This window comes from Alternaria arbusti (assembly GCF_024043155.1).
Source record: "Alternaria arbusti strain BMP 1465 chromosome Unknown scaffold_24, whole genome shotgun sequence".
Lineage (NCBI taxonomy): Eukaryota > Fungi > Ascomycota > Dothideomycetes > Pleosporales > Pleosporaceae > Alternaria > Alternaria arbusti.
Window position 1 is genome coordinate 1 of NW_026249964.1, and position 270,537 is coordinate 270,537.

Consider the following 270,537-nt stretch of genomic DNA (forward strand, 5'->3'; position numbering starts at 1 on the left):
GGGGGGGGGTGGGTGGGGGGGTGGGGGTTGGAGGTAGAGGGAGAGGAGGACGTGGTAGATTGAGAGGTCGGTGTCTTCGATTGTGCCGCGGGTTGTGAGGGGGGAGTGGGGGCGCGAGGAAGAGGGAGGGGAGGAGGAGGAGGTTGGGGGTGCGGTGTAGACTTGGTTACAGTATCTGTGGTGGTTTGTTAGGTTAGTTTGTTGTTTCTTGAGAGTGGAGTGGTGGAGGGGAAGGGGGAGTGGATAGGAAAGACGTACTCCTCAGCTTTCTGGTAATCCTTCAACTGAAACACGTAGATGGCTAATGCCTGCTTGTGACTCCCCATTTTACTCAGCACAATAGCTCTCGCTTCGTAGTAATCCGGATCTGTACCTCTCGTTAGCAAAACATCCTCAATCCCCCTCCCCTCATCTCAAGATCAAACATACCATTCGCAGGAAGCTGCTGAAACACCCTATACCGATTATACTGCGCATTCCCCTTTTTCAAAAACACCTCCAACCTCTCCTTCCAATCCCTCTTCTCCTCCTCACTCTCAAACTTTCCCTGTCCCTCCCCTTCCCCCTTGTCTCCTTTCAACCTCTCCAACAGCAAATCCACAAGCCTCTGGTGGAAATCCACATTCAGGTCATTCAGCTCCTCGATGATGTGTTCGAGATACCGAACCGCCAGTTTCAAATCAATGTTTTGCAGAAACTCGAGAACGCGGTCGCGAGGCAGGGTTTCGGCGTTTTCGGTGTCGGCGAGGAAGATTTCCATGCCGAGGTTGGGGTCGGTGCGGAGGGGCCATTCTGCGTATTCGAGGATGAGGTCGATGAGTTCGGGAGGTAAAGCCTGTAAATACCCCACCGTCCTTTGCGGTCCTTGCAGTGCAGGTGACACTTCTTCGTCGGCTTCGTTCTTGCCGAATTTCTCGAGTAGTTCTAGGGCCTGGCGATGCAGTTTCTTGCCGTGGAGGAAGTCGATTAGATCGGCGTAGCGACCTGTTTCGTAGAGCTTCTCTTGCACGACGTCTGGTTCGCAGAAGTTGGGGAGCCGGAAGAGGGAGCCGGCTACGCTGGGGTTGGCGATCATGTACGCGCGGAAGAGGGTTGTGTCGACGAGTTGAGCGACTTCGAGCAGTTTTGCTTTCCAATCGACGGGAGATTGGAGTGAGGATTGTTCGATGAAGATGTGGAAGGGTGGCTTTTCGGCTTCGAGTTGGCTGCCGCTAGGTGTGGGGAGGGGTTCTTTGAGGTTACCGTCCGTGTCGATGTAGCGCTTTATCTGGACGCGACATTGCGTGAGGAAAGACTGCAGAGCTCGAACAGAGTCTTTGAACTCTTTCTCCGCGGCCGCTTTGTCGGGCTGGAAGGGGTCGGTTGGCCTCTTCTTTACGCTCGCTGGTTCCATAGTATCGTCTTTGGCAGAGTTGGTGCGAATAGATGCAGCGTCTGAATCGACCTTTTTGTGGCCTCCAACTCCAAACCGGCCCATCATCGACCGCCCGATCGTAGCAACAGGAGCGGGTGTGCTTTCCTCCTGTTCTTTCGTTGGTTTCTCTCCATTTGCTTCTTCCTCATCCGCTACGCTTCCATCACCCTTGACGCTCTCCTCTGGTGCCAGGTTACCAGCGATAGACCTGGGGTACATTGCGATAACGCGCTCGGGCGGGGCCTTTGCGTCGACAAACAGCTCCATCGCCTCGCGATACTTCCTCCGGTCGAACAAGGCCTGCGCCTTCAGTATCTGTATCTCCCGCACCCTCTCCTCCTTGTCAAGAAGCAGAGTATCTTCCAGCATGTTGAGGAGACTGAGCGACTCGTCGTAACGCCCATGAGCGACCAGCTCATCAATCTGTGTCTCGTAGCTCTGCGCTCCCATGCGCCATATCGATCGATCGCTCGCGACGAGGAAACCCTTTCCGGCATGGGCTAAGCTGATATTCGGCTGCGGTACGTGGAGGAAGCTGACATTGGGTAGTGCGATTGTTTGTAGCAGGCTCAGGGTATCCGGATTCCTGACTTCCAGGCTGCCCTTCGAAGGGGGTAGCAGCGTGAGCATATATGGGTACGAATATGCGATGGTCTCGGGAGCGGAGTGCCAGGGTACTTGTCGCTTCTCGAGGACATTCCCGTCCGTATCGATGAACAGGCTGTTGACGTCTTTCGCCAACAGCATCTCGCCCTCTCCAAGTCGTGTCGCGAGCGGCTTCGGCACCCAACTACCCATGCCCATGTATCCCATGCCTGATGACGAAACAGCGCCGAAGCGTGCTCCGCCCTGACTCCCGTTCTCAGCCAACGCGCCTGGCTTGATGATGTCCTGCACCTCCTGCGTCTCGATGTTGACCATCACGAAGCCGGGGTCCATGCCAGCGACTATCTTGGTGCCTGTCGCCCATGTCAGGCTCTTGACGGACGCAATGAGCGAGATCTCCACCGCGTCGCCCGTCAGCTCCATGTCCTGCCATGTCCACAGTATGATCTTCCGCTTCACGGCGACAGCCAGGTGGCTCACGATGGACGGAATGCCAGTCGAGGGGTCCTTGACGATGTTGCTTGCCGCAGCGAACGTAGTCGCACCCCGTGTCTTCTCAAGCTTCTCCTGCAACTGGTACGTCTGAATGTCGTGGATCGAGACATAGTTGTCTGACAGCGAGACAAGGATATTCGCTTCCTTGATAATCGCCAGCTGTTGTATCGGGCGTCGGGAGAACTTCTCCTCTTCGCGTAGAAGGTCGGCGGGTCTGGCTTTCGGCGTGGCAGGCGCTTCGCTTTCGCCGTTCGGGTCGCCGTTCTGCTTGCGGTCGGCGTCTACATCCTCAATCTGGTCGTTTACGCGGTAGATGCGTAGGGCGCCTGTGTTCAAGCCTACGAGCACGCGGTCGCCTGGTTGTGTTAGTAAGCTGGGCAGATGCTGCAGGCTGGCGCTGTACCATATGCGAGGATGGACTCGATCTTCGACTTGTCGCGCTGCTTGAGCTCGACGATGGGTCGGGCGGTGAATGCAGACAGCATTGTGGCTATTGTATCGACTGCGACTTCATTTGGCCATGGTTATGTCGCTATGCGACGGTTACTGCAAGCTCCATGGGTGCCTGGGATGCGCCTTGAGCTCGGCGGTCATCGTCATTGCCGCGGAGCTTTGGCCAGGGTCCAGCCAGCCACGTGCAGCCACATCACTCTCGGACACTTGACTGCTCAACCAACAGATACAAGCAATCACTTTTCGAAGGCCAATGTCGAGATCGGATGCTTTGCATTGATAATCTATCTAATCTACTTAAGATGCTCGCCCGGTTAATAGGCATTTGAGCAAGATACAGAATGAGAGTGGGTGTTGCTGGTTGAGCGAGTGGGAAAACAACTTCAAACATGACTGTGCAGTAACAGGATAAGGGAGGATATTTGAAATTTCTACCGTTGGCCCGTCATGCGGCGGGACCATCTCTCCCTCATTTTTCACACCCACAGACACACCACTCGAGTGGGGTTCCTTCGGGCTATCCAGCAACCACCACCATCCCAGAAAAAGCGCCTGCAATAACAGGTCCCGGGCGCAAGCGCCTCCAGGATCAACTCAAGCGGCGGTTCTAAAGAAAGAACACAGCAGAAACCAACCCTTCATCCAGAGGGACGAGGATGCTTCCACCCGTACAAACAAACACAAAAATGTCGGCTTTCAACGTCAACATGTCTTCCTTATCTCTCCCAACGCGGCCCTCTCAGAAAGCACTGGAAGAAAGGAAAACAGGAGGAAAGCACAACGCTTGTTACCAATCAGCACATCGACCCCTCCTCTTGACCCCCAAACACGCAGCCACAAGCAACGGGTGCAAAGCATACAAAGCCAGAAGTGGGCTGGTGAGCCAAAACAGGAGCCGAAGGGGCGTGGCGAATGAGCGAGTCATATCCACATATTGCCGGTTCGTGTCCAGCAAACACAGCACTACCCCCGTTGCAGCCTCGAACCACAATCATCATGCACACCAAGAGGTCGCCTGTGCAGCGCGCCAAGCGGGCAAGCCACGGCGAGGCGGGGTGCGGCAGCGATGCAGCGTCGAGGTGTGGGAATGAAGGGCAAGGGAAACGGGGATGTAGGAGGGCTGGACAGAGGATCGGGCGTAAGGGACCTCGGGAACAGACATACTCAAGGAGATATACACAAAACCTCATCATTTGATGGAAAGACATCTGCAGACAAACACACAAGACTTCTCGAGTAGCAAGGAGAGTAATGGAAAGTTACAAAAGTAGTTCGTCTGCAGAGCTTCGCTGTCAAACTTTTGGCGATGAGGGGATATCAATCCAACACGCACTCGCAAGAGAGAGCAGTAACACAAGACAAATAAACACAAAGAAAATTACATCGTGGTTTGGGGTATATTGAGAAACAGGCCAAAATGTAAGAATCAAAACACCGGCATGTGCACAGCGGAGAAGCAAGCTTCATCAACGCAGTATGCATGTGCCCGAACCCCTTCCCCAGAGAGCGTGTTATCGCATCATCGTGAAAGGAAGGGGAAAAGAAAACTTCAAACGCAAGGTTCGGTCTGAGCAATTACGGCTCATCGCAGGTCGGTCAGGTTCGTAGGATTGTCTAGTAGCAAGACCAGTCGTTGGCCGGTTGACGCAGAAGGCAAGCCAAAAGGTCAGGTGGTTGGCGACTGGCTTACAGGTATTTTCGACAAAATACGGATCTTAGATGAACGGGTTCTGCTGCTGTTTTTCCTGCGGATAGGGCGACTGGGTGTATTGATGGGGGTCGGAGAACGGACCGGAGCGGTCGTCGGCAGGTGAGGGATCAGCCAGCTGGCCATGGCTGCTTGTTCGTAGATGCCCTGGGCGTGCGGAGTCGGTCACCGCGCGTAACCCAACTCGGCCGACCTTCTCTGTTGCTGGCTCGATGTTGTCGCCAGATTCGAATGTAGAAAAGGGTCGGGGTGCAAGCGTGTAAGGCGCTGCTTTATTCACGTTGTAGTCGTTGGGCACGTATTGCGGCGGCGCGGTGGTGGGGTAATCGGCGCTGGGCTTGGGCTCGCGGTCGAAAGCGGGATCGACGACATAGGGATTACGTCCGAGTTCTGGATCATCACGGCGGAAGAGATGAGTCGAAGCGTAGACAAGGCCGCCAAGGGCAATGAAGAGCCAAATAAGAATCAAGGCGGTGGAGATGAGCGCTTCGGTTTGAATGCCGCTCATCAGCTTGTCAACAACGCGTTCGACGGCTTCGGTGATCTCGTCCTTTGCTTTGCCGTTGGGGTCAGCGAGCAGTTGGTTGGCAGAGTCTGAGTCGCTTTGCTCAGCAAGGGCTCCACTAGATAGCGTGTCGTTTGCAACGCCAGGGAAGTTGACGTGGGCGTGCTCTTGGACCCAAGTGAGGCCACTTTGGAAGCTGGCGATCTTCAGGCCGATCAGGCAGTTGAGAACTTCCTTGATCGGGTCGTAAAGTACGGTGCCACCGAACGTGTCGTTGAGCGTGGTGCTCATCTGATCCACAAAGGCGTTAAGAGTGTCGTTGACTGCCGTCGTACTGGTGTTTACCCAGCCGAAGATGTCGTCGTTGATCGTGTTGTCCAAGTCAGCGACTGCGCCGTTAACGCCGTTAGACCATGACATGGACGCGTTGTTCATCGATTCAAGTACTTTTCCGGCAAAGTCAGCGACTTGATCCGTGAGCTCTGGGGTCTTGTCTTCGATGGCCTTGAGCAAAAGGTATTGGCAAAAGCATGCAAAGAGACCAGCGAGGCCCAGAGAGATCAGGAACATCATGGGAATGGAGGTGGCGTAGGCCCAGGCCCAGCGCATGACAGCTTGTCGACGAGCTGAGCCAAAGCGCCTGCCGAACCACAGGCCGATGCCAGAAGATGTTGGCCGGGACGCGAGATAGACGACGTCCATACCGTCGTGGCCCTCGGCGAAGAGAGCAGCACGTTCTTGCATCTTCCGGTAGCGGCGCATCTCCATCCACGCCATCGGGACGCAAACAAGGATGGCGGCGACGATGAGCACACCGAGCGCTATCTTCCGTGCGTTGTAGGCCAGCTCGATCAGATCGTCGAAGAACTCGTTGATCGAGTTGCCGTCGGAGCAGAAAGTCAGTGCTTCCTTCTGTGGCACGGGAAGAACTGTGCGGTCAAACTCGAAAGTGTCCATGCCGCGGATCAACTTCTTGACCTCTTCGAAAGGCAGGCGAATGATACCATCCGTAAAGTTTTGCACCTGTTCGAAGTTCGGAATGGAGTTGTTAAGCTTCTGGAGACCCTCTGCCATATCAGGAGGCATCTCCAGTGATTTGAGCTTCTTGATCTGGTCGTCCAGGTTGATTTCTGGCTTGTTGAATCCCGGGAGGTTGAAGTTGATCTTGTCCATGATGGAGTTGATGCCGTCGGAAACGGACTTGACGGCGTCGCTCATTTCTTCGGTGACAGACTCGATGGTTTCGTCGAGCTGTTTGTTAATAGCTTCGCCGATTTCCACAGCGGCGTGAAGGCTGCCGCTGACAGCGAGGGTGATAAGGCAGAGGTAGGTACTTGTCATCATGTGAATGACGAAGAGGATGATCTCTTCGACACCAGTGACGCTCATTTCGAGCATTTGCATGAGGCCACTGATTGCCTTCTCAACCCCAGAAGCTGTCATTTCGTTGACGCCCTTGGCCATGTAGTGGGGCATGGAGGCCATGGAGCTGCCGATGTTCTCGACTTGGGTGCAAGCACTGAGGGCTTCCCGACGGGCGGAAACGAGGCTTGCGTCGGTGCTTGCGATGGCGATAAGTAGTCGCACAAGGATTAGGAGCAATAGGATCGTCCAGCGATTGATCCATATCTGTGAGAGCCTAGCTCGAAGGCCGAGGTATGGTTTGAAGTTTGGTGTCTGGTTTATTGTAGGTCGTGGTGCATCTTGCGATGGGTAGTAGTCTCGCATCTCATGACTATCGCCAGCGGACATAGATGGAGGCACAGGTGGAAAGAGTTGCTGTTGGTTCGCGGAGGAAGCCATGGCGAAGATGTATGACTGCGAAACGTGGTCTGGCTGGCGTATTAGACTCTGAGGTTCAGGATCGATGATAAGCAGTAAACAAGTGCGGTCGTGGGAGTAGGCCAGCTAGGTCATGAATGTCTTCCAGAGACAAGGTAGCGACGTAGGAAAAAGTATTAGGCGAAGTATTGCAATGTGAAGACAATAGACAACAATAGGAAAACCCAACGCTCCGTACAATGCAATAGGAAAAGGTGGTAGTGAAGCAGCCAGGTGAAGGAGCCTGGAGTGGGGAAGACCGCTGTGAATATCTACTTCACAGCGACTAGGGTAAAATGACTGGGAATCCACGTACCGCGAGAGAGCGAGGACCAGTAGCAGGCCTCCCCACCAGGTACCAATGATACCTCGAGAAGAGGCCTGCACGACCAGAGAGTTTCAGCAGGGCATACACGATCGTGAGGCTCAAGTTAAAACAGGCAAATCTAGGAAAGGTGGTGGCCCGAATACGCGCCCGCAGAAGTGGAGCAAGCCACTCCCGACCAGTCAGGCCGATTTCTGGGAGAGGGCTCAAAACAAGACGCTAGAACAGATCGAACTGCCAGCGTCTGTTATTTTGGGCCAATTTGTCCTCGAGTGGTTGTCGCAAGTCGAGCCGGGTGTCCTTTGTTCCACGGCTTGCGCTCGTTGGCGTGCGATGTTCCCGCAGACGGTGGAGGAAGGCAGGTGCACGACCTCGTGACATCTGGGGTCGTCGCAGGATGGGGTTGTCGAGCGCAAGGGAACACGACCTCTGAACGTCGGTCGCTGGCAGAGGAGGTGCTCAAGGCGCGGAGAGATGCGCGACGCCGCCATTATGTAGCAACACGTCGCCGCACGGCTGTCCGAAGGCCTGTGGCGCCGTCATGCCTTGATTTCGCGTATCTGCAGCTAGCGAAGACGTCATACCCAGTCTGGTCTTCTGCAGCTGTCAAAGACCCAACTTCACGCACAAGAACTCCATCAACAGCGCCGCCAGATGTTGCGCATTCGATGGCTTCCAAAATAGAACGAGTGTTCAGGTCACGCGCCGTCATGCTTGACCGTGAAGATGCCGTAGCCAGAAATCTGATCAATACGCCAAGTTGCATGCGTGGCTGCGGCGTAGCGCTGGTGTGGAGCCATGCGCCGGTCGCGCCTGCCCGATTGCCTCTGTCCAATCAAGCCACATTCGCTAAGAAGGCTCAAACACGGCCCTGTCGTCCCAACTTCATCTCCTCGAATCCGTTGTCAAACATTCTTCCGTACTGCATCAACGCCAACGACGACTGCTCACGTCCAAGCCCTGGAGATCTTTCTGCATGGCCATGCTGTACATATTGACACGAGTTCTCGCATGCGAAATTTCTTCCCGTACCACACGTCTTTGCAGCTCAATACCGCCAATCCGTAAAGTTCATCACTCCGCCAATGTAGCCAACCGTTCTCTGATGATGCCATGTCCTCTGTCTTTTGTCTCCTTTTCTGGAAGGTTGCTGACATGTTAGCTTGAGTGGAATAACTGAGTCTCTCGATGTGGAACCTGCTCCATGAGATGCATTCCCTTGATGGGTGTCTGTCTAATCACTGCTGAACCGCTAATGTTCATTACTCTTCATAGTCACATGGTACGAAGACTCTGCTCCGAAGTGCGACACGCCTCTGGATGAGATGACGCTGCATAAGTTTTGCTAAGGTTGGCGTTGTCAACAACCTTCATCGGCAGTCGCTTCCTCATGCTAGACACACTTGTCGTATTCCGAGCGCGCTTTCCTTATATCCCCTGCTGACCAAGACATATAACAGCCATTCATCTTTGAGCCTTCGAATCCTCTCCGAATCACCATCTCTTCGTCCGAACCCCTTTCGTCTATTGTTCACCGTCACCGTCTATGGTTATCGTCCGCTTGCCTCTCCTTGATAGCGCTGGTCGCTACACGTCATTCATTTCTGCTTGGTGTTCACCGAAATCTGGAGAGTGGTGAGGTGAACGCGAGCTTCCAGCACGTTCCGCGTCCACCATGAGCCCGGGCGTCGTTTTTGCAACTCGACCGTGCAGGCCGTGCTCAGTGACGAGAGACCTCACCTTACCCCACCGACCGCAAATTACCACTTGTTACCCACTCCGCTTTGCCCACTCGTTCACTAAACTCGCGCCATACTCGTTCCGGAACCTCTCAATTGCCCGCACTTTGCATTGCCCGACGTGACGTAACTTTATTAACCACCCGCAGTATATCAGATCCCTCCGCTTTCGAACCGACCGCATTTGTTACTACTCGCCCGAATCGTCCCTCCTGTTCTCTACTTTGTTATCAGTTTGGAGAGCGCACAGCGAAGAGACCGCAATCGTTTTCCAATATTACCGCTCTCGCGACAGCGTACCGCATCCCCGTCCCCGCTCCGCTCAATACACCGCTGGTCGAGCAGGTGAACACGTACCTGAGCCCGGTGACCGATATCGCAGGCTACCACTGAGAGTACAATAACTTCGATCACGCAGAACGTACGCTCTCATTCTCACCTTCTATCATCGCTAGGCAGGACCTATGGCAGCTAAGACATATATTAGGCAACTTTCAGCGCTACAATAACACAAATCTCTGTGGGCAAACCTCTTCTACCCAAGAACTCACCAAATAACCAACTCAACTTTTCAATTACACTCATCGTAAGCTCGTCCATGTGAGCAATCAGGTCTGCCTCATTCGCTCACTCTGAGGTTCAGAACAAGCGCTCGGGTTCAACAACTTGGCGCCTCACTATCTCCCTAGGTATCTTGTAAACCCCGCACTTGCAAGGCCCAGACTCTCAGGTACGTGACAAACACATTGCATATCGATGCCGCGTTCTCCGAAACTTCGGGGCGGTGTCGACTCAAACTTCGTGTACTGGTCTCCCGCAGATGACCGAAGATTCTGCGCTATCTATCTCATCCCGCGAACCAAGTGTTCGGGCAGCAAACTTGTATCGACCACCATCGCGAAGGCGGTGACGCTGTCTCTTGACCCGAACCAGCGCACGTGTAGTGAATCTTTGCTAATTGAACTTCTTGTATAGTCGGAGTACCTAGATTGATCTAGTCTCTCGTAACCGCTTGGGCTCTTACCATTACCACTCTTGGCTCTATCAGACCTACACATTACAGTCTCAACACATCGCTGCTCTCCACCGCATCCACACACCACCTGCACGCTACAGCCACACGCAAAGTTGAATATCGTCGGCCTTTACCTCTGGGGCTTGAAACATTGCACAGCCTCAGCGCCTATCTTTCTTCCCACACCACCCCATCAGGCATCGTTCAATGTCACCTTCCATGGTCGATCCTATCAAAGTCGTAACTGGGGACTCAGTCGCGACACCCAAGAAGGCTTTTGCACCAGAACTCCAGGACACCAAAGTCATATCTCCAACATCCGACTCTAGCGGTGATACCCTTCATGACGAGAGCTCTGACGTCCGCTCCAGCGGTGATGGTCTTGAGACTCCTAATAGCCCTATCAGCCCAGAGAACCTCAACTTCAACGGTTTGGCCATCAGCGGCGGTGGTGTTGATCTCCGCAAGGACACCGTAGATCGCTACACTAACCCTTATCAGCGCGGACAGAAGCAACACAACGAGCCGAGTGTCTATGGTCCTCCTGGTCGTGGGTTCGGTGGCAACAATCGATTCGGAGCTGGCTACAACGGTCGAGGAGGTGGTGGCGCGGGTAGTTATCGCAACTCGCGTACATGGATGTCCCCCGACGCACAGGTCCAGCAAGAGTTCCTCATGATCCGTAATGCAATGCGCCGACTCTTCAAGAACTCTGACGTCTCAAAGTGGAAGTTGAGCGACTACGTTGCTCACAAAGAGGCCATGCTAGCGTCGCAGGCGAACAAGCTCGCAAACCAGGTCAAGAGCAAGGAAGACGCCCGTTTCATATCCTCCCCTATCTCCTCTGACGTCCAGAAGACACTCACTAGGTGCGGTCTAGAAGGCAACTTTGAAGAGATCGGAAACTACGGCCGCGCTCTAGGTGAGCAAACCATCTGGTGCAACGACTGGGAGAACGGCAAGGACGAGATCGCTCCGTGGCCTTCGATGGCTGAGATGAAGTGGGAGGGTGATGACCGAGCCAAGACAGGTGTTGGTCGCTTCCTTCCTCTTCCCCGCGAGGAGGGTCCTCCGGGTCTCATGTGGAACCAGCTCCCCGCCATCGAGCAGTACCCCATGGACCAAGTTTGCAAGATCCCCACCATGGAAGACGTCTACCTCCCCGTCGACTACCACATCGAGCCAGACCACGAGTACCTCTGGAACAAGGGCCTGGAGAAGGAAATGGACGACTTCTTGGAGTCGTAACAACCTCCTTCCACGCACAAAGCCCCACGCTATGACACTCACGCTTCTACATCATGGTCTGCAGGTCAGCTTTCACCTTTGGAATACTTCCGGTTTCGCATCGATTTGGCGCACGCCCAGCTTCCAACCAATGTGACTATTAGCTACTACAACTGTCACCGAGCTATCTGTGGCCAAGTCGATCTCCTTCCCGCTGAGATGCCGGTTGTTTCTCTTATGTTATGGGCCTTGGCTTCCTTTGGAGTTATTCGCGTCCTTGGAATTCGGAGTTACGACACATAGACGAATCGACACGAATCGACTCATGCACACAGCCGACGATTACGACGACACAGCACAAAGCCTCCACTTCACCCTTCGATACCCTGGCTGTCATGACTTGCGTTGTTGGCTTCTAGTCTAACTGGAAGGCAACTTTGGAACACGCGTCATGAACTCATGTGCACTGCTTGCGTTGAACTTTTTGCATATCAAATTACGACAAAATGGAGTCATTGGGAGGATGCGGCGGAATTGGTATTGGGCATCGGAGCCGGATGCGTTCGGTTTCATTGTGTTGGTGCGTTCTTGCGATAACATATCCTAGTTGCTCTCCTCCAAAAAAAAGTGCTTTACACTTCTGCTTCCTGCCGCTTCATCAAGTGAAGCCGTGATTGACCAACTTGTACCCGACTTCGGCGTCGTTGTGAGATGCCGCGATGAGTTTAATCGCCGCTACCCAATCCTGCCAGCGCTTCCGCCTAGACCTCTTCTTCAGTCCAAATGCTCTTCGCCCCGCTCGCCGTTCGTAACGCTGGCAGACTGCGTGGACTGAAGTGATAAGTACCTGATTATTCCGGTGATGATGATTGCTTCGCGTGCCATTGGCCCTCGTATCCTCGTGGCAGTTTTGAGTGACTTCACATGTCACCGCCTGACCGGAGAAGACTAAAACTCCCCGGACTTCCACGCACTTCGAATCCCAGAATGACTCTTCTCATCCCCGGTGAGCAAGTCCAAAGGCTAGACCCTGAAGCCACGAGCCACGTAGATCGGCTCTATCCAATGGATGTCGACAGTGAGGCTACGTGCCCGATGGTACGGTGATGATGACAACCGCCGTTGACAGCGCGGCGGCTTTGGGGTCGGACATGCTGTCGATGTATGATTTCGATTTCGGGATAAAGCTTATGGTCCAAATCGGCGTCGTAGTTATAACAGTCCGCTTGTGATCCGCGAAAAAGAGGAACCAGAAATCGTATAATCGAAGAACCGGACAATCTCGCCTACTTGATATACGAGCCACCAAGCTTCTTACTCAAGTGACCTCTCCTGCTCTATCCTGTGATACCCCAATCAAGACCGCATCATAGCGCCACAAGCAGTAGATACGCCCGATCGGGTGCCTTACCGCGAGGCGTCCATCATCCACTAACCCAAAGCGGCAGGGTTCACGCTTCCTTGACAACACATCACCGCATTTCACCAGCGTGCAGGAAGTCGTTATCACGGGTCATCATTGAGCCGTGTACAGTACCACCTTAGATCTCGCTTACAAGCTCACAGGTCACGGCTTATACCACGATCGTGACAACCTTGGAAAGGGTCGGTTCGCGAAAATGTATCTTTAGGTCTACACTTTACCAACTCCCCCGTGCCCTTCCCTGCCCTACCTCAGACCCCATCTATACTATCCTATCCTACTCATCCAAATCCTTAGTCATATGCAAAATCCTTATCCCCTCCCCATTCGGACACGTTACCACATCCACCCTCCCACTCCTCACATACCCACACCTCTCATACAACTGCACTCCACTAAGCGTCGCCCCCATTTCCAGCCTCTTGAACCCGTCCGTCTCATCCGGCTTGCCTTCCCGTGCCCTCGCCTCACAATACCGCATCATCATCGTGCCCAGGCCCTTCCGCGCATACTGCGGACTCGTGAAGATTGCTCGTATGCTCGCGCGGTCAACAGCTGGATCGCGTTTTTCTGGCATGCGCAGCGGAGAGGGCGCGGAGTCTCCGCCGTACAGTGTTTTGCGGAAGGACCAGCCGCCGCAGGCGCAGATTGTGAGGGGTGCGTTGAGGGGGTGGAGGATGTAGTATGTTCTGTTTGCGAAATCATCAACTTTACTACCCTTTAATTCCCGCCCTCCTTCCCTTCCACTACCCAGGTTTCTGGATCTGGTCTTTGGCAATGCAATGTGGAGAAGAGGGGTACATATCCCCCCTCCCTCTTCCACAAATGGATAATGCTTGATGACAGTTGATGACGGACGCCTTATTCTCATCCGTTGATTATGATTGGAATTATACGTACTGGTCTTTGATGAGAACGGAATCTGGACCGAAGAGGTAGCCTATTGAGCCGTCCAGTTCGGCGTCTGTGTAGTATCCTTTTCCCAAGCTGCGGAGTGAGGATGCGATCATGGATTGCAGGGAGGGTATGTCGGCGGGGGTTGCGGGGCGGAAGGTGTATTGGTGGGTTGCTTCTTGGGCTCTTGCTGAGGCGACGGGGTCGTGCATTTTGGAGTTTGGAATTATTCTCTTGTTCCTTTCGAGTCCGGATTGAAAGTGGTATGTGCCTTTTGCTGCGTAGATGTATCTTTCTTGGGAGTTGGTACGTTTGGCCCAATCATACGTTATCGTTATCGCGACCTCGGGAGGCTTGGGAGTGGGATGCTTTCCGACGGAAACCATCCCTGTTCCGCAAGGTTGGTTGCTTCGTATCGGTCATTCCGAGGTCGATAGAGTCCATGTTTCTGTCCACGGTTGACACGTACGCATCGTAGAGATGTTTGTTCCTCGCCATCAAGGCGCGTCGCACAAGGTTTGCCGGACGGCGCGCTTTGACCACCGCGCGCCGGTTGATGTCGTTATTCTAACTTTCCGCCTCTGGCACCCACGTGGCACCATCGTCTTCCTCCAACAACCTTCTTACAACAACTCTCGAATGACGCGAACCCCCGGCACCGACCGCAATAGAACTGATAACGAAGATTGTGCAATGTCAAAGTCGACCCGGCTCCAAGCCCAGAGTGAACAACGGCGCCCCGCACTTAGCGAAATGAACAGTCTGGAAAAGCGAACGCGAGCATCGACATGTTCATCACAATCAATGCTGTTTTCCCTCCGAGTCATATTGCCAGAAGCTCAGGGTTGGAGCGACTCAGCGACTCATCGACTCAACGGTTAATACCAGGCGTAAGGTTAAAACGATCGCGCCTTCCTTGCGAGTCATCCAGCGCGGGCAGGTGATGCGGATGAATGGGGGTTGCAGAAAGATCATGGAAGCATCGATCGCAAGATCCAAGATCCTCAACAACGGCAGCACCCTGCAGTGGCTGATGCTGTACCTGCTTCTTTTGCTTCCAAGAGCTGTTCGTTTTTGGCGTTCGCAGGATGAAGCAGGGTATAGAGTCGTGCACCAAGGGTGTTGCGATGGCTAGCACCCTTTGGACACATTGCATCAACATCGCCTGCAGCATCCTGACAGCAGATTGCCGTGGGTGGAGGCGAAGTTCGTTTTACATGCCCAGTCTGCCAGCATCGCATACACCAGAAACATCCATCTATTGGAGTACCTTTGCGAAAAGATTTTCAACGTCACCAGACGTCGCAGTCAAAGGCAAGAAGGCATGGCTTCCATGTGCGGCGCATTCCGCTCACAACGGTCAAGTTGCGATGTTGGCGTTGCCAGCGTTTGGCCATCTTTGGTGCGCTTGCTTTTTGTATCACGTTGGGTGTTGAAACAGCTAAGAGCGTCAGGCGAATTTAAAATAGCACACGGTCCATAACGGGACGCTCCCGTGACGTCGATCAGCCCTATACCAGCAACGGCAGCAAATATGCGAAAGCTTATTTGCGTTTGGAAGCGTTCTTGACAACGAACAGGAACTTTGCTATATGCAAAACCGCATTATCATGCAGAAATACCTCCATCCGCAGACTGCCCAATCGCATCCTATGTCGAGAGTTTTCCTCGCATTGCTTGCGATGAAGTCATTCCGCCTTTTCGAGACAGCCGTTTTCTTGTCAGCTCAACCTCCTACACTGACAGCTCGGAGACGGACGTCACTATGGCCAATGATTCACAGCAGAGTTCACAGCGTACCGAGGCACGGCAGGCACGTTGCGGACACACTAGGAACATCCTCGCGTGGGGCACTGCCCTGTAGCAAGATCAGCCGGGGTGACTAAAAAGTAAAGTCCAAGCGCATGAATGATGATAGTGCTTTTTCGGCAGTCGGATCACCTGAAGGTCCTGAGTGGTTGACCGTACAGGTTGTTCGAGTCGAGGAGGCTCGAAGTGGGACTGGTATTCCTCCGTACCCCATCTCCACCATGACTCTCATGAGAACTCAACCTACTTGGCAGTACTTGGTAGCAGTCGCATGACTGGGGCTTGTTGTCCTTGCAATACACCGATGCAGAGTTGGCCAATCCAGTGTCGAGTCGACGAACACCTTCCTCGGCTGCGATCTTAGTTACCGGTTGTTTCCACTTCATCGATGAGCCCACTGATACCTTGGCGGTGCCTGGCACTATGCCCTGTCTTCTCGACTTGATCGTCGTCATGGGTAGATTGAGCTTGGCCATATGCCTGGCCGAACATCTTGGGATTATAAGAAGGTAGGACGCCGGCTTCAGTTGGAGATCATCATCAGTCAACACTGTCATCAACACTACAGTTCACAGGCCCGGTGCTTACATTCGCTCCTACTTTTTTCGCTTCTTCTCTATCTTCTTGTCAATAGCAGATTCAACTTTCATCCCACTTCCCCCTATCCATCCACCAGTCAACACCATGTACGCCAAATCCGTCCTCATCGCCGCCCTTGCCGGCTTCGCTTCCGCCAGCCCCATCGAAGTCGAGAGCCGCCAGCTCTTTGGTGGTGGAATCGGCGGCACAGGATCCAGCTCGAGCGAGTTCAGCCGCGGCGGCTGCAAAGACGTCCTCTTCGCCTTTGCCCGTGGCTCCACGGAGATCGGCAACATGGGAACAGTCGTCGGACCGCCCACCTCGAACGGCCTCAAGAAAGAATTCGGAGCCGACGCCGTCGCGACCGAGGGAATCCCCTACGCCGCCTCCATCGGCACCAACGTCCTCCCCGGCGGCACCGACACACGCTCCAAGAACATGATGGCCGACACCCTCAACAGCATGGCGCAGAAATGCCCCGACTCCGTCATCGTCGCTTCAGGCTACTCCCAAGGCGCAGCCGTCTGCCACCGCGCCATCGAAGGCCTCGACCCCGCCGTCATGCAGCAAATCGCCGGTGTCGTCACTTACGGCGACACCCAGAAGCTGCAGGACAGGGACCAGATCCCTAACTTCCCCAAGGAGAAGGTCAAGATCATTTGCCAGCCTGGCGATGCTGTTTGCCTCGGTACGCTGAGCGTGCTGCCTGCGCACTTGACATATGGTGTCCGCGCGGATGAGGGCGTGGCTTTCCTTGTGCAGCAGATTAAGGGTGTGCAGGCGAAGATCAAGGCGAGGAACGCGAAGAGGGACGCTGTTGAGGTAGACGCTGAGACGCAGAGGCAGGCTGAAAAGATGGACGCTGAGATGCAGGAGGCGATTAAGCAGGCTGCCCAGGAGATCGAGGCTTAAGAGTTGATGAGGAGATTGACTTGATGGGATTTGGGGCTGGATACATGTGTGGCTGGATCACTTGGGGGATTTTTTATGACCTTCTTTACTTTCTTTTATCTTTTCTTCTTGGATTGTAGTGTTATCTTACGAATTTGATTGGATTGGGCCCAGATATATTGGACATCTTGCGTTTGTGCTGAGTGACGTCTTTGTGCAATTGGCGATAAGAGAGCGCATCATACCTAGGTAGCGATGGGTCATACCAGACCTAAACACATTCTTGGTGACACACCCACATTTGCGTGTATACCCACCTGATTAAATACCATAATGAATATTAGCAATCCGAAGAAACCGGAAGATGGGAAGAAAATGAGTGTGAGTTGACTCTTACGGCTGATCGTCAACTAGACTGTGTCCCAGATAGGTAAGTTACGATAAGGTGTTGATTGTGGCACCGTCGCTTGCCCCGACTGCCCCGAATGCTCCCCGCTGACTGCCCCGCTTTGATAAATCGCCGCAACGACTCAGGCTTCAGCCACCATTCTGACGAGGAGGCGACACAAGCGACAACTCTTGATGCGTGGAAGTTTCATTGCGTCTTTTTCCCTTTCAGAATTCTCTTTACCATGAGTTTGTCAAACTTCCAGCATGAGAAGCTCACGGTACAAAGATGACATCAATACCGAGCGCATATCATACTACGAGCCTAAAGGCACACGAACATACATGTTCAACCCTATCATCCCAAAGACGAGAGAATATATGTGTTAAGGCAACGTCCAGTGTACTATCAAACCAAATTGCTGCCGACAACTGACGCCCCGCCGCCCAGTCGTAGAATTCCATGGTCACGCCGTACGACGCGCATACTAGCCTTGTACACGTGTACAAGATGCAGACAAAGGTACGGGATTAAGGAGTGCCCTGATGCTAGTCGTAACCATAGATTGAGCATATCCTCCGGCCATTCACATCAAGCCCCGTTACACCATCACGCAGTGAGCCAGAAGCGGCCTCCAACGGCGCCGGCAGAAGACGCAAATCGCCAATCACCATGTTACGCAGCATACCAAGAAGAGCCGAAGCGAGACTAGGTAGTCTGCCACCATGGTGGAGTTACGCAGTAGCTCGCAGACGATCATTCGCTGGGAGAGTAGCTGCGAGGACCATTCGAGCACATACACTCTCCTACCTCTACCATATCAAGACGAACTACTACACTACTTACCAACGCGAAATACTTTAAACATCGTCTCTCTGACAATACCAAACACGACACGCCCACCATGCCCTCCCCACCACCCACGCCCGAAGAAGCCCAGCGCCGCCAAACCGAAGCGCGCGCAGCCGTCACCGCATCCCTTGCCAGCGTCGGCGCATCCGTCGACAACGAGATGCGCACGCGCACCGCCGACCTGCACGCCAACTCTGCGGCAATCGCAAAGCAGGAAAAGGAGCTAGCGAAGCAGACGGCGGCGCTGGCGAAACAGACTGCCGAGTGGGATAAACTGCTTCAGGGCGGCACGAAGAAGTTGAATGAGGTGGGGGATATTCAGAACTGGGCGGAGATGATTGAGAGGGATTTGCTGGTGTTGGAGGAGACGGTTAGGTTGGTGGATGGGAAGGGGAGGGAGAGGGAGGAGTCGGCGAGTGGGACGGGGGGTTGGTAGATGATACCAAGACATGGTATGGAACTTGTGGCGACGGTCGTGTTATGATTGATGAAGCGCTGTTGAGTAATATATAACATTGTTATCACGTCTCCGGATTGCATACCCAGGTAGGCGCTGCCTTGCGGTGGTGAGATAGTGACATGTCTGCTATCGGATATTATATGGGACGACGGATGTCAGTGTATTCGATCATCGATAGACCCACGAATGTCCCAACAGGCCCCGCGCAACCGCGAGCGTGATTCTGTCTCGTCACCGTCTGCAGAGAGAGTGACGACAGCGCGTCGCTTTCGTGACGCTCTAAGCTTGGATCAGCGGGCACGGACCACGTCTCCATGATTGCGGAAACTGCTACTTGCGGTGCTCGTAGCTGGAGCTCCAACAACACCTTCACCTCACCCACCACCCGCCTGCCGACACAGAGGCTCCCGCTATTTCACGGCTGGCACCTGCACCCTGCCACAACGCCCCCAGCTAGCTGCCCAAGATCCACGCCTGCACCGTGGAATCTACCAGCAACCCACCACCCACGCCTCTCCGCCGCCAACCCGCCCGCTTATAGCCATCGCAACATTTCGCGGCGACCGCTTTTGTGTGCAGACCCACCGACGACATACATCATCACGACCCCGCTTTTCGCTCCACTAAAGCCGCAGCCACTTTGGGTTTCTGCGCTTCCGGTAAAGGCAATCGCAGCCTGCCTCTAGACATCCTCTCACGCCACGGACACGGCGCCGTGCTATCCGACCGCCTACACGCAACCACTGCTCGCTAGACATCGGCTTCATAGAGCTTGCATGTGAGCAAGCTTCGTCTTCCGAGCGCCCGGCGCAAACATGAAGATCAAGAAACAGGCTACATCGCGACATGAGTCGACTCTGGTAAGCTGCAGCTCCCCGCGCTCCCCGCCCTCGCCACTGCTAACACAGCGCGTAGTCGCCGATGATAGCAGACTTTGTGAAGGCGACCGAGTCAATACCGCTGTTCCAGCTGCCCGCACATCTCGCCTCGTTCCCCAGGCACTGGCCCTTTCCCCGCGGTGACGCATACCACTGGATCCCCGCCCTGAACCGCTTCGACCACATCCTCGAGCTCTTCAACAAGGAATATGGCCTGGTAGACGGTCCCCAGACACAGGCCTTCCAGCGCCGGCTGCTGCTCAAGGGCGATGCCGAGGAAGGAAGCACCAGCTCCGAGCAAACCACGACCGATGCCGTCCTGGATACCCTGCACGTATCCCGGGATGGCGATCGCGAGCTGGTCGAGCAGATCCTCAACTTCACGCGGATGCTCTTGGAGAACTGCGGGAACCGTAGTCTGTATTCCAGCAGTGAGCGCCTGGACAAGCTGCTAAACACGACCTCCACATCCCTCCTCAAGGCCACGCTTCGTCTAGGCCATCGCCTCGCTCAGCGCTATGCTGCTGCACGCATGCGCTTGGCCCCGGCCACCCTGCACCCGTCCCTTCTCTCCAGCCACTACAACATCAACCTCGACAAGGTCCAGAAGCTGGCTAGCCCATTCGCGAAGGGCCCCGCGACAACCGTCCCTGTCTTTGGCACTCCAGCAGGTAAGGGCAAGGACCGCGCTGGCAGCACTGATAAGGTCAGTCCGTCCGACCTAGTCGCTCTGTACTCTCTGTCCGAGTCATCGATGAAGCAGGAGTTCGGAGGCGTCCTCATCTCGTACTATGAGCCCACCCCCTCGTCCGAAGCAGAGAGCGGCAAGCAGGCATCTACAGAGGCACCCGCGCCCACCACGCCGACTCCCGTACGGAGGACGTCCAGCATGGGACCCAACCGAACACCGAGACAGCCCCAGCCTGCACCCGCTACCGATTCGCCGAGCACACCTGCCTTCACTCCCGGACAACCCAGTAATACAACGAACGGGCCCAAGACTTTCCAGCTGTCAGCGGACAAGGTACACAAGACCGACATACACGACCTCATAAAGGAAGGACTCGCAAGTCTACCGGAGACGGTGCACTACGAATTCCTGCACAAGCTCCGCATCGCGAAGATGTTCAACGAGGGACGCACAGGGCGCGACAGTGCAGTTGCCATCCGTCTACTGTCCATTGCGAACATCGGTTACGTACACGTCGAAAAGGAGTTCATGGCCAAGCTGGGTCAGCAAGATGCAGACGAACCACGCCGGTTGCAACTTGCCTACCAACTCTCTGAGCTCGTCCATCCGCCTGGAAACGGCGAGACTGGCATTTCGATGGAGCTGCAGACATATACCATGAGCGCGCTCGAGGCTCTTGCAAAGCACAAGTCTAAAGCGGCTGATGTTTGCACCGCTCTTAGTGTCAACGTCAATCACGGTGTGTTGTTCTACGTTGTGCGCAAGCTGGTCGCTGGCCTTGGCGAGGAAACTGGTAACCCGGATGATATCGAGGAGGACGAGTGGCGCGACGCTTTGTTCTCTCTGCTGAACACTCTGCCGACGTCTCAAACACGCACTGGTGAGCAGATGGTGGCTGCTGGGCTCCTGGAAATTCTTGTCGATGTCCTCAAGCTGCGTACAGCAAAGGCAGAGCGCAACCACCCCAAGATTCTCAACTTCCTTGATACCTTTGTGTACAACCTGCGAGACGCCTTCTCAGCCCTCGTGGCCGCGAAGGGGCTCGAAATCATTGCTGATCTGATGCAATACGAGGTCGACACCTCCAAGAAGCTCGCAGAGGAGGACAAGGGCATGCCCAAGGAGTACAAGACTCAGCTTACTGATTATCAAATTCCGTTCTATCACCAGCAGAGTCTACGCTGGCTTTTCAAGTTCCTCAACCACATGATGTCGCATACAGGCGGAAACTTCGATCGTTTGATGCGAAACTTGCTTGACTCACAACAGCTGCTCAGCAGCTTGCGCACTGTGCTATCAAACGCCAAGACGTTCGGCTCAACTGTTTGGAGCATGGCTGTCACGATCCTTACCAGCTTCATCAACAATGAACCCACTAGCTACCAAGTCATCGCCGAGGCAGGTCTGAGCGATGCGTTCTTGGAGACAGTCGCGGGAGAGCCTGCTTCAGAATCGACGGCTGCAGCCAACAATGACCCCAGTGCTTCAACACCAACGACATACGCTCCTAGGGAGGGCGGAAAGCCACTTGCCGAGGGTATCTTGCCTGTAGCTGAAGCCATCTCGACCCTGCCCCCGGCTTTCGACGGTATCTGCTTGGCTGAAGCTGGTATGAAGCTGTTCCAGTCATCGACCGCCCTCCAGCGATTCTTCGAGATCTTCGAGAGCCCTGCTCACATCAAAGCTCTTGACGCTGATACGGAGATGCCTACCCTGATCGGAAACTCTTTCGATGAGCTAGTGCGCCATCACCCGCCTCTCAAGGCACGCGTTCTTGCCTGTCTAAGCGAGCTGATCGCGCGTGTGGTCCAACTTTGCGCCGACAAGGCCGAGAAGGAAGGTGTAGGAGCCAAGCTTTGGACTGAGGATGCTGCTGGAAAGCTCACCGTGGCAGGCGGCCGCCAAGCGCTTTCTGCATCAGGCTCGCAGCAAAGTACAGCTCAAGCATCAGGGACCACAAGCACTGATGTGGAGATGAAAGATGCTGATGAGACTGCTAATGAACCAGTCGATTACAGTCAAATCACCGAGACTGAGGACAGCACCAAGGGCCCTACCACCGGTCAGTACATCCGCGTACTCTGTCGTTTTCTCTCTGGGTTCTTCTCAAACCACGCCATGTGCGCTGCGTACGTCGAGCTTGATGGTGTAGATTCTATCCTTGACATTTCAAGTCTCGCTTGCTTAGACCCAAAAGCAAGCGAGTATCGCAGCATGTGCGAGCAATTTGGCCATGTCGTCCAGGTACTCGTTGAGCAGAAGCCCCATATTGCTGTGCCTTCTCTGATCAAGCGGACACAAGTGGCATTGGAGCGCCTGCAACCACTCCTCGATCACACCGGCAAGCAAGCCTTCTTCGCACCTTTCACAAGCACTGGCACTTCCCAGAGTCCAGAGCACATGCAGCAAGGTACACAATACGTCAAAGCACTAGTGTCGGCCCATACCCTCGTCGGAGCCATGACCTTGACCTTCCAGAGCCAGATGTACACCACCCGTTCCTCTCATAATGTATCCAGTCAAGTCAATCTTGCGGACATGTACGCACGTCTTGTGGACAGTCTCGGAAAGCTGCATCGAAGCTGTGTTTGGGAAGAGCTTTTGCTCCAGCGCAACATGCCCACAGAATGGGAGAAGGAGACGCGGATCACCAGTTCTGGTTTCGGCAACGATGAAGCCGACAACGTGTTCCGCCTTGGAAACAGTGCGACCGAACCACCTGCCAACGGAGACGCTGCTGCCTCTGGCTCAGCTTCTGAGATCACGGCTCCAAGCCAGAACAGTGCACAATTCAAGAACACGCAAACTCTCCGCAATTTGCTTAGTAGGATACCGATGGAAGTCGCACCGTTCTTCCAGTCGCTTGGCAAACTACTCTTATTCCGCCGCAGTCTTGAGGCTTACCAGAGGCAATGTGCAACGGTCGTGTCAGACCAGCTTGCCCAGGCAGTCATTGACCAGCTCGAGTACGAAGGTCCCAAGGAATCAGAGATCATTGAGGACCGCTATGCGTACTGGATCATCATTCTTACTTCGCTGTCACAGCTTATCGTGGAGGTAAACCTCGATCGATCGCAAGCGTTGACGCTGTTGCTTGTGTCCTTCCGCAACCTCGGTGGATTCGATGTTCTGGCGAACATCCTCAACCAGTTCTACGAATCGGCGCTTGAGATCACCCAGAAGCAGGCAGATGATACTAGTGAGGAGTCAAAGCGAGTGCTCAACCTCTCTCTCGGAGGCATCAAGATCATTCTGGCCTTCTTCTCCCAGATCATCAACTTCAAAGTCATCTCAGAGTCGCCACAGACGTCATCGATGCAAACCCGGCCGGATCGCGATCGGGAGCGGGCTGATCACTTCTTGACTGCTCAGTTTCTTGTTGAGATACGCTACGCCGTTATTGTGCCTGTGGAAAAGATCTGGAATTCTGATCTCATGGATAAGGCTACTACGTCGTTGGTGAAGACATCTGTCAACATACTGAAATCTGTTCTCGAGTGCGAAGGTGAGCATGGAGCTTACAAGAGCATCGACAAGATTCCAAAGCGTAGCAAGCCCATAATCAAGCCTTGGACTGCCCGAAACGGAGACCACTTGCCGCGCTTGAAAGACAAGGGATACGAGGAGAGCCTTGCTGAAGAAGCCTTGTATCGATGCTGCGACAACTTCAACATGGCGGAGGAGTATTGCAAGAACCAAATCCGTCCAAGTGCGTCAAGAAATCCTATACCACAGTATGAGATCCAAGCGCGAGGCCCGCCATCCGCTTCACCAAGTCGAGCTGAAGTGGTGGTTCCCGAGCACCCAGACGACGCTAGCATGACAGGGAGCGAAGTAACGCGGGATGAAGATGGTTCTGAGCACCCGGAGACACAGTCTGTCCATATGGAAGACGCCGACGCTTCGACTGCAGAACCAGATGCGCCTACGTCTACTACACCTGTACCAGGTGATCAGTCAAGTCAAGCATCCGCGCCCCAGGACGCTCTCGCTTATCAGAAGCGGATGGCTAACGGCAATTCGACCCAGCTCGTTGCCATAGACCAGCTAGATGAGCAGCGAGCCAAGCTCCGCCAGAACCTCGTTGATCGATGTCTCGACATGCTCAACTCGCACGATGATGTCACCTTTGAGCTGGCAGATCTCATTATTGCCGCTGTTTCAAAAGCGCCCGACCCACCCGAGATGCGTGCCGAGATCGGTATGATGCTTGTGCAGTCTCTCATGTCGCTGCAGAGTGAAGATGACTTCCGAACCCAGAGCAAGAAGATAGCAGCTTCGGCCCATCTCCTAGCGTTGGTGCTTCAAGAAAAGGATTTTTACGACGTTATCGTTGAACAGCTGAAGGAACACTTCACTACCTTGTTGGGCTTCATCAAAATCTTCCCAGATCAGTCTCCAGAGGATTCATCACCTTGGATTGGTCAGGTCTTGCTTATCGTCGAACGACTACTGGCTGAAGATCAACTTCCGCATCAAGTCCAATGGACTCCGCCGACAGAAGAGTCCCAGGAAGAGACCACAGTCGACGATCTACCGCAACCTATCGTCAGTATCGAGGAGAAGGATCTGCTTTTCAACGCAATCATCGAGATGTTGCCTCGCATCGGCAAAGATGAGTCGCTGGCTCTGTCTGTGACACGAGTACTAGCCATGCTTACTCGTACGCGTAAGATTGCCACGCGTCTTGCGGAGAAGCGCAACGTTCAACGTCTGTTCCTCATGGTAAAGCAGCTTGCTGGTATCACCAATGAGGGCCTTCGAAGCGCTTTCATGATTGTGCTTCGTCACATGATTGAAGATGACGAGATGATTCGACAGATTATGCGTACCGAGATCCAGCAGATGTTTGAGTCGCGCGACCGAAGGCAGACAGACACTACTGGCTACACTCGCCAGATGTACGCGCTAGCCATCCGTGCGCCGGAGATCTTCGTTGAAGTCACCAACGAGAAGCTTCAACTCAAAGGGTTTGATCCTAATCAGCGACCGCAGACTCTTATTCTTAAGAAGACCGGTCCACCTCCGACTGGGCCAACCGAGCCAACAAGTGTCGTTGAGTCTTCAGAGGTTACTGCTGAGGCCGATAAACCCAAGGAGTCTAGCGAAGCGCCTAAGCAGCCGTTCCTTGAGCGAACAAAGACTTCAGATCTCAAGGTGCCTGTAGTTGAGAACCCCGATGGTGTTATCCATTACCTTCTCTGCGAGTTGCTAGCCTACAAGGAGGCTGAAGATAAGCCTGAACCTGCTAAGCCTACCGAGAAGCTCGCAGAGAAGCCCGCAGAGGGTGCAACTGAAGGACAGGCAAGCAAAGAGTCGAGCTCGGACGCCGCCACTGCGACCCCAGCTGCCGCACCTACAGAGTCTGCTAAGCCCGAGAAGCCTGTGTTCAAGGCTGAAGCACACCCAATTTACATCTACCGCTGCTTCATCTTGAAGTGTCTCGCTGAGCTTCTGCAGAGCTACAACCGCACGAAGATTGAGTTCATCAACTTCTCCAGAAAGGCAGACCCTTACACTGTGACACCATCAAAGCCTCGATCCGGTGTCCTGAACTACCTTCTCAACAACGTGGTGCCCATTGGTAGCTTGAGCCATGAAGGCGACCTCGCTTTCAAGAAGAAGCTGGCGACATCAAACTGCGCCATCGACGTCATCGTTTCACTGTGCAACAAAACGGGAGAGTTCGTTCTGCCGAAAACTGACGTACCAGTGTCGCCATACACAGAAACTGAGCCAGACCTGCTTTTCGTACGCAAGTTCGTCCTTGAGCATGCTCTGAAGGCGTTCAAGGATGCCAACGCTTCGGATGAACCACTCGACATGAAGTACTCTCGTCTGTTGAGCATCGCCGACATCTTTAGTAGGATGGTGTCGCAGCGTCCCAATGGAGAGATGCTTACTCAGAACGCCGATCTGACACCCAACCTGAAGCAGATGGCCAAGATTATGTACGAGAAGAACTTTGTCACCATCCTGACAACAGCGATTTCGGACATTGATCTCAACTTCCCAAATGCTAAGCGAGTGGTTAAGTACATTCTCAAGCCTTTGAAGTGGCTTTGCTACGTAGCCATGGATCTGAGCATGCACTATGATACTGGTTCAGCCCCAGACTCCGCCGACGAGTACGAGATCTCGACAGCATCCGACGACGATCTCGTTGATAACACACGCGAAGAGACGCCTGATCTGTTCCGCAACTCGACGCTCGGCATGTTCGAAACTGGTGACTCGGAATCGGACGAAGACTCTGAAGACGATGAGGGCGAGGAAATGATGTACGACGATCCTTATGCGGATGATATGGAGTACGACGAGGCTGATATCGGTGACGACGATGTTGTTTCCGATGACGATGAGGAGATCCTTGGGGAGATGGGTATGGACATTGACGGTATGGGTCCTATCGAAGGTCTCCCCGGCGACATCGATGTCGAGATCGAGGTTGACGACGATGGCAACCAAATGGGCTCCGATTCTGACGACAATTCTGATGATGATTCAGAAGACGATGAGGATGACGACGAAGATGACATGGATGACATGGACGATGGAGGTGATGACGATATGGACGACATGGATGAGGCCATGGATGCTATGGAGGAAGTCACTGGTGATGACGAAAACGCCAGTCTCGCTGAAGATCAAGAAGATGACTGGAGCGATGACCAGGACGACTTCCCAGGTGGTCCCAACGGCGAAGGCAACATGGGCCCTGGCGCGCTCGGCTTTGTCCTTGATCCTCCTCAGCTTCTTGAACAAATGCGTCAACAAGGTGGAGATCTCGAAGACTTCTTAGATGACGAGATGGCGGAAGAAGGTCCGTTACTTCATAGGATAGAACGCTTGTCACGGTCGCTAACCCAACTAGATATGGACGAGGAAGAAGAGGAGTACGATGAAGAAATTCACTACGATCCTGGAATGGAGGATGAAGACGATGCTATGCCCGAGATGGGTTGGGGAGGTAGCTGGGAAGACGCTCAAGCCCCTGCTGTTCGACATACCCACCGCCTCAGCCCATGGATGTTCCCCGCAGGGCCAGGCGATCGCATTCTTGTACCAGCTTACCGTTCGCATCGCCCAGGTGCGGGTCCTCGTGTTACTGACGACGGTATCAACCCCTTGCTTCAGCGAGGTGGTCGCTCTGCTGGACGAGATGGTCTACCGCGCAACGAAGGCCAGAGCGACTGGGTTCATGCTATTGAAGGCCGTGGTCCCCGCGTTTTCAGCCAATCTGACAGCCCAGTCTCGTTCATCAGCAATCTTTTGAATGCTATGAGCTCTACTACTGGCCCGACAATACACCAGCACGGAGGCGCATTGCACCTTTCTTTCGCCAATCCCATGGGTATGCCACCCTTCGATAGCGGGATGCGACGCGATATTGCTCGCATGCGAGAGTCGTACACATCACGCACTGCTCGCGAAGACCCACATTCTGCGGTATCATTCGTCAAGGCGTACACCAGCCAGCGCTGGCAGGAAGAAGCCCGGATCCTATTTGGTCCTGGCGCGATAGAGAAGAGCCAGCGAGTGGTCAACTCCATTCTGAAGGTCATGGTTCCTCCTGCCATGGAAGCGGCGAAGAAGCGACTGGAGGAACGTCAGGCTGAGGTCGCACGCAAACTCAAGGAAGAGCAGGAACAGAAAGAGCAGAAGGAGCGTGAAGAGCGTGAGAAGCGCGAAGCACAAGAGAAGGAGGATCGTGAGCGACAGGAACGTGAAGCTGCTGAGGCTGCGAGCCGAGCTCAAGAGGAACCCGCAGAAAGCGAGCCAAAGACTGAGGCCGAAACTGCACCTGAAGCGCAAGCCATGGAGGGCGTTGAGATCGGAGAGTCCTCGTCAGCGCCCGCTGACGCCTCCGCTGCGGCTGAGCCCGCGCCTGCGGAACCTGCTGCGCCTCCAGCACCGCGAGTCACAACAACGATTAGAGGTCATGAGTATGACATTACGGATTTGGGCATCGACACCGAGTATCTAGACGCTCTTCCCGAGGATCTGCGCGAGGAAGTCTTGATGCAGCAGGTAGCTGAACGTAGAGCCGAACAACGGGCTCAAGCGCGACGACAAGAGCAGCAACAATCGCAAGCCCCGGCACAAGCACAAGCTCCGGCGGCGCCCGAGGAGGCAGGTCCAGCAGGTGAGGCACCTACAGACATCAACCCAGACTTTTTGGCTGCTCTTCCTCCAGAGATCCGAGATGAGTTGCTTGCACAGGAGGCGCAAGAGCGTCGACGCCGAGAGCGGGAAGAGCGCCGCCGTCGCGACCAAAGCAGTGCTGGCGCCGCCCCTCCACAGGCAGAAGATATGGATCCTGCAAGCTTCTTCGCATCGCTGGACCCCAATCTGCGAGCTGCTGTACTTATGGATACCGATGAGAGCATTCTGCGCCAACTTCCACCTGACATGTCTGCGGAAGCTCGAGCAATGGGAGGTGATCGCCGGTTACACCAGTTCAACGACTTCGGCTATAGACGTGATCGCCGCGCGCAGCCAGACGACCCTTCACAGAAGAAGAAGACGCGTCCTTGCGTTCAAATGCTTGACAAGGCAGGCGTTGCCACGCTCCTAAGGCTCATGTTCATCCCACAACAGGGCAGCGCCAAGGGTAGCCTGAGCTCCATCCTTCGCTATGTCTGCGAGAACCGTCAAAACCGCGCCGAGGTCATTAGCATCCTGCTCTCCATTCTTCAAGACGGTAGCGCCGATGTGAATGCAGTTGAAAAGAGCTTTGCTCAGTTGTCTATCCGAGCAAAGCAGCCTCAGCAGCCAGCAGACAAGACTCCGAAGATCTCCCGCAAGAATGGTGCTCTATCGATCAACGCCGATGTCTCTCCACTCATGGTCGTTCAGCAATGTCTCAACACACTTACCCAGCTGACTGAGAAAAACCCTGCCGTATGGCAGTTCTTCCTGACCGAGCACGAGACTGGCGTCGGTTTCAAGAATCGTGCCAACCGCAAGGGCAAGGCGAAGGAAAGCAAGGCGAATAAGTACCCAGTCAATGCGCTCCTCACCTTGCTGGACCGTAAGCTTATCGTTGAGAGTTCTACCATCATGGAGCAATTGACGTCACTGCTCAAGGTCATCACAGCACCACTTCAAGTCCTCAAGAAGGAGAAGGAGAAGGCTGCTGAAGACGCAAAGAAGGAGGCAGAGGCCTCTGCGGAGGGTCAGACTACTGACAATGAGCCTGCTGATACCACAACCACGGAAGCACGCCCAGATGGTCAAGATACGGAGATGACGACTGCTCCCGGGAACGCTGCTCAGCCAGATAGCGCTACTGAGGGTGAGGGCAGTACTTCCAAGCCTGACGAGTCAAAGGCCGAAGAGGACAAGAAGAAGCACCGTACACTCACACCACCCGATGTACCTGAAGCCAACCTTCGACTCGTCGCTAAGATTTTGGCTGCTCGGGAGTGCAACAGCAAGGTCTTCCAGGAGACTTTGTCGGTTATCAGCAACCTCTCGCCCATCCCAGGTGCCAAAGAGATCTTCGGTCAAGAATTGCTTGGTATTGCCAAGGATCTTGCTAGCTCAACACTTCAGGATCTTGCAAGCTTGACGGTTCAAGTTTCAAAGGCAAGTTCGCCTACTGACGTCCAAGGCATCGCTCTTGCCAAGTTCTCCCCAGCAAGCTCCGACCAAACCAAGCTGCTGAGGGCCTTGACGGCGCTCGACTACCTCTTCGACCCGTCGCGCGATAGCAAGGACAAGCCTGAGGCCGCTGCAGAGGCACTTGAGCCCGCTCAGAAGGAAGACATCCTCTTGACCCTATACGAGGATTCTGCTTTCGCGCCACTATGGGAAAAGCTCAGCGAATGTCTCACTGTCATCCGCCAGCGCGGCAACATGCTCAACATTGCTACTACGCTGCTTCCGCTGATTGAGAGTCTGATGGTTGTTTGCAAGAACACCACACTCAAGGACATGCCTCTGTCCAAGATGCTTCCCAAGGAGTTCGCTTTGTCTAGTCCGCCACCTGAGAGCAGGATGGAGAACCTGTTCTTCAACTTCACTGAAGAGCACCGCAAGATTCTCAACGATCTTGTACGCCAGAACCCCAAGTTGATGAGCGGAACTTTCTCCCTACTTGTGAAAAATTCCAAGGTGCTAGAGTTCGACAACAAGCGCAACTACTTCAACCGAAAGCTTCATTCGCGAGGTGGCGACCGACAACAACACCAGCCTCTCCAGCTCTCTGTTCGTCGAGACCAAGTCTTCCTAGACTCTTTCAAGTCGCTGTACTTCAAGTCTGCCGATGAGATGAAGTTCGGCAAGCTCAGCATCCGCTTCCACGGTGAGGAAGGTGTTGACGCTGGTGGTGTTACCCGCGAGTGGTTCCAGTCCATCTCACGACAGATGTTCAACGCCGACTACGCTCTCTTTGTACCTGTCGCTTCCGACCGCACGACATTCCACCCCAATCGCCTTAGTTCGATCAACCCTGAGCATCTGATGTTCTTCAAATTCATTGGTCGCATCATTGGCAAAGCACTTTACGAAGGCCGCGTCCTCGACTGCCATTTCAGCCGAGCGGTCTACAAGCAGATCATGGGCAAGCAGGTCAGTCTCAAGGATATGGAGACGCTTGACCTTGAGTACTACAAGTCCTTGGAATGGATGATTCACAACGAGATCACGGATATTATAACGGAAACCTTCTCAGTTGAGGTCGAAGCCTTTGGAGAGATGCAAACCGTCGACCTCATCGAAAACGGCCGTAACATTCCCGTTACCGAAGATAACAAGCACGAGTACGTCCGCCTCATCACTGAACACCGTCTTGTAGGCGCCGTCCAAGAGCAGCTCGAGAACTTCCTCAAGGGCTTCCACGATATCGTTCCGGCGGAGCTCGTCTCCATCTTTAGCGAACAGGAGCTCGAACTTCTCATTTCCGGTCTGCCTGACATCAATGTGGATGACTGGAAGAACAACACCGAGTACCACAACTACACAGCTGCCTCGCCACAGATCCAGTGGTTCTGGCGCGCTGTCCGAACGTTCGAGAAGGAAGAGCAAGCCAAGCTGCTTCAATTCGTCACTGGTACAAGTAAGGTGCCGCTCAATGGTTTCAAGGAGCTCGAGGGTATGAACGGCTTCTCCAAGTTCAACATCCACCGCGATTACGGCAGCAAGGATCGTCTGCCATCTAGCCATACTTGCTTCAACCGTAAGCTATACCCCCTACCCTTTGTCTCAACCCAATACTAACAAATCTGACAGAACTCGACCTCCCTGAGTACGAGACGTACGAAGATCTTCGCAAGGCCCTTTACACCGCCATGACAGCTGGTGGCGAGTACTTTGGCTTCGCCTAAACTTACCCCGCTCGCTGTCACAAACAACGAACGAACGGCCTCTTTACCTCACGAATATCGCTTTTTCGATGATTACATATTACGATCTTCTTTGCATTGCAGGCGCAGGAAGGGGCGTGTATGTGTGTACCGGGATATGAACTATACCCTTTCAGGTGAGGGGTGAAGGAATGAGCATTTGGTAGATGAGAAGAAGAGTAGTGATTGATGGTTTATGCCCTGGGCTCTTTTTTTCTTCTTTTTCTCTCTCTGTGTACGAATATCAGTTCAAAATTGGAGTGGAGGGAGTTTTTCACGAGTTTATGAGATGGAGATGTGATGATACAGGAATGCCTGGTCCAGCTGGCTGGTTTCGAACAGATGGGAAAGAGGATGATCTGGGAGTGCAGGCCCGGGTTGTCTCTCTAGACCTTGATGGGAGACTGGTTGGGTGGACTGGGTGAGAGGATTAGTGAGGTGTTAGATAGAAGTTATGAGTTTCTTTACTCGATATGCTTGTTCTTGAGTCTGTGAACGGCGTGAAGTTTGATGGATGTTTTGCGTGAGAGTTGCAGTAATAGTGTCGTCATATTCGCCTGGTATACTGAAGCGCATCGCTAGCTAGTGTACGCACTTTCCACGCATGTTCCTTTCAGTTCAAGTGTTGCGCTCATTACGTACCATGTCGAAAGTGCAATGGAGGGGCTTACCTGACCTGGGCAGTCAGGCACGGCTTACCCGATTAGGGCAACTATCGCATCCCACACATTGTGGGGGAAGGAGCACGAACAACATCACCTTCGTTCTTTATAATGTGCTTTCTGGACTAATTTCATCTCAAATATCACATTGACGTTACTACTACTAAGAATTCTACGAACTTGCATCAAACAGTAAGCTCAACCCTCCTCCCAGATGGGATGGAACCGAGGTGGCGGTCTCACAGCATTACTAACGCGCATCGTGAAATCAGTGTCTGGAACCCTCGTCCCCCTCACCGTCATCAAAGGCGCAGGCCATGAATTTATCCCCCTGCCAAAAGGCGACAACGCAACCGTCGCCGACTTCCACACGTAAGCCACCCCCTCTTGTCCCATCATCACCTTTTCCCTCTTTCCCCAGCAATCCAAGCCAGTCTGCAATGATCGCGATCCATCTCGTTCGAGGAGCATCTTTGCGTATAGAACAATTATGTATCGCGGGAATCGAGAGTGGCTCGTCGCTCTGCGTCGTCTCACTTCCTCCAAGGCCACGCTCCATCATCTAAACTCTATTCTAACTCACGCCAGCATCCGTACACAAACCCCCTCCTCACCCGCGCACCTAACATCCGGCTTCTACAAGATCGAAGCCGGGCCTTCGAAACCTGCCTCTTATGACTTTGAGGAGACGAAATATGTTCTGAGTGGTCAGATCGATGTGCTGGATGAGGCAACGGGCATTACGCATCATCTTGTTGCGGGCGATTTTGCATTTTTTCATGTAGGGTCCAAGGTGCAGTTTTCGACCAAGTCGAGCGGGATGGCGTTTTATGCTGTTACAAGGCCGGTTAGGGTGGCGCATCTGGGGTTGGTGGGCAGGGAGGAGAAGAGTAAGTTGTAGGGGGAGGATGGAGATGGGATTGTGGGTTTGAGGGGGGAAGCAAAAGGGAGGGGAGAAAGGTGCCAAACTGTGGTGTTATGAAAGGAAGAGGAAGGGGTTGGTTGGTGTGCAATGACGCGGCGAATGAGCGTTGCGACACAAAGTCGCTGCAACAGAGACGCTTCTTCAGCGACTCTTACGGGTTCGAAATCTACTTGATGCAAAAAGAAGACTTGATGAACGATGCTACGTCGAGGAAAAACATCTCTGAATGTGGTGCGATAGTTGATATCTGTGCGGCGAAGTCTTTCTTTGTGCGACAATACCTAGATACAGCCGCGTACACATGCTGCTGTTTGCAGCGTCGTAATGATAGAACGCCGCCATCTTTGAAGTCAGTAGAATTGCGTCGCAAGACACGAATGAAACCATCGCGTTCCAGGTCAAAGTCCGCGATAGAGGTGATGAGTTGAGTTCTAACCACCAAGATCACCACGAAAAAGAAGAGAGCAAAGCAAAATATCACTCTTGGGATCCCGCCCAGAGTGGATCTATGTACACCACGAGTATTGTATTATGCAAGCTCTGTTTTAGGTAGCCAAGGCCATGGTATGGGATTTCCAGGTGCCCGAGTCAAGGCACACTCCACTGAAGCTTCTCGACCGGGTACACCGCCTGCACATGAAGTTCACGATGCTTGATATGGATTCGTCGGATGGAGACTGGTTTAGCTAATGGCTTTAACTGGTTCTTGCGGTAGCGTATTGGATCGGAGCTCTAGAATGTCGGAGGGAGTCGAATGGTCCGATGTTGGCGCTTTGGTGGTGGATTTAGCGATGTGGTCCACCTCCGACTTTCAGATCAATGCTGAACTGGTTTGGTGCCTGGTCGCAGCTATTGATATCGCCTTCAGCGCTAAACCTGAGGGACAACAGTAACGCTCAAGATGCGACATCAGCGACAACACAGTCGGAGCGATAAGAACTGCTAAGCATCTTCTCTCCCGGATGCTTGAGCAGTGATGTCTGCGCCGCCGGTTCTGCCCGAAGCAGCCCCCAACCCGCCATGCGAGAGCCATGCGAGGACCCCGGGTTCCACCCACCTACCCAACAACACGGGCTGGAGTACCGGGGGAAGACGAGGCTGGAGCGGAACAAGTCGGACGGCGTACTTTAGTAAGGTATGCGCCCTCTGCACTCCCCTCCCGGCTCGTCCCAAACAGGCATGGGCGCCGAAGTAAAGTGTTTTCTCCGATGGTGAGGGGATATGCATGCATGGCCTTCACACCAACCCGCCCCTCTCCCCATGCTCCGATTCCGATGCACGCATGGACTTTCTGATCTTGGGGGGATTGCTATTCGCGCCGTTTCCTGACACATCACGAGGGCGTTCGACGTCATTGCGCGCGTTGTTTGTTGGCGTAGCGCGCAGAGTTTGGTATTGGTTGGGCCGTTCGAGATGCCTGGTACCTAGGTAGTTTGGGAACAGCGAGAACTGGTCGCGAACGTTACGCCAGGCGCCACTGCCGCATGTTCCGCGATGCTTATCTTCATGTCAAACTTGGCACCCTCAAATACCAGCGATAAAGACGTCTCGTTGTGGTATGCCAAAGTTCCTCGAGACGACTACACGCGCGACCTTCCACACCTGTCCGGAGAGTATCTCGGCAGGAATATTGGATCCAACCGCAGAGCCGCATGTGGGGCGCTAGAAGCTTCTTTGCAGCCAAGCTCCACCAAGGCGGTCGGTCCTTTGCTTGTTTATCTCCACCCGTCTATACTCTTCCTGGGCAGCCCATGATAAGTCTGCAACAACCGGCTTTGCGCTGGTGCTTACTACCCCGGCATTGCGATCCGCGCAAGGCAAATTTTTTGCCGCGTTCGTGCCATGGAGACTCCACGCGTACGTCACGTCACGTTGGTGGTGGGATGGAGAGCGCCATGGGGAGGCTTCTCCATGGGCATGGGTCGTCTCCACTGGGGTTTATAAAGGGCGGAGATGCATCCGCTTGGGAGGGGGTTGTGAGATACCAGCCTTTTGCTGCAGCCTTTCTTCCTTTTTCTTCCTCCCTTCCTCACTGTTGATCTCTTGTTGATCACTGCCCATCATGGACGAGAAGGACACCAAGATGGTCGAGGAGACCTCGTCGCCGCAGCACACTCTGCAAACCGAAAAAGCCGACAAGATCCAGGTCGCACCTACACCGGACTACTCCGCACCCAAGGCAAAGACAGAACAACTCGAGGATGCGAGAGGATGGGAATCCGAGAACCTGATCCAGGATCTTGAGAAGGAGTTGGAGCAGGCCAACTACAAGAAGGGCTTCTTCGACATCGAGTTCAAGAACCCCAAGCATTTCACATGGATGATTGTCGCGTTCGCATCCATGGGTGGTCTGCTATCTGGCTTGGACCAGTCGCTCATCTCTGGTGCTAACCTCACACTGCCCGACGACCTCCACCTTACTGCCCAGCAAAACTCGCTCGTCAACTCTGGTATGCCGCTCGGAGCCGTCGCTGGTGCCTTCCTCATCTCGCCCTGCAACGAATACTTTGGTCGCCGCTGGGCTATCATCATCTCGTGTATCCTCTACACCATCGGTGGTGCGCTCGAAGCCGGATCCATGAACTACGGCATGATTGTCGCTGCCCGTGTCATCCTCGGTGCTGGTGTCGGTCTCGAAGGTGGTACCGTACCCGTCTACGTCGCCGAGACTGTCGAGAGCAGACTCCGTGGTAACCTCGTCTCCCTCTACCAGTTCAACATCGCCCTCGGAGAAGTTCTTGGCTACGCCGTCGCTGCCATGTTCATCACTGTACCTGGCAACTGGCGTTACATCCTCGGAAGCTCCCTCGTCTTCTCCACCATCATGGGTGTCGGTATCCTCTTCATGCCCGAATCCCCTCGATACCTTATGCACAAGGGCAAGCCTCTGGAGGCCTTTAAGGTCTGGAAGCGCATTCGCGGCACTGCTACCCATGAGGCTCGCGAGGAGTTCTTCGTCATGAAGGTTAGCACTGAGATGGAAGAGGCCGAGGTCGCTGCTGGACGCACCAACCGCTTCCCATGGATGGACTTCTTCACCAAGCCGCGTGCTCGCCGTGCCATCATCTACGCCAACATCATGATCTTCCTGGGTCAATTTACAGGCATCAACGCCATTATGTACTACATGTCCGTCCTGATGCACCAAGTCGGCTTCGACACCGTCACCGCCAACTACATGTCTCTTGTCGGAGGCGGCTCCCTCCTCCTCGGCACCATCCCCGCCATCTTCCTCATGGAGACCTGCGGTCGTCGCTTCTGGGCCATTGCCATGTTGCCTGGTTTCCTGGTTGGTCTCGTCCTTGTCGGTATCTCATACCACATGGATTCTCTGAGCGCTACTCTCGGCACCTACTTCACCGGTCTCATCCTGTACGAGCTGTTCTTCGGTTCCTACGCCGCACTGACCTGGGTCATTCCCTCCGAGGTCTACCCCACCTACCTCCGTTCCTACGGTATGACCACCTCCACCGGATGGCTCTTCCTGTCCTCCTTCATCGTCACCTACAACTTCACCGGCATGCAGAACACCTTCACCAAGACTGGTCTTGCGCTGGGTTTCTACGGCGGCATCGCCGTGCTGGGCTGGTTCTACCAGATCTTCTTCATGCCTGAGACGAAGGATCTCACGCTTGAGGAGATTGACCAGTTGTTCCAGAAGCCTACACGCCAGCTTGTTGCTGAGAATGCGAAGAGCTCGTGGCAGGTTACAAAGGACTTGTGCCACTTTAGGTTCAAGAAGGTCTTCATTGATAACAACAGGAGGCGCGGACGCGAGGAGTAGGAGATGAAGAGTCTCGATAGGAGGGCTTCAGGTTGCCACGTGCATCTGAAACTGTAGAGGTTCATTACGATGAATGCTCGTCTTATGAGCGTATGATGAACGCCGGAATATTTGGTCGGAAGATATGATAATTACAATATACCCACAATGTACATTTTGATTTAGACATCCATTTCACATTTGCATGGCTTCGTGACTTGAGATCTTTTGTTGCCTTGTCTTGGTAGACGCGTTGCCCATATCCCATTAGCAAGAACTGTGCGCACTGCTCCACGCACGGCCTCTGTCTCTAGTAGAAAATCTGCGAAAGCTAGGCCTCGTATAATCCCATCCGCAGTGCGCTGGGAGATCATCAGCTGTTGTATTCCATCCCCAGCGTAGAATAGCCTTGAAGACCAACACATCATTCATCCTCTATCATCTTCATCAAACTCATTCACGGTGTTGAAGTTGCATCCTAACTCAGACAAATCCAAGACAGTCCCAGCGCCTCCACCATAGCGTAAGACAAAACCCAGACACACTCACTCTACACCGATGACCAGCGCCTCCTACAAAAAACGCTCTTCCGCATGCCTATCGACGATTCTTACGCGTGACTTCCTCGCGCTGATCACATCACGCTCGTTATCAACAACATCACTCATCTCCCGCTCATCACACTCGTACTGAGGGTGACGCAAGAAGACTGATCATTTACATCGCTATTATCTTACTCCATTTATCGCAATTCTCTTTCGTTCCGAAGACCTGCGAGTCGAACAATTCTCTCGGCCTACGATTTCATAACGATCATCATCCATCAAACGACCGATCATGCCATCAGACCACCTCTCCACCACGCTAATACCCGTGGATATCCCAACCACTGTGAACGAAAACGCCTCTTCCGGTACTAACATCCCCGGCGCGCTTCTACTCATCCTTGTCGTCAGTCTGGCAGTCGTTGGGATAAATGTCATCGGACTTATCATCGGAGTGATTGGATGTATGGGCTGGGGTACTGTGAGTGAACATGGCAGTGGAGAAGGTATGTTTTTATTTCTTTTCGTTTCAAACAACTATCTTGGATGATGCTTGGGTATTTGGAGGTGGAGAAGCTGACATGTATCTTTTGTGTTAGGCCAGGTCACCCAGGAGGGTCAGAATGCTATCGATGACTGTATCAGGGATGAAAGGGGTGATGTGGTAGCGTTGGGTATCGCCAAAGTACATGGAGACACTGCATAGTTGGGTGGATGTGAGGGAGCGGACACACATGTTGCGGAACGAAAGCATGGCGCTTCTTGGCCAGAGGAATGATATCGAGCTATCAGAAAAGAGGAAGTCGCAAAAGAGAGAAAGGTATGCAGCAGAAACAACGACCCGTCGCAACAGTTGCTACACAAGCCGAGTAGAAAAACCGTCTCTAGACCTGCTTCCATGCTCTTCCCTGTCATGTGCATATGATCCAAACCAACACCATCCCACGCACTCAAATCTGCACCTTCCTAAACTTCAACGCCTTCGTCGGATCAGGCATACTCTGCGTGCTCACATCAACCATCGGATACCTGACGGTCTCATCGTTCGGCATCTTAACATCATACTCGAGAATCAGCCTGACCAAAATCATCTTGATCTCATTGGCAGCGAAGAAGCGGCCAGGGCAGGCGTGGGCTCCGTAGCCGAAGTTGAGGTTGGTCTCGTTGGTGGTGACGAATTGGTTGCGTGCAATGTCCGCTGCTTTGCCGCTTTGGCGTGCCTTGTAAGCACGGAAACCGTCGAATTCGTCGGCGGAGGGGTAGTTCTTTTCGTCGAGGTAGACGGCTGCTGAGGGGACTTCGATGGTGACGCCGGGTGGGATGTATTGGCCGTTGCTGAGGGTGATGCCTTTGAGGACGCGGCGGTTGAAGGCCGCTGGAGGGGGTGGGGTTAGTTGTGATGTTCTCCAAGAGTGATGCATATCGAGAGGATTTAACTTACTGTAGCCTGTTGGGTAGAAGCGGATGACTTCCTTCATGTAGCTATCGACTTTCTCCATCTGTTGCAGAGCGCGGGAAGTAATGACTCCGTCGTTGTTGGCCATGACATTGCGGATCTCCTCACGGAGAGGATCGATGTACTCTGGCGTGACGGCGAGTGTGTGCATAATGCTGGTGACGGTCATACTTGTGGTGTGAATGGCGGCGAAGATGAGACCGAGTTGAAACCTGGTAATTTCGTCGATCGAGTTTGTACCTTTACCCCTCGTGATCATCCATTGCAGCATGTCGTCTGGCTCTTGCCAATTCGGGTCTTTCGACTTGGCGGTCATCCTCTCTTCTACGATCGGGTGCAGAAAGTCGCTCAGTTGTTGCTCGATCTTGCGAAGCTTGACGATCTCTGGGAGGCGGGGACACAGGAACGGCTTCAGCCATGGGCGGACCTTCTTGCAAGCTGTGACTCCTGCCACCAGATCCATTGTGTAGTTCGTTCCGAGCTTGATGTATTCTGGGTTGCGACATAGTTCTGGTCCGACGAAGATGCGACCGGAGACTTTTGCAATGACATCGACGAGCTCTTTGAAAATGTAAACGTCAGTCCATTCTTCGCATGGGGGCATAGACTCTCGTAAAGCGATGTCGACTTCCGTAGCGATTGTTGGGTTTAATCGAGCTATCATGGTATCAGCTTCACCGGCTCGTGAGCAGCGTTGTTCGTTTCGACCTACGGAGTGCTGGTGTGAGGTCATGCTTGACCGAATGGAGACCGGTCGCTCCCTCAACCTGCAGTTTGGTGTATTTGACTTCCATGAGCTATAGGCGGTTAGCTTTGTTTCGACATCAATTGCTCACGTCTACATACCTGTTTGACGGCGGCAGGGAAGCTGAGAACATCATCTGGGAGTTTCCGCAGCTCTGGAAGCAGACTTGAGGGTATGACGATATTGTCTTCGCCTAAAGAGATATGAGCGATGCACTTTCTTTTTTCTTGGAATACGCAAACATACCCTGCTCTCCTACAATTCTGTACACTGAGTCTTTGAACTAGCAGCGCTGTGAGTAAGAGCATTTCAAAAGACCACGATTAGCTTACTTTGGCGTAACCATCTTCATACATCTTCTTAGCATTGGTGAGATATGCCTGTCGGTGTTTCTCTCCGGTCTCTCCGCCGAGAACCGGCAGGCTTCCCAGCTGGGCCTTTCGTTTAAGTTTGGGGACGTATGCGCAGACTGCGAAAAAGAGGGTTGCGATAGCCACAGTCTGCAGCGTGTGCGTCAGTTGCGCCATAGTTTGGCTGTCCATCATCGTAGATTCCTGTGTAGGAGGCACCGCGGAGGTGTTGATGTTTTCGAATTTGGCGGCCATCTTCGAGGTAAGCAGTAGGGTTGCCCTTAGGTTCGATATATCACCTGCGGGTGCTGCGTGTTGGTGTCGGAAAGGTGGACGGTGAGTGGCGGGTGGAGTCGCGACGTGGTCGTCCTTCTACATATACCGAGAATGTTTCCCCTGGTCTAGAAAAGCCAGGATCATTGGTGCGCTTCGCTCTATACGGTTGATACGGTGTATACACAGAGCGGATCCTTGGTTCCGGCGGTCGCGCTGTTAGCGATGGAGCCGTCTACTGACCGCTAGGGTCTGACGGGCAAAGCGCTCGACGATCCCCAGGCCAAGCCTGACCGTTTGTGTCTCGGGGTCACGTATTGAGTTCAGCCCTCAGCACTCCCTTTGATTTCGACGTCAGATCACTGGGCCAAGGGAACAAACCGGACATTCTTAGCGAGTGCCTCATATGTTCTTTGTCGAGGTTGCTGAATATACCTCAGCGTCACCAATCTTTATCTTTGACGGTGAGAGACGATCCAATCGACGGCCTTGCAGTACGGGGAGTACGCCCGAAGTGCTTCACCAAGCAGCCTAGACTGACGCGTATGTGCGGCTCGGAAGGATCATTACCCTGCGCGGGCGTTGGTGAGCACGGTCGGTGAGGGGCATCAGCAGAACCCTGGCAACGGACCGCACGCGCCATCCATTCCGACGATTAAAGAGCAATCGTCCTTCGTGTCGGTGCATGCAGTGCACGATGGATATGTTTGTGTAACCAGGTCGTTAAAGAGAGGTAGGTGCAAGAAGGAGCTGCTGGACCCTTGCTGCGGCTGACGCCTCTTCTGTCTTCCGTTCATCTAACCGAGATCTCTACTCTACGCGAGGCTGCTGCACCAGCACGGGAATGTACCCGAATTCGAATCCTTCGCTGGCCATTCTCCATCATTACGATCCTTGCTGATTCATCCAATGTGAAGTCGATGGATACGACATACGACTGCCTGCGCAGCTACCCAACTTTGCGCCAGTCAGAACCTGCAGCAAGGACTCCACAAGCAAGGAGGAATGGCTGCCCACACCGGATCACGATGTTCCGACATGTCGCTGCACCACCTTCCTTTCTCTTGGTCCCTCTTGGTCCTCCAACAAACGCATCGTAAGCACTTTATCATGGAGGACCCATGGACAAACCACATAACCGATGCGAAAGACGCCTCGTCGCTTACCCTAGTACATGGACATGTCCACGCGTCCAACCAGGCAACGAAGAAGTAAGCGCCGTTAAGACAGGCCGATATGTCGCGCAGCAAGCCAAACTCCAAGCACATGGCCAGCCACACTCACTACGTAGTACATACTACAAGGAAATGCCCACTGGCATATCTTCAACAGCACTGTGGCACTTGGCGATTGTAGGACAGTTCTCGTCTCGACAAACTTTAGCCCACCGTATCGCGCGTATTCCGGCGTCCAATCAGAGCGTAGAAGAGCTCTACCACCCTCCCATGCAAAATGTGTATCCAAACTTTCGCTTTCGCGTTCGCCCTCGTTGCTGAGGTTGGCCGTTGCCCTAGGCGGACCGATTTCCCCGCCTCTTCGCCGTCATCAATTCGGCATGTAGATCGCCCGGTGCTAGCACACCGGTGTACTCACGTGATCTTCACATCTGCGCAAAAATAACCTGCTCTTGGTAAGCTGTCTATAGAATTATTAGTACAGCAAGCATTTTCAGAGGCGTACCATCAGGTGCAGTAACGATTAGTGGCGCTCTTGGCATCATCAACAATAGAGTGCGCCTTAACCTCAAACTAGGGCCTGGTCTTGGCTCGGGCTGGTTATTGAGATTGCACTTTGGTATACGGTATGTTTGCGATGGCTTTGATGTTGACTGGGCATTAAGAAAATCACTTGCGCAGCACCAAAGCTAATGTGCCAAGAGTCTCACGGCTTATCACTGCGCCTGATTATAAGACGGCGTATGGAGGTGTGGATTTCCTGCACATTCCGGCTTCAAAATGATCGTAGTATGACAGTGTAGTGGCAGTCCTGATATTCCGTTATACGCGAACAGAAGACGTCCGAGTATTATGACCAAACCATCACAGCGACCTAATGAGACCAAGACGTTGCAAAAGAAGGTTCGTAAGTGAAAAACGATAAGGACAGTAAAGTGCAGAGACAGAGGTAGATTTGTTCACGATGACTATACTCGCATTCACGGACCTCCTCTCCCGAGAACCGAAGTCAGAGAGAAGAGCACCTGGGCATAGAAGAAAGCTTGCGAATAGAGATGGAGATTACGAGAAGAATAGCCGATACGAAAGATATAGGTTAGTGGAGTAGAACGAAACGTGTTAAGCTGCCGCTGATCTAACCTAAACCCTGACATATTCTATTGATCCGAAGAGGGTGGAGATGCAGTTCAGTACGTTGCAAGGTGCGAGGACGAAGCACGAATGATGCCAACGGATAGCACCCCCCATGCGAGATGTGAACTACTAACCTTTTCCAACATATGCGGCGTACAGACTTCTATTATTGAGACAACAGATGATCGGTTGCACAAGCTAACGTATACTCCTGTGCGAAGTAAACTTCTTAGCGTGGCCATGGCTCTCCAACGGGAGATGAAGGATGTCCCCGCTACCAGGCTGAAATTTGACATGATAACCTCTTGATGCCATGCATCAAAATTTCCAAGTCCGCCTCTAGGCTAGACTACTCAATTCACGCCTCGACCTACAGCGTCTCAGCACAAATCATCGGCCCCTCCACCTCGTTCCTCTTCTCCTTCCCACAAAGCTCCTCCACAATCGTAAGCGCAAAGAGCATCGCAGTCCCCGGGCCCCGACTCGTAATAACCTTGCCATCAACTACGACCCTCTGCACAGGTGCACGGATGAAGTCAGCACATACCTCACAGGCATTTCCACTCATGCAATCAGAAACTTACATCCTCACTATACACCCAGCGTGCCTGTACTTCTTCCTTCACACTAGGATGGCTCGTAACTATCTTCTTGCCCTCATCCATAGTCTTTTCTGTAGCAATATCCTCCGCAGCAACGAGCGCCGTCGTCGCTGCACAGATTGCTGCTACCCATTTTCTCTCTCTTCGAAAGCTAGATATCAGTGCGAGGACTTCGGCGCTAGAACAAAACGTCTTCGCGCCAGGTGCGCCGCCAGGGAGGATGAGGACATCGTAGTCCCGATGCGCCGTCTGGTTCGGTAGATCGTCGAGTTTTTGGTAGTCGGGTAGGATTCGGATATTGCGTGACATACTTTACAAAAATGGATAATTTAGTTACTTTGAGTCTTTTGGGGTAGTTGGGTTGGGTCTGGATTTGGATACGAGTGAGGGATGTTCTTACTGTGCATAGCTTTCATTTTTAAGCACTACACCGACGGACTTGACTTCAAAGCCCGCACGGGTTAGGACTGCGATAAGTATGTCATCGTCAGTATATCTCCATCAACAACTTTAGTGGATCTCTTATTCATGGCTGTGAAAGTGGTGTTAAGCCATTGCTTCTACTGAGCCCAGTGCGCAGCCATTGCTTCCACGCCTATGCGATGTCCTCTTTCCAAGCTTCTTTGCGGGATCTCCCGATTGGAAGTGAATTTTCCAGGCTCGCACATGTGTTTCAACAGTTCTTGAGTTTGGAAAGAAAGATCTCGCTGAACATACCGTCATAAGGCGTCACGAATTCGATCTCTTCTGATCCATCGGCGACTAAGATTAGAGCTTTCGGCATCGTGATTCGTGAGGTGGAGTACTTTTTTGTGCTGATCTCCTTGTGGGAGCGTAGGGAGATGGTTGTTGGTAAAGAGACAATGTCGGATATGCTTCGCGCCTTAGCTAAGCGTGACGTATGCGGAGCATCGGGGAGGGGCTCGGAAACACGTTCCGAATGTTTCCTATAATCATGTCTCGCAATGGCATATTAGGCAGACTGCTTTCAGGAGTGATGATGCATATGCGGCGAGTTCATCTCACAAGTTACGACATCACGAACCAACACCCACACACATAAGCAGGTCGTCAAAGGTATAGCATTCGCTGCCTCTCCTCCACGTTACGGTACGCCCAAAGCAATCGGTCGTCAAGGATATCACAAAAAAGCCGCACAGGACATCGTGTAAGGTTCTCCCGTCTCCTATGTACACACCTTTGCTCATAGGATTCCACCTAGATTCTCCATCCCGTGTTTAAGGTGAAAAAGAGAAGGCGCTAAAACAAGATTCGAGTCGAACTCAGCAGCATCGTTCAAAGACACCAAAATGTGTGCAGAAGATGCGTAAATTTCACCACCCTTCTTCTATGCATTCGCGTGGAACCCCCGGGATATCTCTCTCTTCTCTCTCTTTCTCTCATAAGCTCATGCAATGTGACAAGAAACCACCTCGTACCTATAAGACAGGATGTCTTATAAGAGTAAGCAGTCCGAACGTCTTCGTCAAGATATTAGAGCGGTTGTTGCAACTTGATGGAGCGCCTGCCTCCTCCATCTTGCTGGCTAGCCAGTTGGGAAAACAAAAGCAAACAGGGTATGTCACAAAAAACCGGGAAGAAAAGCAGCCAGACCGCGTCTATCGTTGCAAGGGTGTAAATCGCATCGCGGAAAGTTTGGAGGTATCAAAGGCGAGGTAAAGACGTGTGAGTGAACAAGCAAATAGGCCCCTAGCATGACCATGCTCGCGGAACTCCGAAACACCGAGTACATCGTGTGAAAGCAAACGCAGACATAGGTTCGTAATATGCCCCAAAGGGCTCCTCCAGATCGGTGTTTGGAACTGGTAGTGGATAATGTGGAATGCGCGAGAATTTGCTGAGATCACAAGCTCATAGTCAACCATTCCTGTAGTTCGGTCGTTAGTATTTTTCGTTAGATCTTTGAGCAAATGTTACTTACCCATTCAGCAGGACCAGATGATTGCAAGCCTTGGCCCATAGCACCCATCGGAAGTGCGCCCAGACTCTGGCCTGGGAAAGGACTGGGACTAGCGATGGCAGTGTCTTTTCTGCGCAATGGCGCTCTACCACTCGTATCGTCCGCATCGCCCATTTCGAGCTCCTGTGATTCCGCTTTGCTCGAGCCGCGAACACGCTTCGGCGCAGGAGCGACAGTGCGAGTCTGTGCCAAGTTTACGGAGCTGTTGGACTTAGGCGGACCAGGCGCGATTGGAACCACACCGCTCGGTTTTGAGGATGTCGGTGTGGTAGATGAGGACATGGTACCGGAGGCGCCTCCACCCGAGCCAGTAGATTTTGGAGACTCAGACTCGGCCGCCTTGTGGGACGTGGGAGTCGTCACCGGGGTGTGCGCGATTGAGTTCTTTCGCGACGACTTCTTTGACGATCGCGTAGATGTCGTGCCTACAGGTGCGTTGCCGCTCCCGCGGTTGCGCTTCTTGATTACATCGGTCTTGAGCGACAAGGGCCGAACAACTCCGTGCAGCTTTAAGAACAAGCCACATGCATTGCAAAGTGGGTGTCCCTCCGGGTTGCGTCTCCACAAAGGCGTCGTCTGGGTAAAGCAGTTGGTGCAGGTTGTGGGGGCACCGCCGTCACCCTGCTTCGATCCACCAGGACTTTGAGGCCGTGATGGGGCTGCAGAATTAAAGCCAGACTCTGGCGGTGAATTGGGTGACGAGACTAGACCATGCATGCCCTGGTGCAGCATTCCAGCAGCGTTGGGTGTTGAGCTAGTGCGGGGTATTTTCTGGCGTCGTGGATCGCTCCCTCGATTGCGTATGTCGCTTACAGAGGCAGCCGAGCCATGCGTCCGCCCAAGACTGCCCCCAGGACTCCAGTGATCTTGCGGTGAGTGCACCATTTCGGTGCCGCCAATTGTGACCGTCTTGCGTGGGGGTCCTGCCGGGTACCGCGCTTGCATCGGGTTGAATTGATTCGAGAGATTTGTCTCCCACTGGTAGCCAGCATTGAAGTCAAGTGACCCATCCTCCATCTGCGAGTAGTCCTGTGGCATGGTACGGTCAGCGAACGCGCTTCCTTCGTCGTCCTCGGCGTCAGAATCTGCGCCGAAGGTGAACATATTCTCCTGACGTCCCATCTGCATCTCGTGCTGCTGTCGTAGCGGCAGATGGTTGTGGAGTACTTGAGACGGATCTACGTGACTCGACTGGCCAAACGACGACGCTGAGGAGAATGGTAGCGAGCCGCTAGTGCTAGTGACTGGACTGAAGACAGAGTCGGGACCGCCGGCTCCAGGATTAAAGATGAACTGCGGTTGCATGGAGGTCGACAGGTTGGAGGGACGGTGGGGTCCATACGAAGCGCCGCCGTGCGAGTTGCGGATGTCCATGCCACTCCGGTCAAAGTACATCTGGTTGTCCTCGGGTATGGGCTGTGGAGTGGAGACGGTAGAGGGGAAGGCAGAGCTGGGCGGGGAGTAGTAGTCGGTGGAGTTGAGGGAGGAGGCCATGGACTGCTGGTTGAACATGTTGGAGTTGAAGGCGTTGTGGCTCATGAGGGGCGAGCCGACAGGAGAGAAGCCCGAGAAGTTCTGCTGGTAGGGGCCGGCGGAATGTATGACGGGGTCGTCGTGCATGGAGAAGGTGTCTATGCTGAAGGGGGCCTGGGCCTGTGAGGCTGGGAAGGTGGGGGGCTGCATGGAGTGGTCGAGCGAGTACTGGTGCAGGTCGTGCTCGGCCTGGGCGTCGGTGGGTATCATGATACTGTTGACGGGAGGGACCAGAGGAGAGGCTTCAGCGCGCCGCTTGGGAGGCTGATAAGAGGTTAGTGAGGAAATGGCAGGGCGAGAGATAAGGAACTCACTCGTCGCTCGTCGATGCTGGTCTTGCGGACGTGTCGCGGAACGTAGCCAAATTCATCCTCTCTGTGGATAGTAGGAGGCACCGAGGGCGCGGAGGCGCGGGCGAGGGAGAGGTTGTGGTCGTTGGCTAGATGCGGCTTTCTTATCGGTATCGCTGGGGCTGTTGCATTAAATGGAGCCGCATCCTCATTCGACAATTCGGGCGACAGGCCTGCAGGACTGCCGACGGACGACGGAAATATAAAATCGTCCAGGTTCATGGCGTCGTGGGGCGAGTTCTGCTGTACCTGCGCTTGCTGGTCCTGCGACTTGCGCAGCTGCTGGGCGATGCCGCTGGGAGCGGATCTTGGCGGCGGTCTTGCGCCTGCTGTTGAGGGCGGCGGCGGCATCATTTCAGCGTGGTGCGCATCGGGAGCGGGCCTGCGCGCGAGGAATCACAGTTAGCCAGCTGGTATTGGGGAGTCAAGTGGTAGCGACGCAAAAGCAAGTGCGGCATATGCGTACCCTTTATTGCGATCCATCTCGGCGCGGCGCATGTTCATGGCCATCATCCGCCAGGTCAAGTTCTCCATGCGCTCAGCATTGGGGAGCTGCGTCTTTGCCCGCGAGTAGAGCTTCCAGATTTGCGTGCCCAGCGGATCGTTCTTCTGCAGTTGCTCTGGCGATTCCACGCTGGGGGCGCCCGCATCGTTGCCGAAAGCTGGGAAGATGGCATCCTGGAGCATGCCCCTCTTGGAGCTCGTGTCATGGGCCGACTGTACCTCCATTTGGCCCTCTGGTCTGTCAAAGTCCATGGGTTTTCAGACGGGGTGGTGCCCTCTTTGGTGGGCGGCGGATATTGCGAGTGTGCCTCTCACGGGAAAGCGATGATGTAGCTGCGTCGGCGCGTGCTCTGAATCGGATGGGCGCACCCCACGTTAGCTGCGGACCTCAGCTGCAACCAAGCCGAAGTAGGCCCTGCACTGTCTGGAGGCACTGGGCAGACTGCGAGAAATAATACTAGGTTGGAGAGGCCCAGCGTAAAAGAGGGATTGTCTGTTGCTTGATGCGTGCTGAGTGCTGGCCTCGCACAGCGACAACGGCCTGTCACGAGTAGATATTGGACTGTGGCTGCTGTCCTCCACGGGGAACAAGGCTCGAAATGTTCGCGCTCCCGGGACCAGTGAGCGGCGCAATAATTGAATTGCAGCGATGCGGGCTCCAGCGTACGACGGGCAGCCGGTGGCACTGGGTGGGTCGTGAGTCGTGACGCTGGGCCTTGGTGAGCAGAATGAGATGCCTGTGTGGAGCGTTCGGCACCCACGCTCAGACTACGCTGCCCCCACCATTCACTCTCTTCACTCTCGGACGCCAATCACACGTGCAGCCTGCACCCTAGCTGCTAGGGTCCTGTTTGGGGCGTTCCCTACCCTCGCAGCGCGGCACGCCCTCTCCACACTGTCGTCAAGTGCGCGACTCAGAAAAGCAATGCTGCGCGCACACGACACCCAGACCTGACGCGTTTGCGGCGTGAAGCCTCCGGGCCCGCAGCCACTGCAACCTCAGATGTGCGATGACCCACGGCGGTTGAGCTCATGGCCCGCGAGGTGTGTGTGGGCTGAACGGGAGAATGCTTGCCTGCCGCTTAGCATGCACGCCCTTGCTCCTATCGAGACCGCCTGAACCGTGCTGCGAGGATTCTTGGGAACCCCGGACAGAGTCTCGGAGCTCAGGATTACGAGCGGCCAATTTGTCGGCGTCTGCTGCTGTCGTGCAGACCAGCGACGCCAGTCAACACCAGAGCCCTACCAGAAGAACCTTAGGCCCTCGGTGTCTCGTTTCGAGAACAATTAGAGAAAGCACGATTCACGATGCCATCTGCACTGCGCTGATCCCGGGACGTCACTTCCTTCAGACCTCGCCAATGTTCCCTCTTGACATGTTCTACTGCACGACTACGGCCCACCAACACCAGCCGGCAAAAGCTTACGCGAAGAGACATCTGCAGCCCGCCTCGATTGGCTCCTGTGCATTGCCTACCCGCTCCTGTCGACGTCTACGCTGCGCTACGCTGTAGTCTCCATCGAGACTGCACTGCTCGACCCAGGGCAAGTGTGCCTTGCCTCGCCTGCCTCACCGTCACCGCGAGCTTGTCAGCCGACTGCATGCAATAGCAGTATTGTGTCTTGTGACCAGCGCCGAACAAGAGGGCTTTCACCGCGTGTATAGATCCATAGCACTCCCATCGTTTACCCGACGGTGGAGCATGTCATCCGAATGGTGCCGAACGCGACTGCATCTCGGCACTTCCTTTCCTAGATTTCCCGATAGCCTCACAAATCTCAGGGTCTTTGTTTACCAGGCCCACACAACGATCCACCGCACATAGCGCGGAGCACGTGATTGCAAGTGAACTGCGCTTTCAGTCGCTCATCCGACAACGCCTGCCGGTACCAAAACACACACGCCATTGCAAGTTTGTGGCGCACTCAACAACCGTAACACTGCAGCTGACGCCATTGGGCCGCGGCTGCTGCTCCCTCACAGGGCATTGGCACAACCAAACTCTGCTTCTTCACAACTATATACTTTCAATCTCTTGCCTGGGGGGCCTGACTGACCTGCGGTTCCGCAGTCAAGATCCGGACGGGTGGGAGATACATTACCAGGACAATGCGAGATCCAACGGTGACGCGGACGGTGGAGACAACTGAACTGTAAAGTCGAGAACATGCAGCTTGTCCTGTAGTCGCTGTCGCAGTGGCGGACGTACCTCTCCTTCTAGAACTATGCACCTATTGCAATTCAAGATCTCGAATTCATGTTAAGGCCGCATCGGGCAGGGAAGACTCGACGGCTCCTTCAATACACTATGACTGACAACGGACCACGTTACATTCCCAACGATCTCGAGACACGCTGAGCGGTACCTGTGGATCGGACGCCGTTGCTGTCGCTCTCTCGCACTCGGTCCCCTCCTTTCCCAACCGGATGACAATTTTAGCCGCGAGCTGTCCCTAATATCAGCTTACAGGGAGCTGGCTATTGGTGGACTCGTTTCATGCAGCATATTGCTTTTCCAGGTCGAACTGCGTACCCACCGGGTTACCCACCAAAGTAAAGGGTCCAGGGCGATGTTGATCTTTCCACTCGACTCCCTCCGACATCTGCAATGGCATTACTTCGGCCGTCGATTTCATCTAGCACCAGCCGCGAACACCCAATGTTTGATGTTGCGCGTCCGCTAACCTGGATACAATCGCCGGACCCCTGTTGTCCGACCGCCGTGGTGGAGTTTCACATGTCAAAGGGTCGGAAACCAGAAAAAGGTACGAATACACATAGGACGCGCAACAGCGTAAACAACTAATCCTGCATCTCACTCCTACGTGAATCCTACAGGAACAACCCGCCCGCTAGCAGTTACTCATCAATGACAAAACCATGCATAGGCAGGGTATGCCAGATATTGATCGCACGCAGCGACCCCACGCTCATTGCCCCAGAGAGTAAGCGGCCTCGCTGCTGTATCCCCTGTCTCATGCAAGCCTCCCAATCCACTTGCATCTGACTTGCATGCATGCAATCAGCCAGGATGTGGAGCCTAGACGCTTTGCTAAACCCGACAGAATCCGCTCTAACCTCGCTTGTCGCCGCATTGCCGACTTGGGCACGCTACAGACGCAGATGTCGTTCAACACACTTGCAATTTTACCATGCTATTCTGCTTTCTGCGGTCTTGCACTGGCTGTAATCCTGATTTTTCTTCTGGCCCGACCAAGCGAAGCGACCATCCGATCCCGCTCTATTTCATTTCCTTTGTGCTTCTCCAGGACTACCGCGGAAATATCCGTTGCGAGCACGCAATGTCCGGACGGCTGTATGGCGTGCTGGCAAGTTGTATACCAAAATCCACAACTGACGCGGAACTACCCAACCGCCCGACCCGATGAAGAAATGGTATTACACAGCCCCCCCTCGTCTTAACAAGACGGATGCACGTCTTTGTTGGTCGAGTTGAAACATTGGCTGTCTGCTGAGTGGGCAAGGTCGCATGCGCTCCTGATACGAAAACGCGGGATGCCCGTGGGGGTCCGTGTACGTGATTCATTTAGACGTTGTATATTGGCAAAATGATTCGGGGGAAATTTCCCTTTGGACGATGACGATGGGCCCCCTCGCCTGTCCGTCTTCTCCTCATCGACCACACGTCGGTCGGTCGTTTGGACGGACGGGCGATCTCCACAGTTGGGCTTGCAACGGTTGGCCATCGTACTGGGGGCCGATCGTGGGTTAAGACGAGGGCGGACGGGAAAGGGTCCTGCTCGTGTGCTTGCTGCTGGGGCGCTGACGTGGAGGCTCGCGTGCTCTTGTTCCGTTTCTAGTGCTTGTTCCGGTTGATCAGGCCAGGCCAGCCTTGGTCGGGCGCTGCGATGTCACTCGAGCGTATTGTAGCGATCAACGCTTTGCCGATGTTGCGAAAATACAATGACGTCTGACGGCGCTACTCGCCGTCTTGGGCGCTGCTCGGCGGGCATGGGTAGCGGGGGTATTGCGTTGCGTGGCTCGGCGGGCGGCGTGAAATGTGCGAATAGCTTCATGCTGTGGTGAAATCGTGAGGCTGTCTCGCAACGAGGTCGAACCGATCGTGATACCCCGGGGACTACCATGGACCTCCTCACCGTCTTTCCATCTCCATCGTCATCCACTGTCGTCCATCATCTATCCATCCCAGGTAGGTAAAGTCGCATCAATCCAAAGTATCTTGTCTTGGCATTCCGGAAGAGGCAGTCGAACGGCGGAGCGGAATCGAGTCCAGCAGCAAGAGTAAGCACCATCGAATCCAACACACAAAGACGACACCCGTGTGCTTATAACCCAAGCACACGCACGCTCAGACCCAGCGAAAAACCTTACGCACGCATAGATAGGCCGGTGAGACCATCGCTCGTTATCATTGCGCGATTGATAACGCCACGCTTAGTGGTCCATGATTGACCTGCCAACCCCCCCTCCGAGGCTCACAGGGGCCATTGAGCCTCACAAAGTCTGAAACCATGTCCACGATAGGAAGGCCAGCCACAGTTCCCCGGACTTCATTGGCTTGTGGGTTGCCGTTTGAGGGCGCAGCGAGGAGATAGTAGAGATAGTGATAGTACTATCTCCCGGTAAGGACCCTTATCTGATGCAAGGTACGCGGACGTGCATGTATGTCTGTTGCGGGTATGCGGTCGAGCGTTGGTATCATTGGATGACTGGGAACGGAACGCGGCGAACGGGAGATGTGGTGCTGCGTGGCTGGAAGTTCGGTAGCTTGGAGGTTATCGTCTGGAGATGTTGGGGAACTGGGGGAGGGAGAACATCTGTGCGCGGTTTTGATAGTAGGACAATGACTAGGGGGTTGGCTCGCCGTCGGCGAATGTCTTGTTCCATTCTGCGAAGTGATTGGAACGACGGATGGGCATAACATGTTGGAATGACGAATGTAGAGGGTAGGGTGAGATGGGTGTGGGTATGGATATCGACAGAGCGCGTAACTGAGTACATTGCTGGATATCTACAACGGGTGCACAACCGTGCATCATGACACGACGAGTCGCGTGGACATGAGCAACATTTGTTTCTCTTGCAGTGAACCCTATCTTCCAGCGAGTATAGGTACTTCAGCTGTGATACGCTCCCGAGATCTGACCCAGTCCATCTCTTGTTGGCTGGCAAGAATGCCGCGTGTCTCCAAAGGAGAGATGGGGGTACCTGTCCTCCCTATCTCCTGCACAATATCCGTCTCGTCTATCGTCGTAGATACAACTCCGCGGCGCGTTATCGTCGATGCGTATCGTGGTACTTCTGGTGGGATGTTGCATAATCTCTCTCCTCTCAGCCCGCAGCCTCACTTATCGCCCTCCTTGCCTTCCTTATCACCCCCTCCCCCCTTGACCGTCTCTTCACCCAGAACTTTACTCGCTGCCATAAACCTACAACATATCTCATTAGTACGCCGTCCTGTTACAGAATCCCAGGCCCGACCCAACACCTTCCAGCCACCCTGCTGTTCCGCGGGATAACTCACATAGCACCAGCGTACCCACCCAGACCACGCATGTCCTGCGCCTGGCCGGCTGTCATACGCATCAAGCTTTCCAGATCCGACATATTCGCCGTCAACTGCGCGAGTTGCGCTTGTAGGTGCGAGAGTTGGCGCGGCTTCTGCGAGGGGACGGTGCTGAGGCGTGAACCGCCGGCGGGAGTGTGGGAGCGGGGAGCGTTTGACATTGCGATTGTCTGATCGTGTTCTTTTGCGAGAGCGGCGGCTCGACGTCAGGTAGGGTCGAGAGGTTTAGAAGGAGTGTGTTTGTTTGTGTTGTGTTGGAATGCGTGTGGGGGAGGGCGTGTCGCACGGCATCGGCTTTGTTGGTGGGACTCCCGCGGCGAAAAGGCCTTGGCGGTTGATTGAATATCCACCGAGGGTCGTCGCACTTTTGCTCCAGAGCAACCTTTTTGTTCATCGCAACATGACTGTGTACCGCCATTGACACGTCATCGTTACCAAGTCACTATTTCTCTGGGTCTATAGAAACATGGCGACCCTTCAGACGGTTCGTCGGTGGATTATGACAGCTGCCGTCGCTTCGATTACGATTACGGGTACTATCTACGGTGCGGGATTGAAGGGGCAGCAGGAAGTTAAACAGGTACGTTCCGTCATCCTTCATACATTGCAGCCCTCCTCCCGACAGCTCTTTCTCTCAATGCGCACACTGAGCATTCTTTCGCTTCAATCATTTCATCCATCATCACCCACTAACCCCACTCCTCATAGAAAACACGATACATGATCGAAGCCACGCCCGAAGAACGCATTGCACAGCTCGAGACTACGCGCGCCGAGTTAATGCTCAAGAAGAACGAGATGGAGAGGAAGATGGCTATCTTTGCTGAGCGCAGGAAGGAGAAAGAGGCGCGCGAGAATGGGAAATGAGAGGTTGGAAAAGATGGCGCCGGACAACTATGATGAGGGGATGGGATACTTGAATATGGGAGAAAGAGTGGGTAGGCTGGCATACGCGAGAGGCGAGCGTTGGGAAATAAGAGACGGGAGTACGAAGGCGCGCTGATGAGGGTATCGGCTCTTTTGGCACGCACGAACTACTCGCGACGAAGGAGGTCTGTGGGCGACAAACTCTGCCCACTGCCGGCATACATCCTTCGAAAAACGTACCACTATTCCTTCCACCTTCTCACGCACCGCCGATCCAAACGTTCACACATCCTCGAAACGAAGAGCCGACACCCTCGACACCCATCTCGATCACCACGCCCACCCCACATACAAGCACCAGCAATTTGAAAATCCACCAAGCAGCGAGCATCGACTACAACCCATGTTCGCTATTACCCACACGCTTTGTCATCCCCTCCGCGGAACACATCGCCACGTCGATCTCTGTCGATCCTGCCACACCCTCTGCCGTCGCTTTCGGGGTTCCCACCTCGCCTCGCCTCGGTTCGCCCTGCCCGCCGCTCTCGATTCGAATGGCCCTGCAGATTTTGTATCCGCTAGAGTATATTGCTGAGGGTCCAGTGGGTGGTCGCATGAGGCTGCCTTGATGGTCCGCTGTCATGGAGGTGGTGTGCGACATCACTGGCGCAGGGACGATCTTTACGCGGCCTTGCAGACGAGCTGTGTGGTGACGGCATGGGTTATGTTGTGCGGAGATGGGCTGCTACGGGCGGAGGTGGCAGTTATTCAGAACAACAACCCTGCGGACAGATGAACATAGAAACAGCGTCCACCTCCGCCTGTAGTAACCCATGACTCGTTGTCTCCAGTGTGTCGCGCTCCTCCCCAAGCAATCACGTCGATGTACCGAAGGATATAATACTCGGAGTCAGCTTTCTACTAGCAGGTTTTAGTTTTGGAGATGGCTTGAGTTGATTCGAAGGTTCAGTATCTCAAGGAGCTGTAAGATGGAATTTCAGTACTTGGTCTTGTGAAGGATGGGGTAGAAATGGCTGTTCCGAGCAGATCTTGAGATGATGGGAAAGGCACACTTCCCTTTTACAGGCGGACTACAAGGGATCTTTTGGGATCCAGCAGATCCCTTGTAGTCCACCTGTAAAAGAAAGGTACTGATGCCTGCGTACGTTACTGTTGTTTCTGTACTTCTTACATGCCACTCCTGCTGTTCAAGATCATTGCTTCTCTATTCCCTCTATGCGCAATCATGCCTCCTCAATTGTCTGCGGCAGCAACTTCCTTCCAAAGACACAAAGTGTCATAATTCGGCGCTCGAGCATACGCAGTTTCTTACCACAAGAATCTGCCATCCGCTCGACCACGTTGATTCTTTCTTTCATCAGCCACTCACACATGCCAATTCGTTCAACAACAATCAACAACGCTTCTTCGATTTCAATTTCTGTCAACTGTATGTACTCTTCTGGTGCCTGTCACCCTTATGTACGACCCTCTTCATGGCCTCCATTCCGTATTCAACAGCATCCTCCCATCAAAGCGTGAAGAACTCAAGATACCCCTCCATCTCTCCACCAATATGTATCACATGCTTCCCTACATTCTCATTCGCCATCTCCGCCGCCCCAGGAAGATCCCTCAACCCCATTTCCCGCCCGCTAATCTTCAGCACCATCATCTCCCCAGCCTCAAACACCATACCCGTCGGCCAAAGCTGGACACGCAACCTAACCACCTCCCCCGGCGCAACTTTGTCCTTGCGCTCCATCGACAGCGTTTCCCACGTCTTGCTCCGCAGCGCGTCTGCGACATGGCGTTTAGACGCGCGCAACATGCCGCTGGGACCGAGGTACCGCCAGACCCTATTTTGCGTCATTTTTTCTGCGACTTCAGAGGGTGTGTTGGCCGGAATGGGAATGTTCAGGTGAGAAAGCATGGTGCCCGATGCAGAGGCTTTGAAGATGTGGGCGCGGATGTCTAGGTCGTTGTGATCCTGTGCTGCGATGGAGAGGACGACGGTGGAAGGGCCGGTGAGGATGGTTTTGCTCGGGAAGGTGTATGTGAAAGTTAGTTCGGAGGGGGAGTCGGCTTGGTACTCGATTGTGGTTGTTGAGAGGGGCGCGGTTGGGGTGAGGGTGCCGGTGGGATGGAGATGCAGTTTCTGGACTGTGGCTGTGGGGAGGTGCCATGGTAGGTCTGGGTATTCTTGGTCCAACAAAGCTGGTTTGGTGAAGTTCAAAAAGGCCATGCGAACGGGTGCGGTCTGTGGCCAATCGTTGCGGAGGTCTTTGAGGTGAAAGTCGAAGAATCGGGCGAGGTCTGCGGTGCGGCTTGGACTGTAGAGGTCGTACCATTCTTGAGTTGCGTGGAGGACGAGCCTGAATGCGGAGTTGTCAATAACTGCAAAACGTGTGGACGAGAGCAAGATGGGGGTATACGCACCATTTATCTGGATGCTGCATCTCCTCGAAAGCTCGTAGGGCGCCGATGGTATGGAGCGTCGATGAATAGCTGGCTCCGATATAAGCAGGCACCTTGATCCTTGCCATATCCACACGCTTATCGTCAAGATATCCCTTGGGCACAGGATTCATATGGGCCATTGCAGCGTAATCCTCCACCATGTTCTTCCCCGCCAACATAGTAGCAACCCATTCGTTGAACCCCGTGTTCGGAATACCTCCACGTAGCGACTGCTCGCGCAGAGGATCCGATAAGCCCTCCAGAGGCGCAATACATACCAAATGCGGTGGCTGCTCAGCCGCGATAAACCACTGGGATATTGCGAGCCAGGAGTTGCCTGATAGGGCTAGTTTGCCAGAGCACCAGGGGAGCTTCGCGAGCTCTTCGATGGCGTCGTGGCCATCGCGGCCTTCGGTGCTGCCCCAGAAGTGGATGTTGCCAGAGGAGTTGTTCACGCCTCTTGGGTCTACCATGACGATGGCGTAGCCACGGGGTACCCATTCTGCAGGGTCGAGACTGGAGTTGTGGTTAGTGAGGGATTTCGCCTTCTGCTTTCATGCTATCTTGGTTCTAGGCTTACCCTTCGAAGCCTTCGTAGCCTGATAGTTGAGTCTCTGGTATACCAGCTCGAAGTGGCATGCCATGAATGTTTAGCATTCCCGTTCCAGTCTTGCCATATGGGCCCCACATGACGATTGCAGGAACCTTCTCGTCGGTCTTGGGACGGAATACGTCGGCATAGATCACCGTTCCATCTCTAAGCGTAACGGCTTGGTCTTGGTCGAAGATAGTTGTTGTTGCAAACGGGCGGAATGTTGGTTGCTTTCTGTGACCCGGTGGAAGTTCGGTCGTCCTTTGGTTCAGCGGAGGGATGTTTTGCTTGACAGCGTCGAGAAATTTGACGTCGACTGAGCCGATTTTGATTGAAGTCATAGTAACGAAGAGACGAAGTCAAGAGATTAAGAGGCGATAGAAGTTTTTGAGAAGGAATTGATTCGATCGTATACCAACAGTGGAACATCCTGCGCAATGGCACTATTTATGCCCGCTTTTCGAAGCATACTTATCAACTCCACATTCCGGTTTGCATTACCGCATCTACCGTTGCGAGCACCCGACTTTAAGGTGTGGTAGGCTTGTGGTCAGGAACATAGATGGTGGAGAGCTAAGAGGAGGATGATGTACTTTCGGGATGTATGTTTGTCCGGGTCCGTTGTTCGATCATCGTACAACAACACTGGGCATGCTCGGCCGAAAGACTTGGCACATACTCCCCAACCATGTTTGATGTTCAACGCGTCGACACTAACAGGGTCGGAAAGATACAATTGCTAGCTCCCGGCAACCTCCTGGGTCAATACCTGCATTGCCTACGTACGTGCCGTGGCGCGCGGTAATGCGCGGCATGCGCGGGTACCGACCGCGGTGACTAGAACCGTGAGTACAAGACGAGATATTTCCATGTTTATTTCACTGTATTAGTCCGTCCATCTCAATTCCAACCTTGCCCTCGCTGCTCGAACCCGCGAAATAGAAGTCACCAACCCACCAACAAACCATGACTACAACATCCAGCAAGGCGCTGTACGTCGACGAAGACGGACAAATCCAGATTCGAAACAATATCAAACACGAAGAAACTGCGGCCAACGAGATAGTGGTAGAAGTGAGATACTCAGGTGTCAACCCGGCAGACGCCAAACACTCACAGCTTGGCATCCGTTCGACAGTCAGTGGTTACGACTTCTGCGGCACTGTTGTATCAACACCTACCGGATCGCGCTTCAAGAAGGGAACCACCGTGGCTGGCTATACACCCTCGGGCATTGGCCGACCCCTGAAGTACGGCGTACACCAACGCCGTGTTGCGTGCCCAGAAGACATGGTATTCGAAGTGCCGTCCAATCTCCCGGAGAGCCACGCCGCAGCGCTGACAGTAGTGGCAATGACGGCTGCAGACGCGGTATTCAATCTGTTCCAGTTCCCTTTGCCTACCGCTCCAGTGGTCTGCACACAACCAGTCCTGGTTTGGGGTGCTTCTTCTAGCGTCGGCTTCAGCGCCGTCCAGTTCCTGCGTGCCAGTGGGTGCAAGAACATATTGGTGACTGCTTCGCCGGCCCGGCATGAGCTACTGAAGAAGATCGGGGCAACGCTTGTTTTCGATTACGCTTCGCCGACGGTTGTGTTTGATATTGCCGCTGCGGTGGAGGCTCTTGGTGAGGGCCCGATCGCTCATGCCCTGGACGCGGTCGGTGCTTCGTCTTCAGCGGACCTGGTCGTACGAAGTGTGAATAATCCTTCCGCGACTTTGGTTTCTGTGACCAAATTCGATGGGGGGTTCCGCATGCCCGTTGCGTACACGAAAGACAGCTGGCGCATCCAGCCACCTGGTGTTCCGCATATAATCGAGACTCCTGCCAGACCGGAAGACCATTGGCATGCCTGGAAAGCATTGCAATGGGCCGTGGAGAACTACGGCGACCGCTTCGAGCTCCCAAATGTAGAAGTTTTTCAAGGCACTGCTGAAGACGCGTTGCAGCAGGTTGTCAAAGTTGGTGGATTTGGAAGAGGGTTTGGAAAACTAGTCATCCAACAGCCCCTGCTGTGAGTCGAGTTGTTGGTTTTGTGGAGGTGGTAATGAACTTAACAAGATACTGCTGGCGATAGTATGAGAAAAGAACATGGGTAATCGTGTTGATACCATACTTGTTAGCAGTACGTAGAGAAGCAGAGTCAAGTAGCACTCGCGTCTACTCCTCTACTACTTACGGTTTCTCGAACTAACTGCATTCTGCTCTATCTGGGACCGATGCAGTTGAAGTCTCTCCTGAAGCAAACATGGATGCTGTGCGAGGGAGCCTTCAGCAGACAACGGATCAATTAGCAGCATCGCATGATCATCGCGTTACATATAGACCTCCATTATCCTCTCCTCGGATGACCGGAGCTATGCGTCTATCGCAGGAAGCATTGCCCTTTTCGAGAAGCCCTTGCTTGCAACGCACCCAGAATGTCGGGTCCACCTTCTCAAGGACAACCCCACCATATGCACGATCATGCGTACAGTATCGGGCGCGTCACCTCGATTGGCGACGTGCTTTCGTCCCCTTACCGATGAGAAACGTGTGATGATGCGTTTGGGCGTCTCATGCACTACCAGTCGGCTTTGAGCGAGCCAATGGAGGGCTATGGGTTTTGTGGGAGATGCCGTTGAGGGAGGGCAATTCCCGGTGCAGACATCGCTTTTTTCTTGGGAAACGAATTGGTCGCCTTAGCCATTTGAACGTGTGTTCTGGTATCGCTGATAGAGTTTAGGGTGGATCATATTTGCTAACCAGCGACGTGGTAGCACATAACGGTGTGATAGACGTACAAGAGAGCGAAAGAGGAAGGCATGCATTGGGTGTGAGCATGTAAGTCCTTCGCGCCCGAAGTTTAGGTCCAACGTCGGTGTATTCGCTGACTCGTCACTGATTAGGATCGTTCGATGCAGTCAATTTCAGACACCGGCATTCAGGCGCGAGCCAGTCTTGTGTAAGTAACTGTCAACAAGTATTTTCCTCACACGTGGACAGAGTGACCTTGGTTACGCCGCACTGCTATCGCGGTAATCGCAGAGGGCGGTCGCCGAGGAAGTTTGAGTACCGGTAAGGATGCGCATTGTTCAAGGGATGTGAGCGTGGTTAGGTCTGACACCTCACCTCAAGCCACATTGTGCACGACAGCTATAACGTAGCATCAGTATAGCTCTACAACGAATTTGTAAAGGTTGAGGCGTCCAGGTGGAGTAATACAATCTACTCAATCATACATTCAACCATCCTTCTCCGTGCCGCACCTTCTCGAAGGCGCATCTGCGACCCGCCATCTAGGTTCAGCCGTGTGATGGGGCGCTCCTTGAATCCGCAACACGGTTTGGACATTGGATCATCACAACAAGCGCCAAACTGTAGTGCGTTACGGGCCGCAATCCAGCGGTGTGGGCGTTCAGAGAGCAGCATCGACTCGTGGGGACGGCAAAAGAGAGGAAGGAAGGTAGTACCAACAGCTATGTTGATTTGCCGTCTTCGCTTCAAGCGGCTAGCGCGAACCACATCGTGACAGCCCGTCGGTCGCCTCGTTATCTCCCACGCACCATCCCACTCGCAATTACCCATCGCACACCAGTCCAGCAAGCAACAAAGCATTCAGAAGATGGCATATCGGTAATGGTGAACAGGAAAAAGCAACAGTGAACCGCATAGTTGGTGTAGTTTTAGGCATCCACAAACACGCGCGAACCAATGCACCGGGACATCGGTCACGCCCGCGTCCTTCAGCCGCACGGACATGCACTGTGGCCCTCCCTTCTTCGACGTATGCCGTCATCGAAGCAAAGCCTTTCTCGTAAAACCGCTGTGTAAGAGAAGGGATATGTAACGCCGCGCGGTAAGGGTGGGAAATGCGAGATGGGGGTTAGAGAGCGGCCTGTGCAACGTCGAGCTGCGTTCCAGTGCCTTTGCTTTTTTCCTCGTCTCGATTCAAACGGCATGTCAAAATGATGGTGTCCACGTCGGATTCATGTCAAGGGGTGGCTTTAGCCACTTGTTCCTGCTCTTCTTTTTCTTCTCTTCTCTCCTCCCTTCTCGTCGCCGCACCTGTCCCTAAGTGCGTCTCTCCTACCACCCACACATTTTCTTCTTCTCCCTCTTCTTTGCCAAGTGCCCTCATCGAAGCCGTTACGCTAGCTCAGCCTTGAGGATTGCATCATCGAAATCGAGTAGCATTATCCAGGCTCAGGGTTGCTCTTGGTGAGGCTACAAAGGCCGTAGGTGGAGGCAACTGGCAATACTGGATCCGACTGAACCCCGTCAGTTGGGATGTTGCGGCAAGATTGTTAAGAGGTGGTGTCGAGATTGTTCACGATCAGAGCAGAAGAGTATACAAGAAGAGCTCATCGCAGATCCAAAGCGTATCACAATAAAATCCCGAGCTTCGCATCTACCTTCCCTAGAGCCCTAGCGCGATCAACCTCCGAAACGAATATATCACATCGACTCATCTCGTTCCGGTCCTCAATACGCCCATTCCACGACTCGTCTACGCTCGATACGACCCCATCCAACGCCTCCCGAACATGTGCTACATCGTCTACACCATACACGTGTGCAACCACTGGATACCCCAACCCCAACCCAACAACGGCCCCATACTACGCATATGCGAAGAAGCCGAGAAGCTACGACTTGGCCACCCTTGCCCGGAAACACAACGAGAGCACAAAGTCATGAACCGAAGTCAAGGCATGTGTACAGGCTGCATGTGGAAGAAAGTCAGCAAGTAAGCCATCCTCCAGATCGCCCAACGTTGTCAAGGAAAGAAAAAGCGGGGACGATATGTGGGGGTTCTCAGACGAAAGAGCCGCGGCAGAATCAAATAGCAGGAATGTGGAGATGGGATAAGGGAAAAGGAAAAGGAAAAGAACAGGATTACGGGGTGGAGAAGGGCCGATAATCTGCCTCTTCTTTGCTCGTTTAGCCTTCATAGGCGGAGACGACCGTCAACCGTCGACCGCTTCACTCTGGCTTTCCAAGGTTCTGTGTCGCGGGTCGGCGTGGGCGGTCATGATGACAGGCACATGCCGAGAATAAGGCCGCGTGTGAACGCCCACCTTCCCAACCGGAACTGCCATTGCGAGGCTGAGAGAGCAGCGACACGTGCGGCTTAGCTCTGGCGGTGCATGCACGATACGGCCCGGGTCTCGGTCCGACCAAGGTGTCAGATTTGCCGTTTGTCTGGGGGATTCGCTGGGTGAGCTTGAGGGTTCTTGAGGCGCTGCGGAGTTGACGGAATACAAATATACCCGGGAGGTCTTTTGTCTTTTACGTCGGTGTTTGGGGTAGAAGGGTGCAACTATCGATAGTAACGTATTTCTAGTCCATGATATGATAGACCATTGCGATAGCAAGAGTTCAATGTCTCCATCTCCAAATCCGCCTTACGCGCAAATCAATGCTTGAAGTACGTATCCATGCATGCTACTCAGTTTAGCCTTGGGTAACGGGTCAACTATTGCCGTCATAGCCATGTGCTTTCCAAGGGAGCCAAGCGAGGCAAAGCCTTTCAAGCATTGGCCGTTCTTGTTGCTAAAATTGGAGTCTACTCCAATTGACTTTGGCGTCGTTGGAGTCGCCGCGTGTTATCGGGGCTGTTCGCTAAGGCTGGTCATGTCAGACAACGGGAAGCATGCGGAAGTAACCGGCGGCTTGTTGCGGTTCGGCACAATTTCTCCAGTATGATATGGGGATCTGATCGGTTTTCCTGTGGTATAATAGGTACCCGCGATATGCGACCTGGTGTCTATGCTGCAAAGCTGCGAGGGGCTTGGAACGGGGAGGTTGTTACGCTTTCATGTATGAATCGAAGGCCATGCATCATATATCCTACGCTCGCATTACCTACCGTCTGATACCATTGCATATGGTTCCTGATCGCCCAGGATCCTTCCGTTTATAGCTCGGAGAGGAATCGTCCGTGTTGGAAGTGGCAACGTTCATCCAGATAACGGGGTCTTCTCATCATACCAAAATAGTGACTTGAAACCATCGTAGACAACCGGAGACGTGGAATCGTCGGTATCCCCGAACGCGACGGTTTATACTTTCGACCATTCCCAAGGTAGCAGCGTTCCCGCCGAGCACATGATCTCGCACTCATTTTTGAGATAGTCCCCAAGAAACCGTACCAGAAGCGCGATATCGACCAACCGATCGTAAAACATTCTATAGCATTATAGATGTGAAACTTCAACACATAGTGTAACGATTGGACTATCCCCTAGCCTTTACCACCAGTTTCTTTTACCCAGGCGCTCGTAACACCTGCTCATCGCGTGGCACTGGACTAAGCGACGTTGTCGACATTTCTAAGACCGCTGTGGTTGCAGAACAAGCATAATGTATGCCAGGCAGACCAAAGACGCGAACAGATGAGAAACGGGAGAGATAGCTCTGTCCCAAGCCATCGTCGGTCCTGAACGTGTATAGTGATCCTCCCCCTCTGACGCTTAATGAGGTGACAAAGCATGAGACACCAGATAATGTCATGATTTCGGTTGGGTTGCTACATATGTAGCATGATATTCTAGCAAGTCACACATGAGATATTGTATACTTATACCATATGCTTTAGCGAGACCTTTTGAACAAGGAAGATCTACAAACTACAAGTGACGAGGTTCTAGTAATTCGTTGTGATGATGGCGTTAAGTGCAAAGAAGGCCAGGACGCGTAATCTGTGCTACGGTCACATATCGGGCTTTCAGCCCAACCCTACAGGCAAGAGACGGAAGGCGTCTGTGTTCGGTTACTCAGCTTGTAGAACGAGAAGACACTACTCCATATAGGAGAGAGCAAGAGGCGCCTCTTCGTGCGTATTATGCTTGATAATGTTGCGACTTGTCGAAGCCGCGCGACAAAAGCATGATCGCGCACAAATTACCACGTGGCTTAGCATCTCGGAGATATGTCCATGAACTTACCATGCGACACAATGTGTGTTCCTGGCTAGTGGTTGCGGAGTTGAGTCTATCAGATTGGGAGGGAAAAGGAAATCTGATCCGACAAGGAGGCACCCATGAAGCTTGACTCGTCAGAATACGAACGGAACCATGGACAGTCATGCCGATGCACTGTTGAACTTCGGAGTCTCATCCGGTAAATCGTGCGACATATCCATGTGATAGCAAGATAGAATGCAGGATGAGAGTGACGCGAGGCGTGGAGCTTCGCATCCAGACAGTCTATACTCTGCCTGCGGGATCGGTTCGGCACCAAAGTGACGATAGCCGTAGCGAGCAGCGCCGCATCAGCCACCACACCCTTGCGTGCGTTATTGCTTTTCTTGATAAAGACGGCCTGCAGCCCGCATGATTGCTCATGCAGCCCGTTTCGACCTCGGGAATGTCATCCCGGAAGGAGAATGGATGTGGTCCCACCTTTCAGGGTTGCACCGAGAGGCCGCCCGGTCCCACACAACCCTGAGGCGAACATCTTCATGGAACATGACAAGCTCATGGCGTACACGAACCAAAGTTTTTTTCGCAACCAAACATACGAGCCACGGGTTGGAAAGCGTGGCAATTTTCGGTGGTGGAGACTCCCATGCCTGCGAGCGGGGAATATTGCGGGCCTGAGGGGATGCAGAGGTAACACAACGCATCATGCGCTTTCCCGTTTTCTTTGAGCCCTTCTCTGGGCGTGCAGCTTCCTGTTGCTTCGACAATCGAGGGATCAAGTGGGGGGATAAAGTGGGTATCGGAAAATGCTTGACCTTCCCTCCGCTAGCCAGGCGACTAAGGGTGTTGTCGGACAGAACAGCGAGGTTGCACAACCTGTCAGCTAACGGCTCTCACCAACCACTCATCTGTGTCGCCGATCGCCTGCATTAGCTATATGCAGGCTCACCCGGAAAGCAGTGTAGGGATGAAGATCGCAGCATTTCACGGATAGAGCCATGTTCCAGATGTTGTACTCTCCAGGGAGGAACGGTTTGCCAGTCATGTCACAGCGCTGAACGGCGCGCAGCATGCAGGTGGGTGGAAGCATCAAGGCGCCGTGAAACGTTCGGATGCGCGATAGTAGTAGGTAGGGGTGGGCGTGGATTACCACTGGTACGGACGAGGTGTATTGGCTAAATACATGGCCTGCCTTGCTCGCCAATGCGGGGAGACGGTTTATTGATAGATGGTCATGGTCCTCGTGTTGGCGGCTTATGGCAGGATATGTTTGCTTGCGACGCAGTTCAGCAGGGGCTAGCGACGTAGGATAATAGAGTTTCCTCAGGCAAAGACGAAACCGAACAGGTCCTTCTGAGCTTGCACAACTGCAAGTACGCAAGTTAAAAACCTAACATTAATGCAGGCGTGCAGGTTGTCTGATAAGGCAAGCAATGTTCTCTTGCTTCCTGCTGCAGTTGGAGGCGTCCGGTCTTCCCTTGACCGGGGTGGAGTCGACAGAAACAAATACCGGGTGCCGCTCGTCAGGCAGTTAGATGATGAACGAAGCAAAATCCCCGGGCCACAGCCGCCAGCTGGAGTGCCAAGACGAGGCTCAATCCTTCGCCGTCCCACAAAACGTTTCAAGAAAACAATCGCACTCTCTAAAGGTCGTGTCCCTGATGACAGGATGGGGAGCAGATATGTATCTATCAAAGATCGACAAACTCTCGGCTTCTCGGGTCACGATGTGAGCGGACGGGCACGATGCAGATCTGAGCCTCGCCATGACAGACACGGACGCGAAGAACGTTTTGCTGGTGCGTTTCGCATGCGCCTCGCCGTTACCGCACAAGTCTGCCGCGTTCAGACAGAACGTACTGCAGACAAGATTTGGAAAATCGAGAAGTGACAGTAGCTCAAAGTGGCAGCGAAATGTTAATTGTTTGGTGAGGGAGCTAGATGGACCTTCCGCATTGGTAAGACCGCAGTCCCTTTAAAAACAGCCTCGCTTACCGGCACGGCTTTGATGACGCGCGCAGGCCAGCCCTGGATCCACAAGCTGGAGTTTCACGTGGGTGCGGTTCTTGAGCCCAGATGCTAAGAGAGGGGCTTTTGCTAGCGGCGGCCCGATGTCCTTTTCTCGGTCACGCTGCTCCGTGGACACCAGCGACGGAAACGGTATCGACAGATGTGCTACGGGTGCGGTGGGCTGCAGCACGCCAAGAAAGTTGGACGCAATCATGGCTCGAGTGAAGGGCGGCAGATGCCAGCGGCTTGGTCCTGCACCGAGGCGACGCAATCCCGGTTGCATGCTCATGCGCCAACAAGTGATCGACTCTTGTCAGATTCAGGCTGCGGCAGGGGGTGGATTGGGTGACACGAGCCTTTTTGCCGAGGACGCGGGAGCGGAGGACAACTGCGTCACATTGCGATGCATGCCGAGAGCCGCTAAGCAGACGACGGAGGCTTCTCTGTTCTCATGTGGAGGCTGGCTGATCGCCCGCCCCCGGCCTTTGGACGGTACTGCGTGTGGGTGCGCACCATCTGTGTCAGCACCGTCGTAGGCCTTGGTGCCCCTTTTGCAGGCCCTATATCAGCCCATTCCTGGCGGTTCCGAAATGACAACCATGCCGTTTTACCTAGTAGGCGCGCCAGCTGAAGACGCCGTAGGGCGACGATGGGGGTCTGGGTGGCTGGCATGGTAATCTGGCGACGCCTCCCAGAAAGCCCCGCTGCGCGAACAGGCAGTCTCGGGAAAAGAAATGCACCATCCATCAGCGTGGGTGTCGCGCTGCGTTGGGTGCCTTGGAGAGAGTTTATTTTGCAGGGAGAAAGTTGAGGCTGGAACATGCTCGAACCACGATCCACATGTGTTCGCAACGTCCAACGGCCCCTGCGACCATGTCTCATTAACTCGTTCAGGCAGAGGGTGTGGCGTTCTGCGCTGGCAGTGTATCATCATGGCAGTAGAAAATCGGCGAACCCAGATTGATGTGTCCTCTAGATGCGGCGCATATAGCGTAATGGCGGTAGCGTGTCAATCCATCGGCTCCGCTGTTGGGTGAACCTGGGACGAACCGTACCAGATCCGACGGAACGATCTGAAACAAACCATTCGATCTGCCAGAATTAAATCGCCTGGCTCAGCGTGATTAAGCAGTCTGGCTCGTCTGTCACCTGGCACCAATGTGATGTAGTAGTACAGTAAGGCGCCGGCGGTGGTTGCATGGGTCGCGGCGGATAGTCAGCGCGTCGATGCTAGGCACGTAATTTACGGCCCACTGGCTGGCACAAAGTGGGTCTTGGGCTAGCCGTGCACGCTAAACCATGCATCCCTGCAACATCTGGTCCCCTTACCCACGTCTGATGGAAGGGACGTTGGAGCGCCCCTTCCATCTGTTGGTCTGCGGCTTCCTCATCTGTTTTCTCTTCCGCGAGGCTGCATCCTACACCAGTCCTTCCTTCTCAACACACGTCGTGGCGAAGACCACCACATTGATTGTTGCTCTCTGACAGCTCTGCCCTCCAAGTCGGGGTCCACACCGTCCGTGTTCCTCTGCGCGCTGCTGTCGTTCTCCGCGCCAACCTCCACGCCTCGACTCGCACCCGTCAGTACGCTTGCGAGACGCGCTCCCACGCCCGACTGTACGTAGCCATCCTCCATCACCACCATCAAGCAGCATCTCCTGACTCATCCAGATCGACAGCCCGGCGACCCTTCAGTTGCTCCAGTCTGGTCTTCCCCTCCATCAGACTACTCCGTCACTGTCGCAGCTTCAGTAGCGCAGACGTCGCATTGTAGCCAGATCGGTCGCAAGCAGCCTTCATGGCACAACACCAGCAACCCTCGCCCACTACGGGCATGCCTCCGCATCATGTAGGGCAGCATCATCCCGCGCACGCGCAGGTGAATGGACACCCGCCGCACGCGACCCAGCCCAAGACACCGTCGCAGTACTTGGGGCAATTGACCGAGGCTGTATGGACTCAGATGGGTAAGCCAGTATCCAGTGTGCGCAGGGCCGGCACAGACTAACACCCAACAGGCTCTCTCTCTGAGCAAATGCAAGACTTGGAAGGCGCCATGCAATGCTACGAACAGGCCTTGAAGTTCAACCAGTGGTCTGTGCCAGCTATGCAAGGTATCGCGTGCATTCTCCGCACCAAAGATGCCTTTCCAGCAGCTGTCGAATACTTGCGCACGATTCTCAAAGTCGACCAAGCCAATGGCGACGTTTGGGGCAGCCTCGGTAAGAAATTTGCGCGCATCTTTCGCGAATCATCTCACTAACAAAACCAGGTCACTGCTACTTGATGATGGATGACTTGCAGCAGGCGTACTCTGCCTACCAGCAGGCGCTGTACCATCTGTCTGACCCAAAGGAGCCCAAGCTCTGGTATGGCATCGGAATACTATATGATCGCTACGGATCGCTTGAGCACGCCGAAGAGGCCTTCTCGCAGGTAATGCGCATGGAGCCTACGTTCGAAAAGGCAAACGAGATCTACTTCCGCCTTGGCATAATCTACAAGCAGCAGCAGAAGTTCAACCAAAGTCTAGACGTAAGCATACTTGAATCTCACCCCACGAACGCTTCTAACAGTTGACAGTGCTTCAAATACATCGTCACCAATCCTCCTCGCCCACTTACTGAAGAGGATATCTGGTTCCAGATTGGACATGTGTACGAACAGCAGAAAGAGGTTTGTCTCACCAAGCTTCGTAAGCTTTCACCGCTGACATGACGATTAGTTCGAAGCAGCCAAGGGCGCCTATCGCCGGGTTCTCGAGCGTGATGCCAACCACGCCAAGGTCTTACAGCAGCTGGGCTGGCTACACCACCAGCAGAGCACCAATTACGCTAGCCAGGAGCAGGCCATTGAGTACCTGGAGAAGTCTGTTGCTTCCGGTAAGCATTGCATCCCCGTGTGATTATGCGCGTGTATCTAATCCATTGCTCTAGATCAAACGGACGCGCAGAGTTGGTACTTGCTGGGACGCTGCTACATGTCACAGCAGAAGTACCCCAAGGCGTACGAGGCTTATCAGCAAGCTGTGTACCGTGACGGCAGGAACCCGACCTTCTGGTGCAGCATTGGTGTACTGTACTACCAGATCAACCAGTACCGCGACGCGCTAGATGCATACTCCCGTGCCATCCGCCTCAACCCCAACATCTCAGAAGTCTGGTACGACCTCGGCACACTGGTAAGTAGTTGATCGTCCCTGGACTGAAGGCTCTTCACTAACAATGGCACAGTACGAGTCCTGCAACAACCAGACAGCGGATGCACTAGACGCATACCAGCGCGCGGCCGACCTCGACCCATCTAACGTACACATCAAGGCTCGCCTGCAGCTTCTGCAGAATGGACAGACGTCTGCTGGCGCCCCGAACCAGGGCAATGCTCCTATACCTCAAGACGTGCACCCTCAAGCCTACCAGCCTGCCTCTGTACATGGACCTACCGCTCCGCAATGGGGCGCACCTCAGCCCCAGCAGCCTCCGCAAGGTCCTGCTCCTCCAGCCCTAGCGCCCGGATGGGATCGCCCTCTGGCACAGATCCGCGACCCTGGCCTTCCACCACAGCAGCTGAACCCATATGAGCAGCGCGAGGGCATTCGACCGCCTACACAGCATGCTCCCCAGAGGCCCGTAAGCCCCCGACAGGAAGCTCCCAGGTCATACGCAGAGCCTCCTCGTCCTCCCACAAACGGACCGGGTCCTCAAGGGCCAGCTGGTCCCCCACCTCCCGGACCACCCGGGCCAATGCGCCGTGGCATGTCTCCATCGCCGAAGACACACCATGCTGCTCCCAGCCCCTACCACCCTCAGCCACCGCAGCTGACACCGCAGGCGGCTCATGCGCAGCCACAACCACCTCTGCCCCTACATCAGCAACAGCAGCCACCTCAGCCTAACCGTATCTCCAACCCGAACTACGGCCCTCACGCTGGTAGTGTGCCTCCTCCACCCCCGCCCCCACCTACAGGTCTCGGTGGCCCACCATCTCAGGCCTCTAGCCAGAGCGGCGTACCTCCATACGGTGTTCGCCCTGCCAGCCCACCTCCGGAAGTGCGCCCGATCGTTGAGAACCGAGCGGGATCTCCACGCAACGGATACCAGGGACCGTACCAGCACCATGCTGATCCTTCTGCAACCGGTGGTATTGCTAGCGGAGCTCCTCCACCAGCTTCTGCCCAGACGGCTGCTGAGCAAGCAGCCCGCGAGCGTGACGACCGGCCGCCGACTGCTCCACCGAAACGACACCGCGAGTGGGAGGAGAATGACCACGCGAATGCAAAGCCTCCCATGAACGACGAGAAGCGTCAGAAGATGGAAGAGCCTCACAGCCGCCGTCCAACTCCCCCGCACCGCATGTCTTCTCCTCAGGTGCCGCGCCAGAGCCCTCAGGAGGGTCCCGATCCCCGGCGCTTCAACGATGGCTACCACCCGTCCGAGGCTGCTCACCACCCGCCGTCGCTCCCACCCATGGCAGCTGCGCGACCATTATCTCGCATGTCAGAGACACCAAAGCAGGAGCGCATCGAGCGACCTGAGCACCACGAGCCGGCTGCCCGCCAGATGGATGTGGATGAGAACTACGACGATGAGGGCGATGACGCGAAACCTACCGCGCCCAAATCTGAGCGCAGTAGCCCTCGCAATGCGCCCACCAACGGCGTTCCTTCTCATGCTCCCACGCCAGCCGAGCAAAAGTCTTAGGATGATTTCGAGGTACTCTTCGGGCAGCACTAGAATTCTGACAGGGTTTTACTTTCTTGTTTTTGCAATTAGTTACATGAGAATTGGGGAGTTGGGGATGTCTAGTTGGAGGGCAAAACATGGAAGAGACGTGGTAACGTACTTCCGCATGGCGATGATACCCTGCGCGCCTTACATAGTCCCCGCGCTTTTCGAGTGTTGTATGTATTTCTTAATCACCCACGAGAATGAAAATGCGATTATCACTATATACCCTGTTGCTTTGGTGTGCACTATGACTTCATCGTATCATTCAAGTGACTACTGTTCATTGGTAGCGCAGGTGGTGTCATTACTCGCTGCAACTTGCAGTGATCAAGGTCGGCGCAAATGGTGGGGTTGCTCACCTGCTCGTGGAAACGCCCGCAGTTAGCTGCTGTTGCGTCATCGCAGCGCGCTGCATCGCGAAATCATGGAAAGGCTTCTCCAACATCTTCCTCGCTATACTGTACATCCTAATTACGCGGAGCTCTCGTCTATTTCATACATCCCCAAACGACTGACGCGCCATAACGACCAACCATCCTCCTGTTTCGCTGTCCAAAATCACCAATCCACACGTCGCACCTTCCACTCCATCGTCTCCGTCTCACGTCCTGTTCTACCCATACGTGCTTGTTGCGTCGAAACCGTTCGCCTGACCGCCCTTTGTAACATGTCTTCCGACGCCGACTACGCCGCTTTTCTCGACAAAGCAAATCAGGACACTGGCTCTGCGGAGACCAAGGACGCGTCGCAGAAGAAGAGCTATGGCACCAAGAGCGTGAACACGGCCGTACCCAAAGCGCTAGAACAAGTAGAAGAGTACTATGTCAGCGACTCAGATGAGCCGTTTGAACCGGTTGCGTTAGAGTTTGATGGCGACAGCGTGTCTGCTGGTAGGATTCCCCTCATTTACGCGCACAGCGACGACAAGCCTCACGAAGTATAACATGCGCTAACATACACACAGACGACCTGAAGAAGCTCATCGGGAGCGACTCGGTAGAAGAGGTCAAAGGCACCGGCTTCGAGAGCCAATACAAAAAGATCATCGACGCGGTGAAGGCAGCCGGTAACGGGACCGTCAACGTATACCGGGTGGAGCTGTCGGGCACCAGGGCAGAGTACTACGTGGTGGGCGTGGACAAGGCGGAAGGCAGGATCGTGGGTCTCAAGGCTCTTGCCGTAGAGTCGTAAGCAGCAATGCACCGGGAAATGAAGACATGAACATGATCACGATGCGCTGCGCCGGATTATACACATGCCGATCTACATCGAACACGTTCCTTCCTGCGATGATGGGGCTCGGGTGCCCATGGCGCGAATAACGCCGTTTGAAACACGTCGCGCTCGCTGGGTTATGGTTGACAGTCAACGGGTCTCACTGACAAGATGGTGGAGCGTGCAGGTTCATGATGCGACGTCAGAAATTCGATTAGTAGATGTAATCTGCTGGTAGATCTGCGCTACGTGCATCTCTACATACTGTACGGTTGTCATAGCTTTGGGCTTCAGTGTGGACTTGTTTTCTCCAACCTCCCCTTCAATTATCGTACATGTTTGGATAAGAAAACATGTATGCATGGTCGCATGATGCCTGTGCGTGTATGCACGCGGCAATGGTGAAGCCCAGACGACACGCATGAGTCGCGCGGCGGGCTTCGAACCGCCAGTATGGCAAGAGACGTCCAGCAGGCTCGTTGCTCGACTTCAGCTTGCACGACATATAGATAGTTCAGCCTCGTGTACGTCAAGACCGCAGCCTTGCAATACGGTATCGATATATAGTTTGATTGGCTGTTTAAACACACTAGTTCGCCCAATCCGGCTATGCCTCGGCCGGACGTTGCAAAGTTCCAGAACCGGGCGGTCAGCTGCGCCTCCGAGCTTCATTTCGGGTGTACCCTAGGGAGCGCTTGGCCCCGGGCAATGGGATCCAGCAGTCTCAACCAGATTGGAAGCCGACCGATACGTGTCGGGAAGCCTAGGACGACGGCAAGCTGAACAGACCGGCGTGGAGCGGGTTGATTGAGATGCAGACGACGATAGGGAACGGTAGAGACGAAACGGATGGGTTAGAGCATTGGCCATTGCATGTCTCGGGGATCCGAAAAGAAGGTGAGGGACGTGGGAAGGATCAAAAAGGATGGTGTCAGATCGCCACGCTATCTTCGGCAGCGATACGGTGGGCGACCTGGTCAACACGAGATAAGATCGTGAAGTTACATGTACGTTTCTCAACGGTCGTGAGCACGAGGCACGTTCTTGTAACTGGTACCTTGGTACAAGTGCGGTAGCAAACGCCGCTTGCGAGGATGGGGGATTGCGGTTATTATATGTGGTGCCGACGCGTAATGGTAGAGGCGATGATCTTAGGCTATCGATTGCGCGTGCAAAGACGCGGATGCGCGTTTGGATTCTTGGAATGCCATGTTGAGGCGCGGGATATGCAGAGCTAGCGGTTGCGATGCAGCGTGCAGGCGGTTTCTATAGAGACAATCGTGTGTACCGTGGAGAGGCTGCATGTGAGGGGTGTTGAGGGGAATGACGGCTTGGTTGAAGGCGTCAAAGTTTGGGTGACAGGCAGACAGACAGACAGCAGCACGACGGGCTTCACGCATGACATGGCAATTTGGGTACTTTTTGACAGGCTCCACCATAGGAGAGGCAGTGGAAAAGTGTTGAAACGGGCTTGGTAAATTTAGCAAGGCTCTCCCGCTGGTGTGCGTAAGCGGGCCTTTGAATCTTCGCCGCATGCAAGCGCCGTGGCAGCGACGATTGGCCGCTCCTTGGTCGAGCTTCGAGATCTTCGCCCTCCCTGAAGTCCGTGTGGGCCCGACTCAGGAACAAAGCCCTAACCTCTCCCACCACCCACCGCTGCTTGCCACTCTCTGACCACGGCGCCGTCGCTTGTTGTGTTCCTGTCACTATCCCACAACATATCAGTGCCTCTCTTTGTTGCATTATTTCCCGCATCATTACCATCGCCATTCTAATCTGCACCTTCCAGCCCAGTGCGTCCTGCGTCATCCGTCATTCGCGCCTGCTGCCGTTGACCAGCGCCTGCCCTGCCAAGTCCCTTATCCTGGGCGCCCCCGTTTGGGCCAGGAGCCATCGATTCACCTCCCCTTGAACCTCGACCTCCCCCATTTTCCCTCACGCCGCCCTCCTTCCTGCTCCTCGACGCCCAGCAGCGATACCGAGCAGCATCGCATCACGAGTGGAGGATATCCGGCTTCCCACGTGCTTTACCTGACACCACTAGCTGCAGCATAGCCCCTGTTAGGAATTTGCCCACCCGCGTGCCATAGGTTACCGCAACACTCGTTTTCCACCTGCATACCGCCTACGCCGATTCATCCTCTTCACTTCGCTCTGCTATCCGAGTAGCAGCTAGCCAGGAATTATCGCCAACCCTCACCGCATACGCTCCCTCGCACCATGATGCCGCAATCGCCGAGGGGAGACGGGCCGCCCCATCTCCGCCTCAACTCGGGCTCCCACGAGCCCAGGACCGACGACAACTCGATGCCTGCTGTGCGCCCCAACACGGCACGAACCAACTCTGCGCGCTCGTTAACCCAGCCAATCCGTCCTGGCACAGCCCCAAGTCAAGGCATCCGATCGCCCGGCGCGCCCGATGTATACAGCAATGCGTCCATCGCAGAGTCCGCTGAGATGTTGCTCCCGCCGCAGAAGATCCGCACGCAGCGCTCCTACCGAGACGAATCGCCCATGCAATCGCCCTCTGGCTTTTCCTCGCGGCGGACAAGTTGGAGCTCAGACATGACGGGAGGGCCTTTCGCTTCGCCTTTCGACGACTCGAGAGCGCCGTCGCGAGCTGGCAGCGAAGAAGATCTCAACACCCAGACTGTCTCTGAGAAGTTCAACATTCACCCATCGGCTGGATTGTTGCTCTTCCCGGAAGACGTGGAGAAGGACGACTACCTGCACAATCCCGACCCGAACGAGAAGGACAAGAGAGACTGCGATGTCTTCACGCGGAGAGGTATAGTCAATCTGGGTGGATTGGCCATTCTCGCGCTCGGTCTTCTCATGCTTTTCATCGGTTACCCCGTTCTGTACGTATTTGCGATTCCGACGATTTTCGACTTCACTAACGCATCGCAGCACCTTCGTCGAGGATCTCACGGCACCAGAACGAGGCCCATGCACAGACAATCCTCTGTGCATAGAAGGCAAGCAAAACGAGCCGCTTTTGAACAACCTACGAAAGGGCCTCATTGATCCCGATACGCCCAAGGAGGCCATGACGCGCACATCGTACAACGGCGAGGAGCAAGTCTTGGTCTTTTCAGACGAGTTCAACACCCCCGGTCGCACGTTCTACGATGGCGATGACCCATTCTTCCAAGCTGTCGACATCTGGTACGGTGCTACTATGGATTTGGAGGTAAGTTTCGAAATAGCCATCTTCAAATTGCAGCGCTGACATGTTCCAGTGGTACGACCCAGATCAAGCCTACACCGAAGACGGCGTTCTCGTCCTGAAATTCACCAAAGAGAAGAGCCACGGCCTCGATTACCGTTCTGGTATGATCCAGTCGTGGAACAAGCTCTGCTACAAGGGTGGACACTTGGAGGCCAGCATTTCGCTGCCTGGTCGTGGTAACACGAGTGGTTTCTGGCCCGGTTTCTGGACTATGGGCAACTTGGCTCGCCCCGGTTACCTCGCCTCGACTGAGGGTCTTTGGCCATACAGTTACCACGACAAGTGCGACATTGGTATCACGCCAAACCAGAGTTCATACGACGGTCTCAGCTACTTGCCTGGTATGAAGCTACCCGCTTGCACCTGCGACGGCCAAGACCATCCCAGCCCCGGCAAATCCCGCAGTGCTCCGGAAATCGATGCTTTGGAAGGTTCAGTTCATTTCCTCGGTCCTGGAGAGTCCAACGCCATTGGTGTCGTGTCTCAGTCCTTCCAAGCAGCACCGTTCGACACATGGTACATGCCTGACTACGGTAAATTCTCTCACTTCCGTTTGATCGGATTCAACTAATGTTTGGCAGAATACATGGAACTCTATGATACCTCGATTACCACGATGAACGCTTACAAGGGTGGTCCCTTCCAGCAAGCTATCTCTGGGTTGACCAACTTGAACAACGACTGGTACAACGGCAAGCAGTATCAGACATACTCATTCGAGTACAAGACCGGCGACGAAGGTTTCATCACCTGGTATGTCGGAGAGGACAAGACCTGGACCATGTCCGCACCAGCGACGCGTGCCAACGGTAACATTGGAACGCGAGTCATCCCGGAAGAGCCAATGTCCATCATTGCCAACTTCGGAATGTCGAACAGTTTCGCAGCCATCAACATTGAGGACATCGAGGCGCATGACCTCCCGGCCAAGATGCGGATAGACTACATTCGCATCTACCAGCCAAAGGACAACCAGATCATGACTTGCGATCCCGAGGGCTACCCTACTACCGACTACATCAGGAACCACCCTGAGCCTTATGCGAACCCTAACATCACTGACTGGTAAGTCCATACATCACATCTGTTATGATAGTACTAACATGAACCAGGAAATCCAGCAAGTACGACTGGCCCAAGAACTCCTTCATGGATGGTTGCAAGGCAGAAGTAGAGACCTAGTGACCTGCAACTTCCCAGAGACTGCTGGCTTTCGGTCTCTGTTGTCATCACTTCCCTTGTGTCGACTACCTTACGTGGCCATGGCAGTACGACGAATACCCCTCAAGATTGGAGTTCCCTCGCAAAAAAGCACGTTAATCATAGATCATCGTTTCCTCTTTTCGACCTTTTCGAAGGCCACATTAGCATTTGCATGGAGCCGGGGGCGTTTACGACATTTCGAATCTCACATGCCTTCGCCTTCGCCTTACTCGGGGACCCAAGATGTTATCTGGCCTGCGTGCGACTGTCCGGTTTCCTGGAATTAGGGGCCACTACTTCAACGCACCGCCGTCGCGCCGATACACAAGCCGCCTGTCGCTCGCTTCGACTGCGCCCGTCCAGTTGTCCATTGAACGATCCCCTTTCAGCAGCGGCTTCGTCTGCAAAGAATCTTTTCCAACCTTCTCACATATGAACGGCGCGCGCAACTCTGTATATCACGGCATCTGTTCTTCCATGCTTCGCCTGTACAAAGCATACTTGCAACATCAAGACTTTTCAAGACCGCCTTTCTGTTTCCCGTCTTCTTCCCTCATCTTCTTTCCAGGGTCTTGGTCAAAGTGGAGTTGCTGGGCGGCGCCTTACAGCTTCCAATCACCCCAACTTCTTCTTCTTCTTCTTTCGATCATCTGAATTGTTGTCTTGTAATGCATCGCTTGGCTTCTATTTCTGCTGCTTCATCTTTTCTTTGATATTGTTGGACATTTTGGGAGCAAATATGGCAAAGGGACTACTGGGGATGGAATGATGAATGAGGAAATCTGGTCTTTTTTATATTGATATATCCGGGCGTTTTTAATGTTTAGCAGAGGGAGAGGACGTAGATGTGGGAGGAGGGTTTGAGGTGGCGGTGGCGGTGGTGGAAGAAGCTGCTGCTGTTGTTGGTAGAAGGGTGGCATATGAATGGTGTAGGAGATGAGAGAGGAGGAGGAGTAGACAGGAGATAACATACCCTCTGATGTGTATACTGAGAGTTTATTCAATCAAGTTCAACAAACAACACTTCTTCTCTTGCATGTGTGAGGCTTGTGGACGTGTGTGGTACGACATGATAATGCTGTTGAATAAGGGATACACGGGTGTCTGGCTTGAGAGGTGGCAGTGCAGTTCTTCAAGTTCTTCCAATGTATCCTCATCAAGAATCGATGTCACGCAGTCTAGTCCTCACACGTCACAACATAGCCAGCATTGACAACATGTCAAGATCGAAATCCCATTGATCCTTTCTCACAACGCCTACCATTCACCCAAGCATCCCACCCAAACACACCGGTATACCTAAATACTAATAAAGAAACTCTTCTCTCCCTCCTTCGGCTCCACCCAAGCACGCTTCAAAATCGGATCCGCACAACTAATCCTTATCCGCTCGACCGTCGCAGGCGACGTAAGCGACAAAAGCGATGTTTCGCCAAATTGTGTGCGCGCAGCTTTCAACGCGTCGCGAATGGCGAAGAAGACAGCGCTGCCCATGAAGAGGGGGGGTTCGCCTAGTGGTATCAAGTCAGTAAACAGTGACGGTATAAAGGAAGACGGGTGGGTAAGGAAAGAAACAGGAAAAACCCGGGAAAAGACTTACCAACACCCCTACTCCTCTGAATAGTCCTCAGATTCTCCCAGTTAACATCCTTAAGCAACGTGACGTTCATAACTTGAGGCACATCCCTAAACCCAGGAATCTTATAATTCCCCGGCCCCTTCGTCGCCACACCCCCCGTCCCCCTCAACCACAGTGACTCCTCCGTAGTAAAAAGGCCCTGACCCTGCACAAACGCGCCTTCAATCTGGCCGTAGTCGATCGCCGGATTGATACTCCTTCCAACATCCATTTTGATATCAGCGCGACGAGTCGTCCAGTCACCGGTGAGGGTGTCGATTTCGACCTCGGCGGCGGCAACGCCCTGTGTGAAGTAGAAGAACATCTGGCCCGTGTTTGCGCCCCAGACGTAGCCTATATCGGGGGTTTTGTAGAAGCCCTGAGCGGAGAGGTTGACGCGGGAGAAGTAGGCGGCGTGGGCGAGGTCTTTCATGGTGGCGTCTTTGCCTAGTTTTTCGCGGAAGGGGGCGAGGCGGGCGTTTAGTTCCACGCAGGCGTTGTGGATGGCGTAGCCGTTTAGGTCGGAGGAGGCGGAGGCGGCGGTCGAGGAACTGTTTGCGACGGTGTTGGTCGCGGTTTCGCTGATGAAGACGGAGTCAAGGGGGACGCCTAGGGTTTCCGCCGCGATTTGCGTCATCTTGGTGTGTAGGCCTTGGCCCATTTCTGTGCCGCCGTGCGCGACGAGGATGCTGCCGTCGTGGTAGATGTGGACGAGGGCGCCGGCTTGGTTGAGGAAGAGGGCGGTGAAGGAGATGCCGAACTTGGTGGGGATGATGGAGAGACCGCGTTTGTTCCACTTGTGTGTTTTGTTGAACTCTTCGATTTCGGCGCGGCGGTGGGCGTAGGCGGATTCTTCTTGGACTTGCTTGTACATGAGCGGGACGTACCAGTCTTTGATTTCTTGGTTGAAGTGCGTGACCATGTTTGTGGAGGGCGAGTAAAAGTTGATTTCTCGTAGCTTCTCCACGGGGATGTTGAGGTGGTCGGCGACTTCTTCCATGTAGGTCTCGGCGATGAACATGCCCTGTGGTCCGCCGAAGCCTCGGAATGCGGTGTTAGAGACGGTGTTTGTCTTCGCGACACGTCCGCGGACATGGATGTTGGGTATCGAGTAGCAGTTGTCGATGTGGGAGAGCGACCGTTCCACGACTGCACCAGAGAGATCCTGACTCCAGCCACCATTGCAGAAGACGTCTGCATCAAGGGCTTGCAGCTTACCGTCCTTGTTGACGGCAACCTTCCAGCGAGCGAGGAAGGGATGCCGTTGTCCAGACGTCATGATATCTTCGTCTCGGTTCAACATGCAGCGTACAGGTCGACGAACCTTGTTCGCTGCGCAGGCCACGATACCAGCGAGCTGGACTGAACGAGTCTCCTTACCGCCAAAGCCACCACCCATGCGCTTCACACGGGTAACAATCTTGTTGGCAGCAACACCGACAACCTTGGACACATATGCTTGCGTCTCCGCTGGGTTCTGTGTGCTGCTGAAGATCTCCATCTCGCCATCCTCAGGCTTGGGGACAGCGACACATGCTTGAGTCTCAAGGTAGAAGTGCTCTTGACCACCCATGCGCACTACACCAGTGAAGACGTGATCAGCCTCGGCAAACGCCTTCTCGGTATCTCCCTTCTGGATGTGACGGAAGTGGTTGAAGTAGCTATCCTTCTCAATAGCCTCTTCAATTGTGAAGATAGCTGGAAGCTCTTCATACTCGATCTTGACAGCACGTGCGGCCTGCTCTGCATGTTTCGCTGTGTCAGCCAAGATCATACCAATTGGCTGACCAGCAGTGAAGACTTCGTCGAGAGCGAAGAATGTCTCATCGCAGGACGGCGCACCCCACCAGTTGGCTTCTGGAGATGCAAGATCCTTGTGGTCGACGTACGTAACAACACCAGGAAGTTCCAGTGCGGGTTCGGCATCGACGGATAGTAGCTTGGCGTGTGCCTTTGTTGAAAGTACCAAGCAGCCATACAACTCGTTTCTTTGCAGGGGAATGTCGTCAGTGTACTGCGCCTCTCCAGTGCACTGCTTCATAGCCGCGACATGGTTCTTCGACTGCCCGACTTCATTCTGGATGTAAGCCTCAGCAGCCTTGTCGTCCTTCTTGCCCGAGCTAATATCTCTTTCAATCTCGCCGATTGCATGTGTGTCGACTTCAGCTTCCTCAGCGTGCAGCTCAGCCAGGATCTCATGGTAGAACTTGTAGAAGAAGCCGAGCGCGAGAGACTTCCTGTATGTCGCCATACCACCTGGGACACCAAACCGCAGATCGAAGTCTTCTTCGAGCTTGTCCATGACGCCCTCCAGTGTTGGAAGATCAGAGAACTTCTTCCCTTGGAGGAAGTCCATTGCTTTGCGCGCGTGAATTGTCGTAGGTGCCATGCCACCGTAAACCAGATCCACACTCTCGACTGTGTGCTGATCGTCCAGTGATATCCTCAAAGCGGCATTCACAATAGCAATGTCGTCATCTTTCCTCTTTGCCTGCTTGTACGCGCGGATGTACTCGCCCTTCTCTTTCGCAACCGGGATCTTCAACCCTGCGATGATGGCATCCGGAGGAAGTGCAGTCTGCCTATATCCCTTGAAGAAAGTGGACATGGGAATTTCCGTCGTCTCCTTGAGGCTCTTTGCTATGAGCGTCGCATTCGTCGCAACAAACACCGGATTCAGATCGGAGATAGGACTCGCTGTTGCAAGGTTACCAGCGGGTGTACCCACATTCCTAATCTGTCGTCCAGCGAAATACCGTATTTGCTTGAGAATGGTAGCAAATGGCTGGCCCCGCACCGGTCCGTAATGCTCGAGAGCGTCTTTGCAAATCTCCTCCAGATCCGTGAGAACAACGTTTCCGCCGATTTCGAGATGATCGTCGTGGAGCTTGAACTGTCGTAGTTCCGCAATGTCGCCGACAAAGACTGAAGCGTTGTAGTTCATGCCCTTGAACTTGATCTCGATTTGTGTTTCAGTCGAGCCACCGATAAGCTTTGCGGAGGGATAAACGTCCTTAATCTCCAGTAACTGTTGCAGAGTCGTTGGTCGGAACCACCTCTTCTTCTTGTTACCGAATGCCAATGGCTTGAACTCGTGTTTCCGTAGCTGTGGGGGAAAGATCAACTCTGTGTCTGGCTTGTACTCGATGAACCCAGGTGGTGCGAATCGCTTAATCGGTTGGTCGTCATCAATGTTCTTGCCGCAACCTCCGCCATTCGCACCGTCCTTGTCCATACAGCATCCGCCTCCACCATTGGCCTTTGCTTTCGCGCAGCCCGATTTCACGCTGAAGCTCTGCGCCGCGTCTAATATCGGCCTGTATCCTGTACACCGACAGAGGTTACCATCAAAGGCTTCCTCAACTTCGAGCTCGCTAGGTCCAACGTTGTTGCGGAGGAGAGCATATAATGACATGACGATGCCCGGTGTACAGAAACCGCATTGACTGCCATTGCCCTTTGCTATCCTCTCCTGTGCAGGATGTGGCCGCTTTACGTTGCCAATTCCTTCCACTGTTATGACGTGTTTGCCGTCTACGCTGACGAGGGGTGCGAGGCATGCGTTTACGGAGGCGTGATAGATCTTGTTCGTTGTGGGATTGAATTGCGATATAACCTAGCAATTTGTCAGTCTCTCGCCCTTGATTCCTGGACCAATGTCTCCGATAGTCCCAGAACCAGAGTGCACTGTCTTTTAGTTTTGGACCCATTATCCTCCACCACAACCACGAGTCAAAGTAAAGTAGCAAACATACCACAGTACAAGCACCACACCCACCCTCCGCACACCCCAACTTCGTCCCCGTCAACCCAATCCCCCTCAAGTACTCCAACAGCGTAACTTCAGGATCCGCACTATCCAACACCACCTTGGTGCCATTCAGGTAAAACCGGAGCGTATCATCGTAATCGGCCGTAACTTCGTTCAGCGACTTGGTCGCGTCGCTTGACACGGCTGGTTGTGGGGATATGAGACCAGGCGCCATGTTTGCCACCCGCGGTGCTGTTGGTAATCAAAGAAGAAAGAGAGACGTAGAAGACAGAAACACAGGCGAGAGGAATGGGGAAAAGAGAAAGGGAAGGCAAGAATGTCACGAAAGGTATCACAAGCTTGATCCTCTAGCTGTTCAGGGTCCTGTCCGTCGGGCTTGTGGGGAATAAGCAAACTAGATATGACAAGCGTGTGTACCGCGGCGGCAGGAGGGATTGCAGCCGCGTAGAGCAGTCATTACATGAGTTAGTTGAGTTAGTTAGTGGTGTGAACGAATCAGCATCGACGTGTTTGTCCCTTATCTTCGTACGCGGTCTAGGGTGAGTAGCTTGCAGAGGCTCCGCGTGCAGGAGCTCGCCGATGGCCGTAGTTCGCGTTCTTGCCCCTCCATAGCCCCACCCCACGCCGCACGTGAGCTGTCAGGTCGCTTCCCGCCTACTGCCTAGGATGGCGAGGTCCGCTGTTGTCGGAAAGGAAGGAGGGTGCCGATAGATACAAGGGAGACAGTTTTTACTGAGTTGAATTGAGGTGTAGTGTGATGCATGGACCTGGGTAAGTCCTACGGTGACATATGTCAGTGCGAAAGACACAGGAGACCTCTGTAGTAAGCTTTAGAATTTGGAGATACAGCGCGTATGAACCAAGTTCCCAGTGCACCTGGCTGCGCTGTACCGTTGTGAGTATCACGAGTGCACATCATACAGAGTATCACGATAGAAGAAACATGCATGAAGGAATTAATTTTGTGTGTTGAGTCACAGCATCTAAAAGCCATGATTCGGAAAAGCTACTATACAAACGATGATCTCCGAGTGCAACGTCCATTAACGCGACTATTTAACCCCAAACGTCACTGCAAACCAAGGCAGATGCAGGTCCAGATTTGTGTGTTGCGCGAAAATACAGGCATGAAGAACAAAGTGACGCTTTTTGGTGGTAAAAAAGTCTTCAAGAGGAAGATTCGAAGACCAACGTCGATCGATGACGGAGGTCTATACCAATTGCACGCCCGTGATAGACATGCAAACAAAGACATGGGAGTCGGGCCTGGCAGACCAGAACATGCCTTGCTGATCAAGATGTAGCAGGGGTAAATGAGAACAAACAGCTGTCGACTTGTTGCGCGGACGTGAGGGTTTGCAGAAAGATCATCCTTGAAGAGAGCATAGTCGAAGCGATGATCAGCTCACACAATGCAGGCGACAGCGATGACAAGAGTGAAGCCGTGAAAACAAGCCAAAGGCTATGATGTCGGTGACAGCCCAGGCTGAAGAGGAGGCTCTTTTGACGGATGAGCACTCAGCGCATAGTAATGCATGCAACAAGGCGAGGCCGGCTACGCGCAAGTCAAGAAAAAGATTTCGAAGATAGTCCAGGTCATCGGGTGGATATCATGCCAGGCGCAGCAAAGTTCCAAGCAATTGGATCATGCAAACAGGGCAGCATTCGGCGAAGTTCAGCAAAATGTGCATCGGTCACGGCAACTAAGCGACGCTTATGCGCCGGGAGGTCCTTGGGCTCCTTGACCGCCCTGTTGTTGCTGGGCGATGGACGCATACCACATTGCAAGGTAGTTTTGGTAGCCGCCATAGACAGCGTATGGGTCAGCAGAAGCAGCACCATTTGCATCGGGTGCAGCTGCTTGAGGAGGCTGCGCGGCCGCGGCGGGTTGTCCATATGAAGGTGTCTGCTGGTGTGAGTATCCATTGTCGTTATTTCCGTTGTCACGTCGTCGTGAGTTGTTCTTCTCTCGCTGCGTCGTATTAGCATCCGTGCAGATCTGTCACACAGCAAACAAACTTACCACTTGGTCGACCTTTTCCCAGATAGCTCGCTTAGCATCATCAATGGCTTGACGGGTTCCGACAAGACCAATCTCGCGCTCAATGTCGGCACCGGAAGCTTGCGATACGTTGATCTTGCAACCGGTCTCTGATTGCATGGACTTGATAGTTTCACCACCTATGAATCGTTAATACGACAAACACAACATATTCAGAGCGATATTACCTTTGCCAATGATCATGCCAACAGCATCAGAGGGAACATGAATACTATCATTGATCTTGCCAGCTCCAGCACCTCCAGCAGCACCTCCACCGTAGGGATCAAAGTTATCACGCCTGGTGAATGCTTGCTGCGGCGGCGCGGCGGCACCGCCACCTTCCATTTGCTTAGTGTCACTGTCGACAATCTCCATGATGAGCTCCTTGGCATGTGCGGCAGCAGTGGGACTTCCGATGAGGTTCACAGGTCGCAAACCATTCACGCTCTTGTTTTCACCGACAATGTTGACGTGGCAGCCACTGCGCTCTTGCAGATCACGGATAGTCTCACCGCCACGGCCGATGATGAGACCAACAGTACGATCAGGCACCATGATTTGCGACGACTGTTCACCCTCACGAAGAGCGGGCTGTTGTTGGCCAACCATCTTAGCGGCGGGTCGGGCATTGCGGCCAGTCTCACGAGCAGGATTGCCGCCATTTTCTTCGATGATGCGGTTGATCTCGCGTTTAGCACTGATACGAGCACCCGGGCTACCGGTTATACGACACTCGCGCTGAGGTCCAGCCTCGGGGCCGTTGATGAATTGAATGCGTGTTTGAGATTCTTGTTCAATGCGGCGGAGACTCTCACCTTGACGTCCAATGACAAGGCCAACCAACGAAGAGTCAATGAGAATCACCTCAGAGTTGTCATTAGCAGGGGGCGAACGTGCTTGCCCGTACTGCTGCGAAGGAGAGAAGGTGTCACGCCTAGGAGGAGAGCGATCACGTTCACGTCCATAGCCACCTCGGCGCTCATCACGACGCTCATCGCGGTATGGGTTGTAGCTTTCACGCACGGGTTCTCGGCGCGCTGGAGACCGCGAGCGCGACCGAGAACGTCGGTAGGGCTGGCGTCCGCTTAGTCGCGGGTCTTCTTGATAAGCTGGAGCTGTGTAAGTTTGCGCTGGGACACCATAACCAGACCAAGACTCAGGTATACCTGGACGCGCTTCGTGTGCAAGGCCCTTCTGAGCCGCAAAGCCACGCGCCTTGGCCAGCGCATCCTGGATGCTGACTGAGCCGGAGCTTACGGGCTTGATAGCGCTGAGATCAAGACTTCCAGAGTGTGTGGGAGGAGGGAAGTTGTATCCGGGCATGGCGGGCGGGGTGGCAGTTGGCATTGCGCCTGGGAAGCCTGGGGGAAGGCCTTGGGGAGGGGCATGTTGCGCCTGGGGAGGCTGCTGGGGCGTCTGCGATGGGGTAGTCGAGGGACGTCCAGCAGCTACAAGGGCAGTCAGTACAAACGTCGCGAGTGTGGTGAAAGTGTGAGCGACCTACCGAGCGCCGCCAGGATGGCGTTGAGATCGGGGGGAGCGGCCATCGGAAATGCGCGCGACCAGGTGGTTAGTTTCAAAGATGAATTGGGACAGCCGTGTTGATGAGCGACAAGAAAGTGAGCAGGGCGCCGTTGAGTCGAGTGCGCAGGTGGTGTGTGTCGTGTGCAGAGATCTTTGTCGCGGCGAAGAAGGAAAGAGGAGTCGGGCGCAGCTTTCGTACGCACAGGCCACTAGCGTGGTATTAGCCGAGCCGTGGCTGGTTCCAAGGTTCTCTCTCTCACTAGAAGAACGTGTTGCCTTTATGGCACAGAATGCTTCTTGACTTCCAAGGTTCACGAGTCAGAGTACACGTGCTTTGCGATTCTGATATAAATTACGTCAATATTGGCTATGATGTGACACGCGCCCGCAACCTGATCGCGCCCAAGGAAAATGACGATGAAGAACAACAAAAAGATCTAGTACAGTCCCAAGTGCGCGCGCTGATATACAAAATGAAGACGGGTATAACATCTATGACACCATCCACCAGGCGCCGACGACAATGGAAACCAACACGAGGATAGTCAGGATGCTAGCACCGGCCTTGTCGCCAGTGGTCACGACATCAAACTTGATGGGATCATCACTCTTATCGTCGTTGCCAGCATCGGGGTTGCTCTTGGAGATACCACCCTTCTCGGCAGTCGCAGGACCGCTGGTAGACGGGTAGAGCAGCGCCTGTACGACTTCCATGGCCGCCATCTGCTCACCAACACCGAAGCTGCCGTCGTTCACTCCATTTGTGGTCCACTTGAGCCCACAGGAAGTCTGTTGATCACCTCCGTTGCACTGCTTCGCCGCGGCCTGAGCGGATGCCTGGAGGTAAGGGTCAATCTGTTCGCGGGTCCAAGGTGCGACACTGGCTGTGTATGCCATGGAACGTGCAAGATAGGCCTTGAAGGAACGCTGGTCTACGTCACACTTGCCGTTGTTCTCGCAGGCGACTTCAGACATGACCTTGTCCTTGAAGAAAACGTCGATACCGTCAATGACACCCTGGACACGCGTCTTCCACTTTTCGTCCTGTGACACGTTCCACATGGCAGCAGCACCGGCCATGTGAATGCCAGCATTGTACGTCCACTGGATATGGTTGATGGTTGAGCAATTCTGCGTGTCGTCCGTTCCATCGTAGTAGTGGTAGTCCGGGCTCATAAGTCCTACCGAAAGTTCCCACTCCCAAGCCTTCTCAGCCCAGTCAGCGTAGGTTTGGTTACCGAGGTATTTGTAAAGTCGCGAGGCGATGTTGAAGAAACAACCGTTCGAAATGGTGTTCTTGTAGTTGTAACCTTGGTTGAAGCTGAAGATCTGCCACCTCAAACCACCACCGCAAGTCGACAAGTCCCAACGCTTGTATTGGGTGTTGAAGACGGCTTGTGCAAGCGACAGCCAAGAAGGCTTGCCATCGGGAAGATCAGGAAACTTGTTCTCTGCAGCCGTCATGGCGGCCATGCCCCAGAAAGCTTGGTCATCGTTTCCGAGCGTCTTGGTCTGGTTATCAGGCATGTAGTTGGCGTTCACTCCGATCTGGGCTTCTAGAGCCTGGGTGGTGATTTTGTTATACTGGTCATCACCGGTGTAGTACCAGTAGTCAACGAAGGCATTGAACATGGCGCCACATTCCCACCAGTAGTATGGATCTGGGAGATTGCCTGGTGTGTCGCCTGGGTTGTCACCGGTGTAGTACTTGCGCAAGTTCGCGGAGAGTGACTTGGCGGTCTGCTTGATGGAGTCTGTACATGTCAGTACGTATGCTTGCTGGCGTCGGACTTGAGGAAGTCGCACCTGGGGAGCTAATATCCAGGTCGACCGCGCCCACACTTGCGAACAGCAGGTTCGAGGCGCCAAGGGCGCCGAGGGCAGAGGTGAGCTTCATGTTGGGTCGGGTCTAGTCGGCAGTTGCAGCCAGGGTCCAGCGCCAGGCTTGGAGACACACTGCGCAGTGTCGCGAAAGGAGTAGTGTTAAAATGATCAAGCTTTCAGGCCAGCAGGCGGCTTGGCTCTGACGTGGGGTATCGTAGAGAGTGTCGGGTTGATTGACGGGTGGTATGAAAGGAGCGACGGGGATCAGGGGCGCGTACGGCACGGCGGTTGACACGGGATTAGAGGTGTCTATCGATTAGGAAGCGGTGCAGCGAGTGTGTTCGAAGAGAAGGGAACGGGAAACAGGAAGCTGGCGGTGGAGCAAGCGTTGCGCGAACTCCTGAGCGGCGAATGGGTAGCAGACACCGAGACTCAAGACATTGGACACGCGTCTTGGCGGCGATCAGACCCACTTGCCAGGTACGAACGGCGCCTGGCCTGCGTGAGGCCTGGGGATGCCTCTCGCCCTGATAGGCTAGGGACGCAGGCACACTCTATTGACGACAATGCACGATGCTTCTGCTGCATAATGTGTCTCGTTGACGAAGACGCCTGTCGCTTCTGTTTGCTGCGCAGAGACGCGGCGATGCGGGCGTCTGGCTGGGCGGCGACGACAGTGATGACGAAGCGCCAACTACACACTACGTTTAGTGTAATTGTCTTGTCAAAATCCGGTCCGTCTTTGTTCTCGTCGCAGGTCGTATTGCCGTGTTGCCACGCCGCAGCTGCGGACGGAAGTCTGGTAAGCAGTAAGATTGGCCTCGTAACAGCGAGGCTGAGATGACGGACCCGTCTTTACTTTCAAAGGCCATCGTCGACGGGCTGAGGACAGGCGGAATTTATCTTGTGAAGTTTTCGAGCGTGTAGACGGACCGATGACGGATCGTGCAGCACCTGTTGCCTCATAGGCAAAGTGTCGTAATGGCGAGGCTGGTGTTCATCACGTGCAGTGGCGCAGGCTGGGCAGCCCAGATCCAGATGGGGGCCGGAAGCAGGCACGGCAGCGATCGCATCAACTTGAATAGAATACCGTCATAACCGTTGGAAGATCAAATCCGCTGTTGACTCGACTGTGCACACTGCGCAGACATATTGGCATTCACAGATTAAAATTCCGTGTTGTTGCGCCAGGTTTCACGCAAACATCAGCCTCACTGCTCAAACGGAGCTGACACATTGCGCTCGTTCGCCATCCGGGCTGAGCGGACTCTTGGTCTTCCTCTGGGCAACCACACCACCATCTCCATCCTCCAGACACCACCTCACCACCCACACCTATCCATCACCACCACCTCTTGAAGCCTACGCAAGTCGCACGCTACCCGGAATTTCCAGCACACTCCATCTCCAACCATGTCGAGCCGCGAAGAGCCCCCGTATGATCCCTACATCCCCAGCGGCGGCGCCGGTGGCCAGCAGGGCGGACAGGGCCAGAATGGCAACCACCGCACAGCTGCGCTCCAAGCGGTATGTTGTCCTTTTTCTTCTACGTAAGGGTTCGAGCGCTGTATCGTTTGTCGCATCCTCGCAAGGCACCTATGGTCGAGCCGCAGTGGCCGGCAGAGAGCTTGCGTCAGCGATGCGATAATGACTACACTGCTTCACACCCTCGTTACAACTTTCCACTCGCTTTGCGCACATGTGCGAACATACATGCATGCGCAGAGGAGCGGTTCAAAGAAGCTTAAATCATGTGTGAGCTCGTGCTGACTCGTATGCCAGGAAATCGACAGCACCGTTGGTATCATGCGGGACAACATCAACAAGGTCTCAGAGCGAGGAGCCCGTCTAGACTCGCTACAGGACAAGACCGATAACCTCGCCGTGTCCGCCCAGGGCTTCCGAAGGGGCGCCAACCGTGTGCGCAAGCAGATGTGGTGGAAGGACATGAAGATGCGCATGTGCCTCATTGTGGGCATCATCATCCTGCTCATCGTCATTATCGTTCCTTCTGGTAAGCCGTCCCTCGTAGATAACTATTAGCTTCCTATGGCTAACACACACACAGTCGTTGCCACGCAAAAGAACTAAACCACACCCACGAGATACCACGAACCAGTACATTAATAATAGCGCGGATGGGGGAGGTTGCACAGCCATTGGGGGACGGAGGAGAATGGCTACGAGTTGCACTACGATCAACGACAGCGGTCTCACTGTAGGATGTGTGTCACGGCGAACACGGAGCGATGGATCAGATCTGTTTCTTGTCTTTCTTTGCATTCAGACGGTCGTGCTGTGCTGCACTCACGGATAAGCTCCTTTGCATGGAACGAATTCCGCCACCGCTACGAATATCCAACGAGAGCCCAGTTCCCCAGCATGGTCGTCAGACGAGCAAATGGAGTTTTATGCATTGTGAGTTGCTGTCTTGCATGTCTATAGTCAATTTACATCTTATGCCTTGATTGTGTACTGCTGCGTGAAAGAATGTAGGAGTGAATAGGGAGGTGGTTCATAATTTGAGAACAACCTGAAAGAGCTGCCACTTAAGCACCGTCCTTTTGACAATGGGTACAAACAGGGACTAGACTGATCACGCAGTATACTCGGTAAAGAGTGTTCCAACAACACTCTGTACAACGAGCACCGTCATCATATCCTATTCTTGAGCGGGGTGACTGCGGCAACCGCCGTACCACCCGACTAGATACGCCATTAGCTCATGGGGCTGGGGACATTCTCGATGAACACCAGCAATATATCCCAGATACATCAGATCTTTCCAGGAATAGTTGGATAGATTAAGGTCTGTGGCACTCGCCTGCTGACATTTAAACTCGGCCTTGAGTAAACCATTGATCTTGTATCAGGCCAACCACACACACACGGCTATGTCGGTAGGCGATCTCCTTGCTATAGGCCGACTGAGCTCCGATCCGGCATTTCCATGCCGAGTTCACCGTCACGCTGCTTTGCGACGTCCTTGTTCAAGAGCAATATGCGTAAGGCGCTCTACACTATAATTCTCGAGGTTGAACTCATGTACGCCACTATGCGCCGCGTGAAAACAAACGCACTCCCTTAAACAATATTTAAAGCCCGTCAGATGGTATTTGAGCAGTTCACTCTCACGTCCTTGTGTCATCTTCCCGTACCTTTGGCTACTCTTCCAACTCCTCGCCTCCCCACGCGTGAAGCACATCTCCGTCTTTCTGATTTAGACGTAGACTTCGCAGGAACAACCAGTCTCGTGCACACATCAAGATAACGCAAATCGACTTACCTCCAATGGCGAACTGTACAAGCGGTCTCAGCCTTGCACGAGAAGGCCAATCGAATTGCGACAACGTCCAGGGAACCTGTGCATACGCTCTCTGCTCCGATCCCTTTAACTCGGCACAATGTTACGGTCTAGACACTCGTCTCGGTCTACAAACCAACTACCCGTCTTACTCCTACAACTGCTACACCAACTGTCCTGTGGCATGGGATCCTGAATATCCTCTTGCGCAGGGAAACACTGCATTGTAAGCTCTGCCATTCGACTACATACCCTGATCAAATCAAAAGCCACCTGAGCAGCATCCATTCGCCAGCCTTCCTAGTTCGAAATCGCATTAACACGACGAACAGTTGTTGCGACGACCCTGGAATGGTGGTCGTGTGTCGACCCAACTGTACCTGTACCGATGTCGACGACGTCGCTCCATCATCGCCACCGCTTTCGTCACTAGCGCCTTCTACGTCACCAGCGAGCTCCTCGGTGGCCGACTCGACCACGACATCTACAACCGATGTCCCGACGACTGGAACAGATATAGCCTTGCCTTCTAGTACTGGTCCGTCTGCGGGCTCCAGAGCAGGCGTAAGTGTAGGTGTGGTTCTGGGAGTAGCGGCGCTTTTGGGGTTGGGTCTTGCGTAGACGATGCAGATGCGCGGTTGATATGTCCCAGGGTTTGCCAATAGGAGGAAATGAGGTGAATGTAATACTCATGGCATGTGGGTGTGTAGTCAAGGAATGTAAGTAGGGTCAGAGGATGTTTTTGCAGCGATGGGTAGTTATGAGCTGGACGGTAGACAGGTACATGCGGGGGCTGCAGGTGGCCACTAAAGTAGATGCGATGACGATTATTTGCTATTTCATCCGTTTTCGCCCCATTTGAACATTCATGAGATTGTCGAAAAACATTCTCTAAATGTTTCCGGATGTCACCTGAGTAGGTATGATTTGGTCACTGTTCCGGTAGTGGCTGCAGTTTCTGGATTCGGAGTGAGGATTGTGTGCATCCATTGGGGTGTAAGACGTCAATTGGAATTAGAGATACCTGAGCAGGTTTGCTGTTATCCGGGACTATAATGTCACTCCATGTGGTTGACATTTGAACGCAACGCGACCTTACCCGTTCGGGACTAGACTTTCAGATCTCTAGTGTCACTACCACAATCTTTTGTACTTCGCATGATACAATGGATTCAAGTAACAGATAATGGTTCTAGTATACGTTAGAAATAGGGCGCCTAATCTTTCCCGTGAGCCTAGTGCTAGGTCCTCACAAGTTAGTAGTGTCCACAATGCTGTGGGTTGGGCGGCGCAGGATGGGCAAGCTGGGAAAGGGCCTTTTGTCTTGTCGAGAAAATTTGCCTCAACAGCAGCTCGAAGCGCGCAGGCATGCAGGAATGATGCCTGAAAAGTCTGATCTGCGGCTGCCGTTCTCCATGCGTGCAAAGTTAGGTAGCTGTCTCCGGCGGCGCTAGGAAAGTTCCCTTGTGGTCTGGGGAAGCAGCGATAACGGCGCAGCGAAATTTGTTGCTTCCGCGTCATATCTCGAGACCCGTTTGGTCCCTCACGGCTCCACAGTCTAGTCACCGCAGCAATTCGCGTTGGATTAAGTCGCCCAGGGCCCGAGCAGCGACTGCGACTGCTTCTGCTTCTTGGGAGCGACACTCACCATGCAGAGCTTTGTACGAGCCGGCCGTGTGGCTGCCCGATCCTCCTCCCGCGTCCTCGCCCGCCAGACGCCGCGAGCCCTCCCGCGAGCCCTCGTCGCTAGCACGACCCCGAGCCGCCTGTACACGACGTCCAAGGATGGCCGCAACTCGTCCATCTACGCCGCCTTCCTCAACCTGCTGGCCAGCTCCAGCTCCCGCCGCGAAGTCGACCAGTACCTCGGCCAGTTCCGCTCCGTCTCGCCGCACCAGTTCGCCGTCGTCAAGGTCGGAGGCGCCATCCTCACCGACCACCTTGAGGAGCTATGCTTTGCCCTCCAGCAGCTTCACGCCATCGGCCTGTACCCCATCATCGTCCATGGCGCCGGCCCGCAGATGAACCAGCTGCTGCTCGACTCGGGTGTCGAGCCCGACTTCATTGACGGCATACGCGTGACGGACAAGAAGACGCTGGGCATTGCGCGCAAGCTGTTCCTCGAGGCAAACATGGACCTGGTCATGACGCTGAAGAGGGATTGGGGCGTGCCCGCGCGGCCCATCACCGCGGGTGCTCTGCAGGCCGACTACCTTGACAAGGAGAAGTGGAAGTACGTCGGAAACATCACCACCGTCAACAAGAGGCAGATCATGGATGCGCTGGAGAACAAGGAGCTGCCCATCCTGTGCTCCATGGGCGAGACGCTCGACGGCCAGATCCTCAACATCAACGCCGACGTAGCTGCCGCAGCTCTGGCGCGCGAGTTCCAGCCCCTCAAGGTCATCTACCTCTCTGAGAAGGGAGGACTCTTCAACGCCGAGTCTAAGCTCATCCCCCACATCAACCTGGAGGGCGAGTACGACACCTACATGAAGCAATCGTGGGTTAGATACGGCACGAAGCTTAAGATAGTGGAGGCCAAGAAGCTCCTGGACGGTCTCCCGCGCACGTCGAGTGTAGCCATCACCCACCCCTCGAACCTCGGCAAGGAGCTGTTCACCCACACCGGAAGCGGCACTCTTATCCGCAACGGCGGCAGTGTGAAGGAGACCAGCAAGTTCGAGGATTTGGATGTCCCTGCTCTGCAAGAGGCTATCACCAAGAGCAAAGCCGCAGACGCTGCCGACGCTGTCAACAGATATATCCAGAATCTCAAGTCGCGGCCATTCGAGGTCTTCCATGATGATTCCATGGGCGTCGTTGCCGTCGTTTACCCACCGACTGCCGACGGTGAGTTCGCACAGCTTTCGCACTTCAGCATGACCAAGGATGCCTTCCTGAACAACCTGAACGACTTGGTCTTCCAGCGCATGAAGCAAAAGTACCCTAAGATGTACTGGATTGTAGACTACCAGTCGCAAAACTACGTCAAATGGCACCTGGAGAAGACGGATGGCTTCCTCCGCCGCGAGAAGGAAGTCTTCTGCTGGTGGGGTGCGGCTGAGTCTTCCGAGATCTTCTCGCTCCTCGAGAACTACCAGAAGCAAGGTCGCAGCATGCTCAAGGACAGCTTAGATGCTCAGTTCCGACGGGCGGCCGACTTTGTTGCCAGTTTGAAGCAGGGCCAGCAGACGCGGGGCTACGCGACCATTGCTGGCCAATCTGCAAGGCCTCAACTTAGACAGAACAGGACTCTTCCTGCGTTGTCCCGAGGCTTCGCTACCACTGCATCGCGCTCAATGGATACCACTAACCCCAACCCACCATACGGTATCAAGCACAAGCACAGGGACTACCCTGCCAAGGTTGCACTGATTGGTGCGCGAGGCTACACAGGGCAAGCTCTTATCGAGCTGCTTAACAAGCACCCCAACATGGACCTGCGTCATGTATCATCACGTGAGCTCAACGGCAAGAAGCTTGAAGGCTACTCCAAGCGACAGATCACTTACGAGAACCTGTCACCCGAGGATGTGAAGAAGATGGCCGAGAACGGTGAGGTCGACTGCTGGGTCATGGCCCTGCCCAACGGCGTGTGCAAGCCCTTCGTCGATGCCATCAACGAGAGCGGCAAGGAAACTCTCATTGTCGATCTGAGTGCCGACTACCGTTTCGACGAGAGCTGGACATACGGCCTACCAGAGACCGTTGACCGCGCCAAGATCTCCGACGCTACACGCATCGCCAACCCTGGATGCTACGCCACAGCTGCTCAACTCGGCATTGCGCCTCTGCTTGAGTTTATCGGCGGTCAGCCAACCGTCTTCGGTGTCTCTGGCTACTCGGGAGCCGGCACCAAGCCCAGCCCCAAGAACGACGTCAAGAACCTCGAAAACAACCTCATCCCCTACAGCTTGACAGACCACATCCACGAGAAGGAAATCTCACGACAGCTAGGCACTGAGGTTGCTTTCATCCCCCACGTTGCAGTCTGGTTCCAGGGTATCCACGTAAGTCCCCTCTTTCCTCTCACCTCAACAATCCTGATCGCGTTACTAACAACACCCCACCAGCACACCATCTCCATTCCCCTCAACCGCACAATGACATCCCGCGACATCCGCAACCTCTATCAGGACCGCTACGCCGGCGAGAAGCTCGTCAAGATTGTCGGCGAGTCCCCGCTTGTCAAGAACATCTCTGGCAAGCACGGCGTCGAAATCGGTGGATTTGCCGTCCACAGCTCGGGCAAGCGCGTCGTCGTCAATGCTACGATTGATAACTTGCTCAAGGGTGCTGCGACGCAGTGCTTGCAGAACATGAATTTGGCGCTCGGTTACGGTGAATATGATGGTATTCCGTACTAGGCGTATGGACGTCTTGCACAATGGGAGTGGGCGGATGGGTGTTGGTGGGTTGGATTGGAGGATTGACGGATTGGTGGATTTGGGGCATTGGTAGGAATGAGGAACAGCATCATGGTTTCTTAACATGGAAAATAAGGAACTATTGGCGCATTTCGTACGTGTGTGTATACGCTAGACAGGACTTCTTTTTAAGAGAGTTGAGAACTTGTAGATATATCCAATTGCAGAGCGTGTGTTCAAAAGTGGGCTTTTTTTCTTCTTGACTTTGTCTGTTCGCCTGCAAGTTTGGGTACTGGACATCCCAGTCTTTCGTCAACTAAACGCAATCTCACCTTGAGAAAGACGCATTGTTTGGCCGCCTACGGGGTCGTATGTAAGGTGTAGGGTAAGTCGTCATGTTCATGTTTGGTCTCGAGGAAAGGAGTTCATCATGGTTTTGCATGGGAGACTTTGGGGGGAAAGCCTTGGCACACGCCCTACCACTTACTCTCAGGCAGTCTCATCACAGCGATATCATTCAAATGTCACGATAAGAGATAACTCTAAGATACGAGTCAAAAGGTGTTGAGGATGCTCTTGTATTACTAGGAGACCTGTTCAGAAGGATATATCATCCACATATGTTCGGGGCTGGAAGCAGATGGGCCAGCGACGACAAGGTCCACATGCAGGCACCGCCAAACTCTCATGCATCCAACGAATACCGCCTCCCCACTGGTCTCTTAGACTCGAACGCCCCTCACCTACATTGTTGGACGCTCATATTGACTTCGACACTAGACACACCTCCACCCCAATCCGGAAGTGTGCAAAAGTGCACCAAGGCCATACAGGTCGTGCGAATCCCTGTCTGTTCTCACAAATCGAGTCTCTCCAAACAACTTGCGAGCAGGGGGGACGATTGCTCTAGAAGAGCAAGCAAGCGAGGGGGCGTAGTGGTGGAAGCCAGAGCCCGGGGGGTGTCAGGCGGGAGAAGGCTTGGCGGCCCGCACTGTATATACTCGCACCGCCCACTACCCACCTCCGGCCCTCTTCCTGCCTCTTCCTCCCCACTACCCCTCTCCGCATAACCATCCCATAACATCTCTTCTTGGTCGAGGAAGCAACTTGGAGGACTTGAGAAGGCTTTGCACATTGCTTTGAACTCTCTTCTCGCTTTTCCCACAACACTGGCTGCATCGAGGCATCACCATGCCGTCGTCGCCGTCGCCAGCACAACAGTCCGCTCGCCAGGCACCAGCCATGCCAGGTCAGAAGCAAGAAGGGAACGAGTATCGTCAGACGACATACCACAATGGACGCAATATCCAGATCGAGGAATCTCGTCGTCGCTCCTGGGCACTCCGCAAGATCGACTCTCCAGTCCAGGCATATACCGACTTCGTCTTGTACCCCATTGAGAACGAGCATACATATCTTCAAAGCCGTCTTCAGCAGGTCGAGCAATCTCACCCCGCACCGAGAGGTTTGGCCGTAGGACCCGGTGAGAGACACGTGACACACGTGACTTCTGCCAAGCACACGTCGAAAGGAGGATCGAAGCCAGTGGTCCTTCATGGCTCGGCAAAGTCGAGCCAGAACTTGCCGTTAGAGTCGAAGGGGGCTTTACACTCCTCAACGGAGCTAACGCCTCCTCCCACACCTAGGCTAGGCCGGTTGCCGACGCCTGATCTTGATGAACTGGACGAGGAGGCACGCTTTTGCGATTGTGGCGGAGAATCGTATGTTACTAAGCGTTGTGCTGGATGTGGCTTGGAGGTCAATTACTGGTCGACATGATCTCCTACTTGACGAGGTTTTCCGGTCTCTCCTTTTCGTGATGGTCGCCTTGGGTCTGGTATCACGGTTCTTTGCTTTAACCCTTTCTCTTATCTCTGAAGCTGATTTGTGTGTGCCGACGAAGGCCCACATGCGGCGAGCGAGCACTGCTAGTTCTCCATGCTTACGCAGCCGTAGTTACTTTCTCGACGTCCTTTCTTACGACTGCGGTGGCGTTTGGCGTTTGGTTTCCTTTGGCAAGGAATGTTGACATTATCCGACTCTTCGCCACACTCCATGCGTAGCAATGACAATGCTACCCCAAACTGATTGCTCCTGACCTAAACGTCTAAAATAGCCTAGGACGAGAAGATCATTCCTGCGGCCGTTCGCTCTCTACGACAAAGTATTTGCCAGACTTGCGTTCTGCCGAGCCCAGAACATCCCAATCCTCCACATCTCTCGCATCCACAGGCGTAGGATCTCGTTGTAGCCGCTTGTGATGCTGTCCTATAACCTTCTCTTTATCCAAAGCATCCCTCAGCGTCTCCAACGTGATTGTCTGCTCTTGTTCTGCAGCCATCGTTTCGTCCCGTATAGCCCGCAACGGCTTCACACCTATTGTATCCACTTCCTGGATCTTGCCCACAAAGTGTAATTGCGCTGCTAGTGTGTCTAGCATCTTCTGTTCTTGTTCGGGCGTTTCGGGTGGCGGAAGGGCTGATAGGCGGAGGAGATGGTGTAGTTGCTGGGAAGTGAACTGGGGGGCGTCGGGAGCGCGCGTCTTTGGTGGTAGTAGAGACTCGACGGACCAGGTGGGCTTTGCTAGAAGCTCTTCGAGTTCGTCGGGATGGATGCCTATCTTCTTCGGTGCCGGCTTTTCCTCATTCCACAGATCCTCGTATCTTCGTACATGTGATGGCATGTATGAGCGTATTTGCAGGTATTGTAAAGGCTTGCAAAACGTCGTGAACGCAAACGCGCGACGTGCCGCCATGATGGATGTGATGCGCGAGGCGGGGTAGAACGTTTGTCGGGGCGGAACAAGATTTTCGTTGTAGACCGTGTGATACTTCAGCGCATCGATATAACGGCGATCTTGCTCTTCTATCGCGAGACCCGAGCGACGCTGCTGTGAATGTAAAGTCGTGAAGCTCGAGGCGGTTGCAAACACTAGTGCGGATGCAGTAACGCCGCCGCCGAGGTCACAGCCCTCGCATGGACCAACGTGGGTCGTCATCGCATTGAGACAGCAAGTGCAGCCACCTGTCTCGACCAAAGTTTCAACATAACGTCTGCCTGCGCAGTCACATACTCTATTCATCCCCTCTCCACGTCGTATACCACCAACTCTAGAAAATTCAGCGAATATGGCCGGCGATCCACGAGCGCTGCTGCGACAGGTGGGGCCTACACTCACGACCCAGCCACACAGCAGATAACTGATATCGAGGTGGACAGGCAGAAACTTCATTGCAGAAGGCAGGCGGTGGCTTCAGTTTCTTCAGTAATAAGGCAGACAAGTGTATGGTACAGACAGCGGCATATGTGCTCTTTTTGGCTGACGCACGTGATAGATGAGGCAGCCGCAGAGCAGTTTATCGCTGCAGCAAATGCGTTCCGCATGCAGAAAATGGGTATGGGCAGATGCATCTTGCAACACAACGTGATGTTGAAGGTTAACGAACTCCAGGCAAGGAGGCAGGCGAGGCTTTCGAAAAGGCAGCATCAGTACAACGTCAGCACCTGAACGAACCTGATGACGAAGCAAACACGCTCACAGACGCCTTCAGTATGCTTCTACTCTCACGTTGGATTCAGTTTCAACTAACGCGACATCAGAGGCCTACCGCAAAGATGACCCAGAAGCCGCAGCGAGGTGTTTAGACAAAGCCATTGCGCATTACTGCGCCAAAGGCAACTTCCGCCGCGCAGCCACTCACAAGCAGAACCTTGCCGAGCTCTACGAAGTCGAGCTTGGTGACAACGCCCGAGCCGGAGCCGCCTACGAGGAAGCGGCTGGCTGGTACGAGAGCGTAAGTACTGTATCATAATATACTCTGGACTACATGCTAACCTATCTCTAGGACAACGCCGAAGTAATTCACCCAACACCCAACTTTTTGGCAAAAACTAACCAACCCTCACAGGCACTCGCCAATAAGCTTTGGCTCAAGACTGCTGATCTCGTCGCCCTAGAAGGCAAAGACTACTACAAAGCCATCGAGCTTTACGAGAAGGTCGCAAAGACCTCGATCTCCAACAACCTCATGCGCTGGTCTGTCAAGGAATACCTTCTCAAAGCTGGTATCTGCCAGCTATGCACAGGCGACCAGGTTGGCGTCAACACTGCGCTTGACAGGTACAGGGAGCTAGATCCAAGCTTCCAGCAGCAGAGGGAGCACGCGCTACTTGTTGATCTGGCAGGTGCGGTGCAGGAAGGCGACCAGGAGATGTTTGCCGATAAGGTATGTTTTCCCAAGAATTACGCTTTCCAAGAATGCGTTTATTGACGCGTGATAGCTGTTCCAATTCGACCAGCTGAGCAAGCTCGACAAGTGGAAGACTACGCTTCTGTTGCGGGTCAAGAACACGATTGAAGAGGGAGGCGAGGACTTCTCGTAGAAGCCGATTATTAGGAAGGGTTTCTGCTCTACACTGCGCTCTAATTTGCTTTTGTGTTCGGTATAGACATTGTGTCTTTGGATCCTACAATAGAATGAGATCTCACAACATCACCGTATGCAGCATAATGATGGCGATGTCTGTATCAATTCGTTCATTTCCTATTCAAAATTTACACGTGCTAGTGTGAAGTACCCGCTCCGCTGGGAAACAAGGCTATTATACATGGAATATGTCGTAAAGATCGTTGCGCTGCAAGAACATACAAACTCAATACTCCTATGAAGCCATCGCTTACAACTCCATGTTCTCAACAAGAGGCTGAAGGCGCTCCTTGAGGTCCTCGACGGTGAGCTCCTCACCCTTCCAGAAGACCTGCTCGCCACCAGCGGTCTTGGGTGGGATCAAGACGTTGGAGACGACCTGAATCACGCCATCGCTAGCAACGCCGTCGTGGACAGTGACGCGCGAAAAGCCGTTGATTCTAATCTCAACAAAAGGTCCGTAGCGGCCAACGTCCACAGCAAGGTTCTTGCCGCAAAGAGCAGTGGGCATGTCGTAGTGGTAGCCTCCCGGACGCTCCTGAACAGAGTCTTTGTCATCCTTCTTACGTCCATCGTAGAACGCATCGGAGTAAAGCGTCTCATCAACAACGATGTGGTACTTTAGCAGAGCCTTGAGGTACTTCTCGCCGTACTTTGAGAACAAGAAAGCATTGGCGCGCGCACCAAGTTTCTGGAACGCAAAGTTGTTGGGGGCGAAGAAAGTACCGCCGTTGTGCTCGTACTCTGTGCTGTTCATCTTGTCGAACAGACCGGTCTTTCCTAGACCCAGCTCGAGCGTGCTGAACTCGCCGGGGAGCAGGTCGATGATGGAGGCGACGTTGGGGGGAGGCACGAGGATGGAGTCGACGCCGTGGACGACGCCGTTGGTGCCGAAGATGTTGACGGCTACGAGGCGGCTGTAGAAGTTGATCGCGGGGCCCTTGAGTGTAACGCGGACGGTCAGGCGCTGCGAGTGGCCTAGAAGCTTGCTGGGTGCGTAGAGAGTTGGGATGGTGTAGGTCTTGAGTACGCGGCCAGCAGGGTACAAGTCGTCGGTGACGTGGTACAGGAGGATGTCCTTCAGAACCTCCTTGGAAGGCTTGTGGTGGTGCTCAGGGATCTTCTCAAAAGCCTCGTCTGTGGGGGCGAAAACGGTGTAGTTTGCCTTGGTGCTGTTGAGTGCCTCGACGATGTCGTCAAACTCGTTGATCCACTTTGCGAGCTTTGTAGTGTATTTGCTCTCGTTGATGAGCTCGTAGACTGTGCGGTTTGGCTTCTGGTCGTGCGGAGGGTGGTGAGGCTTGCCGTGATGTGGCGGCCCATCGTGGCCGTGATGAGGGTCTTCAAAGTCAACGACACTGTCGTCGAATTGGTTTCCCTCTAACCACGACTCAACGTCGGCGCCAGCATGATGGATCTTGCTGTAAACATCCTTGGCACCGTCCTTGACCTTTCTGAACGCATCGTCAAGCACGCTCTGGGCGTTGTCGAAAACATTGTGAGCGCCATCGACAAGCTGCTTTCCAGACTTCTCGATGTTGATGTTGGAGAAGACTTCCGGTTCGGTAATGACAAATGCAGTCGCCAGAGGCAAGACTGGTACAACGCGTGAGAACCGCATGGTGACCTAGTGAGTGATGGGGAATCGGGGGATGGGGAAAAGTTGGTAGACGAACACAGGTAAGATGTAGCTAGGCAGCGAAGCTAAAGAGTAAGCCGAGTCGATTACAACACCACTGCGTGGCGACGTTATTGGGGGGCGGAGCGTCGGTAAGTGACCCGCTTGTTTGGGTGTCGGACTACAAGGCGGACGAATTCAACGAACCAGAATTGTGCCGGAGGGGATAGAAGAAGATGCTGCTGCAATGCTTGGACAATTTTGCTTTCGTATTCACTCGTATACCTAGGTACAAACACCCAGCCTCGAGGTATACGTCTGACACACTGTCGAGGCCGCGAGGCTGCGTGCTGTACGTACCAAGCTGTCAAGGACGCGTCAGTCGATCTTCCCCGCGTTTCCACGGCGGAGGCGGATGTGCTGGATGGCGACGACGTGACTACGTCATGATCACCGATCCATCTCACCACCCGAAACTTTGAGTGTTTCGTAGCCTTCAACCGGGTAAGTCTGCGATCTGAGATCCAGTCTTTGGGATGCTCTAGCGGATGTGTATACACTTCCGCTGGGAATCTCCAACATTCAATCCGCATGGGATGCTTGGGGTGTCTGGCTCATCACGTGATGACGCGCTTTCGGCGAAACAATGTACCGGAGGGGTTTCGTCATCGACCCATCAATAGCACAAACACATCAGGGCTACTTGCTTCCGGCTAATGCTACAACGCAGGTTCGTCACCATGCGTTATTTTCGCTCTGCGCTTTCTCTGCAAGGTACGAGGCTAGATCAGCCAGTACCAGAAGCCTACGCGTATGCTGTTACTTTGTTTGCCGGTTCTCCGGTTGAGCACATAGCCAACACCCGCAGTGGGCCGCGAAAATGCATCCTTCATTGGCTGCCATGTCTTCAACGGGGCCTTTTCACTACCAGAAACAAGCTTTTTACCAAGCAAATGTCAAGCTTTTCAGACTGGGGTCTGCCTGGGCTGCATGTTCGAGTTTTTGCTGCATTGCTGGTGTGTCTGCGAGCGACAACGGACGTAATGTGTCGTCATGCGCATGTACGCTGTCTACGTGTACCAGCAAACACTCGTATAAGACTGAAGTTCTCTGCCCGATACATGCAAAACTTAAACCAAATCCAATCTGTACTAACATAAACGCCCTCTTCGAACATCGATCACCATGGCCGGACTCGCTAGGCACGTTGACACCGATGAGCTCCTCGAGACTCTGAAGGACCACCCCATGCACAAGGCTGGAGGCCACAAAGCCTCGAGTCGGGCGACATCACACATTACGCCATACTCAAGTCGCTACGCCGCTGGCACCGAATTGTCGAAATTCAAGATTCCTCAAGATGGTGCTCCGGCGGACGTCGTTCACCAGTTGCTCAAGGACGAGCTCGATCTGGATGGGCGTCCAAGTTTGAACTTGGCGTCTTTCGTCGGAACCTACATGGAGAAGGAGGCCGAGCAGCTCATGATTGAGAACCTGTCGAAGAACATGTCAGACGCTGACGAGTACCCCGCAATGATGGATATGCACGCACGGTGTGTTTCCATCATTGCTAATATGTGGGGAGCACAGAAGGGCGAGAAGGCCATTGGATCAGCGACTACTGGTTCGAGTGAGGCTATTCATTTGGGTGGACTTGCAATGAAGCGTCGCTGGCAAGAGAAGAGAAGGGCAGAGGGCAAAGATACTTCGAACCCCAACATCATCATGGGCGCAAATGCACAAGTCGCGCTGGAGAAGTTTGCAAGGTACTTTGAGGTTGAGTCACGTATCCTGCCCGTAAGCGAGGAATCGTCTTACCGTTTAGATCCAAAGCTGGTGAAAGAAAACATTGACGAGAACACTATCGGTGTGTTTGTCATTCTTGGTTCCACATATACCGGACATTACGAGCCTGTCGAAGAAATCTCCGATATCCTGGACGCTTTTGAGAAGGAGACTGGTAACGACATTCCCATCCATGTGGATGCAGCATCCGGTGGCTTCATTGCCCCCTTCACCCACGCAAAGGCTGGCAAGAAGTGGAACTTCGAGCTGCCGCGAGTCAAATCCATCAACACCAGTGGACACAAGTTCGGTCTTGTCTATGCCGGTGTTGGTTGGATCATTTGGCGAGACGAGAGCTACCTTCCCAAGCACCTGATCTTTGAGCTCCACTACTTGGGTGGAACAGAAGAGTCATACACTCTGAACTTCTCCCGTCCAGGAGCCCAGATCATCGCGCAGTACTACAACTTGATCCATCTGGGATTCTCTGGCTACCGCGCCATTATGGAAAACATGTTGGCCAACGCACGGCTACTGAGCAGGGCGCTCGAGCACACGGGCTGGTACCGATGCGTCAGCGACATCCACCGCAAGAAGGGCGACTTCAAGTACGAGAAGGGCAAGAAGCAATTCGACGAAGGCGACACAAGTGCAGACTACAACGCCGGTCTCCCCGTCGTAGCCTTCACGCTCACCGACGAATTCCACAAAGACTTTCCCCACGTCAAGCAGGAAGCAGTCAGCAACTTGCTCCGCGCCAAGCAGTACATCATCCCCAACTACCCCCTCCCGCCCGGTGAAGACAAGACCGAGATCCTGCGAGTAGTCGTCAGAGAAAGTCTGTCACTTGACATGATCGATAGACTCGTTACGGATATCTGTGGGGTCACCGAGATGCTGATGAAGACGGATGCGGTTGATCTTGCAGCATTCCAGCCTGGCGCCAGCCCCAGTATCGAGAAGACGCATGCTAATAAGGGATTGAGGAAGGAGCATAAGCACAAGGCGCAGAGGCCGAGCTCGGACGGTGTGTATCGGACTGTTTGTTAGATGGATCTCGCGATCGGAGATGTGGCGGACGCGGGCTATGCGGGTGGGGGGGGAGATGGAACGATGATCAGGCCATGGTGGGAGGGAGGCTTGGGAGGCGTTTGTGGCTGTTGGAGCGGATCAGTCGAATGTCTATGGTGGAGTAATGAATACGCATTGATGAAACTGTCAGACACGATTAGCCATATTTGATGTAATGAGCATGTTCTCGTCACTCTGGTGTCGTTTGCTGGAATGTTGTCTTCTCTAACTAGATCAATTGGCAAACATGATGTTGGTTCAAGCAGTCTGTCTCTCAATAGCGTTGACGTAGGCTTATAATCATATGCCGTAAACAAAGGCATCCTGTTTGAATATATATTACTGAATAATGATAGCAAGATAGACTGTGGCTGACCCAAGTGATCAGGCTTGTTCTCAAGTTATTGAACAAGTGCTAACTGCGCATGTTCTGTGTAAGCCTATCGCGACTGGGAGTCATACGAGCAGTGTTTGTGTTGGTTCAACTTGGACTTGAACTTTCTGATGCCTGTTGTTCCCGCAGTGGCGCAGTTCCTCTTGCGTACGTGGGGGAACGATGTTTCCCCGTCGTCAATCACTATGTGGCACTGCTACGGCTGTCGCAACTATTGGTGCCCGCAATGATGAACGCTTTACCTTGTGCCTTGTATGAGGCATTTTTACTAGGCATGCGTCGATTGCCTTGGTGTAGGTTTGATTTCCAGTGTGGTGTAAGACCTTGTTTAGATTAATAGGCAGGATGGTGGAGTTACAACATGTTCGGGGCCCGGTTGCCTGCAGTTTACAGTTTTGGGATACGATAACCTTGGAAAGAAGGAGTGGTTCACAGTCGCGCTAGGCCTAATTCGGAGCCATGGGGTGAAGGAGTGGAGTTGTGAAGCGTTGAACTGGCCGTTCTCGTAGCTTTAACCATGTATCTTCATTAAGATGGTTTACCTGGGCGTTTCATGGCAAATCATGTTGGCTTTGGAAGACTGGTTCTCTAGAGACTTGGCGCGCTTGTGCATTCCAAGGTTCCTACGGCTCACCCAGCTATCGCCGTTCTCCTACGAGATGGCGCGGACATGACTCAACCACGATCACCAGCAAGACTGTCCCCTTCCATCGACGCACACGTCTGTGATACCCTGCTCAGTCGACCACTCTATCCGAAACTCGCACCTATTGGACCACGAATGCAACGGCGGCATACACATGCTGCAGGCTCATCACTACCAGCACTTGGTGATGGGGTGCATAAGACAGTGTAGAGGGCAAGCGAGGTGGCACTGCATTAAACAGTCTTTGACCATGGTCTGCGAGTCGGCGAGACATCGGACAGCCTGGGAGCGGAGCATGCCAGGTGTCATGTCATACCTCGAGCCGGGTCGCAGCCACGTGCCCTTGCGGTACCTGGCACACGATTTCCGCTCCGAATCGACGAATATCGAGATCAAGCTGCACGATCAACGCTGCTAAGATGAACGATTAGCGGTCCCTGCGCGGCTGCTTTGGGCACCGAACCGTCTAGAACTCAGGTGGTCCCTAACCAGTCGCGGCATGGCGCATGTAATGCACGTCTCGCGATCGCTCCGTACTTCCATGACAGCACGACCATCGCCAGCTTTACGCTCCCTACGAACGCTCGGCCCGTCCCCAAGTCGCTCGTTTTGCGTCCCTGCAGCGGCCATAGCGAATTGTGGCGGCGCGCTAGGCCGTCCCTCACGTCATAATCCTGGTTGGCGATGCTGCAGCAAGCATCACCAATCTTGAACCGGATCTCCTCAGTTTCGACCATCTGTACCCCTTCCGGTGGAGAATACCTGATATGGCTGACAGATGACATTTAGGGCACCTTTTAGTGTCCAGCGGCCTCGTGCCCTAGAAATTTCGGTGAGAGCCCCATTGTCGCCTTCATAGGGTCATGACGTCCCACAGGCCCTGAAGCTTCTCTTTCGCCTGCGGCACCGCAATGCTCCCGACTCTCCACTACCAGGTCTTCTATGAATCGTGACCTTGATGTTACGACGTAGTTGCTCCTGGCCGCCGTGCAACACCTGCGATTTATTTGTTTGTTCCGATTGTTGCACTCGCAATTTTAGTGCTGCCGACGACGAGCCTCCGATTATGTCCAGCCGCATTCCTCGCATCTTGCTCTATGTACTCAGTCGCGACGTCCGCCTTTCAGACAATCCTGCCTTCCATGCCGCTTCCCTCCACGCCGCGCGCCCAACTTCTGCGAGAAACTCTCCAAATGGTGACAGACGGCACCGCGATGACTCGTTGACCTCGGAACACGGCGGCGCAAACTTTACGCACCTCTTACCCGTATACGTTTTTCCCGCCAACCAAATCGAAGTGTCCGGCTTCCTCTCCTCCCCAACCGACAAAAGTCCGTATCCTGAGGCGCGCAGTGAGGTGGCCAAGGTATGGCGGACAGGACCTCATCGCGTGCAATTCATAGCGGATGGTGTGTGGGACCTCAAAGAAAAGATCGCGGGGCTGAATTGCGGCTCTGGATTGGAGATGCGCGTGGGCAGAACGCCTGAGGTGGTTTCCGACATACTCGACTGGTATGCCAAAGGCGAACACGAGGGCAAGATTAGCGGCATCTGGATGACCGCCGATGACAACACAGAAGAGAAGAAGGAGGTGGACAGCGTAAAGAAACTCGCAGAAGAGCATGGAGTAGATTTCAAGGCCTGGGCCGACGAGAAGTACTACATAGACGAGTAAGTTTTACCTGAAGCGTTTATCTGAGTCTGGGAGAGTATGCTAATGCGCAACAGTCGCGATTTACCCTACGACAAGATCTCCGACCTACCAAATGTATATACCTCATTCCGGAAAGGACTCGAACCACTGCGCGACCGACCCCGCCAAACTCTGCCCACGCCGTCTCAACTTCCACCGCTACCGCCGAGCATACCACCCCAAAAACAACCATTTACCATACCTTCGTCTTTGGAAAAGCTGAAGAGAGTGTTGATGTCTCCACTTGAGCACGACAAAACATATACCCTGACCTGGCCACCACAATGGCCCACCGATGCTCAGTCAGCGCATCCTTTCTTGGGAGGAGAAACTGCTGGCTTGAATCGCATAAACCATCTCATCAGCTCTGGGGCTATGAGCTCGTACAAGGAGACAAGAAACGGCATGCTTGGTCTCGATTTCAGCACTAAGCTTTCAGCCTACCTTGCTCAAGGTCACATCACCGCCAGGCAGGTCCATTGGGCGATGCTCGGTTTTGAGGAAGGGCGAGGCCCTGGCGAAAAGATAGCTGGCTACGGAAAGGGTGAGAATGCCGGAACAGCAGCTGTACGTTTCGAGCTGTTATGGAGAGACTACATGCGACTTTGCATGAGAAAGTTTGGACATAAGATGTTCAGTCTATACGGCATCCAAGATCGCGGCACCAAAGGCAACAAGGGAGAGTCACAAACAAAGAAGTGGAAACGACTAGACAAGTCTGGTGGTGCAGGTGACGATCCAGCCAAGACGCTTGAATCTTTCCAACGGTTCCGTTCTGGACGCACTGGAGTCGGTCTCATCGACGCGTCAAACCGCGAACTCTTCGTCACCGGGTACACGTCGAACCGCGCGCGGCAAAACGTCGCCTCTTTCCTGTCATCACACCTGAACATAGATTGGAGAGTCGGAGCCGAGTGGTACGAATGCTTCCTCGTGGACTACGATCCCGCTAGTAACTGGGGCAACTGGCAATACGTCGCCGGCGTCGGTAATGATCCACGGCAAGGCCGGGTCTTCAATCCCGTCAAACAAGCACTCGACTATGACAAACACGGCGAATACATAAAAGCATGGGTACCAGAACTACGGGGTATCAAGCTCACACGAACGGTCGGTCCTGGAAAGGAAGAAATAGACCAGCAACGGTTGATGGGTCTTTACCAAGCATGGAAGCTCAGCGACTGGGAGAAACAGAACCTGGGTCTGAAGGGCGTTGACTGGGTCGAACAGCCGCTCACTAGGATACAATTCCAAGTTGGTCGTGGACGTGGTGGTGGTGGCCAAGATGGAAGGTCGAAACGAGGCGGTGGAGGCGGAGGCGGAGGCATGCCTTGGCGGGGGAGAGGAGGAGGTCGTGGTCAGGGTCCCGATCGCAACTCTCGACGTAGAGACGATGATGGTCCTACCATTGTGAGCAGTGAGCGAGCTTGAGTATTGCGCTTTGCTCAGGCCTGTCGATTCTCCCCGTTTCTGTATGATACTTCGCGTGTGCTCTTGCTTAAAGCCTCGCGTGATTCGAATGCATTTTCAGTACTTTTTCATTTCATCATTGTTTGTGAAGTTTCGATGTCTCTTCGTCGCAAGACAGTTGCGTCATCGTTTGTCCTGCTAGCATCACGTCTCGCAATGGATCGCGACTCTTGTCGTCACCAAAGATAACGGTATGTCACGAGAACCTATATGCTAAGAGTCTCACGCATGAATGCGACACATGGTGCTGGTCTGCTATGAGGCGCAAACACCATCATCCGTCATTCCATCTGCCCAGACAGATACAATTACTTGTCGTCAATAATCTACCACCAAGGTAACTAGCGACCGTTGTTGTTCAATAATCCAACGCCACCATGTTCACAACTCAACCCATGTTGAAACCAATCACCCTATCCATCCACTGAGCATCAAGTCGTACACATCCATCACACTGAAAACTACCTCGTATCCTTCTAATCTCTCGTTCCTACCGCGTGCACACCAAATCTCCCCTTCCCCAAAAGCCCCCAAACCGGTGAGGCCCAACCCCACTCCAGCAATTACACTACATTACCCGTCCGGGGCCATGATGACGCGCATGCCCGGCCCAACGCCACAGCAGATCATTGAAATGAGAAAAAAAGGACGCTTAGTAGCGCTATGAACCACCCGTCTGTTCCAGCCGAACGCATGAGTTATTTCCCAACCAGTAACAACTGGCCACTGACGTGCCATACCTAGGTATGGCACGTTCAACCAGTTACAAGCCATACATTCAGAATCAGAGTTGTAAATTCAACGCCAATATCATCCGCGATTTCCCCCCTCGACATTCGATAGGTGAGCGGCGTCGAGCCCCGTTGGCCAATGTTTGCGATACTCGCACGTAGTCCACCGTCTGTCTACGAGAGGGTGTGGTGGTAGGTAGGTAGGTAGGTAGGTAGTTCGCCGACTTGTGATATTCGAGTGCAGGTGGTGACGTGTGGGGACGGGATTGGGCTGGGAATAGACGCAAGAGTAGGTAGGGAGCTGTAGTGAGCTGTAACGAGGGCTTATGTGCGTAACGCAATTTGCGGGCATAGATGTTCAGAGGCTTGACTAGTTTGTCGAAGTAGGTTGTGGTGATAAGGTTCCAGGGCTGGAGTGTGCGCACGAGTGCACATTCTTAGTTACACGGGCATGTATTTCTGTCTAAGGGGTGTCTCTTCCTACGGCCCCTGCTACTGCTATTGTGTCCGCTTCAAACCGAACTACACTGAATTCTGAGTATATACCTAGGTAGTCGGTCTTTCTTCTTCAAAGTCATAGCTCCAACCCATGGCGTTATGCTTGCCCCATGATTACGTGCCCGCATGCACCTTCAAGCCGAAAATATACTGTGACTACATACATCTTGTACAAGAAACCTTCCGACGGCTTGATCAGCCCACTGGCCTGGTGTAGTGTCTTTCCAGATCGAAATTCTAGCGGACGAGCCGCGTCCAGCAGGTCTTACGTCCGGCATTCTCAGTACAGTTGACGCTCGAGCCTGTTGCCAGTCGTGTCCCGTCGTGTGTGTGGAAGCCACAGGTGTTCTAAGAGTCATGTTGAAAGAATTTCTAATGACGACACTCCATGCTCGGATCGTGTGCCGTCGCATCGTCATTCCCCAATTCTGCACTGACCTGGTCAGAAGCGCTGCACACATAGTCATTGATGACATCTTGATTGATTCAACAGACGCGTAGTGTCAGAAGACGGCTTACGCGTTCTTCGATCCAGCTAGCAATCTGACCTCCATCACGCTGTAACGAATTCCAACGTTTTGACTGACTGGCAAGACTTTATTAGATTTTCGTCGGCAAGCTTCCAAGACTTTTGCCATGTGTCTTGGGTGATCTGACCTGATGTATGTGAGGAACCCGACACTTGGCCCAGCGTCACCAAGCGTCGAGGGTGACACGCGCACCTTGTGAGAGTGCAAGACTACCACGTAGTCATAGATAACTCAGTTCTCCTACCTGGCGTGTCAGCGTCTATTCGGATCTATTAACTATGTGGTTACCATGTTTAGAAGAAGCGCAGGCTCATCACTAGAACTCATCTGCGTCTTTTCAGGGGATGTCGGGAATGCAAATATGTTTGCGTGGGCTCAAGTCGCAGGAAAGATACAAGGAAGTGTGGAATAACGGTCAAACATACGACAGCACAAAATCACTGAAGTAATCCTCGATAGCAAAATACCGCCTAAGCAGTCTTCTCTCCATTCCACCTACACATCCTCTCTCTCTGAGATAAATAATCATACAAAACCCCTTCCACCCCACAATCCTCAAACGAGAAAGGAGACGACAAAATGCAAAAAACGCCACTGGGTCGAGAACATTACCTCGACACCCCCCAGTTCCCATGCCATGGTATAACGAAAGGAACCCAAACACCATAACCCTTTCGTCCCGAATCCCAAAGTAGGGAAAAATTGGCCCAAACGCCTGATCCTATGCATCCATGCATGTTTCTGCTTCGTCAGTTGATACACGTACACCCGTTCTTTACACTCCGACTCCCAGCCCTATCTTTATTCCGGCATCCGCTCCCCGTCCAAATTTTCATCTGTATCTCCCTCCGCATCTCTATCCGTCCCCCCATCCACATCCACATCTTCATCCGTATCCCCCTCGGCGTCTTTAGAGGAATTCTACTCCGCGGGTGGACTAGCCACACGCTGCTCTTCCTCTTCCTCTTCTCCCTCGGAACACTACTCTCCGGGACTCGCCACACTACCCCCCGGCTCCACACTCGCACTCGCCCTACTCCTCTCCTTCGCACCGCCACCCAGACTGAGCTTGATCTTCTTCTTCTTGGGTGAATCGCCGCCGACATCATCGACATCTCTGTCACGCTTGCCTTCCCCTCTTTCACTACTCTCACTATGTTTCCGATCACCTATATCCGGTCTTCCTGTTTTTAACTTGACTTTCAACGTGCCGTTACTGCCACCACTCCCATTAGACGGTTTATCGCGGTCCGCTTTCTTAATGTACGAGCTCTTCTTCTTCATCTTGCGGCGCTCGGGGGTATCGTCGGCGTCGAAGTCGTCTGCGTCGTCGGTGGCGGCGAGGCGTTTGACGGGGGAAATGCCCTTTGATTTACTGCTTGTTTTGGTCTTCTCGGAGGGGTCTTGGGAGCCAGGCGCAGGCGTGCCCATGCGGCTTCCGAGCGGCGTGTTGCCGACGCCTGAGCCTGTGCCGTTTTGACCAGTGAGTTTAGCCATGGCGTTGCGCGAGGACTGGCGGCCGCTGATGCCGAGGCACTTTTCGAGGTGTTGGGCGAATCGCGTTATGAGTAAGCTGCGCTTGCAGTTGGGGCAGGTGTGCCAGGGGATGTACGAGGCGGGCTTGCCGCCGGTGTTGAGTTTGATTTCCTTGGTGTCGCCGCCGGCCATGTCGGTGTCTTGGGAGCCGGGGGTGCCCACGCTCTCCTTTTCGGCGTTCTTCTGCTGCTGCTTGATGAGCTCGCGTTCCTTCTTGCTCTTAGCCATGTCGGTGGGGAACGGGTTGCCGTAGACGTCGTGGCCAGATCGCTGGACCCACGGATACAGCATGCAGTACTCCTTGGTCAGGTCTGGGTTCTGCATGCCCTTGCCCATGATGGGGTGCATCAGCCGGGGCAGCTTGCAGTGCGGACATATGATCTCGGGCGTCGTCTTGAGCGGGTTGCCCTTGAGGAAGACGCGTCCGTTCTCGTACTTGGCGGCGGATGTCTCAGCGATGGGTATCGACGTGGCGCCCGTCGTGTTTTGCTTCTGCGACTGGGGCTCGAGGTTGGCGAGGGCGATGGATTCGGCCTGGGTAGCCGCCGACTGCATGCGGAGCAGCTTCTCAGAGCGGTGGCACGACAGGGCCGTGGTGAAGACGATGTTGCTCAGCAAGTCGTCGAGGATGTTGGTAGTCTGCGACACGATTATTAGTAGCCGAGGAGGCGGTTTGCGGCGGACAGGCGTACCAATTCTGCCAGCGCGTCCGAGGGCAGGCCGACGGCAGCGTCGATGCCCTCGGCCTGGTCGTCTGCCGGGCGGTCCTCAGACATGACGCAGCTGGGCGTGGTGGACGGGAGTGTTCAGGGCGTGGAGAAATGGTTGCTGAGACGTTAGCGGCCACGACGGGAGATATCGCGCATCCCTGCTCCGGCTCCGATTTAGCGCATGCAGCCAGAGTTGGCCTACCCCACACACCCACCCACACACCGAGAACTGCGTGTTCGCCCAAGAATCTGCGGTGGAGCTGCACGTCTCCACTGATGCATAAGTGTGACTACAAGCAATGGGTATCATTCAGAGCATCTATCCACGCCTATCTTGGCTACCTAGACTACCTCCCATCTCGCCAGCCTGCCGATGGTACTTCCCGCCTGTCGCACAATGCACACGCGATCCGCTTTTGGCACGCCCGAGTCAGACCCAGGGGCGACCACCTTGTGCATTACCAGATTCGCAACCGCAGTCGGCATGCCCTCTGCGAGGTTGTAGTTGCCCGTTGTGACGAAGCCGATTAGATCCACTTCGTCAGGCACTAGAGGGTAATTCTCCTCGCCAGCGCTCGGTGGGCCGTTGTCTAGGAGACTCCTTGCAAGATCCCTGCGCTGGATATGGTCTGGCTGCTTAACGACACCTCGACTCTGTTGCTTCGTCGACGTACGCTTCGTGCCGGGTTGTGGCAGCTGGGCTAGCCATTGCCCACGGAGTTGTGGGTCGCTAGGCAGACGGTAGATGCGAGCGCAGTCTGTAGGGGTGCCTCGTTGGACCATCGTGATCTTGACCGTGAATACATCTGATGGCAACAACGAGCCGCTCGACGAAGCCGTGCCGTCAACCATACCAGCTGCTTGTCTGAACGAGAGCTGTCTGACAGGAGTTCGAGATTCTTGACATGAAGACACATCTGCAATCAATCTCTGCCAGTCGCAAGACCACGGATCTCCAATCTCGCCCTTCCTACCCTTACCAAGATCAATAGTCGACCATTCAATCCTCTTCCCCTTCGGACGCTTCGTCCACTCGTGCTTCCTCACTTCACGCTCACGCTCTTCCCAGACCCAACCAGCCTCTGTACCAGGATGGTCGTACGGGAAGTGTGGCTTCGAGCGCTCAAAGTCAACCTGACGTCTCTCTTTCAAGCCGCCGAATCTGGGGTTGCCGCCTGTGGAAACCGGGTAGCGCATAATCTGTCGCCATACAGGCATCACGCATTTCCAGGGGAGGAGGATAGTCCAGGACTTGCTTTCTCGTGACACAAATACAAGTGTCGGAATGCGTGGGTCTGTGGATCGGGCCTCAGGGTCCTCGCCAAGTGTGCATGCACCCTTCCGGCGATTGATTGACTTTTGAGATGGCATGGTTCGCTGTGCGGCTAGCCGGCTGTTGGTGTCGAAGATTGAGGCTGCAGTGAGGGTATTGTCGATTGGCCAAGTTGCGAGAGTTTCAGTCAAGGCGGTCAGCGACTGCTGATTGTGTGCTACCGGCGAAGTGCGAGGAGGATCGCGAAGTCGGGGATCTGAAATATCAAACGACAACAGCGCACCGGCTGGTAACGATGCAGCGTCCGTCACAGAGGCCAAAGTCGGCCATAGTGACTGGGGAGTATCAGAGCCAGCCTCAGGAGAAGCCACCGGGGCAAGAACAGAGCAGAGAGCCTCCGCAGCAGCCGGGCCTACAATCTCGATAGACCCAATTTCGAAGCGGAGATCTCGCACGGTAACAGCTGGCTTCTGCACTTTAGCCGTGCGAACAACTTCCTCCCAGAGCTGCAAGAAAGCGCCCGGATGCACCCGAATGAGAGCCTGCGTCTTTTCGCCATCGGCATGCGGTGTACACCAGATCACAGTCACCCGAGCGATCTTCACCAACGGCTTCGCTTCTCTTTCGTATATCCAGCCTTCCCAGGTCCTAGTGCCGTTCCGCCACTTCTTAGCCCTGCCTCTGTTCTGCCATGGATCATCTGTGTCCTCTGCAGAGAAGTGCAGACCCTTGAGTAGCCCCGCTATACTGGCTTCAGGACCCTCCAGGCTGAGGGTTGACATGTAGCTCATATCCCACGCGACAGCTCCCCGCTGGGTTGCAGCTCTGTGTGTGAGACGGTATGCCTTGACCGCTGGCTGCAACGGTATCGCAAACCGCCAGAGAGGCTCTTTCGGATCCGTCATTTTTGCGCGCTTGGTATGCCACAGATGCGTAGGAAGCCATGTCTTGTCTCGCTGGCGTCTGCGGAATCGCGATGGAGGGGTAGCGGGCGTGGCCAGGGGTGGGAACTTGCGCTTCAGCTTCGGTGGTGAGGGCTTCGTGACTTGCTTCGGCGCATCCTCCATCTTCGCGTCTCCATCGTCGTCTTTTCCACTGCCGTCCTTCCTCTTCTTCGCCTTCTGCCTACTCTGCTCCCTCCCCTCCTTCCTCAAAAACTTCTTCTTGCCTTTCCCAACACCGCTCCCACTAGTACCTCCGGCAATGGGCGTGTTGTCTTCTTTAGCTTCCTGCCGCGCCCTGACCCGCAATCTCTTTGGCACGCGCTGCGGATTGTGACTTGCGGTCCTCCTCCTCAACTCCCGTGGCACATCTTGAAAAGCCCGTCGCGAGAGCCCTTTCTTGGCCGCCTTCATGGCGCCCTCGAGCGACCTGATCTCATTCTCGTGCGACTTGAGAAAGTTCTTGACGTTGATCTCGCCATTGGGGTACGCGTTGCTAGTCGAAACCGCGGGGATGACGTACTGGGGTCGTTGCTGGAATCTGGTGCGTTTAACAGGATTACCGGGGCCCGTGTTGGCAGGCTGCTTTCTCTTCCTCGAGCTATCGGCCATGGTGGGACGTCTATCAGCTTATGCTATGCTATCTCAAGCTCACTGGGCCAACGGTCGCGGCGACTGAAATCTTAGCGAGATCTCCACACCAACGGGCCTACTAGCGCGGAGTCATTCGTCACGTCCGCACGTGTTACGCCGAAGCACTGACAGCCTACCAGTGCCGCGCTGGACCCTTTGGCATTGGTCTGCTGCATTCTGTTTCATCGCGCCGACCCCCCTAGCCCGTTGTTTGATTAATTACTCCATTCACAACATCTTCATTTCGCGATTCGGCCTAGAGCTCCACTTGCTGTGCCCCCCTGTGATTGCACCTATCCCCTGCATTGTGCGCAGCCACCATGCTGCCCTGTCCATGTGGTCTAGGACATGTCCTGATCATTCAATGTTTTCCCACACTGCGTCTTCACACAACAACAGCATTTCTACTTTGAACAGCGCCCACCCAACTCCACATAGCACATCCTCTATCATTACCACACGACGCACCCACCCACCTTGCTATTGCTAGTACATAATGACCACCCACACATACACCACAATGTCTCCGACTCCCAGCTTTCAACCTCCTTCCGAGCAAATGTGCAAGATAAATTTCAGCCCACTGCGATCGCCCTCTCCGCGCAAACGCTTCAACAACCACGGGCGCAACCAGTCTGAAGCTATCCAACGCCCGCGGCCCATCAGTGTAGCAGACAACTCCGTCATGGCGCAGCACGCAAAAAGGGCCTCGATATACGTCTCAAACGGATGCTATACTCTCAAAAGCCCAGCCATGTCCTCACCGACGAACGACCCCTCCGAGGTCGTCGATCACTACGCTATCCTCGAACTCACACCCAAGGCCTCCACCGACGAGATTAGAGCTGCGTACCGCCGTCTGCGTTCTGTGTACTTTGCCAACGACGCGAAGAAATACCGTGCGCTACAGACTGGCTTCGACTGCCTCATGGACCCGAATACTCGCGAGCTTTACGACGCAAGTTACCAGCCAGCTGCGGCAGCGCCGGATTCGCTGTCTAGTATTGGTGAGGTGTTGGACCAGGGAAAGCACTGGCGCAAGGATAGCGCTCATGGCGACGACGCGAATGCTGCTATTCCCGAGGAAGAGGAAGAGGAGGAGCAGGACCTACGGACTGACGATCCGAATTGGGCTCTCAAGCGGTTTCAATGTGAGGGTCATGAGATTATACTGGGCACTGAGCCGTATCAGTCCTGGATCCCTCTGCCCACATGCTCGCTGCGGGCATGTAGAGGACCGAAGTATCTCGGCAATTTCGCAGTGAACGCATATCCGTCCGCGAACTAGCCTCTTTCTCCTCGTTCGATACCCCAAATCTAACCACACAGCCTTATCTACTCGGCTCGATAACGCCTGAGTTCTTCACGATTGTTTATAGCAGAGCAGGTCTTGCATGCATTTAGCGGTCTGGCCTTGCGGCGCAACTGGGCGGTCACTTTGTTCCTCTTGGTCCCTTTGGTCCCTTTGTCACCTTAGCGTTATTTTTGCACACCAGCGGCGATTCACCATCATCCCCTTATCTGTACAGGATAGAAAGTCCCAACTTTACTGCAAATTGGCTACACTCACTACATATCTCGTATATCGAGCACACTCTGAATGATAATGTATGACACTAGGAGACTTGGTTCGATCGGCGTGCATATGCATGTGATGAAGTTTATATGGCGAGTCTGAAACATCAGGTCCGCATACGTCGTACGACGGTGTCTACGGTATGCAGGAGATATGCAGGACCAGATAGACGACGGGAAGACTAATGGTGTCACGCGAAGGGGGTCATGACATCACGAGGTAGCGGTGCAGTGGGGTGGCAAAGTAGATAGACCAGAGTCGCATTGCTGATATCGGTCGCTATGATACAGGGCTCTAAGTTGCAAATGCCACTCTGATCCGATCCTGTCCTGCTCTAAGAAACTGTCGCATGCTGGGTGTCGCCGCGAGCTTTCTACTGGTCGAGCTTTACGGGGAAGTTGCCAGCCTCTATATCATGTGTTAGCTATAGCTCTTCAAAGTCCGTTGCGCATTCGACCAATGCGTCTAAAGTGGGTTACTCACCACGCTGGTCGTCCCATCGCGATGTCCAGCCGCTGGGGCACAGGGACTTGTAGGCCAACATGAACTATATCCATCAGTATACATGCCCATCTTCAATGCGACGTTTCCGGAGTGCGCACCTGGCGGCAGGGAGCAAAGTCCTCGCCCTTGGCGATGATGCACTTGTGGTAGTCGACGTAGTTTTGCCAGCAGTGCTTGGTCTGGTTCTGGTTGGGGAAGCGGGCATCGAAGCCTATATGCGCCGAAGCATGTTAGCACCCAATACGGCCCATCTCAAGCTCCAGGCGTCATTTTGGCAGGCGGTGCAGAGCGCAGTGCAAGTCCGGGGAAGGCGTACCAGCTGTGCGGCGGCAGATTAGCGATTGAAGCTCGACATGCGGAGGTGCGGGAAAAGCTCACCAGTGACAAACTTGAAGGGCTTGGTTACGAGCTCGTCGCCGTTCTCGCCGTTCTCGTTGTCAGACATGATTGCGATGGGGGATTGGGCGTGGTTCGGGCGTGGGCGTGGCGGCAATGGCAGGCGGGCGTGTGCAGTCGAAGTGGTGACGGAAGTGAAGTTGTGAGGTTGCGATGGTTCGACCCGAAACGCATTGTCCACACACAATTCGCTCGGCGTTTTCCGGGCGACAGGGCCCGCGAGCTCTCTCAGCATCTGCGTGCCTCACTGTGACGAAAGCCCGCGAAGACGACCTTCGATCCCCCACGACAACGTCTACGAACAATCCTCCACCCCAATTGCGAAGTCAGCAATACCGCCACCATGTTCAAAGCCACCCGCGCCCTCTCCATGCAGCCAACTCGTATGTTGGCCATGCAGCCGACACGCATGGCGGCCATGCAACCTACGCGCATGATGGCCATGCGCCAGAGCCCCCAGCTCTTCATGAGGCAGACAATGGGCCTGCGCAACCCCGTCCCCGTATGCCTTACCGAACTCTATCCTCTGGGAACTTGATGCTGACTATACTGCAGAAGGAGGAGCACGGCGGTAAGCCAATCACAGCGTCCACTTTATGCCATCCCACATGAATTGACGATTGACCATATAGCCCACACCGTATCCCAGCGCATCCGCCAGCTCAAGAACATCCCCACTGAGATCTGGCCTCTGAGTACGTCTGCCCCCTCCCCAGTAACTACCCTCCCCCTTAGCTAACCCAAACTCTAGTCGTCGTCCTCGCGTAAGCCCCTCCATTGCGCCGCATATACCCTCACATACACCTTCATAACACGTAGTCTAATACATCTACAGCATCGCCGTCGGCATGGCCTTCTTCTCCATCACCCGGAAACTCTGGGTCGACAAGACGCTCCGTCTCAAGCGACAGGGCAAGCAGGACTAGATGTCCAGTTGGTGAGGAATAGGACACAGGAGAGATGGAATCGGCGGGCTTGGAAGGGCTCCAGCAGCCATTGTGTATAGGTACAGCATACGGGATAGAGTCCGAGTCACGTTCGATAATCAAGCATGAGATCCCTTTGTGTTGTGTCGTGGGTTTGAATTTGAATCTGATAAACACGAGACATCTTGAATCGTGCCTTTGATATTGCAGCTGACATGGCGATGTACGAGGCAGAGCACCAGTGATTTATGTCGCGCTTCTTGAATTATAATGGTGATATGCGGCTCGTAACCTGATATGCACGAGACAGCACTTGGTATCAAATGTTTCCCAAACGCCTGCAAACGCCGTGCTATGAGACCAAAGAACCAAAGAGATTACACTGGCTTCGGTCCAGCCTCGTCAAGACCCTCCAGGCCCTGCATAGGGTCCATGGGCCCGTTCGCCTCCTCTTGAATCTGCTCACTTGCTTTGCGATCCTCCTCACTCACGGCATGCTTGGCCAACCAGCCCTCCTGCGTTTTGTCAGCATACCAGACGTGTAATTTTTCAGATTAAAAGAAACGTACCTGCTCCCAGATGGCGGTCTTGCTGCCTAGACCTTCATTCGCGTCTTTCTGTGGCTTGGCTGCTGCTACCTTGATGACAGAACCGTACAGCTCGCTCCGGTCCATGTTGTCGATGGCGTCGGTCGCGTCGGTCGCAGTCTCAAACTCAACATAGCCGAACCCCCGATGTTGATCGCCCTGGCTCTGGTTCTCCGGTTTGGGCAAGTTGACTTCGACAATGTCGCCAAAAGGCAGGAAGGCGTGGAAAAGCGTCTGCTGGGTGACTGCCTGGTCGAGGCCGCCGACGAACACGGTGGCCTTTAGTCGTGACGTGTCTGATAAATTCGACATGGTTGCCTGTGGATTGCGATTTGCGACTTGGGTGGTAGGATGGTCGTGTTCTCTTGATTGCGCGCTGAAATTCGATATCACGTGGTTAGCGGGACCCACCTTGGCTGGCGCCCGCCATGGACCAGGGAAGGACAGGTGGATGGTCCTGGTGAAGCACGTCGTTGCCTCAACTCCCAGTCCGCGCTCAAGACACATTGCGGACTCTCGTTGACACCACATAACCCTCTCGTCGCCCTCTACAAAACTCGCTCCCTCGTCCATCATTTTGTTCGTGCCGTATTCCCCAATTCGCTAATCTGACACCGAGGCGCCATCACCGCCCAACACCGTCATGGTCCGCCTACGAGAAATCCCCCGGACCGCCTGTTTCGCCTGGTCGCCAGGCCCGACGCAGCCCCTGATTGCTACCGGAACCAAGGCTGGGGCTGTAGATGCCGACTTTTCAAATGAAACACAACTAGAGCTCTGGGAGCTCAAGTTGGACGACAGCGAGCAGGGTGTCGAACTCAAGCCCGTTGCTACTGTGAGCGTAGAGTCGAGGTACTAGAGGATATTTCTAATCCATTGGGACCAAAGAACTAAACGTCATGCCAGGTTCAACGACATTGCGTGGAGTCAACCCAGCGAACAGTACCCGCGGGGCATAATAGCGGGCGCACTCGACAGCGGGGCACTCGTGCTATGGGACGCAGAGAAGCTGCAGGCAGGCGAAGGGTCAGAGCGCATGGACAGCTGCATGCAACCACAGAGTGCTGACGTTATGCAGCGACGATGCGGAAATTGACCAGATCGACAAGCACACCGGCCCCATCCAGGCGATACAGTTCAACCCCTTCCGATCCAACATCCTCGCCTCGGCCGGTGCCAAGGGCGAACTCTACGTCCACGACCTCGCCGACGACTCCAAGTCCTTCCGCCTCGGCAAGGCTGGAGCGAACCCCGACGAATACACTACACTGGACTGGAACAAGAAGGTTGCGCATATCCTGGCAACCGGCAGCAGCGGCGGCTTTGTCACCGTCTGGGACGTCAAGCTCAAGAAGGAGAACCTCACATTAAACCACTATGGACGGAAAACAGTCAGCGCGGTTTCCTGGGACCCCAATGTGCCCACGAGACTCGTTACCGCTATCCCGACCGACCAGAACCCGCTCGTGCTGGTATGGGACCTCCGCAACACCAATGCGCCAGAGAAGACGCTGCAGGCACACGACCAGGGCGTGCTGTCGCTTTCGTGGTGTGTTCAAGACAGCGACCTTTTGTTGTCTTGCGGCAAGGACAACAGGACGATTGCGTGGAACCCGCACACCGGCGAGCAACTGGGCGAGTTCCCAGTCGTGACAAACTGGACCTTCCAGACCAGATTCAACCCTTCGAACCCGAACCTCCTCGCGACCGCATCCTTCGACGGCAAGATCGCAGTTCAAACACTACAAAACACTGGGGCTGGCGCGGACCAGAACAAGGCCGCGACGGAGGCGCCTGCAGGCGAGGACTTCTTCGCTCAGACTCACGCAGAACCTCAGGGCGCATCTTTCTCTCTGAAGACACCCCCGAAGTGGCTGAAGAGGAGAGCAGGTGTGGCTTTTGGCTTTGGTGGAAAGCTGGTGCGATTCGGCATCGTCGATAACAAATCCAAGATTTCTATCTCCACATTTGCTGTAGACTCGGACGTCAGCGCGGCAAGCGAAGAGTTCGACAAGGCTCTAGATAAGGGCGACATTACCGCAATCTGCGAGTCGAAGATTGCCAAGGCAGCCAATGAGGAAGAGAAGGCCGACTGGACCGTAATTGAGACTCTCACGTCGGAGAACCCGCGAAGCAAGCTTGTCGAGTACCTGGGCTTCTCCGACAAGGATGAAGAGCCAGAAGAAGAGAAGAAGGAGGAGAAGACAAACGGCGATGCGGATGAGGGGTCCTCGTTCTTCGACAATGCGACAGACGAGGGCAACTTCCTGTCCGATCTCGCGGCTTCCAAGGGCGCGAAGACTAACAACCCCTTCCAGATCTACACTGGTTCCGAGTCGGAAGCTGACACCAAGATCACCCGCAACCTCATGCTTGGTGACTTCAACGCGGCGTTGGACGTGTGCCTAAAGGAGAACCGACTGTCAGATGCTTTCATGATTGCCATCTGCGGTGGAGAGAAGTGCATCGCCAAGGCACAGGCTGCATACTTCAAGAGACAGTCCGACGCACCCAACTACCTGCGCTTGCTTGCGTCAGTGGTCGGAAAGAATCTATGGGACTTCGTGTACAATGCCGACCTCAAGGACTGGAAGGAAGTCATGGCCACCATCTGCACATTTGCCGACCAGGCTGACTTCCCCGACCTTTGCGAGGCCCTCGGAGACCGTCTCGAAGAAGCCATCTCTGGAGAGGAAGGAACGTACCGAAAAGATGCGTCTTTCTGTTACTTGGCTGGTTCCAAGCTTGAGAAGGTCGTTGTCAACTGGGCACAGGAGCTTCAGGAGAGTGAGAAGGCAGGCATTGAGCAGACCGACGGCGACAACAGTTTCTCTATCCACGCACGATCACTACAGGAGTTCATTGAGAAGGTCACTGTATTCCGAAAGGTCACCAACTTCAAGGATGCCGAACAGCAAAAGGAGGACGACTGGAAACTCGAGCCTTTGTACGCAAAGTACGTTGAATACGCTGACATCGCATCTGCCCACGGTCAGCTCGCAATTGCGGAGAAGTATCTGGATCTCCTGCCTCAAAAGTACCCAGCTGCAGATGTTGCCAGGAACCGGGTCAAGCAAGCCACAAGGAAGGTTGCAGCTCAGCCAGCGGCAGCACAAAAGCAAGCCCAATCAACCACTGCTGGTCGTCGTCAAGTTGTGGTCCCGTCGTATGGACAGCCTGCACAAGCAACACCGGCACCGCCCCAGCAGACGCCCTACGCTCCGGTCAACCCTATGCAAACGCAACCAAGAGCGTCACCTTATGCCCCAGTCAACCCCCTATCCTCGCAAGCCCAGCCCACTGGACCGTCAACATTCACACCAGCAGCAGCACCCGGCAACTCGTACACACCGGTCGGTTACCAGCCATCTCAGCCTCAGGGCTATGGTTACAACGCAGCGCCCCAACAAGGAATCGCACCTCCGCCACGCAACTTCTCAAACTCGCCATCAATCGTGCCAGCAGCCAACAGGGGCAGCATTCCTGCCTGGAACGACACACCAGACTTCGGTCCCCCCAAGCCAGCTTCGCGTCGCGGCACTCCTATGAACACTGTAGCTTCTCCGTTCCCGAACCAACAGCAGCCCCTCGCAGGCCCACCTCAAGGTCCATTCTCCCCAGGAGCAAGGTCGACACCTCCACCTCCTCCAAAGGGTCCTCCTCAAGGTCCTCCCCGGATGACTTCTCCTCCGTCTGGACCCCCAACTGGTGCTCCGAACCCATACGCACCAGCGCCAGCGTCAAACAACTATGCCGCTCCGCCTGCTGGCTTCGCACCTCCACAGCAGGCACCAGTACAGCGTGGAGCATCGCCATACCAACCACCGACTGCTGCCGCTCCGCCATCGAACCGCTACGCTCCTGCTCCAGGTTCACAACCATCGGCCCCCCTTGGACCAATGGGCGGAATGCCACCGCCACGAAACATTGCGCCTCCTCCTGGCCAGTTCACACCCGTAGGATCAGCATATGCACCGTCGCCTGTGCAGCAAATGCCACCTGCTGCTGCAGCACCGCCACCAAGGGGCCCACCCCAAGGACCTCCGCGAGCAGGACCTCCTCCAGGCGGACCTCAGGGCGGACCACCAAGGCCAGATTCCCGACCTGGCACTGGACAATCGCAACCGGCAGTGCAAGCAGCGCCCAAGTACCGTAAGTGCACCCCAAACCACACAAGAATCATCTCAATCTAACCCTGCAACCAGCTCCCGGCGACCGATCCCACATCCCTGACGCCTCGCGCCCCATCTACGAGATCCTCGACGCAGACCTCCAACGCGTGAAAGCCAAGGCACCAGCTCAATACAAACAGCACGTTGCCGACACGGAGAAGCGCCTCAATATCCTATTTGACCATCTCAACAACGAGGACCTGCTCAAGCCTGATACTATCCAGCAGATGAATGAATTGGCGGCCCAGATTCAGGCTAAGCAGTATGATGCTGCGGTTGCGATTTTCTCGGATCTCATGACGAATAAGACGGATGAGGGGAGTAATTGGATGGTAAGTGAAATGAGATTTGTACTCTGTGATTTGATGAGGATGTAGTGCTAATTTTTGGTTGTGTAGGTTGGTGTCAAGCGGTTGATTCAATTTAGCAAGTCGACTGCTTAGGGAGCTAGTGCTGCGAAGGCTACTGCGACTGCGACTGCGGCTGCGCTGGCCGGTGGGACTGATGATGGGTATGTCTACGTGGAAAAGGTGTATAAGTAAAGGGGTTGGAAGGCAGGTAGATGGAGATTAGCTGGGATAGAGATAGTTTTGAAGAGATGTCTTTAGCGCTATGCATTGCTTAGAGAATGAAGACAGCTGCATGATTTGTGTGCGTGGGTGTGTGATGGTGATGATGTGTGGTTTTGTACTACTGTGTGTTGTGTGTCTTGTGTAGAGGCATGAAGGTGGATGTGCCTTGTTTGCCCATGCGGTGGATACTTCTCTGTACGTCGCGTCCCGTGTATTTTGTCCTTTCTACAGGAACGACGACCACATGCTTTCAAAAGTTACAACGAGAACACCAAAGCCGGATCAACACTCTAAGAAGTGTACGCTATCAATTTCAAATTACGTGCCGGAGTGAACAAGACATACATAACCAACCACTTGTGCAATTGTAAAGCTTGGTACACAGCGGAAATATGCGAAATCTTGAACCAAAATATGTGGGCTCGTTCTTAAAACACGATGGGAGTAGGGTGTGAGTGTAGCAACACCCTCGTTCACCGGTCAACCTACCCTATCTACCTCTCACAACAGCGACTGCACAAATAACCACCCACACGCCCAAACGTATCATCCAGGCCCGAGCTAGACACCACACTGCAAACCACATAAACACCACACAAGAAAACTTTGCAAGTGCGTCCCAACACAAAACCCTACGACTTACCTTATTTCTCCACAGTCGACCGAGTACCTACATATCGTACTCTATCTACAACGCCTGCGACAACGATAATGGTGTTCAAAGGATTCATCTGGCTGTGGATAGCAGTATGCGTCCTGTTCTTCATGCACATGATGTTGCTGATGTGGATTAATGGAAAGGGAATGCCGGGGTGGTTGAGGGGGTAAAGGGATAAAGGGGAGGGAGTGGAAGGGGTTGGTGAAAGGTAGACGGGGAGGGGTGAGGAGCTGTGGTGAAGTGGTAGAGGGGTGAGGGTAAGAGTCAGGATGAAGATAAGGAAGCCCGAGAGGGGTAGGAGGTAGACGGGAAGGTAGAGAGCGGAGTGGAGAGAATAGAAATTCGTGTAGGTACCGTGGGAGGTGCTGTAGTGCTGAGTTTGGAGAGCAGGCGATGGGGATGGGGATTCGAAGGATGCTCTGATGTTTTGGGTGTTGCTGTGTCTTGGTTTGTCGTGTGGGAGTAGGAGGCTGAAGAGGTCTGACAAGCAAGTAGTGTTTAGTGTTACGATGGAGGTGTGAACTTGGTATTGTGATTTGAAGAAATTAAAAGGTCGTTGAAGATGGCCTGGTTGTTCATGCAATGGTTTGGTTTGGTGGTGCATATGGAGTCACTCTACTGTTAGGTTGACATGCATGGTATTATCACCTAGTTTTATATATGTACGAGGATGCAGAACAAATAGTGATCAAGACCAGGTGGGAATATTTCAGAGTCGGCTGTGCTGCTCCGTTCCTTGAGATAATCTGGCAGTATCGTAACGAGGTGATCGGTTTCTCGCGCTTTTCGTGAAAAGTCACTGCTACCAAGCTGGTGCTTTCAGATACTATCGTGAAAGATTCATATAAATGGGCTGATGACGATCGTACCCCTTAGATCGCGATATATTCAAGCCATCAGTGGACCGTGTGTTTCAGTGGATCTTTGCACAAATGACGATTGTGCAGATACATTATGCATACCTAGGTAGAATGCCATCTCGTTGCAAGCATGGCTAAACATCACAATCGCGATGGCCTGTTGAAGTGTAAGTTACGTAGCGATAGCCTTCTTGATGAGTTCGACCAATGCAATTGTGCTCGTGATGGGATTGTAGAATGCGAAAGGTGGGATCTGGCATGAGATCGGGCGGGTTCGCTAATCGTAGCCGATCGGGTCTGAGCCGATCTCAGACAACACCAGCGTCATACTATCAAACCTCAATGTAATGACGTAGTCGCGAGCTCGACGCGTTAGCCACCCAACATGGCAATAGAAGCACGGTTCGCGGGTTTCAGCCTCCTTTCAATAAACTTGCTGTTCCCTCTGCAGCGGCATCACCTGAGTCCGGACACATGCTACGTTCCCTTCACAGCATCTGCTCTCGTGTCGCATTCCATCCACCACTCCGAGCGAAGGCAACTTTTCAGAGATCGCGCGTGATTTCCTATCTTCCAACCATGCCCCCTAAGCGGAAGAGATCTGCTGTAGCAGCTACGGTGCCTACGACCGAAGAGGCGCCCCCAATGGACCGATCACAGATGCGCCGAACAGACGTGCCTTTGCCGTCAAACGTCGCGAAGCCTCCTCGTCGCCAAACGACGCGTGGGGGAAAGGCTGAAAAGACCGACCCTAATCTCAACCCTGACATCCTCGATGGAGTCACTGCATTACGCGCATCGCCTGACGGACACGAAAGCGCCGCGCATGATGCTGTGCTGGAATCTGCCGTCAGCAACGGTACTGCGAATGAGGCGAATACTGCATCAGGTGCGCCTGCGAAGAAGAAGGCGCCCTCAGCACCTGCCACAAACGGCGATGCGCCCGTAGCGAATGGCGCCGCCCCTGCAGCGAATGCTGCAAAGAACAAGCGAAAGAAGGCCGGCGCCCAGCAAATCAAAGTGGAAGAGGAAGACACCAACAACAATGCCGTGAATGGCGTAGCTGGAAATGTCACTGCACCTGCAGCCAGCACTGGGGTAGCGGCAGATCCCGACGATGTCGATAACCTCGAGGCTGAGGACGAGGACGAGGCAGAGGTCAAGGAAGCCCTGTCGAGACCCCCACCGGTCAACTCTGAATACCTTCCTCTTCCGTGGAAAGGACGACTTGGCTATGTATGTGTCCTGCAGGTACCTTTTAATCTAAACTAACGAATGTGCATACAGGCCTGTCTCAATACGTACCTCCGCAGTGCTACCCCTCCCGTCTTCAGCTCCAGAACCTGCCGCATCGCGAGCATCATCGAACATCGCCATCCCCTGAAGGACCCCTCCCAGCCCGAACATGCCACTAAGAATCGCCCCGATAAGGAACAACCAGCGGATGTCGCGCGGGGCATGAAATACGTTGAAGAGATTGGCCTCGCTAATGCGCGGGATATCATCAAGATGGTGCGCTGGAACGACAGGTACGGCATCAAGTTCATGCGCTTGAGTAGCGAGATATTCCCGTTTGCAAGCCACGACGAGTATGGCTACAAGCTTGAGCCTTTCGCTGCCGAGACGTTGCGTGAAGCAGGCAAAGTGATCGGTGAGCTGGGTCATCGAGTGACTACTCATCCGGGCCAGTTCACACAATTGGGCTCTCCGCGAAAACAGGTCATTGACAACGCAATGCGTGATCTGGAGTATCATGCTGAGATGCTTTCTCTTCTGAAGCTTCCAGAGCAGCAAGATCGGGATGCTGTCATGATCCTGCATCTCGGTGGAGCATATGGCGACAAGCCAGCGGCTATTGAGAGGTTCAAGGAGAACTACGCAAGGCTTCCTCAAGGAGTCAAGAACCGTCTGGTGCTTGAGAACGACGACGTTGTATGGAACATGCATGAGTTGTTGCCTCTATGTGAAGAGCTTAACATCCCATTCGTGCTTGATTATCACCATCACAACATTCTCTTCGACGATACTCAGATCCGTGAAGGTACCAAGGATGTCATGGATTACTATCCCCGTATTCTTGCAACATGGGAGAAGAAAGGGATCACGCCCAAGATGCATTACTCTGAGCAAACACCTCCTGCGATTACTCGCACGAAGCGGAGAAAGCATTCACCCCGCGTCATGACATTCCCTCCCTGCCCTGACACGATGGACTTGATGATCGAGGCAAAGGACAAGGAGCAGGCTGTATTTGAGCTCATGCGAACTTTCAAGCTCCCAGGCTTCGAAACTTTCAGCGACATTCTGCCACATACGCGCCAGGATGAGAACAAGCCTTGGAAGCCGAAGCCCAAGAAGGCTGTCAAGAAGAGCAAAAAGAAGAAGACCGACGAGCTTGATGAGCTGGATGCGAAGATTGAAGAGGAAGAGCCAGAGGACGTACCACCACCCATTGTACCTGACGAGGAAGTAGGCATGGGAGGACCAGAGGGAAGAGTGTACTGGCCCCCAGGAATGGAGGACTGGCTCAGACCCCCAAAACGGATCATCAAGAAGAAAGAAGACGGCGCCGCTACGCCAGCGAAGAAGAAGCGCAAGACCGCCGCTGACGCGGCCTCCATAGCAAGTGAAGCCGCTCCACTCGAGGATGTCAAGACGCCCATCAAGACACCAGCCAAGAAGGCCGCACCAGCTAAGCGAGCAGCAGCTTCATCGACTAAGAAGAAGGCAGCAGCAAAGTCCGTGCCAACACCTTCGGCGTCAGACGAAGAGGATGATCAACTTAGCTCACCCCCGCTTAGCGAAGGGACCGAGGACGAGGCTCCTGCTGTGCAGAAGCGAAATGCACGACCTGCCGCAACACGGAAGAAGTCTGGCAGGGCCACGGCCCAAGTAAGCTACAAGGAAGAAGCGGATGAAATGAGCATGTAGACAAGTGTGTACAACCAATCTCATCGGTAGCCCCAAGGCAGCTAGTAATGTCAATCCAATGTATGAATACGCGAAATTCGGTCCTTCAAACACGAAATAGCGACATCCAAAGCATAATTCACATCATCTCGGTTGTACGAGGGTGTGTCAAGTGTGCTTGTGCTAGAGGAAACAAACCTCCGAAGCCTGCTAGATCCTTCCCTTCCCGCTTCAGGCCGTTGTCCCGCGCCCCTTCCTTCCCGGCCTTGTCCCCCTCTTTCGTTCTCCGAAACCACTTGTCGTTGCTCTGGCCTACTTTGCTCTAACTCAGTTCTCAATGCGCACTTCCCCACATTATTGACGTAGGAGCCAATGGGTATATCTCGTGTTTCTCGCGCTTACCTATCTATTCACCTTCCCAACCTAGCTGGAGTGGCCGGAACGCATGTACTGTACATACGAACATGTGTTCGTTGGGGGGGAAGACACGAACGCATAAACATGCACTATGTGGACCTTGACATTCGCTAGAGGTGGCAGAGGGGGAAAAAGGAAAGGGAAGCAGATAGGTGCACAGCCCAGCCAGCCACCTCCACGTCGTGATACCCCTCTCACCACACCACACATAGCCCATTCCAATAGGGAAGATAGTAAACATGTTGTGTAGCAGCGGCTCAGGTGTTCTCGAAGCGGTTATCGAAGCACGGCCCGTTGCTGTGCCGCACTAACCGACGGTTGCCGAGGCATTCCGCATATCTTCTTAGCACCTTCCATTGCATATCCCACGGCCGGATGGGGGTTAAACGGCGCATCTGAAGCGAGCAAACATGTCAGCACTTGTTGTTTTGCGGGAGAGAGACAGACCAGGCAGAGAGAGAGAGGGTGTGGTAGGGGAAGCAGGCACAATCACAGCACAGTGCATGAGATGCGTCGATAGCTTAATCGATAGCTTCACATGCATGGTGTCATGCATGGATGTGTTGTGAAGAGGATCACTGGTTCTAGGCTAGCTGTTGCTGCTGGCGTGGAGAGGGGAGCTGCAGATTGATGCAGGACCACGTCGGAGGACATGGACTGGAAAAGGGTAAGAGGGAAAGCTGTTAGTGCGAACTCTAGAGGATAGTCTGGATAGTTACTTTGAGGGGTATGGTGGTGGGGGGGTTGATCGTGGTGTGTCTTGGTTTCAGGTACGAGTCGCGTATTGGAAACCTTGGAAGTGTGGGATGGGTCATTCATGCGTTGTAGTTGAGAGAAAGAAAGGGTCTACCAAGACCGTTATCTGTGGATATTTCGAGAAGCCGTTGAGATGTATGGGTTCTTTGATCCGACGTGTGTATCCATTTCCCTCCTTCGCTCCACTACGATAAAGTTCCAACGTACGATCTCTGGTCTGTTGAATTCCCACCAATGGTACTGCGCAACTGGGTCGGTCGATTTACAAACTGATTTCCCCTAGAGCGTCGCTTGGTTTGTCAACACCAGATGCCAGCTGGGATCTAGAAGGACCCCCCTTCTAGTGTCCGTCGATCAACGATGAACAGCCATGACTCGAATCTAGGCCGTGTCTATTGTCTCTCTCTTGCCCTGCTGCCAATCAACCCCCAGTCACCTGGTTGCTATCCGCAATCGGTTAACTTCCCGCGGCTACATATCTGCAGGTCTATCTGCACAGCCTTGCACAGGTTGAGGTCCATGCCCGTACCATGTCCATGGACTCTTGAATCGAACATTCGGTGCGCTAGTGGATTTATTTTTGCATTGACGATGTGATATATCATGGGTCGAGTGATAGTTACGAGGGGCCGGTAGCCTATCCCAAGTCGTGGCTGAGCGTGGGCAGGGGAGTTGGATATTTTACTCGGCTGCCGTGCGGAATAGCATTGCGCCGGTGGCCCGTCTTGAGGCCGTACCGCCGTGGCTGGAATGGAGGACCATGTGGAGAAGCTGTTTCTGGATGTTTGGTCAGCAGTAGGCGGTGTGGCGTGCTTGTTTGTTGAATTGCAGTGAGCGAATGATGTTTTTGGCGGTTAAGGCGCCGCAAGCAAAGACGATTGTTTCCCGAGGAAGAACGTCTGAACGGTTCGTGTCAGTAGATCATAGCCGTTGTAGAACAACCGAGCCGTCTGAACAAACTCGCGTCGAGACATGATCTTCGGCACTACACACTGTGTATCCGCGGCTTCTAAATTCGCATTGCCATCTTCAACTTATTGCCTTATCACCAACGAACTTGAAAACATGTCGTATATGACGCGGTGTCGTTGCGCTCAGACCTACAGGATCCACATGCGATAAGAACACGAAGACAGTGCTGGACATGGAGAAAATGGAGAAAGGCCGAGCTTGTGAATATCTACGCGAGGGGCCTGAGCTCAGAGAGAAAAAAATCATCAAGCGCCTCGGTGTCCGTGCAAGATACGCACAGAGGAGTTCAGAGGATCCTTTCGGCATCCTGATGCACGGTTGCAGTGGAGAGTGCATAGGCTATGCGGTCCGGCAGTCTTGAATCTCGATGACAGGTGCTATGATGTAGGAGGCTGACAGAATGTGGTTGTACAGGACGATGATGAAGAATACCAAGACGATCATCATAAGAGATTCGACGACAATTAAGAGCAGGAATCGTTGCGATGTACTGACAATCGTGGTTTTCGTGCTCTGGAAAGACGGCATTACACCTTGAGACAGGTCTGTGCTCGTTGGCGTATCTACCATGACGTTATGGCCGTTGGACGACGGTAGAGGTTCACGATGGTCATTTTGCCCAGGAGCCGGTACGCAGCTATCGCCATTAGGGTCTGTGAGGCTTCATTCTCCGAGTGACGTGCGTGTCCGTGGGGTTGGGCGGGCGTCAGACCCGATGAACAATCATGGTGAAGGCGAGATGGGCGTGACAGTCGGAAGCTCCGGCTTTCACGACGCGCAACAGCACATGTTTTGTTCTTGTAGCTTTTTGGACTCTGCTTTACAGACATGTTTCAAGATGAACGTTATTACCAAGAAACTACTGCACCACCGATGTAACCAGAATACAGAAGGCGTACGTGTTGCTCAAGTCGGCAGCGAAACGGAAGTCGCGGCTTAAGAAACCACGTCAAGAGCCTCTATCGCGCCTTCACGATATCTGCTTTTTCCCTCAGCCACAACGTCACCATTCCAAACCTCTCAGACCAATCACTCTCGTCCGGCTCTCCATGGCTAACTCAGCAATCGCACGCGACGCACACACATCCACTACACATCTCACCAGCCGTTTCGGCCCTTTGGTGATCGAGTGCAGTGGCCCGCCCCGCGATCACCACCATCGTGCGCCTCACGCCCGCTACCCTTCGCACGCAGCCCAACGCAAGGCCAACCGCACCCCCATCACGGAGCCTCCAGCACCGTATCCAGTGGAGACAAACAGCAGACAAAGCGCTTCTCTCCGCAAACTACCGGCTATGCTACTCCGCAAAAACTAGTTGTGGTTGTTACGTACAAAGATTGTTTCCCCAGATTTATCACATGCAAGACATAACCGTCGAGCGTCTGTCAGACAAACTCAAGCTCTAAGCCGCGCGCCCAGCGCAACCGTCTTTGTAGATAATAGCCGATGGCCGCATTAGGCATTACGCCCGGCTTGAGTAAGGGGGGGAACTTGCAACTTGTAGTGCAAGTGCAAGCGCCCGAGAGGCGTTCTTTTCGTGGAGGTGTGACGAGACGAGCGGTTCCTGCGTATCCAACATAGTCACCACACCAAACCAACGCAACGCGTCTGGCGTCGTGCTTGCGCGTCATCTCGTCTTGGTAGTTTCTTAAACCCGTGCGCTGGTTGCTGCGATACTTGGGTGCTAACAATAGGCATGGCTATTGCGACAATAGCGACAGGCTGTCGGTAATTCCGAACGAGATTGTTAAGGTTACCTATATCCCAGGGAAGGGAACTGATAGACCACGTTAATAGAGACCGACTATCCCCGAAATGCGACGGCGGAGTGAAGATCTCGAGTCACGTTCTGCTGCGCAATTGGGTCCCATAGCGTCGGGAAACTTGTTACTTCGAAATCCGCGAGTAGTTCCTAGCGCTGCTGATGATGGGGCTGGCTTTCATGCTACAGTACCCTTTTGCTCGTCTTGGCTTGTTCGGCTCAGCTTACTTGCTGCCTCTTCATCATCGTACTATAATAGTCAAGTACCTGTCCGAGGAGCGAAAGATGGAGATGCACGCACGGAGATTGGAGGGGGTAGCGCAGGTAATGCGACACCAAAGAGTCGCTGGGGAATATCGAGGGGTAACGTTAGTACGGAGAGAGGGGCAGTAGTGAGAAAGCGTGGGGTAATGGGAAAGCGGTTGAATTCGTAGTATCGAAATGCCCCGTTACGGGCTGCGCATGAATTACATGTCCGAAAGTATACAGTTTCGAGGCGTCCAACAACGGGCTTCTCTCCGCCTTCGTGTCGTTGTACTTCCCCCCTCTCGGATAGCAACTGCGGCTTTCTGAAATTGGACTATACTCTGGTCCCCGCAATGAGAGAAGCAATGCGCCGACGTCGTTTCTGTGTTGCGATGCACGGGGATGACGTGTGTGACATGAAGGCGCATGGATAGACGTGTTTGCTGGTATGATGTGGTTTGAAGAAAGGAAATAATATGGTGTATGTACGTACATGAGCTGAGCCATAATCCCACGCTGTACCTGGCAGAAAATCACTGCAGATCGCCGTTCGGATGTCCATCGCAGCACAGTAGACAGGGCAAGCTGAGCCGGAGCGAGCGAGCCTACCATCCACACTCGGGTACGTACCATCACCAGCTCGCGCATCGGCATCGCCATGCTACATGTCATTCCGCCTCTCTAAAAGCCATGATTCTTTCTTCTCCATCCAAAGAGGCCAGTCGTAATGTTTCGTTGCCGTCAACCCGGCATCTCCGAAACCTCGATTCCTTTTGCCCCGTGCCGCCGCACTGCCACTGCTGCCAACGCTGTCTGCCGTTCCGGTTCGTCAGCACTCTAATCCGCCATAACCGCCTCTTGCGCGCCACGGCCGTTCGCCATCGCCGTGAAACCTTGAACCCGACTGTGAACCCTGACCCTGCGCAAATGTCCTGTTGCGCAAGGTAGCGCTGTCTTGTAATTATGGTGTCAGTGTGTCAGTTGCTACCACCGTTGCAGCTTGCGGGTTAAGGCATCAGCTGGTGCAGACATGTGAGCAGCGCACATCCTTTTGAGTAATCATGTTATTGTTGTTGTTTGACTGGTCGCTGTAGTACACCCTACCAAACTTTCTTCAATGACGATGTAGATCGTTTTTTGGGGGGTGACATGTGGTTTGATTTTGCTTTCCGACGCCCGTCTCACACCCGTCTCCTGTCAGATGCTTGTTGTGCATGTGGACGGCGCCCGGCAATCTACGCAGGGTTGAAAGGACCGACATGTCCAAAGTCAGCAAGTTGTACGATTTGCTGACCGGCGCCGAACCGGTGAGCCTCGTCCGAATGATGGCCTGAGGACATCTTTTTTTCCTTTCGTTTTTTTCGTGTAACCGCACTTGTAATCCGTTGTAGTGGTAGAACTCCGGCTCGTGCAGCCTTGCATGGGATAAGCGTTGGGATGCATGTGCGAGACCGAGAGTACGATGTCTGTGCAGAGCCCGATCTGGCTGAGGTTGCGCAATCTTGTAAAGATAGGAAAATCGGATGAAAGCCTTCCAAGGTTCCAAGGTTGGTAGGAAGAATCACGTGTCTATTGTTAGCCATGGAGGGAAGGAGCGAGTGGACGTGGGGGTTTTGAGCAGAAGAACGCTTTTCATTTCATTTACTGCGTGCTGTTGTTCACAAAACTTCACATCGTTGCAGGGTATGCCGCATAAAACTATCGCTACAAAAATATACAGAAAATGATGCCGCGACCGAAACCTTGTTTCCCAGGGTCGCTTTTCCCAACCGACCCAATCATGCCAGAATCCCATGAAATGTCGTAAAACCTGTTCATGCACGTTTTTCCTCGTTGGTAATGAGCTCCGTATGTGTGTATGTGCTCAACCTCGTATGTATGTGTGTGTTTGTGTGTAGCTTGTGTCCAGCAAAAGCGTCGTAATCAAAGCACAATGTACTCCCCGTCCACGCGATCCATGGCTCTCCTCCACCGGAACGGATGCTGCATGTTGCTGAAAGGTCCGTTCTGCCTCGGTACATGCACATCGCCGTCTGACCATTCGTCATCTTCGCGCCATACACGTTCAAGCACTTCTAGACCGCTCAGGTTGTTGAAGAACCCACTCTCGCGTTGGATCTCTACACACCGTTGTCGTACCACAGCGCGGTGCTCCGGGTCAACGCACTCCGTGCCGATAATGAACAATGGCCAGAGTAGGAATTTGTTGACACAGCTGGTGATGCCGATCTGGGATATGTGGTAAAGACCCTGTGATACGAGATTCTGGAAATTCAGAGTCGAGGCGGGGAGAGTCGGTTGTGCTAGGCGTTCGGTGTAGAGAAGCGCTGCATAGCGGAAACTCTCGCTGATGTGGAGAAGCGCAGCCTGTTCTGGCGACATGGCAAGCATGGAAGACGTTGCCTCACAAGATGTGGAGTGCATGTCGCCAGGTGACGGGAACTCCCATTCTTGGAGCCGAATGCGCAGATCGTTCCACTCGCTCCAGAACTCAGAGCGGGGATCATCGCGTGCAGATGTGAAGGGGTCGACGTGCTCGGCAATTGGCGTTCCCCAGCCATTACCATCCATATTATCGAAGCTGAAAGAGTAAAAGTCTTTGACTTTCTTGGGGCGGGGAGAGGATGTAGGCGTGTCATCGTTGTCGCGTACCGGTCGGTTCTGACTAAGCAGGTTCAGTCGTCCAAGTCGTGCAATGAGTTTAAACAGCCTGCCTTCGCAGCCAGAATGGTGTTCCATTGCGCCCAAATTGGCACTCAGGTTCATCATGTCGAGCGAATCGCCGCGCACTTCGATTTCTCGGTCATTGACTGCAGCAGTCATAACGTCGAACCAAGTGAAGAAAGTCTCGATCCAGCCAACGAACTCGGACCGAATCGTCCTGTCGCGAAGACTAAGCAGTTTCTGCACGCCAGCAAGCTGGGTCTTGAACTTGGTAAATCCGGAATCGCAGACATGGAAGAGACAAAGAATCAGAAGCGTGGCGAGTACGGAGTCGTCCTGCGAACCATCGTAGTCGACAAGCTTCTTGTTGAGGAGGGCAATAGAATTGGCCTTGTAGTGCTTCTCTTCGTCGGTTGCCTCGCCATGCATCTCGCGTAGCTCTCGTGTCGTCATTTGCGAGTAGGCATGATCTGGTATGAGGCGTGTGTCATGCAGTACACTCAACCGCCGTCCCTCAATACCTCCGCGCATGCGCATGTTGTTGGTAGCGAGAGCACCGATGGCATTCTGCAACTCTTCGTTGCGCATGGCCAGATGTATGATGTGCATCCGGTAAGGGTTCGTATGGCTATCAAAAGCCACCAGCACCGGGCATATAAATTTGTCGTAGTAGTCCAGAAGGGATAGCATCCGCGGGGAAAGGGGCGAAGCGATGGTAAGGCTCTGAGGAATAGAAGTGGTGAGCGACAGTACGTCTTGAGACAGGGGGCCAGAGCCATAGGAAGACATACCCTCCGACGGGAGAAAGGAGAAACCGGGCTGGAATCCGTTGAAACTCGAGCTCATCTCCCCCTCAACAAAAACATCCTGAAACACAACAGGACCCATAGGTTGCGAAGCTGCGCTCACTTCGGGATAGTCGTGTATACTCTGATCTGAGCTTACGCTGGAGCTCATGTCGTCACCAGTGGGTAATGAGCGAGGCGCCTCATGGATGAAGTAGTGGTCCAAAGAGCCCATGGGCGCCTGGTCAAATGGCTGATAGCGTGGTATCGACGGGTCTGCAAACGGAAACTCATCGACGGGTGTGTTTGGGAACTCGCTCGGTGAGGGGAAGTCGCTATCGCTGTATGTGCCCAGAGATGCCGAAGATGCCGACATGCCGTTATCCTCGAAAGGCACATGGAGAGTGGTTTGCAGTCTTTGGAGAGGACCCCTGTGAGGCTGGTGATGTCTGAACTTGGTGGCTTGGGGATGTAGGAATTCGAAGTGCTCCCCATGATGTTGCATGGGATAGCCCATAGGAGTAGACGGAGTGGGTATTGGGATTGGGCTGGTCGGACTGAAGTACTGGTATTCCTGGGGCGCAGAGAACATGGGACTTGTAGGACTCCTTGGTGAATGTGCACCAAAGTCGATGCTGGCACGGTTGTTGAAGTTGTGCTGATGTTGGTGGTCACTGGTGGTGGAGGTAGTGCTGGTGGAAGCTATCGAGTTCATCCGTTGGGCTTTTGGCTCCTGTGTGGCAGTTGAAGGAGGCGACTTTGCAATAGGCAAAGACATGCCTCGAAGCTTTCCACGGCTGGCTACTCCCACGCCCCAAGTTAGAGTGGTACGGTATCCGGAGCATTCTTTCCCAATGTCGACGCACGGCCCACAGTATGGGCGGCGTCGATCACACTTGACTTGACGTTTCTTGCAAGCAAAGCAGTCGTCCGTGGCTCCAGTGGCAGGAGCTCTTCTTCTTCGTTTCCTGGGGGCAGCAGCGGCGGTGTTGGTGTTGGTGGCGGTGTTGTCGACTTTCTGGACCTCAGCAGGCTGAGTGGTGTTGGGAGAGACGGCCATGATGGGTGTAATAAAAGAGGAAGTGCTATTGCAGTACTCTACAACGTTGCATCTGCAGGATGTGGATCGTGTATAGTAGGTGTATGAACAGAATAGACAAGAAGACGAGGGGTAATACTCAATGGAGCATAGAAGGTCGGCGTCACGGTGGGTAAGTATTATTTTGGCTCGACGGGTCTGGGTAAAGGAAGCTTGGTCCCCGTCAGATAAGGTCAGGGCCCTAGCTTGCAGGGCTCTGGTTCTGCCAAGATGAAGGATGCAAAATGCCGCGGCATACTCGACGCTAGGATATTAAGAGAAGAGGTGGTCATCTTGAGAGATGTGCATGAAGGATGTGGCCCGCAGCGAGTAGGCCAGGTGCCCGCATGTTCTCGCAGCGGCAGCGAGGCTTTGGCTGTGGCAACCCCTACCACACCCCACACGGTGACGGCGAATTGCAGGGCAGGGCGAGGTAGCGTCGGGTTACATCGTGGAAAAATGGTGGCACCCCGGCAGCAGAGCAGGGTGGATGGCGACAGAGGCCTGCTGCAGGACGGAGAGGGCTGGACGCCACCAAGACTCCACGAATGAGAGGCTGCAGCGCACACGATCTGCTACCGGCCGCTAAGTTCGGAGCAGCTACGAGGCCACAGCCACTGAGAGAGCTTGTGTCGAGGGCTCCGGGGTGAAGGCGTCCAGGGCGTCTTCGGCTCGCGAGATGCTGCACAGCTGCAGGCGGCCAGCGCTGGCTGCTGCTGATAGCGTCAGGGCCAGCATGGGCAACGTGAGCGCCCGGGCGAATGACCGCACGCAAATGGTCACGGAGCCGACCGAGGCGATCAAGGTGCCGTCGCGAAGACGCATCGAAGCTGTGTAGAAGGGCGCCAGGACAGCCTGGCATGGCCGCGCTGAGGTTTGCCAGTGGGAGCAGGCAGCGACAAGCCGCCCGCTGTGAAGCCTCTGCCAAGGCCAGCCCTGGACGAGTACGTAAGGTTAAAGAAACGGTCGCTCATTAGACAGGACGACAGAGGCCAACCCCGCAGCCGACACTGATCTGCCGCAAGGCATAATACAGTAAGGATTGGGATGCGCGAGGGCTGCGCGAAAGGCTGCGTGATGCAATTTGCGCACCTCTGCACGCGAAGGGCACGTCTGACGGCGCGGATATTGCGATGACATCGAGGACTGAAGACACGGCGGGCCCAGGCGTGAATGATGCAAAGCTGCACGCAATGGCCGGGGTGCCTGGCTGTACCGGACGACTGCCAGCACTGCGCAGCTGTCGTTGCTGCTGTCGCCTGCTCCGCATGCCTCTTGGCAGAACCGTTCTTGTGGGACCCGCTGTGATAACAGCCATGCGGGCCTGATGAGCGCGCGATATGACCATGGCCATCCGACTGCCACCCCCACGGCTGCTGCGACCAGTCCATCGCACTCCCCAAACACCTCATGAGCTCATGAGGTCGCCCTCCGCCCTCCGCCCTCCCTCATCGCATCTCCCAACAGCCTCACCCGTCCGGACTAGGCAGTCCATGATGCCGTGGCTGCGGCCGCCGCACAGGTGCCGAACTCCAGCTAGTCCAGCCGTCACCCACCTTATTCGTGTGCGTGCAATCCGTCGTCGAATGGCGTCTTCACCGATTCACACACGCTAGCCTCATCATACCATTGTGCACGTGAGCGCCAAGTCAGACATGCATCGGAGACATGCGCTACTTTGGTATGCTGGCTGCGCTCCACCACTCAACGATTTGTCTCAGGTAACAAGCAGCTTCAACCTCCCGTCAGCAGATGGCTTTTGTGTTGCTAGACAAGGTTTCATTCTCAGACAGGTCGCTAGCCGTCCGTACCTGGGGAAGCAGTTCACCGTCCATGCGCCTGCGCAAATGTGCACACGCGGGGTAGTATGGGGATACGAGCCAGACCTCGTTTGCCCACTTGGTACGTCTCTCACGAATTCGTCGTGTCAGTCTGCCCTCCTTTGTCCGCAGAAGACCCGCGTATGGTCTCCTGATTCCAGGCCTTGCTATCGCACCGAACAGGACGGAGAGCCTCACGGATGCCGGCAAGAGGCTTAGCTTCTGCCAGGCTAGACAAAATGATAGGACAGTTGCGGCTTCTCACATTCACTCTCAAGCTCCGGGCAATGTCCGACAATCATCCCACTATGATGCATCAAACGTTCAATGCCTGAGGGTCGGAGTTTGCCCGACACGTACGAGTAGAGCAGCTACGCCATGCTGTGGGACATGTCTCGAAGCGAGCGGGCCATGGCTACTCTTTCAAATCCTCATCTCCGCCCTAGCCAATTCTTCCGGCGCCAGGTAGAGTTGTACAAGATCTCCAGGGCTCGCTTCCGGGACCCTCAAATCTACGATGCCCGGCCCGACAGCAGACGTTTCAAAGACTCTGGCCAGGCCGAGGCAGTCTGTATGGAGAAATGCTTCCGTGTTTACATCTTGAAGATCGTCATTTCGCCGGCACTTGGTAGGGAACGACAGAAACGAAGGCGCCCGCAAGCGCTGGATCTTGAACAACCGGCGGCTGCGGTTAGAACAGCGACTAGGGCTCCTCGGACCTCTATTTATGGTCTCCACTTGAACCCTGCGCTAGCAACCAGCACCGTCGATAGGACCCGCTGGGTCTTGGGTATTAGCGTCGATATCGTCTGAACGCATCCGGCTCTTGCACACGCGGACACTGCGCTTTCAAGCGACGCAGAAGAGCGGTCTGATGGTTGCGGTTCGACACAATACTGCGTGCAGATCCGCTAGATACATATCTAGCACGTGAATTGACTATTGGCTGTGGTGGAGAGCGCTTGACAGAGTTTCGGCTCACTAGCTGGAAGCGCCCTAGCTTGCACAGGTAATTTCGACTTCCCACGACGCCATGGAGCTCTCGTGGAGACGAACCTGTGGCCGTCGATGGCGCAATTCAAGTGCACAATCGGAAGTGGGGAGCGAAGGGAGAACTTCCCGAGTATCCCGCCTGCTCGAGAGTCGCGGTCTTTGAGAGACGTTGATGTCAGAGACCGATATCTGGAAGCTTCGTGGTGCAGCGGATGCAGTTAGAGCGTGCCAAGATTTCAGTGAAAGCAGATGTCGTACAGTAACTCCATCTTGCTGGGAGTCGGATGCGATCTGAGATGCCAAGTACTACAACTCGCTTCACGATGCATGAGATGCAATGCTCCACGTTCACGATGCTCGCGTGTGAAATGTCGAAGCTTCTTCCTGGGCAAGGCTGGAGCTCCAAGCTCGGCTCAGCGGTCCATGCATAACCTGATCCCCGCAAACATCAACCCCACAAACCGTCTGACAGCTATGCACGTCATGTCCTACCTCTGAATGCAACCCTGAGTCGCATACTACATCCACGCAGACTATCGCCATGACCTCAAAGTTCTTCTGCCTCCGTTCAGCGCGTCTCGCTGCGCGTTACCCGTGCCCGCGACGAACATTTGCTTCAGCCGCCTCTAGCCGCGCAGACCACGTTCGCATTGTGGAAGTCGGGCCACGCGATGGGTTGCAGAATGAGAAGCAGACGATACCGCTGGCGACCAAGATAGAGCTGATTGAGAGGCTGGCCAAGACTGGTCTGACCACCATTGAGGCAGGCTCCTTCGTCTCGCCCAAATGGGTACCACAGGTAAGCCACGGTTGTTGAAGCTGAGGACATGCGCTGACCACCAAGACAGATGGCCAATTCGGCTGAGATCCTCGAACACGTCCTCTCTCGAACGCCCCAATCACCGCATCCGATCACGTACCAATGGCTCCTTCCGAACGTCAAGGGCTTCGACAACTTCCTCTCCATGTGGCAGTCCAAGTCGCAGTCAGGACAAGACGCATACCCAACACCTCCACCATCCCCAGGCACGGACAACGGACCAGCCCTAAACACCTCCTCCTCAGACCCCAACGCCATGCCCTCCGCCTCCTCCGGCGCTGAAGCCATGAACGCGAGCCGCGACGCCCAAGCCCCCATCCACGAACTCTCCATCTTCACCGCCGCGACCGAATCCTTCACACAAAAGAACACAAACTGCTCCATCGCCGAGTCGCTACAACGCTTTGAGCCCATCATGTCAAAGGCAAAGGAGATGGACCTCAAAGTGCGGGCCTACATTTCCGTCGCCCTCGGCTGTCCTTATGAAGGCCCGGATGTCAACCCACACAAGGTCGCAGAGCTAGCAGTGAGCTTACTAGAAATGGGCGCAGACGAGATATCAGTCGCAGACACCACGGGCATGGGCACCGCACCGAAGACCCTCGAGCTACTCAAGACGTTGAACGCCGCTGGTGTGAACAAGGATGACCTAGCACTCCACTTCCACGACACATATGGTCAAGCGCTTGTCAACTCCGTCGTTGCTCTCGAACACGGTATTCGTACGTTTGACGCGGCGGTGGGTGGGCTGGGTGGTTGTCCGTTCAGTCCTGGTGCGACGGGGAATGTTGCGACGGAGGACTTGGTGCATTGCTTCCATAGCTTGGGCGCGAAGACGGGGGTTGATCTCGAGGGGCTGGCCGAGGTGGGCGAGTGGATATCGAAGGAGTTGGGTCGGGGCAATGATAGTAGGGCGGGCAAGGCGACGTTGTCGAGGTTGAGAAAGGCGAGGGCGTAAAGGGATTGGAATGAGAGTTTTGTGTTCAAGTCGGACTCTTGATTGAGGATGCCTGATTATCTTGATGCAGACTCATGATAGTGGGCCTGCACAATGATTCCGAGTACGCTTGTTCGATTCGCCGGAGACTTCGAATCGAACAAGCCTACTCGGAATGACTGTGGGGTCTCACTATCGTGAGTCTGCATCTGCTTTCTGCCTTTCCGTTCGAAGCGGAGAACAGTCTCAAAGTGTCAAGACCAAGTTAATGGATCAACGTTTCAAATTGACAGCCTGCAGATTTAAATGTTGAGGATAAATCATGCTAGATTAGATTTAGTAGTAGTTGCTGCTGTATGGACTTGTCCGAGATAGCGATGGTATCGAGATGTGTCCACCTAGGATTCTAGTGCCAGTGACAGGCCGTACAATGTGCTCCTCGGTCGTCCCTTCCTCATATACGCCGCGCTACTGATGGTGCAATTCGGACAGTAGGGCTGTGAAGATGAAGGTGAGTCGGTTCACACTAAACAAAAGTTCGTACGCGATATTCCCAATTCACAGGTACAGAAGACTGGAGCCTATTTTCTTGACTATAGTGCGCTGTGTTGCGAGAAATCTAGTGGTCATCAAACGCTCATTCCTCACTTGCACTGCGCTAGTAACGAGGCAACTGTGCCCCAGGGCTATTTATTCGCGACCACACTTGCCCACCTAACCCGTCACTCATAGACCTGCTTTCCAACTCCAATACGACTACGCCTACTCGCTATCACTTTATTACACTCAATACCTTTCAAGGCTACACTACCTTTGACCTCTCTCGCTGGTACGTACAGTTCTGCGCTCACGCAGGCGTCGCACCTTCCTCTACTTCTCGTACTAACTGAACGGTAGCAGTAGTCATGGCGACCAACCTTCCCAGTCTACCGATAGAGCTCCTTCTCAGTATCATATGCTGTGCGGAGACTCGCTCTAGCCGTCGCAAGCTATGCGAAGCCCTTCGTCTAACATGCAAACAGCTCGATAGCAAGATCATGCGGTACTTTGGTAACAACTACTACAAGCGAATCAAACTACCGTTCAGCGAGACAGGACTCAACCGATTGCTGCGCATCTCAAGGGGACCACTAGCTCACCATATCGAGTCTGTGACTATCAAATGTGGTACCGTCCATCCATTCCAGGACGTATGCATACAGAAGGACCCAAATTCACTATTGGACGAGAACATTAGCAAATGGCTAAAGGATGGTGATTGTGCATAAATCCTCGCGTCTGCTTTGTCTAAGCTACCGAATCTAAGTGGGTTTCACATCAGGGAGACTGGCTACAATTTCAGGGTCTATGAACGGGAGCAACTCGAGCTACTATGGAATTACTGGGCTACAACATTGAGAACTCTGCTAGCAACAGCAATTCCTACTATCCAGTCTCTCGAGGAGTTATCCATATGCGCCAACAGCACTATCATGGCAGCTGCTCCCTCTCACCTGGGAGACATCATCACCTTCACGAATCAACTTGGAAAGCTTCGAATGCTTCAGATAGACATGGTACTCGGCACTGGCAAAGGTATGTCCAAGATTGGAGCTCATACAGCCGCTCAGCACTGAATGGTTACAGATAATGATGCTGGAGATATTTGCAATCTTTGCAGCCTGGTCCGAGCCGCCGGAGGATTGGATGATCTACACATCGGATTTGGAGGTACAAGTCACTGCGACAAATTCTTCGAATCCATGAATCAGTCCTTGAACCTACCCGCGCTGCGTCGGCTATCCTTGTCTAATCTGAAAACGACACAGACTCAGCTCGAAGACTGTTTACGCCCTATTAAAGATACTTTGAGGATCCTGTGCTTGGAGGAGGTATGGACCTACAAGGCCACCTGGCCTGTCGGGATCGTACATTTTATTAGGGGAGAACTAAATCTGGAAGAGGTCACCTTACGAAAACTCAGCTTCGGCGACTTAGGCCTCCACTTGAGGAGGTTCCACCAACTTCGTCCAAGTATCGTGCAACATGGCTATGGCTATGATCCACAACTGGAGGATGAAGGGTGGGCATATGTTGATTGGGAAAACCGTTGTTCAGCTGAGGTTATCCTCAAGTATAAAGAGGGTGATGACATCAAGTATTGGCTCAGAATGATTGAAGAAGACTACAGGTTGAAAGGAAAATGGGATTTTGACGTTGGAAGACGGAGGATTGTGGGTACTACTGATACTAGTAAGTATTGAACTTCATGGTTATTCTAGCCTGTATCATACATGGAGCAGTCCAAGCGGCCGGCAAACGATAGGATTCAAGCATATGGCTCAAATGCCAGGTTATCAAACGATCAGTGCATCTCCTATAACAAAGCGTTTTACGATCAATCGCTTGCAAGACCCAGCTCAGGAAGACCGACCCGATTACAAATCCCTTTCGGCCTGACACGGCACACGTCCCTAAGATGAACCAAGAACGTCTCTCTAGTAAAAACTTCTCGCTTTATCGTCGTGCCCAAGCAGCACAAGCAGTAGAACTTCTTCTCCGCCGCCAACGGCAAGGTGTCAATCGCCGGAGCCCAGACAGAGCACATACCCATGACCGTCCTCTTCGGTACAACATCCACAGCTGTGCGGCGATAGCCAGTCTGAAACTGCGCCTTCATTTCGCGAAGGAAGACGCAACGCTTGAGCCAATATTTACTATATCGCTCACGGCCAGTGTCGCGCGGGATTTGTGCCCGATGGGGATACATCTCATCGACGTAATCCCAATCGTACATGTTCTCCTCTGCCTTGATCCAGAATCTGTTCAACCCGTTCGTCAACGTGGCGGGTAAAACCCGGAAATGGGGCACCAGGCTCAGGTTCTCATAGCCTGTGTTGCTGAGGTAGCGGGTACGGACTACGGCCTTTTTACTCGCGGGCCGCCGGTGGCTTTTTTCTAGACAGGAAAGGCAGAGGCGCGTGCATGTGGGTAGGTAGACTATTTCTGCTAACCTTCCACAACACTTGTCCCCACTCTTTTTAAACGAGCAGCGTCGGTTCTGGAGCGTGCGAAACAACATCCTCGGTGTAATATGCGCTGTATTCCGTATCGCGATCATTCCCTTCACAGTATTTGGCGCCCATTTCAACGCGTACCGTAGAGGCGATTCGGTGTCGACGAGGTGCATGGCGAAGCGGCAGCAGCGTCGGAAACGCATCGTGTCTCTGATGGTAAGATCTTCGATGATCTTGAGGAGGATTTCTGTGGGGAAAATTTCAAGAGACCCGCAGACACGGTTTTTGGGTAATGGGTCTCTGAGAGCGGAGATTGGTGACATGCGGTCTATGAGGCCGTCGAGGATGAGACGTGGTTTTTTGGGCTCGAGAATGTAAGTGAGGGTTTCGATGGGTATGTCTTGGAGAGATGACATCGTGGCTGCTGGCACTGCGCAAGCGCTACTATGATGGGCCGCGAGTTCTTTTCTTTCGGAAGAGGCTAAGAGGGTTGTAGAAAGAGATTACGGCGCAGGTTGCTCGTACGTGTTGTCGTGTGCGATTGGGGTGAAGTGTACAGCGTGTGGGACGATGGAAGATAATCTGAACAGTTCTATGACCAACAGAATATATACTCGGCTCTAATTCACACTGTCACCGTGTGCTTGTGATGGCAAAACTATACCGTGGTTACCATCCACTTCATCCCGTGGTACGGCCATGACACCTTAACAACGAGCCACACATGACTTCTGCAACCAATACCACACGTAATACAAGATACTCGTTGGCTACATAAGCCGTATGTATCGAGAAGGAGGAATGGCTTTATGTCGTATACTGGTTTCGTAGTTCTGAGCTCCACTGGCTGGTAACAAATCCAAGTCCAGATATGAGATTGAGCATGGTCGGTGTGCAACAAACTGCGACGCAGATCCTAGCTACACCTGAGGTGAAGATGGTCTTAGAAACGGTTCGACTATCGAGACTTGACAGTGTGTGTGTGCAGCAAAATGTGAGAGAATAGGAAGATGAAGATAATAATCGTCGGCTTTAGTTCGAGAACCAATATGGTACGTGAGGGAAAAAATGTTCAGGATACTCCAACATGATTAGTAAGACCCTGTTCCTTCCGATGCGCCGTTGTATTCGTCCCAGATGGTTTGATGTCGACCATGAAGATTATCTCGGCGCTTTCTATGCTTGACTTGTCTTCACCCGATTCCCCACCTTATAAGTAGACCAGTATCAAGAGAACGAGCTATTACGTCTCTAGACCCTGTTCCTAAAGACTCCTGCGCATTGTCATCGCACCCCGCCACTCTTAACACTGTCTCTTTACGAAGAGCCGCAAATCTTGTATCAGGCCAGCAAACGACAAGAAAGTTATGTTGAATATACACGCCGCTGCTAAGGCGAGCAAGGGACGGATATGGTTTCAGGGTATAAGAAAATATGTATCAAGGTCCTCTCCATTGTCAGACTGATGTTGTCGTGTGAGACCAGCGACGTGTAGTTAGCAGAGAAACTTAGTATGAAGCAGGGACATGTTCCGGCCCATGCGTGCTTGAACTCATGTGAAATATTAAGCTGGTATCAATAACGGGGACGTTCATGATATTTCCAAGCACCAATTTCATTGCATACCATTGCGACTCTTGCAACCACTCCACCCAATTCATCTCGCTCTGGTGTCTTCGAGGACAGCGCTCGATCGTCATCACAGCCACGGCACCGCCGACGATCATCGGTAGCAGCCACGACGTCACGCACTGCCACCAATGCCTGATCGCCGGCTAAGGTAATTTCGTGGGGAAGGTAGCGTGCGGCTGCGGAGGGTCCTCCGCATCATAGCAGATAGGGGAAAAGCAACTGCCGCAGCTAAAACGATCACGATCAGGCTGAGTTCAGGTTTTGCTAGTCTGGTTACACAGCACCGCGAGCATTAGACACATAACGGCGCTGCGTACCACTACCGGATCAGACGGATCCGAGATCAACGAACCACGACGGCTTATGCGAACGCGAAAGAAAAAGAAAAGAAGAGCGTGCGTGATGCGGGAACGCTGGGCGTGTGGGCGATGGAACGGTGGAACACATTTGTGTTTCTTTCATGTGACAGTTGAAACATTGGAATATCGAAACTTGAAATGGACATGACTTCGAGGAGGGTCTGGAACGTGTGCAGGGAGTTACCCGCCCATGTGCATTGTGCCTGTCAGACTGTGGCTTGCCTCGCATCCAGTCGCAGCCACGTCGACGAATTCATCCAAAGAACCCTGGAAAACCACCAACACTCTCATCTGCCAAGTTTGCGCTTGAGATCATCTTGCTTGTGGCAGCATCATAGCAAGCTCCGAATTTGAGTTTCTTTCGTCGGCGAAACCCTCGGTCGGGGCGCAGTCCAGGACGCTGTTTGGTCGATTCAGGGCACAAGTTTGATGAGATAGGTCGGTGAAAAAAATGACGTGTGGTCGATGGCAGAGTAAAAGCAGGGTTCAAAAAGCGGGCTAGTGGGTAGCGTGGCTGACGCACGGGGCGGGATCGACAGCGAACTTTGACGGAACAAGGCAGGCACGACGACGCCAATGCTGCATCATGGAAAGCGAGTTGCAAGGCTGCGTCATCGCCCAGGGCAGTATCGAAACGGGCAGAGACACATAAATCCTTTTCGCTCCCCCTGTGGCTGGCGAGTATTCACAGTCTAACATCACAACAACATACACCTTGAGCATCGCCCTTCTCGTCACCTCTCCGATCCTAGCACCTCTCTCATCTACCTCGACTCTTAATTGCGACAATGGGTTTCGGCGGTGCTGCTTTGAAGCTGGGCTCTACAGCGCTGTATGCGCTTGAGTTCTGCTGTGCCGCGATTATCCTCGGTATCTACAGTTACTTCCTGTCTGTAGAAGCGGACCGCGATGTCAACATCCCCGTCTGGCAACAGGCCGTTACCGGTCTCGCTGGTGCGACTGTGCTATACACCATCTTCGCAGTCCTGTTGACTTGCTTCCTTGGCGGAAAGGTAAGACAGCCCCTTGGCGATATAAATACCAATACATACTAATGCCATCTCCAGAAAATCTTTGCTTTCCTCGGCATACTCCTCGACATCCTCTGCTGCGGTGCCATGATCGCCGTCGCCGTCCTGACCCGCGATGGCGCATCCAAGTGCTCCGGCCGCGTGCAGACACCCCTCGGTGACGGACCCGCCAACTCCAAGGAAGGCTTCGGTTCCAACGGCCGCGGCGACCAGATCACCTACTCCGCCTCGCTCGGCACGATCTGCAAGCTCAACACCGCCTGCTTCGCCGTCGCCATCATCGGCGCCTTCCTCTTCCTGCTCAGCGCCCTCGTCCAGGTCTTCCTCATGAAGCACCACAAGAAGGAGAAGGCGTTCGGTCCCGGCCCCAGCAACGGCTACACCAAGGGCTCCGGCATGAAGTTCTGGCAGCGCCGCAAGGCTAACCGCACCACTGGCCACCACGACCCTGAAGTCGGTACCGTCCCTGCTACTACCGCTGGTGGCCTCGCTGTCCCTGCTGGCACTCACGACTACCGCCCCAGCCACGACACCGCTTACACCGGCTCCACAGTTGCTGCCCCCCACACTGGTTTCGCGACTGACAAGCCCGTGACCGGTGGATACCACACTGCTCCTCACGTTGCTCCTACTGCCAACTACGCCAATAACGGTAACACCGCTACCTACGGCTCAGCCACCAACTACTAAGCCATTACACCCTATCCTCATGAGAAGATGAGATTGGCGATGCTCTAGATTGAGTAAGGTCTATGCTTATAAGCATGACCACTTTTCCTTACTACTTGTACTCTATTACGACGTTTACGCATTATACCACACACGGAGAGGAGGGAGTTGAATACTCGAGATGAGATGAGCTCGTATGATTTGGATACGAAACTTAATACCTAATGTCAATATCGAAGAAATATATATGATCTAAAACACTACTGTACCTCGTTGATGCTGCCGGTGTCGTGTCCTTGGCACATATCCTCGTTGTCGACGAAACAGTTGAGCACGACCAGCGATAAAGTACATGGCGAACTATCCGAACGAACATAAATGCACAATACTGTGTCGCCGGCATTCACAGATGTAAACAAGCTTTACACGTAGTTGTAAACCAGCGGTGAACTGGGACAACACGCATGATCGACATGTAGCCGCCGAGAGTATTGAATAGACCACTAGTTCGGGCCCTCACGAACCTTATGCATTGCGCCCCGCTCAGGGAATGCTTGTCGACAATTCCCTACCAACCGACCCCACTCGACACAATAAGCATTGACGAGTTGTAATAACTCAATCACAGGTACCGCGTGAGGCTCGCAGACAAGGCTCGCAAACGAATAGCAAAAAGATGGTTCAAGTGGCAAAAACATACAGCCTCCTTTTTGCCATCCAATGCAAAAAAAGTCCAAAAACATACAACAGCGGGGATTCCCCGGTGGTCACCCACCCGAGTACTAATCCGCCGGTATCTTGCTTGTATATGGCTGAGCGGACGGGAAGCCTAATTCTCAAGATCCTGTGGTCGTATGTGGAAGACATGCTCGTCGTGGGAGTAAATATTGACGGTGGACGACGAGCGAAAGACTGTTCGTCTAATGCTTCCCGGCAGCTAAGCTTGTATAAAGCTGATCGCACTGCGTTATTAGTAACAAAGGTTTTAATAGCTCTTAGCTTGCAACATCGTTTAGCATGTACATAGAAGTTGTTGCCTTTTATTAATTGCATAAGGCATGCTTGTCGACTATCTTCCGCTAGTTAACCCTACTTAACAAGACGAGCAACAGTAATATAAAAGAACAAGTAACATGCTACACTCTACAATTTGTTTACCCGAGCCCCCAAAGTCTTCTTAGGTCTGCTGCTCTACCAGAGGTTGTCCAGCCAATCTCCTGCTCTATCTTGGATAGGTGTCTCAACAGCGCGAGCTTCTCTGCCGCATACTTCACATCGTTTGCAATGTCGCTCTCATTCAGTCGTGGTGGGACACCTTGCTGCTTAGTCGAGCTATAGCCGAATACCTGCCCAGCAATGTAAAGAGGCTGTAAGTGATTGCCCCAGTTGGCATGCGATGGATTCGCTAAGCTGATCCCACAGAGCTCTTTGGCATGCCAGATTGGATTATACCTCTCTGTCTCAGCGTGCATCTCGTCCTGATGTACATCTCCCGTCCGTAGCAACAGAATGGACCCGGCATGGTAGAAAGTGTTGCCGCAAACCGACGAGTTGCTGGTATATAGAACAGTCGGAAATGGGTTCCCTTGATGTGCCTCTGTTCTGATGAGAGAAAGAACTTGCCTCGGACGATGAATTCGCCAATCTTGTAGTTCACGCCACAATGCGTTAATAGTAGACGGGCTGTCAGATAAGTGTCCTTGTTGTTTCCGGCTCATTGCAATGAGATTTATTATCTTCGCAAAGATAAGTATAGCAAGATTGCAGTAAGCGTCAATTGATGCAGTGGCCGCAATTGACAGCACATTGCTGTCATCGACCCAATCATCGGTTGGTATCAGGGTCTCCTCTTCGAGAACAAAGGCTGCCCATACATCTGAGAACGATTCAGCAAGAGTACGTGATGCGATGTAACCATAATGTACCTATACGTGCGAAAGCCCAGAAACAGGCATTTACGAGTCCTGGACTAGAGCCGTTCCAACCTTTAGACTTCAAGTTCCAGACACAGCCCTGTAGAAGAAGTCAACATCGGCAATCCACCAATCTTACCTGGCAAACGAACCTTAAGATGGCGTCTCCACTCGCCAACATCAGAAGCCATCATTTCGTAGACACTTAGTAGGATACAAGTGGCTAATGTAGCTTCACCACACTGAGATGGTTCATAGTGGAGCAATGACTGCACAGCATGCTGATAAAGGCTTAACGTACTCTGACGCTGACTGTGACGTAGGGCGTCAAGCTGTCGGGATGCCAGAGCCATGGCTGCGGCTGCGAACGGTTTGTTCTCCATCAATTTATGAACATACGATCCTGTAAAGTGCCTGCCTGAGTCTGTGGCCTCGCACCACGTCCCCGTTTCTTGCAGATACACACGAACGAGCCGAGCTTGTTCCGCCTTCGACACAGGAAGCTCAGCCTCAATCTCTGATGGCGCAATACAGCTGACGGATCGATCAAGTATAATTGAGGAGGCTGACGTGCTCACTGACGAAGCATGCCCGGACAGAGAGGGAAAGGTGCTTTGGAGCAAACGACCAGTATCTTCAAGACCCTGACTTTGAGCCGTCGCGGCAGGATTGGCCGCGACGTTGCGGTCCAACACAACCGAACTTGACGAGGTGAGCTCCAAGTCGGCGTACTCTGCAACGGAAGCTTCTAGATGATAATCAGAAGTGCTCGCGTCCAAGTGACTTTCTGACCGAGCTGCGGCCGCGCTCGAGCTCCCAGGATCTAGGGATGTGGCAGCGTAGAAATCTTGGTACTCGCGCACGATTTGATCCGTGTTATCCACGATCTGAACACTGTGAGCACGCACACTTGACGAAGACCTATGAAAGCTGTCGACCCTAGCTTACAGTCGTTACGGATTGCCCGCCAGATTGGCCTCGTTCCCCTTCAACGGCAAGCAAAGCAGCGCTATCCTCGCTGGACAATTGTAGCGCCCTGGACGGATGGAACGACGCTTTCAGACCCCAGCGGCACTCATCACCGCGAGCTTGACAACTCCGGCATCGTGGCTGAGCTCCATCGCCTAGGAAAGATGAACCAAAAATCACGCACGAGAACTGGGATAGAACGCACACTTCCGCCTTCTGCGCCGGCAGCATAGGCTTCAGCTTGCAACATTAGCATTATGAAGGCAATGATGACGTAGTTTCGATCTTACCAGCCCAATCGAGACCTTGTTCGACTGGCTTGCGCAACGATCTCTGGGTCACCTGCCATTAAGGCAATATGTCAGAAACTACGTATTGATGTATCATGTAGGACGGGGAGTGGAAGCACTAATGCGCTGAGGTGATCGTAGAGAAGGTGGGTAAGCCCTGGAGCGCTTCCACTTGCCCTGACGCCAGGGTCTCAACGATACCAAGCACTTTACCGAGGTTGGGCCGTGTCAGAAGCAAGCCGAAGCACCCGATAATCCGGAATAGGAAAGCACGCACGAAAATGATCGCACATCGCCTCCCCTAAGCGCTATCTAGCCAGACACAGGCCAAACCCAGCATGTAGTTTGAGAAGAAAAAAACGTGCAGTCTAATCTCCATCCGACTAATGATCAAAGACCTGGCGCTTGCGGTTACACCTGTATGAATGGCCCTAGTGCATACAAGGAACCATCTGCTCGGCGGTGTAGTTTGGTATGTAGATACATAACGTTATCAACATTGGGTTCAATATACTTGTTGCCGCTAGAAAGCTATAAAGGCGCTCAGGTACGATCACCAAGCTGGGTATCGAACTTGCTTCCTCACACCTTTTACCCCCCAACTTTTACACAGCGGCCAGCCTATTCGCTATGACCACACAACGAGTTTTTCGACTGCCCCAGCGCACTTCCATCCAAGACCTTCAGGTTAGCGAAGAGGACGTGCCGGAACCCTCCGCTCAAGAAGTCTTGATCCGAATCAAGAATGTAGCTCTCAACTTCCGCGACTTTGCTGTTTCCACCGGAAAGTACCCTTTCCCAGTGAAAGACAATGTGGTGCCTTGCTCTGATCTTTCTGGAGAGGTTGTACGTGTGGGCAGCCACGTGGAGGACTTCGCCGAGGGAGACAAGGTGATTGCATCCTTTGACTTGAAGACCTTGTACGGTGCTATGCCGGATTGGCACCATAGCTTGGGTGGTTGTTACGATGGAGTTCTTCGAGAATTTATTACATTGCCTAGCTCGGCACTCGTCAGGGTACCTTCAACTACTAAGCTCAGCTTCGCTCAGCTCTCGGCTCTGGTCTGCACAGGAACCACCGCGTGGAATGCGCTTTACGGCAACGTTCCGTTGAAGCCTGGCCAGACAGTGCTCTTTCTCGGTAAGAGTTCTTTTTAGTTAATCATAAGAGCTACCGCTGATTACATTTGTAGGCACTGGTGGTGTTTCGATCACTGGGCTTATCTTGGCTAGGGCTGCAGGCGCTGTCACGATCATCACTTCTTCGTCAGACGACAAGCTCGCGCACGTTCAAAAAACGTACGGTGCCGACTATACCATCAATTACAAATCGACTCCTGCTTGGTCCCAGGAGGTGCTCAAGATCACCAATGGCCACGGTGCAGATTTCATTCTCGAGAACGGCGGAGCTGGAACGATCGGTCAAAGCATTGATGCAGTGGCTTACGGCGGAAACATTGCTGTGATAGGGTTCCTTGCCTCCTGTCCCCAGGAGAAGATGCCTGACGTGGCAGCGCTTGCCCTATCGAAGGGTGCAATCGTCCGCGGCATCATGGTTGGATCTAAGCAACAGTTGGAAGATGTCACACGCTTCGTGACTTCCAAGAACCTCAATGTGCCCGTAGAGAAGGTGTTTGGCTTTGGGAGGGATGAGGTCGTTTCTGCCTTTGAGTATTTGGTATCAGGTCAACACATCGGCAAGGTGTGCATTGCTGTAAACTAAGGTAGCTACCCTTGAGGCGACAGTCCAGCAGCAATCTGTTTCCCTCTGGCCTCGTCTAGAAGATTCGCTATGTCCTTGTCAACCAGGTCGAATTCTCTTTCAACGAGACCCTTGCGCTCCTCTGACCTCGGCTCAAAGACAGCAACAAATGGTTTTGGGCCGGACACAAACCCAGTTGTAAACATTTCTTCTGACACGTTGATCCTCGCGCCATCTTTAGAGCGTATGTTGAACGCCCAAAGCAGCCTTGCCATCGCTATTGCTAGCGAGTTGCGTGCGATGAATCGTCCAGGGCAAACTCTGCGGCCGTATCCAAAGTTGGCAGGCTGCGTCTTTTCGATCCAGCGTTCAGGCCGGAACACTTCTGGTGAGTCAAATGTGCTAGCGTTCTGGCGCATGGCGGCGAACACAGGAACCACAACCGAGCCCTTGGGTATCAGATAACCTTTGTAGAAGTCCTCCTGAGTCGTGGCATGCGGAATCCCAGCTGGCACAATGTGTCGCCATCGAAAGTTTTCCTCTACCACAGCCTGGAGATAGGGCAGCTTGCTCAGATCTTCGAAGCCAGGAAGACGGTTAGTACCGACGACTTCGTCGAGCTCTTTCTGCGCGGTGGCAATCCAATCTGGGTAGGCTACGCATGCCAAAATGAAAATCTGCAATTGGACTTGTGTAGTTTCGACGCCAGCATCACACAGGATACCAAGGTCCCATGCTATCTCTGTCGGAGCGAGATCTGTTGCCTCCTTTGACTTGTTGAATTCCTTGGCCCAGTTCCATCCCTTGCGCTTAAGTGCGTCTTGCATGTTGGCCATGTGGAGATTTTCCCACATCTGGTACCACGCCTCAGCCGTTTTCTTCCATGGCGTCAATGGTGCTGGGAGGCGGTTGAGAGACGGGAAGAGATCGACTATCCACGCGCCCACCTGACCGGCAATAGTAAAGTTCTTAAGACACTCGTGACTGGTCTGAAGTTGCCATTCGTCGCCGGTGATGATGCGCATACCGAAGGTGATGGAATATACGATGCTCGCCGCAAAACGCTCAAACTCCTTGGGGAAGTCGTTTGATTGAAGAAGGTTCTTCAAGAGCTGTTTGCTCTCTAGGTCCTGGATTGCCGTGTAACAGGCTGACGCACGCGGGCTGAGCACAGGAGCTTCTAGTCGTTGGTGCAAGAGAAAGTCACTATCGAATGGCTTGAACATTATGTGCTTGCTCTTGCACGTCAACTCTTGTGCCATGACCTTGGAATATATCAGGTCGCTATTACAGCTGTCGGCAGAACGGACTCGTGACTTACCATGCGTGGCCGACTACTGTAGATCATTGCCTTCTTGTCGAGCAGATCTTTGGCCACCTCGTGGTCTCCAATCAATATCACATTCGTGCCGCCGAAATTGAGGTACACAAGAGGACCATACTGTTCCACCCATCTCTGGTATGTAACCCAGACTGCTTCTTTGGGAGCCTGGTGTAAGTTGCCGAGAATGGGCAAACGAGGCGGTCCCGGAGGTAAATTCGAGTCTTGTCGTTTACGGAGCCAGAGGTACAATATTGCCAACAGACTGACAACGAATAGAACTGTTGGTGATAGTGTGGCCATTGTGACTAGGTTGGAGTGGTTTGTGACCAGAAATTCGAGGCATGAGGGAAGACGCTGTTTATCCGAAGATGCGATACAAGGCGATGACGGGGCATGTTTCGAGCTTTCGGTGCCTCATCTCATGCGAGGCTTCGATATCTACCTACCTAGGTAGGTAGGTACGTCCCGCTCCCTGAAATTGAGTGGGGCGGACCACGGCCCGTCCCATGTCACAGCCAATGACAGTGCGTGGGGGCTACTGGGTTGATACGAGCGTACCCAGGTAGCGTTGTGTAGGATTGCGGCACAGCTTGAGCCATCAAATCATGAACGCTCATGAGACGCTTCTGCAGGAATTTCGGCAAGTAGGAAAGTGTGCCGCGCCAGAAGCCATACGGCACAAGCTTGGCATACCTGAACGAGCGATAGCACGCTCGAATGACCCATACTTGGGACCCAATATGTCCAGGAGCAGTATGAGAACGATGCTCTGCCCTGTGAAGTGTCTTTTGAGTGCCGTTGCGATGCATTCGAGGTTTGTCGCTGCTCCTTTCCGCAGACATGAATGATTATCGAAAAGTCCTCAATGTTGTTGGGTGGACGCTGGTCTCATTTTCATCCATCTTCGTCTTAGCGCGATCATATACACGCGCACGAATCGTGACGACGACTCTGGGCTGGGACGACTGGTGTATGATTGCGGGCCTGGTGAGTTCGACTTTAGACCTCAGTCCTACATTCGATTGCCATTGACTTACTCGAACATCAGATCTTCGCTGTAGTGTGTACATCGCTCGTAACAGCCGGCACTGCGCACGGCCTTGGACAACATGTATGGGACATCAGTGATCCAGAAGATCAGGCTGTGGCTACCATGTACGTGCTGTTGGCGCCTTGCTTCTCCATCGTCAGCGCTTTCTTCACGAAAGCCTCCATCATCATCGCACTAATGAGAGTAAGTACACAGTACTATGCAATGGACGTGACTCTCAGCTTACCAGCCTAGATCCGAGGACACACAGCGCGTCTATCGCACAAGTGTGTCGCGTACGCCCCTCTGGTCGTCCTACTGATCGGCTCCACACTCTCATGCTCTGTCATGATTTTCTTTTGTTCGCCCGTACAGAAGTCCTGGAAACCGCAGATTGAGGGCACATGCTTGAGCCCCGCAATGCTGGATGTTGTCGGAAAGTCGGTCTCAGGTATGTTGGAAGAATGCCAATGTCTCTGCCAGGTGCTGAAGCCTCAGTGTATAACGCGATGATGGACGTCTTTTGCGCCATCATGCCGTACTTTATCATAAGGACTTTGAACATTCCTCGAAAGGACAAGCGAAATCTTGTAATACTGATGGGTGGTAGCATTCTGTAAGGTCACCTCGCCGCACTGTTGGTGCAATTACTGACGTTGGCAGTGGCACATTCGCAACCATCATGAAGATCGTAGCAATGGGCAGCATCTCCAATGTCGCGGACATGACACACTCTTGGTCAGAGATAACGATCTGGTATCTGTGAGTGTAGTGTTATCGAACACAAGAGACCTTGACTCACTCAAGCAGGACTGAGAACAACGTCCTCATGATCGCTGGATGTTTCCCTGCCCTGCGGCCGTTCTGGCGTGTTGCGATTGGCAAATACAGCTCGTACCTCTCGTCGAACGCATCACGCAAAAATCCTCCACGAGGCGAAAACGGACAATCGACCGAAGACAAAGAGCTGCAAGTGTACACGGTGGGATCGCAGCCCAAACTAGGGAAGAAACCCAATTTGTATTCGACAACGATCCGCGTCAGTAGTGAAGAAAGGTTATGTCCCAGATTAGACGGAAGTTCTGTGGAGACCATTGAGAGGATCCTGCACAACCATGGAGACGAGCGCTTCGAGCACCAGGCTTGCATTGCTAGCACTCGGACAGGTGGAATATCGCCCAGCGATTGCACGAAAATAACAGTTACCAGTGAGGTAGAGATCAAGTGAAAAGCGTGTCCAATCGTTCCATGCCAAAGTCCTGTGTTCGTGGCATGCCAGTAGCACCCAGCACTGCGAGTTTTGACGGATCGCGGGTAAACCCAATTCTCAAGATCCTATGGTTGTATGTGGAAGATAAGCTCGTTGTGAAAGGATATATTGACGGTGGACGGTGGGCGAAAGACCAAATCGCTTCCCAACATCAAGGCAACTCCTGCCCCGCCCTCCCGTCCATCTCATATCTCGGCCTCTCTTGTTCCAACTCAGTACGCCCATCGGGTGGTGCTTCGTGCGTGTAATCCTGCATATCCTTCCGAGCAGCATGGGCCTGATGCATGGTTGTGTCCATGGCCGGTTTCTGCAGTGCTCTTCTCTTCTTGCGCTCGCGAAAGAAGAGCCAAGCGAGCAACGCAATGATGATTATAGCAGCAGTTGCGCCGACGCCGATGCCTGCTCCTACGCCCGCCGATATACCACCGCTCGACGATACATCGGATTGATCTGTGGTATTGGTTGCTGTTGGAGACGGCGCGCTGGTGGGTGTAGAGGCCGCTGCACTACCGTCCGAGGACGCGGGTGTACTTTGTGAATTGGTTGAGGTTGTCGCCTCTGATGCTGCGACGCCTTGTGAAGCAGTGGCCGTACCCAAGCTGGCTAGTATACCTGAGCTATCGACCTTCCACCACATTGGCGTCTTTGTCGCGTCTGAATCCTTGTCTTGTGCGTCGCTTACTTTGCCTGCAGAGTTAGGGGTACGAAGTCAGTATGTGTCTCACATGCACTTCGTAGAGGCAAGACTTACCTGTCAGCGGGTTGACATAGCGCAGTTGAGATAGCCCGTCTGTGCAACAGCGATCATTCCCATAACACACGACGTTCTCTCCGCATGATATTAGTCCTATCCCCTGCCAATCTTGTTCTAGAAAGTCCTCTTAATAGTGTTCTGTATGAAGACTTAGACTGTATGGACTCACCGGGAAACAAGTCACTACAGCCCGTCCAGTTCTTGTCGGCGCAATATTGCCGGCCAATGTTTCCTGATCTTGTACACAGCAAGTTGCTGCCGCAACTTTCGCTCCATAAGCAACAATTGTTCGTGCCTTTGCCACATGAGACTAATTCATCGCTAGTCGGATTGTTAGATTGGAAAGTCTCGCCTATGAGAAGCGCACGTTAGCAATAGACAGAAGGGCCTATGATGGCAAAACTCTTTTGGTTCCGGAAGTACGGATGCATACGCACCATCGCGTGAGTAGCAATCGGCCCAAACGCCTACTGCCAAAGTGAAGAATATCACCCGCTGTAGAAGGCACACACGCATCGCAACGTATAAGGAAGTTAGACGACGAGGACGGCAAGGAGAAGGACGACGAAGAAAGGCGAACGGACTCGTCAGGTAGTTAATTAAATGAGACACACCGATGTAGGCAAGCCGTGCTACAGCCCTACGCAGGGCGTAATTGTAAGATTCGGAATAGCGCTTAGGTTTGACCCCCAGATCCATTTACTTACCCAAGATGATTCGTCTAATTTGGGATTCAGCCGTGCTGATCTGTGCCAACAATAAGACGATGCTGTGCCGGAAATAAAGGTTCATCTGAGTGTAGCGCCCCAAGGCCTAAGAAGCTCGGGTGAGATGAAGTCCCGGGTGCGCAATGAGAAGTGCGCTGTTGTGGCGCGTCAGAAGGGCAGATGACTGCAGATTAGCCAATTGTTGGTCCTGATCGTACGAGCCGCCCAATAGAGTAAGACAAGTAAAAGAAATGGTACCGATGGAAATCTGACGCGAGAACATACGTGATCATCCATGCGCAGCTTTAAAGAAGGCTTGTCTTTCCAACAACGTTCGTGGCCAACACTGTATAAGGCTACAGGAGACGTACGGAACTCTCGAAAGACGTGATTCAGATGCCGGAATGTATACATCACCGCACCCGATACAAGACTGAGCATCAGCAGGGGTGGCCAAGATTCGTGTCGCATTTGCGTTTTGCTGCATGTACACTACTAAATCTTAACACGCATATAGGTTCTCAAATGTTTTATACTTCAACCTTGGATATTTGTATAATGCGACACGAGTAGTGGCTACCACTGTTGGTATTCCAAGGCGAGTGGTAGTGGGGATGTATTATGCGAAAGGGCTTCGCATCTGTGAAGGAATAACACAAGTAGAGAATTTGCCATGCGGTTACAGTCCCAACAGAAGGCCAAGTCGGTATTTTAGATGCTTCCGAATTGTTCTGTATCAGTTGTGCGACATGTAAGACACACAAGGAGAGAAGGAGCTATGGACCAGTGGGAGCCAGTCAGCGTGTGGCTGAATAATCCGACAAACGTCATATTTCGTTTGGCCCGAGTTCCCGAACTTTCATTCACGAGCCTACATACCTCGCCATTGCGACCACACCACCCTACCCACCACACATACGATCCACACCTATACAAAAGATGGCCTCAAGCACAATCCCACGTTCTGCCATGCGCAGCCTATCCCGTGCGACACCGTCTCTACGCTCCGCAACACCGCGCATCGCCACGAGATGTCTGCACCAGCAATCATCGCCCATCACAGCCTCGAGACTGCAACATAGACCAACAGCACAGCCATGGAGCCAAAGAGTAGCAGCTCCATCAGCGACAGTCGCGCGACGAACCATGTTCATCCAAACCGAGCCCACACCCAACGCCGATGTACGCACTCCCTCCAACCCCAACCCCACCCCATACTAACTCCCTCAGGCCCTAAAGTTCAACCCCAACCAGCGCGTCCTCCCCGAAACAATCTCCTCACCCTTCCTCGAGTACCTGAACCCACGCTCCACACTCGCGCCACCGCACCCCTCCCCGCTCGCCGCGCAACTCCTCAACATCGACGGCGTAACCAGCGTCTTCTTCGGCGCGGATTACATCACCGTAACCAAAGACACATCCACGCCCTGGTCGCACGTGAAGCCCGAAGTCTTCGCCCTCATCAACGAATACATGACGTCCGGCCAACCCATCGTCAACACCGTCGCCTCCAAGCCCGGCGAGCAAGGCCAAGGCGGCCAAGAAGCTGATTCATTGGCCTACGACGAGAACGACGACGAAGTCATCGGCATGATCAAAGAGCTCCTCGACACGCGCGTGCGCCCCGCGATCCAGGAAGACGGCGGCGACATTGAGTTCCGCGGCTTCAACGACGGACAGGTTATGCTCAAGTTGAGGGGCGCGTGCCGGACCTGCGATTCTAGTACTGTGACGCTCAAGAACGGGATTGAGAGCATGTTGATGCATTATATTGAGGAGGTCAAGGGGGTTCAGCAGGTGCTGGACCAGGAGGAGGAGATTGCGTTGCAGGAGTTTGCCAAGTTCGAAGAGAAGCTTCGCCAGCAGAAGGGGCCAGAGGCGACGAAGGGGACTGTGGGGAAGGGAAGTCTTGATTATGTGGAGTAGGATGGGGAAGGAGGTTGTTGAGAGAGGACTGGACATTGACCATGTGATACCAATGCATTCATTCTGCTGTTGTTCGGCGTCTGCGATGGGACGTGTAGTGTGAAGTTGCAGCCAAGTTTAGACTTTTGCAAACGGTGCGGTATATCCATCGGTACATGTAATGTATCACTTATTCAAGTATCATGATATCATATCATAGGATTCAGTATATAAGAGTAGCGTTTCGCAAGTAAACAAAGCATACTACAGAAAAAACAACAAAAGAGAAACAGTAATCATGCAATGCCAACCGATCAACGTTAAATGGGTATCCAGAACGTACCAATGCTGTTGCGTCAAAGGAGGAAACCAGAGAACGAAAAGGACAACGCCACTCATATGCTCAAAACATGGCTTCAAGTCTTTCCACAACCGTTCGTAATCCAAATGCAACCACCTCCTCTTTCACATGCAAAACCCCCGCTTCATCCTTCATCATTCATGTGCTCCGACAACGGCCGTAAATCATTGTAAATCTCAATGTAACATCCAAGTGCGTGATTCCAAGATCGTCGTTATAATCGTCAAATGCAGTGTCGGTCGCAGGTAAAATTGTCGTCGTCCACATCTCTCATCAAATCATTCTTCCAAGAGCAAATTCGAAACCGCATCCAGCGCCTCGCCCATGGAGCCCCAAAAGCTACGTCGGGGAGGCGATCGGATGATAGTGATAACCTTCCGCTTGGGCGATGACGGCTCTTCGGTAATGAGAGTGTCGACGGTATCGCGTAGTAGTTTGGAGTATTCTTCGTGAATCTCTCGGGATAGATCTTCTTCCTCGACGAGCGTCATACAGCTGTCTAGCATCCCGAACTCTTTCGCTGTGTCGTTGTTATCGTGAACCTCATCATCTTCTTGTAGCGCCTCGCTCTTGGTGCCAAAATCTGACCAGATGGATTTTGTAAGATCGTCATGATGGTAGCTCTTGTCCAGCTCCTCGCGCATGGATTGGCGGACGGACCTCATCTGCTTGCGCAAATCGTTGATGATGTCGGTTTGAATGCGGTTCAGTGTTTTGAACTCATCCATGCGCGTCTTGAGGTCGTAGATGTACTTTTGCACGCCCGCGATGTAGTTGCCTACTTGCGAAACATAAGCTTCGTGGTGCAACGTTTTGGCTTCAAGTTGTTGTTGCTCACCCTCTGCTTGTGTGATGATGGCGAGTTCCTGACTGGAATCGGAGGAGGGCTTGTCGTCGTGTGTCGCTTCGCTTTGGGCTCCGCTGGGCGAGGAGAGGTGCGCGGTCATGGCTTCGAATTGTCCGACGATGTACTCCATTTGCTCTTCGTCGGGATGGTGTGTTTGGATGAGGTTTTCGAAGTGCGCGATGCAGGATGAGAGCGCATTCTGTACGGGCGATGAGGATGTCTCCGAGTCGTCGTCCCATGGTGTCGGTGAGGCGGGGAGTTCGGTGTTGTTTCGACGCAGTATGCGCGAGCTATCAGGAGTGTAGGGATAGCGCGGTTCGTCTTGACTTCGCGGATGCGATGCATCGTCATAGTATGGCCGCGTCGGCGTGTATGGCGCTGGTTCGGTAAGTCTTGAGCTGGGCTTCGGTCGCGGTCCTGTCGCAGGTGTGTTCAACCCGAAGCTATCTGTGACCCAAGCAGGCTGGTCAGGCACCCGATTGGCCTCTTTCAGCCAGCGTTGCTCGGTCGCGATAGGATATCGTGGAGGAGAGGTGCCGTAGATGTTGAAGTAGTCTGCCTTGTCTTCGAGTTCCGGAGGGGTCCATGGCCGGTCTAGGGTGCGAGGAATGTCCATTGCGCTTTCGTGGCCGCGCGATGGCCACATCCTCCTCTTGGCTTCCAAAACAATGCGCGTGCAGTCCAAAGGCTCTCAAGGGTAGGAATACAGCTCCAACAGCGATGCGCTCTGGTGTTGAAGAGAGCGGACACCTGCGTAAGCGCGGGAGACGGGAGAAGGCTGGTCACCGCCTGTGACGTGCGTGCATCGCCGAGGCCTGCGGAGATCTAGTGCGCCAAGGAATCTGCTATCGATAACATTTTGTGGCCCCTCCGATTGGCCCGAGAATCATCAATTCTGGCTTCAATACACATTACGAGGACTGTTTTTCACACGTTCTTCTGTTTTCACCGCTTATCAGACGCTTTATAGACACATCTTCCACTCTCTACAAAGATGGCGTCACAGGTATGTCCATGACTCCACACACGGCTGGCTACAGAACTGAGCGCATGACCACTTAGCTAGGCGTTCAGCCATCGCTTGACACCATTCGAGAGGTATTGGCTGCAGCAGTCAAGTCGCCCAACCCACCGAACCTCGTGCCCGTTTTCTCCTCGATACCCGCCGAGTTCTTGACCCCGTCAAGCATATACCTAAAGATATCCGCAAAGTGAGTGTGACTCATTTGATGCGAAGTGGACTGGAGGGGTCGGGTCGCGTGGAAGAAATGCTGTCAGAAACGACTGTCACACTCGAGAGGGGCTGGATCGATTGCGCACATGCTAATCTTGGGGGTCAGATCCAAGTCAAGACTATCCTTCCTATTCGAGAGTGCTGCGACAACCGAAACCATTGGACGGTATAGCTTCATTGGCGCAGGTCGGTACTTGAACAAACTTCCGGCATACACAGCTGACAAGCTTCAGACCCTCGCAAAGTCATCAAGACCGGCCCGGGCCATGGCGAAGAAACCGATCCACTACCCCTCCTCGAGAAGGAACTCGCGAAGAGCCGCGTCGCGACCGTACCCTCGATACAACTACCTCCTATGACCGGCGGCGCGGTGGGATATGTTGGCTACGATTGCGTCAAATACTTCGAGCCCAAGACACGGCGAGATGACATGAAGGATGTGCTGGGTGTACCAGAGAGCTTCTTCATGCTCTTCGATACCCTGGTGGCTCTGGACCATTTCGCGCAGGTCGTAAAGGTCATAACGTACGTCAAGGTCCCAGACAGCATGGACGACCTAGAACAGGCGTACGAGGAAGCGAAGTGTACACTAAAGAGGTATATGACGATACTCAAGGACAAGGACATCCCGCTACCGGAACAAGGGCCTATACAGCTAGGCCACCAGTACACATCGAACATTGGCCAGGAGGGGTACGAGAACCACGTCAAGACATTGAAGAAGCACATTGGTGTTGGCGACATCATCCAGGCAGTACCTTCGCAACGGTTTGCAAGACCGACTTCATTGCACCCCTTCAACGTGTACCGGAACCTCCGCAACGTCAACCCCTCACCGTACCTCTTCTTCGTCGACTGTGACGATTTTCAGATAGTGGGGGCAAGTCCCGAGCTGCTGGTAAAAGAGGAGCAGGGTCGCATCATCACGCACCCCATTGCCGGCACAGTGAAGCGGGGCAAGACACTGCAAGAAGATGCAGCACTCGCAGACGAATTGTCCAACTCGCTCAAGGACCGGGCCGAACATGTGGGTTGCCTGACATCAAGGTGCATGCAGCGACGTTGGAAGCTTACATTGTGCTGTACAGGTTATGTTGGTCGACTTGGCTCGCAATGACGTCAATCGCGTGTGCGACCCACTTTCGACACGAGTTGACAAGCTAATGGTTGTCCAAAAGGTGAGCAGCGTTCCGTCCGAACCGTGATTACCGTGGATCATGCGATGAGCTACCGTGCGATGATATCAAGCGAGCGCTATGATATCAAACTGAGGGCTATGCTAACTGCAATCAAAACCAGTTTTCCCACGTGCAGCATCTGGTCTCGGAGGTGTCGGGGGTGCTGCGACCTGGCAAGACACGATTCGACGCGTTCCGCTCCATCTTCCCAGCTGGTAGGTAGCGCGTTGAAAAAAGTTGGAAGTGTCGCTAACCGGGTACAGGCACGGTGAGCGGTGCGCCCAAGGTGCGTGCTATGGAGCTCATTGCTGAGCTGGAGCGGGAAAAACGCGGTGTATATGCTGGCGCGGTGGGATACTTTGGCTACGGCAGTATTGATGGCGACAGGGAGATTGAAGGTGCCATGGACGTGAGTAGTCTTGCCTTGTTCCAGGTTGACAGGAGGCTGATTTTTGCAGACATGCATTGCGCTAAGAACCATGCTTGTCAAAGATGGCATCGCGTATCTTCAAGCAGGGGTAAGTTTAACGAATTCCCTGCTTTAGCTGCAAGACACGAGGCTAATGATTGGCTGCAGGGCGGCATAGTTTTCGACTCGGACCCCTACGATGAGTGGATGGAGACGATCAATAAGTTGGGTGAGCTTAATTATTCCTTTTGTCGTCTCCCCCGAGTCAAACGCACAGAGCTGACCGCTGTTTGGTAGGCGCGAACACGCACTGCATCACATCAGCTGAAGAGAAGCATCTGGCCGAGCAGCAGGAGGCGGGCGAAGGGGACAGAGACGGGTCGGCGCCGAAGCTGGAGGGCGATGCAGAGGCGCGGATTACTCTTGCGGCTTGATGCTGCGGCTTGATAGACTGCGACATGCGCCACAGGTGGTATTTGCCGTAGGGTGGGTGGGTGATTGGCAGCTGTTGGCCCGGTGAAGAGCGATTTATGGGCCTGGATCTCATCCAGCCCCCCTGCACTCGTGGGGAAGCGAGATTCGTGGGTTCTTGGTAGCTTTGTGAAACGGAAATGAAAGGGCGGGTAAGCACCAAGCGGCAGCCGCTATCTCGACGTCACGACGACTGGTAGTGCTTGAATGCACACAAGATTTGATTAATTTGGTAGCCCGTCACACCAGCGCGAAGGCAGATTGTGCGCAGCGGCGGTCGAGTTCGGGCAGGATGCTGTGTGAAAGCGTGACTGTGGAGCTGGAAGGCATGACGAAGGTGACGGAGCGGATACCACAGTCGAGCGAGTCGCGACGAGAAAGCTGGTTCGACATGTGAGTTGTACATGCAGCTTCGGATATCGGCCCTGGGGTGTGGTTGGCGTGGCTACATCATAAGGTAGGAGCGCTGGACGCATTGGCCAATGGGCGCGCAGGGGACCGGTCGTGCATTCCGAGTTTCCCTGCTCTGGCGGCGATCGTGGAGTCTCTGTGCCTGGGCTTGGCTGCTGCTCCCTGCTCGCGCTAGTTCCGCTACTGACGCGCCAACCCGTCACCCAGCCCGTTGCAGCCTCCTGTTTGCGCGCAACTTCACTAACCAGCCACGGCCCAGCCCCGACTGTTTGTGTTATTACGATATAAACCCACTCGAGCTGCCCCCTCTTCCAATTCCTCATCCAGCATCCTCAACCTCAAGCACCTCTCAACTCACCTTGACTCACCCTCACTTCGATACCTAGTATCCTACTTCAATATCCTCTTCACCAAAAAACTCTCTCCCCCACCCACAGTCAAGATGAGGTCTTACGCCGTTCTCGCTGCCACCTTCGCCGGTGCTGCTCTTGCCCAGGACATGCCCATGCCCAGCGGTGACTGCGCCGTAAGTGTTCCCGCTGCCACTGACTATCCCGACCAATGCTAACAGTCGCTTAGAACCTGTGCATCAACAACATGGCCACCATTGCCCAAACCGAGTTCCAGTGCGAGAGCTCCGACATCAGCTGCTTCTGCACCCAGTCCAACTGGGCTTACGGTATCCGCGACTGCACCCGCCAGGCCTGCGACGCCGACCAGTCTGCTTCCGCCGTTCAGTGGGCCTACGCTCGCTGCGCTGGTGTCGCTGCCACTGGCTCTGGTACCCCCGCTGCTCTTCCCATCTTGACCTCAGCCGTCGCTAGTGCCACCGCTGTCCAGTCTGATGGCTCAGCTGTCACCTCCGTCATCACTTCCGTCGTCAGCGAGGCTTCCAGCGCTGCCTCCAGCGCCGCCTCTGGCCTCGAGAGCGTCACCTCTTCCATCGCCTCTGAGGTTAGCTCTGCTATCAGCTCTGCTAGCGGTGCTCTCGCTTCCGCCAGCTCAAGCATTGCCTCCGAGCTTGCTTCCATCACCGAGTCCGCCGGCAGCGCTGCTTCGTCCGCTACCGACTCCGCTGGCTCTGCCCTTTCCTCTGCCACCGACGCTGCTGGCTCCGCTGCCTCCTCCGTCGCTGATGGCGCCGCCGCCAAGGCCACTGGCATGCCCATGCTCGCTGGTGCCGGTATTGCCGCATGGCTCCTGCTCTAAGCGTCTCACCTTCACGTCTGAACCAAGGTCCTCGCTCGATGGAGTAATGTGTATAATGACTGGTAGCATCGGGTCGGTAATGCGAGGCGGGCTTTGGATACGTGGATGCATGGCGCAGCTTTCTTTTATTTCCTAACGAACACTCACGCGAAGGCATAATGATAATGACGGATTCATTGTGCCTGGGCGGTCTTTTATGACTGCGATTGATACCCCGACATGGGAAATGGATGGGCCATTAGCATTGGCTCCTGTAGATAGTAACTCAATGATAATTTCTCACGACATTACTTTTTCCATCTTGACTGTGTTGACACTTACTGATTTTTGTCCTCTTTGCCCTCGTGTCACCGCCCTCGGGACAACTGTGTAACGAACTGTGTCCTGCAGTGAAGCGCTCGCCATGAACACGTTGCCCAAACCCACATCGCGTTGAGCTACACAGCTCGCGCCAAGCATACGTGGCACACTGTCACAGCAGCAATTGGCGCAAGTCACGCAATGACCACACTGGCAAGTAAACAAGTCGACAAGTAAGTCAATCGCGCAACTCAAGACATGTAGTCAAAGACATGAAGTCAACTTAACCTCCAGCCTTACCCTCCACTTTTATCCTTTTCCGCCCCAGCAGATCGCCAGCATCAGCCTCAGCCCTGTGGGGGCGCGTTTCTTCTCCCACGCTCCGCGATGCTCCGCGGCCCCATATATGAGGGTTTGTGCGTCTGTCGTGCTTACCATCCCCATTATTCCAGCAGCTACTTCTTTTTCTGGGGAAGTGCTGACGCGTATGTACCGGCCGGGTGCAGATCGTGTGTATCAGATTGCGGGTGATCAGGAGGGTGTTGTGGGGACTACGGGTAAGGCAGGGACCATGTGTTTACGAGACTGTTGCAGAACGTTGCGGAACGGTGTCAGTGCATAGGCGGGCGGGTGTGGATGCGGGGACTGGACTGGGTTGAGGTCCGCGGAAGATGGTGGTGACGATGGTGGTGGGATGGGTAGGCTGGTGGGAGGGATGGTGGGAGGGATGGCCGAGGGATGGTGCGTGGGTGGCTGGCTGGGCTTGGGCGGTGGGAGGGGCCGCGGGCTTCCGGTGAGCACGTACTCAGCATTGCGCACGAACATGGGATGGAATTATTGCAACCTTAATGTGTAGTTGGTGTTCTAGGATCAGTATCTTTATGTAACTTTGGTTTGGCGCGATGGATAGCTGCGTTGGTCGGAGCTTCGTCGTTGCCTGGATACTTGGTTCCTGCCTTATGAGCAATACGCTCAATAGTTCCGGCCTAGAACTGTCTGCTTTGGTTCTACCCTCATGATGCAGCATGCTCTACTATACTCACTTATTTCGATCATGTCGCAGCTCTTGATCTAGGCGTTGCGAATGCGCCATACCCAAGGTTTTGTTCATTGGCGATTCATTTGTTCAAGAGCCTCTGTGTTGGTAGCAGTGTACCTTAACGACGAACATCAGGGAGCGTTAAGAGGACAAACTCTGTTAATTTGTTAGCACAAATAGTAAGATGTCTTAAGACAGGTTTATTACTGCGCAGCGAAAGCGTAGTACGAGGGACATTACCCTCTCGCTAGACTTGGCCACCTACGTTGGGGAATGAAAGAGACGAAGCGTTCATGGGTACAAACATTCCATCACCCGACTATACCCCACTAACAAGCATTGCTTCGGGACACGAATCTCAACTACTTCTACTCCCAATCTAAGGCCTGTTCTGTGCGGACCGCACAGCAACTCACTACTAGAGATACAATCATGTCGACCGAAACCGAGAAGAATGACGCAAAGACGGAGTCGCTACTAGACGCGTCAACGCCAACGCCTGTGGACGCCGTCATTTCTGAGCCCGAGAAAGATGCAACTGCCGATGTGCACCTTGTTGAGAAGAAGCTAGAAGGGCTCGCAGTCGGATTAGTTACTACTAAAATCCAAGCAACAGGGTCCACAGGTGATGATTCGGAATCTGCACAGGAACAGAAGCCTTCGATCTCGCATGTTAACGAAGACTCCACGACAGGCACTCAGCTCGGAAGCGGTGATCTCAAACCAGACTCTACGCAGGACTCGCAAAGCGAGTACCTCTTTCGACCACCCCAAACAATATTCAGCTCATTCCGTAGCACACACCGATCCCATTCCTACGAGCAGATGGTGTCCCGCCAACCCTCCAGACGCAAGTTCGAGAATAAGGACGATGTTCGCGATATTCACGATCGTAGCTACCGAAACATCCTAGATCCCCGGGGAGGTACACCAGAGCGCCTCCTGACTATCACTGCCCAACAACTATATGGTTCCAATCCACCAAGTTTGGAAGAACTTCGTGTTAGCGATTATGCTCTTGGCCTCATTAGACCCTTATCGTTAGGTGGTACACCAAAGCAGTCATCGACGGCCGATACTCCACGTCCTATCAACGATGACGAGCCAGTCGATGGAAAGCCAGCACCGCCTACAGATTGCGGCTGATTCGGTAGTAAATTGCCTGCTGCTTCCTCACCTAATCCATGGGGAAAGCCAGCAGCTTCGTCACAGTCTAGCTTGCCCAAAATTGCGAAGGAGTTAGCTGGTGAACTGACGGTTGAGCCAACCAGCTCGACGAGTGTCTTTGGCAATACATTCATTCCATCGCCAGCGACGAGCAAAAATGCAGACTTGGGAACACGTTCAGGCATAGGCGAGGTCTGGCAGAGACAGTGCAATCTTTGCCCCACTGTTCGTAACTTCCATTCTGCCGACGATCGTCTGGCTGCAAGTGACCTATGCGAAGGGTGTGAGACAAAGAGGAAAACTTCATGTTAGCTCTGCAGCAACAGTGACCCGCAAGATGAAGTAAATCTTAGGTAGATTTCTGAGGAGTAGAATTGGCGGGTCTGGTAGCACAGTGAGAACGATGGTGTATGGTGGGGGTCTCGCGGCTTCAAGCGACACGTTGTTAAGAGAATGAGTATTGAACCGATTTGATGAGACCAAAAAAAGAACTGAATTGCATCGCGGGCCTGTTCGGCACTCCGCGTCATCTATATACCCAAACGCCATGGAACAAAGGAAACTCGTTAACCCAGCAGACCAACCGCTGGTCTACCACTTCAGCTTCTTGTCCTTGCCGATGAACTCATCAATGATATCCAAGTAGTACTCCTTGAGGTCCTCGACCTTAGGCACCTCATCGCTCTTGCTGTAGAGGTCATACGGGTTGAACGCCTTAACAGCATCCAGCATGCGCTCATCCTTGCCGTTCATCATCCACTTGTACGCACCACCCGTGTGCCATGGATAGAAAGAGTGATACCTGATCATCGCAAGACCCTCATCAGGGATACTGCTCTGCTCCTTCATGATATGGTAGAGGTACTCGTCGTGGCCCCAGCTCAACATGACATTATCCATGCCGCAGCCAGGCGTGTAGATGCCGTGCTCGGTGCTGTAGATGTCGTCCTCGTAGTCTGGGTTGTTCTTGAAGGTGTCCGGGTAGATGATCTTGGGGGAGTAGGCGCAGCCGACGGGGAATGTGTCGCCGACTACGTCCCATTGGCCCTGCGCGTCGAAGAAGAAGAGGAGCTTGCCGAGGTCGTGGATCAGGCCCACGAGCTGGAACCAGCGTGGCTTGCCGTCGCGGCGGATGGCTTCGGCGGATTGGAGGAGGTGCTCGATTTGCGAGAGCGAGGTGTCGGGGTCGGATTCGTCGATGAGCGTGTTGAGCTTCTCCATTGCTTCCCAGATGGTCATCTCGGCGCGTGTCTTGCTGTGGAAGGCGTTGCGCGCTTTGAGGTTGTAGGCGACGGTTTGCTTCTCGTGTTGCTCGCGGTAGAAGTTCTTGACGCGGTCGCATGCTTCTTCGTATTGGCGGAATTGGGTCTTGTCCTTCTCGGCATCGAACTCAGATTGCTCGTAGATGTCCTTTTCCTTTTGGGTTGCGGTGCCGTTCTTGACCTTCATGGCGGCCTTGAGCACGTTGACGTCGTCGATGGCGTCGGAAGTCGCCTCGAGGGCAAGACCATCGCGGTGGTCGTTGAAGTTCTCGGCCACGTTGGGCGTCTCGAAGATGGCGCCTGGTGCCATGGTGTGAAAGGGTGGTTGGTGAAGATGAGGGGTATCTTAGAAGTATACAAAATGCGACAAAGCTCTAGGCTATGGAGTGATGTTTGAAGATGTAGATGAAATATGGTATGATTGATGTGTATTCGAGACAAGATGAGAGGAGTACTTATCCTTTCCGTACCTCGATACGACGCAGCATGGTATTGCCAGAACTAGCAAACATCATCACTTCCGAAGTAAGCCCAGCCTGAATATCTGGAGTCAGATTTCTCATCGTCTCCATCTTTGAGATCCACTCGTGGAGGTCACTCCGCACTACGTAGGGCCGTCGTAGGCTCGAACAAAGATAAGTCTGCACCATGAGGCAATTCTCCCCGTTTCGGGAATCTGCCGTTGAGCAATCGGAGCGAGATCTGGGGTTCTGGAAAGGCGGCTAAGGGTCCAGTTTGGCATTCCGCCCGTAGTGGTTGGTTAGTTGCGTTAGATCTGCCGTGGTTCGGTGGGCATGCATCGTGCGCGTCTCTATGGGGTTGAAGGGTGCAACTTTCGCCGCTCGTGTCTCGGAACGGCAATTCTCGCCGCCCCAACAGCCGATGGGTTTTTCACCTCGTCGTGAACACTCGGAAGGCTGCAGTAGCCCGGAAAACGTGCTGCACTATGACGCTCCAGCTGGCTCCAAATCCAGCCCCTCCAAGCACGTGACGCTCGGTGCCACCTTCCCCGACAAACCCCACGAACACGTTGGCTTTCCTGGGCGTCGTCTCCTGCGAAAATTTCGCGTGAGGCTGAAGCGCGTCGAGCGCGTATCAGAAGCCTCCCCGGACCGAAGCTACGCCGGCGGGGGACGCATGGCGGGGCAGCATCGGTCCTCGGAATGAATTATAGAGTCAATCACGATTGACGTATGTCCTGAGCCATGCCAGAAGCGTAACATTCAGCCACAATATGGAAGCTTCCAAGCAATGCGAGCAAGCCTGCCCCTGGCCTGGCCAGCAACACCCCACTGCTACTAATACCCAAGTAAAGCCGGAGTCGCGATGAATCCCGCCCTCTCCAAGTTTATGCTCAAGAGTACACCCAAGAGTATCCTCAACCCACAGCCCGAAATGAATACCGCTATCCCTCTCAACACTGGCGCGACCATCCCCGCCCTGGGTTTGGGAACGTGGCAGTCTGCGCCTGGCGAGGTGAAGAAGGCTGTTGTCCATGCCATCGAAAGCGGTTACAGGCACATTGACTGCGCCTTCTGCTACCAAAACGAGGATGAAGTCGGCGAGGCGCTTCAGGATGTTATCTCGCGCGGAATCGTGAAGAGAGAGGACTTGTTCATTACCAGCAAGCTCTGGTGCACATTTCACACTCGCGCTGAGGAGGGTCTGCAAAAGAGCTTGGACATGCTCAAGACACCTTATGTAGATCTCTACCTTATGCACTGGCCTGTTCCCATGAACCCCAAGGGTAAGTCTAATGTCTTCAGACAAGACGAAAATAAGACTAACAAATGCGCAGGCAATCACCCCCTCTTCCCCAAGCACGAGGACGGCTCGCGAGACATCGACACCTCCATCACCCACCAAGACACATGGAAGAACCTCGAGAAGCTGATCCAATCACACCCTGACAAGGTCAAGGCCATCGGTGTCGCCAACTACTCCGTCAAGTACATGGAGAAGCTCCTGAAAATCGCTACCATCGTCCCCGCCGTCAACCAGATCGAGAACCACCCACTATGCCCACAACAAGAAGTCGTCGACTTCTGCAAGGAGAAGGGCATCCACATCACAGCCTACAGTCCGCTCGGAAGCACAGGCTCACCACTCTTCAAGGACGAGGGCGTCAACGAAGTCGCAAAGAAGCACAGCGTCGGCCCTGCCGTTGTACTATTGAGCTACCACCGTAAGTCTCACCCACCCAATTCCTCACACCCACATTACTAACGCATCACAAAGTCGCCCGCAACTCCTCCGTCCTCGCAAAATCCGTAACCCCATCCCGCATCGACGAGAACAAGAAGCTCATCTCCCTTGACGACGAGGATATGCAGAAGTTGGAGAAGATTCACAAGGAGAAGGGTATTACCCGCTATGTATACCCGCCATTTGGTGTCAACGCTGGGTTCCCGGATAAGCCCGAGGGCATGGATCTCAGCGGACCTTGACTGTTTGGGGAAAGCAAGTTGTAGGTTGTGCATGTAGGATAGGAACAAAAATCTATACCCAACAAGACATTGGAATTCGCTGAAGATGTCTCACTCAAACTCAGTGCTTCAGAGAAATAGGGAATCACAATGCCTTGAGACGGTTCGTGTGATGAGATGAGAAGTCAAGTCAACAAATCCCTTGATCCAAGACTAAGTTTTTTGTCCATGCAAGTTACTCAAGAAAACATGCCATTAAAACCTGTCCATCCATCCACTCCCACCAACCTATCTACGAACCTACCTACCCATCCATCCCCCGTCAACAGTAAGCACCTCCCCACTAACATACGCACTCGCCGCGCTCCCCAAAAACACCACCGCGCCCTTGAAATCCTCAGGGCTCCCCCACCTCCCCGCCGGAATGCGACTCAGAATACTCTCCGCCCTCTTCTCATCCTTAATCAACGCCTCATTCATATCCGTCGCAATATACCCCGGCGCAATCGCATTAACACTAACCCCTTTACCCGCCCACTCATTCGACAGCGCCTTGGTAAGCTGTCCCACACCCCCTTTACTCGCCGCATACGCCGGCACCGTAATCCCGCCTTGGAAGGTTAGGAGGGATGCAACGTTTATGATGCTTCCGCGGCGACCGAGGGGCAGGTCTGCGGGCTGAGATAGCATGTGTGCGCCGACGTCGCGGCAGAGTTGGAAGACGGAGGTCAGGTTTACTTGCAGGACGGCGTCCCAGTCTTCGTCGGGGAATTGGTGCGCGGGGTGTCGCTTTTGGATGCCGCCGCAGTTTAGCAGAATGTGGATTCTGTGGCCGTCGGCTAGGATGGTGGGGATCAGGGCGGTGATGGAGGACTTGGAGGAGAGGTCGGCTGTGTAGATTGTGGCTTTGCGGCCGAGGGATTCGATCTTTTGTTTTGTGGTTTGGTTGCTGGTGTCGCGCTGGGGGGAGGGTTGTTAGTGGGTGGAGGGGATGAGGAGAGAGGGGAGAGGGCGTACTTGGACGAGGAGGATGTCTGCTCCTGCTTCTGCGAGGGCGAGGGCCATGGATTGGCCAATGCCTCGCGTTCCGCCTGTTACGAGGGCGGTTTGGCCCTCGAGCGAGAAAAGCTGCTGTACGGATGCCATGTTGTGGACTTGGTAAGTGTGGTTCGGAATGCTGTTGGAGAGGAATCAGAGCTGAGGTAAGGAGCAAAAGGTTATTTGATAGTCTAAAAAGACAAGCAACTCGAGCAACCAACTTCAGAAATCTAGCAAGAGGCAACCAAGAAGTTTGAAAGCCTGCGGCAGAAGTCGACGGCTTTTCCTTGCAGCGCGATGTTGGGGCAGCTCGGAACTGCCTCGGAAAGCCAACCCCACCACCCCAAACGAGGCGTCGGCATCTGATGTCCCGCCATTTCAAACGCCGAAGGTGGAATTTGTCTCCATCTGTTGCTGTACTATGAGGCAAGGCGCGCCGAGTGTCTGGCGCGTGATAGCTTCCGATGCTTTGCGAGCTGAACTGATGCTCCAGCAACCTTCTCCCTCACTTCACAGCTTCAACCTTACATTGCCGTTAAGCTGAACGTTACTATAACACGCGTGTTAAGCTTCACTTGTACATTCATACTTCCGAGTGCACTACGAACCACGACAACATGTCCTCAGAGAGCAAACCAGACGTTGCGCAGGGCGCGAGAAACATCCGCGCCTCAGTACTTCACGGAGCAAAAGATCTGAGAATCGTATGGCCAACATAGAAGTCCCCCAGGCCTGCAGACACTAACATAAAGCCAGGAAAACCGCACTCTCTTCCCACCGTCCCCAACAGAGCTTCAAATCAGCGTCCGCAGTACCGGTCTCTGCGGTTCAGATCTTCACTACTACCGCCACTACCGCAATGGCGACATCATCGTGCGAGAGCCCATGTCGCTGGGCCACGAATCGGCTGGTGTGGTTGTAGACGTAGGTTCAGAGGTGTCGGGTTTCAAAGTCGGAGATAAGGTCGCGCTGGAAGTTGGACAGCCGTGCGAGAACTGTGAGAGGTGTAAAGAGGGGCGGTATAACATCTGCAAAGGCATGAAGTTCCGGAGTAGTGCAAAGGCGTTTCCGCATGCTCAGGGTACGCTACAAGATCGGATCAACCACCCGGCTGCTTGGTGTCACAAGTGAGTCTCGATTACAACGTGGTTGTTAATAGTGCTAACGATGAACAGGCTACCAGAGGATATGTCACTGGATCTAGGAGCCCTCCTCGAGCCTCTCAGCGTCGCCATCCAAGCATCGAAACGCGCACAACTAGCACCAGGTTCAACCGTGTTAGTTTTTGGAGCCGGAGCTGTAGGCCTACTTGTGGCAGCCATGGCAAAGATATCAGGTGCTGGCACCGTGGTGATAGCAGACATTGACGCTGGGCGAGTGCAATTCGCCGTCGACAATAAGTTTGCGCACCACAGCTACACAGTGCCTATGAAGCGTGGAAGCACAATAGAAGAGCAGCTGGATATCGCGAAGGAAGTAGCTGCCGAGGTCGGAAAGCTGTCCAAGGAGAGTGGTGGTGAGATTGGCGAGGTAGATGCCGTATTCGAGTGCACCGGCGTACCGTCATGTGTTCAAGCATCGATATATGTAAGTTCGCCCGGCGTAGTTGAGTCGACAGAATACTAACAGCTCCAGGCAACACGACCCGGCGGCAAGGTTTTGCTCATCGGCATGGGCACGCCCATTCAAACACTACCAATCTCCGCAGCTGCACTTCGTGAGGTCGATATCCTTGGTGTGTTCAGATATGCGAACACGTACCCCACTGGTATCGAAGTAGTGTCAAAGACAGGCGATGACTACCCTGCCTTTGCCAAGCTGGTAACACACACCTACAAGGGCTTGGGGTCGGCAGTCGAGGCATTCGAGATGGCCGGAAAGACCAAAGACGATAGCGGCAAGCTGGTCATCAAGGTTGTGCTTGAGACTGGTGAGGAAGAGAAGTCGAATCTTTGAAGTAGTCAGTAAAAGTTGGTGTTCATATGTGTAGAACGATGTAGCAATAGAGCGATGCAGTTGCGATCTCGATCTTGTTCGACGGACAACAGAAATCCGGTCCTATCTTTCCCTCTCAGCACTCATTTTGGTGTTGGTAAACAAGTGACGTATGCGGGGAAGCACGGCGGTATTCCAGCCTCAAGCATGTGAACTGTCGCTAACCCTCTCCTTCTTTCACCCACGCACCACGGCCCCAGCCTTCCCCATCATCGCCATCCGTCTCCACAACGCGAAATCTTCGCATCACAACCCCAGAATTAGTGAACGACCTCCCATCGCAAACCGGCCTTTTTGCGCGGAGTAATTTCGCCCTACCCGATCGAAAGAGGAGATTTTCCCCATTCGCTCAACTCGGCCTTTTGTGCCTGGACGCGACGCGACTCCGCGCGTTCCCCACACTTTCCACTTTCCGTCAACTCAAGATGCATTTCTCCACAGCGCTTTCGCGTTCCGCATCTGCCATCGACGTAATGCCCGTGCCGATGATCCGGTCCAGACATGGCATGTGCGGCTCAGCGTAGAGAAGTTCGCCGCATAACCTGGGCCTTGTACCGGGGGGAAAGAATGACGGGTGGCTTCAAGATGCAGTGATGGATATTGATTTACGCGGATGGTAGGCAGGACGAAACTCGGCGACTGGATATGGAGGAGCAGCTGCTTTTGCGTGTTTGAGCCTAGTTTGGACCCTGAGAGGAGCTTTGACCAAGGTAGGATTCTGGGGGATTGAAAGTCGGTGTATTCCCGTAGGTGCTCAGTCGAGCATATATCTCCTCGCTCTTACTGTCTAGCTCCTCCGAATCTTATCCCTCTCAAGCAACTCCCTTCCACCCTCACACGTCCACCACAATGGCACCCGCGATCCGCAGACTCCGTATTGCCGTCGCAGGCCTCGGCCGCATGGGCGCTCGCCATGCCAACCACTTCCTCCACCGCACGCCCAAGGCTGAACTCGTAGCCGCATTCACACCCGCTGAGAACGAAATTGCTTGGGCGAAGGAGAATCTCGAGCCATGGGGCGTCAAGATCTACACCGACTACGACGAGATGTTGAAGCACGAGGGTCTCGAGGCTGTCTGTGTAGCTACCGTCACCACAGTACACGCCGAGCAGACAATCAAGGCGATTGAAGCCGGAAAGCACGTGTTGTGTGAAAAGCCGCTCAGCACAAAGTTGGACGTGGTATGTATCTTGTCCATCCTGTGTCCTGAGGGTCTATAACTAATCGTACTATCTAGGTCCACCAAGTCCTCGACACCGCAAAGCGCAACCCGCACGTCAAAGTCATGTGTGGTTTCTCCCGCCGCTTCGACTCCTCCTACCTCAACGCCTACAACATGACTCTCAACGGCGACATCGGACGACCCACGATCCTGCGCTCACAAACCTGCGACAAGTAAGCAACGACTCAATTTCCCCCAAACACACGCACAACACGCTCTAACCCGTCCACCCCCACAGATACGACCCCTCGGGTTTCTTCGTCGCCTACGCCGAGTTCTCGGGCGGCATATTCGTCGACTGCAACATCCACGACATCGACCTCGCCCTATGGTACTTCTCCGCCGAAACACGCGGCCGCACCCTCCCCGTCGTAAAATCCGTCATGGCCGTCGGCGTCACCGCCCTCGAACCCGACCTAGCCAAACACGGCGACGTCGACAACGGCGTCGGCGTCGTAGAATTCCACAGCGGGCAAATCGCCTACTTCTACAGCTCGCGCATGAACGCCCCTGGCCAGCACGACATGACTGAGATCATCGGCACAAAGGGCAAGTTGGCTGTGAATTCAAACCCTATGACGGGTTTGCTGGAGAGCCATATGAGCAATGGGATTAATAGGGAGATACCGCAGAATTATTATGAGCGGTTTGAACAGGCGTTTGTGGAGGAGGCGCGGCAGTTTACGGATGCGGTGCTTGAGGGGGGTGAGGTGCCGGTTGATTTGCAGAGTAGCATGGAGGCGGTTAAGATTGGGGTTGCGTTGCAGGATAGTTTGAGGAGTGGGAGGAAGATCTTTTTCGATGAGAAGGGGGAGAGGGTGGAGGAGGCGAGGGCGAAGTTGTAGGTGGGGCTGTTGGGTTGCTGAGAGTCTTGGGCAAGGAGATGGATGTAATATCGGATCACAAGTATGATCGTTAGATCGTACAATAGAGTACTGGTGCATGGCCTGTCACCATGTCACAGCATAAAAGACGCAAGCAATGAAATATGTGCAAGACAGTGGTCAGGTGGGTACAATGTCTTCTGGTATTGCTGTGGCTTTTGCTTCGATCAGAACCCTTCTCAAGAGTCATATCATACGATGTCATTTCTATCTACCATCCATCCTTTCATCCATGAACATCAATCATACCGTGTCGTTACATGAAAGCGTACGCCCAACCCAACCCAATACCCAGAATCCAGTCCACCTCTTGAGTCCACCAGCACCTATCGCACAGGCACATTCTCAACATTCTCAAAAGCGAAGCTCGGGTAACCCGGCTCAGCAGTAGCAGCCTGCGGTGGAAGTTCCGACCGAGTCTCGCCCTTGCTACCATCTTCCCTGATCACAGTACCATCCTTGCCACCTTCACCAACGGTGACGATCTCCACATCAACGCACTTCTGAACAGTCTGTTTCAATCCAGGCACCATAGCGCGCAGCGTGTCCAGCTCATCGAACGCGAGTTCGCGGTTGAGGACGACATCCTTGGGCTCGCCGTTATCGAGACGGCGCTTGAGACCGTTGATGAAGGGCATGGCTTTCTTGGACTCGGACTTGTCGATGGATTTGCTGATGGCTTTGATGTCGAGGGTGTCGGCGTCGCGGACCATGCCGATGTACTTTTTCTGCCAAGCGGGCCATTCCTTCGCAGCGAAGATGATGATCTTCTTTTCCTTCTTGGGGTCGAAAGTAGCTGCTTTGCCCTTGGATAGCTTCTTGATGGCGTTGCCCTCTGCTGATGTAATGTTCGTCTGTGTTTGGCGGACGAACTCTCGGGCGGCTGTGAGCGACGCGTTGGGCTCGGGGACCTGGGGCCACAGGGCTTTCTGGACGGTTTCCTTGTTCTTGAGTACCTCGAGCCAGATGTATTCTGACCAGTGAGGTGCGATGGGGGTAAGGAGGAGGGCTTGGAGTTCGACGAATTTCTTGACGAGGTCTTGGTGCATGCCGATGCCTGCTGCCTTGGTAGCCTCACGGTAGAAGTCGCGCGCGCTGGTGAAGTCGTAGAATCCCGACTTGAGGGCGAGCTTGTAGAATGTGTTGGAGTAGTGTCCGAAAGCCTCGTGGATTAAAACGTTCATTTCGTTATCGAACATCTTGTCGAAAAGAAGATGCTCGCTGCCGCTCTGTCGCTGGATGACGTCTGGGTTCTTGACCGATCCAGACGTCCTCTTCTCCATGTAGGCGGCCGCATCGGGAACGTAGATAGCCTCGTTCATCAGGTCCTCGCACCATTTGCGGAGCTCAAACAACTTCAGGATGTTGGCGTTCGCGACCGTCTCTTCAAAGTTGGCGTCTGTGATCTCGTCTCCTGCGTCGGCAAGGGCAATACGTGTGGCGTCGGCACCAAACTTCTCGACAGCACCAGCGATGGTCAGGAAGTTACCGGTAGACTTGCTCATCTTGTCGCCGTTCAGTAGCAAGTGACCGTTGACACGGAAGCTGCGCGGCCAGTTCTCCTTCGGGAAGATGGCGGTATGTACGTAGAGGTTGAATGTCAGATGGTTCTGGATTAGATCCTTACCACTGGTGCGCATGTCGAGCGGGTACCAGTAGTCGAAGTGTCGTCGCATAGTTTGTAGGGTCTTTGTGGGGATCTCGGATTGTGGGACATCAGAGCGGTCGCGCAGAGCAAATACGTAATCCCAAGCTTCGTCGGTGAGCTGATCGGGCTTGACGCCGAGGGGACCGGGCTCCTTTCCGAACATGTCCTTGTGTAGAAGATGGGCAAAAGAGTAGTAGGCCTGGTAGATTGTGCTGTCGGACAAACTCTCAACCATCACACTTGGATCCCAGGGTACCTTGGTGCCGAGACCATAGGAGCGAGCACACGCCCAGATGCTGAGCCAGTCGACAACTCGGAGGAATTGGTTCTTCGCCTCAGGGTAGTAGAGGTTTAGTTCGCCCTCGATGTGTGAGCGGACCTTCTCGGCCCATTCGCCGTCTCCACCATTCGCTGCAGTGCCGTAGTTCATGTACCATTGGTCGAGAAGAGCTGCAACACAGTCGTCACCACTTCGGCTCATGACCTTGCCGTCAGGTTCAGCGTACGGGAAGGCGTGACCGGCCTCGATGAGCTGCTTGCGAACGAGCGGCTTCGCTTCTTCGACCGTCTTTCCACTGAAGTCGCCGTGTACCATCTTGCCCTTGTAGAATCCCTCCTTGTAAGCCTTCTCTTTAGCATCGGCAAGCTTTGCGGAGTCCTTGGGTGACTGGATCTTCATCTCCTCTACCAGGCGTTTCGCTGTGAGGTTACCGTAAGAGGGGGTTTCGATGATAGGCAAGAGATCGTCGAACTTGACCCATTCCTTCTGGATACCGTAGTACTCGGCTTTCTTGGCAAGATCAAATGAGGTAATGTAGTCATCTGGTGAGTCTGATGGAACACATGTGACGACAGCCGTACCCTTGGTGTCCTTGACGGTCTCCATAGGAAGGATGTAAACATCCTTGTGAACAGAGAGAGGAGCGTTGACGACAGTGCCGACAACATCCTTACCGGGGAAGGTAGCAACGATGGAGTACTCGCCCCACTTGGCAGTGGTGCCTTGGTATGCCATGTTCCTTGCAGCTCTCTCGCTGAGGACGTAGTATTCGGTGTCGGTTATCTTGACTAGGGAGTAGTTGATCGCAGGTCCTACGAAACATGAGGTCTGGCCGTACATGGTTTCTGGGCGGAGCGTGGCTGGAACGAAGAAGCAAGAAGCGCCTTCGGGTACGGCACCAGCATGAGCCTTTGCGGAATCTGCCCACTTCACAACCTTCATCTTCAGTGCGGTGTATTCCTGGACGGTGACACCTTCTCCCGACTGTCTGTCGTGGTCCATGCATGCTTGGCCATCCTTCGGGCTGTAGACAGTGTAACGCTTTGCGAAGATGATCTTTCCCAAGGCTTTCAGCTTGCGCATCTGCCAAGCAACGAAGTTGTCGTAGTACGGGTTCGCATCGGTGGTGACGAACTGACGTCTCCAGTCTATCCTGGCTCCGAATGCTGTGAGGTCCTTCTTGGCTAGTGGAGGGAAGAACTCGATCCAGTGGTAAGGATCAGAGAACTTGTGGATCTCCTCAAGGGGAATGCCCTGGGCGAGCATAATTTGGAACTGGTACTTTGTCTTGACGGTCTTGGCGTTGGCCTTGCCTTTCGTAGCCTTGAACTTGGTGATGTCGGTCTTAGTCTCGGCTTGTGTTGGCGCTGGCGGCTCTGGTACTGAAGTCTCGACGACATCTTCGACGGGGCAGCGTTCGAAGTTCTGTCCGAACATCTCGACCTCTCGGACCAACTTGTCTGCGCACGCCTTGATTGGCATACCAGTCACATGGTAACCTAATGGGAAGAGAGCGCGAGCACCGGTCATCCTTCTGAAACCAGCGGTGAACTCGACCTTACTAGCGGTGAAACCATGTCCAGCGTGAAGGGTGCCGTTCATGTATGGGTATGCAAAGCAACCGAACCATTTAGGGTACTTCTCGTGAAGTTCATCCGGTGTGGTGGTGTCAAAGGGTTCATCTTCGAGAGATGGGGCGTCGGGGTTGAAGACTCCCTGCTCTTCCCATGACTTCTGGTACTTTTTCTCCTCGGCGATCAATGTGTCGCGCTTTTCGGTGTTCTCAATCTTGAGTGTCTTTGACTCAGCCTCTTGCGGCTTGAGCTGCTCTAATGTTGCGGCGACAGCGCTCTTTGGCGCGTCGCTGAGTTTTGTGGCCTCCGCCATCACGACAATTCCAGAAAAGTGAAGAAGGGTCGTAAAAAGAAGTTGTAAAGAGCGCGAGAACAAAAGTGTGGTGTTGTGGAGGGGTGGTGGGAGGATGGTGGCCAGTGCGTGCGGACGGGGTTAGTCACACTTTTTTTCGGTTCGCGCGAATTGTGGGGCGGTCTAGTCGGTGCCTTAACTGTACAGAACGTCAGTCGAGTATCCTCAGGAACAACACCGCGAATCCACAAGTCAATCGAACACCCCTGTCGCCGTCGTCGAACCGACAAAGCCAGCGATCATGCTGCGCCTCATCAACCGCCTCCTCGGCCGCCACGAGAACACACTCCCACCGTTCGACTTCGCGCGCAACAAGTACCCAGCCAAGAAGAAATGGCCGCCGAACCTGCGCGCCCTGACGGAGAAGCAGCAGTTCCGGTTCGAGCGCAAGTTCAAGCGACGCATCAAGGCGAAGTCGATACGGCCAGAATGGAACAAGTGGACCAAGGTGGTGCAGTGGAGCATGATCAGTTTCATCGTCGTCTACGGCGTCTTGTTCCACGACTTCCGCAAAGACCCGATGAATCCAAGGCCGGGTGAGCAGCCGTTTGAGGGATTGAGGAAGAGGATGTGGGGGATGTTTGGGGGGTTCTACACACATACGAGCGAGGAGGCTAGGTCTCCCATAGCGGCGGGAGAAAGTCCAGAACGGAGAGGTAGTCGCGACTAGCCGCTGCGCTGTAGTGAAGAAGGTTAGCATATGGAATTGAAGAAGAAGAATTGATACAATGGCTTGACCTGCGAAGGATCTATCAAGCGAAGTGTGGAAAGGGAGATGGGGCAAGTGACTTGGGATCTCTTGGAACAAGATAAATCACCTACCTCCAGACGGGTGGATACTTGGGGGCATATCTCATCCCCCTCGGTGGCCGTGGTAAGACCGCCGGTCTCGGTCCGCGCGACTTGCCAAAGTTAGTCAGTTTGCTAAACGGTCTTCAGTAACAAAGGACACTTACGTCCCACACCCTGTGGTGTTCGGCCCAGAGGGGCTTGACGAAGCACCAGCGCTGGCGGCCGTCCACCTTATCACATGTTCTGATTACGGACTCCGAGAAGTCCAAATAAACGTGGGCGGTGGCCCAGTGCCGGTGCACGCCCGTGGTGCCGAACACAAACCTCAGCTCCACGGTGAAATGAGGCTCCGACTCCTGGTGCCAGCCTTCTCTGACGTACACCTGGGTTCCCGTCGCCCCTGTTGGGAGAAGGGCCTCATTCCACCGTCCGAAGGCGAACTGGTCGACGACGGAGGTTCGGTCCCAACGATTGGCCAGATCGTTGTGGATCCCCACCTGGACCTTGGGGTCGATGCTGGGATGGAAAACAATTCCATTGGCGAACTCCCTGTACCATCAATCAGTATGTATACTTCAGGCTCATACTTGACATTAGATGCAGTAATTGCTCTCATGTCTGAGATCTCCTGGCTCCAATTTTGAATCAAGCCCAATCTTCTGTCGGGTGGATATCTGCCTCTGGATGTAGTGTCGCTGGTTTGAGAGATAGACCTGTGTCATGCAGTATGATTCAGGAGTCGACTTTGAAATCCTTCCGATCTAGCTTCAGCAAGCAACAACCTATTCATCAGTCTCAAGCTCTTTAGGTTGTAGAGCAGAACTTACTGTTTCTTCTTCCTCCATCCACTTCAAAGCATCTCAGAACTGTTCAGCTCCAAATCCATCTCTTTCTTGCTCTGTGTAGCTGTCTATCTCCCCAGTTCTGCACCACTGCTTCACCAGGTCCCATGTCAAGCTCATTCCGTCCAACCATATACTTACCTTCCATTACCCCCTTCCTCCAAAACACGCACGCACGCAAAAAACGCCCAAAGACAAAACAGCAAAAGACCAAAGAAAGACACATCACATACCTCTGCCAATCCGCCCTCCCCCACGCTGCAGGCAGCGTGGCCGCGTCCAGAAAACGCGGGCCGGGCGCAGACACCGGTGGTGGTGGCAGCGGCGGCGGGCCCCCTGGGAGGACGAGCGGGAGGACGAACGGGTTGGCCCCAGGGTTCGCCATGGTGGCAGCGGCGACAGTAGCAACGCCCACAAGTGAGCGAGGAGACGACGGGAGGCAGGGAGCAGGCAAAGCAAGAGCGAGGAGACGACAGCGGCAGCAACAGCGGCACGGAAATGGTGGTGGGTGGGCGCGGAGGAGACGTTGCTGGCTGTTGTTGAAGGAGAGGAGAGGAAAGTCACGCTGGGGGCAGATATCATATCATAACATGGTAAGGCAAATTTTTCACGGTGACGGTGAAAATCATAACAAGAGCGTTTGCAAGACGCGCGCGTTTCCATGGTGAAGGGAGATGGGATGGTGCGGGGGAGGAGCGGAAAGTCGAAGTGAGCGTGGAAAAGACGGTGCAATTTGGACGTGCAAAGCGCGAAGTGCAGTATAGATGTATGCTCGTCACCTCGCTGAGGAGGGGCATGCTGGATAGTATGAGGGGCTTTGTAGACGCCTGGCTAGGGCATGGTGCTCAGTATGACAGAGCTCCGTATTGTTGTAAGCTTCTGGATCCGGTCTGGTGATGTTGTAAACAAAGTGTGAACGGAATGTAGTACTCAATGACCATCATGTTGAGAAGTGACCTGCAAGGTGTATACAACATATATGAAACGATATGAACGAAGTATATCCGTCGTCGTATCAACGAGCAGCGCGAACATACCTACTTCGTTTCTCAAATATACATCACATCACCTGAACCGACAAGTACACCAGATTAAAGATTCGACAAATTCATATATACTCAATGCAGTATCTCTACCCACATTCCGCTCAGTGAACATGGCCATAGAAGCAGTCCATCCACCATCCCAAACACATACACATGCTAAACTATCTTGCTTACACATCGATCAGGTTGTCGTCCTGCTGGCCCTCGCCCGAGTTGTCCTTGGTATCCTTGCTGCTCTTCTTCTTGTCACCGTCGTCACCGCCCCGACTCCTCTGGTAGTATTGGTCGAGCACCTTGGCTGGGATACGGTTGAGGAGTTCCTTGGGGTAGATACGGAGCAGCGACCATGCGAGGTCGAGAGATTCGTGGATGGAGCGCGACTCGTAGGCACCCTGGGCGATGAAGGAGCGCTCGAACTTCTCGAGGAACTCAAGCGATAGCTTGTCTTCTGAGGACAGGGCCTCCTCTCCGACGACGGCCTTCATGGCGGCGGCGTCACGACCAATGGCGTACTTGGCGTAGAGCTGGTTGGAGACATCACCGTGGTCCTTCCGTGTGCGGCCCTCACCGATGGCAGACTTCATGAGACGGGAGAGGGATGGCAGGACGTTGATCGGAGGGTAGATACCCTTGTTGTCGAGCTGACGGTCAATGAAGATCTGGCCCTCGGTAATGTAACCGGTCAAATCGGGGATGGGATGTGTGATATCTGGCGCAATTAGCTTAGCACCGAGTAACAGCAATCGCAGTACATACCGTCGTTAGGCATAGTCAGGATAGGAATCTGAGTGATAGATCCGTTACGGCCCTCAACACGTCCAGCACGCTCATAGATAGTCGACAAATCCGTGTACATGTAACCGGGGTAACCACGACGACCGGGCACTTCTTCTCGGGCAGCGGAGACCTCACGTAGCGCATCGCAGTAGGATGACAAGTCGGTAAGAATGACCAGGACGTGCTTCTCGAGCTGGTAGGCGTAGTATTCGGCGGTTGTAAGGGCAAGACGGGGAGTAATGATACGCTCGATGCTACGCCGGGTTAGCTAGGATAGTAGGAGGGCATGCATGTTCACTTACGTAGGGTCGTTCGCCAAGTTGAGGAACAGAGTGACACGCTCCATACTGCCGTTCTCCTCGAAGTCGCGCGTGAAGAAGCGACTGGTCTCCAAGTTGACACCCATAGCACCGAAGACAATAGAGAAGTTGTCGTCGTGGTCGTCGTGTACACCCTTGGAAGGCTTTCCGACAAGACCAGCCTGTCTGCAAATCTGCGCGGCGATTTCGTTGTGGGGTAGACCAGAGGAGGAGAAGATGGGAATCTTCTGTCCACGGGCGATCGAGTTCATCGTGTCGATGGCGGAGATACCGGTGGAGATCATTTCTTCGGGGTAGACCTACACACTGTCAGTCGCATGAATGAGAGGTATCAAAATAGGTACGTACTCGCGAGTATGGGTTGATGGGGCTACCGTTGATATCAAGGTAGTCCTCGGCGAGCACCTTGGGGCCCTTGTCGATAGGCTTTCCTGAACCATCGAAGATACGGCCCAACATGTCCTCGGACACACCGAGCTTCAAGCTGTGTCCGGTGAACTCGACTTTGGTCTACGACTGTTAGATATAGTCCTCTTGTAGGGGACTGGGTGTAGGTACCTTCTTAACATCGATACCAGATGTGCCTTCGAAGACCTGTGTCGCAATTAGATCGAGTTGCCGGGAGTGTTGAGCATGTCGCAATTTACCTGGACGACGGCGCGGTTGCCTGCAGCTTGTGTCAGTGTTTCGGCGCACTATCAGGGTCGGAGTAGCTTACCTCGAGCTTCAAGGACCTGACCAGAGCGCTCGGTGCCATCGGGCAGAGTCAAGGACACAATCTCGTTGTATCGCGGGAACTTGACCTATCCACCACATGTATAAGCTTCGTCTCACTCCGTCTCATGGGTCCAAGCTACGCACATTGTCGAGAATGACCAATGGACCGTTGACGCCTCCAATAGTGTTGTATCGTATCCTAGGCGTCACCGAGATCATGCGGGGGTCGACTACTTCAGGCATCGTGGCGGTAGTGGGCGGTTCGGAGAGGTGTAGTATTTCTCGGCGTTAGATCGAGGGCCGCGGTCGGTCTGTAGCCTCGGAGATCGTTGGGTGACGAAGTTAGAGGTCGGCCGTCCAGGTGGGTTGGGGAAGCTCTGACCAGGATGCTTTAGCGTCTATGCGACAGATGACGCTGGCTGGAGGCTCGGCCTTGGCGCCTCACCATCGCGACAGACGGCCTCGATTTCGCATGAATTGAACATGACTTGCAGTCTGGGCTTGTTTCCATACTGCACGACGGACAAGTCTTCATGTCAAATCAAGTACCAAGAAGACAGAATCCCGGGGTTAGGCGGAGTTCAGCAGCTATGAACAGAGTGCAAGAGATTCACGGAAGAACATGGAAATGTAATTTTCGCAACTCATGGTATTCATTTGCTACATATCGTGTCACACTATCTAGACCCAGACATGCTACCATTTCCAGCAGGGTCGCCGACCAAGGATCTTTCGGGGTGCCTACTATCACAGCGGAAAGGACAACATGTATCTGTTTGAACTTGTCAGTATTTGCAAAGCGAAAATCTCAGCAATGACAGGACAGAGTATGTGAGGGGTCAGACATCCAAGGAAGGTATTCGCGCTCATTGTCCATCGGTCTTAGGTTCGATTGATGGCTAGCGTGGAAACTGCGAATGTGGAAATGTTTCATCATCCCCAAAGGGAGGAAGAGTGTGAGGAAAAGAGCGACTGACCTCTGATAATACTAGACACGCCATGTAGATGGTGTTAGCTGTCCATCAACGCGCGTACATGTGCATGCCCATGACGATGCGCAGCAAGACTGTTTGAGTCTGCATTACGCGCACGTGTAGCAGTGCAGTCCTCACAGGACTAGTATAGTGTTGCGAGGATCTCGATCTGTTGCGAGTGCGCACGGGGCGGCAAGGTGCAAAATTGTGCGCGGCGATGAGAGTAAGCGAGTATTACTGTACTGAGCGATGTTAGCAGTCTGACGTGCAAAAATTGCTAAAACGGTCGCGATAGTGATGGAGGTCAGACGACAGTACTGGCAAGTAGCAGGCGCCCGGCGAAGGGCACCCGAACAGCGCTGTTTTCTTCAAGGTCGAATCGGTAAGGAAAAGAAGTTGCTGAAGGTATAATCTTTCCACAAAAGCAAAGAAAAAAGGAGTCGACTTACGTTATAGGGAGGGCTGGCTTCGGGCCTTCACGAAATGGCATGAAGCGGTCCGAAGCCAGTGGTTGTTTGCAGTCTTCAAGACATGCAGAGTGAGGTGGTTGTCGAGAGAAAACCAGAGACGCGGTCGAAGAAAAGTAGAGCGCCGAGCTAGCGCGCCGCCAAGATTTCACTCATCACGTGCACGCCCGAACGGGCAAGGGCATTATTTGGAATCGTCATCCGGCCAGCAAGCATCAGCAAGGCAGGTCAGCGTGGTCGCAAGAGACTGCAGAGAGCGCCCGCCCGAGTGCAGCATAATTCATCAACCGTCGAGCGCGTTGTCCTTGTGCTGCGCAGTGCATATTGAGCGTGAGTTGGAGTCGGGATAGATTGGGCAGCCCAGCCACGCAGCTTTTCGCGCGATACCGAAACGGCCCCCTAACCTGCGCTGATCTTCGGAGAGGGCCATGCGCCCATCACCTCTCACCACACGAGAACTCCACCACTGACGCCCGCGTCCCTGGCACCGTCCCTGGCCCTGGATCTATACTCGCACCGGACCCATCGTCGCATAGCACGGCGTCTCTAGACACGTTCGCCGCACTGCCTCTGCTGCCCCCCAGACGGCCCATCTCCCGTTCCCACTCCACCGCTCTGCTGGCGGGACGGATGCGACACGATATCACCCGACACGACACCGCGCCAGACGTGGCTGCACACCTCACCACCCCCTCGCCGCTCCTGTGAGTATCGCGCTGCACTTTGCGCGACGTCCTCCGTGACCCTCGCCCTTTTTCCTGTAACCGGCAAGTGCCGCCTGCCGGCCTCATCGCGCCCATCGCGACTTCTGCGCGGGCACTTCCTCAGCCTCCCATATCGGCCACACCGGACCGCACTTCGACTTTCCATCGCGACCACCCAGCACTCTTCAGTTCTCATTGGCATCGACGCGAATTTCCGCGCACGCATGACTTGGACGCTGTAGCATTGCTCCGCCTGTCTCGTCGCCGACTCGGTCGTTCTTCGCATCACGCGGACCCGTCTTCTAATCTCGACACCTGTCGCATCCCTTCTACCTGATCCATTCCCGCGTCCGCGAGGCCACAGCCCGCACTGAAGAGCCGGCAAGATGATGACAACGAGCTATCCGCACAATGGGGGCATGCAACCCCAGGGCATGCAGCACGCGCACCCAGGCATGGGCGGCCCAGGCCCACACCCAGGACAGCCTGGAATGCAGCCCGGCATGCAGCACGTTTCCGGTCCCAATGGCCCCGTCAGTCAGGCAGGGCCCATGATGGGCATGCAGCCGGGCATGGGTGCCAATGCGCATGCCCTCTCCCACCTACAGCCGCAGCAGCACATGTTCCAGCAGCAACAGCAGCACCAGATGAGTGAGTACCGCCGCTCCGTACCATGGCAGAGCATTGGCTAACAGAATCGATAGTGAACCCTGCAATGATGCAACAGCAGAGAACTGCCCAACAGGCCTTCATGCACCGTCAGCAACAACAGGCTATGCTTGCCCACCAGCAGGGCGGCATGGGAATGGGGTTCCAGAACCCCATGGCAAACTTGAACCAGGCACAAGCACAGCAGCTACAAGCAATGAGAAATGGACAAATGGGGCAAGGACCGTTCGTCAATCTTCCTCCCCACTTGCTCCAGCAACAGCAGCAGATGGGCCAGCAACCCGGAGGCCCGCAGCACCAGGCTGCCATGGCCCAAGCAGCCCATCAACAAGCTCAACAGCATCAGCAAATGCAGGCGCAGCAACAAGCGATTGCGATGCAACATGCGCAGTCTCAGTCGAGCAACCACAGCCAGGCAGGGAATCAGGGACCGCCGCCGACCACCCAGCCCCAGCAAGGGCCTCTTCGCCCTCCATCCGCGATAGGGAGTCACCAGGGACAATCTTCGCCGGCTCCTCAACCTACACCCCAACAGCAACCACAACCACCGCCCCCGTCACAGCAACAACAACAGCAACAGGCACACCAACAGCAGCAGCAACAACAGGCTCAACAACAACAACAACAACAACAGCAGCAGCAGGCGCAACAGCAGGCTCAACAACAAGCACAGCAACAGGCACAGCAGCAGGCGCAACAACAGGCACAACAACAGCAGCAACAGCAACAGTCATCCCAGCCACCACAATCAGGTCCAGTGCCACAACAGCAGACGCCAGCTCCGTCTCAGCCGCCAAATCTACCTCAACAAGCGAACCAGCAGGCCCAGAACCAAGGTCAGGTACAACGGAATCCGGCACTGGTACAGCAGGCACAGGCACAGGCGCAAGCGAACGCTGCCCAAAATCAAGCCCGTCAAATGGCCATGATGCAGCAGAAACAAGCACAGAGCGTATCTTCGGGCCAAGGGACGCTTAAGCTGCTGAACTTTGTGGAGCAAATAGGGAACTTCAATGCCTCGAACAACAACATTGAGTGGTGGCAGGCCTTCGTCGATAGGTTCTTCGCCGAGTCTGGGTCTTTCGTCCACGTCGTCTGCTCCTCAAGTACCGAGAGAACGAAGCAGTTCGAGATCGTGTACGCTGCTTTGCCGCGGTACTTCTACACCCTCTTCAACACCGACGTCACCAACTTGCAAATAACTCTAGACGGGGCGGCCGAGAAGACCTCAAATGGTGAGCTCAAAGTGACTTGCGAGCGAGCGAAGTTCATATACACATACAAGAACTCCTGTCAGGTTGTCTACCAAGGCAAGTTGACTGCATTCTGGTCTGGTTCAGATAAGATGGAGTGGTTGGTATTTGAGGGAGCGAGCCATGAGCAATTCATACCGCTCAATGCGCTGAAGCAAATGTTCGTCCAACCATCACCGAACCAACTGAACCCCAACCAATCGCCACGCATGAAGAACAAGAAGCAAGCACAACAGCAACGAACCATGCCAGAACCACCAGAGGCGTATCTGCCTATCAACAAGTTGATCAGCGCTAGCACCACAGACTATGGTTTGCCGCACGGCTTGCAAAGCTATCTCGAGGTAAGAATCTTCTCCACGTTTCCCTCCTCGGCATTGACACTGACATCAGTTTCTAGATTTACGAGCCAATGAACCACATGACAAGCTTAATGGTGCACTACCTCGAAAATCCCCATATGAAGCCAAGCGAAGCGTTAGAGTCATGGAACAATAACATGTCGAGTAGCCAGGGTGCTCTACAAGGCCCGCAACACCCGAACCAGGGTCCACAGCAAGGACAAGGCATGCCACCCAACATGCAACCTGGGCCTCGACCAGGGCCTGGCCAACCCGGTCAGATGTTCATGTCGCCCGCAATGCAGAACTCCCTGCTTCCCAACGGATCAATGGGCGGTTCACCTCACTTCCAGCACACACCGTCGCCCAACTCGCAGCCCATGATGAAACAACAGAGCACAAGCTCGCACACCATGAGCTCGAACACGTCTCCCAACATGATGAACAACAAGCGGCGGCGGAGTACAGCCAAAATGGAAAACGACGACGGTGGCGGAGAGATGAACGGCGCGCCAAAGGTCAAGCAAAGTCCAAGAGTCGGGGGTAACAAGAGGATGAAGGCAGGCCAATAGCCTCCATCGCTTGTTCACCTGCCTTCCCTCCTTGCCGGTGCCTCTATGCGATGCTCGTTCCGCTTTCTCGCATCTCTATCTCTTGTATAGCGCGGCGTTTGATCTCTCTCACACTCTCAGTCTCGATTCTCATATCGTGCTCTTGTCTTTCACAAGTCTTTCTCCCTTGGCGTTAGATCTCCACACTATTACCCCATTTCAACTCGGGTGGATCTTTCCTGCTTTGCTTTGCTTTTGCTTTGCTTCTGAGACTTTTGCTGGCGTCTGGGGGGCGTAATCTTTGCTGTTGTTGTTGCTACTGCTTGGTTATCACATTGTGTCTCCTGTTTCCATTTTACCTACCCCTCTGTAGGTTACATAATTCGTTCTTGTACATTATCGACGATGAGGTGGAAGTAAGGGCTGTATAGAACGCAGCTTCAAGAAGGGAAGAAAGAAGTGGTCTTGTTAGGGGCCCTTTTTTGGTGGCTTTTTTTTTGGTCTTTGTTTGGAAAGATGGGGGCCTAGTCAGATGATTTATACGGCCCCGTTCAGTGCATAGGCGAGATATGTTGATGTTGAGATTCATTTTTATACGGAATTCAAGACGTTATGACTTCAACTTGCTGTTTGTTATGCTGTGATGCCTATGGGCATTGAGATTATTATCCAGAGTATGCATTCTCGAAAAGACGGCATTCACTACTAATTCCTCGCGTCGCTCATCTCAAGGCAGTGGTTTTACAATCGTCTCCTCATCCACAGCAATATCCCCCATCTCCCTAGCAAAAGCCCTCACCCTCGCCAACCTACCCACCACAGCTTTAATCAACGGCCATCTATCACATCCAAGCACAAACACCCCCCACAACTGCGCCTGCAACACCTGCGGCACAAGACACACATCCGCCATCGTCACCTCATCACCTACGCTATACCTCCCCCCACACGTCACCAGCATAGCCTCATAAGCATCAAACCCCTCATTCAATTTCAACCTGATAAACGTATTCCGTCCCTCCTCCGTCGCCTTCGCAACCTCACACAACCTCACCCCATTCCCCCGATTCGCAAAAGGAAACATATCCTGCGTCACCACTGCAACCAACTCTCTCACTCGCGCTCTGTCCTCTCTGTTGCCTACCAGCGGCATCAACGGACATATCCCCGGAAACATCTCGTCTAGATACTCGAGAATCGCTGTAGACTGTGTAAGTACGAAACGTTGCTTGGTCGAATGTCCTGGTGTGGTGATTTCGTGGATTAGAGTTGGTACGGCGCCGCTGGGGTTTATGGCGAGGTACTGTTTTGTGCCAATGGAGGTGCGTGTGTATTTTTCTACGTCGTGATAGAGTGTGTTGGGTACTTGTTTTAGGGAGAGGGCGATACGGACTCGGCGGGCGCAGGAGGAGCCCTGTCGATTGTAGAGGTGGTATGTTGATGTTGTGGGTGTGGAGGATTGGCGGCGGGATTCTGGCATTGTGGGAGTTGGGAAGATTGACAGACGCGTGATGTTTTTGTTGTTGGTTCAGATGAGTAGCGTCTTGATATAGGACACTATAATGGGAAAGACGATGTGGGTCTTGGAAGCGGTAGGAGTGAACGAGAGGCCAAGGCGCTAGGTGCTGATGGGTTAGCGCAAGCTCCTACCGCTACTTTACTGCACCTACTCTCATCGCGTCGCTCTTAGTCGTACCTTCAAGTTACACCAAATAAGTACGCCAAACGCCATGCTACCACCAATTGATCCCGCGGTGCTGCAGCGCAATCCCAACTTTGAGATCTTATACAAGGACCTTTGCACGAGGAAGCTTAATCCTAATGGCTCGTCAAGAGACACGAAAAAGCAGCGTGTGCATGATGAGATACGAAGGGTAAGACCTTGTTTCCTTCCTCTGTTCCGAAGATGGTCCAAATATTTACCATGTCCCTGATCTCGTACTTTCGTTCCCTGTTGCTGGAATCTGTTCATTTGTTTGTTTATAATCATTCTATCATGTCTCTGTTTGTCAGCAGGATTTCCCATTTATTTCTCCTTGAAGCCCTCCAATCTACGCATTGGACTGAGTATTCATACTGAAATCGCATGCTAATCTTGCTCTAGACCCTAGCCACCGCTCTCACAACCCTGCACACAACGCAAATACTCACAACATCCCTCTCAACCCTGCCATCCAAAGCCACCGACCTCCCACCAGACTTGCACGCAGTTACAGAAACAGTAACCGCCCAACTCAACGGCCAAGTTCCAGCATCGGATCTCGACATTCTGTCTGAAGACATCGAGTTTTTCCACTCAAACATCGCTCCTGTCGCCTCGGCAATCTCAACCCAACTCACCACCATAGCCGACTACCTCTGCCGCATCGCCTCTCCCGTCTCCCCACCACCAATCTCATCTCTCCATAGCACATCTCTCACCCTCCAAACCTCCGCTTTTGACACCCTTCCCTCCGAACTACAAACCGCACAAACCCATCTAACAACAACCCTAACAACCCTACTCTCAACCCACTCCACCCTCCTCTCAACCAGCATAAAAATCCTCGAACAAACCCAACAAGGCGCCCTAGCCCGACACACCAAATCCTCCGCCGATCTCCTCCACACAAAAGCCATTTTACTCGGTCTGCAAGCTAAAACGCACTCGTTGCTGCACCCTCCGCCACCGGAATTCGTGGAAGCGCTGAAAGAGTTTAGGAAGGGACTGGGAGGCGGGAAGAGGGCGCTTTGGGATCGCGAGGCGTTGGCGAGACGGGAACTGGAGTTGTATGGGAAGACGGGGGAGAAGGGGATGAGGGATTTGGCGAGGAGGAAGGAGGGGTTGGGGAAGGAGATGGAGAGAGTTGAGGCGGAGATTGGGAAGTTGGAACGAGAGGGGTGATGGTGGAGGAAGTGGGTATGTCGATGATGTTGTAGGTTTTAAAAGGGTATTGGCTTGAAAGCTGCGGTCGTGGGCTTTTGGTAGCGTCTATATCTTCTTCTAATACTCATCATAACGCCGTCAAACGCCAGCTCTTACACACGCTACGCTTTTCTCTCCAGAAACGCCATACACCAATCCCCCACATCATTTCCCTGTCCCACTTCCCATCCCACGATCAAAAGATTTCCTTCTCGCAAACAACCTCATACCGCTCATCCACCACCTCTCCCTGTCCTTCCGCACCCCCACTCCAAATCTTCTTCGCGCCCATCTTGCAGATACAGACTCTATCCACCCTGACACCCTCCGCCCAGACAAAACCCTTGTACTTCTCAATCAGATTGCGGGCGTCAAAGCGCATCCAACTCTTGCCATCAGGACCATGACCTTCACCGATCGGACGGGATGACTCTGCTGTTGAAGCTTCAGCAGCATTACCATCTACCGAGCCTGCTGTCGACGCGCCGTCTTCTTCATTTCCATCATGACCATTAGCGTCTGTGTTCCCAGTCCGACCATCCACCCCATTCCCATGATGATGATGAGGCGAAACCTTCTGTTCAACAAGCCTCAACCCATCTTTCAACATCCCACTCTTACTCCTCCCCCTCCCCCCTCTCCCCTTCGGCTTCGCATAAATCGTATTCAGAACCGTAGCATGCAACCTCAACGGCCTGGTATCCTCAACCAACAGCCCCATCTCCGTGAACCTCTCTCGCAGCGCCTCAGCAAAAGGATACAACCGCTGCGACACATCCCTCGGTTCCGCATACAGGATACTCGTTTTATGCGGCGCTTGCATAGGAACCAAGGATTCTAGGTTAACAGTCAAAGCGTCCGTGTCGGGCATGGCAGCGGCATTGAGGTTCTCGGCTATCTCGCCGCTTTCGGCGGCGGCTTCTGCGACGCGGAGGTGGGTTATGTCGCGTAGGAGGGTGTGCAGGTCGAGGTCTAAAAGGTATTCTTGCGCTGAGGATAGTTGCTGCGGGGAGAGACTCATTACGCCGAGGGTGAGGTGCAGGGTGCCGACTAGTCGGACGGCTTTCGTGGGGACGGGCCCATCTTTTGATAGCTCTTCTTTGAAGTTTTCGAGTCTTTGCTGGAGTTGTGGGCGGCTTGAGTCGGTGACTAGGGGGAGACAGAGGAAGTGGGTGAGTTGTGGTTTCTTTGCGCCGCCTTTGCCTGGTTTCTTGCTGTCTTTCTGGTCTTTTTGTACTGATGGTGATGGGATGTCTCGAGATGCAAAGCCCTGTAATGTCGTCCTGATCTCGGTGTTGTCGCGCAGCTTCTCGCCATCTAGGAAATCGTTGTATTCGCCTTTCGACTTCTTTTTGCCCATGATTGGTGATGTGGTGTGAAATCCGACAGAGGAAATTTGATCTGAATGAACGTATTGGGCTTTCCTAGCTGCTCTGTTCTTTGCTAGGCAACGAGTGGAGTGCGTAATAGCAGTAGTAACAGTAGTGCGTCGGCTGATTGGTCCAGGCGCAGCTCGATGCAAGACCGCCGCAAAGAGCATGAGAAAACAAGGAAGGCGCGAGAAGCGCAAGGAGCGTCTAAATGAAGGGTTCACGGCAAAGAAAGAGCGATTCTAGGCGCGCCGAACCAAACGCCACATGATCCCACGGCAGCACCGGCAAGACTACCACGGCGGAACCGAGAAAAGGGCCTGACGATGGAACCACTCATGGTGTTGACTTTTCATGGGGCGCGGTCTTGAGCCTAACAAAGCGTGCTTTCCAACCTATCAGACGCAACACCAAGTTCGGCAACGCCATGTGCGAAGAGTGACGTAGGTCCCGAAGGTGGGGTGGGTGACATGCGCCGCCGCTGGGCACACGTTCGGCCCTTCACCCGTAGGGCTGAGGAACGTTCCATGTCACAGAGTATATAGTTCAGAGAGGGGTTAGCATGGTATTAGTTCCAATGGATGATACTTGTCTAAAGTATTTACAGCTGCATTGCGATCATGTGAAGTGTTACTCTGCGCTTGAGCAACAACACATTCATCATGACGACAGGGAGAGTTAACATTCATTCGTAATCTATGCAAGTGCGATGGAACCAAATAGACAAATTGAGGGCAAGCTATGTAGAGTACTGGAATTTCCTCGCTGACCCGATGACGGCATGTACACAAAAAGCGCTCCTAGGAACGTGAGATGGTGGAATGTCGCGCAGGAGAAAGTTCGTCAAGGATGAGGACGTGTCGCGGTAGAGCGGAGAGCCCGGAGTCGCAATAGTCGCTCCGTGAAGCGTACGGTCCTAGACTTGGCTACTACCGATACCGACTCCTCCAGCTGAGCGTGGCGAGTGCGAGACTGGTGTGCTCGCGCCGTAGCTCTGGCTGATGCGGGCTCTATTTCTTTGCCGCAGTAGGAGAGGGCGCGGCTTCTTCTTCCGCCTCCTCCTCGTCGCCCTCGTCCTGGTAGAACTTCTTGAGGATTTCCTTGACGTCGGTGAACTCCGTCTTTGCCTGCTTGATGATCTTGGCCAGGTTCTCCTGCGCCTTCTCCTCTGTTATGTCCTTGGTGCCCGCGTCGTCCTTGAGCTGGCCGTAGTGTTGGATTTTCTCGCACGAGTCTTTGACTTTGGTGAGGCCGAGCGTGGCGGACGAGCCCTTGAGGAAGTGGCCTAGCTCACTAAGCTCCTTGAGGTACTTGCCCTCCTTCTTCTCGCTGGATGGCGTTAGTCGTCGCGCGCATATCGCAGGGCGCGCATGGGGCACTCACAGCTCCTTGTCCATCTTCTTGAAGGTCTGGTCGGCCTGGCCAAAGAAGTCGTAGACGATGCTTTTGCTGAACTCGCGCTCGACCTCGTCCTCGTCCATCTCGAGAATCTGCTCAAAGGTGGCTGGGTCGATCTGGTCCTCGGCGCCAGGGATCGACATGATGTCGCCGTTCTGTGGGGGGAGGTTTAGGTTAGGAGGTTGAGCTATAGATAGGCGCGTGTTGCGACAGTGTTGTAGGGACAGCAGGCGGATGACACGTGCGGAGAATTGCAGACATGGAGGGGCCAGGCAGGAGCAGGCAGGCAGGACATGGAGGGGCAGCACGAACCTTGTCGTCGGTAACCGACATGCTGAACAGGACGCAACAGCAAATCCGATTTACGGGAAGCGCTCTTCAACCTCGCGGGATGCTGTCGACACCTTCGTGTACTGGCGTCGCAGCGCTTCAATGCTCGTGGCGCGACGGTGACGGATATTTTTTCGCGCCTCAGTAGTGGGCCGTGCGGCTGTCCGATTCACTGGCTGCGGCTCGATGGGGCTTAGTGGATGACGAAAGGGTCGGCCCGTTGTTGCTGTGAGCGCCGTTGTTAGAGCTGCTGTCTTCTGCAGAGAGCAATGTCTCGGGACGCAGGGCAGAGTGGGAGATGTGAGTGTGACTGCTACGCTGCCTACCGAACTACTACGTACAGAAGCCCTCTTAGTCTAGTCAACCCCTCTGCTCGTTTAGTCGCTATAGTCTCGACGGAAGCGGCTGCCGAGGGAAGCGACAAAGCTATCCTGTTCGCGGTAGATTGGGACGACACGTCGAGTCGGTGAGATAAGAAGAAAGCAATTTGTGGCACTGGTGGTCACGGGCACGCTGCTCATATACAGCCGCGAGGGTTCTAGAAGTGAGATTGGCGATGTTTGCATCACCATAAAAGAGGGGGGCCACGGAATCATAGGCACAGAAATAAGGCCTCGCTATATGTGGGTGGATACCTCGACGTCAATCGGCAGCCTTCACTCGCCGTGGATCGCCTGTCACAGAGCCAACTCTGCCCTCTTCCAGCGGCTGACTGGCGACCATGCCCCCCATCGCCCTCATCGGCTGGCCGGCCAAAAGTAAGGTAACGCGCCCGGGTCGTGTGTGGAGTCTGCCCTCTGACCTGGCAGCTTGCCCGCACCGTGGTATCTTCTGCGGCTGATGGGGCTAGTTGCGACCCTCGCTCGCACCGCTTTGTCCCGTCGGCAGAGCAGACCATGGAGTGCGCAAAGACTGGAAAATGAGTGCGGTTGACAGGGCGCCAAGAAGGCCTGGAAGCGTTCGAAAGTCTGCCATTTCCCGCTGTTGGAAGGGGGCAGGGCGGGGTGCCAGCGTACGAATATAAAGAAAGACGAGGGTTGGTTTTCGTCGTGAGAACAACGACGTCACTCCGCCAGCCATCGTCATCGTGCATGCTCACCCGGACCCTGAAAACTCATTTGCTGGGTTGGGCTAGCAGCATGTACCGCGCACAAGTACCTCGACAGGTCGCCGTTGGATTCCATGCTTTGCGCGCTCTCAACGGCCGTGTAGAGGTCCTATTAAGACAATTCCAACCTCTGCCAGCACATGCGTCTTGGAAACGAATAAACGCCATAGGCCCGGGCACCCACTCCACAGACAGGCATGCACCTTGGACCCTGACCTCTTTTCTCGCAGAAACCTGCAATGCACCTGAATCATGCTCGTTCGTCCGGCCTCCTCCGAGCTGCAAAGCTTCGATACTTTCCTGTTGCTGGAGCAGGGGCTACGGATGACGGAAGCAATAGTGCGTAGAGGCGTCTGGGATCAGCGTTCGTGATGCAGACGTGCAGGACAAGGAACCTGCGGATCGCAGCTGCAGGGTCACTGAGTGGAGTGGTTAGCGTGACGGTTTCATCGGTACGGTCACTTGCTGAACGATGCGGTGTGCGGTACCGGCGCAACTTGTCGAACCGTGAAGCACACAAAACTTGGCTTCGTTGTTTTCGGAGACCTTGGCGCGACACAAACCGAAGCAGCTCCGGCTGTAGGGCTTGAACACCCTTTTGGTATTCCGCATATGCAAGTGAGTAAAACCGGACAGGTAGGCGTGCGTTTGTCATTCGCGATCACGATGTCCCAGCGCACGGGAACTAGCGTCATTGCACAGTGCTGTGCGAGTTATCAGCGATACTATGCTAGGTAATGATCTGTATATTACCGATGAACTCGCAAACGACAGGACCAACCACTCGTGGGGTGTGGGGATAAAGTGGGTGAAGTCTGAGTGGGAACAAAACTTCGGTGAAGGATTGGAGGATCGACGAAATTAAACGAATCAGGTACTTCGATCCGAGAACACAAAAGACGGCATGAGGAGGTTGCAAGATCGTGAGCCGTTTCATTCCTTGTATGCTTTTTCATTGTATAATCTAGCCGCCGATGCTGTCTGCACGGTACAATGCTGCGCCATGTTATGTCACAAGGTTTGCTGAATCACGAAAGGAAGTAGAACACTGTCATGACGATCCTAACCCTTGACCTTGTAGATGGCCTCGGCCAGGCGGCCGACGTTCTCGCTGGTGATACCCGCGACCGAGATACGGCCGTCCTTGGTAGCATAGACTGAGTGCTGTCATGGCGGTTAGCGCTGCGGATGTCAAGATGGTTGCAAAACATAAACTTACCTCCTTCGCTAGCTTGTCCATCTGCTCGGCTGTCAGACCAGTGTAAGCAAACATGCCAATCTGGGAGGTGATGTGGCTCCAGTCGTGCTTGCTGCCGAGCTTCTCGAGGTTCTCCTTGAGGAGGGCACGCATGGTGATGATGCGGTCAGCCATGCCCTTGACCTCACCGAGCCATTGCTTGTTGAGGGAAGCGTCGTTCAGAATCTCAGAGGCAATGCGTGCACCGTGAACTGGAGGGTTAGAGTACAATGGGCGGACGAGAATCTTGATCTGAGAGTCAACGCGCTTCTTCTCGTCGGCAGACTCGCAGACGATGGAGAAGGCACCAACACGCTCGCCGTAGAGACCCATGTTCTTGGCGAAAGACTGAGCCAGGCAGGGGCGGAGGCCCTCCTTGATGAAGTGGCGGAGAGCGAAGGCATCCTTGGTGGTGTCACCACTGGCAAAGCCCTGGTAGGCCATGTCGAAGAAGGGGTAGTGGTCGCCAGCCTTGACAGCCTCAGCGATCTGAACCCACTGCTCCTCGGTAGGGTCTACACCAGTAGGGTTGTGGGCACAGGCGTGGAGCAGGACGATGCTGTTCTTGGGCATGGCCTTGATGTCGGCCACCATGCCGTCAAAGTCGAGGCCAATGGTGTCCTTGTTGTAGTAGCGGTACTTCTCGACCTTGAGGCCGGAGTCTTTGAAGACAGCGTTGTGGTTGGCCCATGACGGCGTGGGAATGTAAATGGCCTTCGCGCCGGGGTAGTGACGCTCGAGGAAGGCACCACCAATGCGGAGGGCACCGGTACCGGAGATGGTCTGGGTGACGGCGATGCAGTCGTCGTTGAGGGGCGTAGAGTCGGCGCCGTATGCGAGCCTGAGGGCAGCCTTGGTGAAGTTGGGGACACCGGTGATGCCGGCGTATTCCTTGTCGAGCGATGACTTGACAATCTTCTCCTCTGCTTCCCTTACGGATGGCAGGACGTAGGGCTTGCCCTTGTCGTCACGGTAGGCACCAACACCTGTCGATAGCTGTCAGTCGCGCCTTCCATGTCGGATTGAAGAGCGTATACTAACCCAAGTTGATCTTCTTGGGGTTGCTGTCGGCCTTGAAGGCTTCGGTGATACCTAGAATGGCCTTGGGCGGGGCGGTGAGCTACGGTATGGCCTATCTTATCAGGAGCTGTACTTACATCCTGGGAGGCAGTTAGCTCTGGTGAAACACGACTGGGGCCCAATTGCTTTTGCCACTTACTGGAGGACCCTGCGGTACCTGCGACCAAGCGGAGACGGCTCGGACGCTGGTTTTGAGGGACAGCTGCTTAGTCGCCGCCTGGCGCAGCGCCGTTCTTGATGACGCGAGCATGGTTGAGTTGTGTGCGGGGTGGAAGGGAAGCTGAGGGCAGCGTAGAGGGAGAGAAGAGGGTGATAGAGCTTCCCGTAGACTATTGTAGTGGGTGGTCTGAGCAAAATACCCCAGAAAAGCAATAAACTCCCCGTCGCCCGTTTCGCGGGAGAGCTTCGATGACTCGGGGCAGCCACGATCGCCTCCGATTCGCTTAGCCGAGCCACCCCTGCTAACTCCGGCGGTCTTCACTAATTTTCATGGCAAACTGGCGCGTCGCGTGGGTGAATTGACTCGGTTTGACATTCAGTAAGACTTCTCGTACACTATGCGACCCGCTCTAAGGCAAGCCAGGACGCTGCTGAACCATGAAGCCTCGGTCCCTCTCTTCCTCTGTCCCGCACTGGTCAGAGCGCCCACAGCCTCTCATCGCCGTCGAACGCCGCAGCAAGAACCTCTAAAGAAGTATTCGACTTTTGTAACGCCTCAGGATCAAATCAATGCCACCGCCCTTCCTACCGATACCAGAGACGCTCCTCCCAGTAAATCCTCACCAGACACATCCTCAACCCAGAGGTCACTGCCACGGGCATGTCCAGGATGCGGTGCGCCGTCCCAGATATACAACAAGAGGGAGGCTGGGTACTACGACGTAGACCGCAACTCGATACGGGAATACCTTGACGGTATCCAAAAGGCAAAAGAGGCGACTGTCGAGGACGACATATATGCCAAGGCGCTCAAGAATGTGAATCCTGAGCTGCTCGGAGAATTAGGGCTTCAGGACGAAAGCATCGAAGCACAGCCAGAGGACGAAACGCCGTCCACGCCCGTATGCGACCGATGCCACAACCTCATCCACCACCGCAAAGGATCGCCTATACACCACCCGACCGTCGAATCCATACAGCAAACCATCGCAGAGTCGCCCCACCGCCGCAATCACATCTACCACGTCGTCGATGCCGCCGACTTTCCGCTCTCCATAGTCCCAAACCTCCAATCGTCCCTGCGGATACCCAAACTTCGGACTCAGAACCGACGCGCAAAACACAAGGGATGGGTCGCCAATGATCGCATTGCAGAGGTCAGCTTCATCATCACGAGGGCTGACCTGCTTGCGCCAAAGAAAGAGCAGGTGGATGTTCTGATGCCATACGTCCGAGATGTGCTTCGAGATGCGCTCGGGAGACAGAACGCGAACGCGCGACTGGGCAACGTGCGGCTTGTGAGCGCAAAGCGGGGATGGTGGACCAAACAAGTCAAAGAAGACATCTGGGAGCGCGGAGGTGCAGGCTGGATGGTCGGAAAGGTCAACGTAGGGAAGTCGAACCTCTTCGAGGCTGTCTTTCCGAAAGGGCGAGGAGCAGATTATCAAGATGTGCGCAAGATCCGGAGCGCAGCCGAGCGTGAAGCAATGCTCAGCAGCGCAAAGTCGCTGGAAGAGCTCACCCGTGTACAAGCACTGCTCGCCGAAGAGGACGCCGAGACGGAACGACTGAAGAACAAACCTAAGCAACATCTCCATAAGCCTCCCGCAGAACTTGAGGAAGAAGCTGAAGAGGAGGATTTCGACGATCCTGATGCACTCCTGCCACCACCGCAGCCATACACACCATACCCCGTCCTCCCAATCGCCTCCTCACTCCCCGGAACCACCGCTTCTCCAATCCGCATCCCCTTTGGCAACAACAGAGGCGAACTCATCGATCTCCCCGGCCTCGCCCGCACAACACCCGGTCTAGAAACCTTTGTTCAGCCCGCCGCCCACGACGACCTCGTAATGAAGAACCGCATAAACTCCGAACGCTACACCCTCAAGCCCGGGCAATCCCTCATCCTCGGCGGCGGACTAATCCGCATCACACCCGCAACCCCCGACCTAGTCTTCCTCGTCCACCCCTTCGTCCCCATCCACCCGCACGTAACGCGGACCGAAAAAGCCATAGACTACCAAGCGCAAACCTCAGACCGCCAACTCCAAGTCGCCCCCATACTCGCTCCCCACGTAGGTCCCAAGATGAACTCAGCCGGTAAATTCCAGCTCAAATGGGACGCGACCAAGAAACTCGCCGGCCCCGTCACCTCCCCCGTGGCAGGCAAGATGAAGCCCGAAAACCTGCCCTTCCGCGTCTGGAGCACGGATATCCTCATTGAGGGTGTGGGCTGGATAGAAGTCAGTGCACAGACCCGACGACCTCAAGGCTGGAAGCCATCTGGCCTCGAGAAGAAAGACCCCAATCAAGCGAAATTCGACCGCATCACGCGCCTCAAGGAGGAGGAGGAGCGTAAAAGCAGAAAGTTCGCTGCACTTGCCCGCGCGGAAGGAGAAGGACGCGATGCAGAGGAAGTTCTAGAAGAAGAGTTTTACGAAGACGATATGAGGGATAAGATGGCAGAATGGGAGGAGGATTATCCGGAGGTGGAAGTGTTTAGCCCGCTGGGCAAGTTTGTCGGACAGAGGAGGCCGATGTGTGCGAGTACGGTTAGTGGGCCGAAGTATGTGGCTACTAGGGATAGGAAGGTTAGGCCAAGGAGGAGTATGGTTAGTGTTAAGAAGCAGCGGAAGCCGAAGGGTGGAGAGTAAGGGTTTGGAAGGGAGGATGTGTAGACTAGTTGTGTATATTAGGGATATGAAGCATGATCACGAAGCTAAACGTTTATGTTAATGATATTCGTCTACACCGTACATGAACTCCGTAATGCGTCGATTCAATCACGTTAACTTTCTCGTCTCCAGGACAATTGCGTCTTCCATACGCCTATTACGCCGATATCTTTCTTTCACACATATCCAATACACATACTCTAACGCTCTACTCAAAAGCTTCCTACGTTGCGCAACTGCCCTCAAGGTGACACCGGCGATTGCTTTTCTAGTTCTTGCCCTGCTCGAGTATAGCCCAGAACTGTTCTTGTTCCTTTGCGCAATCGCGTCCGTCTTTATCGCAGCCGGGGAAGTTGGCAACGAGATCGCCTTCTGTAAACTGTCCGTCTTTGGGGCTTGCGGGGCCGGTCGCGTAGGCGTTGAGGAGGTTCTGGGGGACCATGGCTAGTTTGGCGAGGATGGTGCCGTGCCATCTGAAGATTCAAAAATTAGCAAACAGTGCCTTGTGTCAGGAGCCCTTCCAGACTTTGCAAGATGTTCAGGAGAAGGAAGAAAGGGAAACTCACTGAACAATATGTTCCAACGCATGACTCTCCGCCTTCTGGAAGTTATAACTCCTGTATATCGGATCGAACCAAGCATCCAGGAAGAACTTGGCCCACTCCCCGTTCCTAACCACAAAACTGCTCGGCGCCAATCCATCTTTATCCTGTGTAACGACGAAATCTATTCTGTCGCCCTTGAGGTTGCTGAAGGTTTTGATGACGCTGTCGGGCGGTACGACGGGGGCGTTGGTGATCATGTGGGTTTCGAGCTTGGCGGGTGTGAGCAGGTGGGTGTGGATGGGGAGTGCGGTGTTCATGATGAGCGCCGTGGCGTCGAGGTACCAGAAGAATGTTGAGGTAGGGTAGAGCGTCATGGCGTGGCGGGTGCCGGGGACGCGCGACCAGGTCGCGGGGGAGTTGCCGATGGGGTATTGGTCTGCGGTGGGGAAGAAGGTGAGGTAGCCTGGGAAGGGGGGTTAGTATGGCTCTTTACTCTGATATCGCCATCGGTGGGAAGAGGGAGTTCAGACGTACCATGTTTCTTGGCGTATTCTTCCCTGTTGCTCTTGATCTTTTGTATCCAGACTGGATCGGCCTTGGGATCTATTGTTGTAATCACCACCACGGGCGGTCCGCTCCCTATCGACGGTTTGGGTATGTTCGCGGCTGTCCAACCCCCAACTTTAGAGGCTGTCCTCCTGCTAGTTCCTCCACTACCACTCAGCATCCATATCAGGACAAAGAAGCCCAGTACACCGCCGACTATCAACCGTCCTGCCCTGCTGCGAAGGAGGTTCTTAAGCGCAGGTGGAATCGCAATTCCTCCGCTCTGGTTGCGGGCGGCATAGGGCGGTGGTCGCGACGTTTTCCTCGGGGGCATGGCGAAATGCATGATGTGTCGTAAGCGTCCGTGGTCTCGGGAAGATCACTCGCAATTGCGGTTTGGTTCGGGATTGGTGAAAGCGGAGTGAGCGATGGGCCACCTGGAGATCGTGAAGTCGGGAATTGGGCGTGGAAATTCGTTACGAGAACATTGCGGGTTATGCGAAAGAGGTGAACGGCCGCTGTGCAGAAGACGGGCACGGCTGGGGCTGGGGGATGCTGTGCGGTCGCGGAAAGGGTCGAATTAATCTAGACACGCGACGACATGGGATGCGATGCGATGGGCCTTGGCAGGAGGGACCTTGCCTTAGCGGCCGCAGGGCAGGGGCAGCGGGCTGAGGAGAGAGGAGTCACGTTTCCTGAGTACCGGCGTGTCTTTTGGCATTCGACATGGATTTGCATATAAGTCGTTGATGCTCTCGTCTCGAATGGATTACTGCTTCACACGCTTGCACGTGGTGCAACTCTTCCACGTTGCGTTATCTCCTTTTCGAGCGGGCTATCGTCAACTTCAATGATAGCACACCATGGGCTTTGCCAAGCCCGCAATCATCCCAGAATAGAGGCGATACGGACTTAGCACATGCCTTTGCTGAGCACAATCAGTCAGATACGGGTTCCAAAGGCTGCCGATATTTGGCCTTTCCGCGAAGACGTTCGTATTCGCCGACTTTCACCTTCAAGGAGCGCATAGTGGATGCACTACGCAGAAGAAACATCGCATGAGTTTTCCAGTTTGAATTACGGTAGTTCCGGTTCCAGATGGTGAGATGCAAGATAACGCGAAGGATACAACGTCTTCAAAGATCGCTCGCCAAGACTCGCGAGGTTCTACGTCAAGATCTTCAACATGGGAAACTCCAGCAAAAAGACAGATTCACAGCTAAAGCGGAAGCTCGGTACAATCGCCAAGCGCTTTCCTTATCCACATGCGATGTGACGACTGCTTGCTAATACAACACGCTCATAGCTTTGCAGCTACTTCTGCGTTACCCGCTATGACGTCGCCTGTCTGTCACAGTAAAGGGACGGATCCCTTAAGAAAACTGCGATGGATCGCCATCTTACTGGCATCAATTCACTTCCAACTCACGAGTAATTTCTCAAATCACATTACATCCTAGCTTCTCTAATAAATCGCAAACCGCAATCATGGTCGAAAAGGTTATGCAACTGAGGTGCGAGTGCAACCAGTACCCGTGGGGAAAGCAGGGCTCAAAGTCGCTGGCGGCGACTTTGTGCGAGAAGACTCCAGGCACAGAATTCAAGATTGACGAGAACACAAGTTACGCTGAGATGTAAGTTTATACACTACATCGTTGATTGCAGTCTAACATGTTCAGGTGGATGGGCACATATCCCGAATTACCTTCATATGTCCTAGAGACTGGCGAGGACCTTCAGAAAGTGCTCGACAGACACCCTGATGAGCTTGTGGGAAAGACCACTGCTGAGAAGTTCAACCACACCAAGCTGCCATATCTGCCCAAGGTCCTGTCGATAGCGAAGGCCCTACCTCTGCAATTGCACCCAGTATGTTCGTTTCTACATCGATCTGTTCCACAACTAACACAGTGTCAGAACAAAGACTTGGCTTCCAAGCTACACGCAAAGAACCCGGATCAGTTCACCGACCCCAACCACAAGCCAGAGATCGCGTTGGCTCTCGGCGACTTCGAGGCTTTCTGCGGCTTCAAGCAACTGAAAGACATCGAGCGTTTGATGCAGCTACCGCCACTCCAAGCCTTCCTTCCAGAGGTCAAGAAGCCTGAGTTCGACGACCAAACTCTGAAGCACGTTGTCAAGGAAATGCTGTTGGCGTCTGAGGATGCTGTACGCAAAACCAACGACGCACTCATGAAGATTCCAAAGGAGCAATTCGGCGAACACAGCTACATCCCAGACATGATTCCTCGTTTGGCTGAGCAGTATGACAAGGCAGACAACGGAACCCTTGTTGCTCTCATCACCATGAACTACCTCCAGCTCAAGGCTGGCGACAGCATCTACATCCCCGCCGACGGCATCCACGCGTATCTCTCCGGTGATATTATCGAGTGCATGGCCCGATCGAACAACGTCTTGAACACTGGTTTCTGCCCACGCGCCGACCGCGACAACATCGACATGTTCTGCTCAAGTTTGACTTTCACACCACATGACGCCAAGGAGGCGATCCTACCAGCAAAGTCTTTCGATGGAAGCAAGAACGGCAAGACGCAGCTGTACGCACCACCTCTAAGCGAATTCAGCATGCTAGCCACAACCATGGGCGATGGCGATTCCGAGACGATCCGGTCGCTCGGTGGACCAAGTGTTATGATCGTGACCGAAGGCGAGGGCACCATGAAGGGCAACGGCAAGGAATACAAGCTAAGGGCCGGCTACATCTTCTTTGTCGCTCCAGGCGTAGAGCTAGAGTTCAAGGCCACGAAGCCGCTCAAGGCGTTTACCGCATTTGTAGAGTAGATCGACACATGTACGTACCTGACAATGAGGCTCAACCCCGCGGAGGTGGCTAGCGGCCGATTGGGCGGACTAGAGCTTCCCCGCACCTTTCACGTGCGCGTGCCATCAGCACTACGCATGTACTTTGGCTGTGTAGTTGTATAGCCAGAAAGCTTATAAGTCGAGAGCGGAACATACTCGGATCCGCACGCGCGTGTACTGGTGATCTCCACATGTATCCTTGTTCCCCCGCACTTGATGGCAGGTACCCCTCTGTAGCTGGGGATAGCTATAAAACCCCGCAATGGAGCTCATGCTTGCTCGTAGGATCATATTCGTTCCTCTTTGGCTGCTTCTTGATCAATTGAGTTGACATTTGACGTTGTTGAGCTTGCGAATCGCGTTCAGCGGCCTGAAGTTTGCCAACATCATCGCCAACTTGAATCGCAGCACTCGTTCAGCTACTATAGCCAGGTAAGCAGCAAAAGCAAAAGCAATGCTATCCGAAGATTCCACAACTTAATGTCGCTAAGTCTGTTCAATAACACTAACATCAAACCAAGCCCTTCCAACCCCCCAAATCCAACCATGGCAACCACCGCTCCAATCCCAGCCGAAAAGCGCGACTCAATGGAAGCAACCGCCAACACGCTCGCCACCAAAATGAAAGCGGCTTCCCTCGCCGAGACACCCCGAAAGCGGCCTCTCGGTCTAACCGACCTCCCCGCATCAGTCCGCAACAACATTTACAAGCACTGTCTCGACACCGAACTCGTAAACCACGGCGCACCCAACGTGTCCTACACGCACACCATCTCCAAAGACGAAGGCATCTTGACCTTCTCCGCGTCACGCAACCCGTTCCCCGTGAACACAGCGCTGTTCCTTGTCAACAAGGAGATAAGCAAAGATTCGCTGTCGTATTTCTATGAGAAGAATCTCTGGGTCAGATTCGATGTTTATACAAGCGACGCCCGGCACGCGAAGACGTTGCTCGAGGATTCTGGGCTCCTCTTCTCAACGGCGAAGAGCGAGGTCGTAGAGAAGAGCACGCGCCACGCCCTCGAAATCGTCCTCGTGGAGAAGAACAGCGCGCAGAAACGCGCTTCCGCCATGTTCCCAGCTCAATACCTCCCCCGGCTTATCAACTTCCTTGACCAAGCAAGCCGCGCAACGAAGACATGGGCTCAAGGACGTAGTCTCTTCCTCAATGTAGTAAACACGTATGGATTCCCCGTGTCAAAACTACAAGGAGACCTGCTCGAGCTGTTCCGTCTGATGAGCGGCTTTGGCAAGGTGGAAGTTGATGGCCAGAATCTGCTTCCGCGGTACGCGGAGGGTCTGCAGAACAATATGATGGGCGAGAAGTTTACGGCAGAAAGTTATATGGCCAGTGTACATGAACTGGCTGATCTGGCGGATGAAGCGAGAGAGAAGGAAGAGTATACGCTTGCGAATGAGTATGCTCAAGCTACTATCATCGCGCTGACGTACGGCTACCTGACGCATGCCGAAACACTTCATTCCCAAGAGGAGGACTTCAACAAGTCCATGCAGCGGCTACGCTGGAAGACAGAGTTGGGACTCGGTATCAGTCTTTCCATTCCGCTTCGGGGCCTCACATCAACGAAGCACTGGTTGCGAACTTCAAACCCAACAGACGAGATCAGAAAAGCAGCGAAAGACCTACTCCAAGCCGAGAAATCAGTTTCTCAAGCCCTTAGTCTGGCATGCGACGCTCCCTCCCCTACCTCAAATCCTTGGTTCCATTCCATCCCCGTGGAGCTCATTCCACCCAACAAACCCTCTTTCTTCACGGACCGCGAGAGGGCGCAGACGTGGTATGTGCTTGGTACTGTGCATATGGCTTTGGGCGAGTATATCTTTGCTTGCGGCGACATGGAGAGGGCGTTGGAGTTGTGGGGTAAGGATAGCGGGATCGATGAGGAGGGCGGGTTGAGGACGAAGATGGAAGAGTCGTTTGAGAAGGCGCGGAAGGGGATTGATGGTGATGCGGAGAGTATGTGGGTTGGTGATGTGAGACCGGGGACTGGGTTGAAGACGGCGGCGAAGTTGGCTAGGGGGTTGTGAGATGTGGGATTGTTGGAGGTGAGGTCTCTGTATCAGTGGATAGCATGTTTCGTAGTGCAATTTCTAGGAGTTTGCACTACGAGACATGCTATCCACTGATACAGAGACCTCAAGCACTCATGTGTATGCTTTGAAGTCGTTGCATGCATTTAGTGTTTGAACGCCATGAAGAGCAACAGATACACGACAACGAATGCTTGTGTTGTCTTTCGAATCCATAGCCATCTCCAGGCACAAATTTGCATCAAGCTCATGCTAGCCTTCTTCCAGTGAGCACGCTGGTGGCGCTAGAACTTTTTCGTGCCCATCACAAGTAAGAGGATAGACTGAGATACTTAGGTAGCCACAGTCCTCGCTTGTATGCGGAGTTCCCGCTTGTTCTGCGCTGGCGCCCTTGGTGTTTGAAGGCCCTTTTTAAGCCTTGTATACAAGCGACGTGGTGGAAATTCCATCGCATTTATGCAGCCATTGTATAGCTTGTTACCTTTTGGCATTGACGTGAAAAAAAAGCATGCCATACGACCTAATCAAACAGAGAATGCCGTTGCGAGGATGTGATGTTGACGTGAGTTATGTTCGGCACCCATTAGTACCGTGTTGCGCATCTCCAGACTTCACCAGCCTTGCGTCTATCGTCGTCTTGTGGCTTGCTACTGCCGTCCCAAGGTCATGGTACCGAGTGCTTTTCCCGTGATCGTCCTTGGGCGCATGCGGCGGTGACCGGCGTGAGATGAGGCCACCATGGCAAACAGCAGTTAGACTTAACAACGCACATTCTTTTCCGGTGTTTCCATCGATGGCCTAGATGTCGCTTTGTCAGTTAGTGTGCATTTGTCGTGGGGAAGCCTGGGCCCAGCGAGGTTGTAGGCTCGGACCTTTTCTTTTAGTTCAGGCACGAGCCGCCTTGAGGCGCCAGCAAGCCACCAATAAAGGTAGCGATCCTCGCTTACCTCGAAGTGTACACTTTCACCAGGGGAAAGAACTTAGTTTCACCTCCCTTGTGCTGCATCGGGTTGAACAACGAAGAGGTAGTGCCCAAGTGAGGAAGGCTTCGGCAAGACTCTCGCAGCGCACGTGGTGAAATGCCGCCGCTAACATCGCTCACGCCCGAGTCCCCAGACAATCCTCCCGAGATCTCGGATTGATCGAGTGACATCTCGTCTCCCACGAGACTGCTGGACTCCGCATTCATTCTAGTCATCGCAAGCCCAAGTACTCGTCTTACCGGATTGGGGACCTCTTTTCAGCTCTGCACTTCGAGGCCATGTCCAGCTATCGTTGGTTTGCGCTTGGCATCCTCGCCTATGTACACACTCCTACCATCACGCGAGTCTAGTCCCTTGTCCAATCTGCACATTCGAACGGGCTGAGAGAATCTGGGGACGAGGCTCGTCGAACTCAGCTCACCATGATACTTCGAGACCAACGCCACAGATCTATCGCATTGGCAGCTCCGCTGGAGTGTGCTGTGAACCTCCAACATGAATAGCTATAAAGATTGTTTGTACCCAGGTACAGAGGTACTCATCAGCAGCAATCGCCGACATCCTTTCCTCAGCCTTCTACTCCTCCCCTTCTTTCGACATGCGTTCGGTTCACGCTTTCGCGGCTTTGGCCATGACAGGCTGCGCAGCAGCCCTGCCTCAATCAATCCCTCTCGGTGAAGTCGCTGAGATACCCGCCGCGCCAATCACTGAGACTCCGCTTGGTGAGGGTGCTGGTACCAAGGTCGTGCCCTACTCTCCAGATGCTGTGGTTGCCGACACCTTTGCCTCAGTCCTCGCGGATCCTGCCTCTGCCGACAAGTCACTGAAGCGAAGAGGTTGGGACTGCTCAGAACAGCCTCTTGGAAAAGGACCAGTCCCAAGCCCCGACTCTCCGGAAGCTTTCCTAGCTATGGAGGAGATCTCAAAGGCTGCTACTGATGCCTCTACACCGGCTGGCTATGTCAGCAAGTTCAAGAACTTGAAGGGCAGCAACAACGCCGTGGCATATCTTGGGTACAAGACCTTGGATACCTACGACACCCAAGCCTGTGCCGACTCTTGCACTGAGAAGGAAGGATGCTCCGCGTTCAACATCTGTAAGTGTTACCTATCTACTCCCCTGAGTAATAGCTTTTACTCATATTGTCTACAGTCTACGAAAGGGACCCTTCTGTAGTTCCTGCCGATTCATGCTCCAACCCTGCTAGCACTACAGTCATCAAGTGTGTACTGTGGGGAAGCCCTGTTACCGCCGAAACAGCTGTCAACAGCGGACAGTGGCGCGCAGACTTTCACGTAGTCATTGCTGGATCAAACGGTATGTCCATGAATGCTTAACATGGTTGAACCGCAAATTTCCTAACAAATCCCAGGCTATGACAGCGAGCATGTGGTATCTGTAGACGGCTACAGCGGCGAGTCTCTTGGAAACGTTGCCATCAACGCTCCCAACGACTGCAACGGTGACGATACTGTAAGCACTTCATAACCACCTCGTTCACATACAGCCGCTGACTCTTATCCAGTACATGGGCTACAAACTCTTCAACGATGGCCAGCCCTTCGAACCCGCCCGCTGCGCCGCAGCATGCGAAGCCGAAACCAAGTGGAACGTCGAGCACCTCAACAGCCGCATGCTGTGCAAGTTCTTCAACACCTACGTCCTGATGAAGAACGGCGAGCCCCAAGGCCAATACTGCTCTATGTACACCCAGAAATGGGCGAAGAGCGTGGCTGTCAACGATGGCCAGTACCATGGAGACGACCACTACACCATTGCTTCCAGCTACTCCTACTCCAACACCGCCGACCCTGGAAAGCCTAAGCTTCCTTGCGATGTCGCCGCCGCCAAGTCCGCTATCATTGCTTCGTCGCTACAGCCATTCTGCTCTACGTTCCTTGGATACACGACGCAGGTTTCGACTGTGATCGCCACGGAGTTTACCACTGTTCCTGCTACTACTGTTGTCAACACGATTACGCCCGTCACTACAACTACAACGACAGTCACTCAGGCTCCAAGGAAGCGCGATGTTGCTGGTCCCGACACACCTGCTGGTCTCGCTGAGTTTGCTCCCAGTGCTGTCTCCGCAGCCTGCAGTCTGCAAGCTACCCCCATCACAGCAACCGCTACGACTTCTACTACTACTGTCGCGACGGTCAGCACTGGCACTGCATCAACAACCACCACTCTCCCTGTCCGTACTACCATCGTCACATCGGTGGTTGCAGCAGCGCCGACATGCACTGCCGGCGCCAACCTCATCAAAAACGGTGGCTTCGAACGTGGTCTGACGTCTTGGTCAACGGATGTGTGGGGTAACCGGAATGCGCCGCCAACTTGGGGAACATCTATTGGTGGCTCCAGCGGCGGTTCCAGCGACGGTCACTCTTTTGAGGTCCGAGTTAACAAAGTAGAACCCCGCTTAGGCACCGGCATGATCCTGAGCCAGCCAGTCACCGGTCTGATTGTAGGTGTCACATATACCTTCTCCTACAAATACCTCGTCACAGACTCGCCATCTAGCTACATATTATGCTGGTTGGACTCGGAGAATACGAAGACGAAGACTATGACGAATGACGGGCGTGTCAACTCTTGGCTTACAGGACCCAACGGTAACGCACAGACGTTTGTGGCGACGAAAACATCGGGGGTCTTCCTTTGTTTATTCACTGCCGAAAATCCCCAGGTTTTCCGCATTGATGAGGTATTCCTAGGGTGCTAGAGAGACAGGACAGCTTTGGTACAGTTCTTACTCAACTTCAAAATGTAAATTCGTTGAACAACTCCTTTAAGGCTCTTCTTTGGTGTGGACACTGTGATGAATGTTCATAGTCCATATATGTGAGCCCAGCGCTGAACGAGCTCACTGTGCTAATACCGTTACATACACGACTACTGCAGCTTGAACAAGATAACCTTGAGAAGCGATTTCCCGCTCTGGAGCGAAGCCTGCAGTATCAAACGATCGACAAGCTGCAACAACGGAGACGATCTCTGGTAATGATGACGATGTTCATGATGGGGCAAATGGAGACATATATTGTGACTCCATGGCGCTAACGATGACAGAGCATTCATAGTCGGTGGTATGAGAAACAAAGGGTGGAATTCAATATGGATCTATCTATGTAGATGCAAGTTGTGAATTGGTCAAACTTTTGCGCAGTATCTGCAGTACCATTCTTGATACAAAGAACGGACGGGGAGGAACATGTAAGATGATAAATGATACAGGGAAGTGAGCGAATATTATAAAGTGTTAAGAGAGGCTGGATCAAATTTGGATCAGGCTTAAAGAGCCCGGAGAAACTCATGGATAGCGGCCGTGATGATTTGTTGGCCGTTTCGTCGTCAATGTATGTCTATGTTCGAATGCCGCGCCTCTGATGTTGGAAAAAGTGTGTGTCGTACAAGACGCTGTTGCTAGCGAGCGCGTAACGCGTATCACGTGATTACGCATACGCCGATTCAGTCCCCGCTTGTTCATGTGTCCATGGCTGGGGTCGCTCCACCATCATACCTGGATATGGCCGGGGAGATTGCTCTGGCGTTGGCAGCATCGGCCCGGTAGGGATCGGTGGGCGAGGAGGTGACTTGGCAAAGAACTGCTCGAGCGTCTCGCCTCTCTCCAGAGCCTGGACCTGGCCTTGTCGGAACTCTTCCAGTACGGCTGACTCTACAGGTTTCGGGTCAAAATACGTGTATGTTCTTGTACCTTTGGCACCTGGGAGGCCAGGCGCCTTGTACTCCGCAACGCCGTCCTCGTATTTCTCATACGTGGAAACCAGGCGCTTGCCGCCACCTCCGGGAAGGTCGATGACGAATGACGGCATCATGAAGCCGGAAAGAGTTCCTCGGAGTTCCTTGTCGAGGTCGATGATTTTGCTGAGGGGTGTCCGGAGATCTTCGATGCCCTGCACCATATCACATTGATAGACGTAGTACGGTTGTATGTTGATATTTGAGAGCTTCTTGATGAGGTCTGACAGCGGTCCGAAATCGTCGTTGACGCCTTTCAAGAGGACAGACTGGTTGCGCACGATAACACCATGCTTGAAAAGCTTGTTCGCAGCAAGCTCTGTTATCCACGTGATCTCGTTGGCGTGGTTGATGTGGGTATGAAGGCAGACTTGCTTGCCCATGCTGAAAGTTGCGCAGTTGTATTAGCCTCATTACATATAGGTGGTAGATGAATGACTTACTCTCGACCTTTGTTAGATACTTCAATCAAGCTGTCGACCCATGGATCACTATCGTCAAGTATGCGACCAGGAGCTACAGCCAGCCCCTTCGAAGCGAACCGGACCCGTTTGATGTGCGCAATGTTGAGTAGTCTCTCGCCAATCTCTTTGATATGATCGGGCTGCAAAAAGTAGGCGTCACCGCCGGATACAACAATGTCTTCGAGCGACTCATCATTGGCGATATGGTCGAAGATGACTTCCCATCGCTTGCGGCTGGGCTTTTGTGGTTTCTTCGATACGGTATCGGTGTTTCCTCCGACTGCGTAGGACCGCGTACAGAAGCGACAGTAGACGGGACAGATTGATGTGGCCAGGAACAAAGCTCTTCCAGGGTATCGGTGGACTAACCCAGGGACGGGACTGTCTGCTTCTTCGTGCAAGGAGTCCAGCTCCATGTTCTTGTGATCGGGGATGATGCCGCTTCTAAGTGGGAGAAATTGTCGCCGGATAGGATCATCCACGGCGTTTTGCCAATCAACAAGCGAGAGTACGTGTGGTGTTAGGCGGATGGCCATGGGTGCCAGCTTGATAGCAGCGATCTGTATCATTGTCAGCATCAACATGTGTATAGTGTGGTGCGAGCTGATGAGTTACGCACAGCATCCTCGATGAAATCGTTCTTCGTACGAATCTTCCGGAGTTGATCATGCTGCGAGCGCAGTAGTTTGTCGGGCAAAGCTGTCTTGAGGAACTGATACAACTTGTGCTTATCGGAGACGGTGTTGCGAAGCTAAGGAAGTCAGTTTTGTATCTAATCGTGTCTTGTGGGGACTCAAAGAGATTCGTATCGACGTACCTGCCATCTATAAGATATGAATTCCTCATTAGAGACGTCCTTCCATGGTTGGATATGATCCCAGTAGGGCTTCTGACCGGCCAAGGTCGATTGAGTTCTGCGGTGCGATAGTAGACGTGCTGCCTGAGTGAAGCCCGACTGGAAAGGTTGCCTCCCAGTCATGGTGCTTGAAACAAACATGCTTGGATACATGTCGGTAGGTGAATGTCACAAGAAAGAGGGATGTGGGAAGAAGGGCTGGGACGAGACCAAAGCTAGAAATAATTTTTCAAGAGTAGGGACGTGTTTATCGAGTGCGTCACACCCGTTACACAACCCGGTGGAAGGAGCTGTCGCTCGCCTCGTCGTCTAGGTAGGAGCGATATAGATGCTGTGCTACGACAGCAGCAAGAGCAACCGCTAAAGTGGGTCTTTTGCAATCTCGAAGAATTGGGCAGGCACGCTCGACTACCGCCAAGTTCAATTCGTTATCGGATGCAGGAGATCCCTAGGATGTGTTTGAGCATGGAGTTTGCTGAGGGCCATCCTTCATGACCTATTCGGGTGCAGCGCTACAGCGATTTAACGAATTCGGTGACATGTGGGTAAGGAGCAGTAATTGGCCATGGTCCGCATGGTGTGTATAGGGGTTATAGTGACGGAAACGCCCAGTGGAGAAAACATAGCACGGCGCCAGCTCCAGAAAAATGGTGAAATGGCGCTGGCAGGGCATTCGTATCACAATATCGCTTGATACAGATTTCCCATGCGGCGGCCATCATGGGTCCCAGGATCAATCTGATAACTTTGAGTAATAGCTGGCAGGAGGCGAGGATGCGTATCGAAAAGGGGCTTACAAAGCACAGTAGTCCATCCTGTACTGGCTGGAATTGGGGATCGACATGCAAGAAAACCGCAGGTCTACAAGGATCGCTCCCATATCTCCTCCCATGGGCTCGATCCTCGGGCCAAGCCAGAGGCCCGGAAGCTGCAAGCGGCATGCATGTTAGTGGTACAGCAGGCGAATACTGCATTAGCTTTCCTCGTATGTTGAGTGGACATAGAACTTGCATCCGCGGAATCCTTTGGGCTGCCATGTTCGTAAAAGAGTCGTAAGCTCAAGCGACTCCACCAGAGGCAGGAGTGCTGGCCAGCCTAATCGGTCAAAGATGACCGGCAAATGGACATCGCACGGCCCGTACCGCGCGTGTGACGGGCGATATTGACCCAGACTGTCGGGATGGCAAACCTCGCAATAGTGTTGCGATCGAGTGAGAGGTTAGCACACGTCAGGAGTGGCAAGGAGACGCTCGGCATGTCGCCGTTCAGGTGAAGAGGTGCAGATAGTGCCAGCGCTAGCGGGGAGATTCCGACGTTCCGTCGCGCCTTCCGCTAGTTTCGCGCCAAGCCATGACCTCAGCCCCTCCAAACAATAGTGAGGGCTGCGATCACGATTGATAACTACCGCGACAGCTCAACTCTCTACATCACCCCACCGCTGCCATGGCTGATTCTCCCGCTTCCGCGACTAGCGCGCTGCCCGGCGAGTCGCCCGCCCAGACCAAGGCCAGACTGCGCAGAGAGCGGCTGGCTGCCAAATCCGGCGCCTCACGTCTCCAGCAGATTACTGCTCTCCAGGGCGGCCCACCAAAGCCGCTCAGCGAACTCGAGAAAGACGTGCCAGGTAACGGCTCCTCCCTTTCGAATACATTAGCCTCACATAGTCCCCCCTAGCTTCGTCCTACAACAGCGTGAATGCACGGCTAATAGCATTCTAGTCAAACCCGCCTCTACCCCGTCCCAGTTTACACCCGCTGGGTCTGGCACGGCTACTCCAGATCCAGATGAAGTGGATATTTCGCAACACCACTACGCGCCGGCATCGCAGCCTCGTCTCCCCTCGCCATTCGCTTTCGAGGGTGGCCAGTCCGGCCCATTCGGCCCAGGCCCAGGCACGGATGCATCGCAGGATCCCATGATGGCCATGCTCCAGCAGATGATGGGCGCAGGCGCTGGCGGTATGCCTGGCATGCCCGGTGCCCCAGGTCAAGCTGGCGCACCACCAGGCGGCATGCCACCCGATCTCGCCAGTATGTTCTCGGCCATGCAGGGCGGTGCCGGTGCCTCTGAGCCGCTGCCAGAGCAATCCTCGGCGTGGATCTGGCGCTTAGTACACTCTGTCTTCTCGTTTGGCCTCGCCGTCTACATTGTCCTGCAAACACCATTTACTGGATCCAAGATGTCACGCGATAATGTGCTGGACGATGACTGGGTCAGCCAATCGACCCCAGCGCAGAACTTTGCGCACTTCTTCTATCTCTTCGCGACTTTCGAGGTGGTCTTGCAGTCCTCGCGCTATTTCATCGAAAAGGGCCAATTACAGGGAAGCGGCATTCTCAGCACGGTCGCTGGTATCCTACCAGCACCGTATTCGGGCTATGTGAGGACTGTGGGCAGGTACAGCGTCATCTACAAAACAGTTGTGAGCGACGCTATGGTGATAGTATTCGTCTTAGGCGCCACGAGCTGGTGGAGAGGTGCCGCTGCTGCATGAAGCGCTGCAATTTCTGGCATAAGTAGAATAATGGTATGACAGGCATCCTTGTACCCGCTTCCTCTTTGATGCAGAGCTCCACTCAGTATTACCTAGGTGTGCTGTAACTCTCAAACAGCCAGTTAATATCTCGGCTCGATACCACAGTCTGGGATAGACAAATGTCGCACCCATCTCAGTGTCCACGTGTGGGCAGGTTTTACGCGCACTATATCTCTGTACTTGCTCACCTCGGGCGACATCGCAACCTCATCGACCACCGCCACTATTGCTTCCGCCTAGTGTATGCACGTCATACCTTGTTACACGCTCCACGAACCACTAATGCATCACACTTCTCCCCATACATGGTAAACAGTCACACTGCGCAAGCTCTATGCACATCATTCCTCTGCGCTGCACGGAAGCTATGATTATTTTGATATCACGAGACCTGTAGATCTTTCCCAGGCGCGCGGAATTCCATCAATCATGCGCACATGGCAGCTAGCATTTGTTGGGCAGCCAGGGCCCGTCCCGCGGCTGGCAGCAGGAGTCCCTGGCCAACACGCGTCGCTCAACAGCAAGACGCACTCGACATTTTCGTTTGTTCTCGCCTCCGGTGAATAGCGCACCCGTACACGCGTTACAGTTAAACCGCCATAGCCGTCCTGCATACGTTTCACCGCCATGTTCGGCGAAAATTCCCGAATCTTGCAAATTGCCTTTGTGCATCATGCAAATTCGTCTCGAATTCCCATCACCGCACGCTCCTGACCGGATGCGAGCTTCACGACCGTTGCTCCAGAGGTCTCGGGTATGCATACGAGTCATGTTCGAGAAGTGGCGTCACCTTGCCCTTTCAGTTGATTCCACTGCGTTGGTCGACAGGGTCGCACGCAGCGCCATACCCAAGGCCCCTTTACAGCAACTTGAGGTGCCCAGTAACCTGATCTATGACGCCCTTGGGTGCAGGACCGATACCCAGTACTGTCGCACTTCCACTCGCGATTTGTGTCCGTCCCGCATCGTGGATAATGTGTGCCACCAATCCTAGGCTCAGTGCCTGCGCCTGCAACAACTCTAACTCTTCTTCGCTCTTGACTTGTAATGCCACCTTGGCTTGCCCCATTCGTTCCCAGCGCTTGAGTAGTGTTGATTCCGGTGCGTGTCGGAGGAAGTGCTTGTAGCAGGCTAATGTCGCGTGTCCGCATTGTGCGCCAATCTTGCCTGTTGTATGGTTAGATATTTTGCAGATGATGGAAATGTGTCAAGAATCGCAATACCTTTTGTCATGCCGAGATCTGTTCGTACTACCAAGACCATCTTGCACTCCTCGTTGTGACCTGGGAACTCGGCAGGCGCACTGTCGTCGTCTTCATCGCTCGACTCGTCTTCTGAATCTTCTGAGTCTTCTGCCTTTTCTTTCTTCTCAGATTTCTTTGGTTGAGAGATTGGGCTGCCTCCGAGAAAACCAAGTGACTTTGCTTGCCCGATCATGTAGCCTGTTACACCAGCGAGGATGGCGCATGCGGCTGCTATGTTTGCAGTAGAGGGTTGTTGGGGAGTGTCTGCCATGTGTGCGGTCGGACGTAGTATACAATATATGAAGAACAGTAATTTTACAACAGAAGAATCTCGGGAAGTAGTGTTTTATGAGAGAGAATTTGGGCGATTGGCAGAGTCATGAAGTTCCATGGCACTCCCGCCCGCAATTGTAGAGCTAGACGTCAGGCTGAGGGTCCGTGCTGGCAACATCTCGAATTTGCGGACTACCGAGCACGTCGCCCACTCCATCACGACGGCACCACCGCTGTCTCGGCCCTCTCTCACAATGCACGCCCGAGGTCAATTAATATCCGGACGCACCGCAGCCCAAGGATTGGCCCTTCGCCCGGCGCAGTCAACCTGCCGAACGTACGCGACGACGGCGCCCACTCCCGCAGTGAAGAACCCACTACAGCGACGACGCGGCGGTGATCTCGGCTCCCATCTGCCTATAAACATCATCCCGAAAGATGCATACATTCCCCCATACCCCTATGGCGCCCATCAGCTGTTCAAGCAGGCCAACAAGGGTCTCTATGGCGACCAGATGATACGCTTCGGCAACAATGTCTCCAAAGACACCGAAACGAAGACACGGCGCAACTGGAAGCCCAATGTGCTCTCCAAAAGCCTATACTCGGTCGCACTGAAGAAGAGGATAAAGCTGCGCATCACCGCCAAGGTTCTCAAGACGATGGATCGTGAGGGTGGGCTGGACGAATACCTGCTCAAGGACAATGTGGCACGCATCAAAGAGCTCGGACCTATGGGATGGGCGCTACGATGGACACTGATGCAGAAGCCGGAAGTCATCGATCGGTTACGGGCAGAAGCTGCGGCTCTTGGCATAGACCAGGCCACAATCGACAAGCAATGGCCTACACCCCAAATGATCGCCGAGAACAAAGCTGCCCACGGTACGCTCTCCCAAAACATGCCCGCCGGCGCACTCGAGAGCCTAGAGTTCATGGAGACAGAGGACCAACAAATGTGGTCCGGAGATGAAGTCAAAGACATTGCCGACCCAAAGAAAAAAGGCCCAAGAGCGTACAAAGTGCGAGCCGATGCCGCCGTCGAGTACACCAAAGCAGTCAAGGCCGCACAGCGTTACGTATCCCGCGACGCCGTCGACAGCATAGAAGAGGGCCTCAAACTAGCCTTTATCCGAGCCAAAGAGCGCGAAGCAGTGAGACTCAAGAAGAACCAGATATTGAACGAAGCAGGCATCACACAGCAAGACCTAGACGAAACTAGGTCGAAGTTCAATCTCCCAGACATCAGCGACGAAGTCGCCCGGAGAATCACCTTCAACCAGCGGAGACGCAAGGAAATCGACGAAGCCGGCGGCATCGAAGCCTGGAGCAAGACCAAAAGCGCTGCACACGATGCGAAGGTAGCAGAAGCAGGTGGCATCGAAGCGTACAACGCCAACAAGAAAGCCTATAACGCTGCCCTCATCGCGGAAGCGGAGACCGCGTCTACCAACGAGAACATGGATCCCGAACGAAGGGAATACCTCGAGATGGCGCTGCTGAAGGCGGATCTCGCTATTAAGCATAGGCTTGCTGGTGGTAAGGAGGATTACGTCGAGTCGATTTTGGAGCTGTATAGCAATGGAGGTCTCCGCGCGATTGGTGGTGCTGGTGGTCTGAGTGAGATTTATCAGGCTGCGGAACGGGAGAGGAGCCAGGGAGGTGATGCTTGGGGTGCGCTTGTTAATGAGAGTAGGAAGGGTGATGAGAGTCGGCCGCGCTCATGATCATGATGATGATGATGGGGTTGGATGGGTAGGATGTTGACATGTACAAATATGTTTGTATACCATGGACTTTTCCAAACAGCATCTGCATAGCACGTCTTCACTGGTCCTCTCATTCATATCTTGCGCTTCCTTGTACTCGGTGTGAGTAATTCTGATTGAGCGCTACTGTTGCTGATGAACGTGCTGATTCTAGGGTCTAGGCACAACGAGGTCGAGTAATACTAAACAGGACCGTTATTGAGCGCTCCCATCTCTGTGGTCAGTCACGCTGTTCTGTACTTGTTTCAGTATCTCACCTTGCCGAGTACTGACATTTCTAGCGGTCAATCTGCACTCGATCTCGATGCACCAATCACTAGAGGGCACATCAAGGTTTGTTGTGATCGGCAGTCCGATTGCTCTGGCAAGGCTGAAGTTGTCGAGGTGATTCCTTCCGGTGAGTTATTGGTGCGCTTAGGGATTGCAGGAATGCAGATGCGAGGCTGTGCAGGGGGCTTATCCTTTTATTTCGATTTCAACTCGAGCTTGCATGGCAATTGTAACATCTTCCATCCCGCTGACGCTCGATTGCAACGCGTCGCTTCCTGTTCCTGACCTTGATCACGCTTTCGGGGCGGTAAGCGTAACACCCCTGCACATCGCTCGTTGTGAACTGACGGGTCACTAGCGGAGATCATCTCCAACCTCACAATGGTTTTTAGTGATCTCGGAGGGCGACATGATATCCTGCATGATAACAACCCTTCCGCCCCTGTCGAACACAACGCTGATGATCGCGACAAACCCTATGATCCCTTGGGGGATGCTCGACCGTCAATCATCTCTACCATATCCTACAGGCACGCAGCGTCCGGTATTGATGACTCGTCTGGCTTTTCAGACGATGATATGAGAATCATGCTCGTCGGCCAGGTTAACTTGTTCCAGAAGAAAGAGATTGAGGCAATGCTTTCGCCGTCTCCATCTAGTCGCGATGACAAGCCGACTCACATCCCGCGCTTCGTGGTGTTCAGATTACCCTACTTTGAGTCTGAGCCATGCGAAAAGCAGAAAGAATGTTCATTCAGCCCGTCTGTTCAGTACATCTCAACTTCGGATCCACATACTCTGGCATCTGAGGTTCCATTAAGAATCTTGTTACCAGAGGGTGTATTATCATGTCCGTCATGTCTCATCTGCTGCACAGTCCTTAGCGCATGTTTGACGCCGATTGACCTGCTTTATCAGCTACTTGAACAAGGCTGGTGTTCGACAACATTGGAGCCTTCCTTTCGCCCGCCGTTCCCGTTGTCACGAGTGCAGGTTGAAGATGTTCGAATAGCATATGAGCGTGCTACTACATCTGACCTCGATACCCGACCAGTGACGAGATGCGAGTCACTACTGGACGGTCAGCGCAGCGGTTTGATTCCACTTTCGGTGCATAATACAACGACGGGTATAACGCTAAGGGCAAAGCCGGGATTGGGCGCGAGCTCTGCTCATGAGAGCATTGAAATAAGTCGATCAGCGAAACCCAAACTCAGCTCTACAGGAAGCCTAGCGACGAGCGGTAGTTTAGCGTCATTTGCTACCGCAAAATCGACTCAGGATGAGCCTGCTTCTAAGTCACTAAACGGATACAATCCAGTCAACCCGTTGGAAACTGTTCGCGAGAACGACCGACCCGCTCCTGAACTCTCCGCACCGCTTATGAAGCTACACTTCGACTATTACGCAAGTCTCCATCAGCAAAAGATAATTCAGCCTTTCGACAAAGAGCTCAACTGGTCGGGAAAGGGTCAGCATGTCACATTCACAGACAACGATACTATTCCACTTTCCTCGATATCGCATCTGGGAGCATCTATGTCAGCAACCGTTGACAAGGTCATCTGTCGTCGGATAGCACTTGCACGAAAGACGATGAGATGCAGCCGAGGATTGAAAATGGTGGATGCTCTTCGCGAGGTCTATCATTTACAAAACCTCCGGCACTTCCACATCATCCAGCTAGTGGGCACATACCTCCAGGGTCGCAACTTCTCGATTTTAATGTACCCAGCCGCAGACATGCATCTTGGCCGATTCATGGAAGATACACTGGATATGGGCGTGCGGGGTTCATATTCTCACCGCCACTTCCTTTTTTCAACACTGGGCTGCCTTACCTCTGCCGTGGCCTTCATTCACCAGCATACGACGAAACACATGGACATCAAACCTCAGAACATTCTCATCAGGAATTCACGCCCCGGACTCTCTCGTCCTGATTGGCGTGTCTGGCGTGTCTACATTGCCGACTTTGGACTCTCACGATCCTTTGCTGCTCAGGATCACAGCCAGACTGACGGCCCCACATCACGAACCCCTAAATACTGTGCACCTGAAGTTTATAACTCGGAAGAAAGAGGTCGATCTGCAGACATATTTTCGCTTGGCTGTGTCTTCATGGAGATTAGCTGCGCCATCGCCGAAATACACCCCCAGGACTTTGCTATTGTACGACGTGGTCCTGGCATTGACGAATCGTTCCACGCGAATATAGACAGGGTAGTCGTATGGGCTCATGATTTTTTGTACGCCGGATTATGTTCTTGGCTGAGTTATCTCCGAGATGGTCATCTGTATTCCAAGGCGCTTGTTGAATTGCTGATAAACATGGTGAGACGAGACCCTGGGGAAAGGCCTACAGCGACAGAGGTCTACAACAAGATTGTCAGCTTTCCTCGATTACTAATTCCACTCAACTCCTGCTGCTCTCTACCTCCAGAGCCGTATGAATATTGGGATTCTTCATAGAGGTCTTTCGGGGAACCAGAAACGATTCCGAGTGTCTGTAAAATCCATCAGAGGGAGAACGGTCGCTGCACAAAGTGGATTGAAGAGAAATATGTACTGGTTTCAAACATCAACATGAGCGAAATAATAAATGGAGACAGCGATAAACGGTCGTTGTCAATGAACATATATGCTTCGTTCTCTTTCAGCAGCGACAAACTTCATGACATTGAGCAGTACTACAACGCTGTCAAAAAACGCATATCAAAACAGCAGACGCCATCAATGCTTCAACATAAACTCCATGCTCAACACCAGCAACACCAAGCAAACGCACACAAACGACGCTTGGAAACAAATCATCCAGATGATAATACAGTACCAACCCGCAACTACATAACCGAGCAGTTCTCCTCTTGCTGCTTCTGATTCGTCCGACTAAGACGTTCACGCTTCATCTGCACTTTACTTCCACCACGCTTGAGCTCCTCAAGACGTTCTTGAGCTTTGGGGAATTTGTATGCTGCGACGATATTAGCAATCCATTCTTTGCAATATGAGACATCTGGAACATACCTGCAGCCCGTCCATACCACCGTTTCGCCTCGTCCAAACTGCGAGGGCAGCCTATACCCACTTCAGTGAAGTAGCCCATGGCGAACAGCGCCTTTGGCAGTGGCGGTTCCGCGCACGCTGCTTTCCGTGCCCAGAGGTAAGCTTCGGTGTCGCTTTGTTCGAGTATGCCCGAGGTACCTGTTAGGTACCAGCCTGAGAGTGCGAGTTCACTCTGGTGTTCCTCCTGGGCAGCGGCTTTGGTGTACCAAGCGATACTGGTACGTGCGTCGATTGGGCAGCCCAGGAGCCCATACTCATAAGCTTGACCAAGACGGAATTGGGAGAATTTGTAGCCGAGATCAGCGGCTTGGTGGAAGAGCTGTAGCGCGTAGGCTTCGTCGCGTATGACGCGTTCGTTGCCGGCTTGCGCTTCGTAGATGAGGGCCAATTCGTGGAGTGCGTGCGGGTTGTCGCGATCGGCTAGACTAGCGGCTCGTTTGAGCATGTTGATAGCTTCACCAAAGTTCTTCTGTTGGCCTAGGAGTCCCTTGAGGAGTATCATGCCCATTTTGTACATGGCAGGGGGGTCGCCCAACGCGGCAGCACGTCGATACCACTGGACGGCTTTGAGAGGATCCTTCTTGGTGCCACCACCTTCTTCATGACCCATCTCGCAGCAGACAGCTGTACGGTATGCACTTGCGGCATGGCCTCCTTTGGCGGCTGATTGATAGAGTGTGAATGCCTCCTTGGTGTCCACTTGCAAGCCAAGCCCTCCTGATCCGTAACAATCGGCGAGATAGAACATGGCATCCGGTGAGCCATTGTTGACTAGCTTTTTGATGATCTTGTGGGCTTCGAGGATGAACTTCTCTCGGTTCTTGTTCTTCGTCCTGGAGTCGGCAGTGCCTCCTTCATCGGCAAGTACGCTCGATGCTTCTACAAGCTTCTTCGATAGTTTCAGGCCCGTAGGAATGTCATTGGGGTTTTGCTTCCACGTGTTGCGTAGTCTGTTTAGCTCGTCGTAAGTGACTGGATGAGGTGCCGCGCCTGTTCCACTGTGACGCTGTGTAGAAGATTGTTGGCTTTCAATACTGGGGCGTCCAGGCTCGCTGTTGTATTGTCTGACAGGCGGCGGTCTTGCGTTCTGGGGCACCTGGGGCTGGTTTGCTTGTGGTTGCTGCCGCGGTGGCTGCTGCATGAGACCTTGTCGTACAGGCATGGGGTGCGCTGGCAAGGCGTCTGGATTCGACGGTGGCTGAGTAGTGCCAGGTCTTCTGCCCATAGGATCGCTTGGGTTTCGTCCCGGTGCAGGTGCAGCTGTTCCTGGTCGTTGAATAGGGTGTCCGGGTGCGGGCGATCCGAAGTTCCTGTTCATGCTTGGAGGCGGCTCAGAGTAAGTAGTCTCATCCGAGTATACCCTTTGGGGGCCTGGAGGGGGCCCTCCATATCGTGGGTCAAAATTGGGCGGCTGTCCACGCATCGGACCTTGGTTGGGTGGTGCACCTTGCATGCCATCACCCGTCATTCCCCTCTGAGGAGGCCCTCGTCCTCGGACACCGTTGGGTAGACCATTCGGGGGCGCAAAGCCAGTGTTTGCCCGTGACGGACCTGGCATCGGGGGAGCATCTGCCGCCATTTCATGCACGCCATTTGCGTACTGCCCGTTGAGGTCTGGCTGTGATCGACTTCGCTGCATCTGGCCCTGAGGATTGCCGGATCCTGGGTTCGTGGGCGCAGGCGGTGGGGCATAGCGGGTATCGTTAGATGGAGTCAAGTGGTTGTCGATTGAATCACCTCTGCGATGCTTGTTGTTGGTCTCTGGGATGGCGTCGAAGTTGGGCATGTCCATCGCAGCGTCGCCCTGCCCATAGTAGTCATCGTAGAAGTCGTCCAGTGCCGGTTCGCCACCCTGAGCCTGTTGCTGCTGAATTGGCGCTTGACGCTGGTCTTGCTGGCGGTATTGCGTTGGTGGCTGCTGTTGCGGCGCCTGGGGCATAGGAGGCCTATGTCCCTGCTGCATTGGTGGCCCGTTTTGCCTCGTCCCACCCGCAGTTGAAGGCCTGGGAGGAATGTGATCTGGCGATGCAGGGCCATAGTAGCCGGAAACAGCACCAGGCTCAGCGAACTCTTGCTGACCGTTATATCCACCCTGATTTCCATTTGGTAGTGTCTGGGGCATTGTCACCGATCGCTGTGTGTTCGGACCGAAAGCTCGCGACATGGGATCAGATGTGCGATGTGGTTGCTGTCCTCGACTGGGATCGGCGTTCATGGGGGGTGGTCGCTGTCCGGGCGGCATGCGATTAGGGGCATTGCGTTGACCCTGGCCTTCGAAATGTCCCGAGTCCTGCCGCGGGTTGGGTATTGACCTCTGCTGTGGTGGGCCGCGGTTTTGTGGTGGCATAGGCTGTCCTCGCCCAGATGGGCCTGTAGGCTTCGGCTGTCCTCCACCGTCCTTGATGGTCATCTGTGCCATGCCCTTTTCGAGGGGCTTCGAGCCAGCTTGCGGTGGCTTTTGCGAAGGAAAGGTCGGGAACGGGTTGTCGTAGGCAAGAGTCTTGGGTGATGTTGGGTTGAAGAGGGAGCGGTCCAGGCCTGTCAGTGGTGATTAGTGGACTGTATTATGATGAAGTTCGGCAATGCTAATTCTTGTCGTTATGAGTGAATCGGGATGTCGCGACATACCTGGTGGCCTCTGGACACCTCGTCCATTTTGTGTGTTGATGGGTGGCGCATTCCCCTGACCTGTCGGTCGGCTTCGGGGATCCTGTTGTTGTGGTGGTGGTCGTTGTCGCGGCGGCTCATTGTAGGCCTGTTGCTGAGGACGCTGACTCTGAGGAGGCGGTCTCCGTCCTGGGTTTTGCGGGGGCGACTGCTGGTAGTGCTGGTCGCTGTATGCCTCCTCCTGATAGTACTGGTCTTGCGGCGGCTGTCTGCGCCGCTGATCCGGCTGGGCTGACCTCGAGTGCCCATTCACGTCCTGATAGCCGCCGTGCTGCTGCGCGTTGTCCCATCCTCCTTGCTGGTCATAGTGTCCGTTATTCCATTGCTCGTGGCCGCCCTGGTCATAGCCGTAATCGTAGTCGTAGTATTGTTGCTGGTCATATTGATTTTCGTAATTCTGGTATTGCTGCTGCTGCCTCTGTTGCGGCCTGCCTTGCTCGTAGTACTGCGGCTGCTGTTGCGGCTGCGCGTAGTGATCGTAGTGTTGTTGGTGCGCCATGCTTGCGGCGTTATCGGAGAAGCCTGACCCGAGGCTGTCTATCACGAGGCTAGCGAGCGTTGGTGATGTCCGACCGGCGGGGCTGCAGCTCTTAAGGTATCTCGGGTGCAATCGCGATCGCGAGCCTGGGCTCGTTCGGCCTGTTTGTAGCGGATGCTGGTCGTCGACGTGCGATCGCGATGACGGTGTTGGCAGTTGGCCGTGTTCCGGGCAATGTCGTACCTGACAGGGGTGGCACAAACTCAAAGAGGTGTCATATGCCCACTCAGCACAGGGACGACCTTTCAAAGGCGGGATGACGATGGAGTGAAGGTGGAAAGTCTATAGTCGAACTCTCAATTGTACATGTTCTGGAAATCGACGCCAATTGGGGGCGGCCGCTGCCTCCTCAAACACGGGGTGACCTCCAATTAGTTCGATTACGTTTCAACCCAGGTCTGTCGCCCACACGCCGCTGGTGCAACACAGGAAATGAATAAGCAAAAGTCCCGCTTTGGCGTCCTTCGCCTTGAAACGCGGACAAGGGACCTTGGAGTAGACGAATCGTTGTCGGTGGATTGATTCGCACGCGAGTAGATTAAATGAAGCCTTTGAATTTGCCCTGAGTAACACCGCCAGCTAAAGTGACTGGAGAAATATGGAGACGATCAGTATCAGCCCTGCGCAGAACAGCCCGAATGAGCTGATGTCAAGCAGTCCCTATACGAACCAAGTCGCAGAGCCGCTGGAGATCATACACATCATGCAGTCGAGGAACGGCCTACCAATGAGCGCAGGGTCGACGGTGATCGCTGGGCCTTAGGCTCGGGTAAGCGTTCGCCGCCTGCAAGCAGTTGGGTCCCGACGATGCAGCTCCGGTGGCGTCGGGCGGCGGTGCACGACACACGTGATTGAGAGTGGCGCAGCAGGCTAGCTTTGTTAGACAATCAATCCGGCAGTTGGGTGGATCGTCGACTTCACCACTTTAGCTGCACGAGTCTCCACCCCAACACAATACCCTGGGATATACGCTGCCAACGAAGCAGAAGATCTAGAGAGTAGACTTCCCGATATTCAGACCGTCACCATAGACACACCATGCCATCTACCGCGGCTTACATCAAAGCCATCGCAGGGTACGTCAGATACATGGCCGCTGCATGGCCATAAACTGATAACAAGATAGAGGCGGAATCCTGTGCATCGGCGGCCCTGCACTCGTCATGTGGGTTACACCTACTGAGGAAGAAATCTTCAAGGTATGTCTACTTTGCCACGTGCATGTGCCCAACAGCTGCTCATGATCCATGCAGAGGTATAGCCCAGAACTGCAGAAGAAGGCTCTTGCCGGAAGGGAGCAGAGACAGAAGGACTTTGACGCCTTTGTTGGCCAATTGAAGGAGGCTTCGCGTTCAGACAAGCCGAGTAAGTGTTCCTTCTGCAGTCATCTTCGAGACTGCGCTAACGAAATTAGTCTGGGCTGCGCAGAAGGAAATGGATGCGAAGAGGTCTGAGACGGAACAACAGATTCGCAGGGAGGAGCGCGACGCATATGCTGCCGAGGGACGGAGAAGACAAGCAGAGATCAGGGCTAGCACGCAGTAGCAGTAGCAGGCTCATGCTACATGACTTCTTTTTCGCTGTTGTATATTTACATGTATCACGAATCTACGCTTCCAACAAGGTCAGGGGTTTCCTGGAAATCGAGGTATTCTGCAAGACCTATGACGTACGGTTCATATCCAATGTCAGGCATAGTCGAGTCCGTGGATGTCTGAAATGAGGCGAGGCCTCTGCTCAGGTGACATCCGCCCGGGATCGATCTCGTGACAGCGTCTAGGTTTCGCGAAGTTCCGCGAACCTAGACGCGCGAACCAGCCCCAAACCTTCATCTCGCCCCACCACGACCGTTGCAGCAGGATCCAATGCCCAACGATGCGCAAGCCCCCGTGAAGCTCTCGTTGCCTCTCGTAAGCCCAATCTAGAACATCTGTAGATACGACACTAATGACATCATAGGAGTTCCAACAGGACATCTTCAACGAACTGCGCGAGGAAGATGAGCTCGTCCTCCTTGCGCGCGGCCTTGGCCTTCTGCGCATAGTCACGAACCTCCTCCACTCCTACGATGCCGCCGGGAACAACCTTATACTGCTCGTGGGTGCCGACGATCGCGAGAATGTCTGGATCGGCGAGGCCTTGGCTGAGCACGCAGCCGTCAGCAACGCGCCCAAGTGTCGCGGCCTGAGCCTGGTCAATACCGATCTGATGAGCGTTGGGACACGTGAGAAGATGTATGCCCAAGGCGGGATCTTCAGCATCACGTCGCGCATCCTCATTGTGGACTTTCTGTCTGGGCTACTCAATCCGGAAACGGTGACGGGTGTGGTGGTGCTGCATGCTGAACGGGTCGTTGCGACATCTTTGGAAGCCTTCATCTTGAGGATATACCGGCAGAAGAACAAGGCAGGCTTCTTAAAGGCGTTCTCAGATACGCCAGAGCCCTTCACGACTGGCTTCGCTCCGCTCACGAACATGATGAAGAACCTGTTCCTGACGAAACCGGCGTTATACCCAAGATTCCACGTCGCAGTCGCGAACTCGCTCGAAGGACGCAAGAAAGCGGAAGTCATTGAGCTGGAAGTGCCAATGACGGAAGCTATGCAAGATATACAGAACGCGGTACTGGCCTGTGTTGAGGCCAGTATCAGCGAGCTCAAGAAAGCGAACCCAGGCGTGGAGATGGAGGATTGGAATGTGGACAGTGCCCTACACAAGAATTTTGATCAAATCATCAGACGTCAACTAGACCCCGTCTGGCATCGCACAACGTTCAAGACGCGACAGGTCGTCCGAGATCTGTCCCTGCTTCGCACTATTCTGCATGCCCTTCTTACCTATGATGCGGTGAACTTCAACAAGTACCTCGATACTGTGCTTGCAGCCTCGCAACCACCGCCAGGGTCAACAAAGCAGAATCAGTCTCCATGGTTGTTCCTAGACGCGGCCGATACCATCTTTACCACTGCCAAGCGAAGAGTATACACGGGCAAGGTATCTAATGTGGAATTAGCAAACGCCTCGAATGCTGTGCCAGAGTCTCTGCAGCCTGTCCTAGAGGAATTTCCCAAGTGGACGCAGCTTGCAGAAATTCTGCAAGAGATAGAGCAAGATGCCTACTTCAACCCAACACCGCAAGACTCGTCCAACGGCTCTATACTCATCATGTGCGGCGACCAAGGTACAGCATCACAGCTAAGAGAGTATCTGCAGACCATGTACGTCAAGCCAGAGGGCGTTGCAGACGAGGACGAAGACGAGTACGAGCCATCAGCGAACTTCATGATGCGACGCAAGCTACGGAGCTATCTCACATGGAAACGCGACTTCAGCAAGGTCAGCGCTGCGTTGTTCTCAGAGAATCAGAAAGCCATCAACACCAGCACAGACAAGAATGTTCAGAGCGGTATGCGCCAGACTTCTGGTAAACCTCCGCCTAACAAGCGGCGCCGCATAAGAGGAGGCGGAAACGCAGCAGCAGGACCATCGCGGTCTGATACAGGAGCTGTTCGGACAGCAGGAGACCGCGACGCCCACATTGCAAGTCTAATGGCCGAACTGGAACCCACCGAGATCGAAGCCGCGCAAAAGCCTGGCGACGTAGGATTCGACCCGCTTGACAACATGGAAAGCTTCTACGAGCTCTTCGATATGAACTCCCTGATAATCGTACACCCCTACTCTGGAGACTTGGACGAACACATCCTCGACGAGACAAAGCCGCGATACGTCATCATGTACGAGCCCGACGCAGCGTTCATCCGGCGGATAGAAGTATACCGATCATCCCATACAGACCGAACAGTAAAAGTCTTCTTCATGTACTACGGCGGCAGCGTAGAAGAACAACGATACCTCTCCGCCGTCCGCCGCGAAAAAGACGCCTTCACACGACTAATCAAAGAGCGCGCAAACATGGCCCTAACCATGAACTCCACCGCCAACCTCGCGCCCGAAGAATCCTTCCTCCGTACAATCAACACACGTATCGCCGGCGGCGGCCGCCTAGCCGCCACCACCGAACCCCCCCGTGTCGTCGTCGACGTACGAGAATTCCGGTCCTCACTCCCCTCGCTCCTCCACGGCCGGTCCATCGTAATAGTCCCCTGCATGCTCACCGTCGGCGACTACGTCCTCACGCCCCAAATCTGCATCGAGCGAAAATCCATCCGCGACCTAATCCAATCCTTCGCCAACGGCCGCCTCTTCAACCAAGTCGAATCCATGATGGAACACTACAAACACCCCATGCTGCTCATCGAGTTCGACCAAAACAAGTCGTTCACCCTAGAGCCCTTCACCGACTACTCAGCCGGTAGCAGCAGTTCCTCCTCCTCCGCCAACGGACCCGCCACAACACCAGACCTCCAATCCAAACTCGTTATGCTTACCCTCGCTTTCCCTCGCTTGAGAATCATTTGGAGTAGCAGTCCGTATCAGACGGCTGAGATCTTCGCAGAGCTCAAGAAACAGCAGGATGAGCCTGATCCGATGAAAGCCGTGCAGTTGGGGCTTGATCCGAATCAGAGTGGGGATGAGATGCGCAGCTTTAATCAGACGAGTCAGGATATGTTGAGGGCGCTGCCGGGGGTGAATGAGAATGTGGTTACGACGTTGATGCTTAAGAGTGAGAGTGTGTTTGAGGTGGCGAATATGTCCGAGAGGGAGATTTGTTGGTTGGTCGGGACGGATGTGGGGAGGAGGGTGCATAGGTTTTTTAATCGCAGTGTGTATGAGGAGGTGCAGTGGCAGGGTTTTAGTTAGAGGGTCAGGATGTTAGATGGTAGAGCAAGGGTACATGGAAAGTGTAGTTTGGACGAAGATTATGCGTGTATCATTTCTCTATCCCATCATGCTTTCACAAAAATTCCAAAAGCACGTAACATAAAAACATGCCTCATAACCCCATGATCATCCATACGGAACCATGTATCCCTCAACATGCCTCAAACCATCCGCCCGCTCGCAAGAAGCAGCATTTGAGCAGCCCGGCCCCCGCCACAGCAAAGCAGCAGCCGCAAAGCAGGAGCCGAGACAGCATGGCGGATCTGCGCACCTCCCCCTCAAATGTCGTCAATATCAATCTCCTTCTTGCCAGTGCCGTCAGCCTCGTCCGAATCGCTGTCGTCGCGGTCCTCGTCGAACTCGAAACCGATGCCCTCGTCGCCCTGGTCGCCGTATGTGTCGGTCTCGTTGATCTTTGCGTTTTCGGGGAGTTCGCCGTAGGCTTTTAATGAGCGGGCTTCGTCGGCTGTACATGTGTTAGTATCATGCCCAACAAGCCTTGGTTTGTTTCAGTGACAGTGTAGACTCACCAGAGTACTTCATAATAACATCACCCTTCTCGTCCTGGTAGTCTCGCAGCGACAGCAGGATAATGTCGCCCTGGTTGATCCAGACCTTCTTCCTCAGCTTGCCGCGGATATGGGCGAGACGGCGGGCGCCGTCGAAGCACTGGGCTTCCAGACGACCGTTTCCGAGCATCTTGACGACTTGGGCGTATTCTTGGCCTTCCTCTTTGAAGACGAGTTCGCGCTTTTCGTTGTCGTTCTCGTTCTTACCCCTACGTCGGTTTTTACCTCCCTGATAGATATGTTAGCAGGTGCATCGTGGCATGTGAGAGGAAGCGCCGCATCGCCCAGACATGGAAAGCGCCGTGAGGTTTGGGCGTCAGGCGCTGGAGGAAGTGGCGGGGCAGCCCCTCCAAAAGAGCGCTGGACATACCTTTCCCTTGTTCTTCGGCATGGTGGGCGGTAGTCGAAGTTGGTGTGGGTGTGGGTGGAGTTGTGTTTGGTGTTGGTGGCAGAAGCGTCGGCGGGCGCAAGTCTTTATGTAGTGGCGGCTCGACGGTTGTTTGCACTGTGGATTCCGACTCACTGTGGGAGCCTTCGACACTGCGCGCTAAGGCCGCTTACAGCCAAGCGCCCCGTCGCTCACCCGGCCGAAAATCAATCCATCCGTGGTCCTTACGCCTTTTCACCCCCACTCGCTGTCCCTTCACCCTACGTCACCGTGCATACACACGAGAGGCATGGGACAGCCATGTCAAAGAATGCCGTCTATTCGCTCCTCGCCAGACAGCAGCCGCGCACGTTCAAAGTCAGCTATGCCACCGACTACAAGCACTTCATCCTCAACCACGTCGCGTCCGATCCCCAGCACCCCCTCTGCGAGACGCAGCGCCGCAGACAGAGAGAGAAGAAGAAGGAGGGACTGTGGTGGCATGCGACCACCCCCGCCGACCTGAACAAGTCCAGCTGTGTAAGAACATGGGCTAGACGGCGTCTGCGCAATGCTATCAAAGAAGAGCTCCAAGCCCGCGGATACGACGAGAATGGCAAATTTGTCTATCCTGAGGTCCGGAAGAGCCAGCCAGGTCTTTTGAATACGCTGCGCGCGGGCAACACACTGGATTTGCAGGGCAGCTTGAGGTTCCATGTCGAGCCGCCTCTGGTCCCGGCAAAGTATGTAGATGTACGCGCAGAGGCTGGTGCTGTCATAGAGGCTTTGATCAATGCTCAGAGAGGCACGGTTGGCGGATTTGCTCCAGCGAAGCCGATGAAGACGCGTCCATCGTGGAATCCACCTGCTGCTGCGCAAGAGCGTCCGCGTCAGATCTTCAAACGCGTGGCGACGCGCACGGGGTGATTGTGGCTTCACAGGCTGAATGAACTCGTAGAGACCTGCTGAGCTGCATTGTCGCAGAAGACGAAGGGTCTATTACGCTGCCGCCGGCCAGCGATGCCCTGACGTATGTAGTAATACATTAATCACCGAGCTTGACAAAGATTCGCAACACCATCGAAGGTGATGGATCCAAATGAAGAGTAAATAAACGTTCACTCAGAAGCACTGCGCGCAGACACAACGACTCCTTACACGCGCCCCTGATCAGCCTCATGTCATCATGTCATCATCTCGCTTCTTACCCACCCGTGGACCTGTTGTCACAGCTTCGGTACAAACCTCCGCACCAGACCTGCGATCCACATGCTCGCTTCCTCTAATTGGTAAAGGAGCTTTCTCGGCCCCAGCCGTGGTTCTTACCTCCAGCGCCATGGTTGGGTGGAGGGAACCACCGCTTTTCTACTGTCATCTACAGGTCTGCCTTGTGTTTACTAAGTAAGGTAATCGTTTTGGAATGCTAGGTCTGGTCGTTCCGAGACGGGTATGTGAAAGTTGATGCTGTAGATTGTTGCGGAATTTGCACCGGGCCAATGGGAGTTTGATGTTATAGGTGTAGTTCTTGTGAAGGTGTTGTTGTGTTGGAATGGTGGTTTGGATGAAGCGTAATTAGCATTTTTCCCTTGGATGTAGTGCATCAAGACTGTCGCCGATAATAGGATGACTAGACAGCACGAAGTATAACCAGCCAAGAAAAGTCACATTGGAGCATTACACGTTAGGAAATTCAGATTCAGATTTCACCAAGTCCTGTGCAGTACCAGTTGACACGTCCTGACCAATAAGCCGACTTCGGAACTAAATCCGGGCTAAGGTCCGCTCGGAACGGATTGGACGGTCGACTCGCTGACCCACCATCAATGACAGCACATCCGTCGTACATCTACTTAGGCAAGTCTTAAATACGACACAACATCGTTGCATATCTGCATCCAACATTGGCCTGAGCTAAGCATCGATAGTCAAGTTCAAAGACATTCGTCGAACCTGTAATCACCCGCATCTCAACGTTCACGAAGAGTCACCACCATCACAAGCGGCTCATCATGGCATCAGAAGACGAATTCCAGCTCTTCACATCCCTCAGATACGATCCGTTACTGCTCCAGTCAGAGGAAAACTCAAGAGCCATCTTGAACTTCGTCACGCCATCACCTTTCTACATGCTCGCATACCACCGAGACCGGATGGTGGAAGCCGCACAGCACTTTGACTTTTTCGAAGTCGAGAAAAGACTGAAAGACGGGAAGGCTTTACATGAGGAACTGTTGAAGCGAGTGCAAGACGAGATCAAGAAAACAGGAAAAGATGAAGCAATGAAGGTACGACCTGCATTAGACCATCCCTACACATTACTAAGAACAACCCAGCTACGCCTCTTATTCGACAAAGCCGCCAATCTAACTGTCGAATTCACCCCAATACCAGCTGTCCCCCTATCAACCCTCTATCCCCCATCTCTAGACCCACCAAACCCATCCCCACCCCACCATCCCACCAACACCAACACCACCACCACCACAGAACCATTCACGCCCTCCCCCCTAACAGGCGGCGCCCTCCATCTCGGCCCCACAGACACCCTCCCAGCCGGCGATACATCCCAGCCCCCTCCACCCCCCGAATGGAAAATAGCCCTCGACACCGCCCCCACCCCCTCCTCCCCCTTCACCCTCCTCAAAACCACAAAGCGCGAAATGTACGACCAAAGCCGCGAACGCGCCTTACCCCCTAACCCCGCAGGCCCCGCCTACCGCGAAGTCATGCTCTACAACGAAGTCCGCGAGTTAACCGAAGGCACACTAACCTCGCTGTACCTTTTCCGCGGCGGGAGGTGGGTGACGCCGCCTGTGGGTGTGCCGTCGGGGGAATTTTCGAGCAAGACGTTGAAGGATGATGGGGTGGATGAGGGGGAGTTGAGGAAGCCTTTCGCGGGGAGGTGGGGGCATAGTACTAGGAGTGCGAAGGTGGGGGCAGGGGGGCAGAGGGGAACGAGTAGGCGGTGGGCGCTTGGGAGTGGGTTTTGTATGGAGGAGCCTGTGGGGATTGAGACTGTAAGTGTGGGGGAGGGGGTGTGGGTTAGTAATGGGGTTAGGGGGTTTGGGTTTGGGAGGGTTGTTGGGTAGGATGGTGGATTGGGAGCTATGGATTTTGGGGTTGGATCTGAGTAGTGTGCTCGCAAGGGTTTTGGTTTGTGCACTTTGGGACTTGGATGTTTTGTAGCGGTGGGAGTGGTTAGAATGATGTGGGGTTGGTAGGAAAGACGTGGGAGTAGTTAGAAAGATGTGGAAGTAGTCAGAAAGGTGTGAAAGTGGTTAGAAAAACGTAGGAGTGGTTAAAAGATGTGGGAGTGGTTGGAAAGGTATGGGGTTAGTTGCTATGTATGTTGCGCTTTGGGTATAGCCCCTTTACTGTGTTACAATACTGCGTTAACTATACCGCGTTGTGGGCTCTGCTTAGGCATCGACTCCAGTCTCTCCTCAAGAGTATGGTGCGCTTTGCTCTCTCACAGTTTGGCGTCGTCTTCACTGCTCATGCCATCCTCGCCACCTTCAGCCACGTCCTGGGTATCTTCTGCTAAGCTTGGGGTTAGTCGGAGCCGGAGGGTTTGCCTTGGTCGGCTCTGCTCTGGCATGATACGAGACTGTTGAGGGCAGTTCTCGACGAAGACAATAGCCCGTGATACCAAGACAGATCCTTCCCAACCCTGATACTTGCCCGGTTCTTCAGCGAAGAAGTCTCTGTCTTCCAGCAAAGCATCTTTGTACTTCTCCGCCTTGAAGGAAGGGTCGTCACAGTCCGGTAGCTTTGGTTCCGGCACGCACGTATAAAGCGCGGGACAGACGCAGATTTTGACTCGATAGTCAGCTGGATTGTCCTTGGGGCCCGGTCCGTTTCCGTCCTCGATTTGAACTTCCATGGTGTCCTTGTCGTAAGGTGCGCCAGGTGGTGGGAAGGCGAGTTTGTGGTGATGGTTTGACACAAGAAGCTCCAACTTCATCTCCATGGTGGACTGCAGCCAATCATCGAGCTTTGGGCGCATTTCCGTAGTATCGAGCCAAGGAATGAAGCTGCGGCATTCTTTGATGAAGATTGACATCTGGCTTTTCGCCTTCGTCGGTATTTGTTGCTTGCGAAAGTACTCATTGCCGATCTTATCTAGGGTAGCCATGGTGTCTAGTTGTCGTACACATTTGAGTCCATCTGTAGTCGTTAGTTGATGAACGTATTAGTTGTGGGGGTGTTACTGACTGAGTGACGCAATCGACTGCCACATTTCGTGCAACTTCTCCGACTTCAGCCCTCTGGTATGGAACGCTGTATTGAAACACCATCGTAGAGCATGATTCATGAAACAGGCGATCTGGATGTTGACATCAGTAGGCATGGCCGTGGTTTTAGTGAAGCACTCAGCGAGCGTCAGGTTCCCCGTTTGTGCCACGGAGAGTCCAGTAACAGCACGCATGGCAGCCTCAAGCTTGACGGGTACCCGGTCTTCAGCGCGGAGTGATCTTGCCATGTCGTATGGCCGGCAATCAGATGCCAAACGAGCGACATTCTGACACCAGTCAGCATGGAGAGAGCCAGCATCGTATTCGATCGGGTAGCCTTGAGATCTGGAAACCAGCTGAGGGCCTCTTAGGGTGTTGAGAAGGCATTGTAGCTGTCCGATATGCTCTGCCTTGGCTTCAAGAAGTTGCTCTAAGCATCGTATAGCATCTTTATGACGCGTGTTAATCGTCAGCTTCTCGGAAACGAGTGTTGCCCGCTCCAGTTCGAGATCACTGGCCGCTTGGCGCAGTGCAGCATGGCTGGGAGTCGTGAGCTTCCCGATGTGGCGGCGCAGTTCTTCGTTTTCTTTGCGTAGGGTATTGTTACCGGCCTGTTCTAGCCGTGACTGGCCGACAGTATCTTCGAGCCTCTTCTCAAGATAGGCGATGATTGGTGTGTGTGTTGGGTTGATGGAATTTGAGGCCGTTGTTGTTGCTGCGACGCGTCGAGGGCTACGAGGTGCGTCGGCAGCGTTGGGGGACTCGGCTGGGGAAATGGTGCGATTAGCGCCGGCATTCGTTGGGCTCGCCTGGACTTCAGTCAGCATCTACGTCTTCCGACAGCACGATAGTTACCATACACATGACGGTGTTATTGCTCCTCGATCAACAACTTCATCGACGGGCATGCTTCCTGGTATCTTGGCGTCATTCGGTGAGCCACCCGCGGATCTTGCGGAACTCCTCGCCACCAGAGCGTCCTGAGCCATCGACCTGTCGTCGGCCTGTACCTCTTCACTTGTAGTTCCTCCCACCCGCTCCTCTTCCTCCACTATCTTCCATGGACTTGTCTTTGTACCCCGTTCGCGACCCGCGGGTGTCTTTGGAAGCCTTTTCCTTGCGCGGGTCTCGAAATAGTGTGAGGCAGCGCGCTTCTTCGCTCTCGTTGTACGCGCCGACTTCGATGCTGTTAGCATTTATTCGAGACTGCGACTGCTCACTTGTATGTGAAAACTTACATTTGCCGCTTCTATCAGACTCGCCTCGCGCATGTTCGGTCGAACTATCGCAGCACCAGTCTCACTGGCTGCTGCAGGACTGGGCCCTAAGAGACTCTGGGCCGTCTGTGCTGCAATCTCCCTCTCGAAGGCTGGGGAGAGATTCATGCATGAGATTCCGTGCTCTTCAAATTGTTTGACGCGACCATACTGTTGCAAACGCCATCTGATGGCCTCTCTGGTACGGCCTCTGCCCACACGCTTGAACATCGTGGTCGTATTCGCTAGGAGGCCGAGATTGTGCTGGAAGCAGTACTGCACACATGCGAATAGCAAGGCATCATCCTGAAAGGTCCAGCGGTGGCGCACCATGGGAGTTCCGCTGGTGAAAAGGGACGCACGCCGAGTCGAGCGTCCAGAAGCTGGTTGACGATTGGGGATATCAGAACAAATTGTGTTATATCAGAAGCACAAGGAGAAGAGAGGTGTGTTTTGCTGCCCATCGTAAGTTTGTTGACTAACAACACGCGTGTCTTAGAGTGTTTGTTCCCATGCCACACCGGAATACCGCCAGAGCTCCGTGCATATTGGCCGCTCCTATCTGACGTATACGTGAGACAGACCATGCGCCTAGGCGCTGCACGTAGCCGTGGTAATATTAGCGAACGATAAGCGTAGCTGCGTTCCTGCTTCGCTCCTTTTGTTCCTGATTCCACCTGTCGTTTTCTCGGAAATTGGCGAGATAATGCCCCCCAACACTTCAGATTCCTCCGATCTCGATCGTCTCTTCCTGATCATTGATTGGGGGACCACTTACGGAAAGATGGGCCGCATCCATGTCCCCGCCGGACAGGACGTCAATTCGATCAGCAAAGATAATATCGATTATCTCCACGGATATGACGAAGACATTTGTCCCAACGACAAACACAACGATTTTGTACCCACGCATATATACTATGGTGTGGACGGCGACAATTCCTGGGGCTGGAGCGTGTCCCGACTACTGAGCACGTTTCATGAGGAAATCCATCAAAATGGTGATCGCCTTGTGCGTCTCTCCAAACTGATGCTGGACGACGCCGACGCGACTTTAGACGTTCGCAACGACCTCGAAAAACAACTCAATGGCCTTATAAGAGATGGGTACATCCGCGAACAAGACGATGTCATGAAGGACTACTTTACAGAGTGGTTCACGTTCGCAAAGGAGCAATCCTTCGATATGGGGATTGCGTGCCCCGGATTTGTTATCTCCGTCCCTAGTGACTGGGGCGTAATATCCTGTCATCGATATTATACGGCGATTGTCAAAGCGATAGTGGAGGTGTGGAACCTACAAGTACCACCCAGCATCACAACAGTATCAGAGCCTGAGGCAGCCGCTTCTTATTGTCTTTCCTTAAAGGGCACTGAGGTCGGAGTACGTCAGAACACCTTCTTATCACCGCGCTAAGCTAATCTCGCTGTAGATTGGATCCTGTGTTTCCGTCATCGATGCTGGAGGTGGCACTATCGAGATGATCACACTCAAGAAGACACGCAATGATCCAGTACGCTGGGAATAAATTTGTCCGATGAGCAGTAAGCTTGGTAGGCATCTCAGTCATAGCCCCACGATCACCAAACCGATCTAGGTGACTCTCATGGAGGTGATTCGCTGAACCGAGTTCTCCGAGACATTGTCACAAAGAAGCTGGCATCAGAATCATATCTTGGTGAACAATACGCGGACATAACAGTTCCTAGTATTGTTGCGGGTGTCGTGCAAAAGTACGAGTCCGACATCAAACGCTCATCTAGTGATCCAACGACTAAGCCGCCATCCGGGTTCGTCATCCAGGGTCTCAAATCGGATCCGGCAAGAGGGCTTTTTCCTCATACCCTCAAACTCACATCGTAAGTATATGGTCTTTGTTGAACTCGCTGAAGTACTGATAGAGCAAAGAGATGAATGGATTCGAGTGTACAAACCTGCTCATGACGGTCTGATCAAGATCATTGACGAACAACATTCCCTCGTTGTAGCCAAGGGAGAGCGCATCGATTCTGTCGTCTGGGTCGGACAATTCTCCGACAGCAAGTCGTTCCGAGCCAGAGGAAAGCGATATATGGCCACCTGGGAACATGTCCCAGAGCATACCGACGAAAAGGAATACTCGTAAGCAAACCATCCTTGAGTACACTTCAGAAGCAAGTAGACTAAATTCTACAAGAACCTACGCAGTCACCGGTGGTGCAGGGCTCAAAGCCCTCAAAGTAAAGATGTTCCCCCCAAATCGATTCCTGCGCGCCAGCTTCGCTATCGAGCGACACGTTCCTAAAGAATGGACCCATCGAAGCGTCCGTTTCTTTAAAGAACACCCCCAGCTTCGGCATTTACGTAAAGCCCACGGCGAACTGGGTAACGATGGCAAACTCTACATATTCAACTATCTCGAATACTTCGCGCAGAAGGGAGATAAGTTTCCACCAGGCCGGCAATACTTCTTCACGTCTACTCACTCATTCCATCTCTCAAAGCGGTGGATAGCTGAGGAGCAAATTTGGTACACCCCCCAAGGACCAAAGAAATCATGGTATCGCTCCGATGACGAAGAAAACAAGGACGCAAGAGTGCTGGGGACAATCCACTACGATATGAGTGCACTCAAGCAGAGCGTCGGCGAAGAATTTCGGGTTGGCTCAAAAGGTGACGACTTCTACGAGATCACCCTGCGTGTCATGGTCGAAATGCGGGCGGACTACCCTCACACACTCAATGTAAAGGCTAGATGGGCGCCGGAGCTGTCTGGGGTATCGCGGCAGGATACCGACGCGGATGATGACGCCGACGTCGACAAAGACTCCCGAGAAATGCTTGATGGCGACAATGCCATGGTATTCGAAGGCGAGTACATCAACGTCTCAGCGGCGTTCAATGTCTCGGCCGTATGATTCAGCTGGTGCCTCTATACTATCGTGGCGAAGGCTATCGCGACTCTTTGTACTCTCAAACTTAATGCAACATTATTTCGTATCTAGAACAGTGTGTTGATCATTCGTGTTGCAGTACATCCGGATCTCACCATATCATTAAAAATTTCTATGATTTCTTCAAACAGGCCTAGAGCCTACATCAACGTCAGGTTAACCGCTTTGCATGTTTTTGTGTTGATGTAGGCTGTAGACCTATTTGCCTTTTGCGTTGTGTGCCGATCCTGAAGCTGTGATTTGAACTCCCTCAACTTTGGTTCGTCAGTGCAAAACCCGGATATCGCCAACCATGAGTCAGATGCAAAGCCCGTAAGCAAAGAACCATGGTATGAATGCGGAAGACATTCTTTTGGAATATAAGCGCATCTTGCACATTCTAAATCTGCATCAACTCCCACTTCCAAAACCATCTCAAGAGACATTCCTGCAAATCTTCGCCAACAATATTCAAATCCACATTCGAAAATGGCACCACTCTACAACACTCGCGAAACCTTCAGCAACACAGCCCTTTATACTTCTCCGCACATAATCTCCTCCTCCAAAGACGCCTCACCTCATGTCTGCCCAATCTGTGCCGAGCCGTGTGCCGATACAACTTCTACAAAAAGCCACCATGCACTAAAAATGCCAACATGCGACCACATCTTCGGCGCATCCTGCATCGAAACCTGGTTCGACAACGCAAGCACCTGTCCGCTCTGCCGTCAAGACTTCTTCCCTACACATCCCGAAGAGATATCGCAAGAACTGAAGGAGATGCCTGGTCTCGTTGAAGAGGCGTTGGGAGTGCTGCAGAAAATGCGGGATAGGTATCCACAGGGACGCGACGCTGTTGACAAGATATCAAATTCGCTTGCTGGGTTTGCGGACATGGTTGGGAGGGACTGTGAGGAGAGGAATGCGAGGAAGAGCGAGAGGGGATTATTTGAGAGAAGGAGGCATCAGATGAGAGTTCGGGGGACGCTTGCGGAACACGCACGGCAAGATGGAACGGTCGATGGGCAGGTACCCCCACCGGATGAGCCTGCGACCGCTCCTTCAAGCGACATCACACCGCCAACGCCATCCATCTCCACACCATCCGCTCCTCTCCAGCTCCCAGACCCAATCTCGATGCGGGAATTCATCACTCTCCAAGCCGAAGCCGTTCTCGCCCACGACTTCACCCTTGATCTTGCGTCCGTCACCCGCACCGGACAAGTCGACCCAGGCTCGGATTTCTTCCGCGTCATGGATACAGCACAGGATGTGCGGCATCTAGCTGAAGAGCATGGCTTATTGGACGTTGCTACAACTATCTCGAGAAGGTGCATAAGTGTCAACAGGGCTATAAGCGACGAGCAGCGACGGCTAGCGGCGCCGCCAGCTAGCATGGAGATGGTAGAGCGGCATAGGAGAGAAGAGGAGCTGAGGAGGGCGGCTTGTGTTGAGAGTGGGCCCGGGAGGCCGAAAAGGACGGGGTTTTGGGGGTGGTGGCGGTGGCGCAGGTAGAGTGTTGAAGGGGTTTGTCATACCCATATTGAAGAAGGGTCGTGAGTTCGTTGAGCCCACGTTAACTTAGCGAATAACTGAACACCGTAAAGACTACATTCATGTTAGGTTATCTACTTCGCCTGTTCTTCTCTTGATGTAGTGTGTAGACCTGTTTAGTTCTTTATTTGAAAGAGGCAAGGCTAAAAAATGCTATAAGACATTGAACAAGAAATCGATCTACCTGACCCCGCGTCCAGAAACATGCTTCCGGTTAGCCATGTGCACTTAACAGCCCAGCAATGGAAACAAATATTCGTAGTCGCGTTACATGCTCCACCCAGCGTCTTCGACTCCCTTCTTCCTAATCTTCCATACTCCTATGCCTTACTCTTCTCCGTTCTCGGGATAAGCGCCCCACCAACCGTAAAGTCTGTAGTCTTGAACTTCCGTGCGGCCACCTCCCTCTCAAACAGCTCATCCAGCTCTCCAAAAGTCCTTCCCTTTGGTTCGGGAAGTCGCCACCAACTCCACAAGATACCAATCACACTCGTGCCTGCCCAGAAGAAGCCTGCCTTAGCTCCCCATCCCCACGCTGTAGGATTGAGCATCCGTGGCGTGATGATGTTTGTGACGATGCCTGAGATGTTGTAGCAGTTGCGCGCCAAAACGATTGTCTTGCTCCTCAAGCGTGTGGATGGAATCTCGGAGACGAGGGCATAGCAGATTGGTCCAAGCGTTGCATCGTATGCTAGCGTAAAGGCGAGAAGTAGGGCTGCGATAGACCAGTTGAGTGCCGTAGGATGCGGATTCCCGACTTCGGAGGATGTACCTACTACCGCTGAGCGAACCGTGACGAAGTGGTGGCGGTGTGGTATGCAGGCTAGTATCCCGATGAGCAGCACGAAGACGAAGGTCGTGACTTGTCCGGAGAGGTACAGTGTGCGCCTCCCAAAGTGTGCCATGAGGGCCCAAGATATGAAGACGCTGATAAGGCCAAGGGCGAATTGGCCCAGTGAGAGGGTGAAAGCGTGGGAAGAGCCGAGACCTGCTTGTTCGTCTAGATGAAGTTAGTCTACGCCGCGTTCGTGACGTCGTGAGACGTTGGCTGACTTACAGAAATAGGTGGAGAAGCCCATGAAGGTGCTGCCACACAGCGTTTGGATGATCCAAACCATGCATGTGATCTCGGTCCTGCGCCGGTCCACTCCCTTGAAGCAATCTTTGTAACTCGTGCCACTCTGCATCTGTTGTTCTCTCTCGTTCGTTTGGATCATGGCCTCCATTGCGCCGTTCAGAGTCTTATCATACTCATCGTCCGACATGGTTGGTGGTTGCGTGCGCAGCCGACGCAGCGTCTTCATCGCATCCACAAAGCGATCCTGTCGTATGAGCCACCAAGGCGATTCGGGGGCGAAGTAAACAGCGAAGAAGATTGGGACTGGAAAGATCCACTGAAGTGCGAAGGGAATGCGGTAGGACCATGTGGTGGTGTTGTTTATCATGCCGCGCATGACGATGGACGCTATCAGCTGACCAAGAACCCAGCATGCGTTGACATAACTTGGCATTGTTAGCTTCGTTTAACTGAGATGAGTTCGAAAGTTAGAAGAAAGAGACAGATCGATACATACGTAGTCAGATACGCCCGTAAGGCGACTGGGCATACATCCGCAGCATACACCGTGCATATGCACTGGAACATGCCCCAAGGCATACCTAGTAGACACTGTCCTATCAACAGAACCGTCTTACCTGTGGCAAAGAAGGGTACGAATATGAAGACACTCATTGCCACCAACCCTACCATAAGCGTGTATCGGTAGCCAATTCGCTCAGCGAGTGTTCCTGTAGCAAAAAGCCCTACGATCTGCCCTGCCAGGCCGCCGTTCACAAGTGCGCTTTGCCAGTCGGCGCTGATTTCGTACAAGCCATTTGATTGTAATGTACCGAATTGTTTCCGAAACGGTTGCATTGCGAACAGATTGGGTACGAGGATGGTAGAGAATCCTTCCATAATGAGTGTCATCGATAGCAACACGGACCATGTTATTGCTTTGGGGCACAGGCGTATGCCTTCGCGAAGCGACATTGATCGTTCCGCTTCGTTATTGCTTTCGACAATAGTGGTCGTTCTCTCTAGTATCGCATCTGTTGATTCGAGCTTCGACATCGCCGGCAGGGAGGTGAGGGTGTCGTCTGAGCTGTCGAAACTTAGTGTGTCTGATTGGCCTTGCTCCATGAGTTGCTGATCAAAGTCGACGACACCATGTCGTTTCCGCTCCATGGCTGACACCATGATGCTATGGTCTAAGTTGTCTTGTGTAGAAGTTTGAGCGATAGCGATACTTGTAGGAGGTCGGGATGAGAGAAGGAAGTGTACGCCAGTCACGTATGGGGGTGATGACTGTCACACTTGACATATAGAGCACGCGCGGGGATGCGGAGTCAAGAAGACCGCGGGGTCACGAGGGAATGTGACGCAGGTTGATCAGGACCGGACGGGATGACATGCCCATGACCTCAAATGAGCGAGCCATTCTCAGCAGAACCCGAGATTGGGTGCACTAAGGAGACACTTGGGGTAGGCAGCGGCGGAAGATAGCACATAAAGGCGAACGAGCGGAAGACGAGGCCTCGAACTAAGAAGTTAGCCAGCTGGAGTAGAAGGCCGATCAAAACTTGAAGGCATCGTGACTCGAAGACAACTTGGCGGCTCTAGGCAGAACAGGTTATCGGTGGTTGAAGTGACTCCTTCGCCGGTCAACTGTGAAGCAGATACAAGCTTTGTGGTCGGCCGTCGCGGGCCGGACGGGAGCACGCGACCGGCGTACCACTGGGGTAAAGTATGGAGAGTGGTACGGTCCACATTATGATCCGCTCTCATGTCGCTCAACCTATAGACTGACAAGCGCCGAGCGGGAGCTCTGAGGACATCTGGGGCGTTTCACGTCATGATCTGGCTAATGCACTTGGTGATACTTCCAAGGTTAGCAATTTCTAGATTCCGTTAGCATAGCTCTCGAAACAATACGTGATGTTACATCAGTAACCGGCCCGGGAAGTACCCTGCGCTGGAACATTGCAATCAATACACCCGTGGAAGGCTAAGAATAGGCTGCAGGTGAATTCGACTCGGTCATATTGGTATCGTGCATCTATCTCTTCAACGAAGATTCAAGTTTTGGCACACTCACTGCTTCGCAGCAGCAGCGGCTTCTTTCTCTTTCTTCTTGCGCTCGACCTCAGCCATCTTAGCCGCCTTCTTCATGGCATTTTTGGTCATCGGCTTTCCGTCGGCGTCCAATGAAGGACCCCCGCTCTCGGTGTCTTGTGCCGGTTGCTCGAGCTTGGGCTTGGTAGGGTTCGGATTACCCTTCCACTCTAGCTTCCGCGGGCGGAGGAACTCGTCGAGAATCTCGTCGGTGACCTTTGCTCTTGCTTCTTGGAATTTTTTGACGTACACAGTCATAGTGTCTACGCATTCCTTCTTCATCTCGCCAGTCAATAGCTCGCCTTTGCGGTAGTCCTCAGCTAGCTTCTTGAGCTTCTCGTCATCGTCTTCGAAGTATCCGATGTACTGGTACGGTACGTCGATATCGGGGTTTCCACCCTTCTCGCGATGGAGCTCTAGTGTTTCTTGGCCACCAGAGAAAGCCTTGGTGTTGATCTTGGTCTTGATTTGCTTTGGTGTATCGCTCATAAAGATGGCAGAGTTGGCATCGGACGCGCTCATCTTGCCACCAGCGCCTTGCAACGCAGTGAGGAACTTGGAATGTATGAGGGCTGGTTTGGGCGAGGGAAGATCCATTCGGTGGCAGTTTTCACGAACCAGACGGAAGTAGGGATCTTGATCAATAGCGCAGGGAATCAGACAGGGTATGGAAGCAAGCTTCTTCGAGCGCTTGTAGGTCGTGTGATCTTCACCCCAGATAAAGGGGTACGACGAGGCAAAAGCGGCAACGCACTGCTTAGCTGCGAATGCATTGCTGCCGATGTTTGTTGAGCCATCGAAACCAAACGCGCCGCGCACTTGGTTGTTGGTAACCAGCTTCTCGAACTCAGTGGTGTTGAGACTGAAGTGTCGGTTGAAGCCGGATGTGAAGAACTCAGAGTCGATGTACATGAAGGTCTTCTTGATATCGAAGCCGACGGATATGACATCCTTGGCGTTCTGCCGCGAGAATTCGTAGACTTCCTCCTGCTTGAGCTTCTCCTTGAACAGGAACTTTTCGTCATCCGTCAACATGATGACCAGCGGAACGTCGAAGACATCCTGCAACCACTTTGTGAACTCGAAGGGTATAGTGTGACCAATGTGCATGGCATCACTGCTAGGTCCGCGGCCGGTGTATAGCAGGAAGTCGTCGCCACGCTCGTATGTATCCAAGATGAGCTCAAGATCGCGGTGGGAGAAGAAAAGGCCACGCCGTAACCAGCGGTGCGGCTTGTGGCCTGTGACGCGCTCGAATCGCTCCAGCAGCGGTTGGTCTATGAGTTTTGTGGCCCACTTTTGCGAGATGGCGACATAGTCGAATTGCTTGACGTTTCCTTCCTCATCTACGCCCGCTTGTACATCCCAAGGGTTAATCTCCTGCTCGGTCGCTTTTGAGACGGATTGCGTCGCTGTATCGGAGAGTGAGAGGGCGGCGACGGCGGGTGGCTCGGGCTCGGTCATGGTGCTGGCTCTGTTGGAAGATGGCTTGTGTGTCGGGCTGTGAATGAAGGAGTGACTCTAGCCTAGGGAATTACGTGGCGCGATTCTTTGGTGGTGGAGCTGAGTCACTGGATATTCGGCGATGGAGGACCCCACCTCAATTTGGCGTTCCTGTGGCTAGACCTGCCCCGCACTCCGCCACAGCCTGCGCCACGCACCAGCCACAGCGGCGTTACGGGAGGGAAAGCCGATGCAGGTCAGCAAATCTCGTCATGGCGCCAGGATGGCGAGAGCTCCAGACGTTTCCATCCTTGGTCTCACACCACCCAGCCCGACAACTCGCCCTACCCCTCTCCAGCGCGACTAAACAGCCTGTCCAATTGTCACAGGTGGATGCGCTTGACCATGCGACTTCATCACCGGCGATAGACGACCGCGCGTTCCAGGCTGCCTTGAGCTCCTACCTATACCATTTTATATCTCCCGCCCTTTACCGCCCACCCACGCCTACAGACTCCGATTCGATCACGACGACGTCACCATGGTCAAGTTCTACTCCTCCAACGAGACGTACTCGTACCCGTTCCCCGCCGTCTCGCTCGCCTACTTCCTCCGCTACCCGAACCCTTACTCCACTCATGTGATCTCCACCGACACCATCGCCCGCAACTACGACCCAGAGACCCAACGCCTGACGACTATCCGCCTCCACCTAAAGCGCTCCAAAGTCCCTTCTGCCGTTCTGAAGCTCGTACCGCGGTCTCTTCTTGGCACCTCAGCCAGCGGAGAATCGCAGACTTACATTCTCGAGAAATCGGTCGTAGACATCAAAGAGGGATGGATGGACACGGAGTCACGGAATCTGGAATGGACAGGTGTGCTATCTGTCGTAGAGAGGCAGAAGTTCATACGTCCTTCGCCGTTGGTGTCCGAAGACGTGAAGATGCGGCAAGCCGTGGACGGTGCCACGCAACGCCAGGGTTTCATCAACTTTGGCAGCAAGGGTGCAGGTGCCAGGGTCGAGGATTCGGGTGAGACTACCGACGTCATAAGCTCTGTCACACTACACAGTCACATCGGGGAGACATGGAAGAAGAAGCGCGCGGCTGCAAGGGAGGACGCTGCGGATGAGGAACAGCCACAAAAGATGGGCTTCCTGCGGAGTTGGGGCACCGCGGCTCTCCAGCGAAACATCGAGAAGATTGGTCTGTCCCGTGCGCAGCGAAGTCAGCCGAATGCGCGTGAAGGCATGAAAGTCGTTCTGGAGCGTATGCGGGAAGGCGGCCTCGTCGGGGTACTGGAGGGCATGCGACAAGACCGCGAAGCCATTCTCGCCGGTCGTCCACTGTCGACCCCAAGAGCGATCACCAAGGACGAGTGATCTCATTACCACTCAGATGATGGAGCGGTTTCTAGTGACTCGCTCGATTGATGAGTCCCATGTTTCCGATATGAACATTCAGCGACGGCGTAACGGTCTCTCTCCCTACTTTTTCACATTTCGTCATTACCTCGCTCTCTTGGTGCAAGGGCCAGGTTTTGTGTTACTACCACGTTTTCATGTTGCATCGTGTCTTGGTTTGGAACGATGGTAACGATTGTAAAGCAATAAGCAAGTCTCTTGTATCATGCCGCGAGTCTTTGCAAAAAATCGACAAAGTCTGAAAAGTTCATTGCAGCGCTGCGTCTTGTTCTCACTTAACAAGTGATATTCGGTGCCGGTCGTTCCTTCCGCTCTCTCGATGGGTCGCTTCGATCCCGACCATCGCTTCTGGGCAGTGGGAAGCTACCACACCACCTCGTACGACAACCTATTCCTCAGCATCGATCTCATGCTCAAAGCTTCATTGCATCATGCGTCTACTCGCGCACTACGACATTCCAACCTCACCGATCATTCCATGAATCGCGCTGACTACTTACTACCGCCACTACCCGGCTGTGATGACCTAAAACAGCCAACAACAAACAACTCGGCGCAGAGTAACGAAATTTCAACAGACGAAAAGCCACCCACGCCGTACGACTGCTACAGTGAAGGTAAGCTGTCCATCTTACAGTTACCTTCAACCCCCCACTGAAGAAAACAAAAGCAGTCTACAAAGGCTACGATGCCTACCACTCCCAAATCCGCAAACTCGACTGGCTAAAAGCCCACCGCGCCCTAACCACCTCCCCCGAAGTAACACCCCACACAACCTGGCTGATCGAAACCCTCCAAGCCATCATCACCCGCTGGGAAGCCGTCCTCCCCTACATCGCCTCACCCTACCCCATACCCCCCAACAACCCATCCGCTTTCACCTAGGACGCGATCCCGGAACCACCTCCCGGCCGAGAACATCTCCTCGCACTGCGCGACTGCCTAGAAGAGAAAGGCAGAGCGATCATCGGCCAGCCGTTTGTGGATAACGCGGATGTGCTGGCTGAGATGGATTTACCGGGCTTTGGCACGAGAAGGGTGCTCAAGGTCTTTCGGTTGCAGGAGGCGAAGCAGTTGGCGTTGCATACTTGTTTTGTGAGGAATTTGGTGCTGGGGCTGGAGAAGTTGGAGGGGGCTTGTAGGGCGCATGGGGTTAGGTTTGTGGGGGGTGGGCATGTGGAGGCTGAGGGTGTGGAAAAGGAGGCTGGTGGGGATGTAGTTTTGGGGATTGCGGTGAAGGAGATAAGGGGTATGGATGGGCCGTTTGATGTGGAAAGCTCAGCCTGACTGTAGGTTTGTGGGAAGTCATCGATTAGTTATGGCTACCTAATTATGGTAGCCATCACGTGATGCTTGGCACGAAGATCCCATTGCCGCGCAGTTGGATTTGGTTGCGCAAAGAGTCTCATGTCATGTAGTAGGAGCTAGTGCATCGCACAAATTGACCTGGCAGCTAGAAGCGTGGTCGTTGAATGGCTGCAATGTACCTGCCGCCGGTGAGGGTGGCCAAGCGAGCGAGGCTGAGCCTTGCAACCATGTCCAGGTGCACTGCCTCGAGTTGACTTCACTATTAATCTCAGCCTGCCGCCACTACACTTTTTTTCAACTCTTACCTACCTCACCATGTGGTTGCTCCACACTACAAATCTCAAGTTGCGTCACTTCATCTCCAACATACCCGACTACGTAATACTCTCCCATACGTGGGCTGAGGATGAAGTTGGCTTCGACGACATCGCGCAGCCCTACGCGGAAGACATGGCCGGCTTTTCTAAAATATCGCGATGCTGCGCTCAGGCAGTGCGGGCTGGATTTGAATGGGTCTGGATTGACACATGCTGTATTGATAAGAGAAGTAGTGCTGGATTGTCCGAAGCGATCAATTCAATGTACAGATGGTATTGGAATGCAGCGATCTGCTACGTTTTCATCTCAGATCTTTCCGGCGACAATAGATATCTTCAATCATCACGTTGGTTCAGAAGAGGATGGACGTTACAAGAGCTCCTTGCGCCCGATACCATGGAGTTCTACGACTCGGACTGGATCTTTCTGGGCACCAAGACGAGCCTTGTAGAACCAATTTTCGCCGCAACGAAGATCAACAAGCAATACCTACTTGATCGAACCGTGATCGAGAACGCTAGCATAGCAGCGAAGTTCAGTTGGGCCTCCGGTAGAGTGACGACGCGCGAAGAAGATATGGCATACTGCTTGCTCGGCCTCGTGCAGGTGAATATGCCGATGTTGTACGGCGAGGGCCGCGGCGCCTTCTACCGGTTGCAATTAGAAGTCATCAAACAGAATAACGACCATACGATCTTCGCCTGGGCTCCCGTTCATCCACCATATGGTTCCCTAGGCCTCTTCGCATCTTCACCTGCACAATTCGCGAACGCGGCTGGTTTCCGGCCCATTGCTACGCGAGAAAGGCAGCCTACAACTTACGAGATGACCAATCATGGTCTCAGCATTACTATCCCTTGCATACATCGCCGGGCTGGTATTATTGCACTTCTGGACTGCTCAGACTCGACTGGAATGCGTTTTGGGGTCGATCTAGCATGCACCGGTACTCCAACATATAGAAGACTAAATACGTCTTTATTGGAAGTGGATGATGTAGAGGCCAAGCGAGCCACCACGAAAACTATCTACATCGAGGCCCGTAGCAGAAGTCTTGAAGACTTGTCTGGATATTTTAGCAAGATGACAGTGCACAATACGTCGGAATCGAGTCGGATTGGCTGCATCGCCACTGGAGATTTTATGGAAGTCTTACCCGACTATGAGGACTTTCTTGACAAGATGCAGGATCTTGATTTGCCGCGGGACGACTCCTTTTCGACTTTAGAGGACCAAATCATCAACGATGGCGAGTTCATCAGTTTTGTGTTCATATTGCACGACCTTGTTGGCTACTTGTTCTTCTTGGGTATGTACGGAGGTCGTCCATGGATTCATGCATCACCTTATGTCCATGCCCGGTGGGCGGAAGAAGTATACGAGGAACGCAAATTATTCGAAGCTGGAACAGGGGATCAACCGATCTCCGTGGAACACAATCACTTCACAGACCACCTTAGTTTTCCTATCGAAGGAGGTCTTATGCTGGAGGCGACAGCAAGGAAGACACGGTCGGAAGGGATCTTGCTATGGAACGTTGAGATATCCATCAAGGACACGAGAAAGCAGGCAGCACTGTGGCAACTAATGCACGGGGAGATGTGGAAGTAAAGATGTCGTCGGACAAAAATCAACCTTCTTCCGACAAATTGGTGTACAAGCAATTATTGTCACTACTTATGTATTTTAGAGCATTGTTGATGGCAGTACAGGATCAAGAAAGCTACAGAGCTCAACGCGTTAGTAAGTACCGCAGGACAATTTAGGACGCCTCCAGAACAGCGCTACCTTAGACACGATACAAGACAGATTTACAGCCTACATGAAATTGGAGGCATGCAAAATAGGGTACTTAACGTTAACGTAGGTTCTAAGATGATTCACATTTTCTAGAATAAGGTGATACCTGGTTGGAGGAGAGTAATCAGCTAACAACAGTAAAGTCAGAATGCCAATCCAGCTGTTATTGCAGTCACGTATAAACAAGGTCTGGTATGCATTTATCAGGTTAATCAACCGCCCGATCTTTGGAATCACATCATCACATTGTTTTGCGCACTACAGACCGTATATCCAACACGGGTCAATGTAAAGAGTTGACGCGGCACGTGAAACTACTAGGATTCGTATGTCGAACCGCTCGACCGTCCCAGCGTCACTATGGTGTGGGTTTAGGCATAAGCTAACCTCTCCTCCGTCCACCCCGGCCTTAAGTACCCAGAGTCAAAGTTCGAGCTCCAGCTACTCTCAATAGCATACTCCTGCACAAGCTGCACATCAACCTGTGCGCCCTCCTCCGACTGTGCCCACACACTCAAACCAATCACATTGTCGCCGGAGTAGTTGAGGATACCCGGCGGAACCGGGAACTTGATCTCGTTGCCGACGTACGGGTTGAAGCGGGCGTATTGGTAACCATTGACGAAGAGCTGCGCACGGATGGTCTTCGAGCCCACGGCATTGAGGACGAAAGCGAAAGAAGCATCGACTTCAGCAGGTACGCCAAGAGGGATGGTCGTGCGGTAGAACTTGATGTCTGCGCCTTCGAAACCAGTGGATGGTGAGCCAGATGCCCATTCAGAGTCGTCGAAACCGGGGAGATGCCATCCGAGACGCTCGGCTGTGAGACCACCTTCAGCAAGAGGACCACGAACAGGGTCGAGTAGCGCATCTTCACCACCGGCTTCACCAGCAATCTTCCAGGATGTGAACTCTGCGCCTTCGAGAGTGGCACGGAGGATACCGCGGGGGTCGGTAGCACCACCACGCAGATCGTGACCGGTGTTGTCCTGTGCGACGAGCAAAACGTTGGTGCTGTTCTCGTAAACAGTGGCATTGGCGAAAGACAGTGTCATGTTGCCAATGCCTAGGGTGGTGTTGCCCAACCACGATCCGACCAACTCACCGTTCAACCATGCGCTCCAGCCAAAGGCGAGGCCACCCTGAACGGAAAGCTGCACACCGGTGGCCGCGCCGTCGAAGTATCCGCGGAAGAGATGGAAGCTGTTGTGGAAGCCATACTCGTCAACGTAGAGAACAGGCAGGGTGTCGGGCTTGGTAGGGTTGGGGGTGGTGGTGTGGTCAGCGACCACCCAAGCAGCACCGCTGTCATCGTACTCGGGCATCTTCTCTGGGAGTCCTTCATTCATCTTCCAGTTGCCTAGAGTCGGAAGGTTGATGGTGCCGTTGAAAGCAGCGACATGTGCCTTCAAGCTACCGTAGGATGTGCGTGAGGTTGCTAGTTCCTTCCCGTTCCATGATAGTGTCTTCGCACTGCCAGTGGCAAAGACTTCAATGTCGGTGCTGTTCATGATGTCACCCTTGAGAGCGAGACAATCAGCATCTAGAGCTACACTGCGGACGAGGTATGGGCCCTGGACCAGCACGGATTGGTCGACCGGTGCGAAGGGATTGTTCGAGAGATTAGGGGCCCAGAAGAGGTATGCAGTGGGTTTGTCAGCGACAACAACCTTGACACCGTTGTCAAACTGATACACATTCATGCCGGAAACCTTCTGAATGTTGGTTGTTAGACCGTGAGCTTCGGCATGGAAAGTCGCGTTCGAGCTGGTACCGCTGCTGACTAGGGAGCCCTTCGTAGCACCCTTGACGTGGAACTCAACAGACTCTCCGACACCAGTCGACAGTACCACAACTGGCTTGTGATCAACCATAGCATATGTGAGAACCTCAGCAGTAGAGTAGGTCAAGGTGTTGTTGCCCATGGCGAAGTCGGTGACAAGAATCTTGGACTGATGGCCGTCGAGAACAATGGAGCCCGCATGCTGAGGAATAGTCAAGTTTCCTACGGAAGTGCTGACATGTAGCTTGAACGATTCCTTGGTGGCAGACGAAGACGTGGAGTGAATGGTGACGTAGAAGGCAGCGTTGGTAAGGGGGTTGCGGAGCTCGCTAGCCTCGACCGCCGGGTTTGTGGAGTATGAGCTGGAGTTACCGAGACGGTTGGTGACGGTGAGATCATCAGCAACGCGGGTGAACATAGCCAAGTTCTTGGTCTCGTAAAACTTGGCGCCGATCTCACGGTTCTCGCTGATGGGACTGCTGTAGTCGTAGGAAGTAGCTGTGACTGGAGCAGCTAGAGCACCCCAGTTCGTTCCTCCGAACATCATGTACAGCGACACCGCGGTAACACGCTGAGAAATGAGGTTGCGATAGAACAAGTTGGCGAAGTCGGCTCCGATATCAGCAGGGCAGCCTCCCTCAGGTCCACCCCATGGGTTGTAAGAGCCACCCTGGAATTCCGGGAAGAAGCTTGGCTGGGTAGGAGATACCTCCACGAAATGGTCGTAGTAGTCGATGACCTGGTAGGCTACGTATTCTCCGTTGGTACCAGTGCACTCATCCAGGTTGCATGACCAGCACGACGGGTAACTGTCCAAGCCAGCAACATCGACGTTACCGACAGCGCCAGGCGCATAGTCTTTACTCCAGCTCTTGGTGTTCATGTTCGGGTCGTTGTGGATGAGAGGGACATCAATACCGTTGGCTCGTGCAGAGTCTTCTAGTGCTTGCATGTATCTCCCGGCAGCATCGTTGGGGATCTTTTCATCACGGTCGTTCCATTGCTCGCCGTACTCGTTTTCGATCTGGTAGACCAGTGCGTTGCCACCCTTGGTCACGAGATGCTTGGAGGTGAGTTCGGAGAACTTGGCGAAGTAGGGGTCCAAAGCCTGAAGATATCTTGGGTCGTCGTCTCTTAGCTTGCCGTAGGCTCCTGTCGTGAGCCACAGTGGAAAGCCTCCGGCGTTGGCTTCAGCGTTGACATATGGACCTGGCCTCGTGATGACATACAAGCCAACACGTTCCGCAATCTCAAAGAGCTTCGTGAAGTCATGCGCGCCGCTCTCAAAGTCCAGGGTCTGGTTGTTAGCACTGTGGTAAGCCCAGTTGCCGTAGAACGCGAAAGCCGTGAATCCTGTTCGTTGTCAGCATCGGCTCATAGTACGTGGCGAGTTGATGAATTTACCCGCCGCCTTGATCTTCTCCAATAGATCTTCCCAAACCTCGTAGACTGGAATACGCCAGTAGTGAATCTCTCCACTAAAGACGAATAGGCGCTTCCCATTGACCTTGAAGGAGTAATGGTCCCATTGTACGACATCGTTTAGACCATTGTCGTGTAGTGGCCATGCACTGGGTGTGTTGTTTTGAGCATTGACACCAGATCCATTGGGTAGAGTTGCCAACGAAGACAGAGCCGAGAGCCACGAGAGCCCTACGAGAGTCTTCATGATGGATGCAGGATGGAGATGTCGAGGCCAATGAGCGCTGTCGCCGTTGCATCGGACATGCTGAGGGTATAAGAGCACTACGCAGGTACCAAGCCCCAGTCTACCCCGAATTGCGTACAAGACACTAATGCCGCGCTATGATGGAATGCATTGTGGATTGCGGGGATGTCAAGGTCGTCTCAATGGTGGAATTGAGATGCCCATGCTCGGACGCTGGGCTAGGGTGCGCCGAGGCCCGGGTAAACGTTGTCGACATCACATCGGCGGCGGGTGCATTGCGCAGATAGGTTAGCATCACGGACATCTTGCATTGTTTCCGCTCGGTCAAGCTGTTGAACAGGAAACCGGAAGAGAAGAGGAAGTTTTGCGTGATCATGACCTGGGTTGAAGAACTTGGGAACGGCGGTTGATCCCAAACAAGTTCGTTCAATTCTCATTCCCGGCATGGACCGGTCGACACCGCGTCTTCGGGCTCCGCGACGATGCATCAATCAGAGGCGTCTATTGATGAGAAGTCAAATATCAAATACCCAAGCTTTTGTTGTGAGATGGTATGTACACGCTGGTGGAGAGGCACTCGTGGGTGGCGGCGGCAGGAAGCTCGGGGTAATGCAGCCGAGGTGTTTACCCGCGTCTACTTTGCGCGAAACATTTGGTGGTAGATAAAAAGATTGTCTTTTGAGTATACAAGACACGACCGCGATCAGTAAACATAGGATACACGTGTGTCCAGATGGACATTGGATGTGATTAGAAGATGCCGTCGCGTTGCCTCAGGAGCTTCCCTACACTAGTGCAAGCACTGACCCTTGACGCGCTAGCTACAAGAAAAGCGCGTCTACGCATCTGTGCTCACCCTTCCACCCCGACACGATCTTCTCCACAATACCGGATAGTACACAATCACCTCATACAAATCAAAACTGAACAGGTCCGGAACCAAAATTAGACTAATGATGAGCAAATATGGAGGCGTAGCGTCAATGGAGGCTCTAGGGTGTTCGATTTTTCCCTTGAATGGGGTGCGACCCAAATACACGTCGTACTCTGATAATCTACTCGTTGTCCCTGACGTCGATGACGGTAGACTTGAACTTGCGCGCAGAGATCTTCCGGTTGAACAGAATGTCAAGCTCACGGTATGAGCGGCCCTTGAGCTCAGGGAGGCCGAAGTATGCGCTGATGAAGCAGACGCAAGCTGTACCGCCCCACACGTATCCACACTTCCCAGCCATGTTCCAGCCCGTGGGATTGAGCATCTGCGAGGCTAAGTAGATCATGGGAATCTCGGCGACATAGTATGCGGCTCGGCCAACACCAGTGCTTAGCGCGCGGAGACGGACGGATGATGTTTCCGCGATGATGGAGTATGAGATCGGACCCATGGCTCCTGCGAAGACGAACGAGATGACGATGCCCAAACAAGCTTGGGCGTAGTTGGTCGCGCTGCTCTGGGGGATAGAAGCGCAGATCCCGAGAACGAAGAGCAGGCAGATGTTGATGGCGGTGCCCCCGAGATAAATTGTGCGGCGGCCGAAAAAGTTGCTGAGAGGCCACGCGCAGATGTTGGCTACCAGCTGCAGGCACGAGTTGATCAAGTTAAGCTTGAATGAGAAGTCAGATGACATTCCAGCCTCTGCGGATAGTCAGCTTTGCATCTCTAAGGGCTGTGGCGATTCTTGACTTACGCTCGAAGAAGAATGTTGCTTGGTTGGCAATCAGGTTGCCGGCGAAGTTCTGAGACGCGTAGATCAAGCAGGTAATGAGTGTTCGGCGAAGGTCGACTCCCTTCACGAGGTCGAGCAGGGAAGGCTCGCCGCCCTTGTGTGCTTCGATCTGTACTGTGCGTTCCATCATAGCAAGCGTGTCTTCGGCGGCCGCTTGAGTTCCGTTTCTACGACCAAGGCGCTTGATGGACTTCAGCGCCTGTTCCTTGCGCCCTCTGCGCACTAGCCACCATGGCGACTCGGGTGCAAAGAAGATGAGAACCATAAGAGGGGTCTATGACTGTCAGCTATCGTAAGGAAACATACGAACGATGTACTTACGGGAAACACCCACTGTAGGGCCAGAGGACCTCTCCACGCCCACTCGTCGTTCCGCTTGTTGTAGCTGTAGGTCGCAGCAGCGACAATGATGCTTCCAATAGACCAAGACATCTGAAGTGTAGCCGTGCAGGCACCACGAAGAACCAGAGGGACGACCTCACTGGCGTAGGCCGGCGAGTTGGCGATGAACATGCCCCATGGGATACCTTCGAAAGCTTGCCCAATGACGAGAACCGCGAGCGAATCCGCCTGGATATTGTCAGTCCATGAAATCACATCTGGGATGGAATACTTACGAAGAAAGAGATGAAGATTGTCGCATTCATCAGCATGAGTGCCAGTAAAGTAGTCCAGCGGTAACCAAGACGGTTGGTGATTGGGCCAGCGAGAAAGACTCCAATGAAAGCACCGCATTGGCCGGCTTGGAAGAGTGAACTCTGCCATTTGGTGGGAATGGTCTTGCCGACTTCGCCAGCGACTTGCACGCCATATCGTTCTTTGAACGCCGCAAGAGCAACAAAGTTACCGTTCAAAAACATGTCGAAAGACTCCATGACCTGTTCGGTGTCAGCAAAATCTTCTTGGAGATGCTAGCAGGGGCCTAGGACTCACGATAGTAAAGCAGAAGATGAAAGCCCAAAAGCAAGCCATGGGGTGGTCCCTCATGGCCTCCCACATTCCCATATCATGTTCGCGGCTTTCAGCTGCCTGCGCATCTGTCATGAGCTCCTTGTCCTCGAAGATCTCAGCCTGGCGACTGAGGCTCTTCTCCAGGACTCCATCGTCGACCGCAGGGGTACCATCTCGCTTGGGTTCGGCAAAGCCCGCCATTTCGAGTTAGCGTGTAAGTTGATTGGACGCCACGAAGAGCAAAGAACGAATAAGCAAAAGCCGATGCCAGAAGCCAAGCAGACATGGTGAGCTTGGAGAGCTTATATACTGTATGCACTCTAGATTCGACCTCGGCGTGGGTACGCTCTGCTATCATCAACCCACTTGAACCCACGGGGCCCCGCGACAAGCTTTCAAGGGTGCTTGTCACGTTGATGGGTCTTGATTGGCGGGTCTCTGGGGTAGGAGGAGGCCGGGGTCCGAGCAGAGCCGCGCAGCACTCTCTAGCCTGAAACGTCATGCTATGGAGACCTGCTATTGATGCGAAATTCGAAAGCTAGGAAATAGTTGTAGCTTGTTTGGGTGATCTTGCCGTACAACAGTGGATAGAAGAGCCGCGCGACACAAGTGTTGCGGAAGTACTCCCTCAAGCACATTAGTGAGGCTGGAAAGTGGGATGACAACGTCGGTAGACCTCGTGTGCGCGGTGTACATGAGGCGAATGGGAATGCTGCGGAAGTATGCAGGAGTGCTATCTCCGATCTCACTTGTTACTGATGGCCATCAAAATCAGACTCAAAGGAGGGTAGTAAGCCCGCTACCGACCACGATTGTTGTTGATGATTGCTATGCCTTCAATTGCGCGAGTTTTGAGCTCAAGGTTCCACCCCCATGGAGAAATTCTGGGGACTACGAACTTCTTTGCAGGGTATCGCCTGTAGACCCCAAGTCCAGATTCTCGATCGACCTGAGATCGCCTGTGTGCACAGCAATGGACTCGTACGAGCGGCCAATGTCGGAGACTACGGCCAGTCATGGGCAAGCGTCGGTGGATCCATGAGCACTATGAATCCTCAATGGCATGATTCCCAATACACTTAGTCTGTGGAGCAAGTGTCATTCGTAGGCAGTATCCGTTGGAGAAGACAAGAGATTCATCCAACGCGGTAAGAGCTACGGACGCCGACGGGATACAACTTGCAAACAAACAACCACCAACACATTGATCTGACGAGGAATTCCCAGTGTTCTGGGTAGGTTTCCGTCTGGGTACATGGTTTCTGTTTGTATCGCATAGTAATCAAAGGTGCGGCAGTTTGCGAAATAAGTCTGCGCTGCGCCTTCTAGAAGCCAGGTCGGCAGGCATCAGCGTCCAGCACGTATACCGCTTTCAGGAAGCGGGCCGCATGCCACTGTTGACAATCGCACGTGAGACTGAAACCCCTCAGTGATGTTTTGTCCTAGTCACGACTGTTGCTCGCTCAAGCAGTGAAGGCGGATTGTTCGCAAGCCATTATTCAGCTGCATGGCTGAGAGTCATGACGTAGCTGCGACTGGTACGTCTCTCAAACATTAACGGGTGAGTTCAACATCGGTCCGATATCTCTTGTAAGATACCGCCTGAGCGTTCACAGGCCCCGCGAGGTCTTCACTCCCGGTTCGCAGGGTTGTCTGTGAGCAAATTCCGTAAACACATTGAGTCATGCCGTACCACATTGAAAGCTTCTGCGACGAAGCTCCAAGACAGTGACTTTTCAGTCAGTAGCCGTCTAAGCGTAGCATCTTTCGACGCAGAAGTCCGTTGTGTCACCTTGTTTCAGGAAAACCTGAACACCCTGGAGCCTACATTAACATGTAGAGATGCAAGATATGCAACCAGACATCAACATAGGCTCTAGGGTGTCCAGTTTCCTTTTTGAATGGGGTTCTGCGAAACACATGTTCTAAGACTAGTATTTCGATCCGAGTAACAATTCTGGAGATTAACTGATTTGCGATGATGGACCTGCCGAACATCCGGGCTGCATGTACTGGATTATGCGTGCATTAGATCCAGTGTGTATGACACACTGACTTATATCCGGGTACAATCCCGCAGATGCGAGCTTCCTCTCTCACAAGGCTGCTTCCTGAACGAGAAGGCGCTCTGACAATACGCAGCCAGCAGCGGGAAGCCCAGATCGCGCCATAACGATAACGGGAGCTCATTAGACAGTCTTGGAGAAGATCACCAGCGCATGTATGGATGAGACTCATCGTATTCCTGTAATGGCCCAGCGGCTTCCACGCACGGTATTGGCAGGCGTCCTGAGCCGACGAGGCAGCGGCGAGCCAGACGACATGACGCAGAAACGCCACGGCGGCACGGCTGGGGGCTGACAAACAAGGGAAAGCGAGGGCCTTGATATAGCTGCAGCAAGGCTATACAGTCAAGCACGCACGTGGCGGGCTGAAATAAAAGCATGTGGGTGGCATGATAATGGCGGGGGAGATGCACGCGAACTGACTGCCGAAGCTAGCTCTTCTTAGCGTGCCAGTAGCGCCGCATCGGACCGCCTTGTGCTCGCCTCGCCTCCATCTTTATCGCGTCCATCTTCTCTTTCGTGCAACACCAAGAACGCCCTTACCACAACAGGGCCAGGTCGACAGGCTGTCAAAGCAAGTTCCCGATCTTTTCGGAACCCCACGCGCCTGCAGCTGTACAGCCTAGTGGATGTCTCTACCCACGACCCCACCAGGAAGGAAACAGCGTCCATACTCTCCATCTGCGTTCCGCGATTGGCTGGACGGAGACGAGAACGACCTCCCCGGCCTCACGTTTGTGCCTGAGGCCCTTCTTTTGTGTTGGCGAGCAGATTTCCGCCGTCATGAAGCAAACAGTCCCAGATAGCGCCACCAGGCTGCGAAGTTCCAGGCCGATAGGTCACAGTTTGCTCGCTCTCCAACCATACACCTAACGGTATTGTCGCTGCGGCTGTAATGCTCTCGCTGTCGGTGCCTATTTTGGAGATGTCGAACGCCCTGTTGCAGCTCGCTTGTGGCGGTGAGCAGTAGAAGTCGAGCTGTCGTTTCCAGCGTTCTAACCTGGGTGGCAAGGATAGACATCGCATCGTATGATTGGACGCTTTCGCTTGGAAGCAGGGATTCATTCCACGGTACGTTTGATACATGTACGGGAGAGTGGAGAATCACTACCGTGGAGAGGGTCGACCATGGCCCTATGCATTACGTCTTCTTCCGTAAAGATACGGCTTCTTACTGTGATCCACGCGTGACTGGGGAAAACTTCGCATTTCTCCAACCAGTTATTTGAGACATCCCGGCATTCAGCAATCGGAAGCTCGAATTATTGTTACAGAGAAGCGTCAATCTTTACAGGAAGCAACTCTCGAGGACCGTGGACCTTGCGATGATGAAAGTCGACATCATGGAGCAGACTCGGACCAAACCTGCTTCCACCGTTTATCCTTGGATGGACACTGAAAATGTCACTGCGCACTTGAGGAAATGTTTCAAATCCGTTTATGACAAAGTCAAGTTAGTGAACGGCCGGGTGGACGGCATGGAAGCGCAAATGACGCATCTCAAACAGCTTATCGAAGACGTCAAGACAAAGTCCGAAGCGGACATCCAGGGACTGCAAGGTGATGTTGATACTCAGAAGGCGCAGAATCAGCAGCTGCGAAACGAACTGGATGCTGAGAGGGATCGAAACCAGCGACTGGAGACTACGATCAACAATTCGCAACAGTCAATCACCCGAATTGATCAAAAGTCACATGATCTCTCCAACCAGTTCTGTGCCCAGAAGACTATCACTACCGCAAATTTCCAAAGGACAGACGACTCGTGTCAGAATCCACTCAGCGGATCGACTCGCTGGAACGGTCTGGCAATACCTACAGTCAGGACATCCTGGAGCTTAGAGAAGACCTAGGAGATCGCTTCAGGACAGCATTGGTTCATACCCAAGAATCTTTGCACCACAACCAAGCCGCCTATATCAATGGTCTAGGACTCCTCAGAAATGAGACGGCGGAAAAGCTCGCTACTCTGACAGATCACCTCTCCACCGCTGTTGATACCGTGCAGGCACAATCCCGCGAGCATACGGAAGCGTTCGAAAAGACCGCTCTGGTTCTGGACCGTAACTCTCAGCGTATGAAAGATCTCGGAAATGCGATGGTAGAACCACAGTTCCTGGAAGGCATGAAACACCGCGTCGAAGAGCTTGAGAATGCTGTGGAATCACATGATGCGGCACTGCAAGCTTCTCAGGCTATGACGACCAGACTCGATTCCCTAGATGCCCGCCTGGGCGTGTCGGAAGTCGCTATCAAATCCATTCAAACGCCGAGTTTGAAACCTCCGACTACCGCAACAGCTACTTCTGCTCTGGACAGCCTTCGGAACAAGCTTGATGCAATCGACCTGTGCATGAAGAACGAAGTTGCCTCAGTTAGGACCTGCAAAGAACGACTCGTTGCATTGGAAAAGCACCGCGGTACCGCAGCGTCTCGCAAACTTGACAATAGGGTCTGCGTATTGGAAGAGAACTACGGCAAGATGCGCAATGACCATACAGACATGACCGCCAAGTGTGTTACCCACGAGCAGTTAGCTGCAACAAGGGATTACCTTGCGACCTCTCTCAAGAGAGTGGTTGAGGACAACGTATTCCCAGTGAGTACCTACTGTATAATGTCCAAGATGTCTGCTTGAGATCGCATACTAATAGAACACATCAGCAGTTGATCCAAGGCCCAGAAGTGGCACAGCCTACTCGAGCACAAGCACCACAGTCGGCGTATCCATCACCGCCGGGAACGAATCTGACACACCCTGGACCGACGCGTGATACCTGGCCACCAAATACACCGTCCACTCCGGTGGCGTTCCAACAGGCTTTAATACATATGTAGCACGCACTGGCACTTGCAGGGAATGCTGTGTCTGAAGTTAGGCAAGGAACTCAACCAGTCGCCGATACCATTGATCTCACTGGACCTGGACAACCCACGTTCTTTCGACAGATTCCTAAGAATCGACAACGAACTGAGCGATCGGAGCAGCAGGAGGCTCAGCAATTAACGCAACAGCAAGTGCAACAACAAGCTCAACAACAGGCTCAGCAACAGGCACAGCGACCGGCACAACAAAAACATCTGAATCAACATCCTCCATCAATTGCCATGGGCGTCATGCAGCAAAGGCCAGAACCGGGAATGCAAATGGAATGGTCATCCTAAGGTCATCACGATGTGCGATTGCCCATGAGACGGCAATCACAATAGGCTGGGGGTGATACCATGTATTTGGATGCACAGATTACTGAGATCCTAGAATCTGAGTGAAATGCATCAGTGGAAACCTAGGGGTGAATAGGTGATGTGTTGGGCGCTGTAGAAGGGGTTTAGCTCATATGCTATGGTATACTTATAACCTATTTATACGTCTTAATGCGTATGAGAGTGACGTGTGTCGAAGTGATGTCCCATCACGAAGCCAGAGTCTTTCACCACACTGGCATTACGATAGCGATATCAGTGTCGTAAGGACGATGATGACGTGATAGTATGGGTGACGCTTGACTCATCGCCGCGCTAATGCATGCTGTAGTATATTGTATTTTACATTTTTACTGTTTACTTCTTATCACGGCGCCTAGTTCTTGGGCTTGTACTCTGAGGGGTTGACCATAAGCTCGGGCCTGACGTACTTGTCAAAGTCCGACTCGCTGATGACCTCGAGCTTGAGCGCAGCCTCCTTGAGCGTAAGGTTGTTCTTGTGGGCGTATTTGGCGGTCTTGCTAGCGGCGTCGTATCCGATGACGGGGTTGAGGCAGGTGACGAGCATGAGACTGCGTTAAGTTAGCTATGTGATGACTGCGTAATTGGAACAAAGGCACTTACCTCTCGCTCATGATAGAGCTGATGCGCTTCTCATCCGCCTCAAGACCAGCAACGAGGTTCTTCTCGAAACTTCTCATGCCGTCGGCGAGCAGACGCGAGCTGTGGAGCAGGTTGCGGATCATGACGGGCTTGAAGACGTTGAGCTCGAAGTTACCCTGGGATCCAGCGAAGGTGGTAGCGGCCTGGTTACCGAAGACCTGGGCGCAGACCATGGTGAGGGATTCGCACTGTGTGGGGTTGACCTTTCCAGGCATGATGGAGGAACCGGGCTCGTTCTCGGGCAGCTTCAGCTCACCGAGACCGCATCGGGGGCCAGAGCCGAGGAAACGGATGTCTTGGGCGATCTTGAACAGAGAGGTTGCGAGGGTGTTGAGCTGGCCGTGGGCCTCGACGATGGCGTCGTGGGCAGCGAGCGCTTCGAACTTGTTGGGTGCCGTGACGAAGTCCTTGCCGGTCATTTTGCTCACTTCCGAAGCAATGTCCTCTGCGAAACCCTTGAAGGTGTTGATGCCAGTTCCGACGGCGGTTCCGCCCTGGGCCAGCATCTTGAGGCGCGGAAGACAGGTCTTTATCCGCTCAATGCCAAAATCGAGCTGCTGTACGTAGCCAGAGAACTCCTGGCCGAGGGTCAGGGGTGTGGCATCCTGCAAGTGTGTCCTGCCAATCTTGATCAAGCTCTCCCACTGGTCGGCCTTTTTCTTCAGCGCGTCCCTCAGGCTGGCAAGGGCGGGCAGGAGCGACTCCTCAAAGTCGAGAACGGCGGCGATGTGCATGACGGTGGGAAAGGTGTCGTTAGACGAGGCGGACATGTTGACGTGGTCGTTGGGGTGGACGGGCTTCTTGGAGCCCATGGTGCCGCCGAGGATCTCAATGGCGCGGTTGGAGATGACTTCGTTCGCGTTCATGTTGGACTGGGTGCCGGAGCCCGTCTGCCAGACAACGAGGGGGAAGTGGTCGATGAGCTTCAGCGAGGCCACCTCCTCAGCGGCCTGCTGGATAGCCTGGCCGAGCTTGGGGTCCAGCCCAAACTTCATGTTGACCGTGGCAGCGGCGCCCTTGAGGATACCGAAGGCGCGCACAATGGGCGGCGGCATGCGGTCCTGGGGCTGGTTGATCTTGAAGTTCTCGAGCGAGCGCTCCGTCTGGGCGCCCCAGTACTTGTCCGACGGGACCTGGATCTCGCCAAAGGCATCGCTTTCGGTGCGCGTGTTGGCCATGGTGCTGGTGACGCTGAACTGGCGGCGCTGGAAGAGGCTCTGCGTCTTCAGCGGGGTACGAGGAGTGGTGGAGAGGGCACGCGTGCTGCGGGCACAGCAGAAGGAGGGGCTGGCCTTTGCATGTGCGAGTGATCGTAATGCTCCGGCCTCGGCGGCGCGGAGCTTCGTTGCGCTTCGGAACATGGTAGCAGCAGCTGCTGGCGGGGGGCAGGATGGAGGGAGGGGGTGGAGAAGACGCCGAATTGGCTAATGGAGTGCGCAGCGGAACTAGAGCGCAAGTCGCAAGTCAAAAGACAGAAGATGGATAATTGGGATAATTGCTGCGACGCAAAATGCTGCCGTTCCGAGCTCTGACCTCATGCTCGCGGGAATTGCCTCCGGTCTCTCCCGCGGCATAACTCGCCGTCACATGACTGGCGGGGTGCCAAGCCCAGAGTGGATGAAGGCTCCAAGAACGCAAACTTGAGCATGAAAGAATGTGGTCGGCGTGAATTTTCTGCTTACTTGTACCGCCAGCTCAGAGTACCGCCGCTCAGCACCATGTTCTCCTGCCGCTCGCCTTCCGCACTCCGGCGCCAAAGCCTCAGCATTCCAAGGTTAGCCCGTGATGCCTTCCGCATTGCAACGTCAAGCGTTCCGTCGCCTCGTCTGCGCTGATGCGGCGTCTCGCTCATGTCCCACAGCCCCGGCCAGCCACTGTTCCAACTTTTTCCATTACCTCGCGCAGGACGCTTGTAGGGCCGCGTCTATGCCCTCTGCTCGCGACTCTGGCTCACCCTCTGCATATATATGCTTTGGCCGCTCCGGTCGGGCTAGTGGAACCTCTGCATAGCCACCGATCAAAAGCTTCGGCATTATCGGGCACACCCTGTTGAGTGAAACACACCTCGTACCGAGAGCCTGTCCCTACCCAAACTTCCGCCTGCATCGCGCCGCTGGGTACGGCTGAGGGTCCGATTTATTGGGTGATGATGAGGGCTCCCGCATTCGATACTGACGATCTAGAGCTATGAGGGCAAACGACCAAGTACGTCTGGAAGCTAGGTCGCTGCGTGACGCCTGGAACCAGGTGCCCTGCGCTTTCCGTCTTCCGACGACTGGTCATATTAGATTAACGTAGCGAGTCAAGTCGGAGTGCACCTGATCTGTCTCCACCATCCTTTCGATCCATGCTGGGCGCTCGCCTTCGAGCGTGCCAACGTAACATGGAGCTAATAACCCCTCATCTTCACCTACGGCCCAGTTCCAGCCTCCACAAACACTCCTGTTTGCATCTGCGGTCTGCTGTCTTTTGCAGCCTGCTATTGTGTCTTCAAGCTCACTCCACCTTTGCATTACTCCGTCCGTGAAGCACGGCTTCAGCTGGGCCGCACGTACTTGCTTAGCCGCAGATAAGGCTCCCATGACGCTGATCGAGCCTTCTACCACGAACCCCTCTGCCCAACGACTGCCTCAATCAAGGCCGAGTTGTTCTGACAGTTGTTCGCAATCGATACACGATAGCGTCAACATCCGCGTCCCTCCAGACCTTTGCTCGCCACCGATCGACACAGCTTACGAAACGACACAGCTCGTGAAAAAAGGTGCAAGACGTCTGTGGAACTGCTCGTATGGCTGAGTCTGAATACGGCGCCGGTCCCTGGGTTCACGATAGGATAGGCGCTCGAAACTCAGATGCAGAGCTGACTGCCCCGCTTCTCGCCGCGCATACACCGTTCCAACAACAACTGCCAACGTTGTATCGAAATCCATACATGTCCAATAGCAGCCCCTCCATGTCTCAGGCTCAGGATGCACCAAATGTGTCTACCAGCAGCCACCCACAATTATGTCCAGCTTTGCCACCTATTGGAATGCGTCACCACTACTATGCTCCTCATGCACACTCGTACCAGTTCACAAACCCTCAAAGACCATCGCAAACCTGGAATGGGCCTCCGCACCTTTATCCCGGCCAGGCATTCTACGACCCTTCTCAGGGTGACCAGCTGCGCCATCATTTAGGAGCACCGGGTCACAACTTTCCGCTACTAGGGTCACCACATGCCGCGCCTCCCTCGAATCCCCGACATCGTCATGATTACAGAAGACACGATCACAGAATGAGTGCCGGGGCGGTGGCAGGTAGTATGCCTACTGACAATACACGCTTCCCTGAAGCACGGGGTTCAGTAGCACCCCCGGAAGCCCGGTTTCAGCATCCGCGACCGCCACTTCAACAAGCAGTCCACCCAGGTGAGGCACTGTATTCTGGATTGCCTGAACGTCCGTGGCCGTCACACGAGGTTCCAAGCCGCCGCTCAGACCGTAGCGTATCCCCGCGCACGTCGAATCGCCGTAACTTTGAACGATACTCGGTTGACCTCTCCCATTCCAGCACGTCGTCTGACGCAGAAGAAGCGGCTGCCCGTGCGCCGCCGCTGAGTCGTATGAGGCATCGATCCAGAGAAGTGCGGCCGCGTATCGCGGGCCGCTACCCGCCTCAATTCGATCCCAACATTGCTACCGCTCGCCAAATTGATCAATTGAAAAGCAGTCTTCAGCGCCATCTACCAAGTACGCTTCCAGAGAAAGCGTCCAAGGCTTGTGACATTTGCCAGAAAGACTATGCCGCTACACGCGTGTCGCCTACAGAAGAGGAAGAAATTGCGATTGAGCTCTCGTGTGGACACACGTTTGGAGAGTTCTGCATAAGTCAATGGGTAAGTGGTAGTCGCTTGGAGATAGCAGATGCTTGCTCACATGACCTAGTTTGATACGTGCAGAACACACAAGAACAAAGTTACCTGCCCCATGTGTCGGAAGCAGCTCATCGAAGCACCAGCACCCCGATTCATGCCGAGCATGATGCAGGGGCAAGCGTTTCTTGATCTGCTCGCTCGCCAGAATATGCACGTCACTGATCTCTACGGCCACTTTCAGCAGGCGTGAGCGCTGTGAGGAAAATGACTCAGGATGCGATTTTCAAAGCCATGATATCATTGTTTTACACGGGTGGCCTTGGCAGGTCAGTTGAGGCGTTGTAGATGGGTAGGGAGTTTTGGTGAGTGTTGCACACTAGGTGCGTAATTGGGGTGAAGAGGCATCAGAATGGATATGTACATAGCATGGTGATCAGCGGCATACAAACATCAGCATCTTTGTGGATAGCACTTTTGCATGTGCAGCCCTTGCGTCGATCTGGGCTCCACTTCCCGGGATGCCTGGAATTCATCGTTGCCCGGAGCCCACCTAGCCCCAAACATGCACCCCGCCATCAACACAAACCTGACCCGATACACCCAAACCCGTCAAACAAGACATCGTGTGAGATACTGCGCTGCATGACTGCTGTCGCCGATTGCTTGCGCCCCCACTGCCGCCTCTTTGCTTCTTCGTGCCTGCTTGCGCTCCACGCCTCTTAGCTGCTGCCATCCACCGCTCCTTCCCCGTCGCCCAGTAGCCATCGCGCCATGGAGGACAGCAACAGAGACAGCTTCCAAATGCCCGCCCCTCCCCCTCCACTACAGATCCGCGACAACGCAATGGATCGTCCAGGCACCCCGACGGGCGAGGCCTTCATGAGCCCGCAGCAGACGCCCCAGGGCAGCCCAAGCAAGCACCACCAGCCGCCCGGCGCATTCGATCTGCCGCATGTGTTCGAAAATGCCATGCGGCTGCTGCCCACCATGGGCTCGCCGTCCAAGACGAAGCCCGGATCGCCCACATCCCCCAACAAACTGCAGATCGGCAGCAATGGCGCTGACTACGGCAACATGGAGAGTCCCAGTTTCGCCCCGGGCAGCCCCACACGCAAGTCGAACCAGGAGAACACGCCCCCGAGTGGCCGTCCCGGCCTGCAGAAGGAGTCGAGCTACCTCACACACGCAGCACAGTCGCGGCAGGAGCCCTACAGGACGCGCGAGGACGGCCAGTCGACACGCTACATCAACGGTCCACAGCGCCTTTCCCCGGAAGAACTCGAGAAGGCGAGAAAGCCAGCCGTAAAGCGCCTGGCAAACGTGACCCAGCTGTGTAAGGCGTGACCCTCGTACTGTGACCATCAAGTACTAATGGCTATCTAGACTTCCTCGACTACTACTACGACCTCCTCACCTACGTACACAGCCGCCAAAGCCGCCTGACCCAGTTCAAGGCACAGAACCCTCCCCCTCCAGATACACCCGAAGAAGAGTACAACGATGCCCTCACACAGTACCTCGGCCGCGAGCGTGCCAACCTCCGCAAGCGACGCACCCGGTTAAGGCAGGGTGACTTCCAGATCCTCACACAAGTCGGTCAGGGTGGCTACGGTCAGGTCTACTTGGCCCAGAAGAAGGACTCGCGTGAGGTCTGCGCTCTGAAGGTCATGAGCAAGAAGTTGCTGTTCAAGCTGGACGAGGTTCGCCACGTCTTGACAGAGCGCGACATTCTGACCACTGCTAAGAGCGAGTGGTTGGTCCGCTTGCTCTACGCTTTTCAAGACGACAAGAGCATCTACCTTGCTATGGTGAGCCGCACTGATACCCAAAATTGAACAGTGCACTAACATCTGCTAGGAATACGTCCCTGGAGGCGACTTCCGAACCCTTCTCAACAACACTGGTGTTCTGCACAACCGGCATGCGCGCTTTTACATCGCCGAAATGTTCTCGTGTATCGACTCGCTACATCAGCTGGGTTACATCCATCGCGATCTGAAGCCCGAGAACTTCCTGATCGACAGCACCGGCCATGTGAAGCTGACCGACTTCGGTCTCGCAGCTGGTATCCTTGCGCCCTCCAAGATCGAGTCTATGCGAATCAAGCTCGAATCCGTCAGCGACGTCATTTCGCCATTCGGCCGGCCTATCGAAGAGCGATCGGCAGCCCAGCGACGAGAGAACTACCGCTCTCTTCGGGAGCGAGACGTCAACTACGCAAAGAGTATCGTTGGCAGTCCCGATTACATGGCACCCGAAGTATTGAAAGGCGATGAGTACGACTACACAGTCGACTACTGGAGTCTGGGATGCATGTTGTTCGAGGCCCTGGCCGGTTATCCGCCATTCGCCGGTGCCACAGTAGACGAGACCTGGCAAAACTTGAAGCAGTGGAAGAAGGTTCTACG

The 270,537-nt window shown here is 53.7% G+C and overlaps 87 protein-coding genes across 87 annotated transcripts in view; 49 read left to right on the plus strand and 38 right to left on the minus strand.

The window, feature by feature from the left end:
- Positions 1-258: 258 nt before the first annotated feature.
- Positions 259-3,000, minus strand: J4E86_010642 (uncharacterized protein; the record flags this gene model as incomplete). The annotated part of the gene is made up of 3 exons (XM_051451138.1): positions 259-367; positions 430-2,871; positions 2,919-3,000. Coding segments are annotated over 3 exons (2,633 nt in total), but the record flags the coding sequence as incomplete, so codon positions are not given.
- A 1,683-nt stretch (positions 3,001-4,683) lies between these two features.
- On the minus strand, positions 4,684-6,984 carry J4E86_010643 (uncharacterized protein; the record flags this gene model as incomplete). Its single annotated transcript, XM_051451139.1, has 1 exon — positions 4,684-6,984. The coding sequence occupies one exon, from the start codon at positions 6,982-6,984 to the stop codon at positions 4,684-4,686; it is 2,301 nt and encodes a 766-aa protein (XP_051297609.1).
- A 3,316-nt stretch (positions 6,985-10,300) lies between these two features.
- Positions 10,301-11,329, plus strand: J4E86_010644 (uncharacterized protein; the record flags this gene model as incomplete). The annotated part of the gene is made up of 1 exon (XM_051451140.1): positions 10,301-11,329. One exon carries the CDS (start codon positions 10,301-10,303, stop codon positions 11,327-11,329), a length of 1,029 nt encoding a protein of 342 aa, XP_051297610.1.
- A 1,679-nt stretch (positions 11,330-13,008) lies between these two features.
- On the minus strand, positions 13,009-13,837 carry J4E86_010645 (uncharacterized protein; the record flags this gene model as incomplete). Its single annotated transcript, XM_051451141.1, has 2 exons — positions 13,009-13,420; positions 13,632-13,837. 2 exons carry the CDS (start codon positions 13,835-13,837, stop codon positions 13,009-13,011), a joined length of 618 nt encoding a protein of 205 aa, XP_051297611.1.
- Positions 13,838-16,118: 2,281 nt separating this feature from the next.
- On the plus strand, positions 16,119-16,925 carry J4E86_010646 (uncharacterized protein; the record flags this gene model as incomplete). The annotated part of the gene is made up of 1 exon (XM_051451142.1): positions 16,119-16,925. One exon carries the CDS (start codon positions 16,119-16,121, stop codon positions 16,923-16,925), a length of 807 nt encoding a protein of 268 aa, XP_051297612.1.
- Positions 16,926-18,196: 1,271 nt separating this feature from the next.
- J4E86_010647 (uncharacterized protein) lies at positions 18,197-18,580 on the plus strand (the record flags this gene model as incomplete). The annotated part of the gene is given in 2 exon segments (XM_051451143.1): positions 18,197-18,501; positions 18,520-18,580. The coding sequence occupies 2 exon segments, from the start codon at positions 18,197-18,199 to the stop codon at positions 18,578-18,580; spliced, it is 366 nt and encodes a 121-aa protein (XP_051297613.1).
- An 839-nt stretch (positions 18,581-19,419) lies between these two features.
- On the plus strand, positions 19,420-31,503 carry J4E86_010648 (uncharacterized protein; the record flags this gene model as incomplete). The annotated part of the gene is made up of 3 exons (XM_051451144.1): positions 19,420-19,464; positions 19,520-31,355; positions 31,409-31,503. 3 exons carry the CDS (start codon positions 19,420-19,422, stop codon positions 31,501-31,503), a joined length of 11,976 nt encoding a protein of 3,991 aa, XP_051297614.1.
- An 894-nt stretch (positions 31,504-32,397) lies between these two features.
- On the plus strand, positions 32,398-33,084 carry J4E86_010649 (uncharacterized protein; the record flags this gene model as incomplete). The annotated part of the gene is made up of 2 exons (XM_051451145.1): positions 32,398-32,555; positions 32,772-33,084. 2 exons carry the CDS (start codon positions 32,398-32,400, stop codon positions 33,082-33,084), a joined length of 471 nt encoding a protein of 156 aa, XP_051297615.1.
- Positions 33,085-35,170: 2,086 nt separating this feature from the next.
- Positions 35,171-36,892, plus strand: J4E86_010650 (uncharacterized protein; the record flags this gene model as incomplete). The annotated part of the gene is made up of 1 exon (XM_051451146.1): positions 35,171-36,892. The coding sequence occupies one exon, from the start codon at positions 35,171-35,173 to the stop codon at positions 36,890-36,892; it is 1,722 nt and encodes a 573-aa protein (XP_051297616.1).
- A 1,474-nt stretch (positions 36,893-38,366) lies between these two features.
- On the minus strand, positions 38,367-40,222 carry J4E86_010651 (uncharacterized protein; the record flags this gene model as incomplete). The annotated part of the gene is made up of 6 exons (XM_051451147.1): positions 38,367-38,791; positions 38,858-39,529; positions 39,585-39,669; positions 39,719-39,810; positions 39,864-39,900; positions 39,950-40,222. The coding sequence occupies 6 exons, from the start codon at positions 40,220-40,222 to the stop codon at positions 38,367-38,369; spliced, it is 1,584 nt and encodes a 527-aa protein (XP_051297617.1).
- Positions 40,223-45,015: 4,793 nt separating this feature from the next.
- J4E86_010652 (uncharacterized protein) lies at positions 45,016-47,771 on the minus strand (the record flags this gene model as incomplete). Its single annotated transcript, XM_051451148.1, has 4 exons — positions 45,016-45,039; positions 45,094-46,929; positions 46,980-47,397; positions 47,482-47,771. The coding sequence occupies 4 exons, from the start codon at positions 47,769-47,771 to the stop codon at positions 45,016-45,018; spliced, it is 2,568 nt and encodes an 855-aa protein (XP_051297618.1).
- Positions 47,772-52,846: 5,075 nt separating this feature from the next.
- J4E86_010653 (uncharacterized protein) lies at positions 52,847-53,229 on the minus strand (the record flags this gene model as incomplete). The annotated part of the gene is made up of 2 exons (XM_051451149.1): positions 52,847-52,931; positions 53,027-53,229. The coding sequence occupies 2 exons, from the start codon at positions 53,227-53,229 to the stop codon at positions 52,847-52,849; spliced, it is 288 nt and encodes a 95-aa protein (XP_051297619.1).
- A 305-nt stretch (positions 53,230-53,534) lies between these two features.
- On the plus strand, positions 53,535-53,935 carry J4E86_010654 (uncharacterized protein; the record flags this gene model as incomplete). The annotated part of the gene is made up of 2 exons (XM_051451150.1): positions 53,535-53,648; positions 53,777-53,935. 2 exons carry the CDS (start codon positions 53,535-53,537, stop codon positions 53,933-53,935), a joined length of 273 nt encoding a protein of 90 aa, XP_051297620.1.
- Positions 53,936-55,466: 1,531 nt separating this feature from the next.
- On the minus strand, positions 55,467-57,328 carry J4E86_010655 (uncharacterized protein; the record flags this gene model as incomplete). The annotated part of the gene is made up of 3 exons (XM_051451151.1): positions 55,467-56,310; positions 56,375-56,911; positions 56,976-57,328. The coding sequence occupies 3 exons, from the start codon at positions 57,326-57,328 to the stop codon at positions 55,467-55,469; spliced, it is 1,734 nt and encodes a 577-aa protein (XP_051297621.1).
- A 625-nt stretch (positions 57,329-57,953) lies between these two features.
- Positions 57,954-59,003, plus strand: J4E86_010656 (uncharacterized protein; the record flags this gene model as incomplete). The annotated part of the gene is made up of 1 exon (XM_051451152.1): positions 57,954-59,003. One exon carries the CDS (start codon positions 57,954-57,956, stop codon positions 59,001-59,003), a length of 1,050 nt encoding a protein of 349 aa, XP_051297622.1.
- An 8,695-nt stretch (positions 59,004-67,698) lies between these two features.
- J4E86_010657 (uncharacterized protein) lies at positions 67,699-70,600 on the plus strand (the record flags this gene model as incomplete). Its single annotated transcript, XM_051451153.1, has 7 exons — positions 67,699-67,867; positions 67,919-68,122; positions 68,173-68,435; positions 68,484-68,576; positions 68,626-68,782; positions 68,837-69,081; positions 69,134-70,600. 7 exons carry the CDS (start codon positions 67,699-67,701, stop codon positions 70,598-70,600), a joined length of 2,598 nt encoding a protein of 865 aa, XP_051297623.1.
- Positions 70,601-71,294: 694 nt separating this feature from the next.
- Positions 71,295-71,818, plus strand: J4E86_010658 (uncharacterized protein; the record flags this gene model as incomplete). The annotated part of the gene is made up of 2 exons (XM_051451154.1): positions 71,295-71,517; positions 71,592-71,818. The coding sequence occupies 2 exons, from the start codon at positions 71,295-71,297 to the stop codon at positions 71,816-71,818; spliced, it is 450 nt and encodes a 149-aa protein (XP_051297624.1).
- Positions 71,819-74,062: 2,244 nt separating this feature from the next.
- On the plus strand, positions 74,063-76,256 carry J4E86_010659 (uncharacterized protein; the record flags this gene model as incomplete). Its single annotated transcript, XM_051451155.1, has 5 exons — positions 74,063-74,703; positions 74,753-75,035; positions 75,085-75,607; positions 75,656-76,139; positions 76,187-76,256. The coding sequence occupies 5 exons, from the start codon at positions 74,063-74,065 to the stop codon at positions 76,254-76,256; spliced, it is 2,001 nt and encodes a 666-aa protein (XP_051297625.1).
- Positions 76,257-77,576: 1,320 nt separating this feature from the next.
- Positions 77,577-81,881, minus strand: J4E86_010660 (uncharacterized protein; the record flags this gene model as incomplete). The annotated part of the gene is made up of 3 exons (XM_051451156.1): positions 77,577-77,788; positions 77,878-81,511; positions 81,651-81,881. 3 exons carry the CDS (start codon positions 81,879-81,881, stop codon positions 77,577-77,579), a joined length of 4,077 nt encoding a protein of 1,358 aa, XP_051297626.1.
- A 1,500-nt stretch (positions 81,882-83,381) lies between these two features.
- On the minus strand, positions 83,382-85,258 carry J4E86_010661 (uncharacterized protein; the record flags this gene model as incomplete). The annotated part of the gene is made up of 4 exons (XM_051451157.1): positions 83,382-83,639; positions 83,691-83,848; positions 83,897-85,159; positions 85,216-85,258. 4 exons carry the CDS (start codon positions 85,256-85,258, stop codon positions 83,382-83,384), a joined length of 1,722 nt encoding a protein of 573 aa, XP_051297627.1.
- A 469-nt stretch (positions 85,259-85,727) lies between these two features.
- Positions 85,728-87,132, minus strand: J4E86_010662 (uncharacterized protein; the record flags this gene model as incomplete). The annotated part of the gene is made up of 2 exons (XM_051451158.1): positions 85,728-86,989; positions 87,042-87,132. 2 exons carry the CDS (start codon positions 87,130-87,132, stop codon positions 85,728-85,730), a joined length of 1,353 nt encoding a protein of 450 aa, XP_051297628.1.
- Positions 87,133-88,472: 1,340 nt separating this feature from the next.
- Positions 88,473-89,150, plus strand: SYB1 (SNAP receptor, synaptobrevin; the record flags this gene model as incomplete). The annotated part of the gene is made up of 3 exons (XM_051451159.1): positions 88,473-88,586; positions 88,842-89,073; positions 89,128-89,150. 3 exons carry the CDS (start codon positions 88,473-88,475, stop codon positions 89,148-89,150), a joined length of 369 nt encoding a protein of 122 aa, XP_051297629.1.
- Positions 89,151-92,012: 2,862 nt separating this feature from the next.
- On the plus strand, positions 92,013-94,733 carry J4E86_010664 (uncharacterized protein; the record flags this gene model as incomplete). The annotated part of the gene is made up of 2 exons (XM_051451160.1): positions 92,013-94,376; positions 94,440-94,733. 2 exons carry the CDS (start codon positions 92,013-92,015, stop codon positions 94,731-94,733), a joined length of 2,658 nt encoding a protein of 885 aa, XP_051297630.1.
- A 2,131-nt stretch (positions 94,734-96,864) lies between these two features.
- J4E86_010665 (uncharacterized protein) lies at positions 96,865-97,488 on the minus strand (the record flags this gene model as incomplete). Its single annotated transcript, XM_051451161.1, has 1 exon — positions 96,865-97,488. The coding sequence occupies one exon, from the start codon at positions 97,486-97,488 to the stop codon at positions 96,865-96,867; it is 624 nt and encodes a 207-aa protein (XP_051297631.1).
- A 373-nt stretch (positions 97,489-97,861) lies between these two features.
- J4E86_010666 (uncharacterized protein) lies at positions 97,862-99,116 on the plus strand (the record flags this gene model as incomplete). The annotated part of the gene is made up of 8 exons (XM_051451162.1): positions 97,862-97,894; positions 97,971-98,016; positions 98,069-98,128; positions 98,185-98,283; positions 98,334-98,527; positions 98,579-98,590; positions 98,642-98,959; positions 99,015-99,116. 8 exons carry the CDS (start codon positions 97,862-97,864, stop codon positions 99,114-99,116), a joined length of 864 nt encoding a protein of 287 aa, XP_051297632.1.
- A 294-nt stretch (positions 99,117-99,410) lies between these two features.
- On the minus strand, positions 99,411-100,781 carry J4E86_010667 (uncharacterized protein; the record flags this gene model as incomplete). Its single annotated transcript, XM_051451163.1, has 1 exon — positions 99,411-100,781. One exon carries the CDS (start codon positions 100,779-100,781, stop codon positions 99,411-99,413), a length of 1,371 nt encoding a protein of 456 aa, XP_051297633.1.
- Positions 100,782-101,963: 1,182 nt separating this feature from the next.
- Positions 101,964-103,613, plus strand: J4E86_010668 (uncharacterized protein; the record flags this gene model as incomplete). Its single annotated transcript, XM_051451164.1, has 1 exon — positions 101,964-103,613. The coding sequence occupies one exon, from the start codon at positions 101,964-101,966 to the stop codon at positions 103,611-103,613; it is 1,650 nt and encodes a 549-aa protein (XP_051297634.1).
- A 1,972-nt stretch (positions 103,614-105,585) lies between these two features.
- J4E86_010669 (uncharacterized protein) lies at positions 105,586-107,798 on the plus strand (the record flags this gene model as incomplete). The annotated part of the gene is made up of 3 exons (XM_051451165.1): positions 105,586-105,623; positions 105,716-106,345; positions 106,403-107,798. 3 exons carry the CDS (start codon positions 105,586-105,588, stop codon positions 107,796-107,798), a joined length of 2,064 nt encoding a protein of 687 aa, XP_051297635.1.
- Positions 107,799-110,577: 2,779 nt separating this feature from the next.
- Positions 110,578-111,908, minus strand: J4E86_010670 (uncharacterized protein; the record flags this gene model as incomplete). Its single annotated transcript, XM_051451166.1, has 2 exons — positions 110,578-111,771; positions 111,825-111,908. The coding sequence occupies 2 exons, from the start codon at positions 111,906-111,908 to the stop codon at positions 110,578-110,580; spliced, it is 1,278 nt and encodes a 425-aa protein (XP_051297636.1).
- Positions 111,909-115,209: 3,301 nt separating this feature from the next.
- On the plus strand, positions 115,210-115,977 carry J4E86_010671 (uncharacterized protein; the record flags this gene model as incomplete). The annotated part of the gene is made up of 1 exon (XM_051451167.1): positions 115,210-115,977. The coding sequence occupies one exon, from the start codon at positions 115,210-115,212 to the stop codon at positions 115,975-115,977; it is 768 nt and encodes a 255-aa protein (XP_051297637.1).
- Positions 115,978-116,638: 661 nt separating this feature from the next.
- COX13 (Cytochrome c oxidase subunit 6A, mitochondrial) lies at positions 116,639-117,214 on the minus strand (the record flags this gene model as incomplete). The annotated part of the gene is made up of 4 exons (XM_051451168.1): positions 116,639-116,673; positions 116,749-116,812; positions 116,868-116,980; positions 117,148-117,214. The coding sequence occupies 4 exons, from the start codon at positions 117,212-117,214 to the stop codon at positions 116,639-116,641; spliced, it is 279 nt and encodes a 92-aa protein (XP_051297638.1).
- Positions 117,215-117,508: 294 nt separating this feature from the next.
- Positions 117,509-118,091, plus strand: J4E86_010673 (uncharacterized protein; the record flags this gene model as incomplete). The annotated part of the gene is made up of 5 exons (XM_051451169.1): positions 117,509-117,667; positions 117,721-117,736; positions 117,798-117,860; positions 117,917-117,929; positions 118,001-118,091. 5 exons carry the CDS (start codon positions 117,509-117,511, stop codon positions 118,089-118,091), a joined length of 342 nt encoding a protein of 113 aa, XP_051297639.1.
- Positions 118,092-118,468: 377 nt separating this feature from the next.
- Positions 118,469-118,990, minus strand: J4E86_010674 (uncharacterized protein; the record flags this gene model as incomplete). The annotated part of the gene is made up of 2 exons (XM_051451170.1): positions 118,469-118,606; positions 118,661-118,990. The coding sequence occupies 2 exons, from the start codon at positions 118,988-118,990 to the stop codon at positions 118,469-118,471; spliced, it is 468 nt and encodes a 155-aa protein (XP_051297640.1).
- Positions 118,991-119,321: 331 nt separating this feature from the next.
- Positions 119,322-123,293, plus strand: SEC31 (protein transport protein S31; the record flags this gene model as incomplete). Its single annotated transcript, XM_051451171.1, has 5 exons — positions 119,322-119,530; positions 119,585-119,704; positions 119,757-122,830; positions 122,884-123,182; positions 123,249-123,293. The coding sequence occupies 5 exons, from the start codon at positions 119,322-119,324 to the stop codon at positions 123,291-123,293; spliced, it is 3,747 nt and encodes a 1,248-aa protein (XP_051297641.1).
- Positions 123,294-125,519: 2,226 nt separating this feature from the next.
- Positions 125,520-127,871, plus strand: MUS18 (UV-damage endonuclease; the record flags this gene model as incomplete). The annotated part of the gene is made up of 2 exons (XM_051451172.1): positions 125,520-126,176; positions 126,228-127,871. 2 exons carry the CDS (start codon positions 125,520-125,522, stop codon positions 127,869-127,871), a joined length of 2,301 nt encoding a protein of 766 aa, XP_051297642.1.
- Positions 127,872-133,927: 6,056 nt separating this feature from the next.
- J4E86_010677 (uncharacterized protein) lies at positions 133,928-136,513 on the minus strand (the record flags this gene model as incomplete). The annotated part of the gene is made up of 1 exon (XM_051451173.1): positions 133,928-136,513. The coding sequence occupies one exon, from the start codon at positions 136,511-136,513 to the stop codon at positions 133,928-133,930; it is 2,586 nt and encodes an 861-aa protein (XP_051297643.1).
- Positions 136,514-139,885: 3,372 nt separating this feature from the next.
- On the plus strand, positions 139,886-141,122 carry J4E86_010678 (uncharacterized protein; the record flags this gene model as incomplete). The annotated part of the gene is made up of 2 exons (XM_051451174.1): positions 139,886-140,143; positions 140,193-141,122. 2 exons carry the CDS (start codon positions 139,886-139,888, stop codon positions 141,120-141,122), a joined length of 1,188 nt encoding a protein of 395 aa, XP_051297644.1.
- Positions 141,123-144,197: 3,075 nt separating this feature from the next.
- On the minus strand, positions 144,198-144,513 carry J4E86_010679 (uncharacterized protein; the record flags this gene model as incomplete). Its single annotated transcript, XM_051451175.1, has 2 exons — positions 144,198-144,204; positions 144,239-144,513. 2 exons carry the CDS (start codon positions 144,511-144,513, stop codon positions 144,198-144,200), a joined length of 282 nt encoding a protein of 93 aa, XP_051297645.1.
- Positions 144,514-146,876: 2,363 nt separating this feature from the next.
- On the plus strand, positions 146,877-147,809 carry J4E86_010680 (uncharacterized protein; the record flags this gene model as incomplete). The annotated part of the gene is made up of 2 exons (XM_051451176.1): positions 146,877-147,101; positions 147,156-147,809. 2 exons carry the CDS (start codon positions 146,877-146,879, stop codon positions 147,807-147,809), a joined length of 879 nt encoding a protein of 292 aa, XP_051297646.1.
- Positions 147,810-151,590: 3,781 nt separating this feature from the next.
- J4E86_010681 (uncharacterized protein) lies at positions 151,591-152,683 on the plus strand (the record flags this gene model as incomplete). The annotated part of the gene is made up of 2 exons (XM_051451177.1): positions 151,591-152,101; positions 152,154-152,683. The coding sequence occupies 2 exons, from the start codon at positions 151,591-151,593 to the stop codon at positions 152,681-152,683; spliced, it is 1,041 nt and encodes a 346-aa protein (XP_051297647.1).
- A 5-nt stretch (positions 152,684-152,688) lies between these two features.
- J4E86_010682 (uncharacterized protein) lies at positions 152,689-154,286 on the minus strand (the record flags this gene model as incomplete). The annotated part of the gene is made up of 2 exons (XM_051451178.1): positions 152,689-153,927; positions 153,984-154,286. The coding sequence occupies 2 exons, from the start codon at positions 154,284-154,286 to the stop codon at positions 152,689-152,691; spliced, it is 1,542 nt and encodes a 513-aa protein (XP_051297648.1).
- A 4,607-nt stretch (positions 154,287-158,893) lies between these two features.
- J4E86_010683 (uncharacterized protein) lies at positions 158,894-159,673 on the plus strand (the record flags this gene model as incomplete). The annotated part of the gene is made up of 2 exons (XM_051451179.1): positions 158,894-158,929; positions 158,978-159,673. The coding sequence occupies 2 exons, from the start codon at positions 158,894-158,896 to the stop codon at positions 159,671-159,673; spliced, it is 732 nt and encodes a 243-aa protein (XP_051297649.1).
- A 618-nt stretch (positions 159,674-160,291) lies between these two features.
- J4E86_010684 (uncharacterized protein) lies at positions 160,292-161,476 on the minus strand (the record flags this gene model as incomplete). Its single annotated transcript, XM_051451180.1, has 1 exon — positions 160,292-161,476. One exon carries the CDS (start codon positions 161,474-161,476, stop codon positions 160,292-160,294), a length of 1,185 nt encoding a protein of 394 aa, XP_051297650.1.
- A 378-nt stretch (positions 161,477-161,854) lies between these two features.
- TRP2 (anthranilate synthase component 1) lies at positions 161,855-164,115 on the plus strand (the record flags this gene model as incomplete). The annotated part of the gene is made up of 10 exons (XM_051451181.1): positions 161,855-161,866; positions 161,923-162,071; positions 162,201-162,280; positions 162,328-163,121; positions 163,183-163,272; positions 163,394-163,487; positions 163,536-163,681; positions 163,731-163,790; positions 163,850-163,910; positions 164,006-164,115. 10 exons carry the CDS (start codon positions 161,855-161,857, stop codon positions 164,113-164,115), a joined length of 1,596 nt encoding a protein of 531 aa, XP_051297651.1.
- Positions 164,116-165,005: 890 nt separating this feature from the next.
- On the plus strand, positions 165,006-165,772 carry J4E86_010686 (uncharacterized protein; the record flags this gene model as incomplete). The annotated part of the gene is made up of 2 exons (XM_051451182.1): positions 165,006-165,089; positions 165,143-165,772. 2 exons carry the CDS (start codon positions 165,006-165,008, stop codon positions 165,770-165,772), a joined length of 714 nt encoding a protein of 237 aa, XP_051297652.1.
- Positions 165,773-167,543: 1,771 nt separating this feature from the next.
- Positions 167,544-168,257, plus strand: J4E86_010687 (uncharacterized protein; the record flags this gene model as incomplete). The annotated part of the gene is made up of 1 exon (XM_051451183.1): positions 167,544-168,257. One exon carries the CDS (start codon positions 167,544-167,546, stop codon positions 168,255-168,257), a length of 714 nt encoding a protein of 237 aa, XP_051297653.1.
- A 612-nt stretch (positions 168,258-168,869) lies between these two features.
- Positions 168,870-169,850, minus strand: J4E86_010688 (uncharacterized protein; the record flags this gene model as incomplete). The annotated part of the gene is made up of 1 exon (XM_051451184.1): positions 168,870-169,850. The coding sequence occupies one exon, from the start codon at positions 169,848-169,850 to the stop codon at positions 168,870-168,872; it is 981 nt and encodes a 326-aa protein (XP_051297654.1).
- Positions 169,851-170,866: 1,016 nt separating this feature from the next.
- Positions 170,867-171,987, plus strand: J4E86_010689 (uncharacterized protein; the record flags this gene model as incomplete). The annotated part of the gene is made up of 3 exons (XM_051451185.1): positions 170,867-171,287; positions 171,339-171,725; positions 171,779-171,987. The coding sequence occupies 3 exons, from the start codon at positions 170,867-170,869 to the stop codon at positions 171,985-171,987; spliced, it is 1,017 nt and encodes a 338-aa protein (XP_051297655.1).
- A 279-nt stretch (positions 171,988-172,266) lies between these two features.
- On the minus strand, positions 172,267-173,112 carry J4E86_010690 (uncharacterized protein; the record flags this gene model as incomplete). Its single annotated transcript, XM_051451186.1, has 2 exons — positions 172,267-172,926; positions 172,984-173,112. 2 exons carry the CDS (start codon positions 173,110-173,112, stop codon positions 172,267-172,269), a joined length of 789 nt encoding a protein of 262 aa, XP_051297656.1.
- Positions 173,113-173,621: 509 nt separating this feature from the next.
- J4E86_010691 (uncharacterized protein) lies at positions 173,622-174,960 on the plus strand (the record flags this gene model as incomplete). Its single annotated transcript, XM_051451187.1, has 4 exons — positions 173,622-173,708; positions 173,761-174,131; positions 174,180-174,591; positions 174,640-174,960. 4 exons carry the CDS (start codon positions 173,622-173,624, stop codon positions 174,958-174,960), a joined length of 1,191 nt encoding a protein of 396 aa, XP_051297657.1.
- Positions 174,961-175,848: 888 nt separating this feature from the next.
- Positions 175,849-177,067, plus strand: J4E86_010692 (uncharacterized protein; the record flags this gene model as incomplete). The annotated part of the gene is made up of 3 exons (XM_051451188.1): positions 175,849-176,181; positions 176,238-176,395; positions 176,461-177,067. 3 exons carry the CDS (start codon positions 175,849-175,851, stop codon positions 177,065-177,067), a joined length of 1,098 nt encoding a protein of 365 aa, XP_051297658.1.
- A 365-nt stretch (positions 177,068-177,432) lies between these two features.
- Positions 177,433-180,921, minus strand: J4E86_010693 (uncharacterized protein; the record flags this gene model as incomplete). Its single annotated transcript, XM_051451189.1, has 1 exon — positions 177,433-180,921. The coding sequence occupies one exon, from the start codon at positions 180,919-180,921 to the stop codon at positions 177,433-177,435; it is 3,489 nt and encodes a 1,162-aa protein (XP_051297659.1).
- A 280-nt stretch (positions 180,922-181,201) lies between these two features.
- On the plus strand, positions 181,202-181,630 carry J4E86_010694 (uncharacterized protein; the record flags this gene model as incomplete). Its single annotated transcript, XM_051451190.1, has 1 exon — positions 181,202-181,630. One exon carries the CDS (start codon positions 181,202-181,204, stop codon positions 181,628-181,630), a length of 429 nt encoding a protein of 142 aa, XP_051297660.1.
- Positions 181,631-183,810: 2,180 nt separating this feature from the next.
- On the minus strand, positions 183,811-185,697 carry VMA2 (Vacuolar ATP synthase subunit B; the record flags this gene model as incomplete). Its single annotated transcript, XM_051451191.1, has 8 exons — positions 183,811-184,349; positions 184,397-184,671; positions 184,720-185,036; positions 185,086-185,247; positions 185,296-185,331; positions 185,385-185,404; positions 185,456-185,540; positions 185,599-185,697. The coding sequence occupies 8 exons, from the start codon at positions 185,695-185,697 to the stop codon at positions 183,811-183,813; spliced, it is 1,533 nt and encodes a 510-aa protein (XP_051297661.1).
- A 2,288-nt stretch (positions 185,698-187,985) lies between these two features.
- J4E86_010696 (uncharacterized protein) lies at positions 187,986-190,434 on the plus strand (the record flags this gene model as incomplete). The annotated part of the gene is made up of 3 exons (XM_051451192.1): positions 187,986-188,250; positions 188,304-189,865; positions 189,922-190,434. The coding sequence occupies 3 exons, from the start codon at positions 187,986-187,988 to the stop codon at positions 190,432-190,434; spliced, it is 2,340 nt and encodes a 779-aa protein (XP_051297662.1).
- A 1,709-nt stretch (positions 190,435-192,143) lies between these two features.
- Positions 192,144-193,297, plus strand: J4E86_010697 (uncharacterized protein; the record flags this gene model as incomplete). The annotated part of the gene is made up of 2 exons (XM_051451193.1): positions 192,144-192,287; positions 192,518-193,297. The coding sequence occupies 2 exons, from the start codon at positions 192,144-192,146 to the stop codon at positions 193,295-193,297; spliced, it is 924 nt and encodes a 307-aa protein (XP_051297663.1).
- A 217-nt stretch (positions 193,298-193,514) lies between these two features.
- J4E86_010698 (uncharacterized protein) lies at positions 193,515-194,678 on the minus strand (the record flags this gene model as incomplete). Its single annotated transcript, XM_051451194.1, has 2 exons — positions 193,515-193,753; positions 193,940-194,678. The coding sequence occupies 2 exons, from the start codon at positions 194,676-194,678 to the stop codon at positions 193,515-193,517; spliced, it is 978 nt and encodes a 325-aa protein (XP_051297664.1).
- A 1,020-nt stretch (positions 194,679-195,698) lies between these two features.
- J4E86_010699 (uncharacterized protein) lies at positions 195,699-196,419 on the minus strand (the record flags this gene model as incomplete). The annotated part of the gene is made up of 3 exons (XM_051451195.1): positions 195,699-196,017; positions 196,072-196,241; positions 196,399-196,419. 3 exons carry the CDS (start codon positions 196,417-196,419, stop codon positions 195,699-195,701), a joined length of 510 nt encoding a protein of 169 aa, XP_051297665.1.
- Positions 196,420-198,586: 2,167 nt separating this feature from the next.
- GOT2 (Aspartate aminotransferase, mitochondrial) lies at positions 198,587-200,091 on the minus strand (the record flags this gene model as incomplete). The annotated part of the gene is made up of 4 exons (XM_051451196.1): positions 198,587-198,688; positions 198,744-199,747; positions 199,803-199,881; positions 199,981-200,091. The coding sequence occupies 4 exons, from the start codon at positions 200,089-200,091 to the stop codon at positions 198,587-198,589; spliced, it is 1,296 nt and encodes a 431-aa protein (XP_051297666.1).
- Positions 200,092-200,398: 307 nt separating this feature from the next.
- Positions 200,399-202,657, plus strand: J4E86_010701 (uncharacterized protein; the record flags this gene model as incomplete). The annotated part of the gene is made up of 1 exon (XM_051451197.1): positions 200,399-202,657. The coding sequence occupies one exon, from the start codon at positions 200,399-200,401 to the stop codon at positions 202,655-202,657; it is 2,259 nt and encodes a 752-aa protein (XP_051297667.1).
- A 289-nt stretch (positions 202,658-202,946) lies between these two features.
- Positions 202,947-204,115, minus strand: J4E86_010702 (uncharacterized protein; the record flags this gene model as incomplete). Its single annotated transcript, XM_051451198.1, has 3 exons — positions 202,947-203,151; positions 203,245-203,686; positions 203,758-204,115. The coding sequence occupies 3 exons, from the start codon at positions 204,113-204,115 to the stop codon at positions 202,947-202,949; spliced, it is 1,005 nt and encodes a 334-aa protein (XP_051297668.1).
- A 1,142-nt stretch (positions 204,116-205,257) lies between these two features.
- J4E86_010703 (uncharacterized protein) lies at positions 205,258-206,574 on the plus strand (the record flags this gene model as incomplete). The annotated part of the gene is made up of 3 exons (XM_051451199.1): positions 205,258-205,403; positions 205,449-205,638; positions 205,687-206,574. The coding sequence occupies 3 exons, from the start codon at positions 205,258-205,260 to the stop codon at positions 206,572-206,574; spliced, it is 1,224 nt and encodes a 407-aa protein (XP_051297669.1).
- A 567-nt stretch (positions 206,575-207,141) lies between these two features.
- On the plus strand, positions 207,142-208,644 carry J4E86_010704 (uncharacterized protein; the record flags this gene model as incomplete). The annotated part of the gene is made up of 1 exon (XM_051451200.1): positions 207,142-208,644. One exon carries the CDS (start codon positions 207,142-207,144, stop codon positions 208,642-208,644), a length of 1,503 nt encoding a protein of 500 aa, XP_051297670.1.
- A 1,617-nt stretch (positions 208,645-210,261) lies between these two features.
- On the plus strand, positions 210,262-212,359 carry J4E86_010705 (uncharacterized protein; the record flags this gene model as incomplete). The annotated part of the gene is made up of 4 exons (XM_051451201.1): positions 210,262-210,727; positions 210,784-210,948; positions 211,004-211,104; positions 211,157-212,359. 4 exons carry the CDS (start codon positions 210,262-210,264, stop codon positions 212,357-212,359), a joined length of 1,935 nt encoding a protein of 644 aa, XP_051297671.1.
- Positions 212,360-213,089: 730 nt separating this feature from the next.
- J4E86_010706 (uncharacterized protein) lies at positions 213,090-214,857 on the minus strand (the record flags this gene model as incomplete). The annotated part of the gene is made up of 4 exons (XM_051451202.1): positions 213,090-213,780; positions 213,840-214,420; positions 214,480-214,611; positions 214,678-214,857. The coding sequence occupies 4 exons, from the start codon at positions 214,855-214,857 to the stop codon at positions 213,090-213,092; spliced, it is 1,584 nt and encodes a 527-aa protein (XP_051297672.1).
- A 1,302-nt stretch (positions 214,858-216,159) lies between these two features.
- Positions 216,160-217,210, plus strand: J4E86_010707 (uncharacterized protein; the record flags this gene model as incomplete). The annotated part of the gene is made up of 2 exons (XM_051451203.1): positions 216,160-216,340; positions 216,435-217,210. 2 exons carry the CDS (start codon positions 216,160-216,162, stop codon positions 217,208-217,210), a joined length of 957 nt encoding a protein of 318 aa, XP_051297673.1.
- Positions 217,211-218,111: 901 nt separating this feature from the next.
- Positions 218,112-218,767, minus strand: J4E86_010708 (uncharacterized protein; the record flags this gene model as incomplete). The annotated part of the gene is made up of 2 exons (XM_051451204.1): positions 218,112-218,419; positions 218,476-218,767. 2 exons carry the CDS (start codon positions 218,765-218,767, stop codon positions 218,112-218,114), a joined length of 600 nt encoding a protein of 199 aa, XP_051297674.1.
- A 256-nt stretch (positions 218,768-219,023) lies between these two features.
- J4E86_010709 (uncharacterized protein) lies at positions 219,024-220,496 on the plus strand (the record flags this gene model as incomplete). The annotated part of the gene is made up of 1 exon (XM_051451205.1): positions 219,024-220,496. One exon carries the CDS (start codon positions 219,024-219,026, stop codon positions 220,494-220,496), a length of 1,473 nt encoding a protein of 490 aa, XP_051297675.1.
- Positions 220,497-223,651: 3,155 nt separating this feature from the next.
- Positions 223,652-227,040, minus strand: J4E86_010710 (uncharacterized protein; the record flags this gene model as incomplete). Its single annotated transcript, XM_051451206.1, has 3 exons — positions 223,652-223,782; positions 223,836-226,412; positions 226,503-227,040. 3 exons carry the CDS (start codon positions 227,038-227,040, stop codon positions 223,652-223,654), a joined length of 3,246 nt encoding a protein of 1,081 aa, XP_051297676.1.
- A 1,077-nt stretch (positions 227,041-228,117) lies between these two features.
- On the plus strand, positions 228,118-228,624 carry CBP4 (assembly factor cbp4; the record flags this gene model as incomplete). The annotated part of the gene is made up of 4 exons (XM_051451207.1): positions 228,118-228,155; positions 228,206-228,278; positions 228,333-228,444; positions 228,494-228,624. 4 exons carry the CDS (start codon positions 228,118-228,120, stop codon positions 228,622-228,624), a joined length of 354 nt encoding a protein of 117 aa, XP_051297677.1.
- A 320-nt stretch (positions 228,625-228,944) lies between these two features.
- Positions 228,945-231,843, plus strand: J4E86_010712 (uncharacterized protein; the record flags this gene model as incomplete). Its single annotated transcript, XM_051451208.1, has 2 exons — positions 228,945-228,989; positions 229,039-231,843. 2 exons carry the CDS (start codon positions 228,945-228,947, stop codon positions 231,841-231,843), a joined length of 2,850 nt encoding a protein of 949 aa, XP_051297678.1.
- A 299-nt stretch (positions 231,844-232,142) lies between these two features.
- On the minus strand, positions 232,143-232,824 carry EIF1A (Eukaryotic translation initiation factor 1A; the record flags this gene model as incomplete). Its single annotated transcript, XM_051451209.1, has 3 exons — positions 232,143-232,330; positions 232,395-232,662; positions 232,804-232,824. The coding sequence occupies 3 exons, from the start codon at positions 232,822-232,824 to the stop codon at positions 232,143-232,145; spliced, it is 477 nt and encodes a 158-aa protein (XP_051297679.1).
- Positions 232,825-233,121: 297 nt separating this feature from the next.
- On the plus strand, positions 233,122-233,727 carry J4E86_010714 (uncharacterized protein; the record flags this gene model as incomplete). Its single annotated transcript, XM_051451210.1, has 1 exon — positions 233,122-233,727. The coding sequence occupies one exon, from the start codon at positions 233,122-233,124 to the stop codon at positions 233,725-233,727; it is 606 nt and encodes a 201-aa protein (XP_051297680.1).
- Positions 233,728-234,809: 1,082 nt separating this feature from the next.
- On the plus strand, positions 234,810-235,762 carry J4E86_010715 (uncharacterized protein; the record flags this gene model as incomplete). Its single annotated transcript, XM_051451211.1, has 3 exons — positions 234,810-235,085; positions 235,134-235,702; positions 235,741-235,762. 3 exons carry the CDS (start codon positions 234,810-234,812, stop codon positions 235,760-235,762), a joined length of 867 nt encoding a protein of 288 aa, XP_051297681.1.
- Positions 235,763-236,269: 507 nt separating this feature from the next.
- On the minus strand, positions 236,270-237,862 carry J4E86_010716 (uncharacterized protein; the record flags this gene model as incomplete). The annotated part of the gene is made up of 2 exons (XM_051451212.1): positions 236,270-236,967; positions 237,016-237,862. 2 exons carry the CDS (start codon positions 237,860-237,862, stop codon positions 236,270-236,272), a joined length of 1,545 nt encoding a protein of 514 aa, XP_051297682.1.
- Positions 237,863-237,962: 100 nt separating this feature from the next.
- Positions 237,963-238,522, minus strand: J4E86_010717 (uncharacterized protein; the record flags this gene model as incomplete). The annotated part of the gene is made up of 3 exons (XM_051451213.1): positions 237,963-238,039; positions 238,070-238,247; positions 238,274-238,522. 3 exons carry the CDS (start codon positions 238,520-238,522, stop codon positions 237,963-237,965), a joined length of 504 nt encoding a protein of 167 aa, XP_051297683.1.
- Positions 238,523-238,997: 475 nt separating this feature from the next.
- On the plus strand, positions 238,998-241,189 carry J4E86_010718 (uncharacterized protein; the record flags this gene model as incomplete). The annotated part of the gene is made up of 5 exons (XM_051451214.1): positions 238,998-239,675; positions 239,725-239,805; positions 239,865-240,151; positions 240,201-240,413; positions 240,469-241,189. 5 exons carry the CDS (start codon positions 238,998-239,000, stop codon positions 241,187-241,189), a joined length of 1,980 nt encoding a protein of 659 aa, XP_051297684.1.
- A 666-nt stretch (positions 241,190-241,855) lies between these two features.
- J4E86_010719 (uncharacterized protein) lies at positions 241,856-242,601 on the plus strand (the record flags this gene model as incomplete). Its single annotated transcript, XM_051451215.1, has 2 exons — positions 241,856-242,479; positions 242,557-242,601. 2 exons carry the CDS (start codon positions 241,856-241,858, stop codon positions 242,599-242,601), a joined length of 669 nt encoding a protein of 222 aa, XP_051297685.1.
- Positions 242,602-243,081: 480 nt separating this feature from the next.
- Positions 243,082-245,000, minus strand: J4E86_010720 (uncharacterized protein; the record flags this gene model as incomplete). The annotated part of the gene is made up of 3 exons (XM_051451216.1): positions 243,082-243,761; positions 243,819-244,264; positions 244,336-245,000. The coding sequence occupies 3 exons, from the start codon at positions 244,998-245,000 to the stop codon at positions 243,082-243,084; spliced, it is 1,791 nt and encodes a 596-aa protein (XP_051297686.1).
- An 894-nt stretch (positions 245,001-245,894) lies between these two features.
- On the minus strand, positions 245,895-247,379 carry J4E86_010721 (uncharacterized protein; the record flags this gene model as incomplete). The annotated part of the gene is made up of 1 exon (XM_051451217.1): positions 245,895-247,379. The coding sequence occupies one exon, from the start codon at positions 247,377-247,379 to the stop codon at positions 245,895-245,897; it is 1,485 nt and encodes a 494-aa protein (XP_051297687.1).
- Positions 247,380-247,899: 520 nt separating this feature from the next.
- On the plus strand, positions 247,900-248,739 carry J4E86_010722 (uncharacterized protein; the record flags this gene model as incomplete). Its single annotated transcript, XM_051451218.1, has 1 exon — positions 247,900-248,739. One exon carries the CDS (start codon positions 247,900-247,902, stop codon positions 248,737-248,739), a length of 840 nt encoding a protein of 279 aa, XP_051297688.1.
- Positions 248,740-249,100: 361 nt separating this feature from the next.
- On the plus strand, positions 249,101-249,666 carry J4E86_010723 (uncharacterized protein; the record flags this gene model as incomplete). Its single annotated transcript, XM_051451219.1, has 2 exons — positions 249,101-249,398; positions 249,419-249,666. 2 exons carry the CDS (start codon positions 249,101-249,103, stop codon positions 249,664-249,666), a joined length of 546 nt encoding a protein of 181 aa, XP_051297689.1.
- A 2,912-nt stretch (positions 249,667-252,578) lies between these two features.
- J4E86_010724 (uncharacterized protein) lies at positions 252,579-255,659 on the minus strand (the record flags this gene model as incomplete). Its single annotated transcript, XM_051451220.1, has 2 exons — positions 252,579-255,343; positions 255,395-255,659. 2 exons carry the CDS (start codon positions 255,657-255,659, stop codon positions 252,579-252,581), a joined length of 3,030 nt encoding a protein of 1,009 aa, XP_051297690.1.
- A 1,055-nt stretch (positions 255,660-256,714) lies between these two features.
- Positions 256,715-258,538, minus strand: J4E86_010725 (uncharacterized protein; the record flags this gene model as incomplete). Its single annotated transcript, XM_051451221.1, has 5 exons — positions 256,715-257,295; positions 257,348-257,660; positions 257,708-257,956; positions 258,004-258,264; positions 258,320-258,538. The coding sequence occupies 5 exons, from the start codon at positions 258,536-258,538 to the stop codon at positions 256,715-256,717; spliced, it is 1,623 nt and encodes a 540-aa protein (XP_051297691.1).
- Positions 258,539-261,791: 3,253 nt separating this feature from the next.
- On the plus strand, positions 261,792-263,410 carry J4E86_010726 (uncharacterized protein; the record flags this gene model as incomplete). Its single annotated transcript, XM_051451222.1, has 3 exons — positions 261,792-262,168; positions 262,225-263,002; positions 263,279-263,410. The coding sequence occupies 3 exons, from the start codon at positions 261,792-261,794 to the stop codon at positions 263,408-263,410; spliced, it is 1,287 nt and encodes a 428-aa protein (XP_051297692.1).
- A 573-nt stretch (positions 263,411-263,983) lies between these two features.
- J4E86_010727 (uncharacterized protein) lies at positions 263,984-265,631 on the minus strand (the record flags this gene model as incomplete). The annotated part of the gene is made up of 2 exons (XM_051451223.1): positions 263,984-264,179; positions 264,232-265,631. The coding sequence occupies 2 exons, from the start codon at positions 265,629-265,631 to the stop codon at positions 263,984-263,986; spliced, it is 1,596 nt and encodes a 531-aa protein (XP_051297693.1).
- Positions 265,632-268,900: 3,269 nt separating this feature from the next.
- J4E86_010728 (uncharacterized protein) overlaps positions 268,901-270,537 on the plus strand; it is a gene marked incomplete at both ends in the record, with an annotated part of 2,118 nt that continues 481 nt past the window's right edge. Inside the window, 3 exons of the mRNA XM_051451224.1 lie at positions 268,901-269,462; positions 269,513-269,937; positions 269,987-270,537. The exon at positions 269,987-270,537 is cut by the window's right edge and continues 329 nt beyond it. Coding sequence (XP_051297694.1) covers positions 268,901-269,462; positions 269,513-269,937; positions 269,987-270,537 — 1,538 coding nt within the window. The remainder of the gene's footprint in view (positions 269,463-269,512; positions 269,938-269,986) is intronic.